Source organism: Erithacus rubecula (genome assembly GCF_903797595.1).
Source record: "Erithacus rubecula genome assembly, chromosome: 1".
Taxonomy (NCBI): Eukaryota; Metazoa; Chordata; class Aves; order Passeriformes; family Muscicapidae; genus Erithacus; species Erithacus rubecula.
The window spans coordinates 41185212-41473569 of record NC_136658.1 but is presented as its reverse complement, the minus strand read 5'-3'; the positions used below and the strand labels follow the sequence as shown (position 1 = coordinate 41473569).

Below are 288358 nucleotides of genomic sequence, written 5' to 3'. Positions count from 1 at the left end.
CACTTTGCAGATAGTGTTTTGAGGTAAACAAAATTCACCTGTGTCTAGTCAAACTGGGGGTTGAGAAGCACATTCTGTGAGGGCTTTCTCCATCCCTGTCTTCCTGCCTCTTTGGGAAGATTCTGCCTCAGTTCCTGCCATGTCTCAGCATGGGTATCCTGGTGCAATGTTTTTGAGACATAAATATACCAAGGTCGATTTTAGGAAATAGAGAATCAAAAAAAAATAGAATTCTGTGAATCCTGTGACTTCATCTCTGATTCTGCAATGTGGCTAATCCCAGTGAAGCCTCTGGAAGTCACTATATAGAGGCAGCTGTGATATACTGAGCACAGAGGTCCTGCAACAACTAACAACTAACTAAACTTGTTTAGAGGGTCCTTCCCTCTAATAGCAATGCACAGATGAAATTTTTGGTGAGTCCAAGTCTTGGGACTTTGAGCAAATAACAAATGCTCAGCATTAATAATGTACATTATTTATCTTTCAATTGAATCAGTTAAAGGTGAGCTTGAAGCAGCACTAAAATTAGTGGAGAAGGAAGGTAAAGTGAAGAAAATGTAATGATATTATTCTTCTGGTCATATAAATAAATAAAATAAAAGACTTGAGAATTTTTTACTGTTTCTTGCCATTCAGACTGTACACAAAATGTAGTTTCATCAAGGGTGGATTATCCTGACATATTTTCCCAGCAGCATCACATGACTATTGCTAGCAGGGAAAGCAAAAAAAAGCTAAAAGGAATTGCAAAATGTTTGAGAGCAGGCTTAGAGGAAGGGCTGACTTTCCCAGACTGCTGATATCCAGCCATTCTAGAGCTGCTGACTGCAAATTCCCCAGTTAACCACAGTCCCTTGTGCTGTTACAGACTTCCCTGCTGAGATTAGTAACTGTTATTTATTTCTCTTTGCTGAGTTAACTTGTACATTAAAAAAAGAACAGATAATTAAAGTTAACTAATGAAGGCAGGATTTGCCCTAACTTAGCAGATAAAAATTAGATCAATGTGACTTCATTTAAAAAGTTACCTATTTTCCATGGAGATTTGTCATTTAAGATGGTTTATTTTTTACAGCTTAGTGTAGTGTCAGCTGCACAAACATCACAGCATTTTTTGTTACATCATCCCTTGACACCAAGTGCAGCCTAGGGCTGCCATAAACTACCAGGCATGACCAGCTATTAATTGTCTTGGATCAATCATTTCAGTGGAGGATGCTTGGCTCCTCTGGGAAAACCCTACTCCACTGTTCATAGCAATTTAGAATCACATCAAGCTACCGTGGTCATTGTCAGCCTAGCAGAGTGTTTCATAGGACATTTTCCAAAGTTAAATGGCTTAAAATTGAAAAAATAAGAAGTCCAAGTTTGCCAAAATGAGTTGTCTGTAGTGGGATGTAGCCCTGATGTCAAGTTGCTAGCAGGAGTGAGTACCACTGGTGTAAGGCTTTTCCATGACTCTGCTCTAGGATTGTACCAGACATTACCAGTAGGTACCCACTGCTGGAAGAGAGGTTAATTCTTACTGTTGAAAAAGCCTTAAGGACTCCTTCTTTCTTTGATTTCCTCTCTCTGGAAGTAAAGCCCACTGCTGTTTATTCTGTTTATAGAGAGAAAATAAAAGACAACACTCTGTCTTCTCCTCTACAACTGTATTTTCCATACTTGAAGACTGCTGTCATATAATCTCCTTGCATTTTCTTTTCTGGCATAAACTATAACAATTCATTCATCTGTCACTTTTAGGCTACATCATTCAGAAACCTTTTGCAATTCCTCCACATCTTTCTCAAAATACAGCTTTCCAAACTAAACACTATCCATTCTGAATAGGAAAATTATTTCCAGGGATCCCTCTTTATGTCCCAACCCAACACTTGGTTTTCTTATGACAGAGCCTAAAAATATTGACTTGTGGCTCATGGCAAACTCCAAGTCCCCTTTTTTGAAAGCAGCACTTAATCTGTGTTTTCTCCATTCAATTTTTATGCAACAGATTAATCCTTTCTGAATACAGACACTCCATCAGCTTCAAGAACTTTTCTCAGTTTTCTCAATATAATTCCATTTCCAATTTCCATGCACTTTCAAACATGTTTGTCATATAAGAGTTGAACAAGCACATTCTCCACCTCATCTTCCTATTACCATTTCACACAGATCTAGAACCTAGGACCAGCCTTCAAAGATACTGGTCTCATTTTGGCAGTAAACCTCAGGTAGCTACAGTTTGAGTGCAAGTGGCTGTAGCTCAGTTCTCCCTCGAGCTGTTCTCATTTATTTAACACAAGTGCAAGGCCCTTGGGGAAGGGTTCATGACACAAATTTCACAGTTTTGTGAATCTCCATTGCCATATTATCTTCTTTAAAGAGGGTAACACTTCACACAATCCAAAATAACATGGGCTACAAATAGCTGCATTATCACCAAGTTTAAGGAGCTATCCTTGGCATTTCTTTGATGGTCCTAGATGTATTTATCCCCACATTAATAGGCTGGCTTGAGCACAAGGCCTTCTATTTCATAAATGAACATGAGGTCTACAGGACAGAGCCATGTCAAAGAATAACTCATTGCTGACATGCTCATTTTTTCAAACAGCTATTAAATCAGTTGCATATATATCAAACCACATATTATAAACAGAATAAGGACAATCTCTGTGACAGAAAGTGCATGACATATACTAGAGAGGATTCACTAAGAAATATCAAATAAGGAGATTTTTTTCACATCATTATCAAAATCACCTCACACTGCTTCTCTCAGACACTGCCATGAACATAGGATACTGCCCAAAGCCCAGGTGTTACCTAGGTGTCAACTTTGTATAAATCAATCTAGTTTTGGCTGTGTATTACTGAGGTACTTTGGGGAACAAATCTGCACCAACATGGGTGATTTCCTGGCAGGGGAACTAGAGGACAAGTTCAAGGAAACCAAAATGATCTGTAAGATGAGAGTTTGGCTTTCAGCATATGCTGAACAGAAATGCCCTTGACCATTTCCCAAGATGGACTTCTCAACAAACCCCACATCTTCATTGCTAAGCCTTCAGTGTATTAAACAGGAAACATCAACTTCTTTTTGTCAGGATCTGATAAATTCCCTTAGTCTTTTGGGGTTACTTTCTGTCCATTGCTTCCATAAGAAATTAAAGAGTCATCGGCTTTGCCACACTGGCTGTGGCACTCCAGCTGGACTCCAGGCTTGTTTATACTATGTACATTTAAAAGAAACTTGGCAGATGAAACAGTGTGTTCTTCCAACATACACCTGCCCCAGGTCTCCTGAGCTGTGACATATGGCTTGTAGGTAATTGGCTGCCTCAGAAAGTGATCCCATGTAAACAACAATTTGGCCTTCAGTAGTCCCAACATTTTTACCAGTATTTCAAAAAGCTTGTGTAGGAAAATGGCATCTTCCCATTTCAAAAAAACAAACATGCTTTCATCAGATGCCTTTACATTTGCCATTCACAGTCAAACTCTGCTGCATTTGGACAGAGGCTAGTTTTCCACATCAGGTGGCTATAAATGCTAGCAAGAATTAAGAAAGGTAGTGCAGGAACTTTGGCCTTGATTCATCACTTTGTAATCCATTTAGACAAATTTCATCAGAGTTCTACAATAGCCTGCCAGGAACTAGTGATGGGTAATATTAATATAGCAAAGTGAAAACTGAGACTCGCAAAATTAATCAGTAATTCATTCATGTGTTGCCAGAGCAGGAGGTAACCATACAAATTATAATAATAAGCTTAAATTTCAAAGATGCCCATTGCCATAATGCTAATGCAAGCACTGATTTTCCAGGTCTCCTTGGTTTATTATAAATGCAGCAGCTGATGACCAGGACAAAATCAGGGGGTAGGTCACAGCTTTGCTGGCTATTCCTACTGAAGCATGTGCCATGCAATGGGCATACTCCCAAGGACCAGAATTGGGCCAGAGAGGCACCCCAGCATAACCCCTGCTGAGAATCAGAGACAATGTCCTGGAGTGACATGGCTGAGCAGCCATTGTGCAGCTTTTGCATCCTGCTCAGCATGAGATGCTGTGGGACATCCCCCTGTGACTCCACAGACCTGCCCTGCGCCTCTGCTCTACACAGTTTGTTGCAAAACAAGTATTTTCTAACAGCTCAGTCCTAGGATTTGGTGTGTGACTTTGGGGTGCTCTTCTCTAAGGTTATCTTTTTCTAACAGAAACCAGTTTGTCTGCATCAGTTTCATAACAAGTTTCATTCTTATTTTCAGCTGGTCGTGTGTTATAGAGGCATTACTGTATGTACTATATGGCAACAAACAGATATTCTAAAGGGGATGTAAATTGAGGACTTTGCTTCATAAATAAAAAATTTACCCATAGCACAGAACTGGTATGAAATGGCCCAGTCCTTTATTTTTTCTGGAACTATTTCATGTCACAGCACCAGCTGACACAGTGATGGGGAATGACCCTTCTTTACTCACCACATGAATTTACTGTCACCATTTCTGTTGCTTTGTTATTTTCCCCTTAGCTGTTTGTCTTTTCTAGTCCTTTAGTTCACTCATGTGAAAGTATTGGGGCAGTCATTCCAAAAGAGAAATGGAAAGCTGTAATCAAAATGAGTGGGATGTAATTTATCTATCACATAGATTGTCATCGGTGATTTTGTGCAAAGAATCCACAAAAAAGGAGCTTATACTGATACACATGGGTTTCTCAGCTCCAAGACAGTAATGATTATTGGGTTTTGACCCCAATTTGGATTTTCATTTTCCTCTTGAGAAAAAAAGCCCTCTTCATTTTGTTTCCAACATACTCCCTGCCTTGCTCATGAAGAGCAAGGCTGAAAATGTAAATATACTCAGCTTGCTCATTCTTGAAGGTTTGAAGTTAGAAAAAACTTGCTGATAAAAGTTATTCTCCAAGTATTTAAATGAGTGTCACTTCTAGTGCTAGAAAGCAGTGTCTGGAAGTCTTTATAAGCCATATAAAAGATTGGCTCCTAGTGCTGCAGAATGAAGCCTTTTTACCTTTCTGAAGGACCATAGGTTTGACCTTCCTGAAACAAATTACTATCTTTGTTCTTTGATGCCACCTTTCCGGAAAAAAGATAGATCAGCTGTGTAAGGAGGTCTTTGGTGTCAACAGAGATGGCTGACTGGCTTTCCCAAATGCCCATAATTTGCAGTTTTCTCCCCTCTTGCCACGTGAAAATTGAAACTGAGTGACAGGAATACTCACAGGAAAAACAGTGGCTCACATATCCGGACACAGAGATACACATAAAGATATCTACAAACATATACATATTTATTGCCAGCAGTTGAGGAATCAAGGAGCTCAGTAGAGGTGAGGCTGCTGTAGCTCCATGTCTCCAGAATGCACTGTTCCTGTATAAAATAGTTAAGAAATTGAGTTTAATGAGAAGTCAGGCCAGGCAGTGATGACCAGCCACTGGTCACACATAAACAGCTCCTTTTGTCCACTTTGTTTTTACCTTTGTACATTCAATTCTGCCCAGATTTCCTTGATCCTTCCCATTCCCCACCCCCCTGAATAGCCCATAAAAAGTCTTGTAGGATTTCCTAATGTATTTCCTTGGCATCACACGATGTCTCACACCCACCCCACAGGCAGTGAGCCTGTCAGTCTGAAAAGCACTTTGGAGAGCCTCTTCCTTTGGCTGTCTATCAGCCCCTGGGGCTGAGAATTCCCTGTGACAGCCTGGCAGGGCTCATATCTCTCACTGGTTTACTGAGACTCCCTCCTCTGCCATTTTGCCCAAGGACACTCCAACTCAGAGCACACCTATAGATTTATCTGCTTTTCCTCTAGGTAGCTGCTGCCACTCAGATCAGTGCAGTACAGGAAGAGCAGTCAAGATCTTCCTAGAATCAGGAGAACTGAATAAAATTGGCAGTGATAGAAGTTGGCATTCTCTGATTCTGCTTTTAGAAGATCGCCTAAACCAAATTTTAAAAGTTTTCAGTTAGTTCTATGATAGCAAATAAACCTTAGCAATAGTAAGTTCACCCTCACTTTGCTTCACTTACCTTATGTTGTGCTTATCTTCTTTTCTGAAACAAAGTTTTAATTAACAGAGTGACCTTGTCTGGGTCACTTCATCTCTCCGTGTTTCTCTTCTCCCTTTTGTTCAATTAAGACAATAAAACAATGCACCCACATGGGTATTGTGAAACTTAATTAACTGATGTGTGTGGGACACTCTGAGGTTCTGCAAAGGAGAGCACTGTAAGCATAGAAAATTAATGTTAGGATAAGTATTGCATAATAACCTGACACAGCATCTGTAAGTGAACGATTTTTTAAAATCACCTCAGATTTTCTGATGCATCAAAATAAGTTCTGCTGCAGGGTCTTCAGTGTTAAGTGGCCAAAAGCATAAAAGAGGGGAGTAGCTTGCAGTTCCAGGTTAATTGTTCAATTAAATGGAATAGCTTCTAGATGGACTTGGAGATCTTGAGGCTGTTTTCCATTCTAAATGAGTCTATGATTTGCAGAACACAAGTGCCACTCAGTTTAATGCTTAGGTTTTGTGTTCTCACCTATATTTTTCCAAATCTTCACATTCTTCCCAGCACTACCACTGAAATAGCACTTACAAATTGACCCTAAAATTTGTGCAACACAGAGCATCAAACAACCTGGAAAGTTTTTTAAAAATAGTTTATGTACAAATATGGTCAAGGTATATCTGATGATCCAGGTATAGTAACTACATTTCTATTTCAGTAGTATTCCTGCTACATCTTCTGTCAATGCACTTTATTCTCAGTTCCAGCCCCATGCAAAGCTTGGGTGAAGCTCAGTAGGTGCAGACATAAGAAAGAAATTAAATACCACACCACTCAAAGAAAGAATGGAATTACACACAGCAAAGTCAGAAAAAGATTGTGTGAAATTTCCATAGTTTAAAATAAGTTCATTTTGTAGCTTATTATATGTATTATAAATTATTTTTTACAATATTTTAAATTACTTTACCATAAGTATCTAGCTGTGTAGTTGAGTAAGTTCCCTGATTATAACAAAAAAAATCACAACCAAGAAATAAAGTTCAGCTTTTCAATGTAAGGCATATCAGATGCCAAGATTTCAGTGATGCCATGGTCCTTAGAAGCCAGGTGATGCACAGTTAATTTTTAGACAGTTACCAGGCAACAGTTGGGACTAACAGAAGGCCATGAACAACTCCTTAATTTTCTTTCCTGAATCTGAGTTGCTGGATTTATATTTCAACTATTTTTCCATCAGAGGTCTTAGCTATTGAAAAAAGATCATACAGTACATTGGTTAGATTAGATAAGTGATTTTCTTTAGCAGGTCTAAGTACTCAATAAATCTGTTCCTTTGTAAGCATAATATAAAATTGCTCTTTCCATTTTCATGTGCTTAGAGCTAAGAAATTCTACCTGAAAGAAAGAAGTGAAGAAAAATCTCAGAGCCATTCTGTGATATTGAAAAAAGAATATAAGCTTGTGATCTTGCTTTTTGTTTGGATTTTCTTTTACCTGTCACTTCTGTTTTGACATGTTTCCCAAACTCCTGTTATCAGCCTTTCTAATAATTAACATTAAAATAAGAATGATGGTTTAACACACAATGAAACATTCAGCTATGTTACAGGGTTTTTTTTTCTACTTCTCCCCCTTGCTTTCATCAACAAACAACTGAGTTTGATATGCTTACAAAAGAGAAAAAATTGCATGTTTGCCTGGAGTAGGAGAGAACTCAACTTGAGGATCAAGATGTACTTTCCTCTATTATTTTTCTATAGTAGCACTAATTTGTCAGTCTTTTACATGCCAAAAATCACACTTCATACTCCAAATCATCCAGAGTCTGAGCTCAACACACAGAAGAAAAAAATTAGATAGGAACAAATGGAGGTTTCCTTCTATTTTAGCATTTCATTATTAAAAAAAAAAGGTGTTTAATACAATCTAATAACTTTTGTACTTTTATTATATAATAATAACCACACTATCTCTCTCACAGCACAGTCAACAACTACAGCTCCTCACCTGATGAGGTTTCAATATCCAGCAGTGTGATCTCATCTCTAAGAGGAACTGCATTAAAACATTGCAACAAAAATGTGAGCCCAGTGTTTCAGATGTGAGACAGGAAAATCCATATCATTTTTCCTCTTGAAGAAAATGGAAGATAGGAACAAGGAAAGGCTCTGATTTCCCTTCTTTACCTACTGTGTATCACCACTCTGCTATGTGCCATTATCTGCAGGTCCTCAGGAATGTGAGTTAATTTCTACTATTGCTTACAAACATTGATCTACTATGCCTAACATTTCCCTTATATAGGGATGTGCTACTAGCCCCACAATGTGTGGAACAAAACTGAAATAGGCAGTGGTTGAAAAAAATATTTTACTGCTTGGAAATCAAGATCCATGAAGCTGACTATGAGTCCTTGAAGATCAAGCTCTGGCTTCATAACTGGTTTGAGCTGACCTAAATCTGGGATGTTATTTGAAGGGATAGCTCAACCTTCTGCTCTCTGGCCCCAGCCACATTTTCTCACTTGTGCCAACACAAGATGTTGTGTGGATGCACAGAAGGTTTGATCAGTGAATTTACCTAACTGAAAATGCAGAAAAGAAACAAGCAGGCAGATGGTTTAGTCACATCAAACAGACCATGGAACTGAACCCTCAGGTTCAATGCCCATGCATTCTGCCTTAGAAGTACTTGAGGAAGTTGGAAGAGGAAAAACTGGAAGGACTCTCAGCTGTGCTGTACCTGTTCAGCTTGGGTTAGATGATGTTCTGGTTTGAAGGACAGGTATCTGCCAATAAAGGCAGAAGCTTCTCTTTGAAATAGAGAATGTAAATCCCTTCCCTCCAAATTATTATAATTTTGAAATTAAGGGGCTCACAGGCAAAGATCAGGGAATAAGGAATAGCAGTTCTTTACTAGGAAAATTAAAATAGAAATACAATATTACAAAGAACAATCCCAAAAACACTGTCAGAGTCCGAATATAGCCTGACACCATGTCAGTCAGGGTATTGGCAGCAGTCCCATTAAATGGTGGCTGCATCCTCCTGCAGTGGCAGATGTGGTTCAGCTCCTGGAGAAGGTGCAGTTTTCCTCTGAAGGTCCAGGGATGATGTGAAAAGGTCTGGCTTTTCTCTGGAATCCAGTGGAAAGAAGGTATCTTGCTGTCCAAAATCTCAGGTTTTTATCTAGGTAGGAAAGGCTTGGCTCCTTCCCCTGGCTGGAGCATCTCCCAGTGGGATGATGTAATTTTATCAGTCATACAGTGGGACTGAATGGCCCAGCAGCAGATGATATCTTCCTGGAGGGAGGATGGGTTGTGGAGAAGATGACTGCCCCACCTGGTTTTAAAGCTGGCCCATTAGCAGATAATGTTTCCCATGGAGATAAGGAATCACTGCCCCACCTGGTCTCGACAGAGGGTGATAGAATACATACTTTTGGTCACATCCTGTATTGCAACTTAAGATGGAAGAGCAAAACCCTTACTGTGCACAGAGGGCTTGGGCTCTCCCTGGCAGAGGGCCCAGAGCTCACACACAGTCCACGCAGGAGAGTTCCCTCGTGCACTCCCAGCAGGAGCACAGGCTCAAACTTGGCTAGCAGCAGCAGTAAGGGGGCACTGGGTGCATGCTGGAGTGGGGGAGAGTAGCCCTCCACCTTGGCTGGAATGGTAAAGATCTCCTTTAGCCTGCTCTGTTCTCCCTCCTGCTCTGTAAGTGGGATGGAGCAGTTCTCTCACTTCTGCTTCAGCCCACCAGCACTGAGATGACACTCTCTGTCATCCCTTCTCAAATAATCAATGCTACCCATCACTCCCATCTTCCTTTCTCTTGTACAAGTAATACTGGTTTTCCCCTTTGCCACAATGTCCCCTAAGTTTCCACCTCTTCACCCCTTCCTACACAGGCCCTGCAAACTTCTGTGCCTGGGATAATCAGCATTTTCCAGCTCCAGGCCACATTATTGAACAGCTAAACTCAGACAGGACAAATCCAGAGCACACTCCAAATCCTTCTATATATGTTGACTTGAATGTGCTCAAAATGCTTGCCAATATTTTGGCTCAAACTCTAAATGGCCCCTTAAGAATGGAAGGGGTCCTTCAGCCCCCCTGTAAGCCACAAAGAAAGATGAAAACTTGAATAAAACTTCTGTGAAAATATTGCTTTGTCCTATTAAAGCATATTTCAACTAATTGGAAACAAGACACTGTGGGGTTTTTAAAATAGTTTAACCAAAATATTCCCCTTTGGCTATGTTTATCCTTGAAACACAGCCATTTCAGGAAACAAAAAGACAGCATTTGGCCTGGTTTGAAGCCATTATGCTGAAGGCTTCAGAAACAGTTTAATCATCATTTAAATAAAATAACAATGCTGAGCATTTTAAAAAAAACAAGGGTGAACTATATAGGACCCTTTCAGTAGATGAGTCCTATGACCAGTTCACAAAATTTTTTATGCCCAAGTGGATCTGACCTAGTTGGTTGTTTCCTTTTGTCCTATAATATTAAGGAAGGACAATATCTTGAAGAGGAAGAAAAAGATGTCATCAATCTTCAATTTTTTTCTCTTACTCACATGGAATGCCAATGAATATATTTCATTTTCTACCAGTCTTTTGCCCTCTATTGTGATAAGCATCTATTAGTTTTTGGAAGTGGTCATCCCTCTCTCCACTGTGCAGTGATGCAAAGCATCCTTCTTAGGACAGAGGCCAGATTCACCTTTCCTAAACTGTAACATTTACTTAAGTTGCCTCCCATCTGAGCCTGATTGTCCTTCTGAGGATTATCTCCTTCCATTAACTACAAAGAAAACATAGGTCAGAAGCAATCAGAACAGACATTTCGCTGCAGCACTTCCTGAGGGAGGAGGCACCTCTTCAGGCACTGTGCTCCTGCATTTTGTGCTTGTGTTAGGTGGACTAGACCTTGCAATTTGATGATAAAAAGGCAGTCTGAGTTGGGGGAAATGTAAGAACCTAGGGGGTCTGGGAATTTATTTTCCAGCAGAAAAATACTTTGTAAAATGAACTTGATGTTTATTCATCTGCAAAAGCCTTGGCAGGCATCCAGTGTAACCTACACACTGGGAAAGTATCTTATTCTTTTATTCCCAATTATAGCACTGATCATTTGTGTGACCTTGGATAGATGACCAATTCCATGTCCTGTGCCCCTATCCACCTTTTACCTCTTCTGCCTCTTTAGATTATGAACTTTCTGCTACAAGGACTGCAGTGTCATACAATAATAAAACATGACAAAACAAATCTATGTCATGAGAACCAGGGCTCTTCAGAAGAATTGCCTTTTGCCAAGGCTCTTTCCCTAGAGGATATAGACAGAGAGGGTTGGTGTGCAATGTTCTCAGCACTGCCAGCACAAGAGTTAGAAGGAATTCAAGACTGAAAGCTCTCTGTGGCCTGAAGATGGCTTGGAGGCAAGGCAAGCTTTGGGTAAAGGTCCTGTAGAGGATTAGGGACACGTATTGCACACCTCAAAATGTCCCAATGGATCCTATCTACAGGACTGGGAAGCAATGAACACCCACAGATTTGCAGAGAAAAGGTCTAGAAATAAGGACTTGTGAAGAGTGTCTGTACAAAGCCTTCAGATTCAGTTAATGCTGCTAGAGCCTACCATGGGACATATTAAGAAACCACACGTGCACTTTGTGTGTCATGCACAGACTGAGGCATCACACCTGATCAGAGAAATTCCATTTACATTGAGAATCTTTATACCTCTAGCATTACCCACAAAGCAACATAAATCTAATTTTCAGGCCCCTGAAATCTGAATAGTCTTAGTGTAAATGGTTTTGGAGATCTAAATATCAGTCCCTACCCTTTATAATGTACAAAAATGAGATGATGCCACCGGTTTTCCTTCCCCTTCCCCTATGCAGAATCTATCATTTTTATGGTGGTCCAGACTTTGGATATTCAGAAACTGAAACGAGAAATGAGTTTTAAACCCTTGCAGGCTATCAGGACCTGCACTGATCCCAGACTACAATAGGAAAATCTTACAGCTGTGTTGACCAACTCTGACAAGAGCCTGTAACACTTTACTCTGAAATTGGTTTCAGTTCCCCAGGGACAATTCTGCTAAAGCTGAATGCCATCTGCAAACAGGGACTGTTGCATTGTCCTTGAAAAAGGCACATGAAAATACACCTCAAAATTTTATGAAGTGCTACAGTTTGCTCATGTTACTTTTTGAATAATTTATGCATTGTATAAGAATGATCAAATGTGATGATATGTGATCAGTGATTAATGAACTGCTCACCAATGAAAGACAGGTTCTTCATTCTGGTACAGCAGAAGTCAAGGACACAGGCTTGATGAGTTCCTGATATTTCTTCCAGATCTTTTTTCTGTTATTGCAAGGTTATATTACTTTATCATATATGGAAAACTCCTGCATACAGAAAAATTCCATGAGCTCTCACCTTCATTACAGTTGTCCTTTTAAAACATTTTTAAGTGCCTGAAACAAGCTAACTTGTTTATCACTCAGATTTTAAATTTGGCAGTCAGTGTGATAATTTTACAGCTTGTCTACACGAATAAGTTAATTTTACGATCATCCAGAGCAGCAGCTACATTAACAACGTACTGAAATGCTGCAATTCAAGTTCTTGTATTTTAAATTAGTTTTCCTGTAAAAATGATCTAAAAATCTCTTTGAATATGTTTCCTCCATTAACTGCACACAATTCAAAAAAGACAATACAAAGTACTTGAATTTTAAGCTGTCCAGTTAATTTAATAGAAAAGCATGCTGTTTCCTATTAATATTCTATATGCCTACCTTCTCTAATAAGCAATCCAGAGCACTGCATGGGCAGTTAGGAAGAAGAAGAAGCCTCGGTACAGTGGATCCTTTGAAATGAGCAGATTATTCTGACAGGCTCAAATTTTACATGATGCACTTAAAAGCTTGTTTGTAAGAAGCTTTCAGCACAGTGCTCAGTGAAACAGAAAAATTGTCATCAAAATTAGAGTAAAATAGTAGTATTTAGCATTACATAAGAAACCATTATTATTGCATCAGCCTCTGGTTTTAATTACAATGTCTTTGCTAGAAGCAGCTTGTTGGCCATTTCCTCATCCTACCTCCATTTCTTCCCATCCCTGTCTCTACTGTGACTACCTTCACCTCTCTCCCTCTTCTTTCAGGCACGTGATTTCATGGTGGCACAGATGCCACAGGCTTGCCCAAGCACTCCAGCATGCAATGCATATGCAATTCAAGGAGTGAAATTGAAGTGAAAAGAGCAAGGTTCTCTGAAATTGTAATTATATAATTTTTTCCTATCATTGCTTCAATCACTAATTGCTGTGCATGACCAAATGAAGCAGCAAGGAACAAAGGAAACAAGATCAGGGTAAAAAAAAAAGGCCTTGACACATTGGGTCCCATCTCTTCAACCCCATACAACCACACATAAATTATCCCAGTCAAAAGCAAATACCAAATTCCTCTCCATGGCACAGATCCCAAATCTCTCTATCACATAGTCAGCCTTAAGCTGCAGTTACACAGAGGAGCAAGTATGTCACCAGTGACATACAATAACTGGGGGAAAGACTTGCTAGTGGCAAAATAGAACTGCTAGTCAGGCTTTAACAGCTGTGCTAAGTAGAACAAGGACAAAGAACTCTGACAGTATGATTGTCTCACCTAGGAAAAAATTCCTCTCTGACCCCAATCTGGTAATCATTTTATTCACAAGTGCAGGACACGGTATGCCTAAAGAATGCCACAGGAGATCAGCTGGATCAGATCCCCTTGGACATAAATCCTGTTTATTGCTGTGATCAATGTCAAGTGCATTTGAAAGAGACAAAAAGATTTTTTAAAACCATGAGTATTCATCAAAGGAGAAACCTGGTTGTTCTCACAGAGTGCAGATAAGCGTTAGAAGTTCTAGCATGGATTGATACAGCAGTAATGTATCCCAAACACAGAGCCCACCAGGCCAGTTTCAGATCCCTCAGATGTCTCAAGAGTCATGGATCAGCAGAGTGTCTCCAGCAGCCTCTCACAAACCTGACAGTGTCCCTCATGTTTTACTTCATACCTGCCTTACAGGAGCTGTACTAATAATTAACATCTCTGCCTAAGGTTACTGACTGACATGTTGTAAGGGACACTCAGTGCTTCACTTCAGCCCAGGTAAATAAAGCCCCCTGCATTCTGCCTATCTAACAGAAACCATTATCTCTCAGAGGAAGTTGCACTGAAAAGAGAGCAGGACTCATGCAAACAATAAAATACTCTGCTTGGATTTCCATTCCAGGTCTGAAAATACAAAATTAATCCATGCAAGATAAGGAACCATCAGTCAAATAAAGCTGATAAAAATCCAGCACAGCACAGAATTAGACATGATAGTTATTTTTTCTGGCTGGAGGGTTAATATAGCAATAGACTGAGGGAGAATTTAAACTCAGCTGCCCAACATCTGAGGATTCTTTCCACTCACTGTCCAAGGCTGATGAATCTCTTCCAACATCTGAGGAGAAGCTCACGCTTGTGAGTCCCAGGAACAAACAGTCAAGCCCCCGAGGATTTCTGCTTGGGTTAAATACTCCATTTTACCTAGCTTTAAACTCAACTGCAACTAGATAGCTTGGGAAATCTCACCCAGCCCAGCAGCTTTTACAGCACCCACTCCCATGCATGTCACCATTCTGCCAGGTGACCAATGCTAAAACAAGAGCTCAGGGTTTCAGTGGTGCTAGATCTCCACAGCTGGTTCAAGACCAGGGCAACAGTGGGTGCAGAGGATTTATTGGGAGGTGAACCTCAGAGATAAATGAGAAATCTGGAAGCCCAAACTGGCCTTAAGCAGAATATCTGTACCTTTTCTTCACCCACACAAATGAGTCTCTTGGTATGGTACCAGATGTGCTGGCAGCTGGTTTCCAGCTAAAATCTGCAGGGGCCAAGTAAACTGACCAGACACTTCAGTCTCCTGAGTCGTGCATGTATCACTTGCCTTCAGTTCACACTAAAACATGCAGGTTTCTTTACATTTATTAGTGATTTACAGGCCAGTGCGACCATTATTCTGTCTTGGAGAACAACACATCATGTATTTCTACATCCAAGAGTAGTTTTGCCACTGCTGGCAGCTCTGCAGCAGACGTACAGCTTGTAAGCTGTGTCATTTGTGAGCAGTGACAAAATCGAGGTCGCTCTCATTATAGAAAGGAACCTTTAAAAGAGCACATCACTGTCCCATGGATGATGACATTTACAAGTGTTTTGCTGTTTCTAGTGAGAAAAAAAATATCATATACACTGGTAACATTGTAGTGGAAATACACTGCTGCTGGAAAAGCAAAATCCAAGACAATATAACCTCTTCCATGAGGCTGACATCACACATCACATATGAGTTTCATGCCCAATAAATCCACTGGAAATTATAAACAGCTGACACTATTTCAAACAAATGTTCTAATTATTTTAAAATCAAGCACATTAACAACACACCATACCCATTTTCAGTGGCTTCAGCTTCTCAGCCTCACATATTAGAACAATTCAACCCATCTGGGACTGAATTAGTGTCACAAACAATTCCATACACTCAGAATGATCTTCTCACTTTGCATTACATAGCAGACAGTTCTCAGAGCAGATGGTCAGTATTACAACAGCCAGGGGCTTGCCTACCCAGACCATGGCACTCACTTTGAGAAACCTGGTCCTGGGGGCTGCTGGGGTCCATCTGTAGGAGAAGGGGATGAGCATCTTTGGTTAGAGACTTGCCAAGCTGGTGAAAAGGGCTTTAAATTAAGGTTAGAGTACCTTCCAAACCAAGTAATTCTATGAATACCCTCTCCCTTGTTTCAGTCACCCTTAGAGTTGAAAAGAGTTCTTATTAATTAGAGGCATATCCTCTGTGTTTATAAAGCAGTATTTTTGTGCCTGGTACATACAAACATAGTCACTATCTCACAGAGCTGATATTTTAAATTGTGCAGATAGCAGACCACATCTTTATAAACTTGTTATAGATATGAATAGAAAAAAAAGGGCGAAGCAAGACAAAACCACAGGGAGTAAATACATCTGTTTTGCAATGGAATCTGGGATAGGATATTAGGCTATGCAAGGATGTAACTGCTCTTGTAATAAGTGTATCAACTGAAACACAGAATTGGGAGAGGGTTTTCACTAGATCGAATGCTGTGGAGCTGTATATATATAAAGCTACTTCCAGTAAAAGATATGGACACAGCAACTTTTGAGTCTTGCCTCCTAGTGTGGTAGTTAGACTTTATCCAACAAAGGATTTATGTGGCTAAAGCAGGCAATGGTCCCAAAGACAGACTCAAATTCCCACACCTAGCTGCTGCCTAACTGTGGACAAGTTTAAGAATCAAGTTAAACGCTGAGCCACTGATAGTGTCTCATGGCTATGGGAAGAAAGAAAAAGCAGCAAATTCTGGGTGCTTATGGAAACCTGGATGAAGTTTCCCCAACATTTTTGCTTTTATTGTTCATTTCACAGCTTGATTTCCACTTCTCACTACACCCCCATGGCACAAAGGCTTTGACTCAGTAACTTCTTCCTTTCCTCCAAAATGCAAGTGCTTTAGTTGTTTGAATCTGACCTGCTCCACTCAGCAGTTAGGAAGCAATTTCTGTATCTATCCACGAGGTTATCTGATGGAGCAGATATTGCAAGAGTACTTACTGCCTTTTTCAGACTACTGAATTGCATTTCCATGAATCTATATATACTATGAAGTCACTTTTCTAGAACAGGTGGCCTTTTCTTCCAGCATGATGTTTGGTAATATCTTTTTCTCATGAAAATGAAGAATGCAGATTCCTTGGACTCATACAACTGTTGGGACAATTGCATTTAAATTCCAGGCTGTGCACACATACATCCTGCTGCTCTGTGACATTCCCAAGAGCACACAGAGAGTGCCACTAGAGGAATTTTTAGAACACTACTATCCTGTTTCTACCCATTAATTTGTAAAGTTTGGTCTTTGATCTATAAAAATATTGCTTGTGAATCTCACAATGTTTTTAGCTTATCACAAGCCTTAATTATAATTATAATAAAATTTATAAAAATTATAATAAAACCCTGAGGTAATCCACTGATGTTCTCTTTCCCAAAATCACTTTCTTTGCACACTTCTTCACCTTTCAGTGCACTTCTTGAAATGAAGTATGCAGCTGAGGAGACTGAAGCACTGTCTGAGGCAGCCTGTACCATTATGCAGCCAACAGCTCTTGTCAAGTCTGTTGCAAGACTTCTATCAGTCAAATGTGTCATGCAGTAGTGAAGGTGTGCTGTGAGAATGCAAAGAGAAACCCTCACCTCTGGGAATAATGCTGGCCTTGTAACAAAAGTATGGAAAAATGTAAAAGTATGAAAGAAAAAGTACGGTTTTCTTTCAATTGTCTATTACTGTGCAATATTTCTGCAAAATAAATATTTTCCTTTACAAAAAAACCCCATAAACTTCATGGTGAAAAATTTATTTTGCAGATCAACAGATTGAAGCCTAAAGGAAAGTGATAAAATCATCTTGTCCAATCTCCTGTAGAATCCATCTCAGGAATGTCATTAACCAAAACTCTTTCCATCAACCTTATAACTTCTTTAACAGTAATGACATTTCAGAATAACAGTTTGAATGATAGGAATCTGCCACAGCTCAATTATCTCTACTATCCATATTATACAGCATCAGCTTCTGCACTGTCACATCAGGATATTCTATTCAATTCTGACCAATTAGCTCCCATGAAAAACATCTTTCCCACGTAGGATTGTGCACAAATCACCTTTCAGGTTTTTCTTGGGTAAACAGAAAAGATAGAGGTTTTTAGATTCTCACTGGAAGGCATATTCTCTGCACTATCCTGTGGCTGTTTTGTGAATTATTTATCAACTGAAAAAAATGTTCCAACTTGCTTCAGTACTTTGCCTTCTTACTATCTGCATGCCCTAGGAAACACTTATTGATAAGCATGAATGTTATTCTTTTTCTCTTAGGGCAAATCAAAATGAAAACTCCTTCTGAGATTAGGCTGGAAGATAATTGTTTTGGTGCTACTTGCTTATACTCTTATCCACAAGTTGCAATAACTGATGATACTTTTGTTTTACTAACAACAAATGAAGCACTTAGAAAAGAGCAAATAACCTCAAACTTTTATGAAAACCTCATTAACTTGAAAGTTAAATGTTGAGCTTCAAGAAGAGTCATCAGACCAAAATCTGTGTGAGTGAATTTGTATATGGATTATAAATATACATACACATCTACCTATATCTATCTATATCTTTATATAAACACCAAAAACTGGGGACTATATTTGGCTTCTGTCTATGTATGCAGCTCACTAAGGAGCTCTCTGATGCAGACATCTGAGCAGAGAAATATTTGGAGGCACTTTTGTTGTTGTTGTTGTTACAGAGATATTGGAGTAAGGGGGAAACAGTGAAGGGAGGCAAGGCTAAACCTATAAAAATAGTGTGGGGGACTTTTTGTGAGGCAAAGTTCCATAGTGACTACAAACATCTCATTTATTTCAGCTGACACCTTCAGAGTAGGTACATGGTTGCATATGTAACAGCTCCTCATATATTTCCTCCTGGACACAGTTTTGTTTGCAGTCCCAGCGCTGTGAATTTATAACTGAGGCATCATTTGGGTTATTGTATGTCATAGGAACTGTATTTTCACAGATGGTTCACCTTCCTTGCCAGATGTCTGATTTTTACCGTGTCCTAATAACTGCTGCATATGCTAACTTCATTCTGTATATTATAAAAATATTGCCTTTAAGGGGCAAATCTTTTATTTTTCAGCTACTTTTATAATTACTGCAAAAACTTACTAAAGCCTGAATTGGATTCACCAGCACTTGCAGACTGGAGATCAGCTCCAACTCCTAAAAAATGAATGCTTCTGGCCCACTTGACCAGGAGACATGAATTACTGGATTAAAACCTGTTTGTGACAGACTGTTGATAATTTTTGCAGCTATATGCCTCCAGATCCCATTTTAGTCTTGGAAATCTATGATTCACCTTCTGAACAACTTTCACACAAACATCACAATTATCAAACAAACCCTTAATTTATTGCTTCGAAAGATTACAGTCTGGAAAACCAAAGGAAACAGACAATGCCTGGGGGGGCTGAAGAAAGAGCGTGTAAACAGCACAGATGGGCTTCAGAGATATTGTTGAGCAGCACTGCCAAATCCAAACATTTCAAAACTCTGAGTCACGCACCAAAAAAGTCTTGAAATTTACTTACAATTCATGAGATGTGAAAAATAACTTCTTTCACGAACGCCTGCATTGTAGTGCAGGCATATTCCCTGCCCAGCCTCCTGTCAGTTGTCCTCCCCCAGCACTTTTTGGGTCCATTGGCTGATATCAGCTGTGTTTGAGGGAAGAGCAGAGAGCTGAGTGTTGTTGGCTCCTTTGAAAATAGGTGGGTGGCTGGGCTGGGGCTCGAGGAGAGGAAGGCAAGGATAACTGGGTTTTGTTTGCACTGGTCCAATCACCCTCACCTTGCAGGATGGGAGATGTGGACCTTGTGTGGAGCTGGTCATGCAGAGGAGCAAGGGGATCTCATCAGGGATCTCATTCAAAAGGTAGAGGAAGGATGCAAGCCAGTGCAGCTTTATACCATGAACCTATGAAGAAAGTTGTGGGCAGTGAGGTGTGCCAGAGCCCAAGAGTCACAGGAGGTTATCAATATTCTAATCCCAGATGTCCATGACAGGGACATGGTCTCACTAGCCCCTCCTCACACAACTGTTCTGAAGGGTTTAGTGCCCCTGCACCCTTTCCCAGGCTGCTCCACAGCACACCCAGGGGTTGTTGCTGCCTTGTGATTCACTGGCTCATTTGCCACACATTTGAGCAGGTGTACCAAAACTTGCATCGGAGTAAAATAAGTTAGTGGAGGTAAAGAGGTCTGGGAGAGTGGTAGAAAGAGGAGACAGGAAGGCAAATGGAAACCTCCTTGTGCTGAGATGCTACTTGAGCCAAGGTACTGAGAAGCATATCCTGAAGATATTCCTTAACAAATCACCAGTTCTAACCCGGCAAAATTTTTGTTTCTGAAACTTGTTTTTTCCCCATGATGGCAGGTGAGTGTTTTCTCTTCATTTTCCTGTTGGCAGCTCATGCCATCACAACTTCACCAACTCCATCAGCCTGAGGAAATCTAAATTCCTCCTCCTGGCCCCCCACTGCAACAACTGGTGCACATCAGCAAAGAAGAAACAAGGTTCTCTGGTGGTGAAGTCCCCAGGCTATGAACACATAAAGATTTGTCAGCCTGGTGTCTTTCAGAAGCACACCTTTCTCACATGGATTACAGCATGCTGCTGCTTACTTTATTTTGACATATTTTGTGTTTCTATTTTCCAGAGGATTAGAAAAATTTTTTTGAAAATAAACAAAAGAGGTCTAATTGGAGCATAACAATCTCAAGAACTTCTCTGGAAGCTGTAAAAAGTTTTCACTTATAAAAGGCATTACATACAGATCTGGTACCAAGAGTTGTGTAACGTTGTTATGTTTTCTCACTTGCAAGTACATGGGGCTGAGGAATGTGCCCTTAGACCTGCAGTATGGCTACAGTGGTATGCAAACAGTCCTAACACCCATCTGTCACACATCACCCACCTTTTCCACTCCTACACTAGGTTCATCCTCATCCCTTTATCTCAGGACGAGCTGACTTCAGAGAAGCTCTGTCAGATAGGTAATGGCTCATTGTCAGCTCACTTCCAGCAGTACATAAATCCAAAATAACTCAAGCAGTGAGCAGAGATGTTTTGAACTTGCTTCATTATAGACAGGTAAAAAGTCGTGGCCATCTCAGGGTTTAATAGGCACCTTGCTTTCAGTTTGGATGCAATCATTGTTTACAGATTTTTGCAGTGACCCCATAAGATCATCTGGATCTTTATACATCATGTTTAGCAGATTGAACAAGCTCTAAAAAGTGTGCTGGAAATGAAGACTCCCCTATGCTATTGCTGAGGCCTGTTCAAAGGAAGATTTAATAGAAACTCTATTTCTGTAATGGAAACAAATAGACTTTAAAGAGTTTAACTGGAGTTCATAAACAAGTACTGACTGAGCAGCAAAATAAAAGGATGTGTCTAAAGGCTTTGAAGATCTCATGTAATAGGATGGATTGTGATAATCAGATTTATAAGAAGAAAGTGTGAACTGAGTGGCTAGCCATTACTAGACAGTTATGTTGTCTGTCTCATAGGTTTTACATATATTTGTATATTAATACTCATAATCATATCCTCTCCCTTATTTTGTGTTCTTTCTATAGCAACTGATGCTCTTCCTTACAGCAGTGCTCCTGATATGAAAAAATGTTGATTTCTCAGCAGTTCCTGCCTGTGGTCTTGGGTTGGCAGTTTAATTAGTAAATGGGATGCTGTTCCACAGCCAGACTGTGCTGGGAATTGTGCCGGTATTTCTCAGGCTATTTTGAAGTCTAGCACTTTCTCAAAAACTTCTGTCTTGCTGCAGAGTGATTGGGCTGGGGGCAAATGTGTAACAAGCTGGACCAAGGTGACAGCAAAGTCCTACAGAATCTTTGCAGAAATCAAACCAACTGATGACTTACAGTGAGGAATTTCCTAATGTCAGAGATAGGCTGAGATTACCCATTAGGAAGAAGAGACAAGCCTGGCCAACATAGCCAATCCTTAGTGGAAAGAACAGACAGACAGGCTCTCTAGTGGAAAGTCAGATAGCAGGATTTAACAAAAGCAAAAAAAAAAAAGGAAGCAAAAGCATGTCATATGTAGGTAATCCCATGTGATCCTTCATTGTATGGATGGTGAGTGAAAAGAAAGGAGAAATCCATGTGACCTAGAAATACTGAGAAGTCATGAGTCTGATGGCACTGGCAAGGGACAGCCAGCCAGCAGAGAGTGAGATCTGGTATTCTCTTGGGCATAGACAAGGCCCCACTGTATTCAAGGAGATTGTGCCATGAACTTCATTAGTGATGGGTTTACTCCCAAGAATTATCTTTTCCTTTATCCCTATTACCTTAGTCAGCACTCTGCTTAAAACCTTACAAGGCTGTTTTCTGCACTGAGAAGTGCTATGTATGATGAAATGGTAAAATAAACATTACTTTTCTTGGCTCTCCTCCATAATACGTATTCCACTTCAAATTAAAAATTAAATTGAGCTTCTCAGTGTGACTGTTGGAGCATCTTGCCCAGCCATCCGTCTCCCAGCTGTGCAGTGTGCCACTTGGATCTCACTGCCAAGTGAGAGCACTTCAACAATCCAAGCCGGGTGATTACAGCATAAAGACTCTTCTAATTTCTATTATGCTACAAGTATTTTTTATTTAGATGATGCTTAATTTATTCATTTCAGGGCTGTGTATTTGCAGGCCCTAACTCTGTTTAATAGATAAGTGACATTATTATATAAAGAGCTTGAAAGCTGAGAGCCTCACAATGTGAGTGACAGAGCCAAGAACAAAATCAAAGCATTCCTTTAGAATCTAAAATTCACCCCACAGCCCTTCCTGCCTTTACTGTATTATAGAGCTAATATTTTCACCTTATAACCTACTATACTGGCCCCTTGTTTACAGCACTCATAATCCCCTAGGATACTGTTTGAAAAGTTTTAAGCTGTACTTGGTCACTGACTGTGTAAGGAAAAGTAAAACCATGAAAGCAAAGCAATGTGTTTCATGCAAGTTCTTTAAAAAGATCTTAGGTTAAAATTTTCCTTGATTGGAGGTGGCATAAAAATCAGAGGTCAAAAAATGACAGTGAAGCAAAAAAAAAAAGGCTACATTATTTAATTCTGCTGTACAATGCCAAAACTTTTCCTGTCTGTATGTCTGTATTTTGCAGTATTTGCTTTAAAGTCTTTGTCCTCTTAGAAAAGTAAGATAATGAACAGATTATATTGCTCCATTTCAAGGAAGGAAACAACAAAGAAAAGCCAACTGGAACATCGGATTATATAAATAAGGCAATTTTTACTGACAGGGTTCTGATCCAAATATTTATTTATTTTCTAAGTCATACAAAATTGACGCTTGTAGAGGTATTAGGTTAAAAGGGTTGGAAAATTAAGTCTTCTAATTATCCACATAGAACATATAGTACTGATGAAGCAATGAAAACCTCTTTGACTTGAATAAGAAATACATTACATATAATTTACAGAAATAAGAGCCAGTGTCCTATAGAAAATAAGCGTTTTAGAGCAACAGGATCAGCAAGGACATGGATACTTGTGTCTGCTGTGGCTGGAATGGGTCGCCCTTCACCCAGCTCCATCCAGTGGAAGGGGAGGCTTCCCTTCCACAGCTCCACTCAAGAAAGCCAACTATTCCCATTGCCAGGCATTTCACCTGTGTGCTTGCCAGTCACCTCTCTCCTCAAGGCTCATACACCCTCCAGTTCTTGCAAGTTCATAGCGCATTTTCTACACTAATGAGTTTGGCTTGGATTCAGACCAGAGACCTACATGGAAAAGACTAAAAACAGAAGGAGGTTCTGTTCTACTAGAAATTTATTTTGCGCTCAGATGGAAAACTTGGCTTAGGGGAAAAAATGTTGGATACCTGAAAGAGATGAATTAGCTAATCCCAGATAAAAGTAGTTCTAACTTTTAGCATAAATGAAAGTGCAATTAAAGGTTTGTATATGTGTCATGCCAAATTCTATAGAGATGAGAAATGTAATGAAACAGTATCTAAGTCATTATAAATTTTGCTATTTACACAAAAGAGGAAAAAGAATATTTCCTACATCATTTGTCATGTTTCCCTTCATATCTTGCATACTTAGTAAAATGTAGGGTTTCAAGTACCCATAGAAAAAATATGAACGTGCAGAGAGAATAACCACAAGAAAGGAAAAAAAGCAACCAAGTCCTATAACTGGATTTAAAATAATTCAGTTTTATCTAAAGAGTCAAATCCTGTCCTTTTTTCCTCCCTACATAAAAGTTGCACTCATATTCATAACAACAGAAGAAAAAAAGCAGAGTTGCTTCATAACACTGGACACAGCTTTCCAGAAACAAGATAGCAATTACTCAGAAATGCTATGGAAAACATTAATCACAGAGTAACTTGCTATTTACATTAAAGATGCAGCCTCTAAAATTAATTTTAAAATTTGAAAAAAGCGCTTTTTTTCATCATAGGACAGTTTTGTCAATAACGTGAAGTTCTTTGCTTTTTGTCCAGCATTTCTTTTGAGATATATATCTATAAATTTGCAGATCTACATCTGAGAGAGATGTATCAAAAGTTAAAACATGTCGGATGGAGAGGCCGGCAAACTTCATCTGAAACTACATTTGCAGTAGACAAACCCCCAAAGAAAAAACTGCCGGAATGACACATTTGGATGAAATGACATTCCCTGTCCATGATCCACGCAGTATCCTAAGTGCCTCAGTCCACAGACACAGAGCCAACAGCAGCAGTGCAGGTTCCCCAGTGGCCCCAGGCTGAAGCAGCTGCTCTCGTGGGGGCAGTGGTTTCCAAGCCCGTGGAGCCTGCCAGGACAGGTGCAGAGCAGGGCCAGGGTGGGGATGTGGAGAGCTGCCACCCTCCGTGTGGGCTGCACGTGGGATCCCAGTCCCTTGGCAGCCAGTGCAAGCCAGTCCTGGTGAAGCTGGATGAATCCCCAGGGCAGCAGCAGGCTCTGAGGACAGGGGCGCAGGACGATGCATCACCAAGACTCCAAAGCAGTCCCAGCATGGCCAACACATTGCCCATCAGCTCTGCTCTCACGGGCTCCAGAAAAGGAGTCACTGCTGTCGTGCCTCTTCCACAGAGCAGCTGGACCAGACAGGAACTATGGAGCCCCAAAGCACTTCTTATTCTTACACATGCAGGATGCTAGTGGCCAACCAGCTCCAGTTCAGAACCAGGAAAATCCAGCAGGAGGATGTGCCCCCAACAGAGCAAAGACAGTCTGTGCTTCCATCAGTCAGCACTCAGCTGCCCAGTTGCCACTGTCACTTGTGGAAACCAGTGCAAATTCACAGGAGAAAGAACGTCCGCAGCGAGAGGGTAAAAATCCTTCCTCGTGCTCAAGAAAGGTACAAGCATTTACCCAGCATCTCTATCAAATATCGTAGAAAAGGTTACACAAAAATATTTAAATATATGGATACAGATACATAGATATTACACTTGCATAAAATATGTATATTCAAAACCCTTTGGGCAGTTTCACATTTAGCTGAAAATGTATGCTTTAGAAATATGAACGATTTTCTACTCTTTTCTAGTTTAAGTAGGAGGGGGAGGGGAAAGGGAAAGAAGCATCAGCCTTATTAATACTGAATGCTAAGTGCAGAAGTTTAGCTGTAGCTGTAGGGTTTTGAAGCAATTGATTTGACAGAACCTCCGAGCATAAACTCTGTTTTAAAAATCCACATCTATTCCCTAGATTGCTTATTGTTTCATGAAAATGAAAACCTTAGTGTCCTGCATGTATCAGCTAGATCTCCTGAGACCATTCAATTAAACCTCATAAGCTTGCAATACCTCAAGATAGGGCTGTGTACTGAGAATATGCATGAACCTTATTGCAGTAATTCTGTGTGATAATAGGAATTTACAACTTCTCATATCTTGTCTAATTTAACTTTAGAAATAAAAAACCTTAAATGACACCACAAGAAGCTCACAGTTCTGCGAAAATTAAAGTCAGTATGAAATTTTACTAATAGACCATATAATTTACACAGATTTACATAAATACAGAGATATTAAAATATTAAATCAAAGCTAATTAACAAAGGATAGAGTTTTACATGATAATATTTTAACTCTAGTCACACTTTTGCAACTACTTTCAGTGGCATGAGATTACATAAATAATACATATATCTGTATATCCATAATATATATATAAAGACAGATATATCTATCTCTCCATCCTTCTTTTTTTTCTTCAAAAATAGGGCAATTTTATAACTGCAATGAGATGTGACAAGCAGTACACTTCTGGGGAGTTATTGCATGCCTTGAGTGCATAAGGCAGAAGAAAGAGTATCTGACTTCAGACACTAAAGAAGTGGAATCATCAACCAGAAATGCACTGGAGTGATTTGGAACATCTTATTGCTTTTATAAAACTCGAAATTATACATTGTTGGTTTGGGATGGGAAAGGACGGGGCGGGGGAGGGGGGGGGGGTTTGGCGGGGATGGTTTAAAGGCACAAAATAAAGGGGAAAGTAATACCTCTCTATTTAGTGGAGATCAACAGTCAGGAAGCTCCATCAGTGCTCACTGAACACTCCTCATTGTCCTAAATCTATTCCCTGCGGTGCAAACACTGTGCCGCAGTTGCATAAGGAGGTTAAACACAGAAGTTCATGCATCCTTTATTAGGGGAAACAAAACAAAGCCAATTTCCTTGCCCAGCAACAGCAAGTACCCATTATCAGCAAGAGCCATCGGTTGGGATGGCGATGTGCAAACACCCCTCCATCAGTCAGCTCTCCACACTAACCTCAGCGGCTGCAGCTCCTTGGGCTCCCTGGTACAGCTCTTCCCTAAAACCATGGAGGCACAGATCCAAACTTAACAGCAATTTCCTGTCACACCAGGAAAGATCAGGAAGCAAGAAAACTGGGTAACAGAAGTACTGCCCTGGAATCTCTGCATTTTGGGGGTATTATAGGAGAACGGAGGATTCCTGTGGTTCTCTTTCCCATCAGCCCATAACAATTGGTCAATGACATTCACTCACAGATTACGGCTCCAGACCTCCTGGTCTATGTGCCTGGGACTTCTTTAATCATCCACCCTGGCAGACAGAGCACGTCAGAGAAGAAATACAAAGGATACAGAATATTAAAAACTGTGGACTAATACTATATCCTCAAATCACTTTAAATTATGGAACAGAAAGGAAAAAAAAAAAATCCCTCGGGATCACTTTTTCTTTGCTGTAATTTTTAGATGTTAGTATGCACAGTAGAGGGCTGCCTCTGCTACAATACCACACTGTATGTTTCAAAGTTTGGATACGGCATGCTGTTAAGGCACCTTCAAGTAATGGTCATTGAGTTAATCACTAAGCAAAGACGCATTTTCTGCAAACCACACTGCGTCCTCCAACACACCCAGTACCAGCAGCCACTCACACCCACCATCCAGAGACAACAAAACTCTTTGTGCTTGCTGGGGAGAAATTACACCACTTCTAAGCAGCCACTTCAAAAATAATTATCTGCCAAGGTTTGGGAGTGGACGTTTTGCACAACTGTATTATTTGTTTCCTAAGAGAGGAAACGCAAAATTAAGTGTTGTCTGAATGTAATTGCCTATAAGATTAGGAGGGTTGAAAATACACATCAGCCCAAAAAAGTAGAAGCAAGATCTGTACTGCTGCAGGATTCCTTACTGGGAGACAAAGCTGTAAAGGCAGGCATTCAGTGCAGGGTGCCTGGTGCAGAACTGGATCTTTTCAGAACCAACAGGAGGTACAAATACAACCTCCCCTGGAGGGGACAGGCAAGATACCTCTCCTTTCCACACAGAACACTGCTGGGTTTGGGTTTCACGGTTCATGGCATGGGGAAGGGGGTGCTTTTCAAGATGAAGGGAGCTGATGGGAGAGGAAAGCCCAGGCACCAATCTATGCAGACAGGTGACTCCATCCCCCAGATGGTGAGTGGGTCACTCCGTGCTGCCGCTGGGGGCGTAGGGCCGTGGGGTCAGAGGGTGCTTGCAGCTAAGCCCAACTAGGGATGCCCATTTCTATACCAAGCAATATCCAGTTCTGGAAAGGAGTGAGAGGGGCATAGATCCCAGCACAAAAGGAGAGACCACCGTGTACCATCAGTCTGCTCTGAGATGACAGAAGGGTCCCAAGGAACCCACCAGACCTGCATCTACCCCACACCCCAACCCACACCATGTAACAATGACACAGGGTGCAGTGGGAATCCCAAGAGCATGGGAAACCCAACTATCCCTGTACATGGGGTAATAATGTCCAGAGAAAAGGGACCCCCTACCCCTGACCCTGTCGTGCAGGTGGATGACTTGATATTTAGTAGCTGTGTGCAGCTCCTTCTCCAGTAAAAAGATGCATCCTTTCCTCACACAGTCAATGAGAATCGCAATGTGATCTGTCATGCGCTTGGACCATGGGCTTGTTCGTTCATCTGAATTAGCAGTGTTTTCTTCTTCTTCGGGGACTAGAATAATCACTCAGATATTTACAAACATCAATCAGTGCCTTGGCGAGGTCTCCCCCAAGCCATCATGACAAGATCACCGTCTGCAGGAGCCCCGCGCCAGCTGTGTCCAAACAAGCCTGTGCCTGCTGAGAGCTGGGGGCTGCCGAGGCAGAGGGGCGCTGGATCTCCGAGTCCTGGGGGGCTCTTCCCAGCCGGCTGTCTCTTCCTTGGGGTGCCTCTCCCTGCACCGCTGTCCCGGGCTGCTGGCCGCTGCCATTGCTGCTGCGGGCACAGTGGTCCCGCTCGTACTCCTCCTGAGCCCTTTGCATTTTCCGCTTCTTCATCTTCCTCTTGTGGATGTGGAAGGTGGTGAGGGAGAGGAGGATCAGGCAGAAGATGAGGGTGACCAGGACAATTAAAACCAGGGTGGACGAGAAGGACTGAAAGAGTTGACCCACTTGCGTGATGCAGGTGCTGCTGGTATTTAAGGTGCCAGATGTCCTGTTCAGAAGACAAGGCGGCAGGGACAGTCTCAACTCTTTGGAGAGCTTGGCACTCATTGAGGAGGCTACGGAAGATGAGGATCTTCCTCCCCTCTCTGAAGACGTCTAAATTTCAGTCGGTGTCGGGCTGCTGGCGGGCGCTCGTAGGAAATGCCCGGGATGCTGCCGGCTCTCCCGCTCGCTCTGAAGTACCCGAGCAGCCTGCAAAGGGAGCCGGACACATCAGCGCCCCGAGGCACCCACCCTGCGCAGCTCCCCCGCCCCAAACCCGGCTGCGGCAGCCGCCGCTCCGACCCGGCAAGCCCTCGGCACCGCGGGCAGCACCGCCCGGCCGCTCCCACAACTAGTTGCCGCGGGAGAGGAGGCGAGGAGCGGCGGGCGGGTGCCAGAGCCCCTTGCCGCGGCAGCTCCGCGCTGCAGGACAGAGCGGGTGCTGCCCCGCCGAGCCGGACCGAGCGGGTGCTGCCCTGCCGTGCCGCACCGAGCGGGTCGTTCCCCGCCGTGCCGAACCAAACGTATCGAGCCCCGCCGTGCCGGACCGAGCGGGTGCTGCCCTGCCGTGTCCGCCCCGCACCCCCTTACCTGGCGGCGAGGGAGCGCCCGGGCGCCGCGGGCGCTGGGGGCTGCGGCAGCGCGGAGTGAGCGCAGAGCGGAGCGGAGCCGCCGCCGCTGCTTCGGGGAGCGCCGCCCGCAGCTGCAGCCGCCCCGGCCGCTGACGTCAGGGCCGCCGCCCCGCACGGCCCCGCAGCACCGGCACCGCCGCCGGCACCGGCACCGCCCGCGGTACGGCCCGGCCCCCCGCGCCACCGCCGCCCGCAGCCCCTTCCCCAGAGCTCGCACCGCCACAGCACCGAGCGCGGCCCGCCCTGCGCCCCGGCCGCAGCCACCCGCCGCTGCCGTGCGCCCCACCCGCCTTCGCCCCGCGCCGCACCCCGTGCCGAGATCCCGCCGGTACCGAAACCCCGTCCTTGCCCGGGGAAGCTGTGGGAATCTGTGGGAGCGAAGCAACGCCACGGACTGTTGGTGGGAATGTGTGTGAAAACTTGCCTTACCAAGGCTTAGCGCATCGCAGGCATTTTTGTCAAGAGCAAACAGATATGAGCTGCCCATTATTGCACTGAAGCCAAAAATCTGATGATTTCTAAACACAAGAAAATCTGTTATTTGAAAAGTACTTTCAGAAGTGCTAACAGGGGCAAAAAAAAAAAAAAAAAAAAATTAGCATTAGGATAGAACTCTTCCCATTCCCAAAAGGAGCAAACTGATGTGGTAGCGTCTGGCAACATGGGATAAGATCTGATGGACAGGAGGTTCCATCAGTCCCATGTTGTGTGCTCTAGACTAACCCCGTGTGCTCTAGGCTAACTGCATGTGCTGGAAGGAGGGTTGCTATAAAGCTCTCTTGTAAGTAACAGGACTTTGAGGAAAAACAGAAAGTATCCATCCTTTCTAGTGGCTAAAAAGCCTGGAGGAAAATCTGTACAGGATAAGCCGTGACATGAGTTGGAAAAATTTTTATTGAAGAGCAAAGATCCATTAGATCTGCTGTCCCTGATAGCCGAGAGCCTTTCACAGGGGTGGACAGAAGCTGGCAAGCAGAGCATTTAAGCACTTTGCTGTTTCAAGGCAGATTTCTTCTGTACTGTCTTTGTCTCTGATAAATAAATGCACCAGAGCTGGTGAAATTTGGCCAGGCACTATTAACTCTGTGATTATTCTGGAGAAAGATTTACACTGCATGGAATGAAGTACATGGAAGACGGTTGGGATAGTCCCAATCTTTTGCAAAGGGACTCCAACTTAATGCTTTCTCTAAAATCAGAGGAATAGGAGTTTCCATTACTCCTTCCCCTCCCCAGAATAATACAGCTTGATGCTGGAGGGATGCTGCACAGAGAGGAGACATTCTGTCTGGTCCTGAGAGACAAGCCCTTGCTCACTGCTCCTCTCACTCAGCTCCTTAGGTTTATAGCTGGTGTCATTGCCAAAACACCCCTCCCCGTGCAGTGGGATTGCACTAGGTGTGTTAAAAGTCCATTCCAACCCAAATTATTATATGATTCTATGATTCTCAGCCCAGCATTCCTTGCACACATGTCCAACCCCTCTCTCACACACACATCTCCACAGCCTCACTGGCATTCTGCCTGAATTTTTTCTTTCTCCTTACCTTCCTCCAACGTGCACATCTGAGGTCTGCATTCATCAGTGCTCTATACTCACTGCCTTAGAGGAGAAAACAACCACCACAGGCTGAAACAGCTCATCAACCCTCAGACCATTCCTCCTTCCTCCCACTATTCTTTGCAAAGCAGCTGAATGGGGGGCTGCAAAACAGGGTGAGGGGCCTGGGGACCACTCAGCATGGCCTGTGCCACTGGGGAACACTTCTGATCTCACACAAAAGCAACCAAGGTATAAACCAGTAGTGCTGTGCTCCCTGAACAGGCTCCACTGAATCCTTTAGCCTAAACTGAAGTGGGGAAAGGATAGCATTTAATCCTAAAAGTGTGTACGAGTTTGTGACGGTGCAGCAGTTGATCTGAGACTGCTGTTCAGAAGTTACCAGATGATTAGGAATAATTCACATATGCATTTATAATTCATTTCAAACACCATCATAAGAATGGCCTTTTGCACAGAAAACAGTATTAGGAGGTATCATAATATGAAGATATTAGAATGTTAGCCCTCTTTGTGGCAGAAATAACCAAATTGGTCTGTCCCTACTGTCACAGCCCCTTCTCTGTGTGTTCATGCAGGATTTTGCAGTATTTCTGCTTTAGCTAAAATAAATGAAAACCAGAGATTGTTCTTACTCTTTCTGGCAACTAATTTTACAATGTTTAATAAAGAATCAGAAGAGAAGCATAGTAAACTAAAAGGGAAATAACTCTGCTGTGATTACACATACCTTGGCATTCTGGTTCATACTGGCTGTGAGCCAGTCAAAAGGATTCAAATACCCATGAGCAGAATACAGGAAGTTTCAGAAATCAGAATCAGTGTTGTTATTGTGCATTATTAGCTGTGCATGTTATAATTATATTTGAATATATAAATAAAATATACAGATAATGTGGTCATGTAAAACCCTTACTTTGTCTGGCATGAAAATAAAGGGCATGTATCTTCAAGAGTGCCCCTCTTTCAAGAATAAATTGGTCATTAGTTATAGTGAATTCAAGCATACCATATAAACAGTATGACATTTATGGGGATGAGGTTTCTTGCTCAAGTATGATTGGTCACTGTGTGATAGAGGACATTATAGTAAGGGGATAGTTTTTTTAATTTTACAGCAGGGTTTGTACTCATTAGAACCTTGGAAACTCTCCGTTTTCTCTGGATTCACATTGTTAAGAAGCAGACAGCATACATACTCCAAATCCCACAAATGGACTTTCTTACATGATTTTTTTTTTATCTATAATTAGAAAAGTTGTTCTTTCAGATACTAATTCCTCAATCCCTGTATTACAAGGCCCTTTTTTCACTAAGGCAATTGCCTAATGAGATAACCTCTGTGAGCAAAGGCTGTTCATGTAAGTAAGTAAAGGTTTAGTGGTTCAGGCCCTTGCCTATTAATGACTCTTCTTGCAAAAAAAAATTGTTGTCTCACCAGTGTTGAAATTTAGCCTTTGTTTGCATACACAATAATGCATGATGTCTTTTTCACCAAGATTGATGCCATCATTTTCCAGCCAGACCAAGCACTCCATGAATGCCAATAACCCTGATATTAATCTGCTATCTCCCCATGGGAGATATGGCCATCTGTGTAGAAATCTTTCAGGATTTTACATACTCCCACTATAGTAGGTGAAATCCAGTGATTTAAACATGGTTTGAAAACTTAGTACTATAGATAGAATGGATTTAAAACCAAAATAAAATAAATTTTTGTTTTATATGCACTGGTAAGATCCTGCAAAGATACTAGAAGAGTCCTTCAGAGATTCTAAACTGGAATAGATTTACTATGGCTGACAATTCTGCTTCCCAGGCTACCCAGCTCAGAATCAGATATTCTTTTTCTCATATCCCCACCCCTTTTAGAAGAAGTTAGTCTGGTGATATGGACTCAAAATTATTTCAGTTTCAGGAGATGATTCTTTATGAAGCTTAAGGACAATTTTGCATATTCATTTTCTATTCTTACTTTTGAAAAATATTCTTTTCTTGTACTGGTAAAGAAGAAACCTCCCACATGTGATGGTGAGAATTTGAAAAAGAAAAAAAAAGGATGCATGTGATGCCGACTGAGGAAGGTTACTAGGCTTTTGCTGAATTCAACAGTGTGTTAAATGGTGCTAAGAGTAGAATGTAGGTCCAGACTATGAAGAAATAAGTAAACAACCTTGAGCTTTCCTGACCAATTACACAGATCTAATTATAACATCAGAATTCTAAAGCTGTGTACATCTAATGCAAAGTGTATCTGAGTAAAATTATTGCAAAGGGAGGAAAGAAGGACAGGATTTTAACTGTAACTAAGCACTAAAAATGCACTAAAATTTACTTTATTCATTAGCCAATACATTTTAGAACAGCAAGGTCAGAGTAATGAACTTCCACATTTAATCTTTTTGCTTTTCTTAATAGTTTACAAAGTTTTTGTGGAATTTGGAGGAGCAGACTTTGATTATATTTTTAAATAGAGAACATGGCTACTGGTTGGTGAAACATCAATTAACTGTAACAGTAGGTACCACTGAGAGAAAAAAAAAAAAAAGCTGCTTAGTTAGACTGGAGTGAGGTTTAAACATAATGATCAACAATCTAAATCTGATCACAGATCAGACCCTCCCATGCTTCCCCTAACACAGTGTGAATGCATTTCAGAGCTAGTTTCACACACCACTCACTCCAGCTTTTAATGCAGAATGAAGCCCAGTTCAGTCAAACTCTGGGTCAGGTGCAGCCCTGGAGGATGGAGGCTCCTGCAGCCTCAAGCATCCCTTTGTGTGACCAGGGCACACTGCTGTCCCTCCAGGGGATGGGTGGTAGGGGAGAACCTCCAAGTGAGAGAAGGAAACAGCCACACTTTCCCTAGGCCATCCCATGGGCCAAAGGCAGATATTCCTCACGTGCTCCTGTGATCCATCTGTATATTTACAGAGTAGAACTGCAGCACTAGGAAAGGGACACTTAGGATAACAGTCTGGCAGATGCTGTCTGCAGACAGAAGGCTGGGAGTGAAGGGACTTGAATTTGGGTCTTTCAGCTCCAGGCAGCACATGTCTCAGCCTGAGACAGGAGATTTTCTTGCTCATTCCATGCACATAACAGCCCTCCTGCTCCCCGTTATGTCCTGGCTTTGTTCCAGGAGGAAATCTAAGAAAGCTGGGAAAGTGTAATGGATGACAAAGCCATTTACCTCTAGCTCTACTAGAAAAAAATCCATGCTCAGTCAACTCCAGCTCACTGTGCTGTTCATCAGCAATGAGCATAGCTCAAATTTTGCCCAGGGCCTTTTATATATATATTTTTTTTTATCAACTACTGTGTGATGAAGAAAGTTAACAGCACTCATTATTATTCTTCTCTGCTGTTATCTCCTGGGCCCTGAACATCCAAGGGACGTTGGTTTTATCCCCACATTTCCACTATTTCAATAGTAAAAGAAATCCTGATACTGGCTGCTGGAAATGCATTTTTCTTGAATTGTTGCATAGCTGAAAGTCTTTGTGAACAGCCTTGTTCTTTCAATTTGTCTATCACCCTGCTTGTATCCAGGATTTTAACTACTTCTCTTACAGAGATTTAATTCAAATTTAAAAGTTTATTTAAAAATAAAACTAATTTTTACTAGTTTTGTAACACTTCAGCTTTTTTCTTCTGAGGATGTAGCTTGAGGTGGGGAGTGAGAATATTATTAAATTTTAGAGTATCATCCCAAAACTTCATAAATTTCTTCATGCTTATATTTTCTAAACCAGGACTTATGAAGGTCTTATTCTATGTGGTGCTGTGCTCTGTAGTCAAAACCAACCCAGGATACAAGAAGCTGCTGACAGGAAAGTAAAATTAAGTTTGTCATTAATTGCCTGTTGGATTGGATCAAGCACCTTGCAGCAACAGCCCCTCACAGGTGTTTCTTTCCCTCCTTCCCAAAAACCCATGTGGTAAATGGAGCTGCCCAAACTGCAAAGATGATGTTCTCTTCCATGGCTAAATCCCTCCATTTTATGAGCTGTATGATCACCTTTTAATACAGAAAAGGCTCTGAAAGATAAATGAGCTCAAGGTTTCCCTTCATTGTTTCTGGCATTTACCTGATATCGTCTAAGATGTGCTTGTGAATAATGCTTTTGTACAAAAATAGCATTGTTTCAGAAGTGCTTATTTTACCAGTGGTAATCAGCAAGAAAGCAGTTGTTTACTGTGATTTCATTTTAAACTTGCTTCACCACTGTGTTTATTAGACTCTACTGGAGAGCCATGTAATCTTTTATTACTGGGCTCTTTGGTTTTCTCTCTGTATCTTTCTGCTAAGTTTTATTACGTTCTTTGCCATGTCATGTCTGAAATTAGACTGAAAACACATTGGGAGAGCAGCTGAATGATCTGATTTTAATCAAGAGGTGCTCTGAGAGAACATAAAACTCTCTCCAAAATAAAATAAAACCAACTGCAGCATCTGGAAATAAGGAGAAAATATCAATGCAATAAACACTCAACAAAGTTGGCCAGTTTTTTTAAAGCTCTACAGGAACATGTTTGGATGTAGTAATGTCCTTGCATGATAGCAGGAGGCTGATTAGCTGTTTTGTACTCAAAGAAAGCATTGATACCATAACTTTTCTTTGTGTGCTTAGGTAAGACTATGCCAAGGAATCCTGTTTGCTACTTCTTCTGACCTTCACACTTCACCAGTTAAAATTAAGTCTCTAAATCATTGCCATGATACAAATATTTTTCCTTGCCTTGAGGAGCCCAGGAATAAAGTTTAGCTAATCTACCTCTCACCAGCTTGGTGGGTCACACTGTAGTAGCATCAGTGTAAAAAGGAAAAGCTTGGAAAGCAAAGGGAAAGCAAAGGGAAAACTGAGTTGACAGAACAGGGAAGAGTGAGTTTACAGAATGGGGGAAAAATTGGCAAAAAATAGCATTTTTATACAAGAATGCATTTTGTAGAACTAAGAAGTGCAGGTGGAACATAGGAGTTACAGTGTAGAAGTGACAATCATAAATAGCTGTTATTTGAGGAGCAACATATAATAGTGAGGTGAGAGATTTCAAGAAATTGGAATTATATAACTGAAAATTATGCAACATAAAAATAATTTGTCATTTCAATCACAGGCCTAAACAGACATAGTGCTGTTTGTGGTTTCAGCTGTTCTAGTTAGAGAAATATGTTACAATTCTTACAAGAATATGCATTTAAAAATTCCATAAACTGTGTCAGTATGAAAAAACAGAGATATGTTATAGTATTTCTCAGATAGGTAGGCAGGTATCATCTGCCACTTTCAATCCTATGTCTGTCATATTTACTCCACTAGTTTGAGGAAGAGTTGGGCATTTACCACAAAGTGTGTGTTAAAGTAGGGCATAAATTCTCAGGAACAAGTACCAGGAGAATAATTTGTCTTCCTAATGAGGGGAAATATAGAAACACAGCTGAGATAGGATAAAAAGGTGTATTACATGAGGTCTCTTAAGGAAAGAAAGGGAAGGGAAGGGAAGGGAAGGGAAGGGAAGGGAAGGGAAGGGAAGGGAAGGGAAGGGAAGGGAAGGGAAGGGAAGGGAAGGGAAGGGAAGGGAAGGGAAGGGAAGGGAAGGGAAGGGAAGGGAAGGGAAGGGAAGGGAAGGGAAGGGAAGGGAAGGGAAGGGAAGGGAAGGGAAGGGAAGGGAAGGGAAGGGAAGGGAAGGGAAGGGAAGGGAAGGGAAGGGAAGGGAAGGGAAGGGAAGGGAAGGGAAGGGAAGGGAAGGGAAGGGAAGGGAAGGGAAGGGAAGGGAAGGGAAGGGAAGGGAAGGGTATATGACTGCTGCATCCACAAAATACAGCATTCAAATCACCTTGAAAGAGATCTTTGAAACCAACAAGCAATTTTTGTTCTATAATTGGGGTAAGTAGAGGGGACCAAAGTGGGCTTTGTACTTTGAGGGATCTGTTCCCTGGAAAAGATAGACCTTTAAGGCAGCATGTATTTCTATGATAATTCTCCAAGAACCAAGTTTTGTACCTGTAGGCAAGCAGACCAGTGACAGAGGACAAGACTTTTACAGTTAAAGGAATAACAAAGGTATCCTGAAACTTGGTAATTAAAAGGAGGAGGAAAATGAGCAAGATCATGAACAAGGAAGAAAAAGGGCAATCCACTATTCCTAAAAAATAATGTTGTGATATTGAGTGCCTTACAGTTCTTTTATGGGAGGACCATGCTTTCACTTCTCAGGGCATCTTCTGTTTCTCACAGGACTGCACCTTGAGGTCTTCTGAGTAACCATTCATGAAAATCTTTATTTTTTTATTCTATTTCTTATGACATTTGATGACAGAGAAACAAAGGAGTGGGGTGCTGTCAGTGAGATGTTCTGAATCTAAGCTACCTATGTTTGAGCCAATGAAATTGTTAGATTGCCTTTCCAGATTAAAACAGTCCTGGAAAAGGAGAAAATGAGGTTAATTGTCTTATTTCAATTGAGCACATTTGTGTACTTCACACCAACTAAAATGTTCTGACTAAAAAAAAAAAAAAAAAGATAAGTGGCTTTAACTTAATTTAGTATTTGCATATGGTATATTCACATTAAAAGAAAAGGCTAATTAATAACAACTGTCATTTAAAACCCAGCTACTTTACAGAAGTACATTTCTCTATAGATTTCCATCATGGTTTCTACCATGACTAGATTATAACACAACATCAATACCTAAATACTTTATTGCTTCATAGACTAAGCTTCATTTGAGCTGTTCTAGTCTATTATGCAAATTTATGATATTAAAATTTATTGATATGTATTTAATTGGAAGATGACAGCATCTCTTATTAGCTGCTTAAACCAAGACCAACAGCTAAAAAATATCAGCATGAAAGCTAGACAAACAAAAATCTTGCAAATCAAAAGAATCATACTTATTTGCTGAGATCTTACACTGCACAAAATCACTTCAACCCACAAACAGCAATCATGTTAGTGAGTAATTAAAGCAAGGGACAAAGTCAGGACTACAATATTCTATTCCCAATTCAGCTACTGACTCACAGTGTGATTTTGCTCATTTACCACCTATAAAATGGAAGATGTGATAATGATAATGACAGGGATAATAATGCCTACATAAAAGAAGTGCTAGGAGTCTTAATGTTTGAAAAGAGCTTTGAGATAGAGCTGCTATATAAACACAGATTATAATTAGCAAGGGACTGCAAGCTTGCACAGTTGGTGCATTCTTTGGGCTTTCAGAAGTAAAGATAGGTGAACTCTGTGTATCTGAGATACCACGAGTCCTCTGTTGTTAAGAGCTTATTTGGGAAATTATGTTTCACAGCTGCCATTACATTGTATTGGAGCCAGGCTTTTAAGAGGACCTAACTATTTGCCAGTCATTAACACAAGAAACTTTAAAGGCAGTTCAAAATAATCTCATCACTGTGACTACTGGCTATGGCTTGTCTTATTGCATTCTCTTCTTAGTGGATATGTGTAACAATGCATTTATGTGAGGGACAGAAGAACATGAGCAAGGAGAAGAGGTTCAGTGCCTTAGTGAATGCTGAGTGCCTGAGGCACAGGTGAGCTTGGAGATTTTCTTATACAATAAATCCATGCTGCCAAGGTCTCTGAAAATGGTCAAACAGAACCCCAACAATCATTTTCCTGACCAGTTCAGACATCTGCTCTGGGTACAGGGATATTCTTCTACTGTTGCAAGCCTTTGAAAATAATGGGTTGCATTAGAGTAGAAACCTAGTAAAAATATGAATAAGATACTTTGGAAAGGTGAAGTTTCTCTTGTTGAAAGGCCAACCAAACAGTAGATTTGGAAAGATAATATACTCAATAAAATTAGAATAACAATGAGAAGCAGATGTATAGATTATAGAACTTTGTAGACCACAGCACAGTATCACTGTTAAACAAGTCAAAAGCATCTGCAAAGGTACATTGATCTCTTTTTCTTATATAATCAATTAGATGTTTTTAACAAACTAAATCAGCTAAAAAAAAGAACAGTCTGTAAGTAATTTTTGTGTGCAAACAAATTATTAGTGCAGAGGAGCAGCAAAAACATTTTTTAATAACTTGTTTTGTAGGAAAAATTGTACAGGACTAGATTTGTGTAAGGCTGACAGACTACAGGAACTATGAAATGATACTAAAGGGGTATTTTAGGTACCCTTTTTTCTGAAAAATATTCCAGTGCATAACATTGCAAATCCATTTCTATTTCCCCCCAGAACATAGAAATCTCTCAGACCATCATGAAATGGACAATCTTCTAAGTCAAGGCTATAAGAAAATGGTTCTTCTCAGCTAGTTATGTTTTATTATCATTAATTAGGTTACAATGTTAGAAGTCCTCATCAAGTCAATGCCATGAGACATTAAAGAGGGATCATTCTTTACAGAGCACAATTTGATTAAAGAATCAACAAGGTAAAGTGATTTAGCTAAGGCCACAGGAAGGGTCAGTGGCAGAAGAGGAGCAGCCCCTGGATTGCAGCATTTGCCATGTACATATGGAGCACAAAGAAAATGCTTCCAGCATAAATTGGTAGGCCATTGCAAACTTAGAAGAGCTTATAAAACTGTAAATATCTTGCATCCAATTTGGCTGCCCTGCCATGTTAGCTTTCATTGCCCCAATTCTCTCTGTTTAGCCAGGTCTCTGGAGCAGCATTCTCCTTATGGATATCTCTATTTTGTTATTTACCATTTCAGAGTTGGAAAACAGTTAGCTGGTGACAGGAATAACCACAGGGTCCCAAGAAGAGTTACAGGGAAGAAAGAACAGGATGGGCATGAATCATGTCAGTGTTGCAAGATTTCTTACTGCTGAAAGAGTTCCTTTTGTGACAGAGTCCAAAAAACACTCAGACTTCTGTGAAAGCAAAAAACCACAGAGGGCTGCAGCTTTCCTGTTAAAAAAAAAAAAAAAAAAAAAAAAAAATTAAAAATTGAACGAATGATCATGTGTCATTGAGTAAGAAAGATTGGGAGGAAATTCATTTCATGATGATTCTATTCTGTAGCTGCCTTTTAGTCTTTCCTGAACATCTATCTGAAATGCTCAGCACTGTTCTCAGCAATAGCCTAGATGCTGCATATGTGAGGGTTGTTTTTCTGTTCTTAATTGAGCAGAAAGTATGGTGCATCTCTGATTTGTTAGTCACATTACTGGGGAGCAGGATCTTGGGAGACATTTCTGAGGACAGCAAGTGGGATAAACCCAGACAGAACTGACATAAAACATGAAATGTAAAACACAAAACTTCTGTGGATGGAACAGAACCATTTGTGCTCTTGTACTACACACAGTGTTTGCCAAGATTTTTGCCCAAGGAACACTGAGAACTGTGGGAAAACGTGGGGACCCCAAATCCACAGTGATAAGAGCAGCAATTCCCTTATTTGTTCCTGTGATAAGGGTTCACATCATTTGCTCCTCAGAACTCCTTTGCCACTTTTTCTACATTAAAATATCTTTGATGGGCATTGCTTGCAATAAGAAGGAAATTGTTTCTTTGCTTTCAGAGATGTTCCAAAACCACAGAGGAGTTGCAATGAAGGCTTTAGGGACCTGTGGTTAGGCCGTGTCCAATGGTTGTTTCATGCTGTATTGATCCTGGCACTGCTCTTCTCAGCTTAGAAAACAGTAGATTTCCTATTTTTCAGCCTCATTTTGCCATGACCCTCCTGAGGAAAGCTGAGTGGAAGGCACAGAAGTGGGAGTGTCAATGGAAAGTGCTCATTTGTGAGGGTAGCTGGGCAGCATCCAAATGAACAATATTTTATGATATTTTATGATATTTTATGATATTTTATATTTTATTTAAAGTATTAAATAATATTTTAAATAAAAATAGTCAATATTTTATGAAAAAAGCCTTACAGAAGTCTAACCACCTCTTCTTTCTATCCAGGCTGGTGCTGTCCTTTTCCTTACCACAGCTCAGTCATTAATACTCATCTTGCTTCAAGCACCATTCACTTTCTTCCTACTTGTTTTTCTTCAAGCTTCATTTACATTCTTCCTGGCATCCCCAGCAGGCAGCTGGCCTGTCTGCTTCCATCCTCTTTTTCAGTGTCCCTGCTAAGTCTCCCCAGGAGTTTCCAGGCCCTGTATCTGATCCCAAGTCCCTGTAATGGGAATGGGAGAGCTTTGTGGGCTGGATGTGTGATATGTCCATCAGTGATCTCACACACACTTCAGTGGTAATCTTTCCATTCTGCAGAGCCTAGGACACACTTCAGATTTGAGCTGTAGAGGAATGAGGTCTGTGGTTCCAAGACAGTGGGGTCAGGATGTGGGGAATACAATTCATGTAAATGGCATATATGCACCCAAGAGAATTTCCACAGCTGAACAATGCATACATGGTATTTTATATATGGTTTGGTGTAGGTGAAAAATGCCCTCAAGTTCAAGAAGAAGCACTGAGAGAGTTCAATTTCAGATTCCCATGGTGTCTGGCTGAAATATATTCTTAGCTTCTTGTTGGGTATGAATGCCAGCTGCCTGGGGGGCTGCTGAGCCTCCAGTGCTGCTCTTGCACTTTTAATTACCATTGCCACCATGGAAAAACTGTTTGGCATTTTACTGCATAAGTGACTAAGGACTCCAAGAATGTTCACACATTTATTCTTCAAATCTAGCAGCTTTCTTTATTGTGTGAAAACTAAGTTATTTCTCCTATTTTTTAGCTCTTTGCAAATGTATCCTGGAGATCTATTCTGGCCTGGACTTTCTTCCCTCAGTGATCCTCTCTGGCTTCTGAGTCATTGCCCTGCAACAATATCAAGATTCCAAATGAGCAAATGAACACAATTCTCACCACCATATTCTGGTTTCTCCATCTTTGGTCTGCTCATCCCTCATATCCTACACATAAGGCAGATTTCTCAGCATCTTCAACTTACTTCCTTTATGGATGGTATTTCTCAGGTTGTCAGTTCCACATCATCTCCAAATCTGCACATCTTGTTCTACATTTCCTTCTGTAAGATAACTGCTATCTCCTATATATAGCAGAAACAGAACAGGCTCAACATATTGCCACTTGTCACTCTTATCCCACTGTCTCTCTCTACCCCTCTGTCCCATTTGCCATCTCTAGTTTCTGTTAGCAAACCTACTGAGCTTTTCATCACCAGTGTTCCTTTGTTAACCTTACAGATTACTCTCTCTCAGTGGGCACTGAAAGCTATCCAGAAGTTCCTGTGAAGGATGCCCACACATTCACCCTGTTTCATCCCATTTTCTTCACTTGGGCAAGATAAGCCAACATGGCCAAGTTTGAACTTTTTTTCTGCCTGTGCTGAGAGTCTCTAACTAAATTGTGCCTGTCCAAGTGTTCAGTAGTTGTCCCTCACCAGCTTTGCTGAGTTTCAGAGCAAAAGCCAGAAAAAGGTTCTGTAGTTATAATTTCATTTGATTTTTTTTTTTTAAATTTTAGAAACCAAAGTAGATATCTGTTCTCTAAGTGCAACAGGCTCAATCTTCAGCTGGCATCAGATCAATAGAGCTACACAGTTTTTAGCCCAGTAGAAGTTTTCTGTGTCTTCGGCTTCTAATACACCTATCACTGCATAATCTGAGATCTGTGAGCAGTCCATGCACTTTAACAGGTACCACTTGTTACTGAGCATACACAGGCTCACTGCTGAGCTGAAACCCAGCATGCACCAGCACTGGTTCTGTGAAGGTGGTTTAAGTTAACACCTTTTTTATCTTACAGACAGGAAGGGCTAAGAGCATGCACTCACACATTTGTGAAGCCTCATCATATGAATGGCAATTTATTAAATGGCAGGACTCAATCACTTTCAGTTAGTGCCTGTATTTTATAAGCAAACTTATTCTGTCTCTTCTATCTCCATTGGGAAGTTTAAGGTCTGTACCAAAGTGCCCTCTTGGAGCTTTGTTTGACGCTTGCTGTGTTTCTGATCCTTCTGTCTTCATAGACTTTTACTACCACAGGCTTCTTGAGGCACACATAGCAGACAGCATAAATCTTCTGTTCTGCTTTGGTTTAAATATACCTCTCATCTGCTTCCTTAGCAAAACCTTTTACCTTTGGGTACTGGAAGATACAAATGAACACCCCTCTCTGAAGTGTCAATGTCTATGCTTGGCTATGCTGCCAAGATGATAGGAACAGGACAGGTTTGTTTCCTTTTCTGTCTGCAAATGTCAGAGATTCCACAGGCAATTGTCTATAATGGAATTACAGAACACATCCACTGTGTGTCAATAAACACATTTACTTAGATTACATGTTTTTGCTTATTGTAGGTGAGCACTTGCTTCCTCCTAGCAAGAGAGAACAGGATAGCACAGGAACCCTCCTTCTCTGCACCTGCTCCCCCAACAGGTCTGGAGGAAACTCCTTGGGAAATATTTTGAGTGAACACATTTTGGATGCCCAGAGAATGTAATAGAAACAGGATCTTTATGACAGAGAGGCAAGTCAGACCATACCCCAAGACAGAGTGAGGTAGGCTTGCATTTTTTTGGCCTCTCCAAGTCTGACCTAACTGGAGACAAACTTGGTTGTGTGAGACCTGTCCACTCAGAGCAGAGCCTGAGCACCACCTCCAGATAGAGCAGAGGGACAAATGGTTGAACAAGCACCAGCTCTGCTCAGATCTGTATTTCCAGCTTAAGCTGTGAACCACTTACTGTGTTCCCTGCTACAGGATTTTCACTTTCTTTGTTCTGGGAGTAATGTTAACTCACCTGGTAATACTCTTGTCAATGTTCTGATAGTAATTTTACCAGAAACCTTTTGCCCTTGTTCCTAGTCACCAGCTGGAAGAAAATAAATTATTAGATTTCAGAGGTTTGATGGGATTTACTAGGAAATAAAATCATGTCAGGAGACCATGCTATCTGAAGAATTTCTGGGATCTTCCCCTACACATGTACAGATGTGATCTCAATTATCTACATTTAAAGCAACTTCTGGAGGCTCTATGTTAACTCAACGTCCTCTACCTGTTTTCTTAGTTGTCTGAATCAGTGTCCATATTTGTGGAGCCGGAAATATTTTTACCACTTTTGTTTTCACTTCTGAATATAATTTGGAAGTTATTTCCAAATGTTTGTTTTATAAGCTGTTCTTATACTCTTATCTCAAAACATATCCTGTTTCATGCACTGTTGTTTATAACCTCTTTGGGAGCTGGAATTTCAATATATTTGCTGACCAAAATGCATTTCTTTTGGATGGTAAAATACATATTGTTTTATGATTCTAGGATTACTGACATCTGTTGGGCTCTAAGCAACTTAGCAAGATCAAAGGAAGAATCAGATTCTTACTTGCACAACAAGAATAGCCAGAGCTATAACAGTTAATGCTAACAACATTAGCAGGGAGTGTCTTAAATGTCATGTCTTAAAACAATCTAGCTTTCAGAGATTAGAATGATATCAAAAATGTGAGCTGTATAATCTGCCCACTGATAGCACTGATGTCTGAATAACATCTTCCCAGCTTCTTTTAGGATCCAGCTACCTCTCTGGAGAAAACAATATCTGCAAAACACTGAAGCAGTGTGAGCAACTTCTGCTCTTTGTTGCAATTGGCCCTCTGCTCTGCACTTGGCTGGATATCCACTAAGTGGAAAAATAGGGGGCAGGAAAAATTCCCAAGCAGACTTTCAGACTGAGGTAGAGTCTGTGTGTGACTCTGTATTTCACCTGTAAGATCATTTTGCAAGGATGTCTGTGGTTAATATGCCCTATGGTAGCAAAGAGAGTTTATTTCTGATTTGGAAGGAGCCCTTTGAACTGCCAATTGATAATGCAGAGGAAATGTTATAGACAGTTAGTTAACATCCTTCAACCTTCGTTTCAACGCAGGGGAACATATCAGTGTTTGATCAGCCAAAAATTACACACCCTGAACTCACATTCTGCTTTGATCTTGCTTTGATCATGCACTTCCCAGGATAGAAGAACTTGCTTGCATTTAGGGTTTGACTGCAGAACAAGCAAGCAGACAAAATGAACAGGGGGCAGACAACCTATTGCATTGATTCTAATTAGTAGTTCAGTTCAGATAAATATAAATAGGTGTAAGTGAAAATAAACATATATAATTTGAAAGACCATGGACATGAAAAAAGGGATAGTTTCTAATATTTCTGAAATCTAGTGTTCTACTCTGCTTTGGCTTTTTGTTTCACAATCAATGGTATATTTAGAGAATATTGTTGCAGTGGGTTCTTTCCTTGATTGTATACCTCATCTTTCCCCCATGAGGGTAAAACTAAGCAAGATGTAAATTCACTTGTGGATGATCAAACTTTATAATGTATGTAAAGCCATCCTCTTCTCCATCCTAGATGAAGCCACTGTTAAATGTGGCTTCTCAGCCTGGAGTTGTCAGTGGCAAACTGCATTTTTTGCTGTTATAATTCTTATTTTGTGCAATACAAGAAAGAGAAAATAATTTAGGAATACAACAATGTTTTCCTGATTGGATGGTGAGGTAAATGAGAAGCCATGCTTTAGAGAATGCCTGCCATGTCTAGAACCCAAACCAAACCACAACATATTCACAGGCACAGAAGCCAAGCAAAACCCTTGTTCTTTTCCAGCTGCAGCTTGCTCATTTGTGGACACCAGTACAAATCTGTGCTCAGCACTGTGGAGCAAGAACAGCAACAAAACAGATGTCTAAGTTACTTATGCTGCAAGTCAGTGAATTAGTTAAAAACCTAGTTTTTCTAAGTAAACCTTGATTTTTCAGGTGAGTACACAGATAAGTCCGTAACATGTCTGGCTAGCATCTTACACCAGATATGGGATTGTGTTTGCTGATGTTTGGAGGTGGCCAAATGCACAGGACAGCAGAGGAGCCAAACAGTCAGTAGTACTACCCTTGTGGAAATAAAACTCAAAGTACTTTCAGAAGAATTGTTTAATGCATCTTCCAAATTGGACACAACTGCAGAATAAATCAGGACAAAAATATGGGGCAATTAAAAAAAAAATACAACTCATTCTTCCTGGATTTTCTTAAAGTTACTGTAACATTCATCATGAATTATCTTGCAAAATCTTGTGATTTAGAAGCAGCAGTGATGGCCACATTCCACCATGTCTCCTGCACCATCAAGTGGTTAGAATCACACACCACAGGTGTGTGGAGGTGCTAAGGGGGGAGGGAGACAGCTATGCCTTTATCTGTTCTCCTCCTGCCAATGAACAGAAAAGCAAATGTGGCACTGTCCCAACATTCATAAAAGAATGAAGAAAGTTCTTACTAATTACAATGGTATACGTTTAGCTTCTAGCCCCAGAAAAAGACAAGAACAATAGAAAAATCTTCTTAAGAAACAGTCACTTCATTTGCAGAGAATAATGCAATGATGAGCAATAAGAGGCAGGGTTTATAAAGAATAGATCTTGCCTGACAAAGATAATACTTTTTTATGGAATTACCAAATCAATGGATGAGTGGAACAGAATAAATGTAATACTCTTGGATTTAAGCCAGTTTTTTAAACAATTGCTCTGATCCTCTGCCTGAAAGCCAGGCAGCTACACTGACATTAAACAGAAAAGTATGAGAATGGAAGACTGCCTCCAATGTTTCCAAAAACATCCTTAAAAAGCTTGACTGAACTTGCTTGTGAAAAAAAAAAAAATTATCTCATTTGGTCTGAAGTCTGGAATGAAGGATCAAAACAAGGCTAAGAGAAGAAGACCAGTTTATAGGGAGGGCAAGTAAATATTTAAGGACCAGTCTTTGTCTTGCCTGATTTAATGTTTCCAATAATCAGAGAAATACAGAATAATTTGAGTTGGAATGAGCTAGAAAGAGGCATAAACAACATATTAATAAAATTCACAGGTGTTATGCTAAATCAAGAAGAGACAAGAAAAACAGAGAAACCATCAGCACAGGACAGAGGGATTAATTAGTAACACAGGCCTAAAGTAACAGAACAAGTATCACCTTGGGAAAATACCACAAAGGACAAGCACTAGGGAAAGGAAAATTAGCTTGGAAGATGATTTCTATTAGAGGAAGATTCTTTGATGACAGAAACATCATAAGGACTAAGAGGATAAAACTCAGCAAGTTACTTTCAAGTGTCAAAGAAATATGGTAGCAGAAAAGGTCAATGGAGCTTGTGTATGGGTATGCAAAGATGCAGGAGTCAAGAGAAGCAGAAATCATTCTCTGCAAGACTGAGATGAAATGTGAGAGGAATATTGCTTCATTTCTAGTGAGATTTTCACAGGCTGCAGGGCTGCTTAAAGAACCACAGCACAAATAAGAGCACTGAGAGGAGCTGGTGCCCAAGGAGTGATTGAACTAGAAATGCAGAGATTGAGCAGTGACTAAGGATGTGATATTAACATTGAAAAGGTGCAATTAGCAAGCAAGAAAAGTATAGGAATACTGGCAGCAACAGGAAAAAAAAAAGTCAGCAAGAACAGGTTTGCAAGAGAGACCCAGAGGAGTTTCATCTCTGGACTGATTTCACAATAGGTCTGACAGACATAAGAGCTACACAGCCTGGGCTTGGCTAGAGACCATGTGCTGAGTCTCCTTGTTTCCCTTACTCTTTTGGTTGTACCTGGGGCTCAGTTCTCAGTGTCCTGGCTCTTGCTCTGGTTGCCCTGGCCTTGCTCCCAATCAGGTCTCTCTTGGCATCAAGTCAGATGTGCATATTCTTTCCTTGAGACATTCTCCTATAACATGGAGGTCAAACCTCACTCCCATCAGGATGTATTTCCACAGGACCTAGTTCCCTCCTAGCAACACAGTACTTAGAATGGTTTCTGCATTGGTGTTATTTCGAGATCTCAGGAGATCAGTCTGGATATTTCTCATGTAGTCCTAATTGAGATTCTCTCCAATCCTATTTCCAGCATGAAAGAAGATGCAGAATTTGTGGATAAAATTGTGTTCCTGATGAAATAAGGAATGGGAGTCTGGTGAAAAAAAAGGGTGAAATCTCAGAATGATATTAAAATCTGCCAGAGAATATGCTGGGGTAAAAGAGTAATTGTCCATGAAGAGGAAGCCTATGGAGTGTTTGGCACAAATAAGTAAACCTAAAGGCTGACACACCAGAGAAGATGGCCAAAGCATCTAGGTTAAAGCAGTTATAGAGAATTTTCTAAAGGGTTAGGTCTATCATTGGTGGGCCATGTGAAGAAAGATGAACAAAATGCTTTCTGTTCATCCTAAAATACTCATTGTCTTATCTTACTCCTCTGTCTCAAGATACAGCCTTTATGGTCACAGTACACATGAAAGGTCAAAGATTTCTGCTGCAAAAAACACCCCAAGAAGCTTCTCTCAAACATTTTTTTTTCACTTGAAATAGCTCCCTGTATCCATAATCCTCCTTTTATAGAATGAATTTTAATAGGTATCTTTTTTCTTTTGTTCCTCCTGACTGCTTCAGTTTTATTGTGGTTTTGCCTTTGTTTTCATTTTCATGCTTTTCCCCTTTTACTGCATTATGAATTCTCATTTTACTTGCTGAAAGTTAGAGCTACTGTACATATATTTAGAATACATGGGGGTGTATGTGGATACAGATATTAATAGATACATAAGCATTACATAGCTCTCATTACTGTTCTAATATTGCCAATTTTATTCACCATATGTCATGCTATACAGTTCTCACCTTCACTAACTTTATGTGGTTGTTTGCACATGGTCCATTAAAAACACATACAAATATCTAGTGTTCCAGTGTTGAGGATACCTTTTGACTATGTTTCTTGGATCAAATATGATACAAAGAACCTAGTAAGAAAAGAATATCAAAGTAATGTGACTGAAGTTTGGCCTGAAGAAGGAATTTTATGATAACTAAAGCAACATCAGCATGAAGTTGTTTTATCACATTTAAATAAAGGGCAAAGACATCAGCATAGACAACCAAAAACAGGTTACATTCTGCTCATCAGAGAGAATTCATGTTCATTTTCATTCCACAGCATTTGTCCTCATTTTTACATCATAAGGCCAAGTCTACTGCCATCCAGTATTTCATAAATCATAGCATTTGAATGTTTTGTTCTGTGTGAATGGCTGATGTACCTTAAACTAGCACATCTTTTTGTATTTTAAAACTTCATTTGACATGAAGACACTGGACATAAGAGAGCATACTGCCATAATAGGCAGGAACTGATGTTTTAAGGATTCAGCTCTGCAGGTAACAAGAAGTTAAAAAGCAGGAATAAATTCCCTTTTGATATAATTCAAAATCTCACAGCCAGATACTGTGTTTCATTTTGATCTCTATGCACTGCACTTTCAGCTCCATTTTCTAAGGCATTATAATCATTCAGGCATTAATATTTCTCATCCCTTTCTAAACCTCACACCAGATAGAATCAGCCCCTGGGGCACATCTCCAGCAAAGGAGATATTGTGGCAGCGCAGAGCAAAGAGGTTTCCCCGTAGCACCATGCATGGTGGGAAAAGGAGGGAGGAACCAGCAGTTTCTAACCCACATCTTCCAGCAGCTGCACATACGTACCTTGCTCTGCAGGACACAGTCACAGCCATGCATCAGCCCCGTTGGGATCCAGACTGCACATCTCTGATTGTCATGGAGACTGCTTCAAAGCCTTGCCGTGCTTCAGCAGCAGAGGACAATAGCACTTGGGCTGAAAGGGCTGAAAAGAAAGCAACAGAGCTCGGTGTAAAAGAGAAGGAGCTGTGGCTGAAAGGGATGTGAGTACAGCAAGACACTCTTCCAGCTGCTGCAGAGGGTTGGAGCTGTAGGTCAGAGCAACCTTCCAGAGGTGTGTAACTGTGCCTTCAAGATTAGCACAGGAAGAGCTTTCTCAAGGATAGCACATTTCTCCTCCTCCCTTCTCCCCCTCGAGCTGAGTTGCTGGGGTGTTTTAGATTAAACGTGTTAATTAGGAAACTATTTAGTTTATGAGGTCTTTTGGTTTTTCATTCCCGTGGGCACTGTAAACACGCTGAGTTTTGGAGTAAGTGGTATACAGTGTCTCGGAACGAGAGACACAGGCAAGTGCCAGGCATTAATTGAGTTGATCGTTTACACAACCTGAGGCAAAGAAGTGATTTGCAGAAGAGTGAGGAAAAAGCTTCGTGTCAAATAGCAGATTTGAAAAGAATTGCAATATATGACCATCCATATGCTATTTTCAAGTCAGGTCAGTTCTCAGAAGAAACAGGAGTAAAAGGCACAACTGAGCAACATAAAATGCAAGCAAACCTAAAATGCAAAATTCGAATGCAAAACCAACTGGGTTTATTCACATGTCAGAAAAAAAAAATCCTCTGACTAAACTTTCACTTTAAGTGTACTTAATAAAATAGAAATATAAACCTCTGAAAAAATGGTTGGTGACCTACCTGCCAAGGTCTATGTTCATATTACCATAAAATAAAAAAAAAAAAAAAAAGTCACAAGACTCCTCCGAGAACTGAGATAAAAGCATTATGGATGATTCCAAAGTTTTGATCTGAATCAAAAAGATTTGATTTCTTTTTTGAAAATGTGAAGGACACCATGACTTGCAAAAGGGGATTAAAAGGTTTCACTGAAATCAGAGCAATAGTGCAGCTACAGATGCTTCCATAAGCTTTCTCCACTGCATTTAGAGCAAGTTTGATGTAAGAAGCAGATCTGCTGTGGAGCAAAACAATACACAGGGAAATCATGCTCAGAGTAAAAATGAAATATTTTCCTTTGGAAAATGAAAAAGATGAGTTTGATCAGCACATATGCAATCTCATGGCAATAAGCAAAGCAGGCTTCAAATCTCCTGGGAATATCCTAGGCAAAATTCTGCACCATGAAAATGTCACTGCTTGTTCTTACCGGAGTACAATTCTTTGGGGTGAGAAAATTCCTGTAACAGATCCTTTCTTGAGGAAGACATGGAGAAAAGAAGCATGAGATAAAACAATTGCTAATGTCTGTCAAAAGAAAAAACCTGAAGAAATTATGAGAATGACAGCAGAGTGACATTTCTAAGAAAAATGTTAAGATCAAGGCACCCCACACGAATGTAACAACTTCCTGGTGCTGTCTGCAACTTGGAAAAGCAGGAGGGAAAGGGAAAAAGTTGGAGGAAATTAATTTGGGTGCTACTTGGAGTCTACATGGGTTTAGGAGCTGTGTGGGTTTCTCAGTTTGGGGTGCTGGAACAGCCTGCAAAGCAATCACTTTGCTCCCAGGGCCATCAGAACCAGCAGGACACCACACACACCAGCACAAGGGCTAGGTGATGATGCTGTGCTGTGCCTGTGCTTATGTGGAATGCTTAATTCAGCTGAAAGAGAGAATCCTGCCTAATGAACACACAGCTCATGATTAAGGTGCACTGCCTTGAGCAGGAGCACTCTGGCTGCTATCTGCAGACTTCTGCTGGTTGCAGGATTGCTGCATTTTATTTGCACGCTGAGGAAGAGTGTGGGAAAGCAGGAAGAAGAAATTCTGGGGTGCTGAATTTTGCACTCTGCATTTTCCTTTCTCTGTGCTAGGTCAAGCAGCTGAAAGTAGATTGCTGTGTTTGAAATTTCAAAAACTCACTTATTGACCACTCTGCTGTGCAGGTTTCCATTCCTGGGAGAAGACACTGCAGATCACAGAGTGTGGTGGGGTAGAAAAAAACACTATGTGAGAGGGTCAGATTTTCCATGTCAGCCATTTCATTTAATTCTAAGACAGACTTCACTCTGTGGGCCTCTTCCTCAGAGATCATTTTATACACATAACAGAACCCGAATTCCCTAGTTTCTCCTGTATGTATCAGGTGCCCTGTAAAATAAATATCAGTTACACAGCAAATTACCCTTACTATACTGTGCACAACTCTTTTTCAATCCAGTCAATTACCTGGCTTCATGTAGAGAAAATTAGCAATAGCGTAATTTCCTCTGCCTCTCATGGACAGAATTATACTGTGATTTACATGTCAGACACCTGTGGGGTGCCCAGGAATGCTGTGAAGCTTTCAATGCCTGTCTGTTCCCAAGCTTTTTGATCCAAGCTCAGAGCTGCAACCATTTTGCTCAGAAATAACACACCTCACAAATGGTTACAGCCATCATTAACATATAATAAATAATGCTTCAAGAAAAAATATTAATTTTATTCTCTCTATTCATAAAGCATAACTGCTCAGACAGAAGGTGATTATGTCATTGAACATTTTGACACCTCTTCTGTGAGGAAAGGATAAGAGAATTGGCATTGTTCTGCCTGGAGAAGAGGCTTTAGGGTGGCTTAATTTGGCCTTCCTGTGCCTGAGGAGAGGCCACAAGAAAGATGGAGAGAGACTATTTCCAAAGGCATGTAGTGGCAGGACAAGGAGGATTGGTTTAGATTAGGCATCAGGAAGAAATTCTTGACTGTGAGGGTGGTGAGGCACTGGAACAGGCTGCCCAGAGAAGCTGTGGATGCCCCATCCCTGGAAGTGTTCAAGGCCAAGTTGGATGGAGCTCTGAGCAATGCCAGCTAGTGGAAGGTGTTGCTGTCCACAGTAGCAGGGTTGGAACCAGATGATCTTTAAGATTCCTTCCAATGCAAGCTGTGCTGTGATTCTGTGAAATAAAAACTCTGAAGGACAGCACAAGAGGGCTACTAGACATCAAAAAAATCCATGTGGATATTATCACCAAGATACTAAAAAAGACAATATAAGCTGATCAAAATGAGAATTGCAGATAAGCAGTGTGATAATGTGATCAGATGCACAAAATAGGATTTTATGGGTTTTGCCTTGAATTTTTCTGAGAAAATCAGCCAGCAAGAAAATCAGTTTTCTTATGTTATTAAAACCTGTACTTTTTCAGCCACCACAAAGCTCAAACCCCATTTAACTCTGAGATTTCCCCAGACGAGGATAATATATGTCACTCAGTCAAATTTCTAAGAAAAAAAATCTTAGCTTTATCCCCAGAGTGAGCAGTTTGGAGCAAGTCCTCTCCAGGAGTTCAGCCATACTGGAGGTGCCTCTGCAGCCTATGCAGGTCTGTGCAAGGGCTGCCTGCTCCTGGAGTTCTGGTGTGCTTGCAGTGGCAAACACACAGTGCAGGAGAGGAGATGACTGAATCAAGTGACAGGTATGCAGAAGGAGGAGCACTAATCTTCAGTCTAGAGAGATTCACAGACCAGTGTTCCCAAAAATGGAAGAGCTTTTAGAAACTTTGCAGCACTGAAGGCAATGATAATTACATTCTTACCTCCAGCATGGTTTGGAAAGGTTCTGATTCTCTGCTGTACTGCTTTGGGCTGAAAGAACAAGAGCAAATAAACTTGAAGAATTCTGGTTTTCCTTTTTAGCATGCACCACACACACTGGCTGCTCAGGACTCATCACAGAAGGTCTACTGACTGACTCAGGGAGGACAGGAACCAGTGCTTTGTCTCCATAAAATATCCATGGTGGGTAAATATCACAGTCCATGTGCAGCAGATGTGCAATGTGAAGGTTGGCATAGTCCCATTGTAGTCAGCAAGGCTGGGGAAGGAGAGCAGAAACCCTCTCCAGTTTGGGGACTGGTGCCTGGTGCCCATTACAGCCAGGCTGTCCCTATCCCTGTCCCTTACCTGGCCACTGCCCTGGGTTGCACTTTTCCACCTTGGCTCTGACAAATTGCTACTTGGTTTGAATGAGAAGGTCTGGCAGAAGCAGACCTTCCTCTTTGTAGTTTGCACAGCAACTTCTTGAAAGCAAAACTGTTTTGCAAATTAACTTTTTTAAGCCACAGTAACTGTTTTCTTTCTTTTTTCCATTTTTTATGTCCTTTTCACATTTTACCCCTGTAATCCTGACAATATTTTTAAAACCCAGAGCTTTTGCAATTTCACTGCACACACCAGCCCTTAGCTCCTTCCCCCAAATACACAGATTTATGAGGAAACACAGCAGCTGTTAAAATGTTATGCACAATTAGCAATAGTGGAAACTTGTTTTCCACCATATTTCAAATCAATTGAGATACAGGACAGGGCAGATTTGGTTGTTAATAACCTAGTTGCAGCACAAGGGGAAAAATGTCGTGGTTGTTTCAGGTAATATATATTTTTTCAATTTAGTTTTGTATTTCTGATCATTAGTGAAAATAAAATGTACACTCTATGGTGTCTGTAACCTAATGCCATTAAATAAACCAGTGGAGCATGTTTTCATTATAAACTACTTTCAACTCTGGTCAGCTCTAGTTTGAAAATCACACAGAAAGTGAACTCAATGACAGAAAGACAACAAAAGGATTAGAGTTAAGGAAAGGTTTTAAGACTTTTGGATTTCTCTTGAAGAGAGATTAATAGTATCAGGACCTACTGGGCAGTGCTTGTGCTACGGGTGACACATGGAAAGAGGCACTGATGGTAGGCAGCCCACAGGCCACTTAGGATTTATTGCAAAGGTCAAACCAGACTCTAAACACCAGGAGACTAATAGGGACACAGCTCAGGTCTGTGCAGCACTGGGGTCTTGGTGCTGATTAGATTAATTCCTCAGTATGTGGGCTGCTGTTTTGAAGAAAATTTTTCTCTAAAGTGGAAGCTTGAAGAAAAAATTTTGATGAGAGGGAAAAGGCATGTGTCCCAAAGCAAAAGAGGTGGCCACAAGGTGTGAGCAGAATACAGATCCAGAGGCTGCAGCCTCCCTGGATACCCATTCTGTACAATCAGGCAAGGGACTGTGTCATGTCCCAGAGCTGGAGCACTGCTGACAAACAGTGGGATCCTTCTCCCCACCACACAGCTGGTGGATATCCCATCACACCTCCCAGGGGACACTGCAAGCTGAGCCATGGCCTGGGCTAGGGAGGTCTAATGTACACACCTTGAGGGCAGGGCAAATAGTTTAAAACAAGGAAACAAATTCCCTTGGTACAGTAAACATCCACCCAAAGTATGAAGCATTTCTTGGTAATAAATGAAACTTCATCATCACCAGCACTTGAAGGTAACCACTGGGGCACTACACTGGTTTAGGACCATCTCTTGCATTTTCACATTTGCATTTAATCCCACTGCAAAGAGCACTGATAGAGATGGGAAACATCTGCACATCTCCCCAGCCCAAATGCATCACCAATTCACTGAGCAGCAGGGCTGGCCAGTGCCCAGGGGAGGGGTGAATTCAGACAAATCCAGAGGCAAAGCTCTTATGAAACACCCAGACCTTGTACTGGGAAACATGCAAATTAAAAGATCAATCTTATTTCTAAGTTTTTCCTCCCATTGCCTCTCTGGGAAAGCTCTCAGTCTGCTGACAACTGTCACTTAATTTAGTTCAGTAATTGCATTGATGTTCATTTCCAGCATTTGCAGCTTTTTGTGGCCATTGTTTATTGCTGGCTTCACAGATGATTCTTTCTTTCTCCCATTCATCTTTTTCTCTAGTTCCACTTCATAGTCACAGTCTAGCAGGATTTGTCTTTTCCAGACTCTGCCTCCACTCCCATCTTGTTCGTTGTTATTTCACACCATCACAAATCCTGCATTTGCATCTTGCAGGCAATGAGATTGTTATGGATACCTGGCTTTGCTGCTCCACAGGCAGAACTTCATTTAACTGCTCCTTTCTCTTTTTGTTCTACCATGCAGATGATGGAGTTTTAAAGACTGTCCTTCTAGATTTTATGACTGAATAAGAAAACTCTAGTTTGAGTTTAGGATTACCAAGGTGATGGTTTTTTTACCTACCAGTTTGGATTCAGATTATCCTGGCAATTTTTGGCACATGTTAGTCAATCTGTGCTGGTATTAATTGCTGTTTTGTTGGGATATGTTTGGAAATACAGCATCCATGGGGAAAAAGGGAAAATAGTGTCCTTTTGTAGCAGCAAAAAAAATCAGACTGGGATCTGAATATATTTAACAAATATATTGCAGGGTGATCAAGCCATGGAGGCAGAAGTTCTGAGCTGAGTTGCTGGCTGTGGCACAAACTGTATGGATGAGATTTTTCTCTAGTTATATCTTAAATATTCCACTTCAGATAGAAATGGTGCTGGCAGGGTTATGATCTAGACTATTGGTATTATCACACAGAAAACACCAGCATTACCACACTTCATATCACCTGATTGTTTCTTTTCTGTGCCTTTTTTACATTCTGACTGCTGCAGGCCAAACATTTTAACATCCTCCTATTCAGTCAGTTGGGGTCATTTTACAAGAAGATGTGTTGATACATTCTAGAACTCCACACCAAAGGTATGCACAGGCTCTAGCCACATGATGGCCAGTCTGAGGCCAGAAATAAGTTGTCAGCTCTTTCATGCAGCCCTTCTGTGGGTGCATGGAAATGCCCATCTGATCCTCTGCAGTCTTACCCCTCATCTCCTCTCTACCTGTACCATACCATCTCTGGGAAGTTCCTGGTGTGACATGACCTCCCAGCAGCTCTGCTGTCATGTTGGTGTATGTGTGACAATTTTTGGTCACAAATCAAGTAGGAAGGATGCAAGGCCTTTGATCTGAGCCCCCTTGTCACAGCAGCCCAAGAGTGTCAGGGTACCTGTAGTCTGTGTGGGATCCCACTGCACCAAGTAGAATGCTGAGCAGCACCTCTTTTGCTCTCATTGTTAATGCTTTCTTGGTCAGGAATTTAAAGTCTGAGGTCTGTGCCCAAATCTGGATGTGAAAGCAATGTCCAGGGAATGAGAGTACCACACTGCCCATCAGATTTAATGTCCCCATGGAGATCACTTCCATTTGCATCTCCTCTTGTTATCTGAAACTGGTCTTAGCTGCCTGTTTCCCTCTGGCTTGTGCACCTTCTCCTCTACCCACTGCTGATAAAGCAAGTTTCAGCAAGTTTCCCCTCCTTGTGCTGTGCCAAATGAAATCACAGTTTACAAGCCTGCAGAACTCCAGAACAAAAGGACACTGGGGAATATTTTGAATTAGTCAAGATTATGCCTTTCCCTGGATGTTATGAATCACTCTGAAGATATTTATCTTTGCCAATTGCCTTTGTGCATTTTGCCCTTTGACTTAGGATGGTGGGGAAAAAAATTCTCTGGGGTGAAATGAAAATAAATTGAAATAGTTCACAGATCTTTCTTTAACATAATCTTAACAAGATCTTGCTTTACAAAATTTCTAAAGAGTCTTTCCATTATTTGATAATTGCAATTATAGTATGGGGATTGATTAGTTGTAGAAAAATAATTATACACCCAATTAAAGCAAATTGAAGTAGACTCAAAATGTTGGCACCCATTCCAACAGTAAGAATTAATTTGACCAGGATGGTTCTGTCACAAAAATGCTTGACTTCAGATTTAAAAACCATGTAATTTATTTTTTTGGCATTGCAACAATGAATTTTCTTGAAAGACTTAATTGTGAGGTATTGCTGACTGGGCAAAAGGCAATATATGAGATTTGATTGCAAAAATCAATAGTTAAAAATAAAAAAGAAATTGATAAATCTTCAGAAAGATCTTTTGGCCCATTTGACAGAAATTGATAAATCCTCACAAAGATCATTTGGCCCATTTGCATAGCTCAAAGATCTGCTGCTTAAATCTAGCAAGGAAGTGTGATCCTCAGGATGAAGCAGACTTCTCTTCAGACCCCTAGAACAGGAAATCTTTATTAAAGGCATTGGTCCCCTAACACAGCAGCATTTTTCTGCAGGTGTGGCTCGGGGCTGGCACAAGAGAAGTTCAATGTATTATAATTTGAACAGGAAACATGTGGTGTGATCAAAGTGTGCAGGAATCAAACAGAAAGATGCCAAAGAAATGTCAGTGAGACCACACACACCCAATTCCATCTGCAAACATATCCAGACTGCAGGAGGCCAGTGTCTTAAACAGTACCCCTCTGAGTGTGTCAGAACCTTCTACCAGTTATGTGCCAGAACAGAGGACAGGAAAAGCACAAAGGTGAAATCCTTAACCCTCTTCCTTCTGTTCCTGCCTTCAGCCATTATAAAGTGTGATTCAATCCCACTGATATTCCCTGTTGCAGATCACACAGACAGAGCACCCTGGGGACAGCTGACCCAACCTGTTGACACCCAGAAGCCATGCAGGGGCTAATGTCTCTGAGCTGCATGAGTCTAGTGACAAATACCCATTTTAGAGCTGGTATCTTTCAAAAGAAATCAGCACAGACCCCACCACTGCAGTGCAATCCAAAACAAGCTACACTCCGACTGCAAGGCAGAAAGAACTTAAAATGAAGCAGTGAAGTAATCTGCAGAGCCTGCCTGATGCAAACACCAGCAGTGGGCTTCACATGGAGAACATAAACCCCTTCTCTCCTGCCCAGAACAATGTGGCTTTTTCCCCTTCCACCTTGCCATTTGCCACCAAACACCACTATTTGCTCACACTCTTGTCTTAGTAAAGAAATGAAGAATAGGGCCACAGCTGCTACTTTCCTTTCACACCTCCAACCCTCCTTCCAAATAAGTATACACACACTTGAATCAAGGCTCCCATTCTATTAAACACCTTGACAGAACTTGAAATACTCTCTTAGGAATATCCCCCTGTCTTACATTCTTCTCCTTCCATTATCAGATACAGGATCATGTAACAGTTCTGCTACATCTTCCAGTCCAATAAATTTTAAAGGACTTTGAGACTAATGGGTGATTTGGCCCCAGTGACCTTGCTAAACTACAGACACATAAAGAACAGCAGTGACCAAAGCAGCAACAGAACAAGTGTATAATCACTACTTGCTACAATAGAACCAAATGTTATTTCAGCTCTGGTTTCAGCAACTAAAATAAATGATTAGAGAAATTAAAGATATATTCAAAGCTCAAATATGTTGTCAGACTTTGATCCAATTATTTTATTAGTTCATCACAAGCACAGCAAATAACACCTGCAAATTAGAACTACTCTGGATTGCTAGGTGCCAGCAGAAAAAAATTGCAGAAATACATTAACTTATTAAAGTATGCTATTAAATGTCAAGGAGAATATCATAAAAATGTTTAATTTATTGAATAACTGTATTTGCTGAAGGGCATCAACATGATAACATTAACGTTTTACACAAAACTCATCCTGCAATACAGTAGCTTTACCTCTGAAGCCTATTATAGCTCTATTCCCTAGGGCAGAGGCTGGAGAACTGCCATTTAATTGCCAGTGTTATAAATTAAAGGAGTGCTTGAGTCAGATGTCATCCAGAGCTTACAGACTGAGCAGAGTGTAGGAGATGCTGACAAGAAGCTTCCCAGTGGCTCTCCCAGCACTCTGAACATAATTAATTCTGCTGATCTTCTATGTGCATCTGCATTTGCATTGTATTTAAATTAAATACAGCTGTGTGCACTGAGCTGGGCAAAGCCTGGATAGCTAGGAAACTAAAAGCATGAAAGGAAAAAACAGTGATTCTGTTTTTTTGGTTATTGTTTAGCACATTACAGAGGGAAATGTAAGTCTAACAGCTTACAGAGTGCTACAATTCCCCTAGGTGTTAAGAATTATGTTACAACCCAAAGCAGGGAATCATTTCTAGGAAATAAGTGAAGACAGGATTGCCCAGCACATGGAACTCAAAATCCTAATTGGCAGAAGTAAAATAGATCAAATTCCCTACTAATGACAGAAATCATCCTGGAATGTCAGTGCTGTGTCTTGTATCTACAGACAGGGAATAGTGACAAGCTGAAGAGATTGGTTAGAGCCCATCAGATTCACCCACAGGAACCAGTTTATTCATATTCAGCTGCCTGCTCCTGATTTAAGCTGTTTGCTTGCATTTTTCACCAACATGTTTTGATAGATCAAAAAATAAAGGAAAAAAGAGCACAGTATAGTCACTGCAGCCTCAAATAGTATTTACAGGTTACACTCAGAGAGGTAGTGTTAATAAGCACAGCATTACAGCTGCAGATGTCACCTCACCTTTCCCTTTTTACTTACAATCTTGTCATAACATGAGATTTTTCCCTTCTTTTTCTTGGAAGAAATAGTGTTTTAATCTAACAAAGTACTCAAACAGCAAGGTTAGGGATGGAAATCAAGGTTTGTGAGTGGTAAGTGTTGATCCTTGAATGAGACATCTGATTACAAGGCCATTTGTTTCATTATGAAACAGCACCTAAGTCTGAAACCAAGGACATCTGCCATTCATTTATTCCATTTGTTTTCACACACTTCCACGTGTGTTGGGTGCTGGTGGCCCAGTTCATCAGAGGAGCTCTGCTCCAGCAAGGCTGAAGGGTCCCTCAGAGCTGGTTATTTTATGCTGAAAGTGCATCACCAGCAAGAGCAATTTGCCATTTTTTCCCAGTATGATAATTACAATTTTATTTCTGAGAGCCAAACACAAGATTTAAGAGCTTCCTTCCATTCAAGTTCACCTAGGCCACTTGCAGAAAACAGCCATAAATCTAACACTTGTTATAAAATCTGAACCATTCTGATGAGCAGTGACAAATTACATGGATACATTTGAAATTCAGAATGGCTGGAGGCAAACAGCCTCCACTTTCTGCTAGGTTTGTGGGAAGTGGATGCAAAATAAAAACCGAACATGCACGGATTAACATGGACACAAGCATAAAAACTATAATGTAATTAGTACATAATTAAGCTGCATTTTAAAACACCCAACAAACAAGCCCCCAGTAATTAACCAAACTCACATGAGTGCTAAGGATTATTTCTGCAGAAGGTCTTTGACACTGCCACATTCCTGTTTGCCACACCTAAGGGGAAGCAAACACAGCCCTGAGCTCTCAAACACCAGCAGAGGAGGTGGAGGAGACACTACCCTGAGCCAGCACCTGACATTCTGGATGGATAAATCCATCAAGGGGGAATATTGCAGAGCACAAGTCATGGTATTTCTCTTCAGAGATGAGACTCCATCTTTGCACCCTGAGTCATGTATGGGATAGAAGGGATCACAGCCTACCGAGCCAAACTAAACCGTGGCAGTGACATTCCTTATGGGAAAACAGCTCAGCAATTTGAGCACTGGAGACCAGGGACGATGTCCTCTTTGGTCTGAAATATTCAAACCCCCACAGGGACAGCTCCACACATTGTCCTGGGATAGCCCATTTGGAGTGCAGTGGCATAAAACCACCACAGTGCCCAGGAGCTGTTGTTCCATGTGTGATACATCTCTGGTGGGAAAAAATGCAGGCTTGCAAAAATAAAATTCAAGGACTTTCTACACAGCCAAGATTAAAAACTAGAGCCAACAATGCTGATGCTTGCAGTTCCTGATGGCCAGGGTAAGCTAGCACATGGCCAACTCTTCATTTCACCAATCCCAGAACAAAAAAAGACTGAAACATCTCCCAGTGTTTTCATAATCTTGCCAGGATTTGATTTTCTGTGGCAGAACATCCTAAGTGACCTTCAGTTCACTAGTGGCAGGTCATTCTTGGCTCTGATTGCTTCTTCAAAGAATGCAGTGGTATAATCAGTACAAAAATTTACTGAGAAATATAAAAGCTATTTCCAAATGTAGCGAACTAATCAACTCAATAAGTAAAAACAAGATGCAAGGAAATACAATAATAGATATAGGGTAAAGACTGCAGTTTCAGTCAATAATTCAGAATCAGCAGTTATATTTCTTTCAGAAATTAAGCCAACCCAGAGAAACTATGAAAAGATGAGGGAATCCTGTCCTCCTTCATAAAAGTCTGGAAAATCTTGCAGTATCCCAAAATATGTGAAGATACTGAAAGCCTCATTTTTTCCATAACAACTAGAGGATATGAATTGTGGGAAATCAATGGTGCAGACAGTTAGAAAATTGAAGTTTTTGCACTGTGGCAGACAAAGAATCCTGGTTATATCAATCAAAGACAAAATCTGAACATGAGGAAACCAGAAGGTGCTGAGGAAGCAAAGTTGCCAGAAGGATGCAACAGATGCTGAGTGGGGCAGCACCAGTGTGCAGAGTTACCAATGAGACAAAGAGGTTTTGAAAGGTTTAGCCAAGGTGTTTAGTAATGGGTAAATGGAATTTGACTCACAAGTGCTGATCCAAATTTTGCTTTGTTGCAGGAGCTGGCAAGGATCACTCAAGCAAGCTCTGAGCTTGTGAATTGCCAAGACACACTGCAGGATGCACACCCTACAGTCTCCAGACACCCAAACCATGCTTCAGCAGTCCAGCCACAGCATTTCCCATCCCTATAGGCACTAATTGGAAGGGACCCTAATGATCATCTATTTACAACTTCCCTGTCATGTACACTGTCCTAGACCAAGTCCTCAAATCTCCCTCCAGTCTGGCCTTGAACATTCCAGGAAAGGGCATCCATGGCTTCTGCTGAGCCTGTGCAGATGTTTTGAGCAAACTGAGGGAAATTGCTCTGAATGGCTGGGAGCCAACATGCACCTTTGTAGGCTCTGAAGCAGCCTTGACAGCCCCGATACATTCAGCTGTGGTGGGAGAGGGTCTAACGTGCTCTAAAGCCTCCCCTATGCATCTCAGCTCCATCAGCCCCTCCGAGGCCAAGAGGGAGTAGGAGGGACTCTGGAGAGGGTGGGTGGCACTGCTCTGCTGCCTCTGGCTCAGAGTCAGGGCAGCTGGCACATGAATGCAGAACAGCTGCTATAGGATCAGCATGGATGTCTGCAAGTGTGAGCACGAGTGGGGTTTCACTTATAGGATGAAAGCTGTTGTGTTTCCCTTTGTGACAAAAGGTTCTTGTGCACACAAGGCTATTGCTCTTCACTTGTTATTCACCATTTACCCATTTAAAAACTTTCAGTTCCCTAGTCAGGCAATAGAAGCACTGTGGTGTAACAGCTCAGTTACACCACATGAATAATGAATTGCTGAGGTTTACCAGACATCAGCAGGTTCCTCCAGACTACCAACCACTTATAAATACCAACCACATTTGCAGAAATCCCTGCTGATTTAAAACCATTTTCAAATAGGAGCTGGCACATTCGTCAGATTTTATATTCCCAGTAAATAATTTATTCAGCTTCAGCATCTGGCAAACAACAGAAGAGAGTACTAAAAACTCAGCAAAACAAAAAAAGAACTGCAAAAAACTTCTTTTTTTTTTTTTCACTAGAGATAAGATGAAGCAACCAAAGAGACATTTGGTAGCCCAAAGATATTGTCACTTGCTGAAAGGTATTTGATTAACCAGCAACAATGATTTGCAATTCTATAGCATTTCTCACAAAATAACCACCACAGAGAATTTCAATGAGCTTCATCTCTGGGCTGGCCAGCAAACAAAAAATATGAACAGTTCAGTGGTGTTTTATCAGTCAAAGGAAGGGATGCAGCTGGCAGAAGCAGGTTTAATTTCTGATTGAGAGAAATGACAGAGTTGAAACCTGAATTGACATTTTTACGGTGTTAGCTTGACAAGATAACTAGAGACTGCACAACTAAGTAAACTGTAGCCCATCCTCTATCTGTGCCCTCCTTCTCTCTGAACCATTAAAGTGCAAAAAGTACAAACCTGAAAGTACATGTAAGAGTTGCTAACTTTTGCAGTAAAAGCATCCTGGGTAAATCACCAAGGAGTGTTTTTTGCTGCTGTGCATATTAGACAGTGTGAACAATAGCTGTGAACATTTTCAGAATTTTCCTTGGGACTGAAATAAGCCAGACTGGAAGAGGTTTAGAGGCCATCCAGCTCATCACCATGCACCAAGCACGATTGGCTCTGTCTCTGCCTCTTCAAAGTCCCCAGTGATGAAGAAGCCCAGACCTCACAGCAGCCTTCCCCAGAGTGCAGCAAGCCACATGGGTCTAACTTTCAGCTAAATGTCACTTGTTGGAATTTTAGGTAATTACTTCGTCTTTATAATGGATACAGATTATATTTGACTACCTTCAGTGCAGTTCTGACTTACATATTTGAAGATTATTTGGTCTCACTTCAGTAATTCTCTAATTCCTTTGGTCCAACACAGTTCTTCCAGCCTTTCCTCAGAATTCATGGGTTTAGATTTCAAGCATTTTATTACTCTGCCTTGACTTCTTTGCAGCTGCTCCACTCTGAGCTTGTAGAATGGCACTTGAAACAGGACACAGCACTGTACCAGACATCTCAATGGAGCTGAGAAAAGCTTTTCTTCATACGGCCTATGGCACTCTGTTTGCTTGGTGTGAGCTGTTTTCTTGTAGTTTCAACAATATAATATTTTTCCCATCATTTAAGTTTAAATTAAGATTGATTGATTGATTGATGAATTGATTGATTCATTGCAGGAATGCAGTTTATCAGTAATTTTCACAACTTGCTTTAGCAACAGGATCATTCTAATTTGTTTTTGGACAGAAATCCAGAAGTATACACCTAAGAACATATAGACCAGCCTCTCTTAATGCACAAAGTGATATTATAGAACTTTTTTATCAGATACACTTCAGCTGAAAACATTAAAGGAACTCTTAAAGCTCAAGAAATCAGAAGAACTGAAATATTCAGCTTAGCAAGTTGACAAAATCTGCATGCATAAACCTCATTTACAAGAGCTACTGAAACACTGTTCACTCAAAGAACTGGAAGTCTGCTTAAGAATGGAAGATTCAGACTGGCCTGCAAATGACAGCATAATATACTAGTGAGAAAAAATGGAACAAAAAAATTACAGATAGTATGATGGCAAAATCATGTAAGCTGGTGAAAGAGCAGGAACCATCCTGCTTTTATTATCCTCTCAGTCCAGCTGAAAAACAGCAGAAATTGCTATTTGAAAATAACCAGTAATTATTTTAAGTGAAAAAGTCTGCATTGCCAATGTCCATTTCCTAAAATGGCAATTTTCAGACAAGGTAAAACAAAAAGTGCATTCACAGCAAATTTTCCAGGGTGGTAAAATTTTAGCACAGTCAGCTTATTATAGACAAAAAAAAAGAAAAAGATTAGGGAGTGTCCTCACTCACACTTCCAGTTTTGGTCTGTAATAAATGTCTTCCTAGGGAAGTGTATTAGCAAAATCTGTTGTGCAATCCCAGCAAACATTCCTGATGTGAATTTTTTGCAGGGGTGCCATCACAGCCCTGGCAGTGAGCTGCTGATGCCCCCAAGTGCTGCTTGCTGTGCCAGTGCCAGGGCACTGCAGGAACCACTTGCATCTCATTGTTCAGGGTGTAGTGAGTGATGCAGAGTAATGAGACATGACACTGAATAAATTGATGGAATGAGATACAACAGGAAGAGTGGGACTGAGCCCTACAGATGAGACCTTTGTGTTGGTTAATCTGAACCTTTAATTTAATTAGATTTACATGCAATGACAGCAGGGCATGAGGGCACAGCCAATCTCTGAGCTGCTTTCTGGGAGACACTGCTCTTCCAAGATGAAATAAAATGTATAGAGGTCTTTTATGTAGGGCATGCTGCAAGTTTTTTTGTTACTATTATATACACTGTTCCTAATAAGTACAGGGTCTCACTCTGGGAAGCAGCAGAAGACAACCCTCAGCATGGAAGCAAGCCAGAATATCACCTTGATTTGTCAGAGTCACAGAAATAAAGATTTGATCCAATCATTATATCTCCTAAAATAGACACTGGCACCTGGGTTCAAAAGAGTGACAAGCAGCTGCATCTGAGCATCAGCCAGCAGAACCAGGCTCTGGCTCTGCCTTGGGACAGTGGGGACATTCCCATGCTTGGACCACAGGTGAGCAGCAGCCACTAAAGGCAGCCCTTGCTACACAGAAGTCTGAAGCACTCCACTCTGGAATTGTACTTCAAGCCTGTACCAGGCACTGAAATGTCTCACACAGCATCACACATTACCCACCACATTTGAGTACAGGGACTGAAAATCTGACATGTCCACTCCTTTTTCCTCACACAAGAATAAGGTGGCTAGCTGCTATTGTGAATCATGTAGCAATTATCTTTTAACTTCTCTTAAAAGAAAATGGTTTAAGGATTAATGTAAATCCCTGCATTTTTGTGCAGAGCAAACAGATATCCCCACTGCACTGGTAGGAATGTGGAACAGCTCTGAGGCTGGCCCTATCTGGTACCTTCTGGAGCTGAAATTCAGCATGTGGATTGAGCAGATGAGGTACCATGCCTGCAAAGTGATGAGTAAAAGGAGATGCAAGCAAACAATACTGATTTATCACCATATCTTGACTGAAGTAATGTCAGAAACATCCTTCTTAATTGGTTTGGAAATCAGTCAAAAACCACACAATGAACTTCTGTTGATGCAGAGTAGAAAAATAGTTTCTCTTCTGCTAATATTCCTTTGTGGTCCAGGTTGGACCCAAACCCAGTATTCTACAATGGTACCTTGCCAATGTGCTCACCTATATTCCTCTGAGGAGCAAGTTTGCCTTTCTACTGAGAAGACCTTGCCAGCTATAGGGGTGGAAGAAAAGGGGACTTGTGAAGTCAGTGCAGAAAAAAGAGGCTAAAATCCAACACTATTCAGTTAAAGAGATCCTAGAACTCTAAGATGGAGGAAAAATCAAGAAGAGGTCTTTGCCACCACCTGGGAGGTATTCACATCCAGGTTGCATCTTCTTTCCTTACAAAGAAAGTGAACAAATGGTCTATACATGAATCCAAACAGATGTGGGGCAGTTGGATTTGGTGTTTTAGTTTGGATCTCTTCTTGATTTGCTCCTTACAATGCTCTTGAAACTACTGAGCTGAATCTGACAGGCTGGAATTTGGTCTTGCTAGTGGTGCATTTGATCCTTTCAGCTCATACCTTTTGAATCTTCACACACAAATGCCTGTTCTCCCTCCCAAGGCACCCTGCATGCAAGGCTTGTACCAAAGTGTAATGCCTCTGGAGCATTTGAGCAGAACCTGTTTGCAGAAATGTGTCAGCAGGCAAGAGTCAAAGCTCCCACCTTATCCTGCTAAAGCTGATTTCTGAACTGTGACAGATTTCTCGTGAACCAGCACATAAGAACACAACAGCCACAACCCCAGACCTTCCCATAACACAGCAGGGTGGGTGAATTGCCCTTTTAATCTTTTCTGTGCACCCATCTCCAGAACAATCAGATATATTTTCTCCTTATTGTCTGAATTCTCTTAAATTTATGCAGAGTTTCTGCTCTTGCAGATCCCTGGACTTTGTATGTACTACTTAGCATCTCTGATGTTTTATTTCACTTCATCATTCTCTGCTCAAATTTATAGTAGGTCTAGATCCCTTTGTAGTATTTATTATCCCCATTTATTCTCTGGTCTCAATGACACTGCTAGTTTTATTATCATGCAGCTTCCCCTCTCTTTAAGATCATTAAGGAAAATATTCAATGAAATTGGATCAAATAAAATCCCATACAAGCTTCTCAATAATTCAATCCATTTTGATTCATTACAGCACACATTTTTATTTTCATATCATGCCCTTATCTTCATAATAAAGTTAATCCAAACTACTTTTTAACTGCAAAAATCCAGAACATACTGCATGAAATTATTTAAATCCAAATATATTGCAATTGCTGCTCATTTATTAACTAATTTTACAACTGCTTAAAAATAAAGGAGGTTGTAAGACTTCTGCATTGTAAATCCAGGTAACTACTTGTTCATGGGTCTATTATTGTCTAAATGTTTCATGAAAGCAATTAAGTTCCCATTTTCTGCCAGGCCTGGTTTTATCACCAAACAGAGAGATCTAATTAGCATAGAGCAAGATAGATTCAATAATTTAGGAAGAATGTCATAACAAATCTTCATCACCCAGATTGCTATACCACACCCCTCACCAATGTCTCTGAGCATATCAGTAAAAGGATGTGTTCATTCACGTTTAAATCACAAAATGCAAATGTGTCAGGATACTCACTGATGTTAATGTGAACTTGCAGCTCTGTAAAGAAAAATCATGGAATAAGCAAGTGCATAAAAAGCTTCTGCACAAGCCAGAACACTCAAACACATGTGCAATAGTGTCATAAAAAAAACAAGTACCTGCTGCCAATGACAGAAACAAAAAAGGGAAGAAAAAATAATTAGAAACCTAATGGCAAACAAACTTAATCAACAGCCAGTGTAGTGTTGCAGAACATATGGTTGAAATCTTCATTTCAGGCAAAATTGGAAGCATTCAGGCACCCTGACACATTCTGCAAGCATCCATCACTCAGAGATGTTCCCTCCTGCACTTCACAGGGCCACCTGAGGGCCTTCTCAGTCCAACTCATTTTGGCACCAGAGGCACCCCATTTCTTTTGCAATATGTGGCACCTCCCCACTGCCACACCAAGATGGCAAGAGAAGCATCAACTCCAGTGGCATCTCCCCAGCCCTGCTAGGGCAAGAGAAGTGTAGGCAGCAGCTGGAGCAGCAAAACCTTGGGGTCTAAAAGTCTGGCTGGGGAAAGAGAGTGGAGGAGGGGGACTTGTCATGGTAGGAGAAATAACTTAAGTGTCAGAGAAATAACTTTTTATGTGGTAATTAATATGTTCTGATAATACAGTAATACATTCCATTTATACACCATATCAAAATAGTTTAATATCTTTCCTTTAAAATAGTCAGTGTGAGACTTTGCCAGACCAAACATTTCTGTCATTCCCCATCTCCATCCTTCCTTCTGATTGAGACAGGAGCTCAAAAGAGAATAGAAGTTCTAAAGCTAGCAGAGATCTTGGAAAGTTGGACAGGCATCCAGGATTGAGCAATTGAGGACTTCCCACAATATAAGGAACAGCAGTAATCAGAAAGGGATGAGATATGCATTTAGAGCACTTGATCTTCCTGAAGATACATTTTATATATGACATGGATGAGGGTATTGAGTCTTTCATTAGTAAGTTTGCAGATGACACTAAGCTGAGAGTGTGTCAATCTTTTGGAAGGTAGGGGGGCTCTGCAGAGAGCAGAGGACCAGTTGGATGGATGGGCAGAATCCAGTAAGATGAAGATTAACCCACTGCAGTGTCACAGGCTGGGGAGGGTGTGGCTGGACAGTGCCCAGGCAGAAAGGGACCTGGGGGTGGTGTCTGACTGAACATGAGCCAGCAGTGTGCCCTGGTGGCCAAGAACACCAATGGCCCCTGGCCTGTATCAGGAACAGTGTGGCCAGCAGCAGCAGGGAGGCCACTCTTCCCCTGCACTGGGCACTGGTGAGGCCACACCTTGAGTGCTGTGTCCAGTTCTGGCCCCTCAGTTTGGGGAGGATGTTGAAACGCTTGAGCGCGTCCAGAGGAGGCAACGAGGCTGGTGAGGGGCTTGGAACACAAACCCTGTGAGGAATTGCTGAGGGAGCTGGGAGGGTTTATCCTGGAGAAAATGAGACTTAGAGGTGACCTTATCACTCTCTACAACTCCCTGAAAGGTGGCTCTAGTCAGGTGGAGGTTGGTCTTTTTCACCAGGCAGCAACTGACAGAACAAGAGGACATAGCCTTAGATACACCATGGGAAATATAGGTTGGATGTTAGGAAAAAGCTTTTCATGGAAAGAATAATAATGTACTGGAATGGTCTGCCTGGGAAGGTGGTGGAGTCACCATCCCTGCATGTTTTTAAAGAAAGACTGGATGTGACACTCAGTTCCATAGTCTATAGCACTCAGTGCCATGTTAGCACATGGGTTGGACTCGATGATTATGCAGGTCTCTTCCAACCTAGTGATTCTATGATTCTGTGATTTTCTGAAAATGAATTTGTCCTAAACACCAAAGACAGCCCTTCAAGGATGTTATTTGGTCACATAACAACTACTGTTGCCTGTGTTGAAAGAGAACTGCACATTTGAATGTAAGTTTGACCTAGTGAGGCAATCATGGGTGGATGCACATGAGACTGCAGCTCTGGCTTGAGTTGAGGGAGAATTGCCTGGTTCTCTGGCATGAAAGGAGAGAGCTGGAATAGGTGTGCCATGCATTTGCCCCTTGCTAGACAGATATTACTGTTAACGGGCCAGAGGTTTACACAGCTTCCCAATAAATTAAAGCAATGGGACTTTGTGATGGCCTAAAGCATCTGTATCCACTTAACCTTAGCATTAACTTCAGCAGTCCAGCTGTACCAAATAATAGAGATGACTCCACAGAAGTACAAGATCTGCTATAGCATTTTCACTCCTGCCTGGGCTGTTCAAAGACCAAGATGCCATAAAGTAGCATGACCCAGAAAAAGAACCATGGGCTGTGTACAAATCACTCTGTGGATCCAGTACTGCAGAAAGCAAAACTAGCTAAACATTATCATCAGTAAATAAACAGCCAAAATACCAGTGCAAGAGCCACAGCTCATTACCCCTGTAAATTGCTGCTCCAGAGAAATATCACAGAGTAAGCATAAAAACAACTGAGCATAGTTTTGCTGAGCTCACTCACTCGTATTGCCCCAGCACAGAGGAAAAAAGGAAAAAACCCATCAAATCATGCACAGAATCATGTTTACAGCATGTGACTTGCTTGTGACTGGAACCTTGCACAGAAATTCTGGCTTCTTATCTAGATTTAAGTAGAAACACAATTTAGGTTCAAGTGTACCAAGCAATGGTAGAAAAACAGATAAACCTTACAATTTTTTTAGATATATGGCCAGGTTCTTTACTGTGCCCTCTCAAAAAGAGGATACAAAACAGAGGACAGATTTGCCAACTGGTTTTTCTGCAAGTTGTTGTAAGATTTATCTGAGTCCAGTTGAGACAGAGATAATTTGACTGATTTTCTTCTCTATTTTAGCATATCAGATTTGACAGGAGGAAATCGCCTCAAGATATGCCAGGGTAGGTTTAGATTAGATATTAGCAGTTTTTTTCATGGAAACAGTTGTGAAACATTGTGACAAACTTCCCAGTCTCCCCCCCTGGAGGTGTTAAGAAAATGTGTGGATATAGCACTTGAGGCCATGGATTAATGATGAAAATGGTGGTGGTATTCAATTGATGATTTGATCTTAAAGGTGTTTTCCAACAGTAACAATTCCATGATTCTAAATTATGTTGGTACCTAGATGCAGAACAGAAAGCTACTGAGACAAATGTATGTTTTTACATTTTTTTCAAGTATTTCTATATCCAGCCAAATTTCAGAATTCGGGGGTGATTGGATTTATTTTCTTTTAAACTATCTAATTTCTGTAAGACCTCAGGTAATTTTTACAGGAAGACTCAGAGATCTATTTCTTATTATTATGTTTCCTTGCTTATCTGAAAACAAGAGACTTGTTAATGCTCATAAAATGCCCTTCAAGATCTAATGTAATAAAGACATCTCTCATTCAGGAAAGGTCACACTTTTTCCCTTTCCCTTATCTAAATAGCCTCTGTAACATTTGTCTTTACTGAGTATTAGCTGCTCACAGTTGTCTCTCTGTTCATTCTCTCTAAACTCTGTTTAGGTGTGTCCTCTATAGCTTGGTTGCCATTTCAGTCACAGGGCCCAGTGGGCATGTTGTGTCAATACAGTGATATTTGCAGTCTTCTCTGTGTGTGTTTTATTGAACAATTTGATACCAATTGCACAAGTTAGGCCTCTGTGCCTTAGGAATGTTTTATTCTCCATCACCCATCAAGTGGCATCACTTTGGGATTACAGAATTAACATGTACAGACATTTTTGCTGTTCTTTTGCATTTCATTTCTGGTTGAACTAAGAGGAGTAATAATTCACATACTACAGCATTAAGAAAAGTGGTCTTTTTGAGATGTGAGTTCACTTATTGGCACTGCCAAAGCAATTCTTTGGCTTTATCTGCCCTGCCCAAGAGCATATGATGCAGAGGTCCTTGATCAAGCTAAGTCCTAAAGCAAACCTCCCAAATACTGGCCCAAAATAGCAATTGTCCTCTACTCCCAGACTTCTGTTGCACTGCTAAAGAAGCTCATGACCTTTACCTTACAATGACTGTTACCTGAAGTCCCATCATTTCTAACTAATTCTGAACAATTGGGGGTGAACACCTCATCAAATACACATATGCAAAGCCAACATATGCAAGTTTTGGTGTGAGGTGGACAGTTGTAATGCTGCTTCCACAATGTCATTTAGAAGGGGTCAAGAGGAGCTGAATCTTATCTAAAAACACAGAGAGTGTGACTAATGTGGACAAGTCACACTTGGGCCCTTAGCCAGATGGAGTAAGTCAAGGATAGGCTTCAAAATGCAGTTCAGTGAGCACTGGTGTGCAGCCTGAGCAAGTCTTGTACCAGTAGTGCTATCTCCTTTTATTTTTCACATCTGATGAAAGACAAGGCTTCTCCAAAGCTTAATATTGTTCTGTTAATTAACTAATATATGAGCAGATGTTAACAGCTTCAGAAGTGCCAAACATTTCTGTTGTTATTCACTTCAGAGTCAGATGTGTCTAGATAGGATTTTTTTCAGAGTAATGGGCAGGGTTTGAATGCTTAGAGGGGGAACTCTTACTGGTTTGAACTGCAGCTGTGTGGCTAAATCTCCATACCCAGCTTCAAAAATTGCCCTCAAGGCAGGGCTGTATTCTGGCACTTCTGTGTGTATCGAAAAGACAGCACTCACAGACTGCTGCAGAATTAGCTAATTAATGCTGCATCATTAATCTCATCCAGCTGAGAAAAGGGACTGGTTCCTATCACATTTTCAAGTGATCCTAGAATCATAGAATGATTTAGCTTGGAAAAGACCTCTAAGAGCATTGAGTCCAACCATAAAACTGATACTGTCAGGTGCAACATCTACCCATCTTTTAAATATCTCCAGGGATGTGGATATCTCCACCACTCCCTTGGGCAGCCTATTCTTGTTCTTGACAACCTTTTCCACAAATAAATTTTTCCTGATGTACCATCTAAACCTCTACTGGTGCAACTTCAGGTCATTTCCTCTTGTCTTCTTGCCAGGAAGAATAGACAGATCGCCCAGACCCCCCAGGCTCCCCCTCCTTCCAGGCAGCTGCAGAGTGATGGGTCCCCCCTGAGCCTCCTTTTCTCCAGGCTGAACACCCCCAGCTCCCTCAGCTGCTCCTCACAGCACTTGTGCTCCAGACCCTTCCCCAGCTCCGTGTCCCTTCTCTGGACACGCTCCAGCCCCTCAGTGTCTTTCTGGCAGTGAGGGGCCCAGAGCTGAGCACAGCATTGGAGCTGTGGCCTCAGCAGTGCCCAGGGCAGGGGGACGGTCACTGCCCTGCTCCTGCTGCCACACCACTGCTGACCCAGGCTGTTGGCCTGCAGTAAAAGTCATCAAAAGTGGACTAAAGATACAGAGTTTGAAAGTCTGTGACTGATGTAAGCTGAATCCTCAGAATCAAATGCAAGTTACAGAAAAATGAAAATCTAAAGCTCACTGAATAGATGAAAGGAAGAAAACTTTCAAGCATCACAGTAACAGGGCTGCATTTTGTAAATTGCTGTCAGTTTGGTCTGAAAGGATTAGGGCTGATTCCTTGCTTCGAGTGATGACAGTACTACAGAGCTACATTTTGTTGGATGATTTCTGAAAAAAAGTCTTCCCCTCTAATCAAGCACAGCTGTAAACAGCAGTCTCTGACCTACACTCCTACAGTTTGAATATGAATCTCCACACACATATCTAAAATACCACGTGATATTTACCTAATTTCTCATTCTATTATGAAATGTTCTGCATGGAAAAAAAAAAAAATAAGAGCATCTAAGTGACCAAGCAGGCAGTAACTTTGCACAAAGTGATCTTTTACAGCTCACTCATCCCTTGACTTCTGGTTGTGCTGCTGAGACAAAATGTCAGATGTGACCTTTGATAGGCAACTACCCAAAGTGCCCTACACAGTTTATAACTCCAATGCAGAGAGGCTTTCACAGCAATGCAAGTCCTGCTGTTCCATCCCCACAGGCTATATACTTGCAGAATGTGATAAGCTAAGCAGCAGTAGATGCACTCAGGTTGAGACCTGCAATTAAAACCCAGTTCCTTTAAAAAGTACAGCAGTTGTAACATCATGACATGAGCTGTGCCTCTTTCCAAAAGGAGAGATAAAAGCAGATTCTAATTAAAGTCTCATCTTTCTTAAATGTGCAGTATTACTTTGTGGTAGTTGCACTGCTCAGAGTCCAAAAGGAGTACGTGAATTCTGCCTAATAAAGTTCTCCCTTTGGATGTTTTTAGACTGTGTTTGGGCTTCAGTGAAACCCCAGTTTGTAATTCAGGAACTGGCTGTGCATCACTACTCTCTCCATATCTTTGCTAAACACTTGTGCACCTTCTGATGATCCACACAGCCTGCAATAAATACAGAGGTGCATGAGGAACATCCCCAGGCCTAAAACACTATTGAACACTCCTGAATATAAAGAATTTCTATTATTCAGGAATTCAATAATTTTTTTTTTTTTTTTTTTTTTTTTTTTTTATACTAGCTGATCCAACCGAGAAAAAAGAAAAGGAAAAATAAATCATTTCCCAGACATTTTCAGGACAATAAAATCAAAGTCTGTAACCCCTACTACAACAACAACAAAACCCCACCTATGAACAAATAGAATACCCAGATGACACTGAACTACATGTCAGTTCCAGGGAGTAAAAAAGCTAATGCTGCATTTCACTCTCCTAACTCACAAACTAGCTGCCAAATTGACTCCCAGAGGCAAGTTCAGATGTGGCATAAAAAAGAACCCTGGCTAGTGGGGGCCTGTCAATTCCCAGTTAAGACTTTCCCTAATCTGCCATCAGTCACAGAACAGAACTGTTATTATCCCAACTGACAGAATGTTCTGGAACTCCTAAATCTGTGTCCAGAGATTTTCAAAGTGGTTTTTATCCTGCTGCAAAATACAGATGAATTACCCTGCTGAGCTCCTCCTTATAACATTTTCCCTCTGACCTGTAATCAGCAAAAGTAAGACAGTGCTCAACTTAACTCTCTTTTCCCCAATTTAAGAATCTGAAGTGGTTTTAGGAAATGTCACCTAGATATGAATTTGAAATGCAAGGTGCAGAGGTGTTCAGGAAAGCTCACTATGACTGTGTTCAAGATCCCAAGACAGTATCTTTTTTTTTTTTATGAAGTAAACCTCACACTAATGAAATCTTAAGAGACATCCTATATTACCTAGAATAGAACACACCCAGCCTTCCACAAGGCTATGGAAAAAAAGCTGGTACTCGATATCTTTTTATAACATCTGGACTATAAAAGTCAGGCTTTAACCTAAATTTCTGGGATTTACTTTATGTTACAGTAGAACCAAAATGTAATAGTTACTAATGAAACCCACAGGACAAGTTGGTTCTTGCCTTTAGGCAAGAAGAAAAGTTTTCATTTTTAAGAAACTTTGGAATTTTAGCATATAACTATTGGCTGTGTGCAAAGCTACTGGGAATCTGCTGCTGGAGGCAGAGACCTCTGTCAGAAGCACAAGACATTGAGTTGTTCTGGCTGCTGGTTTATTTCCCAGTAGAATTTAATCCTTAAAGCTCTCTTTTGCCAAGTACCTGCACATCCAAATGACCACTTTTATATCATCTTCCCCCATTCCCTCAACAGCCACAACTCCCTCAGCCTTGCCCTTCTACACCTGAATGGAGCTGATAGGGGCACAAAATCCCAGGTAAGCTTTATGAAAGAATAACAACAGCACCAACAAGAATTCCTGATGGGTGCCTGAAATAAATTGAAATGGTGTCTCTCCTGTCCTCTAATACTTTGTGTTTGTCATGCTGCTCCTGAACTTGCAATCCTAGAGTTAAATCCAGTCCTGATCAGACTGCATAGGTGTTGGACTGACTTGACTTAAGCTCTCAGAAAGAGCACTAACCATATGCCACAGAGACACAGTCTGGTTCCACCTGGCTGTGAAAATAGTTCCTCCAAATCACCTGGATCTTCCTGCTCCAATGACTCCCCAGCATTTCTGAACTTGCCATTGCTCATGGTGATGCAGCATTCCTTGCTGGACCACTCAGGGTGCAGACAAACAAGCTGTGAGGCATCACAGATGTATCAAAAATAATATCAGAAATAATCAGGAATAATCCTCTCCACCTCTTTTGTCATCACCCAGACCAACCAAGGACCACAGTTCTTGCTCTGGATCACACTTCTTTTATGCCTATTTGTGCCAAAGCTCTCCCCAGATGTCTGCAAGCCAATAATTAGAAATATCATCATTTTCGCAATACCTTACCAAGAACTCAAAATCATTAGTTCTTCTGCAAACCTTACCCTAATTTTTGGTGATCAGTCATCCCTATTAAGTAGTGCCAGAAAATGTTCCCAGCCAGTGGAACTGAATCACTTGGACTGTTAATTCATTACAATGCTCCTTGTACAGTTTTGCACCAGGTCATCCAGAAACTTCCCAAATATTCCCTGGAAATAGAATGGCTAAGAAGCACAGTCAGCAACTTGCCACCCTGTGCTGGACAGGTAAGAATTTAATGCCATGGACATGGACCATCCCCACTGGGACAAGTTCCAGGCATGTTTCTTTTCCTTACACAGATGTCACCTAGAGTATTCCACAGGAAAATAGATGAGAGTCAAAAGTAAACATAATAGAAGCCATTTGGGGTAAAACAAAAGAGAAAGAGAAAATGTTGGTGCTGAGATCCTCACCAAAAATACAATCCCTTTTCCATCTACAAATGCAGTTACCTGAGATCCCTCAGCATCACACTGTGAGAACCAAGTTCACCACTATGATGCAGACTATCTTAAGTTGAAAATGCCTTGAATTTCATCCAGAACCAAACTGAAAGCCAGGAAGATTCAAGAGCATAAATGCTACCCCTGAGGAAGGCACAGCTGAGTTGGTAAGCAGCTGCTTCATTCCCCAGGCAGAGCACATTGCAAGGATTGAAACTCAAAGGGCATAGCCTGGCATAGCCTTGCATCTAAAAAAAAAAAAAGTGATAATTTTGTAGATAAGAATTGGTAGGAAAATGGATGGGGCTTGTTCAGTTCTACATCAAGAAGAACCAAGGACTCATCTTGCCTTCCCTTTAGTGATTTTGGCTTTAATAGAGGAACTGGCTCTCAGGTTTTGCCTGACTTCTATAATTTATTTTCTATTTTTGTCCACAAGAAATTTTAATTTCACCTAACTCAGGCTAAGTATCAATCTGATCACTGTTTCCCCATAGGGAAGCCTTGGCTATCCCTTCCTCAAGGAGAGAGGGGGCATGGCTGTTCCCAGCTTGCTGGTCAGAGCTGGATGAGCTGCTGCAGTGATGGACAGTGGTCATTGGAGAGGTGTGAAAATAGACTGTGTCAGGCTGGGTCCCCAAATGCAGGCCCTAAAGTCCTAAAAAAGTCCAGAAAGTCCTACACCAGAGTGCTGGGATCAGGGATGTTGCTTCAGGGCAGTGATCATCCAAGCAGGCACTGCTGGCTCTTGGTGGAGACAGTGTCCTGGGCAAGGTGGTTCTGAGGCAGCAAGGCCACTGCTTTGAAAACATCTGGAATGGGCCACTGTGTACATGGAAGGGGTCTGGTACAAAGGAGGACTGAGATTATCCACAGGAAGCACTAAGGATTACAGTGTCATCCACACATTTTCCATGAGTTGTTTGAGAAAGAGAGCAGCCCTTTTTCTCCTTGATCATTTGAAAGGCAGCCAGGTGTCAGGTCCTTTGCTAAGTAATAGCAAAAACAGTCAATAAGTACAGCCAAGAAGCTGTTCAGAGAAGGCCTTCCTTTCCTTGGAGCTGTGTGAATGTGCACTCACAAGTAAAAATTTGCTCTGTGTTGAAAGATTACTGGCACTACAACAAACTCAGTCCACTTTCCTGCTCCAAAGAGTAGCTGATGAGGGTATGGGATGGTACAGAACTGTAGAGAGCTTTTCTCAGTGAGATAAACAGCTAGGAAGTGCTTCACAGATGAAATCCCTTTGATTCCAGGCTCCTGACTCAGAATCCTCTGTGCTCTGCTGACCTGCTGTGCCTGCCCTATTTCACACTCCAGACTCCAGCAGCCTTCACCTGCCACAGGGTCCTTCTGCACCCAGCACCAGGAGAAGGGGCAGGTGGACATAGGCTGCCAGAGAACAAAGAGCTCTCACTTTTGTTAAAGGGCACCATTCAGATGGCTGATTATGACAGGATGAAAATTTGAGAAATGAAGAAGTATGCCCTGTCACAGAGGTAAGCTTGATACAGACCAGTGCTCACTAACAATTAAAGATGATTACACATCTAATTCCAGAACATCATTTTTTATGACACCTAATTTTGACAATTACAGCAAGGAATGTAAAGAAGAAGTCTCAAAGAAGGGGACGAGTATATTGCAGCTCAAATGAAGAAATAACCATTTTTGCAGACTGGGCCCAGCTACTGCATACTAACACTTCAGGCCCTGGTTTGATTTGCTGAAATTACATGCACTTAACCTCTTGTGATTCACAAACTATTTCATTAACTTCTTACTAACAATGCATGACAAATTAATTTAAGTAGGGGAATTAAAAGAGGAAAGACCATGTTTGCATCTAAACTGGACAGTCAGCTTCCTTCACCTAATCTCCTATTTCCAGGCCATTTTCTAGTTCCCTTTTAACCCAAAAGGTGTAAAATAAAATATTTCTCAGAATAAGACACTCTACCAAGAAAAAACTCTCTAGTTACCTAAGCTTGCTTAACCTGCCAGAGGACTGTGAGAGACACCTAGATCCAGTACCCACTGCAGTCAATTTATGACCTTTCCTTGACATCAGGCAGGCTTCAGGCAGAAGGTAATGTTCTTACTCCAAAAATATGGATCCTCTGGGGAGAAGAAGGGCTACAGAAAAAATCTTGAAAACAGAACTGAAAGAGAACTGTGCAGGGCTCTATGAGCTCTGAGCTCTGGAGTGTTCTCTTACATATAAATAGTTTTTGAAGCGCATTTATCAGAATAAAAAAGCAGAATATCTGAAGGTTTTTTGGCACCTTAAAGTCCCAGCTGCTTACAAACAAACAAAAGATTATAATTTTTTTTTTTTTAAAAAAGTCGTCATTGTTCCAACATTAACCTGAAAGAAGCAGAAACTTCCTTTTCACCTATGGTACCATTAGAATATACAATGTGCCACAATTAAAACAACACTATTGATATCTTGCTAGGTTAATAACCAGAGCAGGAATTATGAAAATAATCTCAGAAAGAAGCTAAAGATGGCAGACAAGCCTTCATTTTAGTTTGAGAAAATAGGAAATTATAGGGAACAAAAGTATGTTTCCTGGGAACAAACAGGAAAAGTTGCTTTCATTAGAGTTGACCAATAGCCACAAGTCCATCCAAATGTAACATGGAGAGTCCTTGAGGCCTGACAGATAATCAAATTATTCTAAAAAGTACAAGATATGAAAGAAAATTCTCCTTATAAAGGTCTGCAGCTGATTCCCTAACTAAAGGAAAGCAGGGACAGCTGGAGGGTAATAGCAATCCTCTAAAAGACAAGAGATAAGGAACATCTGCTAGCAGGGACCTAAGTGAATAAAGACCTGTCTGTGAATGGACATAAAATATTAATATTCCCATATCTAAGTTCCTCTAGACAATGGAAGAAATAAAGAGCAAACCTTGAACAAGCAAGAGTTTTGCAACAGATCTCTGCCCTGTGAAATTTAAACCCATATTTCACAGCATGTCATGATTCACAGGATGCCTCTTCACTCTTGCACTTCCCAAGAGGAAGCACAACAAAGAGCCCTGGAGACTGTGACACCACCAGTCCCTGAGTAGAAGGGACTGGATTTCAATGCAGTAATTTTCTGTTGGTTGCCTGGTAGCTTGTTTTTGTTTCCCTGTGTCATTTTAGTTCTGCCTGTAATCTGTGTACATATTACAGTTAAGTGGCCAGACCAGCAGGGACCTCAGCAAGCCACTGAACACACTCACCAAAAAGGCTAATGGACCCCTTAACACTTTGCTGATGCACACTTTGCACGTGTGCCATGTTTTCTCATGGTGGCTATCTTCCCTTGGAGAGGAAGGTAACTGGAACTTAAAGCAATTTTAGCAACTGAATATATAAAGAAATAATATAAAGAAATAGAATTTCTCGTGATAGATGTCTGCCACTGGCATCATACTGCATGAAACTGTTTCATAGCCACAGGAAGCTCCATTTTGAAAGCAAGAGCTGTGAATTGTTTGGAAGGCTCTTCCTTGTCTGCTATAATAATGGGGAGACACCTTTCCTGTTTTAGCTTGATTTTGCTCCTGGCCCACTTATATATCTTCAGTTCTCATGTGATTTTATCTGTTTTCAGAATATCTTTGTTCTTCCCACCAGCATTTTCATGGGCAGCAGCTGCATCACCTCCAGCTTTCATGTAGCTGAGCTAAGCAAGAGAAGTTCCTTTAGTTTTTTTCTAATATAACACACTCTTCCTTCTCATGTAACACACAGTAATTCTTTTCTTCACCTTTTCCAGTCCAAAGGCAGAGCTGCACAAGTTGTCCCAGACACACTCAGGACAAGACCTTGCAATGAATCTTACCCTCTCTCCACTGGAAATAGGGGAATATCCCCTCTTGCATGCCTGCAGTCCTCTAGCATCCCACTTGGATCAGTCAATGCACCAAGAAGTTTCCTCTGGAGAATAAGCCCAATCCTCAGCTCACAGAACAGGTGGCTCAGGTGGCTCCTCCTTCCTGCACTGCTAAGGGTCACAGGCAGGACACACAGAGCAAAACCATTCTGTAAGAGGAATTAAGATGCACCCTGCATCTAAATGCTACATAGTAAGCTAAAATTGATGGCTGGACATCAGGCCTGTGTTATCTACCTTCAGCAAAGTCCACATTGCCAATTTTTCTGAGTCCCTCTCTATTCAACCCAAGGTTTGATGCACACTCAAACCCACTGTTGTTTCTATCCCAGCATGAGCTACTGAGCAATTTTGGAGTCACTGACTGAATTTGAAGCTACACAGGTGAAGATTTACACGCTATGTATGCTGGAAGATTTGCAGTGCAATGATTCTGAGAGTACAGAACAAAACCAGGATAAAGCATCAATGTCTGGGTGAGCCTGCAAATATGCCTAGAAGACATCAGCATCCCAGCTGATGTGAGTCACTGCACATCCAGACACTCCTCAGCACTTGCCTAAAAGTGAAAGTTTTATAACACTGCACGTGCCCTTCCTTCTGCAGTGTGAGGGAGAACCTAATAGAACTTGTTGGCAGAAGTTTGAGTCATCAAGGATATGGGGATGACTGCAGCTTGGCTGCAGTGGGAATGGAGTATTCCCTGGGCAGGGCCACCACCACACTCTGGTAGGCACAGCAGGGCAGATGAACTGGAAGGGAGATTAGGCTCAGTGTCAGACATCCCATCAAGCTCCCTGTGCTGCCTGCAAAGGTGTGCTGCAGTAAACAGCTGCAGATCGTGCAGATGTGCAAAGCTCTTCCCAGACTATTGGAGAGGAGGCAAAAGCCACTGGGTTTGGCCAAGGGATGAATCTGAATGCATCAAAAAAACAAGGAAAAAAGGCCTGGTGTGTGTCAAGCATACTCAGCTGAGGAACCTGTCATCCAGAGAAAGGCTGGAAAATGCCTGAGCTGTGTCTGCACGAGGGGGAGCAGGGAGAGCACCTCCCAAAAGGAGCAGTGAGTCAGTCTCAGCAGCTCTCCAGCAGCTTTACCTCACAGGGGTTGCAGCAATGCCAGGCCAGTCTCAGGTGACAGACAATATTTCATCAGCAAATGCTGTACAATACACAGCCCTGACACATAAGATATTTTCTTGTTCTAAAAAGAGAAGTGCACAAGCAGCAATATGGGAGCCAAAGCCAGATGATCAGCCAGGAGCAATTGTACTCATCAAATTTGTACTCATCATGAGAACTGTGAAGCAAGGGCCATAAGCAGCCACTACCATGGAGAGGAAGCCCTAGATGCTGCATGTTCCCTGGGCATTGATCAATACTCAAGCACCTGGGACTGGAGCTATTTATGTACTTATTTATTTTACAGCTTTACAAAATTGTTCTCAAGTGTTTCTCTTTGCCTTCTATTTTCCCACAGATGTTTCAATAGAAATTATAGTAATTATGGATGGTGAAGAGAGTAATTTGCTTTAACAATTGTGTGAAGGGTAATTGTTATCAGTTTCATGAGATTTCTGTCCTGTCCAATTGTCCACATAGTTTGAATAGTCTGTACATCATGGAAGTGTGGATGTAGAGATTATGCTCAAGGGATAAATTTTCCATGTGCATTTTATTCCATTTGACCTGGAGCTTTGAAACAAAACTGAATTTTCTGGGGGAAATCAGAAAGAAGAGGTGCTAGAAAATACTTTCTAGAGGCAGGCAACAATAGAGAGGAAAAAGCCCTGTAGCTTATCCTCATAATATTCTCACATAATAGACAATCAACAGAGGCCAAAAATGCCACATCCAATTTCTATCTTTAACAAAGATGACAGGACAAGAAGAATTTTAGCTGAAATTTTCTTTCTAAAAGTGTAAAAGCACTTCCCAACACAACTTTCTGGAGCTGGAGACTCTCAGCAAGGCATTTGGAAAAGAACCTAAATCATTCATCTCCCATTATAATGTGTTAAACAGGACTCTAAAGAAAGATAAGAAAGGCTCAGTTTAACGCTAAAATAAACACATTTTGAATTTTTGAAGTACTGTCTGCAGGTCCCTCACCCTATTGAGTCCCACCAGAGCAACAATATTACAATTGTTATGGCTGATTCTGCTCAAGTTTCTACTGTGGCTAAACCAGTTAAAATACAGAAGAAGTGTATGTTCTTATGAATTTGGGTTCCTCATTTTCTCTATGTCCTCACAATCCCTTTTTAGCAATGTCATACAGATGTGAGTTCAGAAATCAACAATTTCACTTCTCAGCATTCACTTGTTCCTTAAGGAAACAGAAACTGGAGGAACTCAAATGGGACATCTATATTTGAGTGCTCCTCACTGAGGACTGAAGGAGGACTGAAGGACCCCCACATCATGAAGATATTACATTATAGCATTTATTTTCAATGATTTCTTGCAGCTGTTTTAAAACTGTTAGATTTTGCTAATTTTTAATTTTTTTTTCTTTTGGTCCCTGCTGCCTGGAAAGTTGATAGCAAATGTTATTGCTCTGATGTATTCCAATTCCTTCAGAAGCTTTTCCTCCTCTGTCATTTACAGCTGCTAAGATCCCAATTTGTAATAACGGTTTTGTTATTAGATACCAAGTACCTGACCTTTCATTTTGTACCATTAAATTTCAGTCCATTTCAATTAATGTGGTCCTCAAGGTCACCCAGTTCTTTCTGAAGATGGTTTGAGTATCTTGCATTTGTCCAACACATAGCCTTTCTCTTTGAAAGTTTTCATCACCTTTCAAAAGTCTCTCTAGTTGGAAAGCTTCTGGAGTAATACACTCTTTATTAATTTTCCTGCCCTTTTTAAAAACTTTTGTTATTTCTCCTCTGTCCTTCATCTTACCTGCAGTTTTGCACTCTGGAAAGCCCTCCATTGTCCTCTGATATCAAGAGGAATGCTTGGCACCACTAATCAGTTTTCCATTCACTAAGAGTGAACTAAGAGTGAAGTGTATGTACCTTGCAGCAGGAATAACCCAGGTAGGTACTGCAGGTGCTTCTAAAATTACCAGCCTAGATCAAACCAAACTTTCAGTCTGGGCTGTTGAATCCACTTAAGAATCATTCTTGTGCTTCTGGTGTGCTGTAAGTTCAAAACTAAGGCAGGTAGCTGCTCCTTATGTCTGAAATGCTGGCATGGTTCTATCAATGTAAGATGTAGCATTTAAGCTACATGCTGTGATAGCCAGAGATCTTCACTGTGCTACAAATGATGTCTGAGTGACTTCCTAAGGTCTTACAAATAAATCAGAGCCTAAAACCTCTATATACAGAATGGAAAGTGTTGTCTGCCATGGATATATTCTTGCTAATGGAATTACAGCTGTGATTTCTTTACTGCCTTTGAGAACCTCTTCAATTGATTTTGACATTAGTATGGAGGACATGTACAGGCCAGATTTAAAAAAAATTGAATATTGTTAACAAAGTTCTGGTTAGATTATTTACCAAACTTTAAGCCTATTCAAAACCTTTTAAAATCTTAATTATTTACAATTTAATTCTTAGCCTCGGACAATAGCATGACTAAATATTGGACAACATGGTAAACACCATATATGCTCTTTGGGAGTGGAGCCAAATGCAGGAGGAATTGTTAAAAGCTATACATTTTTAGAAATTTAGAAGAATATGGCATAGCCTTGGTCTATATAGTTTGCATGTGAGGTTTAAACCGTTGCAATATGGTTTTGTCGCCTTAAAGTTATTTGTAGCTCTCTGGTCAACAAGGGGAAGTAATCTGTCATGAAATAGTTGATAGATGTATTTTTTTTCCTTTGCTTTTCCATCTTTAGACTTGCTTTGAAAAATTGAAAAGCCTTTAACTCGAAAACACATTGAAGTATCAATGCATGAAAACACATTTGAGTTTTGAACAGCTATCAATAACTAGAGAGTAAATGAAGACTTCTAAATTAAAATTGAAAGGTATTAACCTTGAGAGCCTTTTTATAAGGGAAAAAAAAAAAAAGTATGAAGGGCAACATTTGCTTAGTTTTTTGAAGACAGACTCACTTTCAAGCACTTGAAACCTTGCAGTCTGTCCACACTGAAAACAAAGCTCTGTTACCCCTGTGTGAAAACCCATCATACTTTGCCTTTTAGGTTACATTTCTGATGTCATTCATTTAAAAGGAGCTCTGCACAATCAAGCAGCCTGTGAGCATTAAACACTATCAGCCTTTACCAGGTGGCCAAGGGGCAGAGACAAAGGGCTAGCTGGCAATTGTCCCTGCTCCACAGGAACTGGCCACCAGAGACCCTCCACTAACTTCCACACTAGGATAAGTGATTAAATGTGCAAGATGTGATGAAATGAGGAGCAGGTAAAGCTGTTCTGGTGGCAGCACACTCAGCACAGCCAGGCAGCAGCATGCAGCTTGTCCCAGGTGGGGAGCAGAGAACACATCTGGCCTGTCAGTGGGGGGAAGGAGGGTCCCAAGGGGGGAAGGAGGGGGCCAGGGAGAGAAAACTAGAGGTGAAGATACTGGAGAGAGCATAGGAAACTAACAGAGGGAAAGTAAGGAAGGAAGGGTGCTCAGAGACCTTCCTGATCTGAGGGAAGACCTCCCTGGAAAGTCTTTGGAAAGGCCACATTTGGGCAGAAAAACTAAGCAAACAAAACCAAGGGAGAAAAGAATAAACGGACTTGAAATAATCTGGTCACCTCTGTCAACACCCACAGCACTGCCCCAGCAACAGGAACACTGCAGTTAGTCCCACTGTCAGCAAATGGGAGTTATGGGGGGTTGGTGGCCAGGAAAGGGAAAAACAAAGTCTGGCATTTACCTTGACATGTCATGAGATGAGAATGTACTTATGGGTTGCTACCATCCAGCAGCTGACACACATGAACATGATCACAAACAATTTGTGGTGATGGTGTTTTTCAGATTTTTTTCTTGGTGCACACAGAATCACATAATGGGAAGGTTGGAAGGAGTGACAATGGGGTTAACTGCTCCAATCTCCCTGTTCAAGCAAGGTCATCCTAAAATACATTGCACAGGATTGCATCCAAACAGCTCTTGAATACCTCCACTGAGGGAGATTCCACGATTCTCTGGGCAATCTGTTCCAGAGCTCAGTCACCTACACAGTAGAGAATTTCCTCCTCATGTTCAGCTGGAACTTCTGTGCATCAGTTTCTATCCATTCCCTGCTGTCCTATTGCTTGGCACCACTGAGAGGAGCCTGGCTCATCTCTTGGCACCTACCCTGTGGATACTCTTCTCTCTCTTCTCAAGGCTGAACAGCCTCAGCTCCCTCAGCTTTTCCTCATAAGAGGGATGCTCCAGTCCCTTCATCATCTCTGTAGCTCTCTGCTGGACCTACTCCAGGAGTTCCATGTCTCTCTTGTCCTGAGGAGCCCACAGCACTCCAGACAAGCTGACAAGAGGTGAGGTCACCTGGTGATGTCCTAGCAGCACAAAAAGAAGCACAATAAAGCCTGGAAGTGCTTGTCACAAAGTGTAGACAATGTGAGCTGGGAGCAGACTGCAGCAGAGAGCAGTTCAAAATGTGGAAAGCAGTCTTGGCCACCTTTTAAGAAATGGAGAAATTGGGACACATCCAGCTCATGTGAAAGTGACAGAAATACCAGCTCCCTGAAAGAACTGAGAAAGGACACTGCTGGGACAGCAGTGCCAAGTAGGGAAGAGGCAGTCACCCTCACAGCAACCTACTTTATCACAAAAACAGCACTTCAGTGACTGGCTTCACAAAGAGCTGCTGAAGCAAAAGTGATCAAACAAAACAAAGCTTATCATGCTTGGACCAAAGAGGAGCTATTTTCCTTTGGAAGCCAGAAGTTTGATCAACATGTGGACAACACCATAGTAAAAATGGCTGCAACAGGTATCAAATCTTCTGGGAATATCCTTTGATAAAGTCTGGCTCCTTTTCCAGCAAGATTTCAATGCATGGTCTCATAGTTACAAAGCACCATTAAAAAAGAAAAGAAAAAGTGTCTTGTAACAGATTCTTTCTCACATAATGCTAGAGAGGAGACTTGAGAACAGAAGAACATGATATTATACCAGTCTGCAAAAGTCATGAGAGAATGATGAAATTACAGTAAAAGTGAAACTTCTAAGAAAGTTTCAGGCCAGTCTGCACATGAACAACAAGCCCCCTGCAAAGTTTGTTAATTTGGGGATGGAAAAGTAGTTCCATGTGAATGATAAGTGTAAATTGATTAATTGACTTCAGGGAATTTTAATTTTTAAGGAAACAATGGACAGAAATATTATAAGGGTGTTTTAATGCAAAAAACCCAATCCAACAACAACAACAAAAGCCAACAATCAAACAAAAACCCCAAGAAGACACATACTTTTCTGGCCCTACATAAATTCAGAAAACAGGACATATGTTTAGAATTTTCTGCATTTGTTTCAAATTTCAAGAGATAGAGCTGAAAGGAGCTGCTGATAATTTGTGGTACTCCTCATGGAGTCTAGCAGAAATTGGCAACTGATTTGTTTGAGCACAGCAAAGCTCTGTGCAATGACAGATGATTATTACTGTCATTTTTTACCAAGTAATTCAGCTAAGCTTCACATTATCCAGCACAGTAGTGAATGACAATAATACAATAATACAAAAATACAGTAATGACAATAATACAATATTTGCCAAACATCTGATGAGTTTGTTTTGAACACATCACAAGACACTTCCAAGACTGCAGAGGATCATGCTTCATTCAGAAGTTGCAATCTATATCAAGTGTATGCATGCCAAAACAAAATCAGATGCAAAAAGCTAAAAACAAGAATCACAACAGTGCCAGCCACAGGCTTCAAAATCTTCATACATGCATGTTGAAGACGATTTTGAGCTGTGCTCATCTTCACTGGAACCAGCTGAGCACAAGGCTGTAGTGGCTACAGCCTTTTTCAGTTTTCCAAGGACCAGGACTGCCCATCAGAAATACTTAAATGTTGACTATAGCCCCAAATTCCACTTCTACAGAGCTGCTGACCAATGTCAGCTTGGAGATCACTCAATCACACTCATATGTTTAAAATTTCATGTCTCCTCTCTGGCCAGACATGCCTTAATCATAGAAAGCACACTCTACCAGCTACACACCCACAGCTTCTCTGGGCAACCTGTTCTAGTGCTTCACCACCCTCACAGTAAAGAATTTCTTCCTAATATCTAATCTGACCCTACTTTCTTTCAGTTTAAAGCCATTCCCCATTTCCCTATCACTAGATGCTCTTGTACATATCTTCTCTCCATCTTTCTTGTAGCCTCCCTTCAGGTACTGGAAGACCAAAGTTAGGTCACTCTGAAGCTCTCTCTTTTGCAAATGAAGCTGCAAAGTAAAAACCGCCTTGAGGAATAATATTTTAGTTATTATGTTATATGGTTTCATGATCACCCCTTGCTTTTTCATATTTTTTAGTTGTTTTAATATGAGCATATTAATCCATAGGTAAGTGTCATTAAGAAATACCTAACACAAGGGAAGTGCTGGCATTTGTCAGTGTTTTGTCCATTTTCTTTAACAGAAGTAGTACCAGAAGTCAGTCATTTTCTGTCCTACTCGCTCTCCTCTGGGAAGGAGAATTGTACCAAAAGGAAGAGAGATCCAGTGGCCCAAAGATGCTGAAGCCAAAAACCTTGCAGAACTGCCAGCAGGGAGGGTGTCTCAAAAAAAACCTCCTTGCTGAAGATGAAGAGTGATAACTACATGTATTTATCAGGTTAATCCTCTTTCAATAACTGAGCAGTGGGTGGGCATATATTTCATTAAAATGGCAAAGGCTTTCGCCTACCATAAACCAAAAATATAAACATGAATATGAAAGGCCATGAATTATGCACTCTGCTGTCTTTGATCATCAGGTAGGGAGGAGAGCTTCAAAAATTACATTCAGGAATCATCTCCCATTACCAGAACACCTCAACATCACAAGCATCAAGTAGGAGTTGATCTCATTCCTGATCAAAAACTGATTTGTTGCCTGCCTTTACAGTAAATACTTGCAACATATCAAGCTGCCTTTAAGATGTGCACATTTCTCAGTGATCAGCTACAAAGAATAGCTTATCTATACCTATAGAAGAAACCTCTCCAAATTAACGAGTAAGTTTTGAGTTAATAAAAGAAAAATTATGAAATATTTACTGATGAGGAAATAAAGGGACAGAAAGACTACTGTCTGCTGGTAGTGATCTCAGTGCAGGAACACTTCTGCCATACCTGAAGCAGCCACACAAAGCCATTGCTTGCAGACCCTTGCTTGGATCCTCCTTTGCAAAGCAGAGTCAGGGACTCATCTCTTGGGCCAACCATTGCCCTAGCACCACACTATGATTTTTTATTTTTTTTTTGTGAAGTCAATTCAGTCAGCACTGGGTGGCTTCTTCACTTCCCAGTGGAAACATGCCATTACACAGAGGTAACTGCTTGTAGATGTGGAGAGAGGAGAAAACTCAATGTCATATAACCTCTCACTTTAGTCTTGTACCTGAAGACCTGTAATTCCCCCATCACTCACCTGAGGTGTTCCCTACATGCAGCCACACAGTCCTCAGGGCAATTCACTGTGCTGACACTGGTCACACCACCTCTGCCCACCTCCCTTCTCTCTCACCACTGCAAACTGGCATGAGGGAAGAAGCCTGTGAGCTTCCAAGCACTAAAGCATCCTGCAAAAGCTGCTGGCTTCACTGAGAGCCACGGTCATTTACCCAATAATTCACTAAATGCATCAGGTGGGCAGCAGAGCCATTCATCAGCTCCAGCTGTCAGCTTCCTGCACTGATTGTCCCCAGTGAGCTGCCAGGCTCCTTCTGTACTTGTCTGCAGCCTCTAGCACGGGGTCAGTCTCAGATCTGCACATGAGGGAACCATCAGTCACTTGAAAAGCAGCAAGGCTCTGACATTCACATAGAGACAGGCAATTTCAGTGAGCCAGCAACACAGACACCACTGCCTGTGCCCAGGTTATTTAGAGTTGAGAAGGGCCTGCCTGCCAGTCTTGGTGCTGGGAAGCAGCTGCCAACTCCTCCCTCATTTAGGGCTTTTTAGATACAGTATTTAGATGTAGATGTAATGGCCTGAATGAATGTTTTTCACCCTTATAAGCAGGCAGATCACTTTATATTTAAAGGTGAGAAACATGTTTTATTTTGTATTTCTGAGCTTTCCAGTGTTTTTCTTGTCTAGAAGAGGAATCAGTGAGGGTTGAGGACAGCCAGAATCTTGCCAGGGAGGCAGTGCCCCAGACAGCATTGCACCCCATGGAGGAGAAACACATCAGACCCCACTGCCCAGCTCAGCTGCAGAACAGACAGTGCAGGGAGAGCCAGAGAATGGGAATTGCAGGGGGAACTGGCAGCTCAGGGCAAATCACATTGCTTCTTGTATGCTCTGTGCACTTGCCAGACACCACTGCTCTGCAGCTTACTGGCTTCTGCCTGTGATTAACAAGAAAGCAAGTTTCCATGGCACTCTGCCAGGTCTTTTTCCAAATGATGCTCTGGCCTCTTCCCTCTCCAGAGTTTGGAAAAAACAGATGCAGGCAGCCCTGAGCACTGTGTTGGGTTTCAGGTAGGAGGGGAAAGGAGGAATAGCTGAGATGGCTCATTTAAGGGACCTGGCTGAATATACCTGTTAGGAAAGGAGGACTCATTCAGTTCATTCTTCTCATTGTGGCAATGTTGAGTCAGAGGGAGGTGTGTGGGCTGAGGGGATTTATGAGGGCTGGGCAGACAGCAGCCCACCAGAAATACAATGTCAGTTCATGAAAACTGGGTATGGTGGAATACACCACAACTACATTTGAAGCTACTAGTTAGAACAACAAAGAAGACAAAGGGCAAATAATATCTTTATCTATACTTCTACCTACTGTGAATAAAACACACTGACTTCTCACATCCCAACAGCAGAGCCCCCAGGCCTTCCATACAGCCCTCAGCACCCTTCTGCAAAGCTCTGCTCTCCCAGCCCAGCCCTGGCTTTGCCCTGCAGCCCAAGCAATGCCTGAGGTGTCCCTGGCCATGTTTTCTACAAGAAAACATTTTCCAGAAGAAAGATCTGCCATACATGTGTGTGGCAGGAAGTGAGGGAGGAAGAGGAAGATCTTCTTTGAGGTTGTGCTTGATGAAAGCACATGGGAGAGATGGAGGAGAACATGCCCTCTTTAACCTCTCCCTCTTGCTATGCATGAACATGCCATCTGTCTCTACAGCCTGAGGAATGAGAGAGTAAGAAAAACGAGGGAGAAAAAACACAAGTAGAGAAGATTTCTGAGCCTAAGAGCAGCGCATTCAAGTGGACCAAGTGAAAATAAGGGATTTTTAACATTTGGAAATATTTTAGATCACACAAGGAACGCCATAAAATGTCTGCAGGTTAGAGAAAATAGAAAACAGGATGAAAGAAGTCACCCTATTCTTTGCAATTGAGAAAACTGCTCATATGGACCAATTTGAGCACTTAATCCACCAGCAAACTGTGGAGACCAAAAATACAGATGCATTCAAAACTGGCTGAAGAAGTGCAGAATAAAATGTATGCAGGAGTTTTAATATGAAATGAACCATCTTTGATTCTCTCTGTTCTTTGGCTACTATCATTACATGTTTGACCTCTTCTCATGTTCGGATCAATGTCCAATCTAGGTCTTGATCTGAACAGAGCTTTGCCTGACATTGCCCATCCCCAGCCCATCCAGATCAGACAAGATCTTGGAAAATCCAGTATGTTCCTCTTTCTCCTCTTCCTCTTCTTTTCGCTCTAACCAAGGTAACTTTCCACCAGAGTGTATTTGAAAATGGTAGATCAGTATGATGTCAGTTTGGACAAAATGGCTGATTGATGTGCTTGTCAAATCAAGAGGATTAACTCATTTGTGATAAATGTGAGGGAATAAATGAGAAATTATGAGAAAGTCAGGTCATTGCTCCAGACATAGGGTACAGCAGGTCTGTGACCATTCCACATCCAAAAGCAGCTCAAAAGCAGAGCACCATAGAGCAAAGCACAGATGTGAAATGACAAAGGAACCCCACCAACATTTTTGCAAAAGCCTGTTTGGAAGTGCTAACAAGCAGTTCTCCAATACATCTGCACTGGACTAAATGCAGGGACTGTCTCTTTGAAATATTAACTTCTCTAATTAAAAAGATGTTGGCTTCATCTGGTACGATCTTTGCCCTGCTGCTCTGAAAGGGAAGCCAGCCTCATAAGGAAGCAGGCAAGGAATCTACCACGTTCCCCCCAGGACACAGACAAGGACTGCATTGGCATTACTGCCATGATCCCACAGTCTCAAGAGGGCTCAGGGCTGTAGGCAAGGTTCCACTGTGACAGTGGCTGTGACTGATCTGGCACTAATGATGTGAGACACAGCAACAAAGTTCGGTGCCCATGACAGAGAAAAATTTCAATATATACTGCACATCAGAAGCAAAGAACAAGAACACTATTAACTGAAAAGGAAGATAAAACCCTTCTGCCCTTGACTGACAAAACTGCTGGATATACCCCTAGGCAACCACTTGGATATTGTCTTTGGAGTTGTTAATTTCCATGGGAAAAATTAATTCTGTTTACCCCTTTAAAATGCCATTATAAGTGTTAATTTGTACATCTCTTCAGCTGTATTTTCATCTGCACATTGCACTGAAAACTCTCTACAACAATGGCACCAGCCTAATGACAGGAGACTATTAAATGAAGCAGCCCTCCACTGAATATAAACTTCCTTAAACAATTATTTCAATCCCACCAAGCAAATTGGTCTCCTAGGGGAGAATATGCTTTTTTGTGAAAAGAAAGTCTGCAAGATGAATGCTCCAAGGCCCAGAGCTGCTCCACAGGCACACGGCAGGTGGATGGTGCTGCTCTGTGCCTCTCCCAGTAGCCATGACATGCAAACAGTTCTCTCCCTGCAGCACTCCTTTGGCCTACCAGCAATTCCTCTGAGCCCCTTAAAAGCAGAAATGTGATGTCAACACATCAGTGGAGGAACAAACTGCAATATCACTGCAAACTTCATTTAATTCATTTAATTCAGTTCCATGGAAAAATTCAGCAAGGCTTTCCATAGTCATCACAGGCTGAGACAACACATCTCAAGGTTCCTAAATAATATATTCAAAGCAGAAGAGTTAGATAGTTAGGTTTCACTTTAGTTTCTATAGTTATTTTGTCAGTATTGAACATTTCTGATCACAGCTCTCTCTTTTCAGCCATGGAAGGTGCACTGTAGGATTTTCACACAGCCAGGACTGTGTCAGAGTTGTTCCAGGACAGACAGCCTCTGTGTTCAGCAAGGTGTTCTTGTGAGACCCCTACAGCAGAGACATCATCCCCTGGTGTGATGCCAGTTTTACCCTCTGGGACATGAGGGGCTTTTAGCATGGCTGGAATGTACTCCATACCCTGCCTCTGTGCTCAAGGTGTTTCTGACAAACAGAATGCAGCTTCCTTGGGATGGGGCACTGAGAACAACTCAGATGTGTTTTGATGCACCAGCCCTGTACTCAGGTGAGGAGTACAAGTAGGGATATTTATTTTTCCCCTGGTCTCAGTCATATCTTGTAACATCAAAGCCAAGATCACTTACCTTAGTTCCAGTGCCAGCCACTGCAGCTTTATATTTTCTGACTTGCCTTCCCACTGGTCCTTTTACTTCAGCTCAGTGTGAGTTAATTCCATTAACTTTTCCCATAAGATGACGGATTTTCACACCGCTGTACCAACCTGTGAGAAGCATCCTTAACCAGCCCTTACCCAAGGGAAAAGGTCATCTTCTTGGACAGCTGTGACCATTCTTCATTTCCTCATGGGAAGCACAACCAACCCAAACTCATGCAGACACAACTGTCCTTCATCAATGTCATAACTAGAGTTTTCCTGTGATATCCTCCAGTGTATTGGCACTTTTGTTCTGGTTAATCACCAGGCAATGGCACAGAGTCCAGAGACAGGTGTATGGAGATTGGGTCAACCCCATAATGTCAGTAAACTATTTTTCAGAATAGCAGATTCTCCCTGGCCAGCATCACTTCCTATTTATTAATGACTTGCTCAGCCCAGAGGAACAGACAGCCACCTGGAGTCTCTTGGCTGTTTCTGGAGCTTATTACTGGATGCACATCAGAAACAGTTTGATCTCCTTAAAAAACAAGACCTAGGATTAATGTGATGTGGGTTTATTTTTAGGCTCCACTTTCCATCCAGAAGCCCTTGCCTGTAGTGACAGAAATTATGTAGAAATCCTATTGGTATCAGTGATCATATGTATGTGCACAGCCACGTTCCCAAATAAAATCAGTTTAAAAACTCCTGGGGTTGATTGTTTTCTTGGAGGGCAGTTTTTCCCTGCATAATTGCATCTTCTCAATAAATGGCAGCAGGCTGATGCAAACAAGCCTTGCTGTCTCTAAACTCTTGAGGCCCCTGCACTGTTGTCTCAGCAGGTCTATACATCCCAGGTTTTTCTGCAGAGGCCTGTAGTAACACACAATTTATTGATCTGCAAATAGCTCAGAAATTCAAAGGACAACCATTGCAATGAAAAAAAAAAAAAAACCCATGAAGTTCTTTTCAACTCCTGTGCTCAAAGAAAAATCATAAAGTTCAGTAAGAGAGAGGTGCCTGTTGAAGCTTTCCTTCCTTTGTATTTGTTGAATATTATTTTCCATGCCATATTTCATCATGAGCAATGATGGCTGATTTATGAAAACTGCAGAGAAGTTTGAATGTTTTCTTGCCTTCCTGGCAAGTTCTGACATATGCAGAATTTCTTCTTTTACTGAGGAGGTAAGGCCACAAATAACCAAACAGAACAGGTGGGACTGGCCTTGTACTTGAGGGGTTGGGTAACCACAAAAATAATCAGTAACAAAAAAAAAAAAATAAAAACCCAAAAACCAACAAAACAGAATATCTGTGATAGATTGTCTTCTTTTCCTCCCTTATTGGTAAATTGCAAGGACTTGCCACATTGCTGAGCTGCCCAAATGCCTGTCATCATCCCCACAACACCATGGGCAAGTCAATAAATAAGTAACACTCAGGTTTCCAGCCAGTTGCTTGTAGTGCCTGAGCTTCTGCTCAGGGCTGTGCTGGTCACAGAGGTCTGTCCAGGACAGAGTCCCTGCTCTGGCCCTCAAGCAGAAAAAATGGATATCTGGGCAGGAGATGGAGCATTGGTCAGGCAGACCTGAGGCTGTGGATGAGCTCCCATGGGAAGCAGGGACCATTACCATACCACTTTGCAAACCGTGGTAAAATACACCCCCTTGTTTTTGCCTTTTCTAGCATACCACAAGACATATAATAAGACAAAGCAGCTTCTTCTCCATTCCCCAAATCCCTAATTTCTACACTCCAAACTGAGAGACTGAGCAAACTTTGTCCTCCAGATATTAATGAGGCCTCATCAGGTGCTGCTGCCATATTTCACTTTCATGTTGGAATAATACTACTTGCTGTCAGAGTCTGGTTACTACCACCCTTCTCCTTCCTGCTGCCAGAGCTCCCCTGGATGAAGAAGAGCTGGGACCATTACTCCATTCTACTCTTCAAGAAGCAAGCTGTAGATATCCCAGTGGGGATCTGCCAGCCTTCCCTTCACAGGAACATGCTTCTTGACTGATGACTTGGAGGGTCCATGAATAAGGGCATAAATGTGGGAAAGGATCTGGGGTTATTGATGTCTGTGATTGGTAACATGCACCTTGCTTGTTAGAGGCTGTTAGAGCCTCTGACCCTACTCCCATACTTTGCTCTGTGTCCCACAAAGATCCTACTTATGCATCAGACAGCAAAAAATAGTGGTCATGACCTACATCTCCAGTACTCATGCTTTTTCATCCTGTTCAATTTGTGTCTCATTCCCTCCTGAGCAGGTGCCCCTAATCTTAGTCTGTACTGCTACCTGCATGTCCTGAGGCTCAGCTTCACTCTCACATCTGCATCCCTCCACTGTCTTCCAAACCCTTTTCTTCTGGATCAGTTATTAATCTAAATTGTCCATTCCAAAATGGTGTGGACTTGAAATTAGGGAGGGACAGAGAAAGAAATTTGGAGAAAGAAAAGGAAGAAGGGGATATGCACAAGAGCTGAGGCTCACCACATCCCCTTTCTGCTCATCTCCATGTGCATGTTGCTTCCAGAGGCATTTGTTCTTTGCAACTGATGGTTTCATTTTTTTGCATAAAGTGCTGTGCAGTATTATGGCATTGTGGAATTAATAATGAATAATGCAATCTCTCACCTTCCCACTGGAATAAAATCATCGTTTGATTTGTGAATAATTTACTTGAACTACCATGAAAAGACTTCTGTCAGAGATGGATTTTTTTTTTTTAATGATTAGTGGTTCTTCCCATTAAATTAAATAAAAAATACGTTGAATTTTTAAATGATCTAGTGTTATTCAGAGACAAGTGCAGAGCAATTATTTAATGAGGCTGGTAATCACAAATAAATTAATCAAATTTTCTTCTTATAAATTATAAACATTTTCTGGAGAACACACCAGAGATATCTTAAATAAGAGCTATAAGATCATGGAACAGCAGAGCTTTCTTTTCCTTCTCTCTGATGTTTCCTGTATTGGAAAAGTTTACTCACCAAAGGATCCAGATTCATTCCATGGTAAGGTGAGGGGAAGTTTCTATTTCATCTCAGCCAGTGTTGAATGAGATGCAGAGTCCTCATTCAGGCCACAGCAGCTGCATCTGGACACCTCTGTGCCTTCCCTCACCTACAGGCAAACTGCCAGGAATTTGCTGTTTGGACATGTGACTTCTTTCTTCTTATCTTTTTCTTGTCTCAATAATATAAATTTAAGTCATAAATCTTGTGTGATAAAATTCTCAATGCAGTGAGCAAAGTGTAGTTCAATCAGGTGATTTCCAGCTGGAAACCACAAAGAAGTGGTATTAGAAAAGCTGCAAGTAACCAGAGACATTTAGCAGAACAGTGTGACAATATGTTATACATCTGATACACTGAAGAAACAGTCTGAAATTAATAATGTTCATCAGGACAAATATAAATTTATTCATGTCAGAAAATTTTTCCCAGATGCAGAAAGACTAATACTATTAAAAGATCTGCAGAAATTTACTGCCAAGCCCTATTGGCAGTGTTCTCATGAGGATGATGTTGAGATAGCAAGAAACAGCTACATAATCTGATCAGAGTTTTCATAAATTACCTGTTAAAAAAATACCTTAAAGCCTTCCCTGAACAGCAGAGGAAGGGCCACTTGCCTCACTAGTTTTCATTCTCCTTTATCTTGTCGCAGAGTGCTATAAAATCCACAGTAATTAAGTTTAAGTACCTATAATCAAGGATCCTGAAGGAGGATATATGAGAGAGTATAAGCAGCAGTAACTCTGGTGCCACCACTGTGACAGTCACAGGAGAAGAGGAGCCAGGAAAGAGGGCATGGAGCCACTGCAGAAGGAGAATAAATTTCCATTGCTCCTCCCCTGCACCCCTGCAAAGTGACCCCAACCCTGTGTCAGGCTCCAGGGGACTAATGCCATGAAGGCAGGAGGTCAGCATGAAACTTGACTCAGAAAGATGGCTTCTCCTGAAAAAGGCCAAAACAGCAGTTCTTCCAGAGTGTGATTCTCCAAATCACTTGGACATCTGTCAAACAACAAACACATGCAGCAAAACATGCCTGCTCCTATCCCAGCCCCATCTCCAGTCAGACAGAGTCTAATGCAAACACAGCCAAGACCTTTTCCTCCCAAACACGACAGATTCTGCCTGAACTGCAGTGGTGAGCCAAAACAAATCACTTGGTGATAAGAAGTGCAGTAAATACACCAACACTTGGCTCGTCTCACAAGCATTCCCAGGGAGAGGGGAAAGGTGGGGTACTGTGATCCTTCTGTACACTGAAGCCCTTCTGCCTTTCTGCCCTTCTGCCAAAGACACAGCTTTGTGCAATTTTCATATTTGAGCCCTTTCTTTTAACCCTCCAAAACTGATTGTGAAAATATGTGCATGTTGTCCTCCTTCTAGAAAAAAGGCAATTTGTAATCTCATCACAGCCAAAAAATCATTTCAATTCAAAACCTACATCCAGCCAGGCAAGGGCTCCTAAAGGCTGGTTTGTTTTACTCTTCACTGGTCAAGTTCAGTCAGAAGACTTCTACAGATATGGCTCAGGCAGGAGGAGGCTGATTTGACACCACCTACAGCAGAGGGCTCTGATTCCCCTGATCTCAGTCCCTGGCTTACATCTCACTTGGGGTTCCCTGGCTAAGGAGCCCTCAGGGGCCTCTCCCTCTTCTGAGCTTGCCTAAGGGCAATCAAGAGGTTAAAATTTTAAAATGTGTGAAAAAGCAAACATCAAGATGGGTAGGATAGCTGCAGAAATTTTGTCCCACAGAGGGGAAGGTTTGTTTGGAAGGGGTTAAACCTTTCCTAAAATACCCAGGAGACTTAAAATATGACTTTCAAATCTTTATATTCATATACTTTTCAAAGATTTCCCAAGAATATGTAAAAGTACTTTTTCTCAATGGTGACTTCTTCTCTGCCAAGTCATAACAATATCACAAATCATTTCAGCAGTGTGAAAGATTATTTTTAAAAGTAGAAGGTAAATTTTCTCGAATGCTTATAACTTCAAAAGCAACAGTTTATACACCCAGAGAGACACAGATTAAACTAACTATCAGGAGATAATTGTATAAAATGTACTCAAGACCCTGTAAAACCAGAGTATAATAGAAATTCAAGTGGCAGTCTTACTGCATCAATCAAATATTAGTGTTAGTGATCCTCTTTTTCCCAGAGGGCTTGACACTTCAGATTTGAAAAAGTTGATGAAAAGATCACAGGGATAAAACTGGAAATATATTTAAACTGTGGGAGAACAGAAATTTAAATTATGATAATATGACCTATTAAAGAAAGAAATTAAAATTTCCCAATTGATTATGTTAAAAGAAGCTCAATTCCACAAGGACTTGAAACATCAGTTATGTCTCAGTTTTGAAGAGGTGGAGAGAATATGGACATTTTTTTCCCTGACTATTCTCTGGTTATTTACAGAAGTGATCCTGTGGCTGTCAAAGTGTCCCATTGAAGAAAATACAACAGGCTTGCTTTGCCAGTTTACTTTTACTGGTCTGTCAGGAAAGGTTTGTGGGAATCAAGGCTTTAAGGAGCAGTAGTCTACCCCTGCAGAGGACAGATGCTGCTTGGATGCTGAAGCAGCTTGCTGTCAGCCCTTGGCCTGTTCCAAGTGACACCTGGTGACACTCAGGCACAGGTCCTGGTGAGCTCATGGGTGGGAGAAGCTCATCACCAGCAGATGTAATCAGCAGAATGCTTCACCCTTATGAGCAACTTAATGGCAGGATAAGGCAGATTGGGCTGCAAGGAAACCTTTGCTACCTAAGGAAAGGACAAATGCAGCAAAAGGGAATGGACCTGTCTCTGCTAAAGCAGGACTGAACTGAAGGCCCACACTGCCAGATTTTCTCTAGACACTCATTCATGGTCCCATAAATCAGAGTTTCTTTGGAGAGGGATGTCCAGCAGCCCCACGTGCTCTGCTCTGACAGCTTGGCCCATCGTTGGCTCCCCTTTCCCTTCATCCTCTGCTGATGGATGGGGCAAGGAGAACAGAGCCAACAGCCTCAGGCAGTCTTTTCATCTCACCTGAGTGATTAGTTCTGCTTCATACAAGCAGCTGAATATTTCATTCTCTCCCTGGCACAAGGTAGCAGAGGCAAGGGCCTGCCATGAGGGAACTGTGGCATTCAAACCCTTCTTTCACCCACCAGTTCCACTCTTAGGCACAGTGCCAGTTTGGCCCTTCTTCTCCCAAACTGCTAGCTGTTTTAGACACTGTCTTTATGAGGTTTTTACACAAAGTTTTATTTACTTGTGAAATTCCAAATCTTCCATAATACTTACAAACCAGAATTTTTACATTCTTGCCAACAAAGTCATCCAAATCTTCTGCTGCAGGGACCAGGACAAGCAAAATGGCTTCATCACTGTTATTCTCATCCCTGATATTCACCTTCCCTTTTTAGGATCACCTTATGCATTTATAGCAGCACAGCACCACTGAGGACAGTGCATATTATATTCATCACTGAGGCAGGACATCATGCCAATTGTTCTTCACCTCTCTTTTGCAAAGAACAGGTAGAAAGCAGAAGGTGTTAGAATTCTCCTATCCTCACTCCACAGCTTCCTGAAACTTTTTGTTAATTTCTGTAATTTTAAATGTTGCATGATTATCAAAGCACTAGAAAACCAGAACTAGAAGGTTATATAGAGATTATACAAGTAACAAACTCATTAATGATTCAGACTAGAGAAAGCTGTTAAAAACTTGTCCTTTAACTGAATAAACATGTGTAGAAGGCATGCCCCTGCTGGATAGAGTGTCTATTTCCATAGCACTGGGTATCAACTGTGTCCTGTGTGCCCCCAAATTAAAGAAACATATCCATTGGCATATGACTAGAAATTATAAAAGTAGGCCTGTGCTGCAGAAAAGAGAAGGGTTATGTAAAGAATTAGATCAGTATGACTCATCCTGAACATTGGGTTTGAAGAATGTTAATAGTACTATTGAGTATAAAGCTGGCTGTTACAGTTAAGATTGCACTTGGAATTTCCATTATAAATCCTATTTTCAAGGGTTTATAACTTGGCTGTAGTATAAATTCAATCACAGCTAAAACTCCACATACAAAGTCTCATCACTGGAAGCAAAAGGTTTTTTAGAGAAAAATCCTTCTGGTTGTTTGAGGTCAAGGGGAAAAAAGCCCAGCAGAATCATTAAGGGAGAGTTGAGGCTTTTCTGCCCTCCAGTAAATTACAAATGACCTTTGTATTTAAATTCAGGATTTCACAGGTCATTAATTCAGAATGAAGAATGCTATCTCTAGGTGTGTGGAAATACAATTAATTAAAAACACTTGATCTGTTACCCTGAAATATCTACTAGGCACATTCAGCAACTTTTTCAAAGTTTCAGTATAGTTTTGACATTCAGATTACCAAATTTCAACACTGGCATTAACAGAAGAGCTTCCATCAGTTTCTGAGCTACTAATGATACCACATATCAAGCATGGAGCTGCCTCCAAGTACATTTGGCAAAGTCATCCTGTTGGCACCAGGATGGATCCCACAGAGGCAGTCAAACAATCCAAACTTCACAAGTCAGCTCAGGTACATTCAGGTGTCAAACTCTGGCTGGACTAGAAGCTTCTTGTGCCCCCAGTCTTTCCTTGTAAGTTGATGTTGGGGTGTAACCCCAGCCAGGAACCAAGCCTCACTTGTTCCCCTACAGCAGGATCAGGGAGATCAGGAGAGTAAAAGCAAGAAAACTCATGGGTTGAAATAAAGACAGTTTAAAAGGGAAAGCAGAAGCCATGCATGTAAGCAAAACAAAACCAGGGATTAATGCACCATTCCCTGGGGCAGGCAGGTGTTCAGCCATCCTCAGGAGAGCAGGGCCCATCACATGCAATGGTTACCTGAGAAGGCAAACACCATAATGAACTCCAAATGTTTCCCCTTCCTCCTCCTCCTTCCCCCCAGTTTATGCACAGAGCATGATACCAGATGGTCTGGAATGTCACTTTGGTTGGGGTCCCCTGTCCTGGCTGTGTCCCCTCCCAACCTCTGATGCACCCCCAGCCCTCTCCCCAGCATGGGAGTACAAAAGGAGAAAGGCCTTGGGTGTGGGTAAGCCCTGCTCAGCAATAACAAAAACATCTCTACAATATCAGCACTCTGCTCAGCACAAATCTAAAACAGTCCCACACCAGCCACTGTCAAGGAAACTGGCTCTACCCCAGCCAAAACCAGCAGGTTTGACAAGACCTGCTCAGGTGAATAAGCTGTGATTTAAACATGATGTGAAACAGCAGAATACATCCCAAGGGGGTCTCTTGCTGAAGCCACCACCTACCTGGATTCTTACTCCCTTCCCTCTCCCCTCATTTTCTGCAACTGTTTAATAATAAGCATTTAAACCTTTTGTTAATAGTGCATTTTCAGTTCCAAAAGCACAGATTTTCTCTACTTTAGTTGAGAAAAGACCTCCACTTCCACCAACTTCTCTAAGATACACTTTTCAACTAGCCTTTCACTGAGGTCTTGACTTCCACCCACCTTATATGCAAGGAAAAGTGCAGGAATCCATTAAAAAACAAGTATGTACCAGGTGAAGCTCAGGCCAACAGTGAGGAAAAACTCCTCCCAAAAGGGTGGTATTAAATCAGAGAAGTCACTTGTGTATTTTTAAAAGCAGGATCATAGGAAGTATCTGAGGCTTCAAACATCTCTAAAAAGATGGGAGGTTTGGGAAGAAAGTGATGGGACAGTTATAAGGGTGACTCTGCTGCAGGATGTTGCACTGAGCAAGGAAGCCCAAGCCAGGTCTGGAACAGAATTCCCACCAGCCAGTGATTAGGGGGGCTCCCAAACAGCTCAGCAGCCCTGGCATGTGGATGGGCTCATCTCAAGCTGGTCCTGTTTGCAATGCCAAGCACTTCCATGTGCCACTGTACAAATGATCTACTTTGGAAAGAAAAGAAAAAAGAAAAATGTTCACATTGGCATCAGACTTGCCTTAGGTAAGCTACTTTCATTTCAGATGAAGCTGTTTAATTATTCCTTCTCAGATCTTTAGTGTCAGCAGCAGTGGTTTGGAGGGTTAATAGCACTTTAATGATGTATGGTGCAACCTAATTGGAAGCTTCTAATTGAGTGTCTCTAAATGGAAGGAATTAATTGTATCCATGAAAATTTGATAGAACTCTTGTCAGGTGTCCATCTAGATTGAAAGTATTTCCCAAAGCTGCTGAGTTAATGAATTTCTTAATTTCATTGAAGGAGATCTCATTTCATTAACTTTCCTCACCCACATATTTCTAGACTTGTCAAAACAATTCCACCTGACTATCAGAACACCTCAATGCATCTCACACAGAACTCCTACAAGGACCCCCATCACAGGCCCTTGAGACAAAGTGTGCAGACCTCTCCAGCAGTGGCTGTCATCTCAAATTCACAGTGTGCTTTCTTCCTGGTTTGTTCCCCTGCAGGGAAATATGCACTGGCTGAAGAGCAATTGTCCATGGAACCACAGGGTTCAGGTGCTGGAAGTGGCTGCTTGGCTCCCTGCAGGGACAGTGCCAGGACCTGGAATGCTTGGTGTTTGGTGGGCTTCATCACAGCTCTGATTGTTTCAAACCAGTCAAAAAAAAAAAAATTTTTTTTAAACAGTGTTAAGGAGTGCTCAGTGGGCTCTACAACACGACAGCATGGCAGAGCCAGTGCTTCAGTTCACCTCCTATTTGGTGAGCAGTACTTCTGCCCATACATCATGAAGCAGTGCAATAAAGCAGAAGGGTCCCACCCTGCAACATCAGAAGAGTCTATCTGAGAGAAACTTAATGATCCCTTTAAAAAACTGGTGATGGAGAAGACATATGAGGGGTAGTTTATGAGAAAATTGAGGAGCTTACTGCAAAACTTGTATTGCTGGCAATATAGTGAAGGACTGCTGCACTCTCTGCTTGCATTTGAGCCAATAAATACAGACAAGCAGAAAATATTTTTCCCTCAGTGTCTGTGCCAGTAAAAGATACTGGTTTAGGCATTTGCTGCACCATCAAAACACAGGGGCTAGGACCTTTGCTGCTTTTCTAAAATTTGAGAACAGTATGCCAAGGTCAACTGTACAGTGCAATATCAACTTCAGAGCAAGGCAAAGAAGAGAGGGGAAAGCACTGCTGCCAAGCAAGGGCTTGAGAGCAGCAGGGACCAGAAAATAACCCAGAGAACTGATTACATTGGATGGACCAAATTGTGGTTTCAACATTCAAGAGACAGCACTGACAGCTGCTCTGGGACTGGGAAGGTGGAAGAGTCTCCAGGGTGAATGGAAAATAAGTGAAAAAATGGTTTTAGCCCAAAATCCAAGCACTCTGCAGCGGGAAAAAATGTGTGTGAAATACAGTGTTTAGGAATACAAACCCGGTATTGTGACTCTTACCAAGGTCCATCACCAGCAGCAACACTAGCAATCCCAGATGGAAGAAGAAAGGATTCAGTTTAGGCCCCTACTTCTTTAGAAATACCTTCCTAGGTAGTAGTCAAAGTAGTCAAAGGAAAGGGACAAAGGAGAGAGAGGTCTTTTTACTCTGAAGGGAAATAAGGGTAATAGTAAACACTGAATAAAATGTAAAATAAGACTTCATAAAGTGACAGCAAAGTTAAGTCACCAGTCATCAGTAAGTGAAATAGATTCATGATTGAAATTGGGGTGAACTATTTCTGCTGATTTAGGATCACAGTCTATTATTTCTGTAAGGTAGAATCAAGGCCTGGCAAATGCCTCATACACAGCCGCTTTGACTCATGTAACAGCCTTCAAAAATACACAAGATATTATGAACAGAGAAGATAATTTGCTGAACAATCACGTCCCCATGTCACACAGACTCAAGTGATGGAGCAGAGAAAGATATCAGAGACAGCCAAATGGACAGAAGTGTCTTTGTGGGTGTTTAGGAGCAAAACTGCCTTGCCTGCAGTTTCATGACCTGCTTATCTTTAAACCTGAATACTTTAATTGTGCTTGATGCATTTTACAATTCTTCTAAGCAGAAACATTTATTCTTAAAAAACTAACCAAAGAGATGATTTCAAAGTACTTAAAATCACGTGTTAAGGGTGAGTAAACAAAAATAAAAATGTTGAAATTGTTATACCTAAAATTTCATGGAAGGAAGTCAGCCATCTGTTTAGGTGGTTGTAAGACAAAATATATTGCATTTCTATCTTTCATGATGAATCTATCTATGATAGAAGAGAAATTAAAAAGCATGTTACACTAAAAAAAATTAAATTATTTAAATTCATGCCACCTGCCTGTTCAATGGTTGCTATAGCACATAAATTGCCCCATTCTGGTGGGCTGCCCCCACCATCCCTGCTGCCCTGAATGAATGCATGTGCCTTAATGATACACAGGGTAAGTGCCATAATAGAGAAACAGGAAATTTCCCCCGTAATATTTAATTGCACAAGGCTATTTTAAACAGAAACCATCACTGTCCTTTTTCTATATGTGAAGCTATTCCAAACAAGGGGAAGTAACATTTAATTAAGCCTAATTCAAATCTATTTCCTATCTCCCAGTGGAAAAGCCTTATCTATGAGGGCCCAGCTGCCAGGCTTGCTGAGAGAGGCATATTCAGGCTGGTTCATGTCAAGCAGACATTGTATTAATGTATAAACCATTCATATAGCCAGGAAAGCAACCCAAATCTTTCAAGTGAGAACACGAGTGTCACTGGCATTCACTCATGTGCTCTCTCATTCCATGAGTTTTTCATGCACAGGACAAAAATTGCTCATTGATGATGAAGATAAATAGACTGAATTTCATCAGGCAAGGATAAGTTTGGCCTTGGTCCTCTGCAGAACACAAAGAGCATGTCTCTAATCCCACCTACTGGGTTGTAAAACAAAATAAAAAATTGATCTCTTCTCCTTTTATTTTTGCAGTACTAGCCTTCAGGAAAAGCTATCAACTGTAAATCCAGACTGATAAATGTGCTTCCCTTAGCTCTGAGAAAAGATCTAAGCCCCACAGAGGGCAACAATTCAAAACACATCCCCATCTGAAGGGGCCTTTGTTAAGTGGCAAAGCTACTGCCTATTCAGTGCTGCTGCCTCCTGCTCCTGCCCCTCCGTGCTCCAGTCTTAAGGCAAGGCTCTGACCTGGGGCTCTGGAATGAACTGCCAAGACACAGTGAGTCAAACCACAAAACACTGCACAAAACATCATGGCACACCAGTCCTTTTCTGGGCAGTTGTGTTGGGTTACAATACAGGATGTGGCCAGAAATGTGTTTTCTGTCACCATCTGTTGAAGCCAGGTGGGGCAGTGGTTCCTTATCCCTTTGACACATACTATCTGCTAATGGGCCATCTTTAAAACCAGGTGGGGCAATCTTTATCTTTTCCACAACCCATCCTCCCTCCAGGAAGATATCATCTGCTGCTGGGCCATTCAGTCCCACTGTGTGACTGATAAAATTACATCATCCCACTGGGAGATGCTCCAGCCAGGGGGAGCAGCCAAGCCTTTCCTACCTAGATAAAAACTGAGATTTTGAACAGCAAGGTACCTTCTTTCCACTGGATTCCAGAGGAAAGCCAGACCTTTCCACATAATCCCTGGACCTTCAGAGGGAAATTGCACCTTCTACAGCAGCACTGCTTCAGCTGAACCACATCTGCCACTGCAGGAGGATGCAGCCACCATTTAATGGGACTGCTACCAACACCCTGACTGAGAGGGTGTCAGGTTGTATTCTGACTGTCTGACAGTGTTTTTGGGATTGTTCTTTGTAATACTGTATTTCTATTTTAATTTTCCTAGTAAGAACTGCTATTCCTAATTCCCATATCTTTGCCTGAGAGCCTCTTACTTTCAAAATAATAATAATTTGGAGGGAGGGGGGTTACATTCTCCATTTCAAAGAGAAGTTTCTGCCTTTCTTGGCAGACACCTGTCCTTCAAACCAAGACAGATTCAGTAATTCCTGCCTTAAGGATCACACACACCACACCTCAGAGCATCAGCCCACAGACCTGGGTGCACCAGGACACCTCTCTGACCAGCCAGCCTGCAGGGCACAGCTGGGCTTTTGTGGTTCATCCCTTCATTCCCTGGGCTTTGGCTGCTGCTCACTGTGGCACTGATTCTTCAGTCAAGGCCTCTTCTACAAACACATCAGCATTCCAGTCACAATACCAGGAACTGACATTGGAACAGCCAAAAGAGGAAAACCCTTAATAATCTCTCCTTAGTCACATCTTCTCAAAACTCACTGCCTTCTGTATCACCTCAAGGTGTTATGCCTATTTAAGTGCATGTGTGTAACAGAACCACAGAGCCTTACCTACTTCTCATTATAAAACTTGTCTTTTTTTGTCTTTTTTCCATGCTGTGTAATGCTCTCACCCCTCTTCACATGTCTAGATTAGGATAAAAGGCCGCTAGGACAGGGAACAGCTATTGCTTGTTTGCACTCTGAAGGGATTAGCACATTTTTCTTTCTTTATAAATAAATAATAGACAATGAACTTCACCTGACATATCCTAACTGATAAAATTCCAGATAATTTAACAAAGACACTCTACAGAGTAAGCATTACAGTGTCTGGATCAAAATAGTAGTGAAAACACCACTTTGACTAATCAATTGAAGCTGAGTTTGTGGAGGCATTCATTCAAATTTAGTCATTCATTTTGTGGCAACAAATCCTTAATTATTATTGTCTGTAGATTACTCCAGCATCCTCTTTCTTTCTATCCTTGGACACTTTGTAATAATCAAGCACATTAAAAACATGCCAATTGGTTATTTCTAAGGCTGTACAAAAATTGTTCCCACTAAAAAGCTAGGTTTATAGTGAAATCATGAACATTTGCATTTATAAAAACAAAGCTTTGATCAATATTCAATATAAAAACTGTGAATACATTTTGTACCTTGTGGGAATTCCTAAAGGTCTGAAGGGAAAAAATCAGCAGATAGTCTCCTGTGGGAGGCTTGTAGATTAAAAAGAGAACTTCACTGGGCACAAAACTCATTAGACAGATTTTAAATTCATTTCACATAGCATCGTTCCAATGCTATTGCTATTTAAGTGTTTATTTAGGATCTAACTGGGGCAAAATGCACTCTTACATTGACTGTGAATCTCCCAGCTTCTTTAAGTTTATTTTGCTGTCCATCCACTGAAGACCTCTGTCTCTGAGAGGTTCCATCCTGTTTGGTCACTTGCATTCAGAGGTGGTCTCAGTTTTCATCCTGCCTGATCTCCTCTATTCAGTTCAGCTGCAGCTGAGTGTCTACAGCTGAGCCTACTGCAGACCCCACTCAAGAGCTGCAGGTGTTCTCTACATCCTCCTGGGGTACACGGCTGCATTGCCAGGAAATTCAGTAAAGTGGACTCAAACTGGAAAACAGAATTGACCCTGCCCAGGTTCAGCAGCCTCTGTCAATCCTGTTCAAAGCTCTGCCATGGAGCAGCACTGACTCAACCTCATCCAAAGAGCACAATATACTTGCACAGCAACATAACCCAAATCAGTAATATAACCCAGCCAAGCACTAACAACATAATGGAGCTAGTTGAAAAACTTGTTTGGTATTTTATGGCATTTTTTACCCATTTGATTTGTTCAGCCTGCCAGCAACTATAGGTGGCCTAAAGCCATTAGAACAAGATGTTCTGGACACAATGTATAAGGCAGGAGAACAAGAGCAATTTATTCCATATCTAAACCAGGACAAATAATTCAGTGTAACTGAGAGGAAAAAGGAGAGACATATTTATAGGCAACCTGGGGATCTCCTATGCAAAGCCCTTTCTGCATTTGCTTTGCCTGCTACCAGCATCTCACTCTTCCTGAGGGGCAGCAGGCTTGTCCTGACACCTGAGGGCTCGGTGTGGAGCAGAGAATGGGGCTCATCCCCCTTGGCACTCCCCTTCTCAGGCCAGGCAGTGTCCCAGCACACCAGAGGCACAGGGACACTGGAGCAGAGAGTATGGTCCCTGCAGCCACAGCAGGAATGCAGGCAGGAGGAGGCTTGCCTGCATCCTTCCCTGAAGATGAGGGGTCTGATGAAGGAAATCACAGCAGCACATCTGATTGCACTGAAAGGGTGGAGTAGGAGAAATTGGAGTTGAGTTTATCTTGCATCCCCTGCCCAGCACTTCAGGATGGCCCTGAGCTTCACTCTGCTACTCTGTCTGAGCAGAACTTGTGACTTATCCAGAGGATTTGCCAGCCCACAAAACACATTGCAGCAGAAAGGAGAAACACAGTGGGACCTGGAAAGCAGAAGGATGGGGTACAAAAACCAATTGCTCAGGGGACTAGTCTGTCCCTCCTAATTCCTCAACCATTTTAAAGTCTTGGTGTGACACTGGAACGCACTCAAAGCTCCTCAGTTACAACTGCCTTCCTCCTCTTTCACAGCATTTCAATTAAATGCAGGTGTATTAAAGAAAAAGGGACTTTGACATGGTTTTCAAAGGGCCCCTAATCTCACAGGAGTTATTGAAATGGGAAGGATATTTTGAGTCATCTCTCCTTGTTTAATTGCCTAATCAGACAGATACTTTCATTGTCTGATTTGTGCCAACATTGAGATTGAGCTTGAGATTCACATCCCATAACTCCTGATTTTATCACATTAGGGCTCAAACAAGTTACAGCAGCACAGACCCTTTCCAAATCACAGCCTGCAGGACTCCTTTATGAAGTGGGTTAAAAAAGACCTTTGATACTTTCCTATTAGATGGCCTTCATTATTTACAGATTTCAGAATGACAAAAAAGATTCACTGCAGAGCTAAAGCAAGCTGACAGGCTACATTTGAGGTGCATTAATAGATAAGGAGACATTGCAGTAAAACAGACTTCAAATATTTCTGCAGCTTTACTCTTCAACATATTTTTTAGCACATGGAGAATTTGCTGCTCTCCTGTGCTGGAATTTTGATCATAAGAAGGGTATCTTCTGGGGTAATTCCTTTTCCCATGTGCTCCAGACTAGGTCTAGTGTTGAGGTGTTTTAAAATAATTGAGAAAAGGAAAACAGGAATTTTGGGAAAATATATTTTCTTCTGACAGCTAACAAGGCAAGAACAAAGGGAGCCTTGCAGGACTGTTTTCTACTGAAACTCAGAGTGTGCCACATCCAGTCACAACCCACTGCTCTTTTCATATGACACAATATGCTATCCAATGGACTGAGAGCAAATACTGGACCACAGGTCAGGGGACAATTTTCCTACTTTTTCCATCAGGAGTAAAATAAGCAAGGAAGCCCCTGGCTGATTGCATGCTACCAAGGGTTACCCATTTCTCTGGTCATTAGCTGTAATTAACAGTATAGGTATGCAGTTTGCTGCTTTATGCTTCCTGGCAGGCAAACATCATTTTATCTGGAGCAGAGTGTGCAATGTGGGGAATTTAACTGCAGGGCCTTCTGTCAAACAATTGCCATTTCTTCCACAGTCTTTGGGATATAGCAAGTCCAGTTAAATGAACAGGCAATGAGCTTTCTCTCCATGTAAACCAGAGAATAAATGTAACCACTGCCATCTCTTCTGGGGCTTATGCACCAAAATTAGAGCTGGTAACCAAAAGCTGAATGGGCATCTTTACTTTGTTAGCAACTGGAAACCTCAGCCAAAGTTTATGTGCCTCTGAGAGAGATCCTCACCAAACAAATAGATAAACCTCAGTCCTCAAGCATGCACAGCTTAGACAGCCTGGACAGGGAACAGAAAGTAGACTGGGACCAGAAAGGGAACAGCAAATACTCTCTACTTCATTATACCTCCATCAAACTTTCTGACTGGTCCTGTTGTATGGATTTCTTGCTCATTAAACATGAAGGATATAATTTTCAAACGTGTAGTTTTTGATAAGCTACCCAAGTTGCATTTCTAAAGGGGATTTTTGAGATACTTGTGGCACACAGCTGTTTGCCTGGGTCACTGAGACACTTTGAACAATTTTACCCAGATACTTACCTAACCCAAGAGGTGCCACACTGACATTGCAGCCTTTCTCCATGCTACCACTGGCCCTGAGGTTTTGATCAGAGAGGAACAGCACCACAAGTAGCACCACAGAACTCAGACACCACCAACCACAGAGGAGAGCATCCAAACCCTGCCTGGGGCCACAAGGGCTGATGGTAGCTTGGAGTGTGCAGGTCTGCAGCAAAACCAGAAGTGATGCTCAGACAGCTGAGGCTCTTGCTCACCTTCCCTTAGCTTACAGGAGCAGGGCTCACACTTCTCAGACAATACCTCCTCTGAAATAGGCTTTGGCACTGTTTTTCCTAAACACCTAATTACAACCCACCAGCACAGTAAACAGCTGTATTAAGCCCCATTGCCTAATGTATTTTTTCAGTGCAACATGCTTATGGCCTTGCACTCTTCTACTCTTTTAATGCCCAAAAGATATCAGGGCACCAACGCAAACAGATCCTAGCAGGGCAAACAGAAGCTGACAAGGCACAAGCCTTATCCCTGAAGTCCTTTTCCCTGCTTCTGTAGGAGAAATCAAGCAAACTCTTCCTCATCCATCCCCTTTGTGCCATGACACAGGCAGCCTGGCTCACCACAACAGGTCACATTTATTATGCTTTTGCAGTCATGCTCCAAAAACTTGGGCACCACTGTGTTCAAAAAGAGGGAAAGAAACCTGTTAGGCCCTTGTGCATAAAGTCAGCTCTAGAGATGGTTAAGTGGACTACAGCCACCCCATGGAGCATTTATCAGGAGGGGCTCTGCTCCTGGCAGCTCTGCTCTGAAGGTGCAGAGTGGCCATTACTGTCACAGGCAGATGCAGTGGGAACAAGGGGATAAAAGTACACATAACCTCCTTTTCCTGTTGCTCCCCATGCCTCAGTAATCCTCAGAGAGCTGCCCTGCACTGAGCTTTGCAGGAATCACAAGAGCTATCTCATTCTTAACCTACGTGCCACGTCTTGGCTCTTGCATACATCATGGTGTTATCTGTCTCCTTGCAAAAGGACAGAGATAACATCCTCCTCCAGCTCATCAGCACCACTGTGTCCCCTGATAAATTAACTACAGCAGCTACTTTTGGTTTTCTCAAACAAATTAAGATTTTTTTTCTTAAACTAGGCTACAGGAAGAACATGCACAACATAGGGAGGGAGAGATTATGGGCTTCATTCTCAGGCTGTTTATTGCTGCTCTGCTCCAATGTCATTTCAAAGGATTTTCTCTCAATTTCCAAAAACATGACAGTGATCAGAATCTCAATGTGTCCCAGTTCTCCTTCTGGAGAAGGTCTATGAGTTTCTGTCCTAACCCCTGATATATAATAAAGAAGATGATACTTCACTCCTGTGATGATAAATTGTTCCTATAGAGTCATTCAGGGTTTGATCCTTAGAGTCAGAGCTGGCATTAATTTCCTCAGATACAGAGCATGACCCTCACCCTGTTATGCAAATATGAGACTTCTATTTAGTAAAAATAATGCAGTTTTCATGTATTTGAAATTCACTTCTAAATAAGGCTGCCTAAAGTTTAAAAATGGCCATGTTTTCCTGTTTGTTCAACAATATATGGGCATGCTTCTGGGTTAAATGGAGTGGTTTGTGTCACTAGGAACTAGATAAGTGAAATATTTATGGTGACTGTTATCCTGCAGAGTTGAGATCACTGCCCACTGCACTGCTGTTGTGAGGTGTTTCTCACCTCTCTATGTGTATGCTTCTGCCTGCTGCCTTTCCTTGAACAGGGAGGCCAGGCAGTCTCCATCCTTGGAGATGTCTGACACTCAGCTGGACTGAGCAACCTCACCTAACTGGAACTTCTTCAAGAAGGGGATAGGACTAGATGAACTCCAGAGGTCCCTTTTAAATCATTCTGTGATTTGCTCACAAGCATGTGGAACAAGAGTTACCAGTTAATTTGTCAACACACAGCTAACTGGTCATTTATTGACCCCGAAGTCAGGTAGTTTTCTTTCCCTGAGTCACTGTCACGGGTGTAAGAACAAAAAGGTAAACCTTTTTGAGTTTTTCAGGGAAGACACACTGAAGCAAACAATACATATCAGTATTGCTGAAATTAGAAACAATAAGGCTCATAGAAGAAAGAAAATTATGGACTATGAAAATTGATTCCATTTGCAAAACCAATAATTTTGTTGGACACATTACCTGCAGCTAGACACTGTTTCCAGTTTTGCCAAAAGGCAAAACTTCCCCTGAGCCAGAGCACTGGGTCAGCCCTGAGAAAGCACCATGGGTCGATCAGTAAAGGGCAATCTTCCTCCAGGTGAGTGCTGAGCTACAAATGATGGAGTGCTACGAGTCCTGCATTACTGTTTCCACCTTTGCAGAGCTGTCCTGTGTGTCCTTGTACTCAGATTGATTCACCTCAGCTAACTTCAGATCTCTAAATTTAGTCACCTGCTTGCCCAGGCTCTACCTGTACCAGCTGGAGAGTGAAACACCTCCAGGTTCCTCCCTCAGTTTGGCTGAAGTTTCCCACTGATGGTGCCTTCCTCTCACCCTTCACCCTCCTTATTCCTGCACAGGGTGCAGAAGGTTTGTGCTCCCCTTGCCCATTGTGTTTGCAGCCCCCTGCACTGGCCATTTCTTGTCCAGTTTCTGTCTGGCACACACAGGAGGGTTTGTGCTTGGCTGGGCAGAGCAGCACAGCCCTGCCATGGCCACGAGCAGTGCCCTGACCCCCAGCACTGCCAGCTCTGCCAACCAGCAGCACAAACCTGGGACAGGCACCAGGAGACCAGCGTGGTGAGGAGGCACAGCCAGCACCCCACAGCTGCTGGGCTGCACACTCCTGCTGCAAAGTGAGAGCTGGCTGTGCTCTACTAAAAGCACTGTCTAATTCTAGTGTATGTTCAATGACTTTGCTCTTAAACAGAAAAAAAAAAAAAATCGAATGTTGGACTGGAAGACATTGTGGTTGGTGCTTTATCATAAATTCCCTAAACAGTACCAGAAATGCGTGATCTGCACTTTGAATAAATATTTAACACCTAAAATGGGGACTCCAACTTTGATCAGGGACCACACTTGGGAATAAATTGTCATTGTTTTTAAATTGCTGCAGTTTAGCTATAGCAGGCTATATACAGCAGTTATATAAAGCTGTATACAAGGAACAGTTTCTGTGCCACCACACCAGGAGCAGAGTATGAGTTATACAACATTTAAACTGAGACACTCTGTCCAAGGGAAACCATATTGCTCACTCTGGGATTTCACACTGGACATTTATACCCTGGGTAAGAAAATGGATTTTCATGGAAATACATATTTATTGTTCCTTTTCAAGCAGAACATTAAAATGTGCAAAGTATTTTAAAAAGCCAGATTAGAACTGAATTGCCTTAACTGTATTGTTTCTCTGAAAAAACCCAAACACATCCATGATATTATGGGGTTTCAAATGTTCTAATTAATCCACTACTTTTAACTGAGGATATGCCAAAGTGTCTGTTATTTAAAGAGCATTGGAAACTGGTAATGAATACCAACATCATGGTCACTAACTCTGGGTCCTTTCATGCCAGTACCTCCCCAAAAAGGCTAATTTCAAACTCTCTTACATGTGTGAAAATAACCAGTGGAAGGCAGAAAACAAAACAACTGTGCTCTGCATCACAGAACTCCAACATGTGCTGGCAGTCCAAACTACCAACCTGCCCCAGCACTATTTCTCCTGGTAACTTCAAGGAGGAGACAAAGAAATGAAAAAAAATTCCTAACAGAAAACAGGTACAAGATGAATGTGCCATTTTAAAGGGAAAAACAGTAATTTCCCATTGAAGTTTGTGCCTGCAAGTGCTTTGCCAGACCCTTTCACCTCCTCCAGCTCACAGCACTGCAGAGACCAAACTGGAGGAGCTTGTGATTCTGTCCATCATTCCCATGCCTTTAACACAGCCAGCAACTGGAATTATCAAAGGTGATATCCTATCACTTTAACCATATACCAGGCCTTTATCAGACAGGAGAAATGCATCCCATGGGACAGCAAGGCTTTTGTTTTCTTAGTCACCCATACCATAGCACACTTGCCCTTAAGCCACAGCCCAGCTGAGGTGGACAGCAGCACATGGAAGCTCCATCCACATGCACAAAAAGGCAGCTTGCATATCACAGCTTTACCAGATATAGCTGCTGTCCAATGTGTTTTACCTGTTGGAAGGTGAAGGATGTAAGTCTGGCTCTTCCCTGGTGTTTCTAGCAGCCATTTCACCTTCATGGGATTTCATTACCCAGTACAAGAAGCCAGCCTGGTGAGCCTGCAGCTGCTCCCTGGCAAGCAGCCTCTGCAGGCTTTCAGTCACACCAGCAGACCTGTCCCAGGATTTATTAGGGTATGGCCTGCCTGCCCCACTTCACACAGGCTGTCACAAACATGACTGCTGAGGCAGGCTCAGTCTATCCATGGCTCATCCAGATCTGATCCTCTGATCTGTTAGACTTCACTCTTCAGGGAGTGCCAGGGCACAGCTGATGCCTAGCAGCTCTGGAGTGACAGAAATCCTTCAAGATGTCTCCAGGAAAGGAGATGGAGCCATGATTAAGTCACACCTGCCCCATTCCAGGGACAGAACCCCACAGGACCCAAAGCCACCTCAGACACTGCTCACCTCCAAGCTCTCCTCTGGGAGAGGATTCCTGTGGGTCCCATCAGCCAAGGAGGATGGAGCCATTTGGGAATGCCACTGGGAACATATTCCAGCTCAGGAACTACAAGTGTAAGAGAAGCCCCAGGTCTCAGAGGACTTTGGAAAGGCACTGAGAGCTGTCACCCTCATGCTGAGGCTGAGAAGCTGAAAAGCTTTTCATCTGCAGGCTGAAAAGGAGAAAAACCCACAGGTTACTCACACCAGGAACTTGTCAAAGCTGGATGGCTATAAGTGCTCATGGTAACATAGGAAGCCATTTGGAAAAGAATTATAATATTAGCTTCAGGAAGATTTACCAAAAGAGAGCATTGCCAGGAAAAAAACATAAATTTAGTTTCACAAACAAATTCCTTGCCCAGACTAATAGAACCAAAATCTTTTCTTAATGGCTTTTTGCTGTTGGGCAGAAACAGAAAATCTTTCTGTAAATATTGAGGAGATTCTCTCTCCTCTTGCAGCTGCTCAGCTGTCAGGGTGATGAGATTACATGTGAGAGGAGAAGAGGTTAAGTATTAGCAGCAGCTAAGGAGCAGTGTCTCAGGAGGATGCTGCAGCTACCTGTCAGAGCATGGGACTGATGCCAGCGGTCAGTGATGTCCTGTACAAGACAATTCTGCTCCTTCAGACTCCCTCTCCAACAGTAACTCCTGGAGGCACAACTGGAATTTATCAAAATCAAGAGAGCTACAGCAGAAACAGCCCTGAAACGAAGATAAACTCAGCTCCTAGGAAGGTGACCAAGCTTGCAGGAGCCAGCCAGCAGCACTTCCTTTGGTGCCTCTGGGCACCAGGGTGTGACCTTACTAGAGCAGTCAGAGATGCAGATCTCAGTGAGTCTGGATTTACCTGGTCAGGTAAGCTGACTGGATGATACTCACCCTTGCAGGCACAGGAGCAAGGCACGGTGGCACAAAAAGGAATGCAGGAGTGCCAGCAAAGCTGGGGTGGCTCTCAGCACAGGCAGGTCCCAGGGAGCAGAGGGAGCAGTGGCCAGGATGCTGCAGGCAGGCACTGGCAGCTGGGCAGAGGCAGCTGCTGCACAGGCAGAGCTCCAGCCACTGCAGACATTGACAGAGTTCTGCAGAGCTTGTCCAAAGGCAGGTGGAGAGAAATGAGAACAGGAATCAATTACAGAAAAACAGATAGAGCTCATACCTGCCACGAATGAAAGAAAATTGAAAAACAGTCACAGCCTTCAATAGTAATAAAAAGAAAATGGTTTGGTCTCTGGATGAGAGGCTGAGAGCAGACCTTGCAGAAGCACACAAGGATATGGCAGGGCTGCTTTGCAGGAGGATGAACATGCTGTGGGTAAAGCTCTCCTGCAATTTTCAATGAAATCCTTTAACCTTGCCATCAAGAGCATTTCCCCTCTAGAGAAATCAAATAAAAGCTCCAACATAATAAACTGAAAATACAGGGAATTCTTTGCCAGAGTCATCTAAAGCAATGGAGGAAATTTGGAAAGATAATTCTTCATATAACAAATTGGGAGGCAAATATATAAAAGATCAGAGAGCACAAAAATGTGAGTTTGGATCCATCTGATGAGATACAGATGTCTACACCTGAGCTAGTCATCCCAGCTGTTCTGTGTGTTCATTGGTGAGTTTTCATGGCAACAGGTTCCTCTGCATTCCCTCTCTGCCTCCCCTGTGCAAAGCATGTGCATAGAGGAGATTACATATATGGGTTATGGGGAAAAAATAGATCTTTTATTTTATAAAGTGAGAAACATGATCATACCAGAGGACCTGCACTATAAGATAACATGAGTGGAAGAGTTTAGGTTTCCTGATTCACTTGTTCTTACTTGTGGGACTTTAATAACCCCTTTTGCAGAGAGTTTCCAGACAAGGCTGCAATGGCACATACACACACACGTGTGTGCTGGTTAGAGGGTGATTGACACTGAATAATTGAAGGGCTGCAACCTCTCTCCAGATACTTCACTGGCTGATAGATAGACAGAGAGGTGTGTGTGTGAGACAGAGCACAGAGTGATTACAGAGATCTGGGTGTTCACTCTTCCTGGTCTCGGCTTCTCGGCAGTCTCCTCAAGTTGTCTCTGTCTGTAGCCAAGTTTTAATCACTTTTAAATCACACCATATGACTTGTGCATTGGAGCACTTTGTCAGCATCAAAAATAAATACTATTCCCCCAAGGAATCCAGCTGGCCTCTAATTAGCTTTCAGAATATATCAATTAAAGTATAATGTGCTGTCCAGTGATGAAAGCCTCTGTCTCACCAGCTTCTGGAAGATCAATACAACTGTATTATATGAAATATCCACCAATTAATTTTCCTGGCAAATGAATCAATATGGCAAATTTTAATGGGACCAGTCATCAAATAAATATTATCAGTCCTTGAAGAAGTCCCAAAACTGAACATCATCAGTTGTATACATTCAAGCAGTATTTTTCTTTCTGGTACTTATTATTGAAGAAAAATTACATCTGTCTTAGCAGCAGCAAAAGCACTAATGTAGATAATCACTGTCCTTAGCTTCAATCTATGCAACACATGGCAAAGCTGTCTATTTTTTTGAGAAGCTCTCTTCCACTGCTACTTTGGTGCCAAAGAGATCTGTGTGTAATACCAGGGGGAAAAAAGGAAAATTACCAAAGTTTGCATCTGCCCCACCTCCCTCCAGAAGTAACCATACTTCTGATAAGAGACTGGCTATTAAAGTTCACTTCTTCAGAATTTCAGGTATTTCATGGCCATCTGAGCAGCATCTGAAACTCCTTGAGGCCAGGTTTTCTGCATTTGCACATCATTTTGAGGCTCACCTGGGTCTCTTCCAGATGTCTTTCCCTGTCATAGCAGGCATGAAGAGACTTGCTTTCAGAATGACACTGTCCAGGACATGCAATTAGGGATCAGCCAAGAGGTTGTTGCCCCACAAAAATATCTCACAGAAATGTTTCTACCACTAAAGGAAAATCCTGGAAAAATCTCTTATCAGCCCCCAAAATGGATCACGAGTCAGCTCAGCTAAACTGACTCAAAACACTGCAGCAGCGAGTTGGCTGTGTCAGGGCCTGTTATCACCTGCTATGAAGCACTTGTCAAACCAAAAGAAAAGCTGAGACAACAGCAGATTTCTCATATTTCTGGTAAGAACACATTTGCATTACTGCCAGCAATGAAGGATCATTAGTGTGAAATGTTTGAATACATGCTGAGAAACATCAGCAAGTGCACAGGCAGGGCAGTAACATCACAGTTCTCAGCAATCAGAGGGCTTCAGAGTGTGCAAATCCCAGCAAACACTACAGTGCATCCCTTTCCCCATTTCTCCTTGCTCCCTGGTCATCTGCTCTCCTGTTTTGATTTCAGTCCATTCCTCTCCTGCATGGAAGACTCAAGGTTTTTCCTCATGTTTAACATTAATATATTGAGCAGAAAAACCCATTTCTGGTCTAAACTGACAGAGCTCAGTTTGGGGTGGTGATAATAGACACCAGCTACACTTCTGGATGGAGAAGAAACAACACAGAAGCCTCCTGGCCCAGGCAAACAGGATTTATTCCCTTGCCAATCTTTTCAAATTCCCTTCTTTGCAGCCTGTTTCTGGGAGGTTGGAAATACCCCTCTGGGGACTTGGCCACCAGTGCCACCTGCCTCACAACTTTCATCTAGGTGGAGAATGAGCCCAGAAACAGCCTGACTGGATTAATATCTTCTGTTTGCCAGAGCCTCTCTATGTTTAATAGATCAAAATTAAGACCAGCAGCAGAATGGGGATTAGGATGGGTTTTTCACATCTGAGCTCAGGTTTTTCAAGGGCAAAATCAATCCCTTGTCTCACTCCAAGAGTTCTGCATCCTTGTCTTGCCAGGCACCAGCTTCAATGATAAAATGTTTGCTCCAAGAAAGAAAGAAAATGAACTTGGAGTGATCTCAAGGTCTATGTTCAACTCTAATGTAGGCTGCTACTGCCTACAGAAGCTTCAGACAAGGTGCTGCTATGAATATTTTCATACCATGAGCTAATCTGGTTGATAAACAAAGAAACTTTGTTTTCTCTCCTGAGTATAAGGCACCTTTGAATAGCTTCTCATTTTTAACATTACAATGAATTATAACCCCTTTGTTACTCCATGTAATTGCTTTCTCAGTTGAACTGCATATGTATCAAGTTTAAGTTCCTGAAAGAGTAACAAATTCAGAAACTGCTCCTGAACAAAAGGTACAGGCTGATAAACTTAGCCAGTCGACTTCACAGTTGCATTTCCAAGGCAGTTATGGTCAATGTGTGCCAGAAAACAGCCAAGTACTTTTCCCTCATTTAAAAACCATTTTTCCACCAAATTCAGAAAATTACTTTGACAGGTCACCGATAAGTGATGAGAAAGGAATTGATGTTGTCCCTACTGATTTACAGGATGTTTTGGTCACTGGTCATACACTGCAGGGCATTGAGAAACTTGAAAGCATTTCAGCACACAGCTTGACCTGAGCACACTCACCTCCTAATCCATTTTACACAGCAAATGGTTTCCCTCCCAACAGCCCTCAAACAGCCTATCACAACCTGGCTGCTACTGCTGCTCAGATCAATGTATTAAACTGAGAAGGGTTATTCAAGCAGAATTTGGGTTATAAAAGAAAATTCTTGCAATGAAAGCTGAAATCCTGCTCCCTTCTCCATCTGAGCCTTCCCACCATTGCTGATACAACTGAACCCCTGCCAAGAAAACAAAATCAGTTCCCCAAAGCTGCCCCCTAGACAGCCTCACTGACTGTTTTTTCACTAAAATGTTTTGGCTAAATATAGATGCTTGAAGGCAGCTCCAACCAGTAAGTGCTGCTCCCCGTGAGCACAGGTGACAGGTCACAGGCTGGGAGATCATTTCTATGGAGTTGGGGTCAAAAGTGAGGCCTTATTTTCAGCAACATCAGCCCTGAGGCCACCTCTGCTCTTAACAAACCAGCAGGAATTTTATCACCGACCTTCAGGCACAGAAAGTACATTTCAGAGGTGACCCAGTCCCTTTCAGATTCTCCAAGCAGTAGTTAAAGAACTATTTGAATACACAGAGTTCCTCCTTCACCTGCAGTTTCTAACAAGGGTAGTAGGCTGGTGCCAGCACTTCAGGCACTGATGTGCCCAAGAGGGAGTTACCAGCAGACTCTCCCAAGGCAACAAAGATGATGTCTCCTTTTGGAACAAAAGCCAGAGGCACCTGCAGGATGTGCACCTAAAAGACCCCTGCACAAAGACCTGAGTTCTCTTCCTAGCTCAGCTTTCACTTGGGGACAACAGCCCTGCTCATGCAATCCCCAAAGCCCTCAACAGAGACTGTGTACTTCAGTAACCACAGCTGAATCCCAGATTGGCAAAGAGCAGCTGAAACACCTATTTTTAATTTAATGAGTCATGCTAGATTTTCATTAGTGTTCATACTAAAGTTGCTCTTCATAGGGCAATCATCCATTAATATGATCGTGATCATGGTTTTCTTAATGATGTGGCAACTCAAACATATTTCATAAAATGAAAACTTTCTCTTCTTTTTTTGAGTTGCTGCTCATTTCCATTCTCTGTAATCTTTCTTACACTGTACATAACATCAGCCTCTTAAGAATTCAGGTCATTTTCTTGAGGCTTGTCCAGGAGTCTCAGTGTCCATGTAGTGCATCACTTGTCTGAGAGCACCTGTTGCACTAGAGATACATTGTGGGATTGCAAAATAAATCCAGGATGTTCTTTTAACAGTTCTCACACTGGACCAGAGATCACCCAGGGACAGTGGTCCTGCTGAAGGGGACACTACATGTAAGGGAGCACATCTGCTCCTCTGCTCATTAGCTGCTGCTTCACTGAATCTCACACCCTTTTCAGATGACAAATGATGGGCAACAGGGAGAGCTGGCAGTGAAGAGCTGACACCTTTCTCACTTCGAGCACAGATGAACCATGATGAGCCTGCAAAGTTTTAAGTAGTTATCAACTGAAAACACAGATAGCCAAAGCTCAGTAACTCTCCACAGACAGCCAACTAACCCTTTGCAGGCAGACCATGAGCTGCCTGGAGACTGATCCTGTCACTGAGGCACGCAAGGACTAAGGTGGGGGAAGATTTGCTTCTGGTGAAAGGACGTGAGAGGCAGCAGCCCCACATCTGAGAAAAGGTCATCCTTGCACAGGCACACATACACAGCAGCACTGCAGAGGTTGGCAGCATCATCCTCTGCCCTGCACAGTTCCAGCCATCCTCAGAGGGACCCCTCAGCCTGGTTCTGGTGGTTGCACTTGGATGGGGACACAGCAGGTGCTCAGGGAACAAATCCAGACAGCCAAGAGGAGTCAGGGCAGAGGCAAACATGCTGGGGAGGGTGGACAGGCAGCCACTAGCCCCTCACCAGGGAGGACCATAGCCAATTTTTTTGGCTGTCACTGAGCAATTATTTTCTGTCAAATACGTGGTAATGCTCAATAACACACAGCAGATTAGAAAATGAGGAGGTAGGAGGCTGAGAAGAGGGCAGGGGGTATTTTAGATGACTTAACATAGAGGATCAAACACTGAGCTTTGCATTTCCCTAATAAAACACTCAGTGGTGATTTTGTGGTGCTGCTTATTTCTGCAGAATCGGTGGCTGCTGCAGCCACATACATTAACTGAACACAGAATGAATGCTAACATCTCTGCAGAGCTAAATAGACAAGCTCATATTTTCACTTAGTGGAGAAAAACTGCCCCTCTTAATGCTTTATGACTTGACTGACAGAAAGGAAATTTCAGTGTCTGTGCAGGCAGACAGGAATAGATGGGGAAAATGATGAATATTTACAAAACAGAGGAGACTATTTAGGTGAGATATTGAACATTATCCAACGGAAATGTGAGTGGAATTGTTGTTAAATGTATAAAATCTTGTATTACCGCAGAGGGAGTTGTATTTTGAAAATTCAAAATTATAATTCTGAATAGTTAAAGCAATGAAAGAACTTAATAAGTACAGTCTTGCAAGATGGCATAGCTAGCTAATCACACCTATCAGAAAAACCAGAGAGGATTTGACTGAGTTTCAGAAAAGGCTAAATGACCGTATTGGCACTGGTCACCACGGCAGGCCTGTGGGACAATTGCACAGGCCAGTCCCCCATGGCTGCACCCACAGCTACAGCCACTCCAGAGCAGCAATCCCTGACAGCCAGGAGGGGAATGTCCCCATGGCCAAACCTATTCAAGCCACCTCTGAGGGGCCCAGGCAGGTTTCTGCAGGCAGGAGAAGCAGACACCTCCCACCCCAACATCTCCCTATTTCCAGCTTTGCTCTCCTTGGTGTTTCCTAACTCTTTGTCCCACCAAGGGTCTCCCAGTGCTTGAGATTCTTCTGTGCTGTTTGTCTGTGTGCAGATCCCATATTGCTGCCAACATCACTGCTATGGGCATCTTCCTGGTGCTGTCCCTTGGCAGAGCAATGTGCAAGGTCCCACCACAGTGGGACTGTGGCACCTGCTCAGTCCCAGGCAGAGTGGGCTGGCAGCAGGCTGAAGGTGCCCAAGATCTGCACTCCTTTGCTTCCACATCCAAGAGAGGATAGAAACTACAACCTCAGATGATAGGAAAAAAAAAGAGCTGAGTGCAGAATTTTACTCTCCCTTGATTCTATTTAGCAAGTTTATAGAGGAGAGCTGTTCTTTTAGCCAAAGGAAGTCTGCATCACTAACAGATTGGCATTGTTTATGCTGAAATTGGGTGCTGAAGAAGCAAATCAGTTTGCAAAAAAATGTATCAGCATCTACAAGAAACAACAGAAAGAGCAAATGGGCTTAATTAGTCATTAGACAAGGAACTGGATTAGCGTGTTCTCACATATATTTAAATAATGCAAGCTTTTAATCCTACCTAGTGCACTTCATTCCTTGTGCTGGATAACTCTTCTTTATAAAGAGCACTGAACAGCTGTGTGGGTCAAAGACCATCTCTTCCAGCAGCCACAGCCACTGAGCAGATGCTGGACACGAGCTTAGCCTGAGGGAAGGCAGCAGTGGAGCTTTCCCCTGCACACCAAGCTTCCCCTGCACTCTGGTCCCTTGCCATCCACTTCACTGCCTCTCTGCTAGGCATTACAACAGGAAAACATATTTAAAGTTTTTTTTTTTTTTAAAAAGCTGTCAGTGAGAGGCTTGAAAAAAAAAAGCTCCTGGGCCAGGCCCTGACAGATGACATCCTCATGTCACCTCATCACTGCCTTACAATGCAGCACTCAGGTTTGCCAAGGGACATCAGCCAGAGCACTGTGCTTCTGCCTGGGACTGCTTCTCCCCTGTGACAGGCAAAGAAAGGTTTGGGCAAGAGAATGCCAAAGCCAAGCTTGGTAGCTCCCTACAATGTTCTTTTGAATGTTCTCATTTTCCTGAGGGAGGATGGAGAGATTTACAAAGGAGAAGTGCAAAAATAGTCAGAGAAGCATCCTTCTTTATCTCTCAGAGGACAAAAAGGGCTCATGTGCACTGCCCTGTGCATTCCAAACAGTGTTAGAGAGAAACAGCATGATTGCTTCTCACTGTAACCTCATTGCTAATTCAATATTCTGATTCTCATCCATGTCCCATGTCCCAGTCTGTTAACCGAAAGGTTGGTGGTTCGAGCCCACCCAGGGACGCCAGGTGTCCCAGTCTGGGGTTCCTCCTCTGCCCCGAGATCACCCCAGAGGGACACGAAGGTGGTTCAAAACCTGGTTTTCCCCGAAGCCGCCGGAGAGAGACTGCCAGAGACAGTTTTCTCTTTTTCCAAGGACAGTTTATTGTTTCTTATCTCTGGGACATTTTGCCTGGCCAGCAGCGGTCTGCTCAGCCTGGCATCCATGGTGGAATCTGCCTGGTCAAGGCAGGGCTTATCTTATATAGTTAGTACTACATATTACATGTTTACAAAATTTTCCCAATACAATACAATTTTATTAAATGGTCCAGCCCTGACCCCAACCAATCCAAGAGGCCAACGTGTCACCCAACATGGATGACATGGAGAAGAAGGAGGAAAAGGTGTCCACCCCCCAAATTCTCCATCTTGGCCACGTGTCCCTTATCATAAACATTCAAGAAAACCTATTTATCTACGTTCTAACATTCTAATTTACACTCTACTCATCATTATTTTCTGTGTCTCTTCTCTCAATGTGGGCAGATTCTTCCAAGGAGCCAAATCCAGCCCCTGCAGCTCCTGGGCAGCACTCAGGGGTCTCTGAGGGGTCTGCCAGGGGGGTTTTTGCACCCCCAAAGGAGCCAGGGAAAAACCCTGGACTCCCACAGTCCCAGGCCTTCACCAACCAACCATCCCCCACAGGTCAGGACTAACAAGGACAAGCTCAGCAGCATCCATACAGAAACTGTGCCATTTACCATGACCAGGGATTTGAGAGCAGGACAGCTGGTTTCCCTTTGGAAACGGGGTCCATCATTTGAGTGTGTGATACTGAGTGGGATGATATCAAATCATTCATTTAACTGCAAGCATTTCTCTGCTTTCTCTGCACACACTAACAAGCATTTCAGTCAAATCAATCCAGTTAGGTTTGCACAGACACTCTGGGGGTTTGCCATAAAAAAAAAAAAAAAAAAATTTGGAAACAGACTCAGGGCAATACTCATATGGGAAAACATATCTTCCAGGGGGATGTTTATCCACTTTCTGGTGGCAACAAGTGTCTCCATTGCAAAGGTTCTCATGGCAGAGTCTTCCCACCCATGAGGAGCTTTTATTGGCAGGCCAGGACACCTGTTTGAAGCACACTGGCAAGCTCCTGTGGGCAACAGAGCGCACTGAAGTAGACTCCTCATAGCTAGGGGAAAGGATTCACATTAGTATCTACTTTAAGAATTGGAGAAAGTCCTCTGAAAACCAAATTCCACAAAGGACTGGCAGCCTCTTCAAATACATAAGAACTGTACTCAGGATAATGGCATAAAAAGCCTGTAACCTGCTGAAGTGTGATTTGTTAAGACATTTGTGATGACTAATGAGCTCAAATTAGTTCCTAAGCCATGTTCATTAGCTTTCACTGAGCTCATGGAATAAAAACAAGTTGCATTTCAGTATAAATCAAATGCATTTGGTGGGAATGATCACATGAGTATGGCCATTAACCACCCAGACCAGAGGAGCTGTTTCACTTCCTCAGGAAGTGCAGCACAATGTATATATGATGGACTTGCAAAAAACTGAGCTATATTCCATTTCACCTTAAGTGTGATAAGTTCAAGCACATCAACATGCTTAACAGCAAGTTCAATTTACAGCAAGTTCAATTTACAGCAAGTTCAATTTACAGCCTGTGCTTACACATTGCTTTTTTTGGTAGAAGCTTAGGTTTAGCATCAGAGGGACAAGCTGTGCATGACAGAAAGGGCTCCTGCAGTCCCAGAGAGGCCATAGCCAGGAATATTATCTTCCTCCACGACCCCATACGTGATTATGAGAACAATGCTCATTAGTTTCCTCTTAATGCAGCTGAAATCTCAGTACAGCTACTTCTCAGCTCAGAAGGATTTCAAAAACTGTTCAACAGAACTAATTCAGTTTAATTAAACTTATCTACATTTTATAGACAAAGCACATCTCAGACAATGTGCAAAACTTACAGATAGCATTGACCCAAGAGATTTCACTCCTGGGTAAAGCTGCTAGCTGATAGCCCAGTGTAATTTAAGCAATCATTTTTACATGACTGAATCTGATGAATCGTTTTCTTTGTGAAAAATGGCTTCTGGCCAGACATAGACGAAAATAGGCAATGAACAATGCATTCTTGGAACAGATCAACTTCTCTCTACTGATTTAATCATGGCAATATCTCCTAACAGACCTGAAAAGAATGTTCTTCTGCATTAGGCTTTCTAATTCCTTGATGGTTTTGACTGACTGATTTGCTTTTGAAGTTGGGGGAGCATTTAATTATAAAAGTGTGCACTACTTCATTATATAAAATGCCCACAACTAATGCCTTGATAGCAATTTTTACAACTTACAAAGATGATGGCAATCCATTTTTCTGGCATCTAGTTCCACTTTAAAGATAAAATTTGCAGATCCTTCTGAGAATAAACCATCAATTTGGAAGAATAAGACTAAAATCAGAGGAGCTGCAAACACCAGAGAAGAGAGCAATATAACAAACAAAGCTAATGAAATGTGGTCCAAAAGTGAAGGTAATAGTATTTTCTCACTGTTTATTGCAAATTGTATATTTCTTGGAGTTACCTTAACTGTGCTCTGGATCTTGTAGCTTGAAGCATGCTGGGTGCAAGGTTTGGGTCCACTCTGCATAGGGTCCTTACCCAATTAATAACAGAAGTGGCTGCTGCACAAGTGATACTGTCCTTCAGCTGTCTGTCACCAGCCTTCTGCCCAATTCCCAAAATGGGCAGCATAAGGAGTCATCTCTTCCAGGACAGAACCAACCAGTTGATTTTAACCCTCAGGTTATTTGCCACAGGAAGGTTACAGCTGGGGCAGTGACCTGCAGCATAAAAGCAGTAACACCCTGAGCTACAGTGGCCATTTCTGCAGCAGCTGCAGCCTACCACAGCCCAGCATCCTGGCTCCAAGGCATGCTCCATCTCTCACAGGACACAAGCATCAATCAGGTCAAACTAGAGAGCAGCACGATAAAGAAAAATACCCATTAGCAGCCCTCGCTAAGAGACATCTTCTTCTTGTATTTAATATCAGTTTAGTCATATATATCCAGAATTACAGGAACCCACAGGGTCACTTCTGTATCTTCAGATCTTGTACTATGTTTTATAGTCTGAATTGAATGTTCTCTACCACAGTTCTCTGTTTTTTAATGTTTTGCTTCAGGCATTTCTCTCTCTTTATGAGTACAGCTGGATGGCAGGACACACCAATCAATGCTCCAGCTGAACTCAGTTGCAGGAGGAGTTATATTTTATTTCTATTCATATAATATTTAAGGAAAAATACCCATTTAAAATGTTTAATATTAATTTGCAATCCCTTATGTTAGAGCCTAAATTTCTTATACTCTTCACACAATTTAATGTGCAGCATCAATAAGGTCTTTACAAAGTGAACATTGAACAGAAACTTCTATGATGCTGAGGTTAACACTACCTCTGCTATGACACATTTTATGTGCCTCATGAAAATACTGCAAGCTGGTATCTTCAGTGGCTAGCACATCTAGTGCCAGTCTACTTAAGTGATCTAAAAAAATCCAAACTCTTCAACACTCTCCTGACTTTTACTTGACTTCCAGTTTTTCATCCAAAGAGGCTTCAAACAAATTGCAATAAATTATCTGGCAGACAAATGTCTTAGTTATTTTCTACACAACAAAGAGAAAAATTGATTCTGAATAAAAGCTGACTAAACTATGCCATTACATAAATGCCTGATGTGTATCTTAGAATTAATTAGCCACATGTAATAGAGCTTAATGCCATACCCAGCTATAAATCAACATACTAGAACCATTCTAGCAGCAGGAAATCAACCACTATTAATATAATATACAAATGCAAACTGATCTGAAAATGCATTATTTAAAACATGACTTCCTGCTTGGCAGTTTGTCTCCTGGCCAACGGCCTTGGAAAATGCTCAGCACCTTACTCAGACTCTTCCACCCCTCCTGAAGGAGCCTCCAAAAGGGATTTTCCATAGGCTGCAGCTTGCAGGGGTGAAGTAGCCTGAATCCCATCCCCACAGACAGCAGCACCTGAAGGTTATGATTCTGCACAGAAGGCAGTTCCAATGCCAAGTGGGAGGCTGCCCTTGAGAAACCACAAGTGATTTAGGAGTTGCAGATCAATCTACATAAAGTTATCAAGGAAGTCTTTGGCTATGATTTCCCCACTTCCATTTCTCCTGTGTAAAGCTGGGACTATAATGCTTATGAAGTACAACCTTGCAGAAGCTTGGGATTTATTCTGATGCTACAGGGGCACCAGGGGAAAAGGAGATAGAGGAAGGGTGGAGGGTGGCATGCCCAGCTGGCCCTGCTCTGCCTGCCCACTAGCCCTGGACAGACATGCAAGGTCTTTTAGCAAAGGATTGAGAGGTCCTCAGGTGGGAATTGAAACAAGCTCCCTATAAAACACTCTTCAGTCAAGTCAATCTTGAGATTGGTATTTGTTTTGTCTATTTGGGCTTCTTTTCTTAGATCAGAAAAACACTGCGAAAAGCAGAGCTGGTGAGGAGCCCCTTAAAGCAGATCTACAGCTGACATGGTAACCCAGAACCACAGCTGCTTCCCAAAAATGCTGAATACTGGATTTTTTTGTCTTACTATTTCTAGCACATGTAGTAATTACCTGTTCTTACATACACTCCTGGCATGGAGCATCTGCCTTAAGTCCCTTCCCTCTTCTTTTACACACAGCTTCATTCTTTATATACATCCCTCAAGGAAGGACACATTTGAAGTAGATGGGCAAACTTCATAAGGATTCAAGAAAGGCTGGCTCTGTATCAAGTAACACAAATACATAAGAAACTTCATTATCCAAAAATAATAAAGTAAAAGCACTTGAAAAATTATTTTAATGCAGACAATTAAAAAATCATCACAAGAAGTGCATCGTAATCCTTCCAACATGTATAATTTAATTTTTAGTCTTACTGTTCAGTAGGTAAGAATATTTTTCTCTCACTTCAGCATACAAATATGAATATGCTAGTCAGACACAGTAAGTCTTTTGGTTTTTTACTTGCCTGCCTCAACAACAACTGTTCATGCTTCTCAGAGCAAAGCTTTGATTTGATAAACATCAGGTGATGTGTAAGACAACAGAACACCACCAAATATACTATGAATCTGTGAATATCTGTAAGAAGTACACACCATATATGTACTGTCACCCACATCCAAATCATCTTTGAGCAGCTTTCTGCTGGTGGAGCTCTCTGCACTGCAGTTTTCTGCCTCCCTTCACAGCTACAGGAGCAGGAGCTCTGCTATCCCAGCACAGAAAGATGTTTGCTGAGGCTGCTCATTACATTCACTGCAGCCATTCACAGGATGGCACATGGGACAGGTGCACCAGTCACAGCAGCACCACAGCAGATCCTTCTTCATTAACAGATTCATCAGTGATGCTGGTCCCAGATCACAACACTTTCCAGGCCCACTGTGGCACTGTAGACTAAACAAACACTGTGCATCAGCTGCCAAGCAGGTCCCATCTTTCATGTTTAGCTGTTTGTGAAACTCAGTCATTTCTTCTCATTCCACACTGTCAGGAAGGAACAGATGGCAGATGTGCTCTGCCTATAATAGTTTTTATGATACTCTGCCTGCTGGCAGAATAGTGGAAGAAGCATTTGGAGGCAAGAATTTGCAGTATATTTTCAGTTTTGGGTAACTGAGCTAAAAGCTGGCATAGAGTATAGGGAGAGGAGGAAAGGGTTGTACTGAATAGGCAATGATAGATTCCTGTGACAAAAAAGTGATACTGACAAAAAGGGAGTATTTAATATGTTCATATGGAAAGATCAAACAGATACAACTATGAGACAATGTGTTCTCATTCATATGGGATTCAAATACAAGATTCAGTTTTGGCTTCTAAAAGTTGTTTCCTGAACTGCCTAACACCAGTGACAGAATCATAACAGGAGTGATACCTGAAGGATAAATAAATGCTTTCATAACAAAGCTGAAAGACACCATTAAGTTTACATCAAGGCTCTAGAAATTTTTATTAAAATATCCTTAAAATATATGCCTTATACATAGAAGAAAGTACATACTTTATTTTTAAGTAACATGATCTGAGCTGCCAACAGTATTTCTTCCTCAAAAATTTTAGTAGACAAGTATCTTCCAAAATAAAACCCTGGCATAGTCAAAAAAAGAATATCCTGTTTTAATTTAAAGCAAGATGAAAATAAAAGAAGGTAATTGTTTCAAAACTTGGAGATTTAAAATTATGAACATGCTACTGCAAAATGACACCTGGGGATTTAGGTTGAAAAGTTCATTTAGAAAGCCCTGTAAATCAAACTAAATATTGTCTATAACCTCTGAGCCAATCTAAGGCAATCCCACTGCACGTGGAACTTATTTATCTACGTTTGCTGGTACCCAGCTGCCCAGATGCCAAACTCATTTTGTGTAAATGACTGACAAAATTGTGGAAATGTCCCAGAGTAGAAAACCTGCAGAAAAATAATTAGTTGTGACTGTTGAGCAGATGCAGTACAAGCTCTTCATCCTCTGCCAGAGAAAGCCCAGTATCTAATGGCAAACAGGGGTCCTCCTCTTGGCTGAATTGCATCTTCTTTCTTTTCAGTGGCATTTCTTCTGCTGTGGCACTGTTGCTATAGTTTCTCTTCTTTCTTACAGTCTTCTCCTCAAGTTCACTGCAGAAAAAAATCAATTAGTCTTTTTAACAACTGTGGTAATCAATATCATCATGTAATCTAACAATTCCTTTTAAACAAGACAAATTTGTGTCAAGATAAGAGCAAACAAATTTACAATTCAGAAGGGTGAAGCAATGGAAACTGATGAACTCAGAATATCTAAATTAGAGCTGCTCTCAGACCGAGGTGGTGGTGAATGTTCTGCTGTCTTAATTGATTATAGTGTATCAGGATATTGTTATAAGTCTTATCTAATATTTGCTGCCTAATACAGCAACAGACAATTTGACAAAGCTGATTTAACAATGTGTCAGTGGACCCTGACATGCATTCAAGATCTTGCCTACAATAAATATGCACCAAAAATAAAAATGTAAGAACTGTCTTTTCATTGGCAAATACTACATTTAATACAGTTTTGATCTGGGACTATTTGATCACTCTTTCCCCTTATTCAGACATTTCCCTTGGAAACTACTAAATACCTCTTTGCCATGAGAGGAAGAGGAAAAGTGCAAACCCAGTAATTTTCCCTGGTGAATTCCTATTTCTTCTGCTGTTTTTCTTTTCTTTCTGTTTTTAAGACTTGAATGAGCTGCATTTTGCAGCCTTCAATCTGAAGTAAACAGCTGCCAATCTGTTTTATCATCCTGGCTTCTACCATGTGGCCACGTGACAACAATGGGAGTAAAGACAGAGCTTTCATTTATCTTCATGCATTTTTTGTCCAAAACATAGAAAAAATGCTATAAGTCTTATCTAAGTCTAAAACAATCTAATAAAATATATTCTAAGATACATCTGTGAACCAGATTATAGAGAGCTGGTTGTTGTATGCTGTAGGGTAGAATTCATACCCCAAAACCAGTAAAATCCAAAACCCCAAACCCCAAACCATTCCATCCAAACAATCTAACTGGAATAAAACAGCATTCTCAGCTTTTTATGTTTGCATTTTTTAAAACATATCAAAAATAGAAATGGAACATCAAAATCTGAGTTAAGGCTTTTCAAAAAATGTTGGTTAAATTCAGATTTTCAATTATAATTCCCCAGAAAATTCAGATAATTTACAAAAAAAGTTTCAACAAGAATTTTTTCATGTCCATAGTTTTTACAATTGCTTAAGTGTAAATGTAATATGCTTGTGAAATGCTCCATTCAGAAATACTGTTTAGACACTTCACAATTAGAAACAGCTGTTACAATAAATAGTTCTAATTGGGGAATACTGTCCTTAGAATCAACGTAGCAAAGGAACCCAATGCCCAATTCAACCCACCTCCAGTTGCCCACCTTATTTTTTTCCACTAACAGGATTAGTTAACAGTCTGTGAAATGCTGGTTTCACACTAACTGGAAACCAGCCTAACCTAAACATTAACCCCAAACATGGCAGTTTTCAGCAAGCTCCCAAATGCTCTCTGAGAGGGATGAGCAGCACAATGCATTGTGCCCCTACACAGAGATGAAGGAATTACTGCAGGAGTTCTGATGGCCTTGTGCTGGTGGGCTGCACAAGTATGACCTGCCTCCCTCTCTGGCTCATCCCACCTTTCATTGAAAAATGGTGCCACCTCCTGCCTACTCATAACAGCCTAGAGGAGGGAGGGAATTCCTCTAAGAAACACCCTGAATTTCCACAATTAAGGGAAATTAAATACCTTACCTTTATATTGTTCTTCCCTGCCTACCCAAGTAAATAAATAGTAAAGAAATGCTGTCTAGTGAAAGGTGTCTCTGCCCATGGCAGAGACTGCTGGACCTAGATGATCCAGTCCCTTCCAACTGAAAATATTCAGTGATTCCATGAATAGATGATGACTGCTCCAAATACTCACTCTTCCTATAATTCACAGGATATAGCAACTTTGCTGGCTTTGAGCTGTCATTTGCATGGGGGCGGCTTTTCAGGGCTCACTACCAACATTTTTTTATGCCTTTTCTGGGAAAAGGACTCTCATATTTCTTCTCTCTGTAGGGCTTAAGGTATTCTATAAATGCTGGAGCTATACTGACAGTATATGAAAATGTACTGAAGCATAAAGAATTCTCAGTTTTCCAAGTGGATAGTGTGGGTCTGGGCTGGAGTTTCATGGTGTTCACTTTGATCAGGACAGACTGTAGGTGTTCACTTTAAAAGCACAAGAAAGGCCTCATTAAGTAAAAACATTTTAGTTTGTTTGCAAAAGAGCCAATTATTTCCAGTCTTTGAAAGGACTCTGAAGCCTGGTTTGCATTCATAATTGACTAATGCTTCACTTAGGACATTAGTTAAAAACATCTTAGCAATTAAAACACTGCAGAAACCTCACAAGCTATGGATTTGTACCTGCTAGCTATGAAATAGCAGACTTTAAACACCAAAATTTATAACTACTTTTGGAGTTTCAGAGGCCCATAGGCCTAGATATCTATAAGGTAAAATATTTAAATATAAAACACATTCACAAGGAACTGAACTGTAAGATTCCTCAATTTTTTTCCACAAACAAAAGCACATCAACACAATTATGATTAATTCTCATCATAAGTTTTGTGGGATGATTCTGCTGAGTCAAGCTGCTTCTTACTATTACTGATGGATTGTGCAACTTGAGCAGCAGTGTAAACAGAAGATGCATCTACACACAGGCAAGTGTATTTCCATACTAATTTGACCCCAGCTGGGCTGTGAACTGGGGAGGTGAATAAAGAGCAATGTATAACACGGGAAGCAGCAGCAAAACCAACAAGCAATGAAGAGAGCTAAATAGTGGTGTTTTCATGATGCACAAAAAGTAGATGCAAAACAGTATTTGGTAACAACAGCTTTGGAAGGTTAACAGGGAATCACATGAAATGTGAATAAGGTGTTCCTAATTTTGAGATGCAGAAGAAAGACAGACTGACTGTCCACAGTATGATTTGGGTAGAAAGGGATATTTGCAAGTCCAACCCCCATCCCTGTTCCTCCAGGATGGATTTTTACCAGCATGGTTTGGGTGGTGTGGAAAGGGGCTGTACTACTCTGAAGTAGCAGTCAGAGTTGTAGCTTTTACAAAAAGGTGATAGTGGCAATTTTAAAAGGGAGATTAAAAATGTGTGGCATCACCATGCTCAGAAATACCCTGTGCTCATTCAGGGCACTTTTCCTTAGTTGTATGGACAGAAAGCTCTTTGGAGGAGCTGTAATAGGCAAACTCTCAGCTCCACACGTGAAAGGACTGAGTGTGCAAAAGCAGCTACATGGGAATATACTTCTGCACTGTCAAATGAATTCCTCCTCAGTCTCCATTTACTGAAGGCCTGCCACCCACAGAGACAGTCTTTCCATAATTTCCCATGGACATAAATGGTCCCTCATTCCTCACAAACACATAAACTGATGTACTACCAGCTAATGTTCATAAATAGCCAAAAAAGTTATGCTAAAGCAAATTATTTTTCTAGGAGAACAACTCAGAAAGTAATCCCCAATTCAGATCCAAACCAAGGCCAGTGCATCTTTTTGTCTTCTACTAATAACATTTCAAAAGTGGCATGTGCATGTGGTTTGCAATTCCTTCCTTTTACCTTGTACCTTATCTTTCATCTAGTGAAATTTAGCTTTTCAGCAGCCTGAACAACCTATGCTGTCTGAAAGGAATTACTTGGTGTTTACACAGGTGAGGAGCTACCAACAGCCAACTTCTGAACAGGCACAGTAATTTCTGTGGCCACCATTTGCACAGCTGTAATGCCTAAGTAATATGCTATAATTTGGTAGAAAATATTACTCAAACGTTAAAGTACAGTTTATGAATCCTGTCCCTAAAACAAACACCAGAATGGCATCTGGGAAACAGGAACTATGACTCTGATTGCTATAGACCAAGAAACTTTAATTTTAAACTACTGCAAAATAAACTCACAAGTATGTTTTCAGGTAATGCCAGAGAAAAAAAGAAATCTTTAATTGTCAGTATTTATCTGTGTTCTGGGCTTTAAGCAATGCCTTAACAAGGTGCGAGATTTAGATTTTAAATGCTTGAGAATCAGCAATTTGAAACGTGCAGTCACACAGCCAAGTAGCTGTTAAACAACATGGTCCTGGCAAGATCTCTAGACAGGCTCTACTTCACTTACCATTTATCAGAGAATGCTTTGGAGCATAGGTTTATCAGCATTCCTCTGGAAACAAACCACCCTTGACACTGAACTACAGGTCATGAGTCAAGTTTCCAGGCTACGATAAAGTACACAAGCTCTTTCCCAAAGAAATGTATGGGAATAATGAATGAATATGCTAGTAAAATACAGTCCAGAAAGTTAGGAATAATTTATCCCATATATATTGGCATTTTGCTAATCAAACATGCTGTGCCCAAAACTTTTTCCATGTAATAAATTTTAATTCACAAGGCCATGGCAGCAATCCTAATGAAGATTAATTACTGCAGTCCCTTCCATAAAGCCCAGTGCAGCTTCTTCCTTACTTGCTGTCAGAATGCTCCAGCACATAAAAATGGTAATTAAAACATATTGTGCTGTGTTTTTTTCTAGACTTGGACAGGCTGGATCAGTGGGCCAAGACCACCTCTAGGAGGTTCAACAAGGCCAAGACTGGGTCCTACACTTGAGTCACAACAACCTCAGTCAGTGCTACAGGCTGAGGGAAGTGGCTGAAAAGCTGTCCAGCAGAAAAGAGCCCGGGAGGGATGGTCAGTAGTGACTAAACATGGTCCAGGGTGTGTCCAAGAAGGCCAGTGGCATCCTGGCCTGGGCCAGCAGTGGTGTGGCAGCAGGAGCAGGGCAGTGACCGTCCCCCTGCCCTGGGCACTGCTGAGGCCACAGCTCCAATGCTGTGCTCAGCTCTGGGCCCCTCACTGCCAGAAAGACACTGAGGGGCTGGAGCGTGTCCAGAGAAGGGACACGGAGCTGGGGAAGGGTCTGGAGCACAAGTGCTGTGAGGAGCAGCTGAGGGAGCTGGGGGTGTTCAGCCTGGAGAAAAGGAGGCTCAGGGGGGACCCACCACTCTGCAGCTGCCTGGAAGGAGGGGGAGCCGGAGGGGGGTCAGCCTCTTCTCCCAGGTGATAAGTGACAAGAAGAAATGGCATAAAGTTGCACCAGTAGAGGTTTAGATTGGATGCTATAAAATATTTATTGACTGAAAGGCTTGCTGTCAAACCCTGGAACAGGATTCCCAGGGAGGTGATGAAGTCACCATTCCTGGAGGTATTTAAAAGACTTGTACGTGTGACACTCAAGGACATGTTTTAGTGGGACTTGGCAGTGCAGAGTCAATGCTTCGATGTTAAAGGTCCTTTTCACCTTAAATGATTGTACGATTCCCTTACTGGCCATTCCACTGATATAAATCAGAACCCCTCTAAAATGGAATGCATAAGCCTCTATCAAGAGCAATTCAATACCTCGATGTCCAATTTTGCAGCTAATCAAAATGACCAAGGCTTTTAAACTTAGACCTTTTATAATGTCTCTCCTATGGCGTTTTTCTGGCCATCACAACATGAAGTTCTGCCCTTTGCAAAGTCAAAGATAAGACCTGAATAATCCATTTTAGAAGATGATTTGCTGATAAATCGTCTCAAAAGACAATATAATGTCAGCCTCATCAAGAATGACCTAAAACTTAGCAGGTCAACATGAGCATCTTGGTGTAAGAAACTGTAATTTGTCTATAATTTTCATAAATAATGGAAGGCACACAACAAAGTAGCACAGACTACTAACTTGCACACCTGTCACCTGGTGACTGTCCATAAAGTCACAAACAAAACAGTACCAGAACAAAGATATTTGCCCTCATGTCCAAATTCTTCTTCATGCTGCTCCAGGAGTTAATGTCATCAGTCACACCCATTAAAGATTTAAAGAAGATAATGATGAGGTCAATCGGAATTTGCTCTTCCTCAACATTTTTATTTAAAGAGGTTGAGGAATTAGAAATACCAAAAACTCAATCTGACTGCAAAATGAATATTTAAGAAATCCAGCTGATTTTCCTTTCACCCTGTTCTATATGCTTAGATTTTTCACCTCATTAACAATTTACATTTGATAGCCTTAAACCAAATATGATGAATGTTGCTAGATATACAAAAATTCATCTCATATTACATGCTTGAAGTCATTAATTACTCTGCTTGTAGAGGTATGGCTGGAAGGGAATTTTTATGCTAAGTCAAATTTAATTCCTGATTTGTACAGTTCCCCCAGTTAAAAAAAAAAATCTGTGGGAGGACAGAGAGAAAATTAACAATGGTTTTGACTTCTGAAACAATGGACAGAGGATCTGTTTTTAAAGACTCTTGAAGGAAGACACCCAGGTCTCATACTCACTATGAATTACCCCTTCTAGAAGCACTTTTCCCCCCATTAAAGCAAAAAGAAGCTAGAATAGCTTAACGTATTTCTATTTTAATCCAACTCTTAGAGCAAAATCTCTGCATTTTGGAAATACAAAACAGAATAGAGCTGTGTTTTCTAATCTCAAAGCCCAATTTTACTGTCTGCTACTCTCAGCTGATTTGTTTTTGTTAAAATCATTACGTCGATATTTCCCATCCTCAAAAGCAACTCATCACACAATTCAACAGCAATTCTAAGAGAGTTGCATGAAGCATGAGTGTTGATTTAACAGCCTCAAATTAAATTCCTTCACTGTATCTTGCTCTTTCTCAATAGCCTGCTCAAAAGCTCAGAGCACCTCACCAGACAAACTGTGCATCAAAGCTGCCTTTGGAGCAGCTGCAAACAGCCTTTACATTTCTAAGGGTGCCTGAGCAGGGTGTGTTGGAAGGCAGCACCATTAATGACTCCAGTGACAGTGCAGCATGTGATGGATAATCCTGTGCTGCCCAGGGAGTATCAGTCATGTTGTTACAGGCTAAATGGATTTGGCCACAGTGCAGGCACAAGTACTGGCACGTGATTGTCCACAGCTACTGCGACTTTGGATGTGCCAGCAAAAGCTCTCTGGGCAATGTCTCAGCATTTTGGTGCAGTAGGACAGGCCAAGGACTGTTTCCAGTAAGTAGTGTTGATGAAAACACATTTTTCACATGTTAGTGGTCTGTTCTCCAGCATCAAAGGCAGCTTTGATGCTCAGTGTAGGTATGTCTAGAGATACACTAAAGGAAATCTCCCTGGATTCCTTTGGTGTATGTTCTTTCTTTCCTAATCTACTCCACAGGAAGGGAAAATGACCAAAGACCTTGAGTTTCTCTGAGTCCTTGCTCTCCTTAAGAGCACATGACCTGATTCTAGGGGGGCCAGATCAGCCACTGATGCAACAAAAGTCTGCACTTACTACCACTGCCAAAAATGTGTCCATCTCTGTCAATTTTTATTCTTAAAGCACAGCTAATCTTGAGTCTAGCTGACATTCTGAGGAAAGGATCAATACAAAATGTGATGTATGAATACATCCTCCCCCTCACACAAAGAAGGAGTGATTTACTGCTGCTCAGAAAAAGCAGTGCTTTTCCCCATGCTTGTCAGTTCTATTGACATTCAGTGGTGAATAGGCTCCAGGGGACATGGCCACCAGCCTGTTAAATTAGGGCTATCTAGTCCTTAAATACATGTCCCACACCCAGTCCTGCATACTGACTCTACAACACCCAGTGGCACATGGGTAAGGACAATCTAACCCCATTCATCTGATTCAGATGTGCAAAAGCTTTATGAACTTAGACATCTATGCTCCTGTTTAAGTGTCAAGAACATCCTTATCTATCTGTTACATGATACATTGTTTGTCAGAAACACACAAGTGGCCTTCTTTTTGTGGTGAACCACACAGGACTTCATATGGAATCCTTCACCTTCCCACAGTATGTTAGCATCAACTACAGATCCTCATTCCCACCCTATTAAACTACATGAAACAAATTCTTCTGGTTCATACAATTATAAATGCTGTTTTGAATTAATTTAATTTATTATTTAATATTTGCTTCTACTCAGAGTCCACTTCACTTGAGTCTTGAAGAGTGTGAACAACACTGACTCTTAGAACTTAGCAAGTTTTACCATGCATGAATTTATTTACTACAGCACAAAGTCATCATCAAATCCTTAAATTACTTCAACCCTTTTCCTACCACACAAAAGAACCTGCAATGTGACAGAAGAGAAATGCATTTCTGAAACAGGACAGACTCACCACTGGCCAAGACTGAGGCCATCAGTGATAGTGGGAATGCATCTGGGATAGCATAGTTAAGAAAAGGAGAAAAAACTGTGCAAAAACTCCCAGGAAGAGCAGTGAGAATAAGTGATAGGAAGAGCCCTGCAGACACCAGTGCAGGAGGCCAAGGTCAGTGCAGAAGGAAGGGCAGGAGGTGCCCCAGGTGTCAGAGCAGAGATTCCCCTGCAGCCCATGGTGCAGCCCGCCGTGAGGCAGCTGTGTCCCTGCAGCCCATGGAGCCCCAGAGGGCTGTGATCCCTAGGGAAGCCCATGCTGGAGCAGACTCCTGGCAGGACCTGTGGCCCCTGGAGAGAGGAGTCCATGCTGGAGCACGTTCATGTTTGCTGGCAGGAGTCGAGTCCACACTGGAGGAACCCGTTCCTGGATGACTGCGTGCCATGGAAGGGAGCCACACTGGAATAGTTCATGAAGAATTGCAGCCCACAGGAAAGAATTGAAGAAGATTGTGGGGAAGCCCCTTGTGAGAGAGACCCCCCCCCATGGGAGCAGGGAAAGGATCCTCCTCTGAGGAGAAAGGAGTGGCAGAAACAACATGTGATCAACTGACTGCAACCTCCATTCCCCACCCTTCTGTGCTGCTGAGGATGAGGAGGCAGAAAAAAATTGTAAGTTAATCCTGGTAAGAAGAGAGATGTGGAGAGAAGGTGTTTTAAGATCTGGGTTTATTTCTCATTACCCTACTGTCATGAGATTGGTAATAAATAAATTCATTTTTTCACAAGTCAAGTCTGCTTCACCCATGACAGCAGCTACTGAGGAATCTCTCCTGGTGTTATCTCATCCCTTGAGCTGTTCACTATATTTTCTGTCCCCTGCCCAGCTGAGGTCAGTGATAGAGTGGCTTTGGTGGGCATTGGTCATCCAGAGAGGGTTTTTGCATGTGAAAGAGTCTCACTGAGATCCTTTCAATACTGACTCAAAAAAATATTCTTATACAACTTCACAAGAGAAAATAATAGCCTTTAGCTCAGATTTCTGTTCAAGCATTTAACATACAAACTTTTAAATAGCAGGTCCCATGAGAAAGAGGAGGACCGCAAGATGAATTCCTAACATGCAAATAAAACTGTTTATAAAAAACATAATTTTAAAATGAACATGGAAGACAGTGCATACCTATAGTTGTCTTCACTTTCTGAATCTTGCTCTACATCAGAGTCTTTGTATTTATCGGGATCTGGGAGAGCGCTTGGATCAAACTCATCTTCACTTCCACTGTGAGCAAGAAAGGCCACTGTTTCCTCTTCAGCCTGTGAGGTGACAAATGCAGAGTTACAAGACAAGCAAACAACTCCATTTACTTGTCCCCATTGCCCCCTGTCCCCGTGTTACAACCCCATTAACAGGGAGGCTGTAACAAAAACCACTGCCCCCAAATGCAGTCAAACACTACCAGTATTATAGCCAGGAAAAGAGAATCATTTCTGTCATCATCAGTACTCTCTTCCAAGGCTGTTTGTTAAAGGTTGAAGAAACATTATTAAAAAAGGAAGCACAAGGATTTATGTTCAAATTCTACTTTCCAATATATAATCTTAAATCTACAAAATCTAGGAGAGATCTGGCCAGCAACTAATCAACAGCCATCTGAGAGCAACTGTCTAAGTAATATGCAGCTTTACAGTTCCTCAGAAACATACTGGGAAAGAGATACTCAAATGTGGACACATAAATCACTGCTGTAGGTGAATTTAATGAAATAGTCTGATTTAAAACTCATCTGGGTGTCCTTGCAGTTAAAAACCAAAAAGCTGCTTAAGCTGAATTAACTGCTCTAAGGGAGTTTCAACCATCCTCTGCAAGAGATACGTGTTCTTCAGGCATTCTCCCAGATCCCCTCATCCCTCCTCTCTGGGACTCAGCTTCCCTCCATCCCCACAGCACATGTCAGGATGGGCTGATGACATTGGCAAATTTCCCCAGGGTGCAGCAGAGCCTCACTAATGCCTTAACAAACAGTGTACAGAAGATGCTGCTCCATAAAAGTACTGGATAATATAAAAAAAGATAACTAATTTTGCAGATACAGGTTCTGCTTCACTTAATCCTGAACTGACGACACCACTTTTGCAAATTTTTGCTAGTAGGCACAAAGAAACCAGTTAGAGTGGAAGGCACATACAACTGTATATGCACACAGAAATGCAGACAGAAAGCTTACAGGCATTTCTAAGCAATGTGAACCCTAGATCCATGCATATTTATGCTGGAAAGCAAAAACAAATTCCAAGAAATTATAATTAAAGACACTGCTACCTTTTATTTATATATCTAATCAACATGCACACAGCTGAGTTTCTAAAACAGTACTCATTTAAATGATCTTTTACTCTATGAATAACTTCACATCATTATATATTTAAAGTCAATTTTTGTTTTGATTTTTCACCATTTCTATCACCAAGTTTTTAAAGAACACTCTATGTGCACATACCTTCTTGCAATAAAAATAAATAAATAAAGCCAAACAGAAACCACACCAATGGTCTCTCTTAGATCTGCATATAGAGTGAGTGAAAGGAAATGAGCTGGTGAAGAGTAAGATTAGTAACCACTGCAAGAGTCCATTCTTGCTTGACCATTGACACTTCTGCAGTGTACTGAAAACAAGTAGAAGAAAGGCACAAAAACCAAATTTGCAATCAGCAGGCAAAAGAAAACGTACTGAACACATATTTTGTTCTTTACTACTTTAAATATCAGTAAAAGTAATTATATAGCTGGGTGTATAAAATGACTAAAAGGATTGTCAGACTCTTTAGCACCATAAGCTCCCCAAGGTAACAATCACCAACAGAAAAGCATGTTGATTCTCAGGAACTTCAAGTACCACTTCACAAGAAAACTGGTTTTGCTTTTGCAGGTGTTTCTGCTTAGAAAAAAAATCTTCAACCTCATCTCTCTTAGTACAATATTAGAGAGTATTACTAACTCCAGAGAAAACTATTTTGAAGGTCACCTTTTTGCTAATGATTTTTTTATTTGAAAATCGTTCTGCATTAAATTATAGCTTATTTTAATTTCTTACAACATTAAATATTTGCACTTTACTTGTCCTTCCAATTACACCTATTCTTTCAATACAGCTGGTGCATATCAAATCTTATATTGAAAAAGAAAAAGAGAAGTAGCATTCAAAGCTGTTGTATAGAACAATGTATTTTTTAATATGTATGTGTGACATCACACAATAGAGTTCTGTAACACTAACATTTATTGGCAATCATCTTTCAAAACTTGGGCTGCTCATTCATGTTCTCCATTATGACACACAGACCAAACCCTCCCTTTAATTACACATTCATTTTTTTCCAACAGAAAATATGCAGAGAAGTGTTAATCATAATACTTGCTATAGCAAAAGAAATAATTGGCAAAGAGGCCTCTTTCACTCATCACAAATCATGAGGTTGTATTTCTTATAAGTATCACTGCTTACATATTCATTAAAATATTTCCAAGACCCTGAAAATGTTAAGAACCTGAGCAGGAACATTCATCATCCACAGCTGAACAACAGAAACTCATTATTCTTTCCCTCTCACTCAGAATTTTGATCAGCCAGTTAGAAAGAAGAAATCTTGTGACTTCACATTTCTCACCACAAGAGCTAGAGAAAAGAAGTAAAGTCATAGTTCAAAATGACATGTGTAAAAGTTCTTCAGACACAACTAGGATGCAATTTACAGACTCAGGACTAGACTTGTCCTAAGGCAATTGCCATCAAAAGTGATTAGAAGAGATTTTGATGGCCTGTACTTTATGTCTAAGGCTGGCTACAATGGAATAAAACACTATGGAGTGTGTATTTATTGTGAAGCTCAACCATGGAAGGAAACTTGCCATGCTTGACATCAAAGACATCAAATCAGGCTGGCCACAAGAACTGAATTGGGTGGCAATCATCTTTTTACTCTGCTCAGGGATGACAAGTTCTCTCTTTGTACCACACCTGCCCATTTATTTTGTAATTCTAGTTCCACAGAAACTTGCATAAAGATTTTCAGTTTAAACAGGACACTGAGATGCAAACATTTTTGCATTCACACAGTGTCCCTCTGTAGAAGAGGGTCTTCTCATACAAACTCAACATTTTAGAAAAATTCAGAAAAATTTCTGTGCTGGAAGTTTTGGAAACCTTGTTGCCTTTAATATTCTACATTGTACCAAGTCAACAATCCCATTGGACCTTACTGCAGTAATTTTGAAAACATGCACCCCATGACACAGGACAGGCTCCTCTAGAGCTTGTGCCATGTTTATCAACAGAATACCTCCAATTAAACTTCTGTCTGTTACAAGATGTAATGACAACTTCCTCCAGTGTTAAAGAGGCCTGAATAGTTGATGGAGCTCCAGCAAATGAGTTAGGCAGGCTAACAGAAACTTAAAATGAAGAAAGTTATGTACCTTAGACACCAAGGGACTTGAATGTTCAAAAAACACCAGAATGATGTCTCGTTTCTACCAGGCAATAGGAAGTCAGGTGGCAATTATCTACTATCATCAGAAGAAGAAAAAAAAGGGGAACTGAAAAAAACACCATGTACATAGAAAAATATTGTATTTACCAAGATTCATTTCTAAAATATGTATTTACTGTGGTATTCAATTTATATCTAATTTAATAAGATTTTTTTTCCTCCAATTAAATTGTCTAGAGTTGCACTTTTGATGTTCAACCCTTTAAGCAATTTATTAATTTCTAGCAACCAGGTTGAGAGGGCAGAAATAATTGCTTAGGCACTATCAGTTCTGTCCATAGTACTTTACAAAGCACAGTGGGAGAATATTTTCAATTAGCTGGAAACAAAACTCCTAAGGTTTGTTTATGATTTGATCATACTTAATTTGAGTCCATCACACTAACACAATCCTCAGACATTTTTGATCTATGCCTCCTTTTAGTTTTTGCTACTATGGCCTCTCCCAATAAGTGGTGCCTGGAACTGTAATGCCAAGAAAAGGTAAGTTCTAAATACTGCTAGGAGATTACCCAATACAGCTAACACAGCTTTTAAAAGTTTAGCATGTTATAGCTCATGTAAGTGGATATTTAAAGATAAATTATCTTGTAATATCTGACAGCATTCCATATTTTCTTAATTTTCTTCTTTCAACAATTATTTTTAGATGAAAACAGAAGTTGCTTTTGCATCATGTTTATGATGGAAGCCATTTACATATACAGAGAGGTTTTATAGTGTTTCCTTTAAAACATCTTTCTCTGTATTCACCTGATCATCTTGCAGGTTTCGGTTTTTTCCATAGCCTGTACCACAACCTAACACACTATCCCCATCTGATGAATGATTGCTCTGATATTTCAGCATCTACATTGCCCCACAGCTATTCTGGCATTTTAAAAATGGAATACAATCTTTGATGTTGCTAGGGTGTTTGATCCAACAGTTGATTTGAAGATCAAGACAAAAGCCTTAGCCTGTACTGAAAACTGAGCCAGCGGAGCAAACTACACACAGTCTGACACACACAGAGCTGTCCAAGCCATGCCAAACTCACAGATCCCCTCTATGCCATCTAAAGACCATCAGTGTTCCATGGCTCTGGCTAGAAAGGCCAGCAGCCAAAAGCTGGGGTTAGTCAGCCAGACACAATCCTTGCACTAAGATGATCTCACTGACCTTTGGGCTCTGGAAGGAGTGGTTTTTACACCACTTCTGAGAATTTAATTCTTGGTTTTCACTAGAAGGGACAGGTAACTCCTAGTTTCATCTTTATTCATTCACCGTTCCCAATCACCAGCAGTCACATCAAGGTTCAATTTCATTCAGTCATTTTTTGTTTCTTTTAAGCCATCTGAGATCTCAAACAATGCAGTATGCCTCGTTCAGCCAGCAGAACCTTACTTCTATCAGCACTCTCACATAATGCACATGAGAATACTTAATTTTCTTTCTTGGCTTTCCTAAATGCCCCGCATTTTATGGTCAGTGAATGGGTAAGCCAGTGTTCCAAACTAGTGGACATTGATGCATATATTCTGACATTCAAATTTCTGTGTAACTATAGCAAAGCAATTTGTGCTGGAAATGGCTCCTGCCACAAACACAGTTCAGAAGCACTGAAAACACAAAACTCATAGAAATTGGCAATAAGTTCTAAAGCTACTCAAAGAACTTTTGTCTTAATGCATTTGGATTTCAATCAGAATGGATATGTTTCAGAACTAGACCTTACACTTCTCCATTTCTGATTTGTTCTTCTACCACCCATGCAGAATACTTATCGCAAAGACAAGTTTCTTCAAGTTGTTATTAGCCACAATTGTCAATTAGATTTTAGCAATGGGGAAGACTAGTACCAGGATAAAACAACTATACTGTTACCTTAAAAGTAATTCATGCTATAGAGATGAAAATAAAACAGAAAAGAAACTAAGTTACTAGGTAGGTAGCATTAGAAGCAAAATACACACTGAAACACATTATGTTGTGCAAAGTAGTAGAGTAAAAAGAAATTACTGAAGTTTAAGACAATTAAACATGCCAACACTTGTCCAAAAGTCTATGGCCCTATCAAAAAAAAAAAAAAAAAAAAACCAAAAAAAAAAAAAACCCCAAAAAAACCCCAAACAAACCAAAAAATCCAGCAAAAGCTCAACTAGAAAACTACAGTGCAGAACACTGTCTTTGAACTTATACTCTCAACACATAACCCTTGGACTATCTTTACACTCCTCCTTTCTCTCCACTTTCAGGTTCACAGCAGTCTTGGCTGTCAGCTCAAATACAGAAAGCAATTCTCCAAAGCACTATCTGTGTTCAAACACTTCAACACATCCATCTTCTCCAGGGAACCTTGGCATATGTCCACAGAAACGGTACCTACACGAGAGAATCTTCTCTGTATCACTTCCCAGCACTTTTGCACAAGCCTGAGGGAACTGCACCCCAGTGTGACACAGCAGTGTCCCACCACCACCACTGCTCTCAGCAGAGACTGCAGGCAGGGATCACTCTGCTTAGCAATGGGCAGTTTTCAAAAAGGAACAGATCAACAGCAGCACTGACATGAAATAATCACAAGAGAAGCCTTTTAAGTCACGTAATTCTGTAAACTGGTTAGTTCTGCTCTTTTCTTGGAGCAAGTGATTTGTATTCAGTACACAACAAAGAGCTACACTGGCATTAAGTGCTTGTCCAACTACACGATTTTTATGTTTTCACTGTACTGCTTAAGTCACGTACTCTAAATGCTTGTACAAAATACGCATATAAAACAGCATATTTACAGAGAGAAAAATATGAATCAAATTAATTCCAGGCAGTGAAAGTTATTTTAACTCCTTCTGGTGGTTCAACATGAACCGAGGAACAGAAACACAGAAGAGGCATTGCTGCTCATGGCACTGACTCAATTGCTTGCTGTGAAAACAACACCTTGTGTGCCTTTGTTCCAGATCTATGTAGCAGCTGCCAGAGTTTCATATTTGTTCAAATTTCAAAACAAATAACCAGTAAATCAGAAAGCACTGGCTGATGCTGCAGAATTACAGGGTCATTTATTATTAATTGCTCTTGTTGCTGTTGAACTCACCTTCTTAAGCCATGAATCTCTTTCTACAACATTTTGCAAAAGACAACTGCTGGCAAAAGTATAAGGGCTAAGTAGAAGCCACAAGAGAACAGATGAATCCAGACTGATGAATGACAAGGAAGCAAGCTGCCTGGGGAAGATTTGAGCCACGGGCATGACACAGCAGAGAGACCTGCCCTCTGGTATTTCCAAAAGCATTGCTGCAATGGGGAACCTGAATGAGGAAACTGAAAAAGATTCTGGAGTAGACTGGCAGCCATCCACCAGCAGACAGAAAATTATAATATCCCCTGATAACAATTTTATCTACATGAAAAAATATGACAGGCATGTCTCAAAAATGACAAGTATAAAGAAGATGAAAGATTTATGTGAGGCAAGATCTTCTAGGCCAACTAATTGAAAGAAACAAATTTTCAGGTCTAAAATAATGTAAAGCTACTTCAAAGCAAAAATCCAACCCAAATTAAGAATAATTGCTGAGTTAGTGTTACTTGAGGAATTGAGTAAAATGTAATAATGTATGTGCTGCAGGCTTGGGGAATGCTGGTAAAGGTAGAGCCTAGAGGAGAAACTTCAGGAAGGAGAGAGCACATTTGTCATCTGTGGTTAATACAAGGACAAACGGAGAATTAGGCAGGATTTAGATAAGCACCAGAAAGTACCATGGCAATCCTAGGGCATAGGCTGAAGTGAGAGAAAGCAGTGATACACAGAATGGCTGTGAAAGAAAGTAGCCAAGCACCTCCAACTTTTTTCTTCAGTATCACCTAATCCATGAATTCCATGACCTTAGATTTTAGTCTAGGCAAGAAGGTACAGTTGGAATATAGAGAATGAAAAAAGATTCCTCAGTACAGACATGAATTTGTACTTTTCTTCATGAGTAACAGGAGGGAAAAAAAGCAAAAGGCTGTGCAAAACATCAAAACAGAAGGAAACTGAAGATTGTAAGATTCCAGAAACTAAAGGAGGAGCTAATAGAGAAGACAGACACCAGAACAGAGTGTGGTCACATTTGCAAACCCCCTAAAACTGGAGTGGATATGGAAAGGCCAAGTGAATGACCAACAAGTGAGAGGAAGGATAATTAATGTTTATTGAGCAGAACTGAAACACATCTACATTGCAAATGAACAGAAGGGCATGAAGAAATGTGGCAGCTCAAGAAGTACAAAAGTCCAGCGTGGAAGTGGGAATCAAAGACAAACAGGGAAGAATTGTAAGGTGAAAGTGAGAGGGCCTAAGAGAGGATGACTCCCAAGAGAAGATCCGATGGAGAGGACAGTGATGGCCAATGGAGCCAAGGGGGAGAAAAGAGCTGTCTAAACCTATTTTAAAAATGGGAGAGAGTAAGAAATGGTGAGAGTAACAAGGCATGAGAACAGCACAAGAGCTGACTGCAAAGGATGTAGAAAAACATCCTTCGGATGTCCCCTTCCAAGGGGAAGAACAGTCCCAAATATAGAAGAATGAAATCAACAACAAGAGAACTAGAGAATGCATGGTGGAATACACAAAGGCACCTCTTCTCTATGCCAAAGCCATGAGTGTTCCACCAAAGTATACAGGAGTTCACATGAGCTCAAGAAGTATGTAGGTAATACGTAATAAAATACACCAAGTATACATAATAAAATACACCAAGGCATGCTAAGTAAGAGCAGTGCTGTGCCAATCACCCTGGAAGTCTCTCAGCTTCAGAACTCTTCAGCCACAGAGATGTAATGACCACAATCAGAAAACCACTCTACAGGTATGACTGCAAATTTCCCTTCAAACCAATCAAAAGATCTGACAGAGAGAAGGGAAGCAGGTCACCCTCATTTCATGGAAGCTATTATTTTTTCCACTGATGTTCTGTTTCCTATCAGTGTTTTAGGGTTTATCATACAAATACAAACGAATTTGGGGAAGATGACTATCTCATTCTCAGCAAAACTGAAATGTTTGGAACAATGCAGTGAGAAGAAAATTGAAAGCTGAGGCAATTTTCCATCAAAAGCCTGTGCCTAATTATATCCTATGCAATGGCTCGCTGAAGAACCTAAAGTGTGCTATCTCAAACAGCCTTTGGGTTTTGTACTGCTGCCAAAAAGTTTTACCCTATTTCCAGTGACTGAGTAACAACTCTTAGATTGAGTAAGAAATACATGTGGTATACAAATACACATCTGTAGATGTAATTAATGTACTACAGACTTCTAACAGAATTCTTGCTGCTACTCAAAAGTCCACACTTGCAGCAAATCAGTTTCTAACTTGCTGCAAGCGTTGAAGACATCTACAAAAATTTTAACCTAGGAAATTGCAATTTTCAGCTCATGTAACTTATTACAACCTGGAGTTGTCATGTGCTTGCCTGTTCATTTCAACAACATCTAAAAAATCTTTATACTGCATAAATAATGTATCATATCCATAACAGCAGGATGCAATACGCTGCATGATTGATTACCTTGGCATTTAGCTCCTGTGGGGACAGCTTTTGTGAAACATGGCCCTATCTAACTCCCTGAAAATTACATTTTGGTAAAACTGTCTGAATGATCAAACTTAGCTATGGTTAGACAATGTCATTATCACTGCACAGGCAGGTAAAAACTTTCACTTTTCATACCGTACTAAAGCAATGCTATTTTACATCAATTTCTCAAGGAATCAGAGAGAGCAACATCAGGGGACCAATTTAAATCAGTGACTTGAATCACAAATTATAAACCCCATTAAAATCAGGAAACTTATAATTCCTGTACTATGTCAGCCATGTAATCACTGCTACATTTTTTTTAATGCCAGTATTCCAGGGCACAGTTGTTTTACAGTGGACTTAATACAAAATGTGCACACACTATTTTATGCTAATTATTTAAAGGCCTAGTTTTTTCCTTTTGTATTAGCAAATGATAAAAGAGCCATCACTTTCTTGTCAAGTGATTATTATTCATTTTTTAATCACAGTTAGAGCCAAGCTGACTCTTATTCCACCTGAAATTGAAACTGATTCCAACCAGAATTTTAATTATTTTCTAAAATATGTATATTATATGCATATTATTTAAAAGTTACAAATTAAATAAGACCATCTTAAATACAACAGATATATTTTTGGCAAAATTAAGTTGATCCAAGCAGCCGCTGTATTGCAAGTTTAACATTTATGTATACATTCTCTGCTATGAGCAAAATTTACTGTTTTTAAGCATTGTATCTTATGAGATTTTGGTACAGCTAAAAGATTCAAACCTAATTTGCATTCACCAGCTGAAAGAGGATGGTTAGAATGAACAAAGATAACCAGCTCCTCAAATCCTAGTTTTTCAACATTTAATGGCACCTTGAATTTAAATTATGAAAAATATATCCAATAAATAACTTCAGAACTTCAGGAAAGGATACAAGTTGTTAAGAAAAAGCAATTAATTTCCCCTGCTAATGACTGTTTTCTAAATTATATCTCTACCTGAAACCTAATCAGCAGCTTTTTTTCTTGAACAATTTTTTAGATTATTCTAGTAAATTTTTTCATAGGTCATTCCTTAATACTTTCATTTTAGCCACCATTTTTAAGTTCTCAAAAATTAAAGGATGTACCTAAAAAAAAGAAATACACATTTTAATAACTCTTACTGTTATTGAGCTGATTATTTTTATCTATTATGTTACTAAAAAATATTAGACTTTTTTGCATTCCCCCAAGTATTAGCAATATATATAGAAAATGTGAAGGAAAGCGAGACAAGAAGGGTAAATATTAATCTCTCTGATTTGAAAATAGATCATAACATGCTCAGAATGGTGTCAGAGAAGTAATTTTAGCCTAACTTTATCGCTCATTCTGAGCTCCAGTGTGAACAGCTCAGCTGCTCTCCTGACTTTCTGGTGTTACACAATCTGCCTGCAAATACCACTGGCCATCCATCAGCAAGTACTGGGGACAGGAACAGCAAACTGAAACAGCAGCCACTGGCTTGAGTGCAGACACAGCTTGCCCTGCTGGGCTGCTTCACCTCTGGCAGAAAAAAATGCTTAAACTGATTATGCTTGGTATTTCCTAAACTGCAGAGGGGTTGGACAGGGGCTCCTGTGGCCACATTAATTCCTCCCTGAGACCCATCCTCAAGGATCAATTAGCAGACATTGGTCCTTAGGATTTCAATCTTGATGAAAATCTGAAGGGAGCAACCATAGCATATCCCAAACACAGAAATTATATTCTAGTGCTACTTTCTTCATCACCTGTGGTGGATGATTTAGATTTGTATAATTCTTCAATTCTCAAACTAATAAGAAAAACAACACTTTTTTTTTCTTAGAAACCTTTTGCATCTGTTATATTAAAGAAAGACAGTCAAACAAAAGACTTTTAAACTGATTTCAGAGACATTGCAGTATTCCCTCACTGAGAAATGATGGGCCCTAAGTGCCTGGTTCTCTTCACACAGTCACACATCTTTGCAAGGGGAACATTTTATTTTTAAAGTAGGATTTTTGCTTTCTACAGAACTACAAGTCTTTACCACAGACAAGTGTAGGATTTCAGCATAATGGAGTCGCTAAAATTATTTCTGCCTCAGAAGAGCAACCTGATTATAAAATCCAATTATGATTTGATTGCATCCACAAACCTATCTCCTCACGCATGTATCTTAAATGGCTTAGGCTTATTTTTTAAACTCTTGCAAATATATGAAGTTTTGAGGATAAAATTTAATGATCTATTGAAAATAAATAAATAATTTGTTATATCACATTGTACTTGGCATACAACATTAGCACAGAGAACATTTGCTAGAGGTACTGTTAGCTGAATATCCTTGTTACATTATGCATGACTTCCCAAAGCACTGAGTACATAATATCCATCATGAAATTCAGAATATATAACTAAATTTAGAAAGAAATATATTCAGACCTACGATCAGCATTCTGACATCTCTAGTTATGAGTTTTAATTAAACTTGCTTTTGTATTAAGACTATTTTTATTAAATAAGTACAGAATCCAGCTTTATACATTATGTATAAGTAAAAAAAAAAATATTAAAAAGTAATTTGTAGATGCCTTTTCTTAAAGGCAGAATTCAAGTCACTGTTCCATAACTTCTCTTCACAGATGTGATGGAGAGGCACCACTGCTGAAGATGATCAGTTTCTTTAAAAGCTTCAGCACCTTGCTGGCAATCCATTTTAGCACCTCAAATAGTACTTCCAGTGACAACAAGCTGATAAATTAGATTAATGGGTAACAGAGGGCATGGAAAATTTCTTTTTCCCCAGAACATAAATTATCAAAAACTAAACCCAAAAATATTCTTGGACATCTTTCAGACACCAGACTAACCACTTATCCAATAGAAAACCACTGGGTTTTGCAGCAAATATATCCAGTATTGTCTCTCTAAATATTCCACTCATAAAATGAACTGCTTCAAATTGGTCTCAAGCAAAAAAGGAAACTAGAATTAACTTGAATGACACATTACCAAAACTAAATACTTCTCTAACTAGAAAAGCACAGCTTAAAGGACTCAGTATTTTGTGTTTCAGGAAACATATGAGAATGGTGTACTGACACTGTGACACAAAAGAGGGGTGGGATTGTGGTTGGTTTGATCTATTTTTTTATCATCGTAATACTTTTCTTCAAAAGGTTCCTCCTTCTACATTTCTAGGATATAGTTCTTATTAATTCCCTGTACCATGGCATTCACATTTTACCTGAATAAGTGGCTATTCTGAGAAGTCCAAACTAAAATTCCTTGGAATCAGCACATTTGTATTTACAAATTTTACATTATTCTTTTCATATCAATCAAATGCACAAGCACAGACTTACTGGCTAACGTATTAAGGAGAAGCTGAAAGCAACTATTACTTGGATAAACAGCTTTATCAGAAGAGCAGAAAGCTGTTTTCTGGCTGGAGAGAAACCTACTTAGTTATCCAAGAGAAGAAACTGAGAACTTCAGATTTACCTGAGCAGTTTCATTGCATTTCCTGAAATTCAGACAGGTAGAACGCAGCACCTGTTAAAGTTTTGATACTCATTCTGCACAAATGGTGCTTTAAACTGCTTTTTAATATCTCTGAAGCAATCTGTACTAGAAGAAAATTCCAATTTTGCATGTGCATTTCAACACATGTAAACACTTCTTGCTTCTCAGACCAGTTTGCTGGGCATAGTAATGTATTGGTAAAAAGAAATTCCAAAATTTTTTGTGTGTTTCAAGTTGGGTAAACAAACATCTTGAACAGATGACAGTCACAGACAAACAAATATACAGCACTTACTGAAAGTTTTCAAGAAGCCAAGATTTTGTGCAGAAAATAATCTGAAGCATGACTCAAACTCTTTATAGTATTTTTTGATTATATATTTCCTATAGCAAACAGACTGTGAACACATGCTGACAAAATGCTGGATATACATAAACAGCACAAAGCAAGTAAAATGCTTTAAAGATGTGTTCTGTTAAACTGAGAACTACCACAAAAATAAATAACATAAAAATAAATGCAAATATTGAAAAGCTATTTTAGTTCTAGCTTTGCTGTTTGTGTTTCATTGCTAAAATTTTAAATCCATTTTATCACAGACATGGCATGCAATGTATTTTCAAGTTCAATTAATTTTATTTTGCAAATGTGAAATACTTAGAATTTCAACATAGAATTTTCCTGGAAAAAATTTTGGACAAGCAGCTTGTCAAATTTGTTCTGATTTTCCTATTCTCCCTCATCTTTTGCATCTGTGCAATGCTTTTGATATAGATTGCACAATGCATGGTTGCAGTCACTTTCCCTGTGTTAAAGAACACCTATTTGAAAATGAAGATGCACCAAATTATGTACTGTAGCTTTTGGAAAGAATCAGAAGTGAAAAACAATAAACCTCCTGCATGCTAAATACAGTCAGTGATTACACAAGGTACAAGAACTGCTGTACCGAAACATTCTTGATGCTGCTCCACTGTCACCTCTGAATTTGAACAAATGTGCCTCATTAAGATGAGGCAGAATAAAGACAAACCTGAAATGGAAGTTTCTCAAAGTGTTTCACTTGCAGGTACCTTATTTATGACTCTTATTTTCTTTCAAAAATAGGTAGACTGGTAAGAATCAATGCATTGCATACACTGTATTAAGCCTGAAGAGGCTTCAGTCTTAAAATTTCTGCTTTATCCAAAAGGCATAGAACAGTTAAATTAATACCCTAAAGAGAATAATTACCCAGATGGGTAATACTGCCATTTTTGAGAAAAAATAAGAGTCATCACAGCACATTTGTACAAAATGCAGTTGACAGCAGTTAATTCTGGAACCTTTCCAACATGGAGAGGATGCTGACATTGTTTTATTTTTCGGTTTTTTATTTTTCTGAAAGGTGATTTGAGCACAGGAATGGTGTTGTCCTGTGTATATGTTCAATTCTCTGTACCCTATTCATATTGCAACTCAAATATATACGTGTGTCTGTGTGTGTGTTTGTGTGTGTACACATACACAGATTTTAGAGAAGAATATTATATATGTATTTGCATTCCTTCACAATGTGCACTCAGCCCAGAAAGCCAAACGTGTCCTGGGCTGCATCCAGTGGTGGCAGCAGGGCCAGGGAGGGGATTCTGCCCCTCTGCTGTGTGAGACCCCACCTGCAGGGCTGCAGCAGCTCTGGGGCCAGCACAGGGAGCACAGGGACCTGCTGGAGAGAGCCCAGAGGAGAGACACCAGGGGGATCAGAGGGGTGATTCTTCACAGGAGAGAATGTCTCCTGTGAAGAAAGGCTAAGATAATTAGGATTGTTCAGCCTGGGAAAGAGAAGGCTTTGGGAAACTTTTGCAGCCTTTCAGTATCTGAAGGGGGCCCACAACAGCTGAAAAGGAACTTCTGACAACAACATGCAGGACAAGGGAGAATGGCTTCAAACTGAAAGAAGGCAGATTTATATTACATATTATGAAAAAATTCCTTACTGTGAGGGTGGTGATGCACTGGAACAGATTTCCTAGAGAAGCTGTGGATGCCCCATCCCTGGAAGTGTTTGAGGACAGGCTGGATGGCACTCTGAGCAACCTGGTCTAGTGAAAAGTGTCCTGCCCATGGTGGGGGGGTTTGGAACTGGATGATCTTGAAGGGCTCATCCAACTTAGGCCATTCTGTGACATGCATTTTCAGCAGGTCATACATGTTTGTGAAAGAGACAATGCCCATTGTATTTCTCATTTTCAAAACCAGAAAATTAAATGGAATCACTCAATGCAGGTATGACTGCACAAGCTGGGATTGCTAGAATTGTATCAGGCATTAGAGAGAGGGTCAAGAGAGGTTCACACTATTCCAAAAATGACAGCCTATGAACAGCAGACAAGTTCTTCACAGATGCCATACAAAAGCCTGACCTTCCCTCTGCACACTGACCCAAAGAATTTTTCTGATGTTAAAGAAAAATAACTGGCTAAGAAAGAGTGACCTGCTTTTAAACTGACCTCTTTCATGCTTTTGTAGTTTCAACAGAAATTTCACTAACCTCTCCAAAATTATCATTACTAATTTGCTTGCCCATTCAACAATAATAATGATGGCATCTGACATTTTTAAGATTTCTTTATTGCTTTTAATTAACTGGTCTATCACTTTTTAAAACTCAACTGCTATCTTTTTAATCTGTTAATAAGAGCAGTGATTTGAGGTGCATAGCTACACCAATTAGATGTTTTCTTACAGTCAGATACTTGTATTTAATGAAAGTATATAAAAAAAAATCCAGTATGCTACACTGATCAGTTCAATGAACTCACACGTAAGAAACAAAACTATTTATTATCCTTTCCAATTTTAATCAGCATGCTTACTTCTCCAAGAGTACTTCCAATCAGAGATAAGCATAATTTTCAACAAACAAAATATCTTTTCATAGAAAGTTTTACCTTATCTGAGGCTGCCCAGAGCCACAGTAGAAAGGGATCCCCTATGGACCAATGCAACCACTTAAAAGCTACCTTCAGGAACAGGTGAGCTTTCTTGACACTACTGCACAGCCTAGCACTCCTATGGAGATGGTCAGCAGCAATCTTAAGTCAGAAGATTAGCTCAGTATCTACCAACTCATTCTTAATTAAATGAACTGACCATCTCTCCATCAGTAATCAACATTCACAATGTAAGTAATGAGCAGAAGGCAGGTAATTTCCAGTTAGAATTGGTTCAGGGGAAACAGGCATATTTGCTTTAATCTGCTGGTTTTAAGTGCTAAAATGGGCATATCACCTATCAGATATTACACACAGCTGGTAAGATTTTCAATCAAAACAACTTCTAAAATCAAGTTGAGACAAAGTACTCATATTTGTAGATATATCAAACTGACCAATTTATTGGTCACAGAAAAGCCTAGGATGTACTTCTTTTCGCTCTGTGATTATTCAGATAGTGTTGCTTTGTGTGTAAAATTTAAAAAAATTGTTGTTTGTAGTGCCCAACCTTTAATCCTTGCTTAGATGATGGTCAAAAGAAGACTAGGCTCAACTGTTCTTAGCTAATTACCTGAATAATTACTGGCCTTTACAATAAATCATAATTATAAATGTTAATCACAGAGTGTGTGCTTATTCACTTAAATACTTGCAGGCATCTTCAGGATCAAACAAATGTCTCATGGTTTTGTCACAAGCTGCTTTAAGTTTAGCACGTTTTTTCTAAACAGATAGGCCAATTCCATAAAACAAAGGCATCACTTAAATGGAAAAAATATTTACACTGACTTGTTGAAAGAAAACAATGAGCTATAGTCCTACAAATCAATGTGCAATCTGACAAATATGATGGGCTACTACAAACGTGCTGAATTAAAAAAAAAAAAAAAACAACAACAAAAAAACACAAGGCTGCTTTTTTTCATTTAGTCTCCTTGCTGAGAAATGGCAAGGAACCTATAAATCCAAATTACAAAACCCATCTGAAATATCTGAGACAGGCTGTGCTTCCAATCATTCTTCCTTTGAAAGCACCTTGGACAGAGGAGACCTGTGCTCCTTCATTGCTTAAAAGTTTCTGGCTGCATACAAATTAAAATTAAATTTAAATTAAATCTCCCCTATTAAATGGTCTGTGATTTAAGAGTCAAAAATATTATTTAAAACACAAGGATATTCTACTTTATCTTAAGAAATCTTAATCCTTAGTCAGCCACCATGTGACCTAATCAGGGGTTTCAGGTTCAAGCTTCTCTGCTAGGAAGTTCACTGTGTCTCACTGAAGAGGTAGCTATAAGAATCAGTTGAAGTATTATTTAATTTATAATGTTGTAAAACTCCAAGAAATATACTACTGAGCAGGTTTTTTTATGAACACCTCATACAAGAAAAATAAATCAAAAACTGTTACCAGCATACAACTCTTTTGGTGCAGTCATAATTAATGAAACTGCCATGATGGCTATATGCAAAAATCAGTCTAATTTGCTAAAAAATTATTCAGGACAACGTTTGGATGACTGCAGACCAGAGTAACACCTTCAACTAAATGCTTTTGCATCAAGCCACTTGATCAAGAACTATGTTTTCTCTTTATTTCTACCAAGTGCTATCCTGTAGACTGATGGTTGTGCATTCTTTTCATCTGGAGATGAATTTAAATAGGCAAGGTCACAGCCACAGAAGAAATAAACCTTTTCAAAGTGTTAGAGCTTTTAACATCAACAAAAAATCACCTGCCAGTACACAAAAATAATGTCAGGATTAACTATTTCAGCTTTTTTTCTTACCTGATTTTACATATATATATGTTATGGGAAATAGGAAAAGTGAGAAATTAGAACACCTACTACCTACTTCAAGCATGATTTCAGGCAATTGAAATTAAAGTACAGAATATCTGATGCAACAAGCTGTAATTTTTAGTTAAACTCTGATACCACTGAAACAGTGATTATTACATCCAGAGCAAGAATATTTATAAGCAGTACCATGTCAGAAGTGACACTACACCAACAACATCTTTATCTTTTACTATGTAGAAACAATTCAATTGTTTGAAACAAAATCTAGGAATTTGTAGAGAGACATTTTCAGAGGCTGCTGTTCCTCTAATTACAGAGCAAAACAAAAAGAAACCCTCAATCCTCATGATTCAGACAGAAAGAAACAGATATATATTTTGTGACAGATTGAATCCTGAACCCAAGAGCAAAATACACCCCGAGGTATGTCTAAAAGACTTAAAGTTCTCCTCAGCAATATATTCCAACTTCAGTTTCCACAGGAAGCAGAAAGCCATGAGCAAAATTTAACACTGGAATGTATCACTACTACATTAATGTGAAAGATAAACAAATCAACTTGCTTTTAACTTTAGCTCTAACTTAATGACCTGATCATGGAAGTCAAACCAATGTATCTCATCCTGATTCTTTTAAATGCAGGTTTTAATACAGTTTTTGATAGCCTCACTGATGACTTTACCTTAGAAACATATGACATTGGTATCAATCATTTTAATTACTTTTTAAGACCATTTTCAGCTAATAAATCAGTATTTTTGTTCAGAGACATCTGTATTACAACTATTAAGCTACTTTAAAATATTTTTTGCACAACATATAATACAAGAAGATTTTGATTTAGAAAAAATCCAGCCTGCTACTGTCCAAATTAATACTTTCTACTTCTTTCTGCAAAATTAAATTTCATAATCAGATATTAAAAAAAGTAAAACTATATTCAAGCTCTCCTTTCAAAAATGCATTTAAAAAGAGCTTCCATAGAGTCAAGGCCTTACCTCCAACAATGTGTTAGGATAGAATTTTTTATTTTAAATAGCTTTCAAAGCTACAAAACAGGATGGATGAACAGATAAGAGACAGTAGATAATCTTACATAATAGGCAATGGCCAAAAATTAAAAAAAACCAATCCAGCTGTTCTTCAAACAACTAGATATTACCTGATGACTACAAGGAATACTCCTATATAATTTATCCCACTGCCTTCGAAAAACCATTCCCAGAAAAGATGACTCATGAGGATGCTTCACAAACAAAGAGAAAGCACCAAAATTTCAAGTAGTCTGGCTTTCCAGAAAAGTTCCAAACAATCTTCTTCCAAAGGAAGAGTCCAGAACATTTCAGACAAAACAGCAAAATATAAGTTACAGCCTCTATCCTCTCCTTCATACATACTGCAGGAAATGCAAAGATACTTATTTACAAAAATACTTCTTGTTCTCAAGAAGCCACCATAATCCGTATTTACACTTTCAATTGTAATCTGCACACATCTGACAGTTTGTATGGTTCAATTGTCAACTAACTGAAAATGCTGTTGAAATTCTGATGCCCTCTGTGTAACAGCATGGCCTGGAAAACATCTTTGGAAATACCTCTCAACAGGAAGATGATGTTACTAGCAAGACATACAGAGAGCAGGGGAAACCTGACTAGCCTACAGTTACTGCAAGAAAAGTTTGTACCATCATCACATCATGTATACACTGCTATTTCTTTTTAACTCCATCTTTCTACTGCTTCTCTTTTAAAAGCCTTTCAGATAAGAGAGAGGAAGGACTGTTTAGCAAGCAACTAGCACGACAAGTGGGAAAACCTGCTCAAATCTCTGCTCCAGCCTGAAGTCAGAAAAAAAAGTCAAAGGAATTCACTCAGTATGTCCCACTGCTCTTGCCTGCACATGTGAACAGAAGTAAATCCTGATTACAGGCTGCTGTGAGGAAAAACATGCTGAAAGATCACAAGGCATTTAGAAGTAGCAACAAGGTCAGCAAAATTTAGACAGTCTAACACACTGAATAACAATTTATTAACTTGTCATGGTAGCATGCAAGGAAAAGCTTTTCAGAATTCAAAGATAAATGGCAATTTAAAAATTCAGTCCACAAAGACTTACATAACACTATCTTAAATAGCAGTTACATTCACCAGCAGTGAGTGTTCTAGAAATACCTTAGTGAGAGTCATGGAAGGCTCATTTGGTTTACAAGTTCCTTACAGTCAGAAAGCTGTTCTAAGGCCAGCTTGGAAAACATGACTAGAATTGCAGAGGATATTTCCTGCTCCTTCACTAAGTTAGATGGTTGCTGGTATTGCATTACAGAAGTAGTTTATCACCAGCCTTTGACACAATTTTCCAATAGGCAACTCATTACCTTTGCTTACAAATACCATACATAAAGTGCATGTATTTTAATTACAGTAAAATCACATCTTTAGTGGTTGGACAAAGAGACTTCTGTGCTGACATCTTCAGCCTTTTACAGCTGCCTAAAAGCAAAAAAATACTGAAAATATTTCCACTGAATGGTGAGGGTAACAGATTAATAGTTCTAGCAGTTATAGATCTACCTGATGTTTCAAGCTACCAATTAAGAGCCAGGAAGAGAGCAAAGTTTCTAGAAAGATGTATGGTTTTCTTTCATAGTGATTCACATTAGGGCAAAAATATTAGGGCAAGTAGCCCATTCTTTTTAATGCTGTTTATGGCACTATTTCCTTCTATTATTGAGCTTGTGACTCAAATATCTGAAAAATGTTTGAGATAAAAAAGTGTCTTTCTGAGGACAGTACTATATTAAGATAACTTAAAACATGCTAAGCATCTTACTGCCAAAGGTAATTTTAGACATCAGTATGCAGAGGGATAAGCACAAGTCCTACTCAACATCACCACAAAGCAGAATAAACAGACAAACAAAAAAGCCAAACTTGAAAATTTCAGTTTCTTGCTGTGTGTTTGAAACTATTCACTTGTGCATACTCTGAGATAATACTGAATATAGTTGCAGTTTGCTTTGAGATTTACATGATGTACACTATGTACAACATAGATTTTTCAAATCATCTTTGTCAATAGCATACAGAATTAAAAAATACTCTCCTTTTTTGAAATACTTCCAGACTTACTAGAAGAGGTTTCCTAGAGAAGTTGTGGATTCTCCATGTCTGGAAGTGTTCCAGGCAAGGTTGGATGGGGCTCTGAGCAACTTGGTCTAGTGGAAGGTGTCTCTGCCCATGGCAGAAGAGTTAGAATCAGATGATACTTAAGGTCCCTTCCAACCCAAACCATTCTTTCATTCCATGACTTCAGCAATCAGGGAAAGTCTTACTGCTACTACCAACTGAAAAAATAGCTTGCCCCACCTCCAGGGACCCTGCTCTGCTCAGGCTGTAGCCAGGAGACACACAGAATGCACTATGGCAGCATTTCTCACACACAGCTAAAGTACAATGTTTATGAGAATTGGTATTTTATTAGTACTATTATTAATATTTTTATTTCAGTCTTAAAATGAGACAGCAAACAACAGCACTATCAGTAGGAGTCACTGTACCAGATTAAAGAAGGAACTAAAACTCACTATATAACAACTCAAGCTGGCTAGAAAGCTTACACTGTACTTTGCCTTTCTCTGGAAGTTACTAAAGGAGAACATCAACAAGGATTAAGTGAATCACTCTCCTAGTTTCTACCTATCAATTAGAAATGCTTCAGCAGACCCATTCAGACCAAAGCTGCTTATGTTCTACCCCAGCCAGGGGCACTCCCTGCCCACTTGTAAAGTACTTTGGTCTACCTCATTTCTCCAGAGAAAACCTTACAAATCTGCTCCAAAACTGGCATACCATTCACAGTCTGGAAAAGACTTCACTAGATATTGTCCATAAGTGAACAATGGGCCACTGAGTCAGCCATTATCTTTGTTCTGACTATCAAGAACCAGAATTGTGCAAGATTTTTCTGATTCCTCTTGCTAACATAAAAAGCTAAAAATCAGAAGCAGAAACTGAATCCTTTAACACAGAAATCCATCCTTATGTTCATGGATTTTAAGATGGAAAGCCTCTAGAATATTACAGATCTCAGATGGCCACAAAATGTTCCTTACATTAAGTCAATACCTGCTTATTGAGACAGATCAGAGCCTTGGATTATACAGTAATTTATGAATCTAATATTCTTTTAACAAGTGCAGTGATAATTATACATCTTTTAGGCAGTTTTACAAAGGAATATCCTTCCAGAAGCCTAGAATACTTTGATGCTACTCTGAATGCTCTTAGTGACAGAAAAAAAACCCTCAAGCACTTCTACATATGCAGGCTGTATTAATCTTTTTCATGCTCTTTATGTTCCTACCAAGAACCCTTCTAGGAGTTTAATTCACTCAGTATCTGACACTCAAATGCAGTTAGCAATTTGTAAAATTACAGAATCTGTAAAATCTGAAAACAATTTCAACTAAAGACTGGGTTTGAAATGCAATGCCTAATGAATTACAAAGGGAATTGTCTTTCAAATGTCTTTCAGAACAAACAATACAAGAGATTTTTCTTTAGCACCTGAAAAACTAATCTCGTTGATTTGTAGTAATGAATAAAGTATGTCAACTCATTTTAAGCAGAGCAAATTAACAAAATTCATATTTTAGTTGGTGAATCTGATATCTGCACTAATCTCTTGCTCTTTGTCTACATCTAGGTTTTCTGAAATTTTTCAGTATCATTGGCATTATTAATTATAAGAACAGAAACATTAAAAAACAGTTCAGGATGAAGCAGAGCAGGAACTCACAATGATCCCTCACTGACTACCTAGAAAGTGCTTTCAACCCATGGCAGTCAGAGCAGCCCAGTCTCAGAAGAGCAATGGCTGTTTAGCTTTTAATGAATAAACACATTTGTACAGTGAAGCCAGCATCCTGCAAAGTATGGCCACAAGCTTACTCTTCACCTATGCCCACATGGCAGCTCTGAAAAAGGGAAATCAAATACAGAACCTGTCTTTCTGCCATGGTACAGACAAACTCTGCAACAATTCACTAGCAACAGAGGGAACTGAATGGAATTCCCCCACAAAAATATGCAGTAGAAAATTCCTTTTTGTGATGCAATAGTGTAACATCAAAAGTCCTTTCATCTACTGCATCATACAGTTGAATATTTCTGATAAGCTTCTAAGTAAAGTACCTTCAAAGTTAATAAATAATTTGTCTCTCTGTCTTGAGGCTGAAACAGTGATCTGGTCCTTCTGCCACGGGACAAATCCAAACAGCCTGGCCATATCAACCAATTTTAAACACATGTCAATTTTATATAGACTTCAAAACAAATTTTATATGAATGTTTTTCAGCATGACACCTTTTGCTTTTCTGTGAACTCTGAGACACAGCCTGACCTAACAAATACAGCAAACCTAACTGACAAAATTCAGCATAAATGTGTTGCTTGTAAGATCAGACAGCTTCCCAACCTCTATTTTTACCTCTTCTAATTTTAGCTCTTTCTTTGCTTTACATCTGTCAACTGGGGCCCTGTCTTGGATCTGCATGAAAAGGTTTTGGTAGCAGGGGGAGCTACAGCAGGGGCTTCTGAGAGAAGCCAGCAGAAGCACCCCCTGATCGACAGAGCCAATGACAGCCAGCTCCAAGACAGATCCACCACTGGACAAAATCAAGCCCATCAGCAATGATGGCAGTACCTCTGGGATAACACAGTTAAACGAAGGAAGAAAAACAGCACAGCTGCATCTGAAGAGGAGAAAATGTGAGAAACAGCCCTGCAGACACTGAGTGCAGAATGATGGGGAGGAAGTGCCCCAATGCTGGAGCAGAGATTTTCCTCCATTCCGTGCAGCAGAACATGGTGAGTCCACCTGCAGCCCATGGAACTCCATAGGGGAAGAGAGATTCACCTGCAGCCTGTGGAGAACACCAGGTCACAGCAGATGGATGTCTGGAGGAGGCTTTAAACCCTGTGGGAAGCCCACACTCCAGTAGACTCCTGGCAGATGCAGCAGGGCTCTTTGCCCTTGGAATGTGAGCAAACAACTCAAACAACGCCCAGCTATCAGTGGTGGGCTGAGAGGGGGCATCATGTGCTGGGCTTGGTATTAAATTATGCTAAAACCAGTCTGTCTCACCAACCCCAAACTAAAACCCTGATAGTGAGCCAAATACTTGACAGGTAAGTCCCTAAGATGACTTGAAGACATATGACTGGCAGTCAATCACCTTACACTGTAACAGTCCAGTCCACTTTTATACATTAGGCTCTTTTAACATATTCCTTCTCAGTGTGTATGTGTGAAGTTCCCTTCTATGAAGTGGGAATGTCCCTTCACAGATATTCCTCTAGGCTGAGTGAAAGAGATCTGCTCACAACTGTAGGTATGGTGAGTTACATCAATCTCTATTTAATAACTGTTTCTTTTTTGCTAGCTTTAATATAATTGCTTTGGCATAGAGTACTATATTATACTAAATGGTACCAGTAGTTTAAGCTTTTATACTGTGTAGTAAACACTTCTGATTAAAATCTTCTTTCTAATCATTTGTCATAATAAATAATTCCATTTACATAAATATATCTGATTTACCACCTTTAATTCTGTAGGACAAAGGTACTTAAAGCACTGACAGTCTGGGGTTAAGATCAGATCCAGCCTCACCGAGGCTCCTCTCTGCTCAGAATGGAAGGGTGTCCTCTCTGCACCTTGTGACTCAGTGGAATGGCTTCTCTAATAAACTTTGTCTGAAGCTCCCCCTCACCCATGACCTGTGGCCCATGGAGGCAGGAGCCCATACTGGAGCAGGTTTGCTGCCAGGACTTGTGACTCACCCTGTGGAAGAGACCCATGTTGGAGCACTTTGTGAGCAACTGCAGCTTGAGGGAAGGACTCATGCTGGAGAAGGTCATGGAGGACTACCTCCCCTGGGAGGAAGCCCATGCTGGAGCAGGGGAAGTGTGAGAGCCATTCTGCTAAGGAGGAAGGAGCAGCAGAGTCAGTGTGTGATGAACTGACCAGAGCCACATTAACAGCCCACACGTCCTGCTTGGGGTAGAGAACTTGGGATTGAATTGAGCCCAGGAAGTTGGGAGGGGGTGGGAGAAGGTGTTTAAAGATGTTTTAATTTTCTCATTATCCTACTCTGATTTGGTTGGCTATGAATTAAATTAATACATAAACAAAAAGCTTTGGTTTTATTCATAGAGTTATGTTGCATGGTACCTAGGAAGGATGAGTTTCATAAATTCTACGCATTTCTTAAGTTACTAAATACTTTAAATAGTTATAATGACATTTAACACTACTTTTGTAGATATGCAATCTGCTAGAATATAAGGTGATGGGAAATTAAAAAAGCTAATAACTTTTGGCATTTTTAAAAGTATATGAATTAGCAAAGAAAACTGAGTGCCATTTTTTACAAAACTTAATAAGCTTTATGAACTTTCACCTTAAATAGCCACTCAAGTACATCATGTAAATGTACATTTACTGCGACTGTAATTAATCAATCACCTTTCCTTGTCCACTCAGAATTTTTCTTGCTGAAAATTTCAAAACCTTGGCAGACTGTCCAAAAACAATAAAGAGAGGAGAGTAATATGCTTGTATAAACTAGGTCTAATCCTATTACATGCTGCTGACTGCCTTACTGACATATGCTCAACTTACCTTTTTATCAGTTGTAACTGCTTTGCAACACTGCTTATAAGAAAATCCTACTTATTTGTAAGAATTTTCCTTAAAGTATGAAGAAGAATCAGTTGTCTACTAAAATTCCCACCATGGCAAACTGTGAGAAAGGAAGCAATTCCTCATACACATGCAGCTCCACCTGTAGGAACAGATCTACACTCTGTGAAAACCAGGGACCTGGACACTATAAAAGTGGTGCCTCCATAACAACACTCCAGGATTCCCACTACAGACCATAAGAAAAAGGGCCAGCAGGATGCTGCAGGACCCACATGGTGGTGACTCTCTATTTATCTCTCTCTCTCTCTTTCTCTTCACCCCCCACTCCTCCCTGTACCTCACATTTAGTGTTAAATAAAATCTGTACTCTTTGGCATATGGTCTTGTTTGCACCTTCATTTGGACAGAGGTGTCTTTTAATGCTTGAATCCTAGCAACGACCCAGTGAAATATTACCAGTCTATATTCATCTGAAGGAATGTCAGAAAAACATGAGACCTTACAGTATGAAGAAAATAAAACAAAACAAACAAAAAAAAAAAAAAACCCCTCCAAAACTTCTCTCTAAAAATACTGAGTACATTTCCTAAGGCTTTGCTACTAGATGATGCTATTATCTTTCCTCCCGTTATTCCCCTTTGCTTCTGCTCTTGGTTTCCCCACAGTAGAAAGCAACCAAATAGAAGCAATAGGAGCTTGAATTGAGCTCCTTCAAAAGAAACAGAAAACAGGATAAGGAAACAGCAAGAGATAAAAAACCTCCAAGCTCACAAAAAATCTCATGAAAGACCAGAAGGGATAAACAAAACAAGACAAAACAAAACAAAAAAAGTGTGAAAGGAAACATTAGACCTTAAAAAAAAAAAAAACACTGAGGGAACCAACACAGAAAGACCCAAGTCTTAATGGACTCCATATACAAAATGGAGCTTCATTTGGGGAAAGTATGGGCTTACCAGATTTCCCATGAGGTGTTAAATAATCACATGTTAGTTACTAACTTGGCATTTCTTACAGAAAAACTGTTTGGTTTATCAAGGCTGATAGTGTGAAGGAACAGAAAACTTACTAAAATTTCTGCACACTATGGTAAAACAAGGGATATTGCACTATTCCTGATCTAGAATATTTGGCAAGGGAGAACTGACAAAACACTAAATCTCTAAAAACTCTGGAAAAAAAATACATATGAGAGAACAACCAAGAGCTTTTTCTTTCTCTTTTAATGCTCATGTAAGATTCAGCATAAAGCAACTGGAATCCTGGTGACTGCATGACCCCAGAGCATTCTGAAAAAACAGCCATCAGAAGAATTTTAAGATGTTGGTAACTGAGCATTATCAGTCAGAAAGCAGATAATGGTTTTCTGATTGCACAAATCAATTTTCATCACTAGTAGCAATTACGACTGCTATAGCAGACTGTGTACAATACTGCAAGCAACACATTTCAAGAATATAAACGGGGGGGTTGCTGAGAAAACAGAACTGCTTAATTTAAAACTAAATACCACTGCTTGTTGCTGCATGAGGATGTCATCAAAACACATCTGAAAGATTACCCCAGCTCATCAGCCAATTAACACATTCTTAAATTCACATTTGAGATATGGAGCAAAGTAGAACTCCTGCATCTGAAGTCTATAATCTAAAAACATTTCAAACACAAAGGAAAAGCTGCAAAGCAGATCAGAGCACTACCAGAACAAACCAAGGTGCAAAATAAACAAGTCTGAACAATCTGATGCAGCTTACTTGTAAAATGCAATAATCTGCACAATATGTATACTAATAGAACTGAGGAATGTGAATGCACCTGGCTTTTTCAAAACTGAACAGGAAAAGACCTCTCAATCCAGAGAAAATACTCTCTTCCTAAATAAAAGCTTTGTGTGAAAGCTGCTGTAAGACTAAGGTCATTATGTATTCCTTGGCTGGAGTTTCCCACTTCTTCAGGATTATGAGCAGGGGTAGAAAAGAGGGTGAAGATCTCCAGAAGTTCAGTTCCAGGCAATTCTTCTGTACTGTGTTGATTATGGCATCAAAGGACTGTGGTGAGCCAAAGGCAAGAAGAACCCCACACTAATATAAAACTCGCTGCTCCACACATGCATGGAACACAGCAAAAGAGCTTGGAGTAACAGCTTTAAATTTTGTGCTTTAGAGGGAAGAAGATTTCAAATAATGGTTATATCAATAAGCAACATAAAGCAGATAAACAAATTAATTACAATTTATTTCATACAGGGGGTCTATTTACTAAGATGAAAATGCTCAAAGAAAGGTTTGTAACATTTTAGAACAACTTTATTATTTTCTTCTTTTCATACTTGTGGATGTGCTGCTCCAGCACTGTCTATTGTCCCTTATCCCTTGGCCAGAGTCAGGGAGGGGCAAATCAATCTTCCATGTTCCACTCAGACAGAGACTATTGAGGAGGGTGTTAAACCAGTGAAGAAACTGAACAAGAAATTTTGGAAGTCAGGAAGAAATGATGCCACTATGCAAAACCAGCAGAGATCATGAATTGCTTTCCCTGTGTTCCACCACACTGCCACATGCAGGCAGGAAGCTGCTGGTGCAATCCTGCTCCTATACCAGAGACAGGCAAAGAGTAAGAATGAAGCAGAGTAACATATACCTCCTTTGCTCCAAAAAGGGATGGATATGGAGCAGTGGCTCAAGTAAACACTCAGTTCTTTGCCCATTCAAGAGCTTGGGTGGAATGGTACCAAAGCATTCCTCAATTCTACAACTACCAGGAGTTATTTGTAACTCTACAATACAAATAAATGATCACAAACCCACATAAGTAATGAGGAAGAGTAAAATGCATACTTATTCAGTTTGCAATTTTCACAGCCTAAATTTTCAATAATAAAACCTGAGCATTTCTTTTCCCCACAAAATGCCAAAATATTGTTGATTCTGAAATAAATAAAATTGTGTAGTCCTCAACACATTGAAAGGTCTGAAGCTCAGCAGTTGACCCCAAAGCCCACGCTACAATGCTATCAAACTTACACAGACATTCTAAATTTTAAAAAAAGGTTTTCCTGAAGAACAACAAGTTAAACAGTATAATATTCCTGGAATCTACTGGAGAAATTTCATCAGTATTGCCCTAGAAATTTTAAACACCTGCAATAAAGTAAGACAATAACCTTTGTGCTCCAAGTAAGTAACAGAAATCCTGTTCCTCTGCTCTTAAAAATCAGTATTACATCTTTCATCAAAAGCTCCCCTAGAACTGCAACCCACCAATAGCACCAATATTAGGAAAAAAAAACCTCAAAAGTTTGAAGAAAAAAGAAGCTTCCTCTATTCACCATAAATGTGCAAGTGAACACAAAACAAGGAATAATGTACAGATATATTAGACATGGTAATGAAGATGCACTTGTGTTGTTCCACCATGCATCCACCTCATCCCAGCAGACCTCCAGGGAATAAGAGAGTATTTGCAAGGTCCAGTCCCCCTACTATGCTTTTGTGGCAGGCCTATGAAGAAATCACCTCAGTGATGGTAAAGCATCAACTTTTGGCATGTAGAGCAGCAAACTCTCATCATATACCACATATGATTAAAAAACAACAGTTCTGAACATCATACAAAATTCAACTGCTATAGCCACGGTCAATTAGTTTAAATGGTCAATCTAAAAAGTGTATTTGAAATCCTCAGTGTGCTGTTGGCTGCAATGAAAAGGTTTACAGAAGCATGGGTAATTGGCAAATCAATCCATCAGAATCCTTACTTGTAACTTGTTCAGGGTCACAACACCAAAATATTGGTTTAATCATACAAATTCTTAATTGCAGAAAAGACAGGACTTATTACAGCTTTACTTAAAGCAATTCCATTGTTAAATTAACTGGAATCAATATGTTAATTTTCAAAAAGCAAAATGCAGGTAACATTTCTATACAGGCACATAATACTCGTTTTCAAATATTAACTTAAAATATTGTAGAATACTTTGATTTTAAAAAATGTTTCAGCATACAAGTAGTTCAGAATCAGAAATTCATTTTCTATTTCACGACTTGACTTTGAAATGAAATTACTAAATTAGTAGTTTAAGATGTTGATATCCCAAATTACTGTGTTTATTCACAGAGCTTCTCAAGGAAATTCAAAACACTCAAACCTTGCATTGAATAAATAAAGCTACTTACAGCTTTTGGATATGCATACAGAACACAAGAGTTAACAGACCAGAACTACTTCTAAACTAAGGTTAATGAGATTGCTCAAAGAAAGAAGTTTGACTTATTAAAAGGGATCAAACTGACATGGTAATTTCAGTTGTAAGCTCCCCACACTGAACATACTGGATGCTTTTGTAGACTAACATCACCTATTTTTTTGCTGATCTTTAAGGTTTTCATAATCAAAAATAATTTTTGATGCTGAATAATTTAAAGACTTTTGCAGTGATTGTCAAACAGCAGTGACAAGACACAGCCTGTTCTGAGGCTACACCAGCACAAAACTCTCTCCTCCTTAAGAACAATTCCACAATCTCAAAATTCTCCAGACTTCAGAATGATCTGGCCCTGAAACCCTGCTCTAAAGCAATGCCTCCTCAACACCATCCAGGAGAGGGTCATGAGAAGTGATCCAGAACAATGCACTAACCAGCAGTTATCAGACATCCCACGAGACTTTGAGAAGAATGCTCAGCAACTGCAGTGATCAAGGGGATTTGTGAATCTGGATTCACAGGAGACACAGATCAAATTCCTCCTTCACTCCTGTAAACCTCTTTTTCCACACTGTGGAAATTACTGTTCACATTCACAATGAATCCAGCATCTCCAGCCTAAGCACAAGCCACGGGCTATACCAAGAAAGGGGAAATTCAAGACAGAAACAGAGGTAATATAAACCCAGTAACTACAGGAATTATCCACAATGGATGAAGAATTTTCACTATATTCTGAATTGTCTATTTCTATGAGTGGATTATCAGACACACCTACCTAACAGATTTGACTTCCCCTTTCCTGTGTGAATTTTCCCACATGGTGCAAAGATTTCTTGAGATACATTATTTGGCAAGTGTGTCTTAAATTCCATGGGGGTGCTGTGATTAAAACAAAATGGTGGGTTCAAGTACTTTTCTGGTTAAAATCTCAATAGAGTATGGTACAAGGCACAGAAAAGAGAATGCTATATTAGGTATCATGCAGTGATATGATTTAGGCAGCTATCAATGCCTGAATCTGCCCTATCTAAAAGTATCTGCCCCTTGCTCACCCACATGTATTTTGTGGATGTGCTCACATAAATTCTTTCATAACAGAAGAAAGATTCATTGTGACTCTGAAAAATCTTAAAATTAGATATATAGTATATATTTTGCAAAATCTCATATGCAAGCACTAATTCCTGTGGGAAGAGCAAAATATATTAGGGAGAGAACAGGAGAGAAAAGGAGGAGAGAAGCTAAAGCATATTTATTATCCTGGTGTTGCTGTTGATCTTTTAATGTGATACAATTATTCAGCAAGTATTCATTCCTGAGAAAAAGCATCCCTGACAACCAAGCTCCTGGATTTCTTCCACAAGTCAGTTTTGAAGCTGGGTAACAATCTTCATCCTCAATTATGTCCAGTGAAAACAGGAAAAAACATCTCAGTAAGGAATATGTGCTCAAGTTGGATTTCTCTAAGTTTTCAGCAGGGTATACTTTTCATATGGATGTTGGATAAACTGCTTTTGCTCTGCTAGTCAGAGCTTTTTCAGGTTTTTGTTTTGCTTTGGACACCAGCATGGTGTAACTGCTATAGGACTGCCAAAACCTGAATCAATGCACCAAACTGTCATGACTGAGCAAGTTTTACCTCCTGACACTGCTTATAGATGACATCCAAATTACTTCTAGCAGATAGCAATCAATGCCTCCTTTTAGTGACTAGTTATCACTTCTTGCACAATGCTGGGAGCTGATGAGGAGTTGAGGATGACCTAGCATATCTGTGCTGGGCACAGAAAAGCACTTTCTCCTGACTCCTGTTCTGCTCCCCCCACTTGAAGCACAGACCTGTTTAGCTGCTCCCAGAAAATTACTTTCTTACAAAAAACAATTTCCTTTAAAAGAAAAGAAAGCAAAATCTTCCTGACTTCATAATTCTCAATATGTCAGAAGTGCTCTAAGGCATCAGACTAGCAAAAGACTAAAATCACTAAAAGAGAAACACAGTCCTGTTTAGCTTCATTGCAGCTAACAGTTGCTATCAGGGCAAGGACCTTTAAATACTGGTTGAAACCTGAAAGTCCTTTATGCAGATTAAGAAATGAGTATGTGTAGGTTCTAGAAGAAAAAGTGGAAAGCCACGAGCACAGCCTGGCCTCACCGAGTACAACCCAGCTCCTGTCCCGGGGCAGCTGAAGCCACTGCTGCTGCTCAGTGCTTTACTTTTTGCTCAAAAAAAATACTTCTTGCCTAATTTTCTCCAGACTATCTGCAAGTAAACAGTATCAAAATTTGTTTGAGGGCTTGAGGGCAGTAATTTAATCAATACTAAGTGAGGATAAAGTACATGCTTCTTTCATCTTAAAGCACTGCATTTGTAAATACATCAAATTCTAATAAAATGAGAGACAATTAAACATCTTGTGATCAAAAAAAGCTCTAAATTTCCAGTTTTTCTTCAATAAGAATATATGAGAAGACTTCTGTCTCTTTTCACACAGCTTTTTGCATGAAAATTTAATTAATGGTCATAAATCCCTAGAAATACTTTCGTCAAAGCATCCTTTACGAGTCTTCACTTTTTACTCAGTTTATTTATTGCATGGAGATTTATCCAAGGTGGAGTCAATAACACTGCAGCTACCTACTCATCTCCTGCTCAGGCACACTCAGCAGAGCATGCCAGAATTTGGTTAATCAGTTCCAGCTGCAGCAAGCCTGGTCTGTCCCAGCACAACAAAGGCTGAGCAAAATCTTCCCTGCAATTGCTCCTGCAGCACCAGTGGAAAAGGAAGGGCATCCTTCTCTCCTGTGGTTTTTCTATTTTTTTTTTCATAAGTTCACAAATAATTAATATTTAATACTAAGAATAGGAAAGTAAATCACAATTTTGGTCATGTCAGACCCTGTGGCTGTGTACTAGTGAAAGACATAGTATAATACAGCAAAATAATACTTTGTACCCCAAGGACTTTGTAACCTGAGGGTTACATTTACAGTTAATAAAACTAACAAGGGAATAAAGCAGATAGATGTGCAAAACAAATTATGACCACAGCTGCTCTGAAGTGACTGGCTACTCACAATTGTTGATCTAGTCCTTTTCTCCAGTTGCTAAACTGCATTAACACAGCTAAAAATATATTTTATACTTTTTTGGCTCTCCTTATTGCTTTCCCTTTCAAGAAAACATTACTAATTACCAAAGGAGTAGTGTATGACAAAGTAAGCAGGTGACAAGCCATATTTTGAAAGCAGTAGTGAAAATCTTAACAGTTTTTTGAACTCCTGATTTAGGGAGTATATATTTTCTAAACTGGTTCCATTAGTTTCTGCGTTTTACTGTGTCCTCCTTCTTTACTCCCCTGGGTATCATGCAGGAGCTGCTTGAGTCATATTCCACACAGATTATGGAGAGCTTCAACTACTATGGCTTTACATCTAGATCCTGTAAAGCAGGTAGTGCTCTTAATTAATTCCTCAGACACCCAGCAGACAGAAACTGGCACCTTTATCTACTGTCTACTGCTCCCTTCCACTTCCAGGCGTGAACAGCCCAGGTCCAAGCTGGCAGCCTTTCCCAGTGGAAGCATTTTCCCTGAAATGAGCCACAGTGAAAATGACAGGACTTGGCTGCACAGAGTTCTGGCAAGAACAGCCTCTAAACAATAGAAAAAGCCCAAGAGTTTTCATCAAGGAGGTATGTCAGCTCCTGAGGCTTGCACCTTCTTGCAGAGAGTGAGCTAAGTGATGCAGGAATAAAATGAAGTCAAAGCAATAGCAGGTTTGCACAGCTGGTACCCCCAAGGAGAGCATGTGCCAATCTCACACAGACCAGCAGAAGAGTAGATCAGCTATCGATGTGCAAGTGCTGCACAGAAGACAGCCAGAGGTGCATAAAGTTGTGTGCTTGGGCTAAGGCTCCACATTCAGCCCATACCATGCCCACAGACACACAATCCCTCCCACACACAAATCATTCCTCAACAGAGATCAACTTCATTCACTTTCCAATAGCACTGACAGATTCATTCTCCTGGCCAAGAACAGGATAGGATATGTACATCAACAAGCAGCTCATTTTGAAAGAAAAGGATTTCTTTCCACAGCTGCTCAATAACATTTTATTCCTTAAAAAGAGGCAAAATTAACAAGCAGCATTCATGAATGTGATACAGCCTGATTTGATCAATGTTTTCTCCCTTTATTAAGATGTTTGTTAATTATTCATTCCATAATTTTCCTAAAATGCTTTCTAAATACATCAAAAAGTATGCATCTTCAGACATTCAATTACAGGCAGAAAATTTCTATTGCTTGATTGGGGAGTCATGATGCCAACAGCTCTCATAGCTTGCCATCTTTGAAGGCAGAATCATACTTAAAACTTAGCATAACTAGGCTTTTCATCTGAAACTGTAATTACTTTCTACTTCAGAGTTACACAATGAAGCATCTTCCTAAACTTAAGCCTCCCAGAGCACAGCCAGCTTGCAAAAATTGGACAAAGAGCATTATTGATTTTCTCAAGGGAGTAAGATATTTGCCAACTGTCAAGAAGAAACTGTGACTATTCTTGTGTAGCAAAAGTAGATGCAGTGTCAAACATCACCATGTCCATATTCCAGAAAATCACTGCAGCTGAATGAAACCCCAGTTTATTGCAAACCAAGCAACATGAAAAACTAGAACAACCTCTAAGAAATTAGTAACACACACATGAACAAAAGGATAACACAGGTTTTGTTTGGGGTAATGAGGGTAAGGAATGAACTTCAATGTAAATACCTGCTATTTTATAAAAAGTTCAGCAGAAAAAGGTTGGAGTGAGTTTTGGCACGCAAAAAAAATAATCTCACTGCCTGCAAATTATAAACATGACTGGAGTCAGAGAGAAAAAATGGCATCAGTACTTCAGCTGAAACTGCAACTCACCTGATATACATAATGAAGAGGATGAAATTCCAAAAGGCTTCCACACATTTTATGTATTTAAACATACACCAACATATATTTTCCTGTTTTATCAGAATCCTTCTACACCAAGTTATTACAACCATATCAGAGCAAGGGAGTAAGAAAAGACCAGCAAACAGAAAATGCCTTTAAAGAGCAGTTAATCACAACACTGCTTATTAAATAAAGGCATGAAACAACTGAAAAACTGTTTCAAATCTCAACCAGTAGCTTGATCAAAACAACAAAACCCCTTACCTGTGCATTCTTATTCCTGGCTTCTCTTCTTGCTGCTTTTTCTTTTAGCCTCTTCTCCTGGAATAAACAAGATGTACAGTTTTAAAGCAAACACCGGCATTGTTTGTTTTAGTATTTTAAGATTAATGTTGAACCACTTAGGTATTTTTAATACATACATATTAGATTGGTGGCATTCACCCTACATGTTATTGAAAACAATAAATGAAAGATCTGAATGAGATACTATTCATTCTTCTTGCTCTTAAAGGAAATCATAAAACTACAAGAATGATTGAAGTTCATATATTAGCAAGACTTATTACTCTTAAAGGAATAAAGCAGCTGAATAATTTAACAGAGTTAGTATTTGTCTGTAAAGTAAGGTAGTCAAAATGGTACTAAGAAATCCAATTTTTCTTATTTCTCAGTGACTCAAAATGAAATCAAATCCACTTAACAAACTAAAATGAAAATTTTCCTGACTTGGAATTGCTAAAGTAACCAGGGAGTGAAAGCTAAAACATCTTCCCCCTTTCAGATCTCCATTACCAACAAACACTTTACAAAAGCATTTGCTTAGTAATTGCATTGATTCAGAAACCATAACAAGTTCTCTTAACCAAAATGATTCTGCTACAGGAAAATGATCTAAATGCAGTGATAAAACTCATCCAAAGCTGCCTGCTAGATCTGTCAGCAAATAGAAGTGCCCAAGATACTTAAATCAAATGACATTTATTGCTCTTTTCTGTTTATTCTTCCACCAACTGAAATATTACCTCTAATTTATACTGTCAGGTCCTTGCAATTGAACATCCTTTAAATTCTTTATTTCACAAGGAAAGGACAAAAATTCACATGAGAACACATCCTCTAGAAAAGCCCATGGCTCCCTCTTCTCGTCTTAGTGATGCTGATGATGGCATTGAAACTCCTTAATACTAACATAAAAATGTTCCTGAAATTCAACTCACTTTCTCTGAGCAATATAGGCCAACCTGGCATCAGTACATTTAGAGTTGAGTCCACATAAAAAGAGACATTAACATCAGTCCAGGATCAGCACTTCAGCACAGAGAAGGCTGAAGAGCAGTTACATATCAGCTCACTCATGGGAGCAAGAAGAAAGCTACAGCTTCAGCAGTCCTGGTGTCATTTCATCACAATGATGCTGCCAAAACATTCTGGTAGGTATCACACAAAGTTGTCTGGAAAAGTAGTGTTTGACTGCAGACATGGGAAAAAGAGAACATAGCTATCAAGATTTTCAAAACTGGTATCTAAATTCAGGGGCCTTTGAGACATTTGCCAGCTATGTGACATTTTCTGTTCTCCCAATTGCCCAAACTACAGAAGTTTTAGCTTATTTTCAAATCCCTTTCTGCATAAGTCAACCTCTTCTCTCCAAATCAAAATGAAATAATTCCCCAGTGCTTTGTGCAAAGCTGTCTGACTCAAACAACTCAATACACTCTGTTACATGCCAGGGTCTAAAATGCATGCTGTGAAATGGAAAAAAAACAAACAAACAAAAAACCCAAAAAAAAACCTAAAAAAAAAAAAAACAAAAACAACAACAACTAAAAAAAACCACTGTAGACATACAACACAGTTGTCTTAGTATTTCAGATATGTTAAAGTATAAAGAAGACAAAAAATTATATGTAAGGCCAGAAGTGCATCATTTGGGACAACAAAAGCCATCAGGCCAAGTACTGACTGTTCTACATGCAGTTCCTCCAACAAAGTAGATTTATGCATCATGTTCATAACATGATCATCCATATTATGATCCCTTCTCTCCAAAGTCAAATTTATGTAAGTTTCTGATTACTTTTACTTATGCTTCTCTAATTATTTACTTAAGCTTTCTATTCCCTCTGCTTTAAATGATTTAGCTGCATATTCTCCACTCTCTGGGGTAGCCATTGAGGTTCTGTCATTTTTCTGCTAAGACTGTGGTAATATTCAAACTTTACCCCTCAAAAACAGACAGAACACAGCTAGAAAGTAATATGCCATATGTCACAAAGCAGCTTTTGACTTGGACAGTCTACAAAATTTTGGATAGAAAAATTCTATGCTGTATGAAATGTCAGTGTTTTAACTACAGCTACAGGCTTGAGCGAATATAGCAGCAAAGCTCCTGCTCAAGGGATTTATAACAGAGCACTGAGAAGACAGCTATGAAAGCAGAAGATTGACATAAGGACACAGAAGAGGAGTACACAGACAGCATTATATACTTTAGTCTCTAAGGAACAGTGAAGACACAAAAAGATTCTAAAGTTAATAGGTCCAGAGACTGAAACAAGGAGCACAAGAGAAAAACAAGACAGAGAAGCAATCACCAGGAGATGCTGTCAAGACCTCCTTTTTTTTCCCAAGCAGCAGGGAGAAAGGGTTTGGATCCTTGTCAGTGAAAAACAAAAGCAGATTTTGCAGAGTGCATGTATGTTGGCATTGAGCTGGAGCTAGGAGGGCATTTCAGAAGCCAATGTCCTAATCAGGTCTGCTTCTGCTGCTTGACACTAACACACTCTAAACAACACTGGGCATTCACAGGGTCACAAGATCATTCCAACTGGAAAGAGCCATCAGGGGGTCTCTGGTCCAACCTCCTGCTCACACAAAAATCAGCTCTGAGGTGAGGTCATGCTGCGCAGGGTCTCATCCAGCCATTTCAAAATCTCAAGGCTGGAGACTGCACATCATCTCTGGTCAGCCTGTGCCACACCCTGGCTGTTCTCACACAGAAAAATTCCCCATAAATCCAAACTGAATCTCTTGTTTTAACTTATGGTCATAAAAGGATTTGGTCCATTTAATTTGTGACATGTTAATTTACTAATCGGAACACTCAAGTGAAAAGCCATGTAGAAATTTCAGTGTATTCCACAGACATATTTACAAACCTGGTTCTGCTCTGATAAAAATATATAAATACAACTCATTATACATCTAATTTCCACAAACTCACAGTGCACTGGCTAGTATTAAATTATTTTCATTTAGTTTTTCATTAATAGTATTATGTAGTTCAGAGACCTTCTTGGTGAGCTTTTAAAACTCCCTGCAAAATATCTATTTTTTCTTCACACTTACAAAGCTTCTTAAAAAGGATGGCTGCAACCTCAGTAATCAAAGGGATGAAAATTTTTAGTCATCATCATGTAATATGGCTAAATCACTTGGTTTTAAAGAAGAGCTGCAAACCTTCTACCTTTTCTGCACTAGAACTGACAACAGAAACAGCTCTGCCTCAAAGAAGCCCAAACCATGGATAAAGCCATGTCTAATATATGAAGAAGTACTCACTGCTCTTAACTGTGAAGTTAAGAAGTCTACCACTGACCTCTTTTCACATTTAATTTCCCCCTCCTTCTATTGTTGAGTTTAAAAACAAAAACTCATACCCTATTTAATTCTTAAAACTCAAACACAAATAAATATTCTAACATTTACATTCCATGTTCTCAACTTGAGACAAAAACTAATGAACAGTAGCATGGCAGCTCTTTTTAGCTGGTGAGGACAGCAACATGTGAAACATACATAAATAGAGAGCTTAAAAAAATACAGCATTTATTTCTATTATGAACAGTTTTGTTCCATACAGTAGTTTTTGTTTTAGCTTTTTTGACATGTAAAAAATTTGTACAATAAAAATCTCCTTTTATTCTTTTAAAGAATTAATGCATAGGTCAGATTTACATTCAATAAATTATTTTAGCTGGCGATAAGCTGCAGTTTTTCCACCCTTTAAAATTTCACTGACCTCTTCTATTTCCTTACCTGAAGGCAAATAGAAGTTTCCCTCAACACAACTAATGCGTATTACAGCATATTTAGCTCTGAGAGCATTTTAAAAGCCTGTGGCAAATCTATTTCCTGTAAAAATGTCATGCTCATCTGAGTCCTCTGGAGTATTTTTATTTAAATATCCAAGAAGTCCCTCAGGTTTTGACCCATCATGTTAACACCAGATTTTTAATAACTATTCCTTTACATATTGATGCCAGATTTTGGAGCTACCAACCCATTCTACTTAGCAGCTGAGGTAATGGTCTACCACACAACAGATCTTTACAGATGACCAAGTTCTGGAACAAATCCATGGCCTGTAAAAACTTGTCTGTCATTTGCAAACACATGTTGGTCAATACTGGAATCTGATACAACGTCTTGGTCTCCAACTATGCCTTATTATTTCACTGGGACACAGCTCAATTCAGTCAGTTGTGCTGCAGAGCACAGAGTTGTTCAAAAGTTCAGGGCAGCTCTCATATAGTGGCATTGCCATAGCCAAGTGCAGGTTTCCACCAAAATTTTGAAGCATAAATGCACTCTGAAAACTGATTTAATAAACATGTTTCCCACATTTTTTCTACTCCAAGATTTCATACCAAGCTTGAATTGTTTACATGCTCATGGCCATCACTACATTTATATTGCTATGTAGTTTAATATTTCTCCTTACAGAGACTAGAAAACATGCAAGCATTTCTCCAACCACCAAAACAAACTAACATTCCTAGCTTAAAGATATAACTGAATCAACTTACTAGTATTTCTTTGATTATTATTTTTAAAAAAAATCTGGAAATTAAGTACAAAATTGGTTGCTATTAAATAAACAAATCTTAGTATCTTCAGGAAAAAAGTTTTGTTGTGAGTTTTTTTTAATCTCAGTGTTTGGTTTTAGAAACCTATTAAATAATCTCTTTAAGCAACAAACTATATAAACATAAAAATGTAAGCCTCATCTGTAAAGCTGATGTTTACTTTAAAGTCAGGAAAATTGAAATACCTAGTAATCACCAATTTAAGGCAACACAGAATAGGCATCAGAGGCATGTGAAAAACAGCACAGGGACAATCTTAAACATTAAATAAGCACTGGAAGAAGTCTTAGAGGCAGCAGCAAAAAGGCATTCTCATTAAAAAGAAGAAAACAGAAGCAAGCAGAAACTGACCTTTAAAAGGACAACCTTGGAACAAAACCAACACAGGAAACCAGTAGACAAAGATCAAAATTATTCCTTTCCTACTTAGACCTGAACACACTGAGTATGTTTTAAGGATAGAAAAGTTTTTCTAAAGCTTTTAAGTGAGTTGGTTTAAACATGTGCACTCCCAGCTCAGAAAGCCAAACGTGTCCTGGGCTGCATCCAGTGGTGGCAGCAGGGCCAGGGAGGGGATTCTGCCCCTCTGCTCTGTGAGACCCCACCTGCAGGGCTGCATCAGCTCTGGGAGGACATGGACCTGCCATGTAGATCTGTAGGACTGAGTCCAGAGGAGGGACATGGAGATGATCAGAGGGATGGGGAACCTCTCCTGTGAAGACAGGCTGAGACAATTGGGATTGTTCAGCCTGGAGAAGGCTCTGGAGAGACTTAATTGTGGCCTTGCAGTAAGTCAGCTGGAAGGGAACTTTCTACAATGGCATGTATTGGGCAGGACAAGGAGAAAAGGTTTAAAACTGAAAGAGACTTAGACTAGTTTGGATAACATATTATAAAGAAATTCTTTACTGTGGCAGTAGTGAGACTAAACCTACATGTACACAAATACATACAATGACAGATAAAGGTAACACCAATTCAAAATACAGTTTCAATAGAATTATGTGATGAATGAAATTAATTAACACTGTTTAAAAGTAATGTTTAAAGTTCTGAACTAAAATCTTAACAACAAATCAATTGAAATTACACTGCAAACCATGTTAATATATTTTAGAGAAAAGTAGAGGAAAATGGGCAATGATGCTCTTTATCTCATTTTGTGGCTGCTTTAGGTTTTGAATGGATGATTCCATTTAAGAGTGGAAAATTCATTATCTATAGGATCTTGAGCTGTCTTAATGCAGCCACCTATAAGGAAACACCCAGCTCAAACACCAGGTCTGAGAGAAGGTAAAAAAACCCTGCACATATCAGTGCCCAGTCATGCAGGTGCCCAGCAGTACTGAGATCCTCAGCAAGCAAAGGGTGCAGCTCCTGCCACAAGCTGCAAGGTTGCCTCACAGAGCCTGACAGACAGAGGTCAGCATTTTGGGCAGTTGTTCCCCTACATCCTCCAGCTGGATAAGCAGCCCAGCTTGGAAGCTCCCTTACAGCACTAGGGCTGGAAAAGGCTCACTTCAAGCTTATGACTAAACGACTTCAGCCTCCACCCACAGCTTTGTCTTCCTGGCATTCATCTGACTAGTGTGCACACAAACCAGTTGGTTCAAGCCTGGTGCTAATAACACCAAGGCTGGGGACTCAATTGACATATGGGCCATTCACTTCAGAGCTGGATTCAATAGTCCTTGTGGGTCCCTTTCAATTCAGAATATTCTGTTACCTGTGATCTCATTTTCTTGTTTTTCACATCAATAAGATGAGGTCAAGAACTCTGATTTTGCTGCAATACCCTTAGAAAACACCCAAGGACACTTCAAGCTCTAAGTGTAGCCCATTCAGCCATTGAAGTGAAAGATAAACAAGCAAGCCCTTGCCTTCACTGGCACTACAGGGAGACCCGATGGATGATGCTGCTAAGGCTGAAACAGGATGCTTGTCAACCCTCTTCTCAGTGTCCATCCCCCTTATCTTAATAGCTGTGCATCTGGAGCAGAACAGCAGCACGGCCTGCACACAAAAGCTGTGGAAGGGCTCACACAGGCTTTCTAACAAAGTAATACTCTGATTTATTTTACACATCTCTCCATTTATACCTTCCTGTGCTGTTCAGCTGAGTGCTCATCTCAGCAGTAACCTCCCCTTTGTATTTTGCTCCTACACTGACATATTCTTTATGTGAGAGAATTTTGTCATTCTTACTCATTACTTACTCATTACCACATTAAACCAACTGTACACATGGTAATCTGACAAATTCCACCTCAAAGTGTAGGACTAGTCAGGTGCTTTACTTAATAAAGAGCATAATCCTGCACTGCAATTTTTTTACCCCTTCAGATTACTTCCTTGGAAATATGATGCAGCCTTTCCTCAGAATTAATCTAATGGCTGATTTCAAACTAAAAGTACTGTTTTTCATGGAGCATTTATCTTCAACCATATTGAATGGCTTGTTTATATAACATCTATTTTATAAATTAAAGAAAAACCCTGGGAGTCTTTTCCATTTCCTGAGCATGATATATGGTATTCAATGATTTATTACAATACACTACAACTTTTAGAATTATTTTATAAAACTATAAACCAAATATATTTAAATCACAACTACTCTGCCATCAACAGCAATCACTTGCAAAAGCAGGGAGGTGGAGCCTAGAGTTCCATTTGGAATGGGGCTGCCAAAGGAAGGAGTATGTCCAAAGGTGCTCTCCCCCAAGAGCTTTCCCATCCAGACCACAGCTCAGCCAAGGCATGAGGTGAGGATCATGGCAGGGACAGATGCTGGAGAGAGATGAAGGCTACAGCATGTCATCAGGAAGCAAACCCCAAGGAATGCAGTGCAGTTGAGATATACTGGTGGTAGGGATGCCCTGAATGTAAAAATTAGTAATTTGTAATTTTGTAAGCATATCCTGTTACAACTGATACAAAGACAAGAAGGAGAAAAAGTAATACAGTAATAAAGTGCATATGAAATACAGTAACCCTAATGAACAGTAAGTAAGTAGCAAAAGATGTGAACTCATCAGTCACTGACAGATGAACCACACAAGTACAACCTTGGAAAGGTCCACGCAGAACTTTGTAACTGGTAAGAAAAAGAGAAAACAGGTTAGCTATGTTTATCAGCCTCATGGGAAAGAGGAAACTTAAAATGGAATACTTGAAAGGCACTATGAGAACAAGCAGAAAGACAAGTACATAGAAAAACCCAAGGTCAGTGACTACACAAGGGCCCTATGATGTAGGTATGAAATGAGACATATTTAGGGTCCACTCTGCTATTTAATGTATTGATGAATGTGCTTATCAATCAAAGGAGTGAGATCTTAGTCCCACTGGTAAACATCAGACTTTATCAGCCAACAAGAAGAAAGAAGCTTGTGCTGCCTTTGCTGTGCATGTTCATGTGAGTGCAGCCCCTCTTGTCTCTGTGGGTACCCAGAGTGTCTAGTGTGTGCCCCTGTGTGCAGTCCACGTGCAGGGGGCTCATTCTGCAGCCTGAACAGCAGCAGGCTTCATCAACACCTGCAGATGAAACTTCCTGAGTTCCAGCCCAAGGGATGTGGCTTCCCTTACCAATCTGCAATTGCCCATTTTCAAAAATGAATTTTAATCAGAATTCAAAATTCTGTTTATGAAATTGAAAGCTATTCATTTTATGATAGTCCTTACATAAAGTCTGGTACAAAGAATTTTCTCTTTCAGCCTTGAAAATAGGTTCATAGAGTAATAACATTTGGGAGAGCAAACACACAAAGGGTAAAACATTGCAGTATTTTCTCCTCATTATAATGTATATTCTCCTCATCATAATACCTCTCATCAAAATTATGCACTATGCCACTAACAAATGCATTTAGGGTGCAGGAGACAAACCAAAGAGAGGTATTCTGTTCCAGTACAGATTCTAAAATAATTCTGCATTTTCTACTGAATTAGGAACAGCATAAACAAAACTTTGAGAACATATATAAACAAATAAACTTCAAGTGGTACAAATCAAGATCATTTCAGTGGCACAAGGGCCACAAAATATCTTCAAATTCCTTTGAGCAACATCAGTATCCCTGGAAGATTGTGCAAGCAGTCTCAAAAACAGGAAGTATATATTCCATTTAAAATACAGACTTGTGGTACAGTGCAGTACCTTCTGAAAGATCCCCTGTCACCCGCAGTCTAACTGAGTCATCTCTCTATAAATATATTTGTTTAAGGTCTTCTAGGGAGGTACAGAACTACTGCATCTTACAGTATCAGACCCCTGAAGACAGTCTCAGCTGGACTGCCACTAATACTGGCCAAATAAAACTATATTTTAAAAAATATTTCTAGCCTTCTTCTCACATTTATAATTCAAAATTCACAACATATCTTACTCCTGGGAAAGAGAGGTAAGAAATAAGGCCCTTATTCATTTTTCCTTCAGCACCAATGAGCATTTTTCTGAGACTGAGTTAGTATAGGCAAAGAGAGGTTATTAAGAAGTGAGATGAATCCCTCTCTGCCACTATTTTCCTCCTAACAACACAGCCTTTTCAGTTGAAAACCTGAAAAATGGAGTGCCAAAACATGTTCTGAATAGTTTATTCACTTTTCCCTTTATTGATGTTTATAACATTTTATACATTTCAAATGGCTGTCATTAAATAGCCATTAATGCAGAATTCTTTTCACATCATCTTGATCGGTGTTACTGTCCTATCCTTGTGCTCAACTACTAAAATTTGTTTCCAGAACTTCAGTAAGCATTAATCACACTACAATTATACCTCAGAGTTTTATTTACTTTTATCCATCTGATTTTCAGTCCTTCCATATTTGCAGAGGAAGGAGAGCATAATAAAATGTGAGACTCATGAAGAAAACCTAATTATAGTGTAGATGCTTTGCAAGTTGCCACAAGCCTTAAGGCACTGCAACACACAACTCTTCTAATCCGAGCATCTCATGAATGCATCAAAACCTTTTTCTGATCATACAGAAAGCTGCTCATTTAAATTATATTCACAAATGGATTTGAAAGCAATGGCCTGTGGATACTTTCTGAATAGTTTTGTTCTTCATCAGAAACAGTTTTGCAAGGAAAGTTCATAATACATTTACATGCCATGCTCCCTTAAAAAAAAAAAAAAAAAAAAAGAAAAGCTTTTTTGGGGATGTTTTGATTTTAAGAAGTTCACTTTTTTTCCTCAGAGACCTCTAATCTTCAAGATTATACTGCAGAAACTATAAGTAAGGGATTCTAAATTGAAAATGACCTATAAAAAATATAAGTTTATGAAAACACTGCTTTTTCTACATCCACTCATTATGTAAATCAAAACCTGAACCCACCTGCCAGATAAAAAAACCTGGATGAAATAACATCTGCATTTATAGCCTTCTGCAAATTGTTTTGTCATTGTAAGTCACCATTTCAAAGCCAATGTAGAGACTTCAGGTATTAACACACATTCAGCTTGAGGGGATTTTATGATTACATATACATAACCATGTATCAGACTGCTACATTTGGTATCTACAGAATGAAAATGCATTTGTCTCTAGTGGGCTGCCAATCTTAATAACTTTAATAAATTTAGCATGTTTGAAAAATTGATTTAAAGAGAAGAAAAAAGAAAAAAAGACTGCCACATACACCAGGAAACCACACCAGGTATTAGCTGCAGTAAGGAAGAAAAGGAATTAAGAAGAGGAAATATGAATCAAGACATATTTGAAACTTGATATAAGTGAAGGAATAGAAGAAAGTTAAGTTGATGGAAACATTAGGCAAAGATGAAAAATGAAGAAAAAGAAGAAAGGAAAGATTCAGCCATGGCTTTTTGAAAAAACTCAGAAAAGGACAGTTGTAGGAGAATTCAGCAGTAAATTCAGAGGCAGAAAACCAAGAAACGGTGAGTTGTCACATCTGAACATGTCAAATGGACAAAGTTCTTCAGCAGTCTGCGCGTAGGAAGGGAATTTAAACAAAGATGGGAATTAAATAATTAGCATTACTGCAGAAAGGACAGGTCAGATAAGAGTTCATGTTACGACACGATGTATTTTGGCTTACAGTGAAGCACAGAGGATTTAAAAAGAAGCAATGACAGTCACAAGTGATGGATTTAAAACTTAGTATAAAGGATTCTGCTGAATGCCAGCAAAGGGATATATAAGATGGGATTAAAGTATGTGACTTTAAAAAACTCTTCTTTCAATGACACAAGAAAGGGCACTAAGACATCCACACTTACATAACATCCAAAGTCATGAAAATAAAGACTCCTAGTCTTTTTACTGCTCTCATATCCTTTACTGGTAATACACTTGAATATTCATCTCTTAGGTTTCACCCTCTCCCTGAGGGTGAAGTAACTTGCACCAGTTGCCTGTCAGGCTTACATAAACAACCAAACTTTTAATAGCAAATTCAGCCAATCATCAGGCACCTGATCTGGAACAGTTCTTCTCTCATATCACTGAGATGTAACCAAAGATTCAAACTCAACAAATATCTGCAGCTGAGCAATTATCTTTTGAGAAGGGAAATCTTAAAAGGTGGGAGAATTTTTAAATACCATTAAATACCATTGGGAAGTCACTGTGAAAATGGCCATGTAACTCATTTACTGTGAGGCAGTTCAAATTTTCCCCTGGCATTCTTTTGATAATGAAGGAAAGATGGCATGTTCCATCAGCAAAACAATAAATTCCAAAAACATTAGTAAAAAAACAATGGTTGAAATGGCTAAAATAATGTTTCTCTATGACCCTTATCTGTGATTTCTGAATTATACCATAGACCTTCTCCCTACAGTGTGAATTTTAGAAATTGCACATTTTCTGGCAATGAAAAAATTAAGTAGTAACTTCTCCACCAAGTAACTATAGCTTCTTCATCAATCACAAAAAGAAGGCATCTTCTGATCACTGGACCAGCTTAAGATGACCCAAGAGAAAGGAGGTATGCCTGGCTCTCCTTGGATGAGACAAAAGAGCAGGGCTCAGCATATTTTCCCTATAATTACTACTACAGCTGTTTCCTAATCAGCAGCAGTTGACTGTCAAGAAACTCAAACATAAATGGATGACTTAGTAATAAGGAAGAGCAAGAGAATCAATCTGTATGTCAGCCTTACCATATATAGCCTGTATTAATTAATACATGAAATTAATTGGTATCCTGAATGCCTTTTGTATTGAGGAGACAGGTTCATCTTTAAGCACAAGGTCAGTAAGACAGTGGGAAGGCAAATGAGGTTCTACCAGAGTAAAACCTATCACCTTCCTGCCCCTTCTTTCTTTGCAAGTTCTATCTCATTTGAATTTGGATGTTTGGGCTCTAAACCATTATTATAAGACTATTTCAAAAAATTTAATGACAATCAGATAACTGAATGCTTCATTATGTATAGAAAATTTACATATGATATATTTTTCACCTCAATGTAAAGTTTCAAATTAAAAAATCTAAACAATGTCAGATGGGTGTCAATCATGCAATGACTGAATGGCAGCCCTTAAAACCAGATAATCATTTCACAGGATGTCAGAGGTCTTTTTTATTTTTTTTTTCAATCTATTTCCTTCTTTTTTATATACTATCATGTATTTCTTTTATTTCATTTCATAAAGGATAATAGGTGGAGTGTGAAAAACACTTATGCACTAATCGCCAAGAAGGTTCACATATGACAATTTCCATAATTACAAAAAAAACCCAAGACATTGATATGGCCTGACTATTAATTTTGTCTGATTCAGCTTTGAAAAGAGGCATTGTCTTTTCATAGTATCTCCACAGCTGAAATATTTTTCTTCAATGCAGGCAAGTATCTGGTCAACATCATTTGTTCTCCTCAGCACTATAACAATGAAGTTGTGTCAACAGACCAAGAGATGAAATATTTTATCATCTAAGTCTGATGTCAAATCTACAACAGCATTACTTGAAGTATATGCACTGCTAGTGAATAACAGATTGATTGCAGAGTCACAGATTCAATCTCTACTTCCTTGTTCATTAAGTGCATCCTTGAAATCTGATTGCATTGTTTTCTGTAAACTTGACTATTATTTCACTTGGAGCACAGCAAACATTATTTCTTTTCACCTATCAATGGCAACCATTTCCTAAAGATGATGTGAGATTATTCTGTATTTGTGAAATGACTGCAACAGGACTATAGGAATACACTTTCAAATTAAAAGTGTGAAGCATGCTTTGACATTAGCTAGGATAATTCATAGCCAAAATATAAGCTTGAAGCTTTCACAAATTCCTTCCAAATTATTTTGTTCAAATTTAAACCCTCACAAACACTGGAAGAACTTGCACTAACTACTAACAATCAGTGGAAAATCAAAGTGAATTAAGTCAGCATTTACAGAGCAGGACAATAAAACAATGCTCTCTAACACTGGAAATCTGAAGCTTTGAGTATAAATCAGACCTTTAACAACACATAATCCTGGGATCTTACATGTATGTGTCATCTGGAGAATGCCATATCCATCTCATAATCACTAACAGAATGACCCCTGAGCTCAAAGACATACAGCTGTGTTCTATATGACAGGTACACAGCAAGGTCAGAATACCCTTCTTTGATCCATAACAAGTAATAGAGAAGTAGTTGGAAAACTTGTGGTCTGCAACTTAAAGGTTTTTTAACATCAGAGAGAAGTCAGACTGCTTCTCTCTGATGTTTAAAGTCACAACCAAAATCATGTAATGTAGTTTGAGTAATTCATTAAGTAAATTGTGATAGCCCTAACAACACTCACACAAAAAGTGAATACTTTGGCCTAGCTGAAATGTAATACTAAATGTTGAGCAAATGGTAGTCTAGAGACATTTCAGAGATACTCTTTCACTGCCAGCAGGTTTTAGAGGACATATACCTAATAATACTTTCTTTGATGAAACAAACCCTTCCACTGAATACTTCTTAAAAAGAGATACTCCTATTAAATTAACTGAATTTTAAAGTTGTAAATGAAACTCCACTAGTATCAACACTTAATGCTGAATAAGACTTTGTGCTATCAGCTACTTACTTTACAAGAGTTTTTCTGTGAGCAGTGTAGTCCTGAAGAAAACTGAAGAATTTAAATGAACTTGTACTACATGCTTATTTCACAATGTATTTACGTATTTTTCTTCACTGAGCAATCCACAGCAGAGTATTTCTGTCCTTCAGTAATTGAGGTAGAAATCAACTTACCCTATGTTTTTCCTTTACTTTCTTCCTGTATTCTTCTTTGTCAAATTTGTCTTCTTCACGCAGTATTTCTTTTGCTTTATCCAGGTTGATACCACTGGCATCATCTTCCTCATCTGCATGTGCCAAACTGGATTTCTGCACAGGTGGCCACTGCTGCACTAACTGAATTAGAGATGCCAGCAAGAAAAAGAATGGTTAGAATCATTTTTTCCAGATCACACTTTCGGTGCCCTAAATATTCCAATACATTATTTTTTCCAGACTAGATAAAAAGATCATCTGCGCAAAGGAAACAACAAACCTTATTTAACATCATAATCAGTTTAAAATTACTATTTTAAAGTCATGTCTCCATTACAGCACATTATGGTTTAGTGAATTCACTTGAATCTCTTCTCTTATTTTGTCCTCTTTCCTGTAAACAATCCATGTAAACAATCAACATACCAACATATTAACCAAGAGAAAATTAGACAAGCCTTTTTCCAGAGCACACAAAAAAAATCCTGCAGGTCCATGTTTGAGGGACACAAGGAGAACAGACTTGGAAGGGTTCTTCAATTATTATACTAAGACTGTATTGGAAATGTTTGATGGATGACACACTGAACACATCCAGCTTCCCCTAAATATCTGAAACTCTAAATTCAAGACAAAGACTACACATTCATCAAAAAACATCCCTACCTATCTTATGACCTAGTAGCTTACACCTTGTGGCCTGAGCACACACCTTCAAGGGAAAGTCCTTGCAAAATCATTCTTGCTCATGGATTGGTAGAGCACTAACTCTTGAAAGGAAAGTACATGGCAGAAAACACAGAATGCCTTTCAGTACAAATGCAAAACCAAACACCTTTGGGACTCCCTAAAGCACACAGGCTGTTTATTTAACAGGTACAAATAAATCCAACCCATTGCTTCCACATCCTTTTGTAAAATTGAGTTTGTGCACTTGTATTTTCTAGGAAGATACATTTTTAGAGGACTTTATTAAAGAGAAGCATGTGGAATAGAATAGTAAAGTACCAAAGCACTATTTTACAAAACCCAGGGAAAAAAAGCCAAGAACAACATCCATAGATGCAAATTTTGAGTTTCCTTAAATGTCACCCCTCTTCTATTGTACTGCTTTTCAAACTACAAACTTTGTGATTATTTTTCTCTTCATCCTTGCTCCTTTTTGCTTCATTGCATAAATAAAATTAATATGTAAATGTTTTAGGCAAGTTGAGACAACAGCTTCTAAATGTCTAAAAATATCTGACATTGTAGTTTTCAGTCAATGGGGCAACCTCTGAAACCTTTTACATTCTGTCTAATGTTAGTAATTATGTATATGGCTGCACTCCCTTCACCTGCAATATAAAATGCTTTATTTTACTGAGTCAGAAAAAAAAAAGCAAATTATACACTTGTAAAGGTCACCTCTCTTTCAGTTTATGCCTCACTGAAATTATAAAGAAAGGAAAAAAAAAAAAAAAGCCCTACTTTTTATCTTAGTGCTGGAAAAGGAAAAACATCATGCACAGCATGTGAAGCTGTGAAATCAAATGACAGAAAAGTTCATGGAATGTGGACTTGCTAGTGAGGTTATTTCCACAGGGAAACCCTAGAGTGACTAGCATCCATAATAGTTCCTTTCAGTGTAAAGTCAGTAAATTTTTCCATTGTTCTATTAAAAGAGCAAATCAAGTAACTGACAAATTTTCAAGCACTGTTATGTCAGTCTCAGTAAATCAAAATTTGGTACTTCCTTAGCTTTTCTAACAAAACTTTTAATCTAGAAACAGTGAATGCTGGGATGAAAACCAGGTTCTTCTTTTAATTCCAGTACATTAACTCAAGACTTTGGGGAGCTTAGGCAAACAGCTACAGAAAATTTGTTTTGCATTTCTGTAAGAATAAAACTCTTGATTCCACCTGAAATTGAAGATAATAGGCAGAAAAGAGATACAGTTCTGTACATCCACTTACAGCTCTCATACAAGTATCTTACACATAAAAAGATGAGAAAAGGTCAGTGTTCAACATTTCTCTTTTTCCCAATGGAACAGAATTCTAAATAGAAGCTGAACTCTTTAGCAAAATGTAAGTCAATTACAAATACCACACATTTTTTAGAAGTGTGTCTTTTTTATACAGATATAAAGTACATGTTTGACTTCATAGAAACTACAACTTCAATTCCCACCAAAACACAATTACTTTTAAGTGATCTTACCTCTCCTTCTTCAGTAAAAACTACTTTTGTGTTCACTTTAAATTTCTTCTTCAAGATTTTTTTGGCTTCTTGGGTCTTAGTTACTTTTTTCTTCATCTTTGATTTTGATGTGGTCTGCATAAAAGAAAGTAAGTTTTCTTATGAGTTTTTTACTAGTCATGGAGTATATACTTCAAACCTTCTTAAAAGTAATTAGATGTATTAAAATTTAATTCCTAGAACATGAGTAAGACTAATTTCCAGTAAAAATCAGCCAGCAAACCTTTTCATAAAAGCATTTTAAGCAGGTTGTATCGTCAGAAATTCATTTAGTCAGATAAAAATTTAGCATAATTTAAATCCTGCCAGCGCCAGGACATCTGGCTCATTCAAATCTCACTAACCTCTTAGGGACAAGGACACTAGATTCACCAGGTTATGCTGCTAGCAAGCCTCATTGGACAAGAAATACAGTATAACTAACTTGAAGCCATTAACTATAACTGATCAGATACCAATTTCATCTCACTTGTCATCACATTGTCCTCAGGCACCACAGTAAACCAGTCTGAGTTATCTGTGTGTCAATGAATGCCATGCAAGAATACTCCTACTTCATAATTTTTGTCTCTTGCAGAGACAAAACACCTCATCCAGGAGGTGTTTACCAAACCTGGATTTAAATACCATCTAAATGTCACAGAAGTTTCTGGCATCATAAAAGAAAGTAGTGAAAAAAAATGAAGACACCAGAGCAACTAATGAATGAATCCACAGAACTTGTGAAATCCTAGCCTATATAAGTTTCCCCAAGACACTCATCTGGTGGCAACATCATGGAACTAAAGAATGTGGAGATTCACCACCCCCAACCCTTCTTCCAAGAACTGCCCTTTCAAGAACAAAGGCTGAACGTGTTCCAACATCTACCAGGGTACAATACAAGAGGACATTTTAAGCAGGAACTGACATTGCAAAAACTATTTTAGAGCAAAAAATTATTCTGAAGGAATACGTGGAGAAGGCCCACAACTCATTCATCATCTCATAAAGACTGCAATCTCTTCACTACTCAGGAAAAAGTGCGTGAAAAACAGTCACTAAGCTGTCTAAACTTCTAATAAATAACAGAAAGCAGTCAAAGCAACCAGAAAGAAAAAGGAAAAACTGAACTTTTTCTCATTTCCATTTTTTATTTTGGTCATTTTAATCAGTTTTCTATACAAAATCCACTATAAAAGGAAGCAAAAAACATTAACTCAGAAAGTCACTGTCATTATGGTCAGCACACTAATGCACTGAAATATGAACTATAAAAGAGAAAAATTATAGTCCTTCTAACAGAAAAAATGGCTTGTGACAGCTAGTGTGCTGTGATATCAAGTAATGATTGTATCTATTATAGAAAATAGTAACTATAGCAGTGCTTTTGTCCTCAGTATTGTCAAACAGTTTTTGCAGCTACCACTGGTTAGGTACATCTACAACAGCACAAAAAACTACACTACTCCCTCATTACTGCTGCTTATCCTATAAACACAAATTGTTTCAAGATCTGCATTAGCATAAAACCCTTACCTCAAAATACAGACTACTTAGTAGAACAACAGGAGCTGTTCAGAGGAAGAATTTAAAGAGAGATGTTCTTCAAGGTACATGGTATTCACTTCCACAGCATTTTTTTTCAGCAGCTGCTTTTGGCTTTCTTTCTTTATTAAACAGTCCTCTATTTCTCCACTACCAATATTATTGATATCAATATAATAAGCTACTATAAAAAAAAATTACTGTAAGATTGAAATATGATTGAATAGGTAGTTTGCAAAATTATATTTAACCATGAATTTCAGCTGTTTACATTTCTTGGTTTAAAAAAGAGTTTTCCCAGCTAAGGAGCACAAATATCCAAAGAGCTGTCTTTACATGCACACCTAGACAACATTTCCAGTTGTATCTTACTCCCTCCTCCTTCCTCTGAGTTTGATATTGCCAAGTTGAATGGGGAAAAAATGGGAGAGTACAAAATTTCCAAACAAATAAAAGGAACAAGAGGAGGAGAAGAAAAAATTGGGAAGCTAAATTCCCTCACTATAGACTCAAAAAGCATAGTGTAAGATCAGTGGGAGAATCTGGACAGACTTATAACATTGCTTGTGTACCATCACACAAAGGGATCAACATTTTTTTAAAAACCTGCAGAAAAAAAAGTCTGAGTATAAAACACTACACATTCTCTAGCTAATTAAACTGTGGTTTTTATCAGGATACTGCATTGGGTTTGCATGGCCAGCTTTTGACACGGGGGGGCTACAGGGGTGGCTTCTGTGAGAAGCTGCCAGAAGCGTTATCCATGTCCAGCAGGGTCAATGCCAGCTGGCTCCAAGATAAACATGTTGCTGGCCAAGGCTGGGCCCATCAGAAATGATGGTAAAATCTCTATGATAACACATTTAGGAAGAGGAAAAAAAAGTTATGGCACAGATGTAACTGCATCCAGGGAAGAGCAGTGAGAGAAAGAGCCCTGCAGACCCCAAGGACAGTGCAGAGGGGCAGGAGATGCTCCAGGCATTGGAGCTGAGATTCCCCTGCAGCCCCTGGTGCAGCCCATGGGGAGGCAGCTGTGCCCCTGCAGCCCCTGGAGAGCCATAGATCCACCTGGAGCCCATGGAGGAGCCCAGGCTGGAGCAGATGGATGCCTGACAGGGCTGTGACCCCATGGGAGGCCCCTGCTGGAACAGGCTCCTGCAGGGACCTGCAGACCCATGGAGAGAGGAGCCCACGCTGGAGCAGGTTTCCTGGTAGGACTGTGACCCATGCTGGAGCAGCCTGTCCTTGAAGGACTGACCCCCATTGCAGCACTTCACAGAGAAGTGTTGCCCATGGGATGGATACATGTTGGACAAGTTCAGGGAGAACCATCTTCCATGGGAGGGACCCCACACTGGAGCAAGGGAAGGGCTCCTTTCCCTAAGCAGTGACAAGAACAACATGTGATGAACTGACCACAATCTCCATTCCCTCTCTCCCTATGCCACTGGGGAGGAGGAGGTAGAGCTGAGAATGAGGAGTGTGGAGAAGGTGTTTTCAGGGTCTGGTTTTACTACTCATTATCCTGCTTTGGTTTTGTTAACAATAACCTCAGTATCTCTAATTTAAGTCTGTTTTGCCTGTGATATTTGCTGCACAATCTTTCCTGGTCCTTATTTTCTCTTCCCTGTCCAGCTGTAGAAGGACATGATAGAGAGGCTTTGGTGGGTGCCAGACATTCCACTGCACTGGTAGTTTAGTTTTCTGAGCACACTTCAAAGCTGATGGCTATCAAGGCTCTTTCAGTTTCACAGACAGTGCTCTGACTGACTCATAGTTTAAGACCAGATGGGCTTAGATATCAAAACACTTTCATCACAGACATAGACACAATTTTCTAAACTACATGACTTCAATATTCAGCAGGGGAAGAAGGGATCTTTGGTGTGTTAGGGCAGTGATTTCTGACATAGCTTCTCTGTTCCAAGGGGGAGGCTACATAGTCCATGGGAAGAGTCAGGCAAATCAGCCATGGAGTGTACGGCGTTCTGGGGCTACCTGGGGTCATGCCATTTTGGTACCCTTCTGGGGATCTCTCTCACATTCTTCTGGAGTCCCTACATAATCCTAAAGTGTCCCTTCTGTCACTTGATCTTCTCCCTCCATGTGTCTCCAGTATCATTTTTCAATGGATCTATGCCCCACATTCCAAGAGCCTCTTGCCCTACTTCCTGCCTTAGTGGTTGTTGCTTTATATTGAACATACTTGTGCCAGATCTTTTTCCAAGTGGCTTAAGTCTTGATGCAGGATGGGTTGGTCAAATCCATCTCAGCTCATGGTCTCCTCCAGGATCCATGACACCCTGTGACCTCCACCCAAATTTCTAATACCACTGCCTGTCCTTGTTTTGACCTCACATTTGAGCAGCAATGTTGAAACATCAATTTCCCATCTAGCAGGAGTCTGATTTGTCCATTTTATAAGTGAAACACCACTAGATATGAGACCTCAGGCTTCCCTAATCTTCAGTGCTAACCCCTGGATCCCTATGTTTTCAAGCCATTCTGCTTACTCTTTCCCACTTCCATCTTTTGTATTTGGAGATACCTGAGCACGGATAAGCAGCAGGCTGACATTCCCTATGGCTTCATCTCTTTTCTTCACAAAGAGTTCACCACAACAGCTACTCCACCAACTGCTGGAGGCTGCCATCTGTTAACCTTAAGTTCTGCAGAGAATACAAAGGTAGCAGGAGTCACGACTCCTCTGTGCCCAGTAAACAGCTGGAATCTGGGGTCACAGGCTTTGCAGGCAGAAGTACAATCACATCAGCAGACAGAAGTGAATGGAGGTTTCTGCTGACAACCAGACCCTGTTCCTAGTGCCAGAGCAAGCCTAGTGCCTGGGGACTTTAAAGGGTGCTGAGAGGGCACACTGCTGTCCACACTGACCACTGCAGGTGTGGCTCAACTACTATTTACCTCAGTAAATCCTTTCCTAAAGCTGAATTATTCCATCAGATAAGCCACAGATCCAAACAGAACAGCATGGGTGGACACAGTTTTTCACGTGTTGCTGTTAAGATACCAGAGGAATTCTGCGTTTGAACTGAAGTTGCTAACAGCAGTTTAAGCAGCAGCTGGTGCACACATCCCCCTCTGTCAAGGAGAAGAGGATACCTGCTGCTCAGCAGCAGGTACATTCTGCCCTATGCCCAATACAACAGCCCTGCAAATCTCATCTTTTCTTCTATAAAGATGGGGCAGTAGTTAAACTGATCAAACAAGACCAGAGCAATAATTAGCCTCTTTAAAACTATATATAGCACTTAGACATTGTAACTTAAGAGTCACTCAAGTTTATAAAAAATCCATAAAATGTAGGATCAGCTGCAGGGTTGGGGGATTTTCTACTGTTACTAATCTAAAGCCAAAATTTCTTTTTCCTTTTGTATATATCAGATGGCTTGCTGGATTATTTAATGAGTAACAATAAAAATTAGCTCTCAGAAGAACAGAAAACTCAAAAATTTCTGATATAGAATCAGTAACAATACAGCTAATATGCAAGTTATTTTCTGTTTTTCTCAAGAAGGAGTGGGCTTTTGATTTCTGACTTAAAACATCTGATATTCTTAAGCTGAATCAACAACAAAAATTAAGATAAGATTCTTCTAAATTAAGATACTAACAAGTTTAAGAAATAAGGATTACTATTTTTCCAATTACAATATTTTTTCTGAAGAGATGGCACAGAAACACAGCTATCAATAAATTTTGTTTTTGTAATATGTAGTATTTTTTCTTATTAATACAATTTTAAAGTCAACAGATAGCATGTAATCCTCAGCAGTATCTTACCATAACCAAGACAAAATACATGTATTTTGATCTTTGGAGTGTTATTCATTATCAACTTAAAGTTACTTTATTTCTAACTGTAATTTTCTTTTTAATTTCAACTCTACACATCTTTGAAAGCAAGCACAGAATACTCACTACAAAAGCTGTCTAAAGACAGGACTACATTATTGTGGCAGGGTAAAATATCAGTAGGGAAAAAAAAGTTAGAATCAATTCTCTAGTCCCATAAGTTAAAACATGCATTACTTAATTTCTAGAGGGTTTGTGGGCTTTTCTTCTCCCTCCTGCTTGTATCATACAATTCCTAGGAAGAATGGTGCTGTACCTGAAAGTATTTTCCAGTCTCTCTCTCTCAACATTATTACATTACTTTACCAAGATTTTAACAGCAACTGCCTCTGAGAAACAAAAATCAATGTGGGACTCAATTTCATAGACTTGTTTTGTATTTCTTCAAGAAACTGCCCACAGGAGGAGCAAGTATTATCACATTTGTGGTATCACAAGTACATCAGTCCTTCTGTCAAGCTACTGCTCAGATGTCATTCCCCACCAAAGGCTTGCAAACTAAAGCTATCAAACCTTAGACAAAGAAAGCAGAGATGGTTTTCATCCAGCAGGCACCACAAGAACTTTGAAAATACTAACTATTCTCCAGTCACTAATCTAAAGCAGCCTAACCACAAAGCATTGCCTCCCAAACCCATAAACTTACTTCCCAAATTAAGACCACAAGGCTTTGATTACCTACAATGGAGGAGAGAGGAGTAGAGGGGAAAGAAGTTTTCACTTCTGAAAAATATCTAAAATATCACAGACATAGCAGTGAGTTACAAACTTCACTCCTCACACATAATTACTAAAGATAACACAGAAAACATCAAGAAAAGCAAAACAGACTCTGAAGTCCTGTCCACTTTACTTCAAGCATCTACAAAATACTGAACACCAAAAAGCTTCCTCTTGAAAATACAATTTGATATCTATTGAGTATAGTGGCAGAAAATCCTAGGATAGGCCATGACCACACAGGATGCAAGGATGCTTCTTTTCTTCATGATCTGTGGTTGCCAGGTGGTCTTTATTTTAATTTCCAGCCCACTTCTCTAAATGTCAGCTCCTTCCTCATTTCATGGCCAACTTTGCACTGTTGTGAACATCAGAACAAGCCAAAGCCACTAAGAAGCAGCAGGGCAAAGCTGCTTCCACAAAAGAACTCCCTCAATCTTCCCTAGGAAAAGAAGCTTCTTTAGTTAGCCTGTGTTGTTGTTCTACTTTTTATATAATACAAGTGTGGCTAATTTTGCCTTGGTGAAGTATTCTAAGTTTTTACAATTTAATTAAATGTCAAAAATTGGGAAGCTTAAATTCACAGACACTATCCAAACAACCTGCATAGCACTGGTATATACCACTAAGGTCAGCTTTTACCACAGCAGTTGTGAAAATCTGGAAATAGGTAGACATACTCAAAAGAAAAAACCAACACTCCTTATATGATTTCTATTTGCTTCTCTATGAACTCTTATAACCAAGTATAACCAAGTATGAAGATCAACACGATCTTCAGTTTTTCAAGTGGTGGCTTAAATGAAAAGGCTGGATTGATGAGGGTCTTGTCGGTTTGGAGTGTTTTTTATTCAGGGTGTTTGTATGTATTATTTAGGTTTTTTTTCAACTAGTATCATGCAAGATTTCAAGCAAGATACTGGAAAAGCAAGAAGCTGAACTTATTAGTTGGTAATTCTTTACATAATATCACAATTTGATCGGGAAATTCTAGACAACTAAATTACTTATTACATCTATTATTTCCTTGCTAAACCTAGTGAAATAATGTTGATTTTTAAGGAGAGCATTTTATAGGAGAGAAAAGTTTACATCAAGAACTGCATAAGGCTTTTACAGTAACAGTTATGAAGGAAAGATCCAGGTTGGTATTCAGAAGAAAATCAGCACTTCTAACATAAAGGATAGCATAGACATGAATCATGTCAAAATCACAGCAACAGGAAAAACAAAAGTAGTGTAAATAACAAAACATTCTAATAACCACTATTTAATATTGCTAACTGCATGCCATGACTTAACCTCAGCCAGCAACAAACCATGATGCAGCCACTCACTCACTCCCCCTGCATCAGGAAGGGGGAGAAAAGCAAGAAGTATAAAAATGAAAAAGCTCCTGGGTTGAGATGAAGACAATTTAATAGCTACAGCAAAGGCTGTGCATGCAAGCAAAGCAAATACAAGAATTAATTTACCACTTCCTCTGGGCAGGCAGGAGTTCAGCCATCTCCAGGAGAGCAGGGCTCCACCACGCCTAATGGTGACTTGAGAAGACAAAATACCATCGCTCCAAATGTCCCAACATCTTCCTTCTCCCCATAGCTTTATATGCTGAGCATGGTGCCCTAAGGTCTGGAATGTCCCTTGGATCAGCTGGGGCCAGCTGTCCTGGCTGTGTCCCCTGCCAGCCCTGGTGCACCCCCAGCCTCCTCACTGGTGGGGTGGGGTGGGGTGAGGAGCAGAACAGCCTTGGCTTGGTGAAAGCCCTGCTCAGCAGCAGGGAGAACATCCCTGTGCTACCAACAGTTTACACAGCCCCATACCCAGTATTATGAAGAAAATTAACTCTATCCCAGCCAAAACCAGCACATCACATTATGGACAAAGACCACAAGAGCAGCAGCTCACCACACTACTGTTCCAGTTACAGATCAAAGAAAGAGACAGGGACGAAATAAACCACAGCAAAGATAGACCTGTACTGTGGCAACCACACTCAAACCACACGATGGTTTTGATTACTGTTAGCACAAGGGATTACATCTGAATCCGAGTTTCATTACAGCTTTGGGTTTGGGTGCAGAATAGATTTCTTATTACACAACACACTACTATTCTCGAAAACAGATTAAATTAAGCCAGGAAAGTTGAAAATAACTAAATTTAAGATTAAAATTTCAGTGTTCAACATAAAATGCAGGAGGTGGGATCAGAAAACCTTGCCATTTGCTAAAAAAACCAGACTACTCTGCAATATATTTACATTATGAGGTTGGCAGGTGTTTAGACAGGAATCTGTTTTAGTTTCTTCTATTTTAAAAATGTATTTATTTAGGAGACAGTTTTTACTTATACATAGACTATGACAGAAGAAAAGAAGGAGAAATAGGCATCAGTAAATAGATCCCTGTCCAGTATTTATCTCTAACCACAGACAAGAGCCAAGCTTAAGTACAGAAATCTTTATTAAATAGTTCTTCAGTTATAAATCTTACGCCCATTTCCGATACCACATAGCAGCATTTCTCCAGAATACTTCTAAAACACTGAAAACAACTAAAATAATTTCCCACTGAATTGTACACTTCTCTTAGGAATGAATGCATACTCTCTGTGATACAGGACTGTTCATTCCAGCAGCTGGTATCAAGACTCAAAAATAGGAGTTTTAGCAAAGGACAAACAGAGATGGAGAATGAAGATTCCCTAACAAGTAGGTAAAAAGAGAAAATATATGTTTTAAAAGTGTTTATATTGTAACATTCACTGTAGTTTACTGAACTTATTTTGTCAATTACGACTTAGAATCATAACTATTTAAACAAGGGTAACAAAAATATTTTCAACAAAGACTATTCTTTCAGGTTATAGGGGATTCCATCAGTAGCTCTGCACTTCTAACTATGAATTTAGATGAGAGAAAAGATTTTTTTTAAATCCACACACTCTCATACTTCTGTACTCATTTTAAGAAACTTAATTCTACTTTAACCATTTCCTCTTGTTTCTTGACAAGTACTTTAGAAATGCCTGGGTACAGTTCCTAATCGTGAAACACAATTCCTGCATCCTTACAGAAGCATTTAACAGATGCAAAATTTAAACCAAATCCTGAAAATGCATTTTTTAAAGTTTATTTTCATCCCTATATTCATGAGAAAACTTTCACACTTTCATGTTCTATACTGAATAATAGAATGTTAATGTTTTACCCTGATATAAAATCCCAGAATACCAGAAGGAGCCATGAACGAGCAGCATTGCACAATCAATTTTTCATGCTTTTTTTCTTCCCTATCTCACCCTCTCCCTCTGCTTTTTTCTTTTTATTTTTATATTACATATTTCCAACTCCTCCACAGAACAGGAAATGCTTTGGTGAAGAGCCAAGCCCCCCCGAGCCCACAAAACAAACATTTGATTCACAGACTATAAATTATGTAATTGTAAACACAACCCTATCTTGTATATGCCAACAAACAGTTTTTGTCATTCATCTGCAAAACCACTGCAGCTCATTTTCCAAATCTTTAAGTATAAGACTATTATACAAGAAACACAGGACAAAAAAAAAAAAAAAAAAAAAAAAACAAAAAAACCCCTAAATTTATTATTATATGTCTAACATGAAAAAATCCACTACTTGAGAAATTTGTAAGTTAAAATAATTAGATAATATCTCACTGTGAAAGATACATCTATTTAATGCACTAGAACACAGAACTTCTCAGTATAGCTATTGAATTAGGCTGAAAACTTCAATTATCTGGAAACATAAGTAGCAACATCCCTTTCTAAAGCATTAGCCCTTTAGCAACACAAGGCCATCACTTCTCAGGCAGCTTATTTAAGTGAGGGACAATAGAGAACACAGAACTATTCATATATTTCTAGGCAAAAACTAAATTAAGTTATAATCAAGTATGCATGACTAAATGAAGATAAAGACATTGCAGAATACTGTAATTCAAAACCAAACACATTAACATAGCTTTTATTAAGTTTCTGCATCTGGGTTGGTAGAAAAATGTATTTCCAAAGAAGCACATAAAAGTCAGGATATTCTAATAACTCAGACTGCCTCAAACTGTAAATATCAAAGAAGTGTACAATAATGATTAATCCCACTAATAACTGCAGTGCCAGATCAAGGCACTAAATGCCTTCATTCCACTCCTCTCTGCCATTACAAAGCATGCACCCTTGCAGCAAAATCTTCTCTTGACAAAACCAACAGAAACACACAAAACCCAACAAATTCTTCAGGACTCTGCAGCCAAGAGAAGCAGATGCAACATCAATTAACAAACAAATCCCATTTACCCTCCCTATTCCAGAGCTTCCATTTTTGCAAGCAAGAAAAGGCTGTCATGAAGATGCTACTTCCAGCACAACTTGGGAAATTAGGAGAGCATGATCATGTATTTGATATTGGCCCAAATTACAAATAACTTCAAACCTAGGCCTCTTCTGTCTGTCACTTCTAAAAAAAGTCCTAAATCAAACAAAACCACACTCAACCCAAATCCCATACCACACTGAGATGCAGCTGAGGAGCAAAGAAAATCTGCACCTTCTTTGTTTGTTCTATTATGGATCTTCACCAACAATGATGTCAAGATATTTTCTCAGTTTTCAGCAGGTGAAAGGTTCTACTTATTCATCCCCCATTAATATTCCACATGAAAGGCCCACACTCAAAGTGGGTGAGAGGATAGACAAGTAGGAAAGAAAAGGAAAGGGAAGGCTGCCCTTCCCTAAAAGATGAAAAGAATCCTTAAGTCCTGAGGTGTGCTGAGTGCACACTATGTTCTGGACCTCATAAATTTTCAGTTTTGCTGAAAATTGCTCCTTCTCTCAAAGGCCACGCTTCATATCTTACTGCAAGACAGTTAAATTGAAATATTTTGAGAAATGTATTCACTGGATGGTAGAGCCAGAAGGCAATGCCAAGCTGACATTTAATGAACTTATTAATTTGCGGCTTTTTTAGTTAAATAAAGATCATTACGTTTAATGTGACTATTTTCTAGGAGTTAGGACACAGTTATTCTAAGGGAAAAGAGTAAAAAACTACTTTTCTGCATAATCATTAAGGCAGCCAAGGCTTAAATAAATGTCAAAACATAGTTAAAATTACGGCTTAAAAATGCTCTGCAGAAGAAACTTAGATCAAAAGGTGGGATGAGAAGAAAACTTTCCTGCTGTTTTTCTTTAAGGCTGAATACATTTTATTATGTGTGATGAGCGTGACCTTTCTTTCTCCCCAAAACGCCACAGGCCTGGCCCCAGGAACACAGCAGCAGCCAAGGCTGAAGCTTCTCAAAACATTTTGTTTGCTACATTCTCCTGATCTGTCATCAGAAGGTAAAAAGAACATTACATGGCAAAGAGAAATATATTATCTCAACTCCCTCTCTCCCTCCTTTTGCACAAGCTAAAACCACAACCTATGCCCATTTAATTGCCACCCACAAAATATTCTCCATAGGCTGTGACTACAAAAAGCCAACACTGCAGATGTTTTGAGAAAAAACACTAACTGGGTTTTGCTGATTTGATCAGTATGTATTTTTCAGCAGTAATTAGTGTGATAAACACCACTGTCTTTAGGAGAGCTTTATTTCCTCTTGATTGACCCAGATGGCACATTCTCCTCCCCTGCCCCTTCAGAGGCCGCTGCTCACTGCTGCCAAGAGACCTGAGAAGAATGGAGCTGGTGTCTCCCAACCAAATGTCAGTCAAGGATAATCTGAAAAGACAGTTCTTCACAACTAAAGGCTGATGCAGAAATCACAGGAAAACCAGGAAAGATATTTCACATCTATTATTTCTCTTCTTTAAAACAGTTTTGAGTATTTTGACTTCTTTTTTCCCTGTATTCAATACAGACTTAAAATGCTGCCAGAATTGGTCCTGCAGCTCTTTTACACAACTCCACAGCTTCCCTTTGCTAGCACTGGTTCTCCTCCAAAGAGAAAAGCTGCTGCTCCAAGGATTTAGAACTGGCAGAAAGCTGGCACTAAGACTAGAACAGCAAAGGTAACTGAACTTCCAGCAAACAGGATATGAAAACTGTCCACTCATTAGGAAGAAAAAAAAAAAAAGTAATTTCCCCCCCAGTTCAGGCATTAAATGATCAGGTAATCCCCATTAACACAGAATCTTCTATCAGCTGTGTAATTTTATTTTTTTTAATGAATCTTTTTTGCTGGAAGTAACAGATGATTTAGAAGTAGAAACAGCAATGCTTACAAGAAACAGTGAAAGCAAGGAAATCAGGCTACTCCAGGCTATGAGTGGCCCTCAGACTTAACTCAAAAGAATGCAAAGCAGAAAAGTGGGCTTTAGAAGAATGATGGATTACAAAAATGAAATGAAAACTGGAATAAGAAATACCTTACAGCACAAGAAAGCCAAAGGCACTTCTGCAAAAAAAAAAAAAAAAAAAAAAAAACAAAAAACCCAAACAAACAAACAAAAAAAGTAATAGCTAAAGGTTAAAAAGTGGTCAAGGAGAGTTAAGAGAGGTTAAGGATTAGAACTGCTACAGTGATTACAATGATCTGTGTTGAAAGAAATTACTGGGGTGCTACTCCTCAGTCAAGCCCATGGTTCCTGCCCTGTGTGCACCCCTAGCTTCTCAGGCCAAGGCAAGATCAACTAGTTCATGTGAAACAAACATCTGTCATTAATAATACACAATGCCTTAAAGTTTATGGCAGTCAATTAATTGCACACTTTAACACTGAATCTCTCCTCCTGAGCTGCATGTGCAACTTCGTTACCAGCTTTTAGGAAAATTTATGTTCTGGTTATCCTGTGTGAACATAATACTCATATTTTAAAGATCTTTGGAAAAAATTCAAGCTGAAATCAAATTAGTACTTATTTCTAGAGAAATACATGACTTTAGAGATGTTGAGAAATTAACATAATCTACTTGTTAAACTTATTTCATCATCATAAATTAACTTTCTATAACATTACACACTCTTCTTCTCCCTTAAATTTAACTGCACTTGTTTTGAATAAATGTGGATTTTATATTCTGAACAGACAAAAAAATAAGTCTACAGGGATAACACATGAACAAATGCCTTGTTAGCTATTCACCAAAATATATAGCTTAGACCTAAACATTTCTTGTTCTTACTGAAAATCCATAAAAATTTAACAGTGAAGTTTCACAAACCAGAGTCAATGAAAATGCATCACTGATTTTAGCAAAAAATGCTCTGAATCCATCAAAGCGAAGACATGTGGCACTGATCAGTCATCCCCATCTCCTCCTCATTGTAACACCAAGGCCAGCACTGCAGGAAAGCTGCATGAAAGCACAAGCTAAGAGAATAGGAATGGCATTATGACTGAAGCTCTAAGCACCAGAACATCCACAAGAAAAGGTTCAAGAGCTGGAGATGGAAGATGTTTCTGCCATCCAAAGAGATGCCTTTAGTCTTACCACTGAGAGCACAGTGGATTGTTGTGAAATCTGTTGCAGGACACACTGTGTACCAAGGTCAAGAGCTGGACCAATCCAATTAAAGTAACACAAACTAAACAACACATTCCCATTCCTGAAGCATTTTTATGAGCGCTGACAAATAAGCTGCAAGTTGCTCATTTTCAGGCTTAATTCCCATCCTTGCAATTCACAGAACGTGGTCTCCTGAGAAATTTCTCTAAATTAAGAAATCTCTGTTGAAAGATTATCTCTTGGCGGGGCTTCACGTCTGTACCACCAAAGAATTATCCCATTTGTGCCTTAGCTAAGCTCCTGGGCACACACACAAATTCCTACATTGCCTTAAGTGAAGAATCAAACTGGAGCCACCATGCACACTAAAGAAAACAGCCTGAAGCCAGCAATATAGAAGGGACACAGCAGCTTATGTTAGCACAACTGGGCCACTGCAATGAAGCCATGAACCCCAGCCCAGTCTGCCCTATGCTCATTCTCACTCCAGCAAGATGGAAAAGCTCACCTTGCTCACCTGGAACAACTTCACACAAACTACTTCAAGCAAACTGATGTAGTGAAAAACCACGAGTTTGAAAAAGTAAATTGAAATGGATGCAAGAAAAGGAGGAAAAAATTATGTTTAGAACTGTGAATCTGTCATCACTACTTAAAAAAAATTAGAGGGTGGTTGCTGACATGTCTCCATTAAAAATAAATTTAGATAGCTAGCTTAGGAAATAAGGGAAACACTCATCTCTTTCAAAAAACAACAGTTTCTGAAGCAGTTTCAGAGAATGTACAGGTCATGTGTGGCAGATGACATTTGTTCAGTTAAGAATAATCTGCCTAGAAGTCAAGATTTCTAGGATGGTGAGAAGCATTTCCCATTTTAACTCCAAGTGTTTTCACCTTGTGCCAAGAGCCACCCAGTGAGCACAGCTGGAAGAAACCCAAATGCCACTTCACTTACCCAGAATGTCAAGGCAGCTGGAGAGAGTTTCAACAACACAGCAACAGTTAGGAAAAGCAAGAAAACCAAAAACAGCAGATCAACTGCCAATGTGGAAACTGGATTTTAAACATGTGCATTCACACTGACACAACTTATTCTAGATTAAACAAAAACATCCTCTTAAAACCTCTCAGCAGAAAAAAAATTCTACATAAGAAACTCTCCTGAATGGGAAGATAACCATGTACATCACATTGATAGTGATCTTTTTCTATTCAAAACAGTAATCCAACATGGAACCAAATAAAGATGTAACAGAGCAATTGTGATGCCTTTTCTCCAGAGCAAGTATTTTCTCAAACTCTGTAACAGTGATAATGTAATAGAATGCAGTTGTTGCAGACAGACCAGTTTGAAGAACACACAAATTTACCTTCTGCACAAGCCACCCAGTTTAAAACTACAAAGTACATTATTTTGAGATTATGCTTTTTTTCATATGCATTTCATATTTCATGCATAGATTGATTTCCAAGATGATGAAAGTTCATATAAATATATATATATACACATATACACACACACACACACACACACATATATATATAGGGAAGTAATTTTTCCTACTAAATCTACAGAAACAGAGGTTATCCCTTTGTATTGCTGCATTTGATTAGCTGGGTTTTTCTCAAAAGACAGAAGATACTGATTACTCATAACTCTGGTAGGGGAAAAACTTCTGAAATGCTTTCACAAGCACTTTTTACAGTGCTTCCATGCTTGAACAATACAGCTTTTTATGTTGCAGTAGCTTTTTATCAAGCATTCAATAGATTTTATTCCTGTAGCCATTTACAGGAATGTGGGTAAAATTCTTTTTATCTGCCATTTTCAATTGCTCTGAAGAAAAAAGCATAAAAAAGCATATCCAAGTTTAGGCTAACACAGGCAGAATATGAGAGACCATATGGATAAAATGTCTTCTGTTTCAGTCTAGTGAGGAAATCTCTCTTATGCTTTGTCTAACATGGAGCTTTCCTTACAGTTAAGGGTATTTGACTGATTTGCCTACAAGTGAAAAAAAGCTGCTGAGGGTATTCAGTGGACAATAACAAGGAGAAGACAAGAAGCCTGATAAGAAGCTCACACAACATTGAAACAGCCATTTTCTTCCAAGGACATAACCATAATACATTTTCTATGAGTTCAGCAGCTCACAGAAGATAACTGCCATAATTTATTATCTTATTTATCTACTTTGCTGTTTAGAACATCAGTAGGTTTCAATATTTAGTAGAGCTATGGGAAAAATAATGAGTCAGCTATGGGCCATCAGTGCAAAGAGATCAATATCTTACCTAGAATAAAACGGGAATGTTTAGTAATCAAAACTACCCATTACATAGAACCAGCCCAGCAGCAAGTATTTCTCCTCAATAAATTTTATACCTACATTTATTACAGGCAAAACAAATTAGTAATATTCTAAGCCATCTGCTTATTTATTTACACTGCTTTAATAAAATCTGTCTTCTGATAATTTCCACTCTCACTGCTTAAAATAGAATATATGCAACAAAAATGTCATACTTTTTTTTTTTTTAATCACCCAGTAAGCTGCTTTTTTTTTTTAAGAAAAAAGAGGCAAATATTCTTCTTCCTCCTGGGAAAAAATAATTATGAAAATGGTGGGAGATATTTCCCATTAAAAACCATCCTGACTTTGAATATTCCAATTGAAAATGTGACCACACTTCCCAGAGCACAAATAAACTCCATTTCCATGAACATTTGCTCAGCCAGACTTTACTTCTTCATATTTTCATGGATTGCTCACTTGCAAGGACTGTGGTCCAGACAGATCCCATTTTATTAAATCTTTTTGAAATTTGGGGATATTAAGTCCTTCACTTGCAAAATTGTAGCACTCTGTTTTTCAAAGGAGCCACCATGAGTTTGTTTTCTGGTATGTGATCTACAAAAATGATCACAAGGATGTTAAAATTCTGTAAGGATAGTATGCTTTTCAACTGTTTGGGAGGTTTGAGAAACTCAATTTTAATGGGAATCAGACATGAGACTTTCAAACTTTTTCAAAATCTTATCTGGAAAACAACTATATTTCTAAAAAAGATAGGAAACAGAAGAAAGCAAAATTATTCTTTGTCTTCCAAAGGTGAACCAAAAAAAAAAAAACCAAAAAAACCCAAAAACAAAACTTACTTAGAATTTTAAGATCTGCAACACAAAACTATTTCCACATTGCTATGTTCCAGCTTCAGGTCACAGTGCACCTCCAGCTATGAACAACTCTTACTGATGTAAGCCTAGACCAAACCACAGGGGTGAGCAGTGGACTGACCAGCAGGACCCAACATGATAGTTATGAATTCTGCCATCTGCATTATTTATTACGAGGTCAGTTTAGTCCAAAACATTACCAGGAGATTTCAGATCAGATCCTGTAAAAAACTGCAATCATGTCCCTTCCACTAAGGGGACACTGTTCACCAATCCTTTTGGCTAAATGTTTTCTGTAGCAGAAGTTTAACAGCTACACAGCAAACTGTTTCATTACTGGGTTGGCCCATTCACTCTATATAATCCAGCAGTCACTGTTCCATGCTAGTTTTCAGCTGCAAAGGAGCTGTTTTTACTTAGAAGGTACTGGTACAATTTGTAATGCAGTACAAATATCAACAGGGCCAACACTGTTATTCAATGCAGTAATTATACAGAGAGCAGAGCTCTACTTTACAGACCTAAGTGCTTTTCTTAAACAAGTGCAGAATACAAGAGACTCTTAAACAATGCAAACAGGAAGAGCAGAGAAGCACCCAAGGAAACAAAGGAAAACTATTTTCTCCTTAGTACCTCTGCAAACCAAGGTAGTGATTTTAAGCAGGAGGTAAAACACAAGGGGCCTTGAATCAACTCCTTTAATCACTGAATCCTTGAAATACTAAATAGTTTTAGTTGGTTATCTTAGTCCAATCTTCCTGAAATAAGCTGAAACCTTCCACTACATCAGGCTGCTCAGAGGCCCAACCAGCCTGACCTTGAAAGTTTACAGGAAGGAGACATCTACTAAGTCTCCAAAAAACCTATTTGAGTGTTTTACTGCATTCATCGTAAAAATGTTCTTTATATTTAATCTAAAGCATTATCCTCCCTCTCCACGACAGGAGTAACCTTGGATGGCTGGCCCACACAAGAGAAAATTGTAATTATGTCATTATATACTAGTCTTACCCACCCTTCAAGATGTGTTCTACTAACTTTCACTTGGACTCCCTCAAAGTGCACCAACTCCTTGTTGAACACTCTATTCCCTAGAAACCTTCATACTCTTTACATGCCCTCTGCTAGTGTATCCTCACCATGAAAAGGGGGGGTGTTGCTGGACTGCAACACCAGCTGTATTTCAAAAAGCAGAATTTACCAGCAGCAGTTTTTCCACACAACTATCTTGATTCCTTTCTATTTTTGTACCTTTCAGATTCAAAATCAAACATTCCTTAGGTGAATTAAGTTAGCCAAACAGGGCTTAAAGGACGATTTAGGCAATAAAAACTAAACACTGGATAGATTTAATAAAAATTCACATGAAGACTCCAATTCAGGTAAAACTTGGGAACACCACATATAAGAGGAAAGTGCTCTTGTTTTCTTCCTAATGCTCCACTGCAAGATTGGAAAAAAATATTACTTGATTATTACTAGAGATCAGCATTCACTGATACCCTCTTACCAACTGTAATTCCAGTAAGATCCCAAGCATCCACAAATCATGGTGTTGAACACAGATGAAAGCTGAGAAAGAATTCTCTGTCACTATAATAATAATAATGTTTACCAACCATTACTGATCAGGTATATAACTATATATGGACATGCACTGCTACATTCTTAAGGCAAGATGAAAAAATAGTGCACTACAACTGGTATTATAAAATTTCTCTCTGTAGCTGGACACATGGTAAATGGCAGCTGCAGCTTATTACAACCCCCAGAATTGTCTTCATCACCTTGTGTTTCCCTGTATGTCTTTTGTGCCCACCCGTTTTCTCACCTTAAACCAGCAGCTCTGCTACAGTATATATGTAGCATCTTAAGTGCCTAGTACAAAAAAGTCCCAGCCTTTAATTAAAGATTTCATAATCTATGCTAAACAAAATATAGATCACATTTAATCAGGACTGTGCATGGAGCATTTAAAATGCACATTACTAACATCCACAAATCATGTGTTCTATTTTTTAAATTTAGTTGATAAAGGAAATAGGTATTTAGTGCTCAAATGCAAGTCCTTTACATTACATTGTAGAAGACGAACAACTAATCTAAAGAATTCAAGATAGACTACTGTTTTCATTATCTTGCTTCTTCACTTCCTTCAAGGACACTTAAATTTGCCTCTTTCCATAAACATCAGGGATTAGTGCTGGTTCACAGAACAAAACTCAGGAACCAGTAACTTGAATGTATTTTGGAGCTGAAATGTTTCACTACATTCTACTGGACCCAGCCCAAAGTATGTGTGGACAGAAGATTCCCTTAGCTCATGAGATAGAAAAAACCCCAATGTTTCAGTAATGGAAGGCTCAGGGAAGTATGAGGGGTTTATTTTTATCCTGCTGCTTCCTCGTTGTCAGTGCTGCAATTAGAGTAAGCGCTCATCGCCCACAGCTTCTCCACTGTTATTTGGCAGTAGCTGCAGTCTGCAGAGAAAATTCTCATTTACTGTGCCACTGGGTGAGCACCTCTGTAAAGCAGCACATCTCCTTTGTGTCCCAACCTTCGTACTGTTTACAAGCCCTCATTAGCTGTGTCCTGGATGCTGTGCTAGATAAGAAAACACAACATCAAATGCTGAACCTTTATGTCCAGATCACACACTGCCTCACTGCTGAGCCATTACCAAATCACTCTGCTAAAATATCACTCTACATTAGTGAAATGCATGGCTAAGACAGATGAAAGCAAGCAACAGATCTCACAGAAAGCATTTGATCAGTTGTTTTAATAAGCAGTTAAAAAGGAAACTGCAAGCGTTCAGCCTTTGTATCAGTCTTTCTTCTCAAATGCAAACTGCTAACCTCTGACTGAGGCAGAGTCAATGCTTAAAAATCCATTACTGTCTTTGCCTGTACATCATTTAATGAAAGCTAAGATAGCAGTGATACTTACTCTAATACCTTAGATTTCTTTCAAATCATATCTGTAAAGTTGTTTTTATTCTGACTGCAAATTTAATATCCTATTATTCCCCTTCTCTGTAAATTTCTGTTAAAGCAATAAATACTTCAGATATACCCAAGCTTAAAAAATCTAGAATATTGTTTCTTCTAGAGCTTCTGGTGATGTATTTCCTAAATAAATAGAAATTTTAATAAGTTTTTAATTGACCCAAACTGTTTCTGAAAAAATAATATATTCACGAAGGAAGAAATGCAAATTTCAGCAAATGGATGTTACATAAGACAGTAAATAAAAAGCACAGCAGACAAATAGCAGCTTCTGAGAATAAAAGCCATCTGAAAAAAACCCAACCAAAAAGCATTAATCTAAATAACATCTTCTGAAATTTCTTTTCATTCTCTAAAAATCAATTTACCCCAAAATATTCCATGCATTTGCTTGTTTGCTACTTCTGTATATACCACTTATAGTGTTATTATTTTTTAGAATCATGCCTTTTCTAATTCTTTCAAGCAGGAGTTTACCCCAGTGAAACAGGGAAAAGATGCTAAATGATAGGAGAGATGAAAAATAAAAAGGAAATAAATTCAATTTAATAAAGTCCAATCAGAAAGCGAACAAAATCAAGATGTAGCACCACAGAGCAGTAGAGCAGCTCAGAAGATACCAAACCAACTTCCATAGGCAGGAAATATGGCAAGAAGAAAAACAAGAAAAAGAAAAAAATCCTCTTTTTTCAAAAGCAAGACAGTAGGACAGAGCTAAACTCTAACACAGTTTTTATTGAAAGACTTTCCAATTTTATATAAAGGAATGTTATACCAAAAAAAAGAAAAAAGCTAGGCTGCAGGTAAAAAAATGGGCAAACAAATGCAAGAAGCACTCAAAACATTAAAGGCACATCGAGACAGAAATATACACAGAGTATAAGGAGACACATCAGAGAAGTTAAAATAATTTCTTCATTCATTTGCAACACAGAAATTCGTGACCTGTTAAAAGCAGATTTGAATGTTTGTGTCTGTATGTAGCACCAGTGATAAAGATGCTTGCTTGTTTATAGCAACTACAGTGGTATTTTCCCATGGTTTTATTTGCATAGTCTAAGAAATGCTTATCACAAGAACTAAGATATTATAATTTGCCTACTGAATGGTCTTTTCTTGTTATTTGGGGTTTTTTATTGCCATCCTTTGCTATTAACGGACAAAAATGTCTGATATTAAACAGACCTGAAAAAAAAAAAAAAACCCTCATTTTCTGTTCCCCAGATGCTACAGAAAGCTCAAAGGAAAAGCAAGGCATACTCCTGTTGAAATATGCTAAGAAATAAGATCCAAATAAAAACAGAATTAAAATCTGTAAGTTTGCACTTTAGGAAGGCAATTTTTTGGGAACTGCAAATACTACCCACAGAGTTAAATATGGCCTTGGAGATGGCATTTCATTCTCTCCAAGAATGAGTCTCTCAGGACCTACCTACACTTCCCAGATGTGGATTATTAGTGTCACAAAATCCAGCACCTACTGCCTTGGATACTCTGAGCATGAAAAATTCAAGCCCCAAAAGGGCTGGCTGAGAAATTAAGCAGCTGGAGCACAGATCAGCTTCATTAGAGAAGATGGTTTACCAGTGAGCATGAAATTCTTAAAAATATAAATCTAAGAAAAACTGAGCCTGCAGGACTAGAGTTTCTTGAATAAATAACCATTACAAGACAACTTACCAGGAATCCTGCAAGTCTCAGAAACAGGGATCCAAGTGAGAAAATAACATCGTACAGATTGGCTAACAGGACTGAAATCAAACTGATTCCTATGACTGCACGTACAGTAAAAACAGTAATAGTGGAGTTGTTATGGAGGAAGAATATAGAATTACAGAATATCAGAATGTGCTTTCAGAACAATACAGCATAGTCACAAACAGAGCCCAGGAAAAATAGAGCAACTATCACCAGCTGACTCAGTGGGACGAAAGGATCTGAAACAACATTTGGTGGAAACGGAGACAAAAGACATAAAAATACAAAGTAGGACAAGATTCAGCATGGGTTGACCAAATATGCCAGGCCAAACCCATGCTCTTTAGCTATCCAAGAAATTGTTTTAAGAACAGAAATGCATAAAATACTTTTATTCAATAAAGTTTTTGATACAACGCCACATGTAATTTAGCCACAAGTCATCTAGCTGTACTGAAGGTAGCACAGAGGTGCTACTGCAAGCTTAATAGGAGGAGGTTACACATCCCTTAAGCACAGCCTAAAAAGCCTTGTAGGTGGCACAAGCATAATTGAGCCTCCTGAAAGAACACCAGCAACTGCCACTGTGTGATTTGAGACTCCCTAAACATAATGTAAGAGAAATAAGAAAAAGCCAACAATCACCTGTGGAAAGGTATGGAAACCTGAACAGTTGGAGGGAGGAATTAACTGTTGACAAAATGAAGTCCTACCAACATGTTTGTAGTAGAAAGGCACCAAAAGGTGGAAAGTTGTACAAGGTGAGGAGCTGAACCTGCCTGGCAGGTTGATGCCCATCTTCAGCCTTTCACCTGGAGATTATCTGCCTCCAGGGAGGACTGCAAGACTTGCCTCCAGTCTTGCTCAGTAAACTCCTGCTAAGAGGCTTCACTTAGCCTGGCTTTTCCTAGCACAGCCAGGTAACCCTCTTGCAGCTGCTTCCCTAAGAGGAGTCAGCATCTGCATCCCACTGGCTTGCAGCTCCACTGCCCACTACCCACATCCATCACTCCAGCAACTTAAATATTAGTTCTGGCACTACTCTTCAAAATTCAAATTACTTGCTTTTGCACAAAGACTGTGTTGTAACTACATTTGATGAGAAATAAATCAGAGAGGCAGCAGCAGCTGGAAAGACCAGGAAAAAACATTATAGGATGAAAAAATGCAGTATAAGAGGGCAGACCCCCTTATACACTGATAAAGTGTTAATTTATATGAGTGAAAGACACTTTTCACAAAGTGGGTTGTTAACAGGAACTGCCAAGAATTTCAGTTGCATTCCCAAGAAATTTTGAAGCAAGGGTGAATAACTGGGTTTGAAAAATCTGTCAACAACAAATTTACTAAAAAGAGTCACAGTTATACTGAACTTGAAAACAGAATGATGTACTGAATAACAGAAAACACAAATTAATGCAGGAAAAGTGGCTATATAGCACTACTCCCACACTAATGAACTTTGTACTACCTATATCACTCCTTAAAGATCTCAAATTATTGTGCATGATTTTTCAAACATGAGCTAACCCCTTATGTGCAATCAAAGAGGAAAATAAATCAAGAACAAAGCAGAAAACTAGCCGATATCTTTAATCACAATACACTGCTTTCTGATAGCTACATCTGCTCCTATCATCTTGCCTCAGAGACATGGACACTTTGCAAGAGATAGAGAATAAAGCAACAAGATAATCAGAAGTATGAAGCAATTTAAGTACAGAGCAACCATAAACAAATACTACATATTAAACAGACCACAGGGATCAGGGTAAGATTATAAATCCTCTAAAAAACCCTCACCCTCAGAATCAAACAATATGCCTCTAAAATTTAAAGAGTAAATAGGAAATTTGAGTTACTTAGATTGAAAAATAAAGCCTGCACAGAAACAGGTACATGTAATTTACACATAAAATAAAAAACAAATTATGTTATAAAGCAGAAAAGAGAGATGATGTTGCTTCTATACGAAAACATAGAAATCTGAAACCTGAGTCCATTCCAAGACTGTATTCCTAAAAAGAATTTCCAAGATGATAAAACTATTTTAGATTGCAACAGCCCATAACAAATATGCTGCAAATCCATGAACTTCAACTGAAACACAGGAAGCCAAAAGAAGAAGTAATATGAAGGAGAGAAGTTTGAAGGACAGTTTTGTGATGAATAAGGTGACAGAGAAATCAGCGTGACCTTGCAGAGCAGAAATAACAACTACATTCAGGAAGAGAGATAAGGATATGAAGACTTGACATATACAGTATTGTTTCAGCACAGACATGATACCAGAATCTTCTTGCCTTCTAGCTGTATTCTAGAAATATACCCTTTTTGTACTGTAAATTTAATTTGTAGAACTATTAAATTCAAACTATGCTATTTTCAAAACTGCATCAGATAGCTAGTAACATTTAAAATGTTGTGTCGCTGTCCAGAGCCAGAGATTTGATTTCTCCCTTCCCTTTGGTGATGCACCTATATTTCAAGGAGACAAGTGACATCATCTGCTCTATCTTCCCTGCAAAACCTGTGGTAGAATTTAGTGTTAAAGAAGACCTTAGATTATTCTCCAGATTCTTATTACTGCAATTGTTGTGCTGTCTGGAGCTGCTACCTGCAGAAACTCTTCCTGGTTTTTTTCCCCAATCACCAGCAATAAAAAATAGTCCTGTGTAAAAGATCAAATGCTTGACCCGACTTGACAGCTTTATTTGATCCTAACAAATCCTCAAGTAAGATACTGAAAACCAGCTGCTTAGCTCTCAGAATCCCATTACTGGCCAACCTTGCAGATGATTGCCATTTGGCTGATACCACTAGACAGTGCCAACTACACTCCTGGAAAGTCACACACACAGCTGGAGAAGCATCATAATTTCATACTGCTGTGGATGCTTAAATTCCATGAAATACACTGGTGTGTGGATTGTTCAAAGTTAACTGTATATTGCAAGCCCCACTTCTGGATGCACTGATTGCTGCTGGGCATGCTGTGAAATCATTTTTCTTTCGTGATTCCAGCCTTTTGTTTTAAGAGCTTTGAAGAACAGAATTTCAACTGAATATCTAATAGGAGCTTTGGGTATTCAAATTATACATTTGAAGACTCATAAGCAAATTAGAGCAAACAATTATAAATCCTTATCTCCTTTAAAGAAGAAGTCACATTTCAGTGGCATCTCATATCAAAAATGAGAACTGCATTACTAACTGCATAAATGTGCAGTGAAAAGACACTGACCTTCAAAGCATACTGTTCTCTCTTACAAGACACTGCTTGAAGTAAAAGGCAAGGACTAATGAAGAAATTCCCCCAAAGCCTGTCTAAGCACACTGGACTCCTTTGTTTGCAGAGACAGGAAGACAACCTGGTCCTGGGGAAGGCAGTTAAAACACAAAGCTGAAGAGGACAACATTCAGAGTTGGCTTCAGTGCAAGAAAGACATAATCAAGTGTACATTGTCAATCAGTGATAGTGGAACATTCCTCCATCCTGAATGCATTCCTTAATCACTGCCAGGGCTCTACTGGTTACAGACAGTACGTGTATCAGACTACTGACATACAGACTATTGTTCACTGTAAGTATGTGCATACATATTTGTGGGCATCCATATACACATATATATACACTTATCTAATTTATACTCTAAAAATGAAGGAAGTTGGTATGGTACACCATGGCATATAGTGCTGAATAAACATCAGTGACAAATAGTAAAAAGGAGAGGACAAAAACCAAAACAATATGTACTAAAAAAGTATGGCCTAAAGTAAACAAAAACCAGAAAAAAAGATCATCAGCACTACAGAGGGTGTCTGATCATTCTATCTATTATATTTTGGTGAGCACACTGCAGCAGTCTCATAGCACATGAAATGGGTTCAATTTGGTTGAAACAAGACTTTCAGATGCCCTTAGCAGTGCACTTAGATGCTCTATGGCAGGAATAGACTAGATCAGCCCCAGCATTAGACCTCACCTAAGTGTGGTGTAAACATAGGGTTCACTCTGCAGATCCACTCTTCCTGCATTACACTGCTTGCCTCTGCAGCCACAGACACAGATTATTCTGTTCTTCCACTATCAGGAATAAATAAGACAACAGATTTCACAGATTTTTAATGTCTTGCCAGTTCATATGTCCCCACTTGTCCCCCGACAGTGCCAGCTTGATACACAGTCTTCAGCAGAACGCAGCCGCCTACGTGCTGTCACATATGGAAGAAAGTGTTAACATAGTGATCTATATTTTAGGGGAAACAATCATTTAAGGGCTGGAGACCATTGAAAGCATCATACACTGTTTGCTAGTCAAATTCATGCACACACCAAAAAAAGCTTCGCAACCTGCTGACAAAGTTTATTCTTCCAACTGCAACACTAGTTCCCATGAAACTAATCCATAATCACTTAGCTCATCACAAAATTCACCCCACATAAATTAGGACTCCTGAAGTATCTCATATCAGATACCAAATAGAATAGGATCAGAGGAGATCCCATCCATTGGAGAACCAAAGACAATACACTAGAGATGGAATTTATTCATACACCAATAGGCTGCCCAGGGCGGTCATGGAGTGTTTCTCTCTGGAGACATGAGACATTCCCAACACACCTGGATGTGCTCCTGTGTAACCTGCTATAGACAACCCTGCCTTGGCAGAGGGATTGAACTAGATGATCTTCAGAGGTCTCTGCCAACCTACAATTCTGTGATGCATGAAACACACTGGTGTTACTGGGGTGCCCTGCCAGAGAGGTTGATAGTGCTATATCTAGAATTAACCAAACTATGTTAGGGCATGACCTTATTAGATCTCAATTATGCAGGTTCCTGACACAGTACATAATTCCCAAGGAAACAAAGCAATCCTGGAATAGGTAGAGAGCAAGCATGAATGCTTAAAAATTATCTTAAGGACTAGATGCTAAAAGATGACATTTTTACTAATACAAAGTGAGAAGAGCATTTCAAGTTATTAGAATTCCTGATGTGTTTTTTATAGGCAGAGTGTGCTTTTTCAGACTCCTACTCTTACTTCTACTCCTACTCTTCCATTTATATTTTGCCTATATAAAACATGTCATAAAGTCAGAAAAGAATAATTAAAATTAAATATTTTGAAGCTTAATTGGATTACACATGAGCATCCTGTAATGGAGAACAGCCAGGCAAGCACTGGCCTCCAGAATCTATACAATCAGTATCAAAGAAAGATCCCTTAGCTTTCATGACATATATACATATATATATAAACACATACACATATATACATATACATATATATATAATATATAAAATATATACATATACATATATATACATACAAAATACACACACAAATGTGTATATATATCTATATAAAATACACATGAATGTATGGATTTCAGTACTAATCATCTCCCCTTGACAAAATAAACAGCAAGAAGAAGAAGAACCACCTATCCTTCTTTCAAATTCATTAAAAGCTCCAGACTGAAGTGGGAAAACCAAGAACATATATCAGAAGGTCCGCAGTTTTTCCCACAGCTTATGATCTTCTTAAATATCAAAAACTTCTATACAAAACAATTTCCTTGTAATGAAAGTACTTTTTCATCTAATTAAGAAAATGTAACAACTAATTTTAAGTTTCATTTTGTAGAGGTAAACTTCCAACCATTTATTTTAATATCAGCTAAGTTTTCAATATCTATGAGTGGAAAGGTCCCATATTAAACACATATTATACTACTCAGGCAGCAACTTGCTTACAATGACACAAGTTCAGGGGATGCAAACTAGTATTTGCTTTCATTTATGCAAAATATCTTTCTGCTACTTCTTAAATTGATACAGCTAAAGGCAATTTAAATAAACTGTCCCATTCATGTCTCTAGGTTCATTACTGGGGAGAGGAGAAGGTTTAAAAACGAGAATGGCATTTTAAGACAGTAGCTCTTGGTGTGCAAGGAACTTGAGGGTCTGGGAATTTCTCTAAGGACACACCCTGGCTCTACCGTTTAAATTCTATTAAAATAAAGGCATCATTTACAGGAAGAGAGATTTCAGTAGGAGCTCTGAAAATACAATCAAACCTGTGTGATCTACAGTAGCTCTGAGTATCTCTCTAAAACACTGAAGTGCCACTTGACAAACTCCTCAGAACAAATACAGCAGCACTTAAAAAGCACAATTTGCCTTCAAAGTTAAGTACAGTATAAGGCTCTTGACTTGGTTCTTAAGTTTGTTGACTCAACATAGGGACAGGTAAGTGTTCTCAGAATCAACACACCATTGACCCAGCAAAACACTTTGTTCTAATTAGTCTATGGAGTAAAGGAAATCAAAGCAGACTAAGTTGCACTGTTTAAGACCAAAAAAGGGAAGACTCACCATTAGCAGAATTAAAAATGTCTTCAGCCCCATGTTTTAATAGTGTACTATTCCTTCAAGTAAATCAGCAGGCAAAATTAATCTCACAGATTTTTATCATGAGTACTTCAGATTTTTCAAACCACCCTTCTACAGTCATGTGTGTTGCTATACAGAATAATCAAATCATTCCAGCTTGGTGCTAAAATCCATGCAATCTCTGGAAATTCTAAGAAAATCCCCTCATTTTTTAAAAACTTCATTTGCACAAAAATATTTCAAAGCACTATATTAAAAAACAATAAAGTACGTACAGGTATGAAGACTCTTTTTAAAAGTGTCAAATTTACCTTACAGAACCTTTTAATTAACAGCTTCAAAACAACTTTGAAATTTAACTACTCCTATCCTTCCTTAACCTCTTTGAAAGAGCAGTGTTTTCATTAAAAAATACAACATTTTCTACTCTATTTTAGGGGGAGCCTAATAATTCAGAAGGCTTTGGGGAGAATTTTTTTTTAAATATACTCACCACCTCCTCCCAGTCTCCTGATGACAGCACAGTATTTAAGCCATGGGAAAAATGACAACCTGAATAATCCAAACTCTGGTCCCCAACTTTCAACTCCACAATCTCAGCTCCAGCATTTCCATCTATACCTAAACCAGTATGCACAGTTGTCTGCACCAGTTTGAATTTCTATTAGAAACTGGACACTAAGTCAAGAAAAAAAGAGCAACTCTGTAATTCTAAAACCCAGCACCCTCCTGAAAACAGCAGTAATATTTGCTTTTTGCCTGCATCTCTGCAAGAGAGGAGATGAAGGATTAAACAACTCCAGAGCAAGCCTCTGTGTCAGGCTTGCTCATTTTTTCATATCAGACCCCTAATGACTGGGGACAGTGGTGTCTCAGCTTAGGACAGTTTGAGGTTGCCATGTTCACACCAAAATAATGTACACAACACTTCAACCATCAGCTTGAGAATTTTTGCATAACCATATGGTTTTTGGCTTATCAAAGTGTACTGCTTTATCCTGAAGTGCCAGACCAGAAATCAGAAGCTGACTGTTGAGCATTTGAGGCATCCAGCAGTGATGGCTGTGCTACAACCTGGAGTCACTGCACTGAACAAGAGATGCCTGGGTGTCCTCACTACATTTTTGGGTAGTCCTGATGCTCATCAGTGTATATACCTGTCCATCAGGAGTATTACCAATCTACCACATAACCACATAAAAAGAGAATCATGAAGGACTTCAAAAGATCTGGTCCAAACTCTCAAGGGAAAGGGAGACAACATGAGATTAGCACACTGTCCAGCCACCTCTTGAAAATATCCAGCAGTGGGGGACATTGTACCAAGGACTGCTTGACCACCAAATTGATTGTTCTCAAAATACTTTTTAAAATATCTTACCTTGATACTGTACAGCTCTAAGAAGTCCAGCAGAGATCAAGCAAGTACTTAAAAGAATGACAGCCTAACCTAACAATGCTTCCATTTAAGACAGCAGATGCTTCCAATGCTATCCTTAAATGCTTCCATTTAAGACAGCAGCCAAACCTTAGCTTAGGGCTGGCACACTGGCAGTCTAGAGCTCCTCCTGCTGCAAGAATTTCCACACTGAAACCAAAGCAGTCTCAAGTGACAAACTACAATCCTATTGACTGCATTGCAACATCTAATCAAAGCTGCTGGCTTTACTGGCACAGAACTGAAAACTTGCTGCAACAATAACCTGATCTGTTAGCTTTGGGCATAAAAGCACCACATTTTTAAACCAGAAAGTACTCAACAAATATACATTGTACTTGCTAAAGATTTCTGTGACCCTTATGCAAATATTTCACAATGTGTGAAAAGACCAAAGATAATTATAGTTTGAACCATTATCACAAAGTCAATACCTACTACTACTGTTTCATAATATCTTTTTAAAAAGCTCTCACTAATTTAAGTTTCAAGAAATTGTCAAAAGTCTAAGAAGTTATGCACACTTGCAGGCTGGATAAGCACATAAAATACATCATTGAATATATCAATAAAACTACCCCCAAATGCTGAGTTCTAATTTTCGATTTGCCATTTTAATTACACAGCCTTAATAAAATAATAGTCTCAAACCCTAGGAACACAATCCAGTGTTGACTTTGAATAACACTGACTAGTCTGCAAATTAAAATCTGCTTTTTAAGCTATGACAAATATTTTTTTAGAATAATGAAGGGGCTTAATGCAGTACAAATCTTCTCTCTTTTCTTCTCTAGACCTCACTTTTCTACACCAGTCAACATTTTTTAAAACTACATGTACCAAAACCGCTTTTACACATTTGGGTAAAGAGACAACAAAAATTGAATATTTGTTCCTGAAATTCCCAAACAAATGTTAAAGCTGTATTTGGAGCACATTTTGGCATTCCCATAATCCAGGGTACACTAATTTTTCATCTCAGAACAAAGAGGGAGGATTTTGATATACTTATTCCATAACTATTTATCGACAAATGATTTTTACTGTTGGGAGACAGAATCACACTGAAACTCTGACCAACCATACCACTGTGTCCCCTCTTGAACAGTAAGGTAACAATGTGAGGACTTGTATAGAGAAAACCTAAATGAGAAACTAAAAACAATGCTATAAAGATTTAAAGTAAAGTTTACTTTTATCTTTTCATACACTTTTATCAAAACAAATTACTCTACAAGTCCCTTTTAAATAGACAGCATAGAGAAGCTTTCTATTTTACAAGGATGATGTAGTCAACTTTTTCAGTCTGCCACTCCAAGAAACATAGACCACAAAAGTACTTTTTCCTCTACACAAATTTGAGTGGCTTGAATAAATGCTTGTTGTGAAACAGATTTAAACAAGCCAGTGCACATAACATATGTTCAATTTCATTGTGATTCATTTTGGCTGGTTTCGTGAAGAAAAACCAGCATCTGTATACATTGAGCTTAAAACAGATAGTCACATGGAATTTACACTGCACTCATTAATCTCTTTCCGCCTGCATTTAAATCTCTGGAATTACCTTATCCTTCAAACAACTGTACTGGTATAGTTTGTTTTTTCCATTCACTCCAGACAACATACAAGACTGGGGACTCACTGCTCACTGATGGACTCACATTTTCTGTATCTTCCTGACCCTGCTGTGGCACAGCCACAAACCACGATTCCACCTTTTCCTTTCACTGGAATACTTCTCAGTATCTACTTTTAAATGGATCAACTGTCAGCACTGAAAATAGCATTAGAAATTATTGTTATTCCCCTTGAGAATACCACTTAATAGGCTTATGCAAATTATGTACCTTTTATTTACTGCCCTAGACAAACCTAAAGGGAACAGGTTGTCAGCAACAGCTCTGTTCCCCAGTCACATGCTCAGCCCACTCATTAGGGGTGGCAGAGCGCTGCATTTAGATTGTCATTCAAGAAATAATAAAGGATCTCTTGAGACATCTTGCCAAGACAAGTATACTCATGGAGTCTTCATAAACTACGAAATCACAAACTCAATTATTTCCTAAAAATTTAAATGTGCAAAGTGCTTTAAAACTTTTGGGTTATTTGAAGTACATCTTCACATTCAAGTGAATGCAAGGAAATGCACCCATAGCTGCTTCAAGCTGGCTGCTACCACAGCCATTGAGAAACACTTCAGAAGTGAGAATAATCACACTTTTGGTATCATTGTCTTCAGGTATCACCTTTAAACTTTCCTGTTTCAGATGGAAGTACCAATTCTATTTCAAAATCATGGGGCAGCCAAATGAGCTGAATAGGGCGAAGATGCAAGTTCATGAACCAAGAATAAAACCTTCTGAGAAAGTCCTGAGTCATTTTTGGGCAGTTGAGACTGTTTAGAGAGAGGAGCTTTCAAGTTTCAAGTTACTCACATACAAGTATACTTTGTTTGAGTGCTAAGGATTCTAGCAAAAGTCAGTGCACATGCAGCAGTCTGTCAAGCCTCACCGTTCCAGCATTTAAGATCAGACTAGCTTTCCAATTTATGAGTATTCCACTTGCCAAGACCAATGTATTCTTTTTATTTGCTATATAAGTTGCAGTACTGCAGCCTTTGTCACAGAGCTGATTTATGAACCTGATTTATAGAACCACAGAATCATTTAGGTTGGAAAAGACCTTGAACATTGAGTACAACCATTAACCCACTACTGGCAGGTCCATCACTAAACCATGTCCCCAAGTGCCACATCAAGACGTCTTTTAAACACCTCCAGGGATGGTGACTCCACCATTTCCTTGTGAAGCCTGTTACAATGCTTAACAACACTTTCCAGGCAGAATTGTTTTTCATAATATGAGGCTATTTCCTCTTGTCCATGGGCAGGACATCCTTCACTAGACCAGGCTGCTCAGAGCCCCACTCAGCCCAGCCCTGAACACATCCAGGGATGGGGAAGCCACAACTTCTCTGGAAAACCTGTTTCACTGTCCCACCACCCTGATACCCTGATGGTAAAGATTTTCTTCCTAGTATCTAATCTAAACCTACCCTTTCAGTTTGAATCCACTCCCCCTTGTCCTGTCACTACACACTCTTGTGAATAGTCTCTCTCCAGCTTTCCTGTAGGTTCCCTTTGGGTACTAGAATGCCACACTAAGTGCATCCCCATGCCTTCTCTTCTCCAAGCTGAGCAAACCCAGTTCTCTCAGCCTTTCCTCAAAGGAAAGGTGCTTCATCCCTACAATCATCTGTGAATGCACTTTGAGAAATAACCACCCAAGCATTAGCACATACATTAAATAATTTGCAAAAGGGCCAGAAGGATTTGCTGACCTGCTCTAGGCTATTAAAGGACTCTAACACTTCCTAAAGCAAAATTTCTCTCCTCCTCAAGCAGTTACCATTTTTCACCTCTGTGTCTACCCAAAAAATTTCACCCACCTTAATGAGTGTATCACAATGCCTTTAAAAACACCGAAAAAACTAATTACCCCTTCTGTAGCTTTAAGAACTGAACAGTTCATCTCCCAAAAAAACACATTTATTCAATGCAGCACTTGGATGCACTCAGTTTGCCAATAGCTGTGTGGAGAGTAAGGGATGCTGCTGTTGCCTTAGTGATTTCTCATTCTGCGCCAAATAACCATTAAAAAAAAAAAAGAAAAAAAAAAAAAAAAAGAAGAAAAAATTATGCACTCCTCCCCACCTCAAACGTTACCAAAAATTGTCTCTACAGTTGTCTACAACTTGTCACTCTGCCTACAGCAGTCAGCTGTGAAATCCAGGTCTGGGACAGCTGGCACATTACTCTGACTACACAGCTGGGATTAGCAACACTTCTTGATATGAAGCTCAAGAGGGAGTTCTTGGATAGGGTTTTGTTGTTGTTGTTTGTTTGAAGATTCTTTCAACTGAAGTTCTAAGTGCTTTCATCAAGAACCCATCTATTAGAATAACCTAATTAGCCCAGACCCAGTATTTAGAAGTGATGCCTGTTGTGTATGCAGCTAGCCACCAAAGTTTTCCAATACAAGCAGAACCCATTCAGATCTTAGAATTCATTTATTCATTAACAATTTGGAGGGGTGCCAGCTCAATATTAAAAGTGACAGATGTTCATAATGTAATGTCTAACAACTGCAACAGCTTTCTGATAAAACAGAAAGTAGGTTTTCACTGGCTTAACTGCCATTAGCATGTCCAACACAAAGTAAAGAATACAATAAAAAGGTGAAGTATTAACAATTCACACATTTTAAATTAGTTCATGTCCTCAGAGAACTAAAGAATTCTAATTGCACTGGTAAGCTCCCATATCTGTTTGATATCAGTGTTGTTCTGCCTTCTCTCTTGAAGTCTACTATCCCTACATACTTTTTCTTATATCATTACTGTATATTCCTTGGGTTGAGCAATACCTTCTCTGAAATTTGCCCAGAACAGAACAAAAACAAAAAACTCAAATCCCTTCCCTTCCTGTGAGTAATCAGAGCTAATGCTTAGTAACAGTTAGGTGATTTCTGCTGCTCTTGGCCCACAGTGAGCATCTGCAGAAGTTCCAGCTACTGACCAAAACCACATACACTGAAGGATATCACGTTGGTTGAATGACCCAAAAAGGATAACTTGGATTTCTTCAAATCTAGCTACTCACTACTACATACAGCCATATTCCTACCCTTCTCAGTGTACAGCTGAAGATAAGGTAGACTGCTTACATTACAGTAATTTCTGCAGAGTGGTTCAGGAATTCCTACCACTGTTCAGAATGAATAGGAAACCTTCACATTCAGCCTTGCTTATGAACAAAAATGAGCTTGATATGGTATCAGCTCACTCAGTCTCCTGAAAAGCTAACAACGAACATTCAGACTCAATACAAGATTTGCAAAATCCACACATTTATCTTTCTGCACAAAGACTGAATGGTGAGAAATTCTCTCTCCCATGTCAGCTAATTCCTGCATTTGTGATAGAGTCAGCACTAACAGAAACAACATAAAGGAAGTATGAGAGAAGGGAACACAAAGTGAGGCACAACATGTGTGCCAAAATAAGTTTATTCTATAACCATCAACAAGAGCAATTTATGGCTATCTATCAGCCCCTTGCCTGAACATAGGAGAACAGCAGAAGTTTGTCTCAGGACAGTGAATCTCAGTCATAAGCCACTGATTTAGGCAGGACAAAAAGATTTCAGAGAATTCCAAAGATAAAACCTAAAGCTTTTCCTTGTTATATATAGAAATAGTAAATAAAAAAGTTAAGTTTAAAAAGCCTGAATGCACTGTTCAAACTCACATTATAGGTTATCATGAGATCTAAGCTTTCACCTTCAGCATTTTTCTGTCGTTTTGCAAAGACCCAACTCACAAATACCAGGCATTAAAGTACACAGAAGCGCTCAGTGAATTTTAAGTAACCTATGTGTAAACAACAAAAAAACTATTTTTACACAGCATAGAAACTGAGCTCATAGAATCTGCTCAGAGAAAACAAAACAAATAGAGGAAAACAAACAAGTTACAGCTTTATAGTTAGAAATTCCTGGTTTCTCCCATCACCTTAAACGTCCTTAACCACTATATAAGCTCTCATGACTGAAGAACTTGAGTCACCATACATTAATATCATAATGATCAAACACAGAGCCATACTTGTGAGCAACTTCAAGTCACCCTTATCTTAACAACTGGTTTGTTCTTATGCTGAGCCATCTCATTAAACATTCTCAAGTTAAATCCTGGCCAGTGACATCTACAAAGGCAGTATTGAGCTCTGAGAGCTTTGCACCTCTTCCAAAATGTATTTACAGCTTTCGGCAACATATGGCACTTTTTGTGTGAATCACAAATGTCTGCCCACCACATTTCAAGGAGGGTGAAATTCTAAGGGAATTGATGAAAAGTGTAAGAGAATTAAGAATATGAAGTTTGGATTCATTCCTGAAACGGATTTAGTATTTGTGGCTTTCAGAAATTAAATACCCACTATTTCACTGATTTTGTGGCAACATTTTTAGCCTAGTGTGCTGCTTTTGACTGGAGTAAAATTATTTTTTTCCACAGTAGGTAGTATGGGGTTATTTTTTGTATTTGTACTGGCAACAGTGTTGGTAACACAGGATGTTTTAGTTAATGCTGAGCACGGTTTACAGAGAGTTAAGGTCTTTCCTGCCTCTCAGCACCCCACCAGTGAGTGGGCTGGGAGTGCACAATGAGTTGGAAGGGGAAACAGCTAGGACAGCTGACCTCAAGTGACCAAAGACACATTCCAAAGCAGACAGCATCATGTTCAGCATATAAAGCTGAGGGACCAAGAAGGAAGAGGGGACACTTGCAGTGATTGTCTTCCCAAGTCACTGGAATGCATCATGGAGCCCTGCTCTCCTGGAGATGGCTGAACACCTGCCTGCCCATGGGGAGTGGTAAATTAATTCCTTGGTTTGCTTTACTTGCAAGCACAGCTTTTGCTACCTGCTAAACTATCTTCTAGCTCAACACAGGAGGTTTTTTCACTTTTGCTCTTCTAATTGTCTCCCCTATTCCACCGAGGTGGAGTGAGCAAATGCCTATGAAATGTTTAGTTGCCAGCTGGGGTTAAACCAGAAAATCAGTAACTCAGCTTTAAAAGTCAGAATAGTTAATATAAGCATTAGCCTCCCAAATATGTACTGAATATCCATATGAATTTATATTTAATCCTGCTAAAAATACTTTTATGTAGATTTGAGCCTTCCTGTTCAAAAATGAGAACAAATTTAGTTGGGAGTATGTCTTTTAGAAGCACTGCATTACCTAGATGATTAACTGAAAAGAAGAGCTAATGATTCGTTAGTTGTAAAATCTTTAGACACAGTTATATGTGCAGAAAAATTAGATTTGCTGAATTTTTTTAGCTTCTTTATTGCCTTCAGACTTGAGAGAGGAAGCAGCAGTACAAGTACTATTCCTCCACTTTGAATGCCCGTTTATCTCACTGTGTGCCTACCTTCAGAGTTACCATGTAACCTATCAGGACTTAAGTAACAAAGTCATCTCTTCCAGAGAGAAGGAATGCTGCAGCATTTTGTTCCTGCAAAAAGCTAAAGCAGCAGACAGAGATAAGACACGAGGAAGCAGAGATGCCTCTGTCAGGGGAGCTCGACCCCTTTAGTGCCAGAGGGCAAGCACCAGCTTCAGTCCTTACAGCCCCACCCCGAGACAGGAAAGCTCCAGCCCTGTGCTGGACGCTCTCCCTGCAGCAGGAATGTGCACCAGGGCAGCACAGCCCATGCCTCTCCTGCCTCCCACCACCCTGGCAGCCAGCATCCTGCATGAGCAGGAAACACTGCCTTTTTCAGATTCCCTCCTAAGGTCCAGACAAGCAGAAAATCATCACATAAAATAAAATCTCTTCCAATGTACTTCACATCCTTTCTTCAAGAAAACATCTGAGCCTGGCTCTGCAGATATTACAGTCCTGAAGTTACAACACCAGAGAATATAATGCAAGGCAAAGGAAATGAGAGATGCCTGAACTGACACATAAGCCAGGAATTCATCTAGCTGAAGACCCACAGAACCAGGACAAGTGCAATCAGTTTTCAACTACATCAACTACCTCCTATCCCAACACCAGCACAGTGTGGATGCCAGGACAGCTCTATCCATTTTGGAGACCACAGCACTCATGCTGCATTAAGCTAAGCATGTAACAACAGCATAATCTGAAATACCTTTTAACTATTATTTCACTAACTAAAGAAAAAAATGAAAACAACATGCCAACACTTACATTTCAAGGAGATGCTCACACTTGATAAAATACTCAAGCTAAAATTACATTCAAATTCTCCAATGTTTTTCCACTAGAATAATTTGGTATTTCTCATACCACTATTTACCAGTTAATCTCTTTTCAATTTAGCAAGCAAATATTCCATTATAACCATCTTGGTTTTAATCATAAGCAGCTATTCTACGTTACATCATTAAATGTTAGAAGAGTATTATTGCTCATAAGTGCTTCAAAAGTGTTCAAAGGAAAAATAAAATATGAATGTTATTTTTCCAAGTGTAACAGAAGATTAGCAGTAACAGAGAAATTTCAAGACTCATTATCTTCAATGACCCACTGAAAAATTAATCTATACTAAAAAGAGTAAAATACTTCATGAAAATGTAGAGAAGTCAAAGTAATTTATGCTTTAAATTTCCCATGTTATAAAGGGATTGTGAAAGTAGAGCCACAAGAAGAAAACTGGTTAATGAAAACATAACATTTCCTTGGCTTACAGTAAATGCTGTTCTTGCAACCAAAGAGAGAAAAATTACCTGCAGATGTGGTACATAAATTTTTCTCTTTCTTTTAAGTCTTGCCTTGTTAAGATAATTATAATACTTGAACCAGCAAAGAGCAGAAATTTGACTCAAGTTCACTCAGTGAAAACATAGAACCTTCAACTCCCACACCACCCCTTCTACACCTAAGGAACTATGGGAGGCCTTCCAAATTACTTTTGCTAACATTCAGCAACAAATAGTCCATAAACTAGAAGCTGCCTTAATTTGCATTTGCACACTGCATTTTCAATTTATATCATGTCATTCACCTCCTCCATAACATTATCACATTTTCTTCTCACATTCTTCTCTGTGCTAAAATAAAGTCTCTCTTTCAGGCCAAAGGAGTATTTGCTAGAATATCTTTACTCTCCACTGCTGTCCTCTTATTATGTCCCCTGTTGTCTTTATTCTTCAATCCCATACCCACCTCTTAAGTACAACATGAACAAATGAGTTAAACCACTGGAAAATGTAACTAGTTGTGGTGGATTTTTCATCTCTTCATCCCTCCAGATCGAAAAAGGATGCTAAGGTATACCTATGCAAAATTCAGGTTTTGCTTTCAATACAGGAGTGATTAAGACAACATGGTTATAATATCCAGGGAAGTCAGACCAGATGACCACTTCTCTCTACACCTATAAAATGCAGCTACTATAGCACTAAAAAGCTGTAGAAAAACAAACCACGTAATAGCAGAATAGTCAATATTCAAAAGTGTGGTAGTGAGTAACACACGAACATATATTGAAATATCACTGCAAAAGAGATGGTATAAGTTTTATGAAACATGATGTTAGGAGAGACAGGAGCTTGCAGACAGTATGCTGTGGGTTCACCAAGGGTCAGGTTTTAAAGACACCTCAGGGATTTGTCACACCCGTACAAAGCTACTGCCTTTCAGCTTAGATTTCTCACCTTATTCTCCTTTCTCCCTTCAGTCCCCTCTTGACATGAGTCCCAATAGCTTCTGTGACACCTACTTACAAAGCTTTCCTTCACAATGTGCCTCCACCTTCAAACACTGTTTCTAAACTGGTGTAAGAGCTACATGTGCTAAAAACTCCCACTCAAAACTTGTGTCCCAAAGCTGAAGATGAGTATTTCTTTTCAATCCACTGATCAAAATACTCTTTGCATCAACACTCACTAACCTACCATTGATAGCACCTTCTGATTTCTACTTCTGGTCCTTATTTTCCTGTTACCAAAGGAATTCATGACAGCACATAACATGCATCTAAATATAATCCCAGTGGTAGACTTATTTTTAAAAAGTTTCACCTTTTTGTGACCAACATAAAAATGAACATATGAACAAGAACCTATTTGTACTTTTCAGACAACATTGTTGGGGAAAATAATGGCACAACAGCTAGAGAAAGTAACAAATTATTTTAGCCCATAGTTGTTAAATAACCAATAAAACCTCTAGTATTTTATCTGAGACTGTAACATTCTTCCACAAATGCCAATTAAAACACCATGAAATCAACCAAAATTTTAACTTTATTCTGCAATTATTCTTCCCATATACGTGCCAAGCAAGTCTCAAATTCGAACCTGAAGTAGAAATCTCAAGAAACAAAACATGAGGAAATACAATGAAGACCTGTCTTGCAGATTCAGTCCTCATCTGTGAGTCAGGACACGTAAACTTTCATGGAACTCCTTCAAAGTTGTTCTCTTCCCATGCTCAATCTCACACTGAGCAGACATCACAGGAAATGACAGCAGCAGGTTGCACATTTACAGAAATTATGTGATTCTAGGTCTGCAGGCTATTCTCAAAATACACAAACTGAGGAAATACCCATTTCTGCAAGCCCACATCAGTGAGTTCCTGCAGCTGGAATATAACAGAATGAACATGTGCTTATTCCTTCACAAGTATGTAAATAGCTATGGCTTAAGTACATTTTGGTATTCAGTGCATCTCAATGCAAACAAGCCTCAGATGCAGCTGCTAATATACATTTTAGTATTATCAGCTTGTTCTTCTCTTCCCTTCTATTTAAAATAAAAAACATACAGCTTGGGACTAACACTGGGATTTGTGGCCCCAAGAGAAGGACCCCTGCTTTGCATTAATGCAATATGAAGTAGCCAAATGCAAGAATATCACCCAGAAGCACAGTCACAAAACTCAGACTAGAACTGTATGAATTTACAAGGGAGGAATAGTGACTGCAAAAGCAGTATTTTTCCCAGAAGTAAGAGGTATATGCATTATATGTATATGCATACAGACCAATGGAGAAAGAAACACATACTGTCATTCTATGCTCTGCAAGATGTGGTCTGTGTTGCAAATCTGGTGGAAAGCTGCTACCACACAGCTGGTGTTTTGTGACTCTCCCACTCAGACTCAGGTAAGAGTCAACAAAAACAAAACATCAACTAATATTAATTTTTCTCAATGTGGAGATTATGGAAACAAGAAAGGCACTTTCATCAACTACAGCTTAAAATGAACGATGTCAGTACCAGCTACTATTTAAAATGGGTATTGTCTTGTGTTCCCTTCCCAGAGAACTCATACCAAGATCTGCATTGCACAGTATCTCAAACATTCCTTTTCTACTCTGCTAGCAGGTAAAACTAATTTCAAAAAGCACAATACAAGTGGTTTCATGACTTGACACTGGCTTTTCTTCTCCATTGGCCCATGTGCACAGCCTCTCTGCAAGAAGCACAGTCAATATTACCTCAGAAAAATACCATTGAAAGACAGTTACAAAAAATTCTTTGTGGTCACATAACAGAAAAATCTGAAGGAAATTATACTGCCATTTAGCTCCTCAAAAAGGTACCTGTGTCATTTTGTTTTCCCACTGAAGGGCACTCATCTGTATGCTTTTCTGAGGGATTTACTAATGCATCTCATTTTCTTCAGACATGTTTGCCAGCCATCTCTCTTTTCAAGCACAACCCTGTTACTTCATAGAGGTCCATACAGACCACATGGGCCTTAAGGAGCAGGCAAAGCAGTTGATCTTGATCCAGTGAGCATCAGCTAGATGATTTCTAGCAAGAGGAACAAACATACATGTAGCTCAGGCAAAGGAAAGAAACCATCCTGCATTGAAGTATGTGGAAAACTACCACAGGAACGGTGTGGTAATGAAGAATGAGAAGACCTCTCAGACTTCCCCACCAGGCTAGCCCAAAGACATTTATACTTAATTTGTTTTATACTGAAATAAAGCTAGAGGGTGCAGTTTTAATTGGTTTAATTTCCTTTCACTTATTTAAAGTAATGCTCCTTTCAGAGAATTTTATCCCCAGAGGATGCAGCTGATGCTTTATCAAAGATGGGGAGCAGAGAGACCAGGCTGCAGAAGGTGAGAGACTCCATCCCAGTTGGGATGCCAACAGTACAGCTCCTCACAGCTGGGTCAAACCACAGTCTCATGGAAACATGGAATACCTGCTCCATGCAACCAAGCAGATTTCCTAGCTCCTGGTCAGTCAACTGGTTGCTATTCTGAAATGGCATACACATATTTTCTTTTCAATAAAGCCATTAAATTACTGTCTGCAGAATGCTAGAGATACTGTAATAAATTAGCCCAGGGCTCACTTTGGTTAATAGCTGATGAATCATCACCTACAAGTTTTATTTTCAAATTATCAAACTATTACATCTGAAAATTATACAGCTCAGACACAAATTTAGAAATGTGCCTCAAAATATTGTTTAAAATGTGCATGGGCAGTCTGTTAAGCAATGCTCACAGTAGCAGATGTCTGTATCAGAGAGGCCACTATACAATAAAGAATAATTCTCACAATTTTAACTTTGCTAACAGATAGAAGAGTCCAAATACACACTGAATACTTGGTCTGCATTATTACTATTTCAGGAAGCAGCATTTACTTTAAAAATTAGTGCTATATAATTTCTAGCAGTATTTCACAATTCACATTCAACTTCTAGAGCACTTATTCAAAATTATGTCATAGTTATACATATTTCCAATGCCATCACTCAGCAATCATTCAGGTACTAAGGATTTTAAAGGAAATTGTGACTTTAAATAATTTACAAATCCTACAGATTCAGAGAATATTGATTAAAACTAGGCAGATTTAATGCAGAGTATTTTGTTCACTCACCCTTATCCATAAAACTGCTGCAATATATTAAGCAAGGCTATAAATCAGCTATAAAGAACAATTAAAACTGAGGGTATGACTGCAGGCTTGAGTAACCTACTAGAAGTATTAAATAAATAAGATTTTAGTGAATTATTTCAAGCCATACAAGTTGTACTCTAATACTTCTTGACATACAAGACCATGCATCTCTCTCAGTCATTTTGGGTCTATTTAATTGAGAGATAAAGCACACACCTCATTTCAGCCTGAATTTGCACCAGATGCTGAAACCTGAGCACGTAAGTAATAGTCCAGCCTGCTCAGAGCACTCTGTACAGCATGAATTACCAACAACCTGGAAAGATTACAGAATCACAGGATTTCTGAGTTGGAAGGGACTCTCAAGGATCAGAGTCCAATTCCTGGCCCTGTACAGGAGCATACTAATACCTTGTGCCTGAGAGTGCTGTCCAAACACTTCTTGAACTCTGCCAGGCTGGTGCTGTGACCACTTCCCTGGGGAGTCAAAACATCCTCTGGGTGAAGAACCTTTCCCCAATATCCAACCTGAACCTCCCCTGACACAGCTCAGGCCATTCCCTCAGGTCCTGTCACTGTCACCACAGAGAAGAGATCAGTGCCTGTCCTTCCTCTTCCCCTCACAAGGAATTTGCAGACTGCAGTGGGGTCTGTCCTCAGTCTCCTCCAGGCTGAACACACCAAGTGACTCAGCCACTCCTCACATGGCTTCTCCTCAAGATCTTTCACCACCTTTGCTGCCCCCCTCTCTTACAATTTCATGTCTTTTTTATACTGTGGCACCCAAAGTAGCCCCCAGCTCTGGAGGTGAGGCTGCCCCAGCTCAGGACAATCCCCTCCCTTGCCCAGCTGGCCATGCTGTGCTTGATGCCCCCCAGGACAGGGCTGGCTCTCCTGGCTGCCAGGGCTCTGCTGCCTCATGCCCAACTTGCCACTGACCAGGACCCCCAGGTCCCTTTCCATAGCTCTGAGGTCCAGCATCTCATTCCCCAGTGTGTCTGTACACTCCAGGTTGCCCCATCCCAGGTGCAGCATCCAGCAATCTCCCTTGTGGAATTTTATATAGTTTGTGATTGCCCAGTCCCTCTTATTTGTTGAGGTCTCTCTGCCTTGGAGGGAGTCAGCAGCTCCATCTCAGAACTTGCTCCCCAGTCCACGTTCAAAATTCACATTGTTATACACACATTTTAAATTATTTCAGTGAAGTCCAAGACAGAAACATGCTGCCAAACAGCCTCCTCTCCTTAGGGCAGTCATTGATGTGGTACTTCAGCAGGTACTGCAGAGTCAAGGCAACTTGTGAGGCTGCTTCAGGTGGCACATGGAATTAAGGAGTTTATCTCATGGCTTCAGTAGCTGAAATAAAAAGGTGGCACTGCCTAGTTCAGAAGTGTGTTAGAGCAGCTACTAACTTGTCAACATTCCTTGCTCTAGATGGCAAGTAGTACATTTCAGCCAGGTGGAAAAACCTGTTGTTGTGAACAGCTCCCACCAGACCTGGGGAAGCCATTCCTGGGTCAAATCAGGCTCCTCTCAAATATCTTTAATATAAATGTTCAAAGTAGATTTCCAACTCATCTACCATCTTTCTACACCAGACTCCTATTTACAAGAGTAACAAATGCCAAGAGGATGGATTGTGGGCATCAAAGGTACCATTATTCATAGTGGTTCAAAAGCATCCCAACATGTCAAATTTTCCAAAGAAGCAAAGCCCATCACATCAGAATAATGTACTCCATAGTCTATGATACAGGAAGTTAACATCTGTAACAAGAGCAGATAATATCACATAAAATTCAAAAATATTCATAAAACCCCATATTTTAATCCAGGTTTTCAAGATGATTAAAGTATTTAAGATGACAGTCTTGAACAGACATCCTTTAAGGGATATATAGCAGCCATTTATTTCAAATACACAGTTTACCAGTAACTCAAAAGACTTTTAATTGTAGATTTTTTTAATTAACCTAAGCACCACAGGTATTAGTACAAATACCTGGAGTGGTGTCTTATAGGCAAGAGAAAACTAAAAACTTCCAGTGATTTAATTCATAAACTACAGAAGTTCTTAGTAAGCTGGTAAAAATGCAATTGAAATAAAAATCTTTAGAGGGAAATTTGAAGATGAAAAAAGCAGTCAAGGGAGTCTAAACCAAGGACTAATCTACAGAGCAGGAGTTTATTGTAGCTAATGGGTTGGGACAAGGGACCACCTGAAAAGACTCTGTTGCACAGTTTAATGTAGCAAGCAAGTCATGAGTGCTCTACTCAAAAACAGCAGAGCCAGGAGAATGAACTTTTCTGCATATCCAAAAAGTAAAAGTTGTCCAAGAAGACAAGGAAATGGGTTTGGTCTGTCCTTTTTGTAGCTCACAGAAGCAGTCCTGAATAACAGGACTTTTAAAAAAACTGGACATCATAAAAATCCTTTAAAAAACAAGTTTTAGTTGTATTGAAGTTACTGAAATTGCTTTGAAAGAAAATGTGATTTTGTTTTTAAAATTTTCTATTCATTTCACAGAATATGTTCTGTGATAGCTGCTCTGCATAAAGAGGCTTGAGGTACCATCAGCAGATTTCATCTCCATTCACAGCTGATCATTTTTTCTAACTCTAGAATCTTGAAGCACTTTGGCTAATATCTAAATGTAGGCCTAGTTCACTTGTATGCAAATATTTTGTTCTTCATATAAATTATTACTTGTTGTAATTCAGCTCTGTTACTGGGCTGAGAACCTAAAGCACTTACATTCTTTAGGGAAGGAGATTTTATGGTGTGTAATGCATCACAGCATTGACTTTTATTTAACTTACAAATAAGTAACTTCTCTTTTTTCTCTGCCAGGCTGCTCACTTTGCAACCTTCTCCAAGGAATAATGCTCTCTTTAGAGCCAGCAGGCTGCCCAGAGCAGCTTTCTTCTCCTAGACACAAAACACTGCTACACCAGGAGCAAAGCAGGCTACTCCTCAGGGAAATGCCACTACCAGAGTCAGCCAGCTTGCTTCCTTGCTTCTTCCATCCTTTGGGTATTTTTATCTTGCTGTCCTCTGAAAGCTTCAAGGAGACAAAGTCAACTGTTTCAAATATATTAATATGAAAGCACAAGAATAATAGCTAGTAAGAGGTGGTGAGAAGAAGATGTTTCAGGCCAAAAAAAGCAGTATATAAACATAAGACTGTTGAAAAGTTCTCTTATATACTTAACAGAATGAAATAAATCCCATTCAGAGAGAAAAGACAATGTAAAAAGTGATCTAGATAAATCACATCTCTAATTAATTTTGATTTCTGTGGAATTTAACAGGCTTTCTTCTCAACATCACTGAAGAAAATTCCAGCAGACTATGTCCTCATTTTGGTGTATGTTAAATGATGTTTCCTTAATCTATGTAATGTGAAAGTCCACATTACATGCAAGGAGCTACCACTCCCTGCTTCTTGGTATAGACTCACCCATCATTTTTAATTGGGGAGATTTACCTTTTCTCTTCTTTCCTGCTTTTATCAATATGTAGGTATCCAGATCATAATATGTAAGTTTACAGTGTTTATGTGTTTGAGAAGTTAGGAAAATTTCACCATATGTAACAATAATGGGTTGCAAGGCAAGCTAGCCCACACAGAATCACAGCATATAAAATAATTTCCTTCCATAGCCACAATATTCAAGCAGCAGGCTCTTCAAGAGCCAGACCAAGTCCAAGGAACCTTCAAGCACTATTGCAGGCAGCCCTCTGTATGCTTTTGCTTGTTACAGTGTTCCAAGCAGTGACTGTTGAATATACTTGAGAAGTCTTAGGAGTCCATAAAACAAGGGATGGGGGAGCAGGGAGGAGACCAGAGCAATCCTAAGAATTCAGTAATGTATCTTTTGCACTAAAACAGAAAATTCAAGAGCAGAAAAGTCTGATAGTATGCAATACGTTTGACAAGTTGACTAAAATTAAAGTATAAACAAAACCAAGGTAAAGTATTACAGGCTCAATCTTAGTTCTCAAAATAAATTATGATAAAATTTGAACAAGCATAGCCTTTGAATTGCTAAATGCAAAAAGCAATTTCATAAAATTAGCATTAGAAATAAAGTTTGTAACCAGGGAGTACTTACAGTCTTTGCAACATCAATACTGCTAATACTGTTAAATGCACTTTAAAAGAATAATTTCCATAATGTTAACACAACAGCTAAATACTGCCTATCTGCTAATGACTCTGTGCATATAGCTGATCTTTTTTTTATGCATAAGAACACTGTACTTATCCAAATAAGTCCCATGAGTTAGACCACCAGCTAAAAATCCTGATATATCAAAGTAAAATTCATAAATAGAGCAGCCAGTGACTATCTCTTAAAAAAAATGAGCTAGGAAACTCACAATAAAATTGCAGTATCTGCCAAGGTCTTTCACCTTATCCAATGCTTCTCCTTTTATACAGCAATGCAGAAAACAGATTTTTCTTTCGTATGTGTTGTCACAAAATGACAAAGTACACATACAGTCAAGGGACACACATCAAGAAAGGGAAAGAATTAAATTGAGCTACAAGTCACACTGTTAGAAAGATTAACACTGGATGTGTCACACTTCACACCATAACCTCTTCTATATTTAGGCTGGGTACCACGCACATTCATCAAAAACAAACTGTTCTACGAAAATCCCCAAATCCCCTTCTAGTCCATCATCAATTTAGATAACCCCTGCTCTTTTTGACCACTTCCTTTCCCTTGGTACAAAGATGGATGAGCCAACCTCACCTGCAACCAAAAGTCAGGGCACTACATCATCCCAGAGGATACTCTGAGCCAGCCTAACAATTCCCCTTGCTCCTTCTTCCATTGGAGGGACTAGGGTAGAGACAAGGATGAGGAAGCAATGGTGTCTCTAAGAACAGCATTTCAAACACTGAAAATAAACCTAATGCTTTCATTTACAAAAATTGTCCTGGAGCTCAATAATCACAGCAGGACTGTTTTGCTGTCGACGAGAAGCCTAAAGCAAGAATAGTGAAATTGCACAGTCAGTTTTACACATTAAAAGCATAAATGCAAACTGAATTCAGTCTTTGTGGGCATATTCATAAACCCCCAATTAGATGACCACATTCCAGTGTTTGCAAAGGACTCCTATCTCATTTAGCACACAGATTTTCTAAAAAATCCTCCTAACCAATGCAGCTGAGTATACACTCTATATTCATACTCCTAGGCTCTCTGAAGCCTTTCCTAAAATTAATTAATGCACTGCCTCATCCTATAAATGCAGCAAATTGGTTTCTGAGTCCTTCCTAGAAGGACACTGCAACACACAGCACCAGGAAAACTGCATTCACACTGCTCAGTGCTTCTCACACCCCGGAATACTAATGCTCTAAATACAAATTTATCCATCTTAATGCATCAATAATCACTTCAGAACTTTTATCCATAATAAAGAAATGGAAAAAAATAAAAACTGCTGCACATTATTAATTTTGCCTTTACATCCAGAGTCATGTCAAATAAAAAATGCACAATGCCCAGGTCCTTTAATGTAATTTCTACTATGTTGCATTTCTATAACAAAACTTTAAATGTTTAATGTGGTTAGTGACAGAAACCTGTATTCTTTTATTCTTGATAAAAATAGAATCCTTACCTTTGAAGCATCCCACAATTTATCAATAATTTCCAAAGTATCATATAGTAGTAAACCCTCACATTATGCAGTGATCAAGTAAAGCAGAGTATGCTCTGCATTTTGACTTTCTAAAAACCACATATTTCACTACCATAGGCATTTCTGCAGGGAGATATAATTTAAATTCTTAATGACACAGATCTTGAAATTTTTCATTTGTTTTGTTCTCAGCTGCTTAGAAGAGAAACTTGATATTTTGCTATTATGCCCCCATGTACAGGAGATTTTAGGTGATACAAGGTCTTCAGCACTTGTACACCAAACATGAACTACTAACCTTTAGAGCAGTTTTTCTGCATTGTATAACAGAAAATAATGTCTGAGTTGCCTAAACATAAACATGTTTAATGCCAGAAAACTCTTAAAAGGTTACCCAGTGTGGTTACAAATCACTTTCTAAATCACTTGTACTTTTCATAAAATTTCTTCTGTTCATTCTTTTACCTCAGACTTTCACCTTCTACCATTTCCTGGACAAAACATATTAAAACATATTAAAAAACAACATATTAAAAAACAACATATTAAAAAATAGCATTAAATTGTGTATTTCAGCATGCAAAATTTAGAAACAATAAGAAAGCTGTGAGAGAATCATGCTTTAAATAAGGCTCAAATGTTTTACTCCACTTTGCTTCGAAAACACAAAGTTCTTTTCCAAACAAAAAATAAATTTATTAATAAATATAAGCTACTACCAGTCAGTGGCCATGCCTGGGCAGAATCACTCAGGCTTAGAATAACAGGAACAGAAAGTTAACTCTGTTTCCACAGGTCTCAGCTGAGATTGCAACCTGTGTCAGCCTCCTCACAATAGAGAGAAGAGTGCAGGCAGCAGTCAGATTACTGTGCAACTGCTCATCTTTGACAATGACAGCTGATAAAACTAGTTCACACTTCATTACTAATGGAAAGATGGTGCTTATTAATGTGGCTAGTAGGCTGATTAGCTTCAAGGTCATGGTAAGTGCCCCATGTTGTTAAGTAACAGCCCAGAAAAAAAAAGATTTAAAATACCAGTTGGAAAAATAAATACTTTGCTTAACAGGAAGCTCTCCCTGAGCACATCTAAGTTCAGAAGAACACCTTGCCAAAACAGATAGTTATTTCGTTTTTACTGCAGAAATAGAATAGATAGATAGTAAAGGATATACCAAAAAAAATTCCCAATATGCACATACCAAATTGCTTTACAGATATTACAAAAATAATTTTTAAAAACCCACCAGAACTCCCCTTACTGTAACACTGTGTTCAAAGATTAAAAGAAAGAAGCATTTCTCAGAACACCAAGGACAAAGAAATCAAAAGTATAAAGCTACTTGCCAAGGAAATGAGAGATTTACATGAATACTTTCAATAAACCTTTATAACCATGCTTTACAAGAGGCATCTGCACTTCCTCTCTCTCTTTGATACTGCCTCAATTCTTAATAGCTATGGTTCTGCTGAAAGTAAAAGTCATTGTTTGAAGGATACATTCTTGTAAGGATCATTTTGCTATGATTTCTGTCGGGAAGCAGCTCATCATGTATTGCAGTTTGGCTCCCAGTGCTATAAACCATAGTTCAGCATCAAAATTATGACTTAAAGTGGCAGCTATTTATAAAGACAAATAGGTACAAGCAAATTAGGAAAGGATAAGAATTAAAACTGCCAAAATTTCCCAGGTTTTCGAGTCACATTATTCATAAATTAAAGCGAGAACAAGGATATTTCTTATGCAAGTAAAACTACATTAACTGCATCAATTGATAAAAGCCAAGTCCCACCACTTATCTTTTGGGAGTATTTATGACCTCTGATACACACGTACAATATGTCCGACTTCAAGTGAGCATTCTGCTAAGAGCAGAATCTCCTCTTTTCCTCTCCCCCTTCCTTGGAGCAAGTCCAATTAAAAAGTAATTACGATTCATGAGCCTTACTATAAAGCACACTTACCGGTGCTGGATTGTCTTTAGCTTCCACACCAAAAACATCCCGTTGTTTCACTGTCAGCAAATCAAGACCTTCAGTATCGTCCTCGTCATCATCATCATCATCACCATTTCCAAAGAACTGCATGGAGTCTGAGTTTGGTAACTTGTCAGGTACATGAACTTCTTTTTCCTCCTCCTCAGACAGGTCTTTTGATTCATCCTCAGACTCACCACTCTCCTCAGCGCTTCCACTGGAAGCGGAACATTCTTCAGTTTCTCTTCTTCTCTGCTTTTCCTTTGTTTTGTTAACAGATGTTTTTGTACTGAAACTAGTTCCACATTTCTCCACAGTTTCCTCATTTACCAAGCTGAGGGTATTCTCGTTTTGCTCTGTCTCCTCCAAGTGTTCTGTCCCATTGGCTGCCTCTCTGGCACACAGCTGCTTCCGAACTCTTTGAAGGAATCTCACACGAGGTGCCATTGCAAGACCAAGTGATCTAAAACATGGAATCAACCAAATAAATTTGAAAGGCAGATACACAAAATTTGACTCAATTAGAAGCCCATGTTGATGGCTCAAGTGATTCAATTTCAATTATGATCATTCATATTGATACATTTTGATCAACATATTTAGAAAAATCTAGCATGAAAAGTACAAATGAACACTGGAAGAGGAAGGAATACAAAATAACTATTTAATTTATTAATACATAATATTGAGAACTCTCAATAACAATTACAAATCTCCCAGGAAGGAAAGCAAACTGGTAAGTTGTAGATAATTAGTTGTCTATGATTCACAGTAAAACGTGGCGGAAGAAAAAACAATGTAATTTGGTAATGAAAATACATGGATTTCATGTCAAGAATTGAGATAATACTGATCTGTCAAGATCCTTCACTATTGGATGTACACCCATAACATTATCCCCCCCATCCTCACAGTGACTGAGAAACAAGGAGAAAAAAAACAGTATGGATAAATGAGTAACTGCAGAAAAAGGTGCAGAAACGGGGAGAGATATTTCTCCCTTACAGGTAATTTCACCTGCTTCCACCTATCTACAGCAAAGCTTTACCTCCATGGCATATGTAACTAGCAGTGCCAGCAAAACTATTATTTTATCCAGTTATTCATGACAATTCAAAGTTATGCTAATAAGCATTATATGAAGGGGCAAAAATTGCAGAAAAAGCAAAAATCCTGTCTAGCAACAATACTGGAAAGCACTGCATGGGAAGAGATACCCGGACTCCAACAGCCCCATTTCACTTCAGTGAACTTTTTAACTGTCCACTGTTACTACACCTGACCCTGTCAAATCCAAATTTTTTTAAAAAGCCGCTCTTTTAGAACTCATGAGCCTTCTGATCAGGCAAATAAAAAATGTGAAGGAACACTGGTACTGGTGCAAGGAGCACACAAGAAACCCACGATACAGAACTGAAAGTTGTACTTGGTGCTTGAACATACACTTAACAAAGGAATAAAGGATTTAACCAGCTACAGTGACTACAAATGTACACAGGCATCCACACCTGTAAAACACTTGCCTCTTTCAATTCAAAACATGCACAGCTATACACCACCTCTCCTTTCAATGCTGTTCGAGTAGATAGCATAGTTTCTTTTTTTCACTACACAGCCTCTGAAACGGATCCAAGTCATAGCAAAGGAGAAACATCTAATCCATACTACCCAGCAGAAATGTCATTATAAACAGTCAATGAAGCACCCAAAAGATACTGCAGAGCAGCAAGAGTGCACTGTAGGCCCTGGAGAGACTTGAACTTTTAATGGTAGCCAATGGGAAAGGGCAGTCAAAAGGAGTGCCCTGCTTAAACAAACAAACAAAAACCCCAGTTGTAGCCACACCTGTGGTTAAACAGGGCACTTTTGGTACCAGCCAGAAGTTAAAAGTAAGCACAAACCCAAACAGCAACCCACACTGTTAGGATGAAGAGCAAATCATCCAACAAATAAATTTTATTTTTTATGTAAAAATTTTTGTTTAGTTTCTGATAACTGATCACAGTTTCAGCACTGTTCTACATGCAATGAACAGCAATAACAAAGCAAATAGAACTTTATGAAGACAGACCAAAGGAAGTTTTTATCCAGTGTATTTTGCCCATTTATTGACAGTGCAGAGGATAACTCAACACCATTGGGAACTGAAATTGGAGCAACTAGAGATCTTAGACTTGTTTTACTGTTTGACAGCAAACACTAATTACCTTTGAAATGAAATTGTGTTGAAGTTTGGCCTATTGACTAACTGTAATGGAAATAACCAAACAGCAGATGTAATGCTTCACTGAAGCAGCTGGAAGCCATTCAAACCTGGAATTGGCCCTTAACACCAGGCACAGTAAAACACACATCAAGAGATTGCTGCATTCAGTCTCTGCAGCAAGGGATCAAAAATCAAATCCTTTGCAAGAGAAACACTTTTTTTACTTTTCCAGATTTCACATTATTCTACATAAAATATTACTGTCAAGTGTTGACAAAGCAATGCAAGGAGCAATACTGCATGGCAACTAGACAATCAGTTCACTTCTCTTTCTCAAGCACAAAGTACACAGGGTTGAAAACTCTGATTTTATCAGAGCTTTTCTTCTACACCTCCGGACCTAGCATCAAAAACCAGGAATACACATTCATAGAAATGTCTGACAAGGTGAAAAACTATTCTCTGTTCAACAAAAGTTACAGAGCAGCAAGAGCGGCCCGTGATGTAGACAAGACTTCACACCACAGATTTTTTTTTCACTCACTATGAAATTCCATTTCGATTGTTGTATCACATTGATGTCTTACTTTAATAATTGAATAAAATTAATTGTCAGTTAGTCTTGGCAAATTTTTCTGCACTGCTTAGCAAGCCTACCAAAAAAGACCAGTGCTATCAAAATTCAAATTGCTTTCAAAAGAATACAAACCGCAGGCAGAAGGAAGAGAGAAGGTCAAATTTATTTGGTAAGACAGTAATAGTAGATAAGTTTAGAAAAAGTGCATGGAACAATCCCCTAATACTTCTCATTGCATAACTTCTTATAGAGATGTCATGTTTTGGCTCATTATTGCCTCTTTTTCATAATATATACCAAATAGAGAAAAATCTAAGACAAAATCTTCCCCAGATTTTAAGATTTGACAGTTTCTTTAGAAACTATTTCTTAATTATTCACCAAATCTGTAGTGCAGTCATACTGAAACAACTCAATGTATGAAACAGCCTTTCTTGCCATAAACTAGAAAGGGCATTATTAGTTCTCAACAATTCATTAGATGCCACTCAGACCACAATCCTACTATGACTGAAGTTGCAACTATATTTTTACTTTAGTGCTACTATTTCACACACTCATCTGGAATAAGAAATTTGCAGGGTTTTCTGATAGACAGAAAGCAGGTAAGTTACTTAGTGAGATTTCATAAATCCTAACAAACATTATTAAAAACACACTAACATCACAATGTAGTCCTCAGACTATGGTAACCTTTAAATGACAACAACAATACAGTTGGAAAACTAAACAATCCTGTTGCATATTTTGGTGTGAAATGCATTCACATCTTAAGAGCAAGCCCTTCTAGAAAGACATTTAAAACCAGCTTGTAAAGGCAATACTGAAACCAAGGAAGTGTTTTGCTGCTATAAATAAAAGTACAGCTGACAGTTCTATTCCTCAATGGAAACCGGGCTGGCCGGACATCAGCATTCCCTAACACTGATTAGGGAATGCATAGAAGTAACTAAACAAATGACTTATAATGCTCAAGTACCTTTGCTAATTTAGTATCAAGTTTTCACAATGACTTTCAAGAAGTCAGTTAAAAGAGTAAAACTGCAAAGAAATAACACTGTATGGCTATAAGGAGAATACCTCTTTTGTTTCTAGTGCATAATGAAGATCAAACATTAATCAACATTTTTTAAAAATAATTTAAATGAATGGTGTAACAGACTTAAAATACTGCCTCTTCTAACATTTGTTAATTGTGCTTATAGAAAGATCTGGAGTGTGTCTGTATTGACATGGTAACTTCACTTTGCCTCTACTGGGATTAGAGAACAACTGGACATCTCTCAACTCTTTAGAAAGACCAAACCTTAGGCACTCAAAGCTAAATCTATCCTTGCAATAAAGAAATACAAGACCAATAAGATCTTTACATTTAAAAGTGTGACAAATTCTCCTAATTTGCTCCTAGAAGATTACTAAGCCTTTTTAAAACACAAGCCAACTGTAAAGAATCTAAGGTCACATCTGCTGAACTGCTGCACAATTTCACACAAGTTACTGATTCAGTCTAATATTAACTTAGTACATTTACTAAATATAGACATATTTCATTAGTGAACTACTTCAGAATGATTTGAACACAAAAACACAGCACAGAGATTACTTTTACTGTAGCACAGGTTCAGACAAAGATTTAAAATAGGTTGAAAAAGGTTAAATACTCCCAGAAGCTATTTCTAGAGAAGAAATATGTATTACTTGCCTAGCAATATATGCTACATCCACATTTAACATTTAAAATGTTATCAGAAGCCAGAATGAGCAACCATTTGAAAACAGGAGAAATCACATCAAATGAAAAGACACAAATCTGAACTAACAGGCTTTCCAGATGGTCTGATTAATAACCAAAATGAACAGAGAAATTGCATTTGCTGTGCTATTTACTTTACTAGCCAGCTTTATTCCTCTCCATTAAATGCCTGACACTTTATCAGTAATAAGGAGGGCCAAGCTATTCTAGACTTTAAGGGTCAGGACCAAAGAGAAGGTGAACAAAGAGGATGTCATTGTTGCAACCTAGTAATTCAGAAGACCAAGATGTAGTCTTCCTTGCAAAAGAAAAAGGAACACTGCAGTTCCAAACCCTGGTGGTGCTCCTTGGTACCTGAGCCACCCTGACACCTGCTCAGAGGGCAACACAGCAGATCACAACAAACAAGGTTTTCTAGAGTGCATTAAAAACCCTTTCTCCAAGTTAGCTGGCTTAGCCAACTCAGATAGGCACTCTACTGGAACTTCTATTCATGCATATGCAAGTACATTCACTTCTAAGGTGAGTGAAGGTCAATAGCCAGCTTGGCTGCAGAATGAGAAAAGATAGCTCAAGATCCTAGAAGAAATGAGGATGATGACTAAGAGAATAATGACCCTGAACTTGGAAAGAGGAGACTGCAGCTTGTTCAGAAAGCTGTATGGCAGAAGTTTACAGAAAGAGTTACAGAAGCTCAGGAAGGCCAGCCGGATCTCAGGTGGCTGAGGGGGAGCTCAGTGAAGAACACCCAAACTCTGCAAATACTGCAGGGAATTCCAGGGTCTGTATGAGCAGTAACATACTGAGGCTGACACTAACCAGGGAACAGCATGGGAAATAGTAAGTCTGGCTACTGATGCATGAAGACTGGAAACAACAGAGGAAAAGTAATTAGGAGCCAACGTTTTAGTCAGAAGATTAGCATGTAGAAATAGTAAGTGTAAGGACAGCCAGAATTAGGTCCAAGAAGCAACAAAGATGACAAGATGTCCAAAGCCTTCAATGGGAACTGCCTGAGGACAGGACAGACAGCCCTGAGCAAGGTAACAGATGAAACCTTCTGCTCTGACCATGCAGTAAGGGTCAGGCTAGTAGTGGGGATCAGAGTGCAGTGGGTACTTTCTCTGGTTAGCAAAAGGACAGACAGATGTGGACAGACGGATCATGTATTCTGCTATTGCCCATCTCAGTCCTGACAGCACCTGCAACTACCTACTACTTTTTAATACTGATCTGCATGCAACACTTGCAAAACTATCTGGATACTAAGGAGTGTGTATCTGACATTTTTCCAATAATTTGGCTTCAACTTGTTTTATTTATTCTCTACGTACTGATCTAGGGAGAAATAGTAAAATACACTGCATTTCTCCTGAAAGACATGACGACAGTCACAAAGGAACTACCTTCCCTGGCAGCCCCTCAGAACTGTGATTAACCTGTCCATTCAGCACACTCACCTGCTGAAATCTGCCCCTGGAGACAGAGAACAGTCTGTATATATACATATAGGTGTGTGTGTGTGAGAGAGAGCAGCTAGCAACATAAAGTGCCTGAGAAAGAAAATATTTCAAAACACTGTCTCCTCTCCAGGAGACCAGACTAAGTAATTATTCCTTTTCACCCTGTTGTTTGTTTACATTTTCTTATGTTTTCAAAGCTGTCCTTTGCAATCAAAAGACAAATTTCTCTTTTTAATGCAAGCATCTCTCCTTTTAATGAAGCATCTTCTCCTTCATCAGACTTAAAGGCTGCCTATGTTAACAAGGCCTACACAAGTCTTCCTCCCACAAATTATTCTTGATAGCAATTTATAATGAGAGAAAACTGGTGAGAATAATAATGCACCATAGCTTAAAGGTGATCAGTCGCTAGAATAGATATGTGTGTGTGTGTTTATGCATACATTTCTTATATCTTTTGTTTTATATATATTATATATATATATTTTTTATATATGATCTTACATAACATATAAAAATGAAAAATACTTGCTTTTCTGCAGACTCAATCATCAGAGCTTAAGAGAATCTCAGTGCATAGACATGCCAAGCAGGAGAGCAAGAGGGAATGTGGGCAACAGCCTGCAACACAAACCTGACAGGGGCATTAAGCAGCCTATTTTCTCTGCAGGATTTTTAGTGGAGTAACATCTATCAAGCTAGCAGTAAATCTCCTCAGAAAGGCTGAAGCACTTTTCAGAAAATGCACACAGAAGGTAAAGGGAAGAAAGGATTCTCATTTCAGGTTTTGCCATAAGTTTGTGTGCAGAACAGAAACCAAGGTTGCTTCTGGATGCAAAATTCAAACATACCAGGCTTTGAGGGACTTTAATATAAATGAAGATGACTGATCCATGTATCAGTGGATGTGCACTGAACTGAAGCTCAGGAACTGCTGGGTGTATTTAGGTAGACTAGAAGTCTGGAGAGCAGGGAAGAAGAGTGCCAACAAACTAGAACAGAATCTCCATATTATCTCCCAGATTTATTATCTTCTGACTTTTTGATTACACTGTCACATATTTCACAGCCTTGACTAAACCCCTCCTACGCTCTCCAAACAACTGACCCATTCCTTGCATTTTATTACAGGAATTACATTAGTAGCTTTCCAAAGCTGGGACTCAGAATTATTTTGAGGAAGGTCCAAATCCTGGCACACAACCCTGAGAAGAACAGAACTGTAAACTACTCCATGTACAGATACTAGATTGCACACCATGCTGAAATCCAGAAAGAGGCACTGGGATCCTGAAAACTCAGCACTGCCACCATCTGCTAGCCTGTTTCTTAAACTGGTTGAATTTATATGGTTATCCCTCTTAGCCCTAAGCTTCTGCTGCTATTCCTTACATTCACAGCACAGTAAGACCTACAACAGATTTCAAAGATGCCAACAAACCACACAAGAGAAGGGGAAGGCATTGCATGTAGCAAAAATTTTTCAGCTTATGCTAGTTGTCCTTTTTCAAAATGTCTCAGTCCATGAAGATAAAAAACGTATTTTATAATAGGCTTATGTATCTTAAAAAAACATAATCATGTTAATGGCAGCACAGCACAGAAAGACCAGGTGTTCCAGAGCCTAGTAATCTGTCACATTTTAGTTCATTATGCCACATGCTGGGAAGTTAGCCTTCTATATGAAATTTCAAACATATCAAATTAACTTACTATGAACCTTTGAACACCTTCCTGCTCCCTTATGACTACCCTATGTCCCACGAGATCTTAAAAACGTCACATCTTAAACAATTTCAGGGGGCTGTCATCTGTAAAGTCAACCTGTCAAAATTAATTTCCCTCCCATACAAAATACAGAATGATTCACATATATGTACAAAAATAGACATAGCAAAATAGATGCTATTCAGTCTAGTGCAGATGCTTCATCTTTACCAAACACACTGAATCTTCTGAAAAGTAATTGATGGCCAAGGAGAAATGTCCAAATCACACTCAAAAAGAGACAGCAATATATCATCTTTAGATACTCCAATTTATTTTAAAATAATACACTTTACAGGTTGGTATTTAGCTATGGGACTGAACAGCAAATGTGGGGGGGAACACCAAAACATTATTTTCTATCCTTTAACTTAAGAAGTTATGCCTCCTAGTGTATATAGCAAATGTACCTTCTGCTCTAAGTTATTTCTCTCTACAGCAATAAATTATTTTATACATAATTTCCCTTTAGAATGCTCTTTGAAAATATGCAAAAGCTCAGCATGAATATGAAACCATGCTAGAAGACTAGAAGTCCAATTCTGTGTGTTAACACAACCAAAACAGCTATTTAAAGACTGCAAAACTTCCCACTATACAGCTTTCACATTTTAAGTTGACCATACTTACAGGGCATATTCTGCTAGAGGCAATTTGAAAACATCAAACACTTCCTTGTTCTTCATTAAGTAAACTGAACGCAAGTAGGATACAAAACACTGAAAAAAAAAAAAAAAAAAGACATCATTCAATTACCAACAAAAGAAACAAATACATTGTTGCTTTAAACAGAAAACAGAATTTCACTATTAGATGGTCTAACATTGATTTCAGATTGAAATTTTTCATAAAATACTCATCAGACAAAATTTCTTGCTACTACAGAAGTGATGCAACTTCACGTATTCGAATATTTTGTTACTTTCATATTGGCTGAATTGACTGAATTTCCCAACAGTATGTTATGTTATATTTTCCTAGAATGAAAATATGACAGATTAGTCCTAAGGAAACATCACTGATTCAATTTGATTTTTCTTCTCCTAGCTTTTCTGAATGTTGTTATGTTATCAGTTAGTTTTTGATATCTAAATTATGTGGAACTTAGAACAGACTTTGTTGCTATCAATCTGAGGTGTCCTGACTTAATCTTAGCCATGAGCAGGAAGTTATTCAGCTCAATATAGCTGCCTTTCACTGTGGTCCAAGATGATTCATATTACTTTGCATTTACCATCAGCTCATCACATTCACACAGTCAATGAACACAACTCAGCTGCCCAAGACAAATTTATTATACAACACCTACTAAGACCAGTCCAAGGTTGAAGTATCAATTAATCACAGACTTTCTCAAAAAAAAAAAAAAATTGGAAGCACTGCATAAAAGAATAACTTAATCTTGTAATGCATTTTTCTGCTGACCTTCCCAAAGGGAAAGATTCTTATTCTTCTCATGCTTCTTTTACATAGTCTAGTTCTACCTACCAGCAGCAGTATAAATACTGGAATATTTCAATTATCAGAAAAGATCCTTGGATTTCTGCTGCTGATAACCTTATTTGTAACACGTGCCAGAACTCCTACCATGAGGCTTAAACCATCAAATGCTAATAACAACAGCAAGTTACACTCACACCATTCAAGCATCCTATAATCACACCCTTGATCTGCTATATACGGTGTTATCCTGTTAAGCATCTATTGGAAAAAACCACTGTATTAATAATTCATGTGGAATTTAAAAAAATATATATATTTCTTGTTAACCTCAGATAGAGGAGGAAACACCCAACAGTCAGGAGAATTGTTGTCTGATGGGGATTCTTTAAATGATTCTAAGAGAAAAAACACTTTCAAAGATGAAATGAGGGATAGGAGAGTAAATTAAGCAATGTTATAAACTCATCCTTTTGTCTTGAGGGAACTGAAATAAAAACTATTGATTGTAAGGTACGTAGAGCTAAGAGATATACTTTGCAAGCTGTCCATTACTTCACTATAAATTTTCATTTGCTTGTTTTTCCTAATGCTGAGGGTTTTCCTTCCCAATTATGTCTTTCAATTAATTTTAACGTGGAAAGTGTGAGATGAATTCATTCAGCTGCTACCAAGATTGAGATGTGGAATAAGGCACTTCTTGGCTCACATTGTATTATTAATCATTTTACAAAGGTGATTAGAATGTTTAGGAAAAGGCTTCAAATTTGACAGATCTCATTAATCTATTGTTGTCTAGCAAGTGACAAAAATCAATGAAAACCACTTTCTTCTCTGCAGTGACAGATGGAAAAAAAGTAGGTTAAAAAAGAAGTATCCTTCCTGTGAATCTAAGATTTGCAGATCTGAATATCTACATGAGTCACTACTTGCTACAGGGTTGAAATCTAATTATGTCTGTTGGATAACTGACAAAGTCATCCACTTACCTTACTAGCATATATTTGGTACACATGTTCTAGAAATTAACAAACTATAAAGGGCAGAAGAAACACACCTTTTCATGCTTTTCAAGCCCTACAATAACTAAGAATGAAACAAAACAAATGCATAAAACAGTTGTTTTACTTTACAAGAAGAGAAATCAAGCTATTTATTTGATTTTTTTTTATTTGATTTCAGTGTGTTCACTTCAACCTCTGTCTTAAACTTTGTCATCTCAGTTGGATTTTATTCAGTTATAAGGGAGAACAAGTTTAATTTAGTCAGTATGAACTTTCTCCCAGCTATTTTACAATTGCTGTTGTCTCCTGCCATATCTGCTGTTTCATACAACATTCAAGGCTTTTTTGAAATACCTGAACATTGCAAAAACATTATATGCATAAACTTCTATGGAAAATGTTATGGTTGGGCATTATTAACATATTACAGTTCTACTACAATAGTAGCTACAGATCTCCAAAAGCACTGGAGATTATTGTACAAGTACTAGAAATACATAAGGAAAAACTATCATGCCATGAATTTTTATTTACTATTCTATTTCCTGGATAACTGTTTTAAGTATTAAAATGCACACAATTCAATTGATGTGCTGTTTTGACAGTAATTCAAAAGTAACATAGTGTGGCTGGAATCTCAGGCTGTAACACCCTGCACATCGCTGTGGGTGTGATGAAGAATTTAATGGACAGACATCACTTCAGTGCCACAGTAACATTCAAACTAGCAAAAAAAACAGATTCTTTTTTTAAACTGTTTTCCAGAACTGACTAAACTGACATATTAAATATTAAAATCACAAGAAATGCCAAAAGGCAGCATCAGTCCATGAGAAGAAGAGCAAAGGTTTCAAAGGAGCCTCAATCTGATTCAAACTGTCTTCCCAAGCAACAGCAGGGGAGTCATGTCCTACCAAATGAACCATGAAGCTTGTTGAAGCAATTAGTAATCAAGAACTTTCTATTTTCAAATAAAGTAAAAGCACCTTGAAGTAAATCAACAAGCTTAGAGGACACAATAATTTAGACCTCATGCCCTTACCACATGGTGGTAGAGTACCATCCTACCTGAATTTCTGTGCATAGCTGTGCTGTTTCACTGCTATCTCATCCATTCAGGTTGGGAATTCATTTTTTACACTACAAATGTCAAGAATGTGGTGGCTTGCAACAGACAGCCTAGACAACATAACACCCATGCCTCTGAGAGATCCAGCACTTCAGATAAGGATCCAAGGACTTCATCTGCATTAATTTTATTGTTTTATTCACACTGACATGTGACTGCTTGGGCACATTTCCATAGTATGTCTGAACATTGACAGTTAACCTTACTAGGGAGGGACATTTCTGTGATAAACCATTTGTCCATACTTCAAGTTTTTAAAAAACTGAATGTATTTACAGCTTGCCTGCAAGAATGACACTTCTCTGCTACCCACAAATTAAAAACTGCAACAAAAATGGCCTGAAAGAGAAATTATATAACAATTAAAATTTTTCAAAACTAGTCTAAGTTTGTATCTGCAATACAGAGAGACAACCCGTGTCTGATTTTATTCTTGGGTTTTTTTGATACTTTATCATTATCTTCTTTTGCTCAATTCAGAATGATCCTTCTCTGCCTTCTAAGAGATTTTAAAAAGCCAAAGGCAGAAACAGAGGTTTGTAGGTGTTTTCATTCCAAGAAAGATGATGCTGGATTCCTCCTATTCTCATCCTCCCCCAGCTGCTCTGTCACTTCTGACATAAATTGGTGTAACTGCAATTTCCCATGGCAGCTGGAGGCGAATGTTACACGTCACCAGTGCCTCTGGTTTGTGCAGTGCCAGGATGAAGCTTACACTGACATTCCACACTGCTTCAAGTAATGCTTTATGCACTACAAAAACCTGGAATACCTAAACACCAAAAATAGTTTTTCAAAGCATTCCCTTGGAACACTGCCCTAGACATTTTATTCACAAAGCTCCCACTGAGCTCCTCAGGCACTTTGATTTAAATCTCCTTGTTTAGGAAAGTAAGACTGGCATTCCTCTGATTCACTAAGTGTCCCTACTGCAGGCCAGCAAGATAGGTCACATCACACAGCCTACCTCTGCAGCACAAAGAAACCACCATTCATCCATCCATCCCAAAGGGGTTTTAAGGTGTCTGTGCCAGGAGGCATTGTAGAAATGCTTATTCCACCCTATCATCTATAAATAAAAGTTCAGGCAGACTAACTCACAGAGGACATCTACAGCTAGGTGAGATGAATCTTACCTAGAGTTTTAAATATTTCAAGTTGACTCATTTTACATCCCAGTTCAACAGAAATCCTAAAATTCTTGGTTTCTCTAAGCTTTCACAATTCTTCTCATTTTACCCTACCACCCAGGTTTACCAGTATACCTTGAAGTGTTATTAATGCCCACACTAGCTCATAAAAATAAAAAGTTATTAACACTAATCCAGAATCTCTGCAATCATGTGTTTCTCAGGCTTTGTCATTTCTAGATTTCTCACCACGTGGCATTTGGTTGCATTTGTTTAATTTGACCTACATATATAAGAAAAAAATGACATGAAAGATTTGCCTATTATCCTTCCAACTGTGTTTCCCTGCATCTCAACTTGAGCTTGTGATTTTGTATAGTTTTGAAGAGGCTTGATACAACTATAGAATTTATAGGCTAATGATGTACACAGTTAAAAAACAAAAACAAAGCAAAACCCCAACAAACCAACCAGTCTCAGAAAAACAACATGTTGCAGTGCTTCAATAAAACAAGTAATAAGTTCTATTCCAAAGAGTTCAGGGCCTAAAAATAGTACAAAACCAGGGAAAGGTCAGCAAATAGGCTTAGTGATGGCAAGAGACAGCACAATTTCCAAAAAAATGTTTCACAGGCTACCTTTCACAGAAAGCATCTTTTAAAACCAAGCTCATTCTCATCCAGGAACCTACTTAGTTATTTGAAGCTTCCCTACCTTCCCCAAACCTGATAAACATGTGGTAAAATTCACATATTGTCCATGGAATTGCCCAGCATTAACTAGCACAGCAAAGAAATCCCATTCATAAACCCATTCACATAATTCTCCACCTTACTGGAAGAGCTATTCTAAGCTATTTTGCTGCTCATTTAAATCCATACAAAAGTTACAATGCTTTACTCAATGCACTGGATTTTACCCTGAGAAAGGAAAAATTGTCACATATATTCAGTATAACATATAACATATGACAATGAAAAATTGATCACATGGTTTCATAGTTCTAACTTTTCAAGTCAAGTAATGTGATCTGCTATGTTTAAGTAACCTTTTTTATTAGTGGCATTATTTTGAAATTTTCTGTATCAGCTTTCCAAGAAGTCAGAGTAGTTGAAGTCAAGAAGGAACTTCAGAGACCATCTAGTCCAAAAGCCTGCTCAAGCTCAGGGCAGGCTGCACAGGAAGGAACCCAGTTTTTAATAACCAGCATTTGAAAACTGCACAGCCTTGCTGTTCTAGTGTTCAACCACTCTCACAAGAAAGGATTTTTCTGGGTTTAACTGGAGCTTTTCATACAGAAATCTGTGCCTGTTGCCTCCTCTCCTGTCACTGGGCATCACTCAGAAGACTCCAGTTCTCGTTAATTTATGTTTCTCTCCTAACACAGGAGATTCCACAAGTGCTTAATTATCTCTGGTGGTTCTTCAGCTCCAAACACTGCCTCTAGCACATGTCTGAGCTGGTCAGTTATCAAACAGCAGTTCCATTCAATTAACGTGCCCCTAGAATTACAGTGTAGCAGATGACTTACCCTTTGAGCTTTCTCTTTTAACTCCTGATCTTGAGCTAAGAACGCTTGCATCCTCTTCTGGATGTCTGTAAGTTTTTCTGGATTAATTCTAATGAAAAAAGAAAAGAAAAAAAAGAAAAAAGAAACAAAAAGCTTTAATTATTAGAACATGCCAAAAAAACCCCGCCTATTAGGTTCTCAGGAGCATCTTCACATCTTTTGCATTGTTTTAATATGCAAAGAGCTATTAGCACTGACACAGCACAGAATGGAACCATATTAAGGGTGAAGATTACCTCAAACAAATAATGCAGAAAAGACAAATAGCAACTTTTTTATTCAGTTTTCACACAAGGTGGTGAAATTTCTTTCAAAGTAAAGCAGAAATCTGCAGAAAATAACATCTTGATTTTATAAAAATATTGCAAAAATGCAGAAACAGCATAATGAATTATAGGACTACTTTATATTGAAATAAAAGTCTTCATAAGGAAATTGTCAGCATTTTTTAAAGCTTAAGTAAGATTCAATGTGCCAGGAATACTGAAATTTAAGTACTTCTTACAAAGAATAGCCAGGTGAGCAATAATAAAGGACACTGAGATTAAACAGATTTAAGAGCTTCTCAAGTAAATAAAGAATATTGACTGCACTACAGAAATTGCCATTAAACCTACTAAAAAGATATACAGATCATCTCCCAGATTCTGAATTTTTAAACTTATTCAAGTGATAGCTACATTATAGCAAGTTTATTTGCCCAGATCTCTTCTCATTTACTTTTGAGCTGCAACTGCCACCCTAGTGTACATACAACCTAGCAAACATGGAGGGAGGTTATTTTTACTAAATATGAAAACAGATGTCAAACTTAATTCCCTTACAATTTCCATTTCTTCACTCTGTTCAGATACAGCCAAGGCAAAACTACAGTGTACACAGTTTTAGTGGAAAAACAAAATAAATGAGTTCCAGTTTCCAGATAGCATATAATTTGCTATAAAAATGTAAAGGCAAAAGACGGAAAAAAAAGAAGCGTGAAAACCTGAGTGGAGGACAAACTGACCAACAAATCTTTGAAAGATAATGATACAAAAAGTAAAGAAAGGATAGCATGAGTTATAAAAAAAATTAATATGAACACCAGTAGTAAGACAGTCCAGAAAAGTGTTGGATTGCTGCTAAGTTATGGGAAAGCTATTAAGAGATGACCTCAAAGCCCTTAAATTAGCCAGTGCCTTTTTTGCTTGTCTCCACTCAAAGTGGCAGCTGCAATCAGCCAGCTAACAACAGCTACAGCACAGGGCAAGCTCACACCAGAATCACAAATCATGGGAGGCCAAGCACTCCAATAAATCAGCTGGGTAAAAGAAATTTGCTCCATAGCAACTAGAGAAAGTAAAAGCACTTGGAGTCACAGTTATATCTAACCTTAAGAACTCCTCTGAGATGAAGGAAAAAGAATCCTATCAAACAGGCCATGTAAATACAGTGCTTACATGCAAAGGGGCCAAGAAACAATTAACTTTTTCATGATATGAAAGAAAAAAAAAAAAAAGAACAACTGGTAAGGACCTAAAGAAAATAAGTAAATACACAACAGCTAACACAGCTTAGTCAGAAGAAAAATATGATTCATCAGTTTAATTATCCTCCATAGCAGCATTAGCAGGTTTTAAGAATGGGAAAGAAACAACAGATGTCGTATTTGGTGGCAGGAAAGCATCTGGCAGCTGTACATTCTCATAAAATAGGGAAACATGATCTTAGTGAAACCTTTAAGTAATGCAAAAATGGCCTTGGAGCACTATGCAAAGAGTAGCTGAGACTGCCAATTACTCCCTGCTGCCATTGTCAAACTCAAAATGCTTACCAAGTTCCAATTTTCACCTGGACATGCTATTACTCATTTTCTATGACTTGATTGTTGTAGGAATATGATTCATTGTTTATAAGAGACTATATGTCACTGAGGCTCCAAGCATAACAGACAACAATTTTAGACAAAATACAGCAACATTTTGTAGACTGCATATAAATTTTGAGTAATTTGATTGAAATTTGCAAGAAAAGGCTTTGAGAAAGACAAACCCACAAGATACTTCACATTTAAACACATGGCTAGATATTGTGGTATAAATCTAAGCAATGTCAACTAAGAACATGGTACCCCAGGCACATTTTGAGCTTATATGTTAATGAATGAGCAGATTTGCAGCACTATCAAAAAAAGAGCAGTAGCACTGAATTCTCTCTTCTCCAACTCCATATCATGACAGTCACCCACTGTCATCTTCCTCTCATGCTGAGATTTAAAAAATTAAAAAGCTGGCCACTGTTAAATTGGATTTTGGTTGTAATGAGTTTACATATTATTTCTTCTTGAACAAATAAAACTCTTTACAACAAATTTTTACACAAATTGTGACTATTAGGAGAAGCAAACCTAAAAGCTAAACACTGAAATGAATTATCATAACTTACAAGCTTGCCTAAATGGCTAACAACTAGTGAGGTAAAACCAACTAGGCTAGAAGAGAATTTTATAACCTTGTCTGCCATTTAAGCAGGCTGGTTATTTCTAACTCTATGATCTTACCTTTAAGGAGCAGTACAACTTTCTGAAGCTACAGTTTTTCCCACCACTTGCAAAAATGGCCACACTTGACTGTGCTATGATGTAACATGAACCCAGATTGCTTGACCTTATGAATTATCAGACAGCAATCTCCAAATTTCCTGGTTGATACACAGTTTGATATCCTCTCATTTTCCCTGGTTTTAATACAAGCACTGCTTTAATTAGACTGTCTTTTCTCCACTCTTCTCCAGAACAGAATTTAAGCAAAAAAGATCAACAACAACCTAAAAGACCCTGCTGCCCTGATGAAGCAAAGCAGTCTCCATATTCCACCCAGCTTCCAAGCAGCAGGTTTTGCACTGTGCTCTCAGTCTGGAACATGGCTGCCTGTGGTTACACTCAGACTATCTGAAGGCTGGAGGGAGAGGGAAGGGCTGGCACCCAAGCAAGGCTGACCCCAGCAGATGCACACAGGTGCACAACCACACTGATCAGTGACACCAGTGAATTGTCTTACAATAACCATGGCAACTGGGAGGCAGTGAGTTTTAACAGATCCCCTCTATTAATACTACCAACATGTGAATACACATCCAAGTATTATCCACTGTGAGAAAGAAAAAAGAAAGAAAAAAAAAAAAGATGTTGCTTTGTTGTTATTGCTGCTCTCATAAAAAAACACATTTTTCTGCCATAATATTAAAAAAAGCAATATTACATCATGGGTATCTATACACTTGCAATTCCTTTGGTAAAATTTTCTAGACACAAAATCTGTTATGGTAACCCTTGAGGAACAGCTCTTATCTTTTTAACCAACAAAGTTGGATACGACAAAGTAACTTCAAAATACTACCAAAAATAATTTAAGTTTACAGCTTGCATGGAAAACTTGGAGATTACAGACTCCTTTTAAAAATGTACATACCATTTAATACTTTCAGAGTACCTTTTTGCCATATTTGAATGCTCTAAGATATCGTATTTATTACTGCATATTTTGCACTTTCTCTTGCTCTGTTTTAACAATGAAGAAGTTATGTACTATTAAAAGCAGTACCTGTAAATTGGCAGCTTGTGCTGATTAGAATGGACTAGTTTACTGAAAATCTCTACAAGCATCTTAGATCTAAGATTGAAAATTAAGGAAAGAACCTAAACCCTAGTCTTTTGAACAGGTATCAAGGTAAACAGAAAAGTTCTTCCTTTCTCTACTTTCAAATTATGGAACTGTTTTAAAAGGTCTGTCTATATGAAATAAAGAACATTAAAAATAGTTTGCAAATAAAAAAATACAAAATCAGAAAAATAACAGAGTTCTTATTACACTATGCGAGACAACAGGTTAATAAGAAGAGCAAAACAAACACTTAAATAGACCACAATACTTTAGAAACAAGCCTTTGAAGAAAAGCTTCCAGAGTGAATTCCAGAAAATTGAAGAGTTAAACTTCGCAAGCAGTGAGTAATGCTCATTATCTTCTAATTTTCAAGCTAGAATTCTTAAGAACCTATACCTACGTGAGTAAGTACAAATACAACAATGAGAAGGCTCCACCACAAGACCTGACACATGATCCATGGGTTCATGCAACTTCTTAAACAATAGATAAATTCACAAATTACACTGGGGTTGTATTAACTGGGAAACTGGCTAGAAGCAAACAGCATGAGAAAATTTGTAGTTAAAAACTTCTTGAATGAAATTAGTTTGCAATCGACAAGTAATTACAAGAATAACTTTTTGAGGATTTTAGTTAGCCTCTTATAAGCACAGTGCTAAATCTTCTAAATCTTAACACACTAGGCAGACAATTCTAAGTAAATGCATTCCCCTTCATTATGATGTTACAAATTCTATTAGCTTGTTTTGTAGATTGTAAAACTGGATTTTGGGACAGGCTGTTAAAATATATTATAAATCAAAACCCTTGACTTTTCTAATAATGATTCCAATTAAGAATATTACTCAAATGTATTTATAATGCATATGTTCTAATGGCTTGATACAAGAATGAAATGGAGTATTGTTTAAAAAAAAAAAAAAAAAAAAAGCAGAGTTTTCCATTAAAATAACATCAGATTAACAACATATATGTTAAGAGATGCAGCTATTTATGTCTCTCCAGACACCCACCTAGCTTGGATTATAAATATGATATGCATTTATTGGGGGTGAAATATTTGCCCTATTAAAATTGGATTATTATCCCGGTACAAAAACATGGATTTCTATTTACATGGATAAATACAGTCTAATACTTCCTTTGACAAGCTGTTCAAACTATTAACACCATTACTTGCTTAAAAGCTTAACTGACAAAGAAAAGGGAAATATTTACAATGTGCATGAGATCAGACATTATTTGCTGGATATAAAAGTAAGATAAATTACTTGAATAACTTCCATTTTAAGAAGGAAAAACATGAAGTTTGGAAAGAGAATTTACTGCCGTGGTTACACAAGAGATTCTTTTAAAGCATTGTGATGCTTAAGGAAAAAGAAAATATCAGACTTCAGTTTCTTTACTGATACTATTCACATTTGGTTGGTGAGGTTTTGTTTGGGCTTGTCATTAAGTAGTTGTTGGACTGCATTATAGTCCTTATTTCTCTGTTTTCAAAAATTGTTTGTGTTTGAAGTTCATGCACATCCTACATGGATTTGATACATGCATTTGAACAGAAAAGGTGCATTTATTTCACCAGCTGTATACTCAGTTTGTTACACAGCAATCACAAATACAGTCCAGAAGAGCCTTTGAAATGGCATATCCTATAAAACAAAAATACTTTTAAAAAATAAAACTAAACTTTAAATCCACCAAGTGCTATATGCATTATTTCCATTCTCTGAAGAAATGTCAACCTGTAAATTTTGAGCAAACCTGAAGATTAAGCAATGAGGTGTAAATAGATACCTAAAGTTTCATCCTAATTTCTTCTCAAAAACAATTGTTCTACAGAGAAATTCAGTACAGTTAATTCTCTTCTTTGCTTAGATATCTCTATCTTCACAAGCAAATCACAACTTTTCAAAGTAAAACTTTTACTCATACCCACTCATACAGAAATTTTTATTTTCTACCTTATCATCATTGTCTGATTTCTTTTATCTCTGCTGGACAATTTTTGGCATGGTATGATCTGACCTTTTTAAGTGTTAACAATGGAGTCAGGGTCGTATCACATCATCTGGTTTGTTTTCAATTCTTCTTTTGCATTTCCTTCACATTCTCTTTTAATTCAATATCAGACTGACAGGCTGAAAAAACAGTAAACTCCTTCCTACTTATAGCTGCTAAATAAGAAATTACCATCAATTTTTTCAATGGTGGTCTTTTGTTTTCTAGTATTTTTACAGTTAGGATTTTTGTGTTTTCTATGTATCAATTACTCTGCAGTTAAAAATACATACATATCCATTACTCTTCCATTTTAAATGGAAGCATGCTTTTTTATTTTTACCTGGTATTGTTATATGCTTCTGCATCTCCTCCAAAGTCAGTACTGTTTGAACAGATATGATAGCTCCTTACAGGTTTCCCTTGGAAACCTCTTTTTAGTATGTAAAATGACCATCTTTTATTTCCTGTCCTTCAACTAACTGATTCAGAAAGGTCATGACAAATTGGAGAAATAGTCTAGAGCTAAAGAAAAAACAGATAAGAGAAACAAAAATGATAACAGCAATAACAACATACAGGGACAGATTAAAGAAATTGTAATTGTTTAATCTGCAAAAGAGAAAGTGCATTATCATGTTCAATTACATAAAAAGTAGCTGCAGAGAGCAAGAGAACACATTGCATTCCATATATTCTTGGCACAAGACAAAAGAAATATTTCATTTAAATTACTTACAAGTCTTATCAGACACTTGAAAAAAAATGTTAACAGTAGTAACTACTGAGTATGGATGAAGCCTCTTTGGGAAATTGTGAATATATTAATTGGCATCTGATAAGAATGATTTGTGCAGCTCATCCTGCCTTTGGGAACAGCAATAAAATAGGTAACCTCTCAAGGTCTTCTCCTTCTACAACACTACCAAAGCTAATTCATTTCTCTGATTTGTCCAGCTCCAGGCAATTAAAGAACTTTATCAAGATTGTCACAGGCTCATCACACATTACTCTTGTAGAAAGAAGGCTGAGTAACAGGCAGGCCATTAGCCACTTACTTGATTTCACTGATAGGTACTTTCCTCTGTGCCAGCTGTTCCACCATGCCTTTTTCTTCTGAAGGAAGCAATACTAACAAAGCTTCACCACCTTCTTTGTACCTGATGAAAAGGAGAAAAAAAAAAAAAAACCCTCAAGCACACATTAAAAAATTACAGCTTTTGCTGATGTTTTCAACAGCCAATGAGAACTTACATTTGATTCCTTATAAGCAATCCAAAGAACAGACAAAACCACTTAACAAAGGGAAAAGAAGAGGCAAACAAGTGACTTGCCAATATCCCTACTTGAGCTGATTTTAAAACTACACCTAGTGTTCTAAACATCTGGGGCTAAGACATAAATTCAGATCAGTGAATCTTTTCTTCCCTCGGTTTGAAGTATTAGTGGCAAACAAATGGCACTTGATCAAAGTGTACTTTGATTACAGTACTAGAAAATCCAGCTACTTGCATTCACCATTTGCCAATAGGTCAAGTTTAACAGTTGGTAAAAACTGATTCCCTTTGCATATCCTGCAAGTCAAAGACAGGGAAAGGCTGAAAGGGTAATTGCTTAGGTCTCAAATAACTCCTTCTCACATGTTCAGTAAAGGCTAACAGGTCACAGTGGCAATACTGAAAAAAAAGCATAAAAACAGGAGCTCCTTTATAGGAGCAGCTTCCAGGTGTGAAAGAAAAGATATAATCAGATTGATCCCATAAGAACTTATCTAGAATTCACTCTTCAATACACTTAACAGCTGTATCAAATGTAGATGAGCTGGTAATTACTCAAGTTACATGGTTAGCAAAGACATTATAAAATCAGCTAATTTATGCTTAAAGCATCTTCATGATCATTTTCTCCTTGTGCAAGAAAGTATCAGTTCCTGCTTTTGGCACATTTACTGACTTCAGGACTTTCACATAAAAAGAATCACCCAATAGCATTAGCAAACAAACAACACAAATGGTTTTAAGTTCTACTGAAGAAGTGGGTAATGATGTGCTTGCATGCACTAAGTCTGTATCTACTGTAGCATATACACTGTTTCTTTTATATTTACAAATAGTTCTTAAGAGTACAGATTGATAGAAAAATACTGCACAGTCCTTCATTACAAAGAAAAAAGATCCCAACTGAATTCCAGAAACATGCCAGAATTGGACAGAATTCACCTAATAACCAACTGATGAGAGCAATGTGTAGGACAAAGCAAAACAAGACTGGTGAGTTGTTCAGTAGAGCAGCTTTAAATTCTCTTCTTTAGGGAGGCCATGGAGGGCAGAAGGATGTTGTCAGGCACAGCAAACAAGAATCATACCATTAACTGATAAAGATAATTTCTAGTGGAATACAGGGAGTCCACATTTCTCCAAGGATAAACAGTTATCACTTGGCAAAAACAGTACTGCAGAATTGTTTGAAAACTATAAACACTATCTGTCACAGCACAGTAAGCAATGCAAGTAGCAACAAAATCTGCAGTTAAAACAGTCTGACAGCTTTTATTACAGCTTTCTGCTTTCATTTGATGAATTTGAAAAATCATAACAAAATGCTCTTGGATGCCTGGGATTTTTTTTCCCCCCAATGCTATACGTCATGGGTTTGGATACCAACTTCTAAAGATAATCTAAAAATGTCTAGTAAATGTTTTCATCATTAAATTTTAAGCTTAACCTTCTAGATTCTGAAATTTTACATGGAAATAAAATTGATACAAGAGAAGAATCTCTGTTACATACCAACATCTGTAAATGTACTGATTATACATGGATTAATAAGAGTACTTTGGTACCATCCAAAACCTATACTGATTTAAATCCATTTCATTAGTAGACCTAAAAAGTTCTTAATACAAAAATATCAGCTTGTACAATCTTTCTAAAAAAGAGCTCTAAAGCAATATGGATGTTTGGCTTAAGACAATTTATTATCTTTACCAAGATTGTTGTCACTGCTGACCAAATATCCCATGAATGTTTGCACCCCTTATACAATAATTAAGGTTGGGAATAACTTGCTTAGATAGACCAAATGCACCTTTTGCAAACGTTCTATATACTTCAACCCAACCAAATTACAAATTATATATCTGCAAGGTGGGTGTCTGTTGGACACTGCCACTACCTGAACAAGCAATGAAATCCTAGAAAGCCACTGAACCTTCGAGGACTTTGCATTTTAGTGTAAAAATTGATGATCATACTACCAAGACAACCAATTATTCATCAAAAGAACCTGAGCTCTCAGAACGCTGTTGGAAAGAAGAATAAAAATTTTCTCTTTTATATACCAGACAGGAAGAGAGAGATAATATTACTGCCAATACCAGTCTCACCAATTTAGAGCACAGAATAACAAAGCTCTGCTTTTCTCTCCAAAGCACATGATGTGAAAGGAAAGGACTCCAACAAGAGCTATGTGAATGATCTGGTATCTGCAAAAAATTTCTGTTAAATGTTTTAACAATTGTAATTTGTCAAGAGGAGTCATGATTGTACTATATAAACCCATACAAACAATGTTTTCAGATTCCTTAAAGTTACCCAAAGACATGGATTTTGTGTAGTTTTGTTGCTTGTGCTATTTCTTATCCCAGAGTGCCTGACTGGGCATTATTAAATTGTTTCTGTATCATATTTCTTTTATTCAGTGTGCAAAACACTGTGAAAGACTAGTGTCATAGAAATCACAGTACTCATAGAAATACACAATAGTCATCAAAGGCCAGAGAGTGCAGATATCCTCTCTATAAGCCACAAAACCAAAATCTGAAATGATACAGTACAGGAAAAATCATTCTATGCTTATTTTGTTTTTATAGCTTTCCAGCAGTATCCATGAAGTCACTTTGAAACAGGATGCAGGATCAGATAAACCTTCACTGTGACCCTTAAAAGTTGGTTTTGTTATTAGTGCTATACTCATTGCATGCTGAGGCAGTAATTGCTTCAGAAGGTAAAAATCCTAAAGGCACATTTGACAGGTGATTCACTAAAATATTCCATGCATTTTATCTGGTATCTATGGACAATAACTATTTCAATGTCTAAATTAAGTCTTGCAAAGCCTTTGTGTGGACCAAGTAGTACTACAGCTAAGCAAAGAAACACTCACACGAAAATAGAAATAAAGAGAGGCCTTCAAGCACCTATACTGTCTCATCTTTTGCCACCTACTAAGAATTTAAAAAGCAACATAGAAATATTTCTCAGAGCTATGCCTTCAGAAACTCTAAAGGACTGAAAGATGTGATAAGTCTGGATGCAGTGCAGTCCTATTCTGTACATGTTTTGGAAATGTTCTCTTTCAAATGCCAATAGTTTAAAAATATTTGACGTTAAGGAGGAACTTTGCACATTTTATACCATAATCATGACTTAATTAACTAAAACAAACAGTTTAATAACAACACTGTTCTTCAGATCTAAACGTGAAAATGAAAACATTACAGAATTGATAAAGCTAAAAATGATCTCAAATACCATCTGGGAAGGTTGAGGTTTGTATATGTTCAGCAAATGTTTAGTTAAAGAAACCAAAATGCAGCCTATAAAAAAGGAGGTTTAGTTGGCAGAGTATTATCTTATTTCTCAAAAAAATACAACAACAACTAAAAAAACCAACCTCATAAAGTGCTAATCAGAAAAATATGATGTTAAAAGATAATCTCAAGAAGAGAGGCTTCAGTGGAAAATTTAAGTTTCCCAAAGTGTTCTCTCTGTGTATTTCATACTAAAAGCTTCCATACTGGCAAACTTAGGAAAGGACAAACTACTAAAAACTGGCATAAACAGTTTGTTTCCATTATAGAGCCTAAAACATAGGGAAAAAGAACACCCCTTATTTTCCTACAGGAACCTTGCAGATGATGCAATATTAGAAGTTCTCCCTATTCTTGCCGACTGCAGCCCTCAAGTCCATCATCACCAAAACCAAACATCTGTCCTAAAATGCTAATTTACTCTGGTGATTTATTATTCAACAAGTATGCACTTTGACTCTGCTGAAGAAAAGTAAATTAAAAACCTGAAAGCAATCAAACTTTCTTGGACTGTGTAGGAATTGATTATATCCTGTCATCTCCTCAAGGTGATCAAGAAACCAGAGAAGGGACTCATCTTTGCACTGTGATCTTAACAGTCTCTAAGACTACAAGGGATGATTTATTCCAAGTCCATGGAAAATTGCATCTTACTTGTAGAAAGTCCTTAGGGGAAAAAAAAAATCACTTTTAGCTCATATCTGCCTTATTTTCTAGAGTCTGACTTCAATACTTTTGAAAAAGGCAAACAGCCTCTCTGCACAAGCAGGAAGCTGTGAAAATCATCATTAGTGCTATAAAGCAAAGGGTTATATTTACAGGGACTGCAGATGAGAAAAAGAAAGATGCCTACAATCAAGAGCAAGTGCCAAAGGCAGACAAAAATTAAGTGGGATAAATTACTTAGGACAATGTGGTAGCAGCTAATTACAAGTAGAGAAAAATGGTTTTTAAATGTTCAGAAAACCATTTCCTTAGCAAAGAAGCACAAAGTGTTGCCAAATAGCTTCACTTGAATAATTAAAAAAAAAAAAAACAAACACTAAAATTAAGAGGATAGTTTATGCACCATGACAAAATCGACCTTAAACTTCTGCTAAAAATTACCCTGAGCCAAGATATGGCAATCAAACATGAAGCAATAGCATGGTAAAAGTCCAGTGAAGACAGGATGAGGAAAAAAATGGTTTTCATGTAGGCCAAATAGACACTTAATTATTGCCTAATTTTAACTATCTTAACCCATCCTTGATCACATCCAGTCAACAGTTGCATATACCTCTAGACAATATTACCAAAGCAAACAACATTAACAAACAACAAAGGCAATAAATTAAGGATACTGTGGTTGATAATCAATTCTACCTGGCTATGCAGCTAGAGTTGAGCACATTCTAACTACATTCAGAGTAGTATCCTTCCACATCCTTGCCATGACCATTGTAGTCAAATGGACCACATTTTAATTGTCAGTTGTGACATGAGTTGTGGTCACAACTGAATAAAAGAGGAATGGGAACCATCCCATCAGGCACCAGTGTTCTGCTGTAAAAGCAAATATCCAGTAGGAAAAAAACTTATGGAAGGGAATGCTAAGGATAAGGTGCATGGATATGGAATCCTTACAGGAAATGTTATACAGGTTGTCTCAAACAGATGCATTACAACACGTTTCCCTAACATTTGTATTTCAGAAGACATAAGTTGATGCCAAATTTCCAGAGTTAAAGGCAGCATCTTTGCTTTGTTTGGCAAGAAAAAATAGTCTATTTTAAAAACTGGCAAAGGAGAAAACTGCGATGATGAGATAATCATAAAATTTGGGGGAGGAGGGTTGCAGATACAAAGATACTTGCATAAGTTTCCTGAATTGGAATACTTCCCATTACAGAAAATGCAATATACAGGAAGTGATAATGTTTTTGAAGGTATTTACCACACATGAACATGCAGGAGCCATAAGTATAATTTTTTTTTATACTTTGGACGTCACACACTTACAACCACACACATAAAATTATTTAGTGGGGTTTTTTTAGTCTATAACTTGAATGGGACTTTACTGGGTTGACTCATTTTAGCCTAACTGGGCCAGCATGGTTAGCACCAACATATGCTGTCATCTCATCAGTCAAAAGACATAGAAGGAAGTAAGGCATCACTGCAAAACTTAAATCAAAACTGATTCCCAAAAGTATAGCATCCAAGCCAACAAGCCACCTTCAGATACTTTAGCATCTGAAGAAACTCTCCAAGGTAAATCCTTTCAGAGAAAGGAAATTGGGCACCAGGGAAGCTCAACTGCCTCTTTTTCACCCAGATCAAATCTGCTAGAGATTTACCAGAAGCAAGCAAGAGACTGCTCTCCTCAAAACATTAAGGTCAATAATTTAAGCATCTGGAATAGCATTAAAACCAATTCCAATAGATGTGCCTGATTTTGCATGTGCATGATGATACATTCTAGTTATATATTTTCTTTCTTTTTCTAATGGACCCTTTGTTTATCATACATACTTGCAAAACCATAAATACAAAAATATTGAATAATTACTTCCACTGTGAAGCCAAGTTATTCACTATGTAAGGCAATCATTTATTGATTACACACCATTCACACCCTTCACAGAACAGAAATAGTCTGGACCACGTGATTTTGCAAAAATAACATTATTTAAATATTTGCAAATAATTTCTGTTTCCATAAAGAATCATGAACAAAATTATTTCCTCACATGGAAAGACTGGGGAGCAAAATACAAAAAGCAAAACAGACTCCTATTTCTAGAGAAAAGATTTGCCCCTGCAAAGACTGAAAGAAATGGCAGTGAATTGTTAGCTAATAACCTAACAATCATGTTTAATATAAGATGGATTAGGAAAAAAGTTAGAATATGTCAAGTTCTACTATTTCCAGCATGCAATTTATATTTAATTTTTAAACTGTTTTCAAATTTTTTATAAAACCACTACAGTAGTGAAGGAAAAAACATTCAATTGATGCAGGCATTTGTCTGTGCTGCACTTTTTTGTGTAATGGAACAATATAAGACATCTATAAAAATATATCCAAAACATACCAGAATGGATATTTAATTCTGAGCAGATCAGTTTCAATCTGATACACATAACAAATAAACCTGTTCACTCATACACTATCCTTAACCAAAGAGAAACTAATATCCATGTCTACCCCTAAGGCCTTCTACAGAAATATAACAATTCATATTTTGTTATAAAACTCAACCATCAAATTTGATGATTTAAGGTTCCATTTCTAAACATATTGCTTACACAAATTATCAGTTTTACATCTCCAATACCAGGTTCAATTCAGGCAAAGCTTTATTTCTAATCCTAATACCTTCTGGGCCTTGTGACATAATGAGGACTGGTGATATCTAAGCTTCAAACCAAAAAAACATTATTTTTCCAGGCCCACGAAAAGTTTTATCTACCATTTATCATGACTTCTACACTGCCGGGTTTCTTTCACAATATGGTAATTTGCTATTCTGTTTTTTTAAATGACAAATGAGCACAGAAAATAAATGCATAGTGGAGTATCTATCCCATCTACATGATCAATGATCTGTTTTTGTAATACACATTTCTCTTTAAAACAACAAATCTTTAACAAGAGATCTGTGTGCACTGCAATCTGAAACTGTGCTGTACCATCTACAGCAAGTCCTACCAAAGCAGCCCAATAAAAATTACAAGAGACCAGAAAGTGTCTTGACTATTCACAGTGACCCAGCACAGCAGACAGCCCCTGTACACAGCTGAGTCCTGGATTCACCCAGGAAAAAGACCTTCTTCCCATGGATTGTGAACAACGCCATAGAGCATTTAAACAACAAAATGTTAACTGGCTTGATTTTTTTGTTTTGCTTTAGATCACTTCTTTGTTCACTTCTATTTCTCCATTGCATAGACTGTAGTTCAGCATCCCCAAAAAATTATAAGTAAATTTTGCTATGAAGTCAGAGATTGATTCAATTTATTTTTTCTTTTCCACTGACCATTTAATATCCTTTTTCTGTCTGGAAAGTAGCCCACTTATACCTAGTGGCGAGTTCAGAGAACCACCTGGGTTCTACAGAACCACAATCCCCTTTACTCAGGCATGCTGGGTCAGTGTCCCTGCTTGCCAGTCACAAGAAATAATGGACACTGGCTCTTGTGGCTCACAATCTTATCAAGTTAGTCTTACAATAAACTGATTTCAAAATGCCTTGTGAGGTTACTGACTCCTCCAGCCTACACAGGCAGCAATCCATTCCCCACAGCAGCTGCATCCACTCTGCTGAGTTAAAATACACATGCTTATTTATTTTGTTATTCCAGTTTACAGCATAGCTGCACCTCAGCAGGTAATAACCTTGGCCACTTAATCTTTCAGTGCACAGGAACATTCCTACCATTTCATTAGGAAGAGAATTCTGGCAGATAACACAGTGCCAGTCAGTGCAACTGCAGCATCAGAGGCCACTGTCAAGAATGCAGCTAGGATACAGTATTTAATCTTAGAGAACTTAATAAAATTAATTCCAAGTTAAATGTGGTATCAACAATGTCTTGTGACCTCCACTGGCAACTATTTTTGCTTAATCTCAGTTAGGATGATGACTTGACTGCAAAAGAATATGAGATGGTCTTAATATGGCATTTATTTTTAAACTACATTAAAAGTGCATTAGTGAGTCTTAAAAATAGGAAAATAATCAGAACAAGCAGTTGTCATTCTTGGCTGTCCTGGTCATTCCATGTCATTCAAGACATATATCCCTGAAATATTTTTGCCATGTAAAAGATAAATAAAAATCAAGCTTCCACCATTGAAAAAGTACTATTGAGTCACTCACATTTTTATATGCTTTACTGCCACATCACTCTTAAGGCTTATTAGTCTCACTCTCACACATATAATGTGTAATTACTTAAGGAGAGCCCCAGTGAGCATCAATGAGCTTCAAAGCTTATATTACATGACAGAGTAAGACCATTCTGCTCCTTTCACCTGTCCATAATTTGACAGATATGTGTGTTCTCCAGTACTCACAAAGCATCAAAAAACACATTCTTCTTAAAAGTCTTTAGGCATACCTCCTTGGATCTAAGCATCATACCAGGCACTAAAAAGATGACAGGTAACAGAGTATTCTGCTTTGGGAAATCGGGTTTTATTATTGCATTTGTTTTCAGAATTATAATTTACTAAAAGAAAAGAAGCATGCCTGTATGTACACTGTGTTTAATGACAACAACAAAATATTTATTCTGTTTAACATTGCAGTGTCAGTGTCTTTAAAAAAAGACTCATGACAGAAAAATCACTAAACTCAAGAAGCAGTTTTTAAGTCACATCTGAAACAACAAAAAAATTAAAAAAATTAAACATTAAGTGGAGAGATTAATGTAATGCCAAAAAAGAAAGAAATTACTGACTCTTGCCAGGATATAGGTACATCCAAAATTGAAGGGATTTATGCATGAATAAAAAGATAAAATAAACTTTTTGGTGTCTTTCCTCACCAATGCAATCATGACTGGAAGAAAACCATCCCCATACACTTCTTTCATGCCATACAACTTAGATATTATGTTTGGAAAAACAGTCGGGGGAAAAAAGTGAGCATCAGGGTGCTTCAAAAATTATTATTATCTTCTGCTGTCCCCTAGTGGCACAGTAGCTTGTTTCACAAAATTCATCAAAGAATACTTTCAACTATAGGCTTCACAGGTTACAGAATAGAAGGCATCAATAGAAATTAAAAGCCAGAAGAAATTAATGCTGTAGGCAACTGCTACAAGCAGCTTTTTTTTTAGAGCCCACAGGAAACATTGCAATCTACAATTTTAAACCACTGACTTTCCTAAGAAATTGTGTGGCAAAAATAACATTGAAAGTATTTAATAGTCATTATAGAGTCAGTATTTTAGAAATTCTGTCAGTGAACTATTTAAGACTTTGAAAGCAACTGGAAGAAACAGCTCCAGTCACTCCAACTGTAGCATCCATACTTTTCAAGTTTATTTTAAAAAACCCCACTCAATATATTTCAATTCTACTATAAAGTAAAAGCATTACTGGACTGCACCCAGATTTTCTTGATCTTACTTTACTGTAAATCAAAAATGCAGGAGTTGCAATTTATGGTCTTCAGCAGGGTAAAATGCAAATGAAATGTTTCTTAGGGAACACAGTGCTTTTGTCCACTTAAATATAAACTGTTATCTCTCATCTTAGATCAAACTTTGCAAAATTTTAAGATATATGTGGGAACACATCCATGACTGTTAGTCAAAGGTTATCAAGCCCCCTTCCCAACATAATTTCTCCCTTTTCATATTTACTTTCATAGCACAAAATAATTTGACTTTAAAAGTAAACAGTTAATTACAGTTTAACACAGCCCCTTAATTAGATGAGATATTTAATTTAGCTTTCATTCTATGCAATTATATACTCATAACCCATGAAAATTTATCATTATCTCTAACCTCATTAATGAGAACTACTAAATTGTAGTTCCTTTCATTTTTATCAAGTTTCTAGAAGAAACACTAGCTTCCAATACGAACTGTAGCTACTGAAAACAAGTGAAGCTTCCTACTCAACACTCAGATTTTAATAAGATGTACATACTCAATTATCCACATCAAAAACTGAACTAGCATATTACTTATTGCACAGTATTTATTTAAAATTATCAGACATCTCCCGTGTTTTATTTTCAAAGATTTATTTCATGCTATTTTGTTTCCTAAACAAATTTCCTTCCAGGACTGTTTTACATTATTTATGGAGACAGCCTGTAAGTTTCTTCAAAATGAATGCTCAATACAGGCAGAACCTGTTGATCTTTGTATCAGATTAGGAACCAGAATATATCCATGAAGTGTTTCCTACAGAAGGAATTTGCTTTCACTGTCAGTCAACACCCTCCAGCTCACACAATTTGCTCAGATGTACTCCCCATAAGGCCTCCCTACTGAAAAATTCACATAGCAGGAAAGATAATCTACACCCCAGCAAGGCATGCAGCACAGCCCACAGCCCCTGAGACAGACACTCTGCCCCAATTTTCTGCCTAAATCTGTCCCTGGAGCAATCACAGAAGCCTGTACTCAAGAAGCCACAGAAGACAGACCCTGAAGCTTGCCAGGCTAAAGTCCTCTCAGAGCATAAAACCATTATGACAAAGGGGAGTTGTTTGTCTTTGCACCTCTTTAGAGCTGTTTCTCCAAGCTAAGCTGACAATTGCTCTCCTTAGCTCCTAATGAGAATTGGGAAAAGGCCTGAGGATTACAGCTCCAGGGAGGTGCTGCAACTCAACCAGCACTCTAAGCACTGCCAATTAAACAGTGCCAAACACATTGTTTCCCTTCCATGATGACAGTATGCCAAAAAGACAAAATTACAAGCCTTCTGTGGAAGCCACACAGGACTAAAAAAAATTTTAAAAAAACCAGGAAGACGAAAAAGAAAATATTACAGATTTCTAACCAAGCCTATATGCTTCTCTCTCAATTGGTATGCATAAGATTACATCTAAATTTTAAATCAGCGAAATAGCTAAGTGTTTTATCTAATTATACACAACATTCACTGAGAGTTTTTTTTCAGTCATTTAAAAATTCAGCATTCTCTTATACTATAGAAGATCAGAAAACAGAGAGCAGAGACAGAATGGGGCAGAAATGTTACCAATTACAATGAAAACATGGCAAAAACGTCTACATTTTGAAGGAGTGCTGGAAAGGAGTGCTGATCCAGGAAAACAGATCTCAAATTCTTATAGTGTTGAAATACTATTATAAGCAAATGCTCTGTCATTAGGTTAGAAAACTGCCTATACTGCAAGCTCTACTACAAACAAATTAAATTAGAGACAAGATATAATGCTAGCTCTTACATTTTATCCTTCAGATAATTGCATGAAGTTTTTGATCTCCTGAATTATATGCAGTAACAGCTGCTGTTTCACTTAAAAATCTACTTCAGAGATGAAGGACTTGGTTTTCAACAGTGTATCTGGGTAACTCCCTTCCATCATAAAGGCTTAGCCACAAATATTTTAACTAAAGCTATGCTTAAGAATATAATTCCACAAAAGACTTAGAAAATTAAAAATTTAACCTGTAATTAACATTTGATTCCTTCCGTCCAAATTAAAATAAGGAAGAAATATTTCCATCCTTTTGAAGAGTCTCCAATGACACAAAGAAACTGGATCCACAGTGTAAAACCTTATTTATCTATAAATGTCAGTGGCAAAACAAGCTTTTCCACCCACAAACACACTCAACTCATCCTTTGAGGTAATCCGTCCAAGGGAAAATGGTTTTCTTTTCCTCATTATTAATCTTCCCTAATCAGATGGAAAGATCAGGAATATTTTTTTATGCTGTAACAAGACTCTGAAGCTAAGAAATTATTAAGTTAAATCATTATACTTAACTAATCAAAAGGGGCTTTTAGTGATAACAGCCTTTTTCTTTCTAATTTATATCTTCTTTTTTTTTTTCAAGTGAATCTTTAGCCAATGATCTGTCTCTACAGTGAACTCATTTCAAACATTAAAATACTAATGAAAAGTGAAAACCAACCTGGCTGTTCTTCCCACTCTGTGGATGTATGTATTTGCATCTTCTGGACAATCAAACTGAATGACCCAATTCACTGCTGGAAAATCTGTGTAAAGAAAAAAATACATCAAGTAAGTTCACTGGACTCAAAACCCTCCTATTTAAGAGCATTAATTCCTGTAAGAACCATCACTTGGACCCATTTACAGACACTAGGTGCAATCTCTGAAATAAAAATAAAATTGTTGTATGTATTAGCATACATAAATAAATATTCTCGTCATCAAAAAAAGTTAAATTAATCTTTGTATTTGTTTCCTAAATTATGACAGTGCAATGAATGGAACATAATTTCACACTTGACAAGAACAGACATGCTTTGTATCACACATGATAAAACACCCTATGGTTAACAATTATATAACCATATCTGACCCACTTTTCACCCTCACTGTTAATATCCTACACCACTGAGGTCTGAAGTTAGCTGGGCTAAGACTGCCTCACTTCAGCTGTCACATACACAAACACCATAGTCCTTCTCAAAGATAGGAGGGGGTGACCAAGCCTGACAGAAGTGAACCTTGACTGTGAATGGCATTAATAATAAGCATTTTCTAACTGCTGCACTTCACTCAGCAGCAGCATTCTTTGCACTGGTGTTATTTCCAAACCAAATCTGCAACAATATTGTATTCCAGAATTATACCCATACTCTAAACCAAACTAACCATACCAAAGTTAGATAGTCACTGGTGAGATTTCAGCAGTATGGAAGGTATGAGAACCAGTTTTCATTCCTGACTTCAGTTTTAGAGTGCCTTCTTTTTGCAACACAGTGACAAAACCTTACATTTTTTACACAAGAGTTTGCTATCTTGAAGAATGACTAGACTCCTGAAAAGTCTTGTGTTGTACTTAAATGCCTCCAAGAAATAAAAGGAAAAAAAAAAAAAAACCAACCTTTTACCCTCATTTATTTTTCTGTCTCTTTATCATTATAGTCCTACAATGCCACTCATATAACAGACATTAAAATTTCCAAAATTTCCAAGGTTTCCATTCCACATACCAGTAGGTTAGCAGTTTTTCATATCCTTTAGAATAACTCACAGGATACAGGGATATCAGAAATACTTAAAACTGCTGGATTTGTAAATCCAGCACATTGTAAACAAACACATCCACACATGTTTCTCTGGGATAAAATGAAAAGAGCAGACAAAGTGGGGCTCTTCAGCAAAGAAACAGCAGAACTCAAAAAGACATCTCTATTTTGAGCTCCTAAGCAAACTAGAGCTTCATTTTTCAAAAGTTGGGTCAGTGTTCAGAGCACAGAGTCTGACAGAGCCTCAACAGGCTTAGCTGTTGTTTCTGTGGGTACCTACCCAGGCCACGAGCTGCGATATCCGTAGCAAAAAGCACTGCTGCCTTTTTCCGAACAAAACAAGTGTAGACTTCCATTCTCTTCATCTGCTGCTGCTTCCCATGGAGTGCCAGGACAGGAAGACCAGGCTGAAGCTTACAGAACACTCTGAACAGATACTGAACCTACCCAACAAATCAGGGGGGAAAAGAATTACCATGCACTGGTTTTGAACCTGTTCAGATCGTATACAGTGTATATAGCAACTCACACGGTACATCAAATTAAATGAAAATTTTCTCCACATCAAAGAAAAGAGATGTTGAGACTTTGTTACACACCAGGTACTAAAAGACAAAAGCAACTCTGGCAAAAGATTGCCATGCCTTTCGATGGCATTTCCTAAAGGAAACCAGAGTAGGTAACACCAAGAACAACTTGAGATGTGAGAACTTAGGCTGTACACAAAGGACCAAAGTATGAAAAGTCCATCAGAAGCACTTGTTTTATAGTGTTTCATACCTGCAACTCAAATCAGTCTACAGTCTCAGTTTACTAATTCAAGTTTCAACAGGTTCCCTTATAAAATCAGCCTGTTACTCTTACTTACAGTACCCATGATGCAGCATTATTTTACAGCAAGCAGCATTCATCCTTTTAAGAAAGTAGTTACATGAACTGTGTGTAATGCAGGAACAACTGCAGCTCTGAGAACTTCTATACAAATAAGATGACTACTTCAGTGTACTCACCAGTCAACTGCAGAACAACAAACTATTGCAACCTCTTGCACAGGTGAAAGAATTGCAATGAATGTTTACTAGCCCATTGTAAAATGGTCTATTATTGTAAAATACTAGCCTTGTATTGTACTAGCAAGCAATACCTGCACTGTAACATACTTGATACATGTAGCAGTTAGAGGTACAAATATCTGTGCCAAACAAATAACTTCAACAGAATGGTCCCAGGACACTCACACAAGCAGGTATTTGGAGGTTGACCTGCTATGTAAGAAAAACCTTTGTCTGTACTATTACTTACTATTTCACAACCACACCTTCTCAAACAGGCAGATTTAAAAGCTTGTAAGGAAAGCAAGTACAATTACAGAAATGCTTTGTAAGCTAACTATAAAACATGCCAAAAGACAGAACTGAAATAGCTGGGCCTTACTGACATTAACTTTTAGCACTCATTTTCAACAGCAGACCACAAAAACAGCTGATAACACTCATGTCTCCAGAACCTTCCTGCACTGAGCCTGGGCCACTGTGAAGCCAGGCCCTGAATCACATGCAGCAGTAGGTGATGATTTGTTTCTCCAATTTCCTGTTGCAAATTAGCCCACAATCTCACCTCTCTGATGCACTGACATCTATATGAGTATCTTCATTTTAGTAGTTTTAAAATTCTGGGGTGGAAGGAGGGAGTTAAAAAAAAAGCATACCTCTTTACAGCTTGCAAAAAACACAATGCTCTTCTTTTTCAAATGGGTTCTCAGGAAAGAATATAACATGTTTACTTTTTGTTGAAGCTCACAGACAACATAGTTCTGATCCAAAGTTGCTGGGGTACTAAAAAAGAAAAAAAAAAAGAAAACAAAAAAAAAAATCCCCACACCAAAAAAAGTACATTTAGATAAATCACAGAAACGTCTCACCTTTATTTTAAGTCAGGAGTGTCTTATACAAACTCAGAAAAAGGAGAAAAGGAATCAGGCTGGAAAGCTCTCCCACTTTGAGAAACAAGTCTTAGCAGCTTCATTTGAAAGCTACATCAATTCCCTTATTAAAAGCCAGTGGGGAGGGACAGATGACTTTTGACATTACTTCTAAATTCATTTACTTCCAGCAAGGCAAACTCTTTCCATGTCTAAGCAGCAACATTCAAATTCCCTTGGCTTAAAATGCAATTTTGTCTATTAGTCCTATTAAAGCATCATTTGTGCTTAAGGCAATGTCAAAGCAGAGTCTAATCATACACAAAAAGAGAGCATTGATGTATTTCTACTGATTTCAAAGTGACTTTCTATGGCTCTGAATTGTCATTTCAACTCACATTTCTCTTCTTAAAAGTAGAAATAAAACAACAAAAAAAATTCTTTGGGATATTTGCCCTTGTAACACATCTAAATGCTAATCTCTTACAGTCCCTCTACTTCACCCTAAACAGACTGTGGGTATTCAAAATTACTTTCTAAAGGTGGTCATTTGGGAGGATGAAATTACAAGAGATTCCTCCAGTTTTAATTCTGTTATTTAATTTGAATTACACCACAGCACTTTATGCTTTCTAAGTATTTCAGAGGAAATTGCATTTATAAGGCAATAACCTAAGGCAGTAAATTCTAAAACAAATTAATACTTCCCTTTTTTTTTAATTTGCTTTGTTATCTAATTGCATTCTCCCAAATAGTTAATAAAATTAAATGCACTTTAAAATAGACTTCACCTATCATGGGAGATCTGTGAAATATATAATCACCAAAAGGAAGACTACATACAAGGCTTTTACATTCTCTTCTGCTAAGAGGGTATTAACCACACGATTTTTTCTGGCAATCATGTTTATGGAAGATGCTTTTGATAGTACTACTGATTAAAACAAGGTATTTGCAGTACAATACAGAGATAATCAAATCAAACAGTAAAAACTTCTTCAAGATTCAATGTGGCTCTGACATGCATTTTCCTGATGATTTCTTGTTTGCTCCCAGGAAAGCCATTTTTATCTCTGTGTTTCACCTTTCTCCTGTATTTCCATATGGAAATACATGCATATTTCATAGAAGAGCAGAAAAAGAATCATCCATGCTCGTAAGTAATTTGACACTCAGATGATCAAGCCCACACAAATGCAAAATAACATTCTTCATTTGGGTTTCAAAAGAAAATTATGTGCCAAAAAGCAACACTCATTTAGTGATACATTAAATTTTTTGAGCATGGCACAGACTTTCCCTCCAGCAAGGGCCTCCCATCCTACTCCAAACTGCAGGGCAGGACAAATTTATTTTGTGCAACACAGCCAGAGCCCTAAACATGCACAGAGAATGCAGCACACCAGGAAGCCCTGGGAGTTACCACACATGAACTAACACCACATGCTTTCTTTGGGGCACCAAACACTGAATACACAAGCAAGACTGTCATTCTGCACTTTCCCAAGAGGGAAGCACATCCTTGGAAAGCCAGATGGCACACAAACTGCATTTGTGGTGGTTTTGCACAACATGTAGGAGGCAAGGAAGCTGAACAACAAAAAGGAGTTATTCAGAGCTGAGAGCTGCTAGACCCAGGAAACTGGCTATAATCCACTCTGCAGCTTCCTACTGAGGAAAAAAATTTCCAGTCTGAGAAGCTGCCTGAGTAGTCTAGACAAGCACAGGTTCAGCCCCCTGTAGTGATACAATCAGAACTAGTTCCTTCTTATTTGGAAATTCCTTGCTCTCAGGAAGGAATACAGCAGGATCAGACATTGATCCAGTAATGGCTGCACAGTAAAACCTCTGATTCAGGGAACTGTCAGAGAAGCATTAAATAGGATCACTATCTAACCCTCCCTAGGGAAAAAAAAAAATAAATAAATAAACAAAACATACCTGAATTTGGCTTTCTCATGAACCCAAACATATTCTGGATCTTTCAGGCTCAGCCGTGCAAGATCCTTCACGGATTTTGTTTGTGTTGCAGAAAAAAGCAAGGTCTGGCGTTTCTTAGGTAGATTTTCTATGATTGCATTCATTGTATCAGCAAACCCCATGTCTAGAATCCTGTCAGCTTCATCAAGAACTGGATTGAAAGATAAATTTGAGAAAAAACTGGTCTTACATTTAGTTATTAAAAAGCTCTACATTACATCCATACAGCACAAAATTCTATCTGTATTTAAAATGCAGAGATTAAATTAACTACTGTACATGACAGGAATCTCTTTAGATATCTCTGTACTTCTTAAAACATATTTTTAAAAATACCCTCAACAGAAATCATAGCACAATCTATGCACTCCAGCCCTCAGTTTCACATGAAGAATCAAAAAGATCAGCATCTCAAGTGAACAGTTTGGCAATTTTCAAACAGACTCCCTGTTCTATTACTGAAATAAAAGCACAGAATGTAAAACAGTGCTGTAGTATTTGTTACAGAGCAAAACACTCTCCTGTACCTAAGCTGAATTTACTATTGAAATATAAATCGAGTAGCACAGAGACAAAGCTTTAAGAGAGTCTACATTTAATGCAATTCTTGCCTAACTGCCATGAACTGTACTAAGTGTAGCGAGCATAATTTCATATTTATCAGCTTCATTAGCTTCTTAATTGCTTCTAAGTTCCTCCAGCTATGCTAAAGATTATGCAGCTCTTACTAGCAGGCAAATCTTTTCATTACACTGAAAATTTTCGTTCAAGCTAGAAGGATGAAAACAAACAATTTTAACAATGCAAACAAAAGAATAAAAGGAGCAGAAATCCACCTTAAAACACAAAGAAACTGGTCCAAAATACACACATTGCAGTGGATATCCTATAGAGCTAGTTAATTATCATGTCAGGAAAGACACAAGAGCCATTTTATCTACATACCATGACAAGAATAAACTTTTTATGAAAGGAAGTGCTGCACACAATTATGAGCTGTTACAACATATTCCCAAGTACTTTCAAGTACTTAAAAAACTTACTCAACATTTGCAGATCAGATGCATAGAAATACGAAGTTTCATCCATGTGTTGTAAAAGCCGTCCGGGAGTGCAAATTAGCATATTTATGTGGTGGATTCTTTCAGACTCTTCTTTCAGATCCTGAAATTGAGTTAATCCAGCTCTAGTTATTCAGACTAGAAGTCCAGTACCAGAGACAGTCAGCCCAGTTTAATCTATTAACAGCTTTTAGCAAGAACAGTCAAGGAGCAGCGTTTCCTTTTCCCACAGATATGCCACCATTTCTTCAGCATGCTCACACCCGTGGCTTGAGGAAAGAGCATTTCAGAGTAATCTAAATTAACAAGATAGTCCTGGAAGATTTGGCAGGAAGGTCCATCCAGTCATGGACACTGAAAAGATTTTAAATATGCTTCAAAAAGCTTCAAAAGACACAGAATACACACAAGAAAATGATTGGGTCCCACTAAATACTCTCCTCCTTGACTTCATGAGCCCAGGGTTTCCTTCCTAAACTAGCACTTGATACAGCACTCAACTATGCTTCCCTACAGCAAGCTCCAAGAGAGGACACACACCTTTCCTCCAATGATAAGGCCAGCAGAGAACTCGTGATTCTTGCCCACTTTACGCAGAACCTTGAAGGTTTGATAGGCCAGCTCGCGGGTAGGCGAGATTATCAAAACCCCCAGGCCATCAGCTGAAGTCCACTGCTGCCGGTAGAGGAGCTCCAAAGCCTGAAAGAAACCACCACATTGCTGCCACAAAAAGCTCAGCAGGAAAATGTACAACAAATTGCAAGCAAAATGTGTCATTAAATTTAAAAAAATACAAAGATACATTAATTGAAATAATGACGTGAAGATGCAGTGCACATTTTACATAGTTTGATGATATAAAAATTCTAGCAGTAATGGTACTTCCTGTAGCAAAATTCTTCAGTACCAACCTATGACAGACAGTAATGGGTAGAAAATCATAAACACTTCACTGCACAATTAATCCTACTCTGCTAAATTCTGGAAATTAGGGCATTTATATGATAATAGGAATCAGTGTTGAAAAATATGAGAAATTTCCATGCTCGTAAGGTTTTGTGGGTACTAGAAACAGAATGAGCACCTGGAAGAATGTTAATTATTGAAGCTTTAATTCTGGCTTATAGACTTCAAGCAGTATTATCCACACACTACATACAGAGAATTCCAACTAAAGCTGCCATACACCTCACACCAGGATTATTCCTTCTCTTATGAATTCGTACAGAAACACTGTATTAGTCAGGTAATCCTACCACAAGGACTTGACAGGTATGAACATCTGAAGCCTTCTGAAATACAGAGAGCTAGTAAGCATACTTGCAAAATTAATTTTTTTCCACTCCTCAGCTCTTCAGCCATCTTCTCTAAAACTGTTTTAAAATAAGGTTTGTGAAACAAAGGACTTCTACTCTTAGATTAAATAATACAGCAATCTCACTTGTTTCTCAAATTCACAAGACTTTTGAAGCCACCTACATTTTTTTTACTCTCTACTAATAAGATTTTTTTTTAAAAAAAGCAGCATAACACTTAAATCTTCTTTACTAGAGAGAGTAATCAAAGCACCTACTACTGTTCTCACAGTTACTGAATGTAATAGGCTCCAAAGAAATTCATGTTTACAAAAATGTTTATAATATTTAACACAGAGCAACTCCATTAAAAAAAAGAAATTATCCCCTCTGGGGTTTGTGTCCACTTATATGTGCACTTTAAGCACATGTCTCAATTATGCTTTCACATTGAAGAAATGAAATGCAGATCATGATGCTTTGAGTAAAACTGTCAGACATCCATGATAGGGTTTTTCATCCCACTTTTCTGCTTTCACCTAGAAGTGATTTCTCAGGAGTAGAAAGGAAGTCCACAATCACTAAGGTCAACTTTGCTATGTAATGTCCAAATTGTAACATTTTAAAGGAGTGAAAACAGTCATCTAGAAAAATGTAAGGAACTAAAAATCTACCATTCTGTTTCATACACCTAGTTTTCAAATGCCAGAAAAATTGGACAACTAGAGTTGCACCAGGAAAGCATTCTTGAGAGGAAAACAAAGCACTTCCTAAATCACAGAGGGTCCCCTAATGTAAGGATCAAAATGAAACTTTTAAGTCACAGAATATTCCTAGCACAAAAAATACAATTCTTTCAGAAGTTCAAGCAGCTTTATTCAATTCCTAAGTATCTTGGCTTTCCTGAAACACTCAGATCAGTTGAATTTTAACTTTTCTCTCAGGATCCACTAATGTAATCTGACTGACACCAATATTTCACAGATAACTTGGTTTGAGTAGAAATAGAAGGATGTAAATTACTTACTGGAACAATAAAAGCCAACGTTTTGCCTGATCCAGTCTTTGCAGCTCCAAGTACATCTTTACCTTGTAAAGCCAAGCCTATGGTTTGCCTCTGTATCTCTGTTACCACACGATACTGAGCTTCCTGCAGTCCTGGTATTTGCAGGGTGGGAAGAAAAGAGAGAGTGGGGGAGGGCAAGAGCAACAAAAAAAAGAAGAAAGAAAAAAAACTATTTAATTTTGTCTGGCCCATGACTACATTGCTGTGTTTAGAAAATTATGTACATGGCAATACTTAAAACTTAAAGAAAAAAACATTGTTCAGATTCAGATAAACAATGTCTTCCCTTTTACTTATATTATTTTCCAGAGAAAAGTTCTATACTCACCTTTTAGGGTTTTCTTTGACAATGGAAAATCTGAAAATCTTTGGATTTCACTTGCATTTATCTGAAACAAAATAATTTTAATCACTTACAACCATAAGAGATTAATTGAATAGCATTCTACAAGTTGGTGCTAACATAAATATGTAGTAGCTCAGTATGACCTGATTCAATTTGCCTACCCAAGCAATCTATACTATTTTGAGCTAATCTAAACAAATAAACCATTAACTACTCAGTAAGTAATTATATACCTGAATAATGCAAGCTAATAGCACAATTTAAAGCTCAGACCATCATGAAATCACAGAGCAATTTAGACTGAAAAGGACCTCAGGAGGCCCCTGGTCTCCACCTTACTAGAGCTCAGATGTTCTTTTCAGATCCCAGCAGGGATATATTGGGAATATATGCCCATCCTCACTGTATTTGGGCACCCAGAGCTGCAGCAATATTACATCTTCCTGACTGGGAAGAGTTCACCTGTGTCCTGGAGGTTACCAGATTCACCAACCTGTAGCACTCAATGTATTTGATTTTCTTAGTGCTGTCCTATAGGGTTAAAAAAAAACACTAAAAAAGTAGTTCATTGTCCTGACACCTACTAACTTAGTTCTCTGTATGCACCCACATTTGAGAACTGTTAATTACATACACACATGAAGTCCCAAATAAAATGTGTTTGGGTCCATGTGTTTGCTCAATGATTTACAAAGATGAGGTGTCAAGTAGAGCTCTTGGAAAAAATGTAGTCTTTTCAAGGCTGTTCAAGCAGATGTGAACAGCTTTCACTGGCAAAGTTCACAACTAATAGTAGCAGCACAAAAACCCCACAAAACTCAAGAAAAAAATAGAGACTACTGTATTTATAAAGCCTGACAAAGAAGGTAGACAATACAGCTTTGAATGCATGCTGACTAAAATCCATAAAATGAGATTTCTAAATGTCAAACTTGGAGCTTACAGCTCCTGCATTTCAAATAGGTATTGTTTATCTCTAACAAACTCCTGAACAGAAATCTCCCAAATCAGTGACCAAGCAGAGCAGTATTCAGACTCTCCTGACATCTTGTGTTAACAAGGCAGAGAAGGTTTCAGGTAAAGACCTACTGAGCTGTCAGATCAGCCTTGTATCTCCATGAAGTACCAAGCCTTTTACAGGTCTGCCTGTTATAGAAAACTGAGAGGTTATAACTGTTTAAAGCATCTAAATCACAACAGCACTCTTTTCAGCCCAGCTCTCTCCAGTGAAATTAAGTAACTTAATACATTAATTAAATCTATAAATAAAAGGCAAAACCAGATGAAAGGCAATAATGCTCTTATTAAAATTTGGTTTTGACACATTACAAGGCAAAGCTCTTGCAAGGTAGATTTCAAGCTTTCACTGTTTCCTAACAGAGCAATTAAATTCCAAACATTATTCTGGAGGAGGCAAAAAATTCTACCAGAATCACCATAAAAAAAAGTCTTTTTTTTACTTTCACAAATCGGAATTCTTGACAAGTACTTCCAAATTCAGTTGGTAATTGTCAGTCTTACTATTTTGCATGCTAAATATTTACAACTCAGTGATGTATACAATTTCTGGTTAATTTCAGCTAAGAGAGATTCTGCATAGAAAACCAGAAGGCCTACAGGAGGGAAAAGTATTTTACTAACAACAAAAAAGAATTCATGCAATCGATTATGTGCAACCAAAGTGATAGATTTTAACAGGCTTGTGATACATGAAATGGGTTATTGTAGCAATCTGGAATTGTTCTAAATAATTAAAGTACTTCAGTCGTGAACTTCTTTTTAACTCCAGATGACTGAGTAAGAACAGATGTATTAATCAAAAAAGAAGACAAAAATTGTTCTCCTCTTCTACCTTAAACTTCTCTAAATCATTTTAAAAATCATTACATTCATAACCCTAGTTCTTTCAAACATGTCCAAGGGGAAGAAGTGAGAACAGTATTAAAAGAGCAAGAAATATTGGGAAAGGGCATGTCACAAAGCTTCCTATATTATTTCTCTGCCCTACATACTTCCAGGAGCTGAGTAATGTTACATTGTAGTACCCTTAAACTCAGAAGGTACTGATATATTTTTAAGTCGTGTCCAAATGGAAAGCATAAGACGAACTGATGTCTGAGGCAAATCTTCTGATAGTCCTATTCCACATCTACATGCACCAGTGGAAAACACCACTAACTTGTACTTAGTTTGTTTCCCTGTCCAAAGTTACTAACTCTGCTCATCTGCTGGGAACCTGTAACTGTGAGCTCTCTCTAATCATCTCCATATGAGAGCAGCCAGCTCTCACTTCAAATACTTTAAATGCTGCTCTGATCTAACTCAAGTAATTTGAAATTGGGCAGACTAGAAAGGATTTTCTACAAACAGCTCCCCAGCACATCAGTTAGGCTGTTTATGCTTCTCATGAGCACAACTGTTTGGAAAAGACCATGTCCATCAATTGCCTGACAGGCAACAAAGTCACTGAATCAACAGAAAACAGCTCATCTATGAACATATAACACAGGAAAATGGTCCCATTATATGGAACATTGAAACTAAATTTCAGATTTTCCATCTGGGCTGCCAAAGGCTTGCCACATGTCAACAAATGGAAAAAAAATCCAGTAGCAAAGTATAGTGGTTGAGTCTTCATCATTAATTTTGTCTTGTTTATTCACTACAGTCATTCTCACACACGAAATTATGGACAGGAGGCCAAGCAGGATCACCTTGCATCCATCAGCCATTCTACCACTATTCCATGCACAGGTAAATCTAACCCACGAACAGGCTGTGTGCCAGAGACCCCAGCCACTGCTCTTCACAGAGAGGAGTTTACCCAAGAGCTTTCTCCTTCCCTTGATCCTAAAGGATCTGCATCATGCAGAACTCACTGGAGACCCCTGAAGATCCAAGCACATGGCACTTCTTCACAATTACCACTCCCACTTTAATCAGATCCAGGGTAATAGGGAAGAAACACCAGAGATCCAGTGGAAAACCTTGTCAGGGACCAGAAAAGACTATCTGAAGGACTGAAGACAGAAAGTTAGGTAGGCATTCAAATGTATGCTCAAAGGCAAGAGAATCCTGGAGCAAAAGGACAGCAAAACCCCAGCAGAGGTGAGACCAAGAGTCCCCAGAGCTATCCTAACACAAGCCTATGTTTACTCTTCCTTAATTCTGATGGAAACATGCCTGAACGTTACTCCCTCTTTTCTTCAACATCTAAAGACATACACAAACACAATCTGCCACTATCCACTCCCTACCTGTGCTGCCCCAAGCTGCACAGTGAAACAGATGCACGTGCAGTCACATTAGTGACATGGAAACATCCATAGACATTCATATAGCCAAGACCAGGAGTAGAGGAACATGCCATTTGCTTTCAAACAGCAAAGCAAATGATCCAGTGAAGTTCAAGAATACTAACTTGCTGAATATTAACTAATGGAGCTAACATGAGCTGTTTATGGCAACAGATGTGTTTCTTCTATACCAAATGACAGCCACCAAAAAGCTATTACCACCAGCTGTGCCAAGTGCTGCATAACCAAGTACAACTGCCCTGCAAACTGAGCAAAAGCAGGCAGGAGGGAGAGCAGCACCACAGGCAGCACACACCTAACCCGTTATTCACAATTACAGTGCTTTCCACTGATCAGCGTGATTCCAAAACCCACTGTCTCCCGCCGGAATCCAGGGGGATCTGGGTGACAAAAGCAACACCACTCACTTCATTCAAGGCCTTGTATATTTCCTGACTTGAGGCTAAACAACACATTCATTCATACTGGTGTTTTGCCTGCCGTGCGTCTTCTGTGGAGACAAATGTGTCCTACCTCCAACACGGAGATATCCACGTTGCCCGGTGAGAAGGGCCAAGTGCCCTCGGTTACAACATTTCCCAGCACCTGCTTCAGCCTCCTCCTCCTCCTCGCTGCCCTCCTGGCCATAAACTCACCCGCCGAGGGTCCCACTGCCCCCGGCTCCACAGCCTGCCCAGTCCCCTCCACCAAAACCCCTGCAACTGCGGCTACCCCTCATTCTCCAGGGGAAAAAGAACAGAGCATCATCGTGGCAGTAAAAGAGCAGTGCCGCCCAACACAGCTCTTATCCACAGGCACCACTCACAGCCCTGAACCCCACCGGGGCTCCCCACGCCTGCCCAGGACCCTCACACAGACACCATCCCTCCTGCTGCCACTCCTGTCCGCGCACACACGCCACACCAGGAGAGGAGCCGCTTCTCCACAGCCCCCGCATGCCCGGCCGTACCTCGGGGTAGCGCTGCACCAGGCGGCCGATGTTCTCCCGCTCCACCTGCCACTCGGGCCGCTTCCTCTCCTTGCGCTGCAGCCGCAGCCTCTTCGTCCGCCGGCTGTATTTCTTCTTCCAGCGCTCGAAGCTGCGCACGGGGTCCATGGATGCGGCCGCGGCCGCAGCTCCGCCGGGCCGGCCCATGCCGCTCCGCCGCCCCGCGTGTGTCGCGCACGGGGCGGGGCGGGCGCAGCCGGAGCGCGTCACTCGGGCCGCGCCGCGGGAGGGACCGGCCCGGCCCGGCCCCCGCCGGCCGGGGGGAGATGAGCCGCGGATTGTGGAGTGCAACCCAGGAAAAGGAGTTCGTGCCGCAGCAAGGAAAATACGCTGTGGTCGGGATTATAAAATGGAAAAATAAAAAATAGTCTTAATAGGAACGGGGTGTGTGCTTAGTGCTGGCGTAAATTTTGTCGTCAGCAGTGTGGTGGTGTGGGGGAATCACAGAATCAGAATTGAGATTATCCAGTTGCCGCGCTTCTGCCGTGGGCAGGGGCACGGTTCACTGGACCAGGTTTTTCAAAGCCCCATCCAACCTGGCCTTGAGCACTTCCAGGGATGCAGCATCCACAGCTTCCCTGGGCAACCTGTTCCAGAGCCCCACTGCACTGGCAGTGAAGAATTTCTTCCAAATGTCTCGTTTAAACCTGCCCTCGTTTAGTTTGAACCTATTCCTCCTTGTTTTATCACTACCTGCTCTTGTGAAAAGTCCCTCTCCAGCTTTCCTGTAGGTCCCTCCACCAGGTACTGGAAGGCTGAATTAGGTCACCCCAAATCCTTCTCGTTTCCAGAACTGAACAATCCCAATTCTCTCAGTCTTTCTTCACTCCTTCCAACAGGTCTGTGTCTTTCTTGTGCTGGGACTGCAGAGCTGGAGTGAGTAGGCTGGAGCTGGAACCAGGAGGAAGAGTTCTGTGACAAGGCTGTTAATGCTTTATTTGCTCATTCGTTACAGGGGGAAACTGACAAATTTGGAAAAATCAAAACTCAGTTGAAAGACATAGACTGGGGCTCGTGCTTAAGGTGCTAGGCTTAAGCTCTGACATGCTTTGACCCTTCATAATACAGCTGTAGTCAGTCTTATTTGCCTTTGTTCAGCGCCTTGAACTGTGCAAAGGGTTGGCAGAAAGTCACAGAGAAAACTGTAAACAGAGTTGATTTACACTGCCTGGTATAAGGCTGGTGTCTAAAGGAGGCACATATCTCTCTACAAACCAGATTTAACCAACCTGCAGATTTGTATTACGCTATCTTTACATTCACCAGTTTTTAACCCCTCCCAGTGGGAAGGTCTGCATTGCTCTGCAGTTTTTCAGCGGTCAGAAACAATTCGCTGAGTCAGTTTTAGCACTTCATCAGCACCCAGAATTAAAAACAAAAGCAGCCTGTGGAATTATTGTGCCACATCAGGAAGAGAAAATTACAGGCATGTTTATGCAATGGCACAAGACGGAAGTAAACAGGTTGATGAGGGGAACTGTGAAAGACTCCCAAAGTAATTGCTGTCTCTGATGAGGGTTTGGAATTCCAGAAAGCCAAGGGAAAAGGGAGTGTCTCCTAATTAGCTCCACTTTTGCCATACGTATGTTGACTGTATCACTGAAAGATGTTTTCCTCCTCCCTGAGATCAGGGAAATCTGTGATCATAGAAATGTTTGCTTTCTCTTTAAAATCCATGAAGTTACTAATTTCAGGAGGGAATGGAAAGTTCTCCCTTAAATATGCCCCAGGCAGATCTCTCCTCCCAGCTTTGAATGCAACGGCTTTTCTAGGGGTTTATTGCTGTGCAGGTGAATAAGTAAGTGTACTGAAGGTTTTATTCTTGAAACAAAAATGGTTTTGTCCAAAACTACATAATAAAAAGCTGCTTGCAGGAGATGCTGATCCACCCCGAAGGATGTGCTTTGGGGAATGGCTTGTGTTTCCCACAGTTGCAGCACATTACCTTAACATACAAAACAAAGTCCCAGTCTAGCACAATCAGACTGTCATAGGGTTCAGCTGCCAGTTTGGGCATTTTATATCTGCCTGTAATAGAAAAACAAACAAGCAAAACCCCTCCTGTGTAGAGTTCCTGCTGTTGCAGCACTGGAGTGAGTTTACTTCTTTCCTAAGTAAATGTACAGTAAAAGTGTTGTGTTTGAACACGCTGTCTTTGCTCACCTGGTCTGTATTTTGCCTGCAGGGCTCGTCTCTTTCATAACAGAACAGCAGCAGTAGTCTGTGAGTCATGACAGACATAAATCCTCAATGGAAAAAAAAAAAAAAAAAAAGGAAAATAATTTCTTGCTGTCCTGTTTCTAAAACAACTTTTTATGCTGCTGCCATAACTGTTTTGAAAAGCATCCGAAAAGCATGAAAGCATGCTAATGCTTTTTAATAATTAATTCACTCATTAGCCAAGAAACCCATATACCAGGAAAGGAAAAAGGAAAGTCAAAAGGGCCTTGTCCTGTATCCCCCAGTACAAGGTAAAATGCTGGATGGAGCTCCAGGCCAGAGGTCTGTGATCCTGCAAGGGCTCTGGAACCACCTTTCTAATTTCTCTGGTGTCCTCTCACCCTGAGGGGCTTGCTTGAGAAACAGCCAGGAGTTTGTAAAAGTTTCCCTTTTATACAGGAACAAATTCTACCTTGTGAAATTTATCATAAGACATTTAAAATTTCATTTGTTTTGTAATAATACTATACCTAGAACTGTGGCAAAATCAGAGGTCCTTCTGAGAGAGATTGAGAGAGAGAGGGAGATGATAAATGATTCAAGCACAGTTGTTTTCTTGTAATTTGAAGAAATAGAGTATAGCTATAACAATAAAAATAACAAGGCCCTCTATGTGATCACAGAGAAGAAAGCAGCAATTTTTCACTTTAAACAAGACCTATTTCAGAGAAATAGATTTCTCTTTCATCCATACTCAATCTTTCCTACCCATAAGCACGAACATCTGTGTGATTTGATAGATGTGATATGGTGAGGAGGACAAGGGTCACCAAGTATCAAGGTCAGAGCCCTGAGGGCACTCCTAGACCTTAATGGCCCTGACCAGCCTCACCTCAGTCCTCCTCCTTCACCCTGGCACAGCTCCACCCTGCAGCTCCAGGCCCTCTCTGAGTTATGTCATATGTCATGTTGGTCCCCAGCTCAGCCACAG

General features: G+C 39.4%; 2 protein-coding genes and 1 long non-coding RNA gene across 3 annotated transcripts; all 3 read right to left on the bottom strand.

The window, feature by feature from the left end:
- Positions 1–26305: 26305 nt before the first annotated feature.
- Positions 26306–29474, bottom strand: LOC306809794 (uncharacterized protein C11orf87 homolog). Its single transcript, XM_079321665.1, has 2 exons — positions 29373–29474; positions 26306–28991 (listed from the first exon to the last, which is right to left on the bottom strand). Exon 2 carries the CDS (start codon positions 28845–28847, stop codon positions 28371–28373), a length of 477 nt encoding a protein of 158 aa, XP_079177791.1. The 5' UTR covers positions 28848–28991; positions 29373–29474; the 3' UTR covers positions 26306–28370.
- Positions 29475–41627: 12153 nt separating this feature from the next.
- LOC306810186 lies at positions 41628–43172 on the bottom strand. Its single transcript, XR_013776407.1, has 3 exons — positions 43046–43172; positions 41892–41990; positions 41628–41758 (listed from the first exon to the last, which is right to left on the bottom strand). It is a non-coding gene; the product is annotated as an uncharacterized lncRNA (long non-coding RNA).
- Positions 43173–129135: 85963 nt separating this feature from the next.
- DDX10 (DEAD-box helicase 10) lies at positions 129136–285409 on the bottom strand. The gene is made up of 18 exons (XM_079298709.1): positions 285169–285409; positions 280885–280945; positions 280518–280648; positions 278736–278894; positions 278178–278298; positions 277096–277285; positions 274942–275068; positions 273514–273676; positions 272147–272231; positions 259998–260099; positions 253255–253342; positions 247651–247739; positions 239243–239717; positions 189768–189881; positions 187544–187705; positions 173713–173769; positions 139364–139497; positions 129136–130047 (listed from the first exon to the last, which is right to left on the bottom strand). The coding sequence occupies exons 1-18, from the start codon at positions 285352–285354 to the stop codon at positions 129858–129860; spliced, it is 2634 nt and encodes an 877-aa protein (XP_079154835.1). The 5' UTR covers positions 285355–285409; the 3' UTR covers positions 129136–129857.
- Positions 285410–288358: the final 2949 nt, after the last annotated feature.

What these genes read in the sequence shown, in the direction of transcription:
- LOC306809794 (XM_079321665.1), bottom strand. Translation starts at nt 28,847, where the DNA reads ATGAGTGCCAAGCTCTCCAAAGAGTTGAGACTGTCCCTGCCGCCTTGT.
- DDX10 (XM_079298709.1), bottom strand. Translation starts at nt 285,354, where the DNA reads ATGGGCCGGCCCGGCGGAGCTGCGGCCGCGGCCGCATCCATGGACCCC. An exon ending in CGTTGGCTTTTATTGTTCCA is followed by an intron (nt 278,895 to 280,517) that starts GTAAGTAATTTA and finishes GGTTTCTTTCAG; the next exon opens with GCTTTGGAGCTCCTCTACCG. An exon ending in AAGTAAAGGAAAAACATAGG is followed by an intron (nt 173,770 to 187,543) that starts GTAAGTTGATTT and finishes TGTTTATTCCAG; the next exon opens with GAGAAGAGGCTAAAAGAAAA.